General features: G+C 39.4%; 1 protein-coding gene across 3 annotated transcripts; it reads right to left on the minus strand.

Moving 5' to 3' along the window:
* Nucleotides 1-41,827: 41,827 nt before the first annotated feature.
* Nucleotides 41,828-194,945, minus strand: SCAF8 (SR-related CTD associated factor 8). Of its 3 annotated transcripts, none has more exons than XM_085055799.1 (21): nt 194,548-194,945; nt 173,639-173,722; nt 172,009-172,053; nt 168,057-168,218; nt 165,742-165,898; nt 164,440-164,570; nt 161,366-161,542; nt 157,786-157,865; nt 157,256-157,373; nt 154,358-154,489; nt 154,124-154,236; nt 153,439-153,632; nt 151,159-151,259; nt 149,435-149,548; nt 148,637-148,793; nt 147,329-147,459; nt 146,192-146,336; nt 145,602-145,682; nt 144,772-144,993; nt 142,414-144,130; nt 41,828-41,956 (listed from the first exon to the last, which is right to left on the minus strand). In XM_085055799.1, the coding sequence occupies exons 1-20, from the start codon at nt 194,575-194,577 to the stop codon at nt 142,428-142,430; spliced, it is 4,077 nt and encodes a 1,358-aa protein (XP_084911925.1). In that variant the 5' UTR covers nt 194,578-194,945; the 3' UTR covers nt 41,828-41,956; nt 142,414-142,427. The 3 variants fall into 3 exon arrangements, with proteins under 3 accessions (XP_084911925.1, XP_084911924.1, XP_084911923.1); XM_085055798.1 differs by lacking the exon at nt 41,828-41,956 and adding an exon at nt 104,478-105,517; XM_085055797.1 differs by lacking the exon at nt 41,828-41,956 and having other exon boundaries at nt 141,736-144,130.
* Nucleotides 194,946-221,191: the final 26,246 nt, after the last annotated feature.

Consider the following 221,191-nt stretch of genomic DNA (forward strand, 5'->3'; position numbering starts at 1 on the left):
TAATGCAGAATCTGAAAGTATTTCAGAATAAGAAAAACCAAAACAGAAAGTCACCTGATTTATAAGAAATTATCAGCTTGTTTTCTTTTAATGGCAGATTAAAATAGAAATGTTGCAGGGTTTGAGATACAGCAATTGTGCTGGTAGTTTTTTACGTCAGAAAAAGCTCTTTGTGTTAGTGTTTGTTTATTTGAATTGCCCAAGCTATTCCTGTATTTTCTTTCAAACTACTTTTACATCCTCTTTCACCTAATGATTAAAACACTGTCCATTCTAAAAGGCTTACAAAGTTGTTGAAATTGTATATAATGAACTTTCTGAAATTAATGTGCTCATAAGTTTTCCAAAGAATCACTGTGCTTTGTGAATTCTTACAGGGCTACAGAATTACAGGTTTGAAGCTTTAATTAACTTTTAATCTACTTCGGCTTTTAATATGAAAGTAATACAGAATGCTAGAATGTGAACCTGCCCTCCCCTTCCTGCATGGCTCTGTATAGACGGATATGTGAAATTAATGAGGGGGGCAGGTTAGCACAACACTGTAGCTGGATTAAATGTGGAGTTTCTTACTGGAAACAATTTACTGTATTTTTTCGAACTACGCACTTTGGTCACATGCTTCCACAAATCAGAAGCAGATTTCTTATTCCTGCAATCTCAATCACATTCCTATTATAAAAATATACCATAATAATTATACCACGGTATTCTTGGCAAGATACTTTGCATTATACACCACTATATTCAAAGAATGAATAACCAAAACACCACAAGTATGCCTGTATTTAAAAAAAAAAAATAGGACTATTTTGCCTTAAAAATTCAATTTGAAGCCAGAATGCCTCACTCACTCACTAGTCTCTGCAGAGTTCTAGTCTCCTGTACTAGGAACTGTTTGGTAGCTTACACAACGAATTAAAGCCAATTGTTTTTCTCATTAAACATAAGTAGCCTTTATGACCCCAGACACTTCTTTTCACACTGTGAATTATACCTACATTGCAGACAGACTTCTAATTTCACAGTTTAAGCAAGAAAGGGACACTCTCATTTTCTGGTTCCTTCTCTTAAAATAACATTAATTCCAATAGATCTACAGTGCTTCACATCTATATCACATCAGAATTACACGTCCAGTATCTGGGACGTGATTCCTTCTTTTACTCAACCCATCACTCTAGGTTCAAGAAACAAGCAGCTTTATTAAATTAGGCTTTATAGCTTTCAAGTTAGTGCAATATGGAAGGTTGAGTCAAGCCTGAAGATCCTTATCATATTACACCAGTGACGATACAATCTAAATCTCTAGGGACTTATTTTTCTTTGGCAGGAAAAACAAATTTCACCATTTGTAAATGTTATTGAATTTATATACAATGGCTAAAGTGCACATCCATTTAAATAAAAGCCATTAAGCTTGTTTAAAAAAAAAAAAAGAACCCACCAGGAACACCAGCTAACATCTTGGCTTAATGCAGTAGCTGCAGTAGTTAAAGAGTTGATATGTCAAAGGGTCTATTTCCTGCCCTCAGAGGAGAAATTAACTCAGTGATCTGAGAGATCTTCTCCACCTACTCGGGTTGTAAGCACACTGTCAGGTCCTGGTGCAGATTAACACGGCGCTTTCCAGGGGTTTCAAGGCCTGAGGATGGTGCAGATGAAAGGAGCCAAGATACTCCAAAAGCAGGGGAGCCTGGGCTCCATCATCCCTGCCCACCCTGGGCTGTGGAGCAACAACACTTTAGAGACCGAGCTCAAGTCTGCAGGCTTTGCTTAGACTAACTCCTGAAGAGGTTTCTGCCTCAGCCCTCTTCACCTGTGGTAACACCAGGAGGGGAGACTTGGGCTTTCTGGTCAAGCTGGGATTCCCAATTCCCCACCAGGAACATTTGACTTTCTCCTTTCTTGTCTGTTTCAGCAGCAACTAGCCCATGCTATCAAATACAATCATAGTCAGCAGGCAGCTATGGGGATATTCTCTCACATATATCCCCCAAAACTGTGGGTGCCAAAATATTAACTTTGGAGAAGATAGGATAAAGGTTATTTTTGGACTAGGACACTTCACAACACCATGAGCAGACCCAAAGACCCTATCAAAGAAGAGAAGCAAATGGCAGAAAGGAAGAACAATCCAAGACAGGAAAATTAACACATTCTGCCCACAAAGACTCTTTTTGGCATAACACATTCCAAGTCTATCGGAACAACTCTTAACCCATGGCATCAGTGAAAAGCCTCCATCAGCAACTGGCAGAACAGCGTGTTTCAGGCTGAGGGACAGAGGCTGGGGTGGCTGCAAAACTCCCTGCTTGTCACCTATTACACAGCCTGCTCCATGAGCAGGAGGAGGAAACCAGGCCACAATTGGCATGGTCTTTTCTACTTCTCAGTTTGCACATTCATAAATACCTGAGGGTGTCGATTCCAAAGTAAATGCTTTCCTACCTTGAACTGTGGGACTTCCTTGAAGAGGACAGAGGATCTGGGAGTTAGACACCAAAAGTAAACTTGAGACACAGTCCCTTAGAAAATTGAAAGCAGACCTTGATTTTTGCATGCCAAAAGCTCTACAGCAGTAACACAGCTTAAGGCTTCCTTTCCTGTACCCCTGTAGTACCAGCATGTTACTCACACATTAAAAGAACAAAAAGAGCACAGTGAGGATTAGGTTTCGTCACTAAAAAATTTGCTTTGTAGCTTCACAGCTACAGACTGCCCTATTCAGAGTCTGTCCTCCCATGGTACATGGACACCCCTTTCCCACTGTAAGTGATCACATAAAACAAATTCCAGCTCTTGCCTCTAAATTGTAACTTGCTATACATTCTATAACATTATCAAATCATCTACCCCAAAGAGAAAGAAATGCATGATTTCCAGAATGAAGTCACCAGTGTACAAAATTAACTCCATGACCACATCAGCAACAAGCATAAACAAAGTTGCAAACTCTGATTGCATTGCAAAAGCAATTAATCACCACTCTTAAAAAAAAAAAAAAAAAAAAAGGAAACCAAAGCAGGGAAGGCACTTCTCCATTTTTTGGGCATTTGGCATTTTCCTCATTTTAATTTAGTCTGCCATGGAACACAGCATTTTCACAATTTGTGTACAACTATGTATTAAAAATCTACATAGAAAGATCAAAACCTGTGCTGAACCTACCTCTGACAGATGCAGAAGTTTTGGTTTTCCACAGCATCCCAGTTCAGTGGTGGTAGTAGTGTTGACTGAAACTTTTTCCTCTAATACTACACAAACAAAACACCCTTGCTTGGATACACTATTTATTTTAAGTCACTCTAAGTATTACAGAGACTAGACAGAATAATAAAAAATATATAAGAAATATATAAAAAATATTCAATTTACTGTATTGGAAGAGTCACTTTAACGCAACAGAAACCTTAGTACTATTAAACACACTTTCTCAGACTTTGCCTTAAAAAATCCAGCCCTGTCATAGCAGAAATGTAAAATGATCCCAGCAGTGGTTTATTTAGCAACACAGGCAATGGAGTTTGATAGATGACCACCGAGAAGTGTTTTCTGGAAGAAAACCATCCGCCTTGGGTGCAGCCACCGAGGGCAGAGGCAGCACAGGGGCTGCAAGCCCTGGCACCGCAGCAGCTCACTCTGCCCTCCGCTTTCAGAGCCGTCCCAAGTCCTTCCCCACTTTGCCTTCAGTGCTCCAGCTCTGCCGGGCAGCCGGAGAGCACAGACCCGACTGCTGTCGCCCAGCATCTCCCTCCCGGTCCCCAGCCCCGCTTACCTCCCCAGGGCGCTGTCCCAAGAGTGCCACGGAGCAGGGACACGCAGACACAGCCTCTCCCTGCCCGGGGCATGCCAGGAAACTGTGCCTAACACTTCACAGCGCTCCGCCGCTGCGAACTAAAAACAGATCCTGCGCGAGGCTGCGTGTATTTTTGTCTGCAGGCTACACACCCTCCTCCCGTTCAATTTTTTCCATTGGTGGAACAGCATGATGCAGGCTTAGCCAGAGGGTGGTTTTCCACGGGCCAGCCTGCCGCGATGCCGGGCAGCCGCCGGGGAATACACCGTGACTGAGCTCTTGTCTGACCCCACATTCCTGAGCCTCCAGCCTGCTTCCACAGGAAAGCGGCTTGGAAATCTGCTGAATTGCAAGGCGTTTGCCTGCCTGAAGGTAGGTCCGGGGTATCCTCCTCCCCCCCCCCCCCCTTTTTTTTTTTCATCTTTCGTGGGTTTTTTTCTTTGACTTCTTTTTTTTCCCCCCAGGCTTGTTAGGAAGGGAGTAGGTATCCCTAACATCCTTGAGTGAGACACCCTGGCAAAAATGTAATTCCTCAAGCCACAGCAGAAACGTTGTAGTCACAAAAACCCACTCTTAAGAGCATTTCTCAGTTGTGTTTAACAACTCTGCACAACTGCATCACGTATACAACCACAAGCCCTGGTGCTGTCTTCCTTGCTACTTTTGTCACACATTTACGCTTTCCCATTGAGAAAATCTGTTGGTTCTTAATAACTGACCCTAGATAAAATATGTCTCTTTACATGCAAATGGCACCACCAAGTTTCAATATACAGAGCTAGGCTATTAAATCTGTAGTTAGGTGCATGAACAATTGCTTTATTACCAGAAAAGTTCAAAACACTATTGATTGGAGCAGCAGTTGGTGAACAGACTCGGCTAAAAAACAATGCATTTATTCAAATATTCTAATAAAATTGCAGAGTTACATTCAAGTGCCAAGTGTGAAAAAACAGCCAAGTTACACTGCAGATGACGTGTTCATTTGAAAAGAAACACATGAACACTATAATAAAAAGCATAAAGCCCCAAATCAACATATATGCCCACAAAAATGAAATAATGATTTGCACAGTAACAGGGGAATTGCAATGTAAAAGTGGACCCCTGTTTCACTGTGTCCATTCTTCACTCATTACAGAGGAAACTCAAGAACTCAGCAGCTTTGAAGTAATTTGGAACAAAATTCTATTTCATCTCCAATGCCCGGTTATAACTAGCTCATCTCCTGGAAAAAAAAAACAATTTGGATCTCTTCTCAAACTTCACAGGTGAGCAACATTAGCACTGAATACACTCTCCTCATCATGGCAAAGGTCAAATCCTTCTTTGAATTCTACTGACCTCCACTAAGTTTTCTATAAACGAATTTCACAGGCCAGTTTTTTTAAAACCTAGCAGAGCACTACATGACTTATGCCCATACTCCTAGTTCTACAACTGAAAATAGGTCTGGGAGCTTCACATCTGCTTATTCTGGTAACAACGTTTCCCTCTGTGCAAAGCAGACTATTTTCTTCTTCGTGTTCCTGGTACAGCTACATTCTTTTCACTTAGCATTGCTGTGGTCCAATTGTTTCACTAACAGGCCAGATCCAAGTCCTGGGACTAACATAGAAGCAATGACAGCTCACGAGTCAAAATAGCAGGTCTCTTGCAGGAGAAACAGTTGGCTTCTGGCCCTATCCCCTTTCTCACACAGAGTACAGCATTTCCCCCTTGAGTCCATCTCTTAGGTCATTAAATAAACCATGTTCAAATTATTCCTTAAACAAAATTAGTATCCAAGCGGTCAAGAGGCCCTTCATCATCAGCTATTCTGCTGACTTCATCTTTCTTAAAGATGAAGTTAAGAAGGATAAATACTATTCCCAAAGATGTCTCTCCAGCACCCTTTTCAAAAAACAGTGATTCTTCCTTAACTCAATGAAAAATACCTAAACCAACACAACCTAGGACCCAGCTGAATCACATTAATGCCTCACAATCTTTCAGTAACAGGTTATAAGACCATTCCCACTCCACTCCAATTTTCAGAGGGTTACCCCCAAATGTCAACAGGCATTCTTGCTATGAGTGCAAAACACTCAATCCTGTACTTCCTCCTTCTGGAAGTTCACTGCATGTGGTCATTCCAGTTCTAGGGGGTCATTCAGCTATTTACTACAATATTACTAACCTACCTGTGTATTCACTATGCCTTCCACTTTTTATCAGCCAGTTCTATCAGTGCATTCCCTCTCTTTGTGACAAGGCAATCAACATTCATTAAATTTGGTCTTAAGACTCCAGCTCACACCCCCCAAGTTATTTTATTTTCAAATAAGCTTTATTTTCAAAATTTTACCTCTAATATACTTAACTGGTTACTTTTAGCCCATGGTCATTGCATGTTGAAGACATACTTTTCTGACTTGACTTATTTGGTTCAGTCTAGCTTGTGAATTACAACACTCACCTTATTTATTACACCTCCAAAACTGACTGTCCACATCCACCTTGTCCCCCTTTTCTCACCCACTGCCTTGCCATTATCAACTTGGGACAACCTGATAATGAAATATTCTCTGGAGATCAACAAGGAGTATGCAAGCTCTATGGTGAAAACAACAGATTAATCTCTTATAACCATGTGAAGTATTTACGTGCCTCACAATCTTCCACAAATGTATCATCATCACAACGTTGCTGGGAAAGAGAAGGGTGTCATTATCCTTATTTTCTGAAGAGCTGGTAGGTAACACAGGAAATTATGGGGTATTTCAATACAGCAAGAGGAAACTCCATCGCTTGTGTTAATGTATGTCTCGGATAGTTTAATGGCTCTTAACATCTCTGTTTTGCAATAAAAGCAAACTGCAGTTTGTGCAGAAAAGTCCATAATGAAATTAAAAATAAAGTTGTGTGTGTATTAATTTTGAGAATTCATTTCTCTCCATCTATAAAGATGTTTTAAAGCCACTAACTTATTTTTGTAGATTGATAGAAATGAATCCTCAAAATTAAAGACAGATATTTTAACCTACCTTTTATACTACTTGTACACTACTTCAGATTTTACTTCAAAAAGTAAAAATCCCACTGTCACCATAGTTTTGTTTCCTAAGCAATGGAAATCCATGAGGAAAAACATAGGAAATGCTCATATCCCCAGCATTCATGCTGAGACAACAACACACCTCCTTCCCTAAAGTCAGCCTACTTTCAGATACGTATGCCGCCCCTATAAAATACCTTTTCCTAGACACAATCCAGTCTGTTTCTGAAACACCAGTTCTCCACTTTACCTCACGCCATCTCCTGCCTGGCACACTTGACTGATGCAGCTGAGCTGTGTGAAAACCCCTGATCCATAAGGTCCATTGACTAATACTCAACAGATGGGTACTGGATGGGCACATGTGGAAAGATCAGCGTCTTGCTGATCATAGCTTAACCACAGACTGTTACAGTACACAGATGTGTGCAGTCTTCCCATGAAATCCAAAACAGGTTCCCATGCTCTCCGAAACAGAATCTGTGTAGGAATTAAAGAAGTTTGAAGCAGGAAATTTGGGTTCTCAAATCAGAAGCCTCTGACGGAGCTCTCAGAAAAGCTGGGAAGCTATGCTGTACTAAGCGTAACTAATGCTAAAAAATAATTGCATGTTATTGTCAACAAGATAATAACCAGAGATGAGTTTCAAAGCCTTGCTGATCTCATCACTGAAATATCTGAATCATGCAACATCTGCTAAAGAAATATTCTTGTTAAACCGTACTGAAGATCCATTCTTGGTATCTCTGGTCTTGAAGTGGAATCGCACAAGAAACACAGTGTCTCCCATTCAGCCAGCAGTGAAGACAAACCTTACACCCCATGAAATTCTTCCATAAAGACATCAATTCAATGGCTGAGAACTCAACTTTTTGCAAACCAGTGCTCACAAACTCAGCTTCCTGGTCTCATCTCAAAATGTTTATCAGATGCAAAATGACAAAAAATTGTTGAAGCCATTTGTTACTTAATTCTGATTCAGAGGAGTTTGGGAAGAGAGTAAACAGGAGTCTGTGTGTTAGCCCATTCCTGCTCACCAGAAAGCAGGCCATTTCACTTACAGAATGACACCATCAACACAAACCTAACAGCTCTGGCTAGAGGTCAGAATAGATGTTAAGTAACAAAAACATGGTGTACATGAGCACAGTTTTATACCCTTAGTTATCACAGAGACTTACAATGCCCTAAGTGCCTACAACTTTTCCGTCAGTCTCCTGTTCTCTCTGTGAAATGCTGTGATGAAAGAGATCAAAGGGATTCTCCCCATCCCCACCTCCCTGAGGAGTCAGTGTGCCCTTGCCCAGCTTACCAGAGAAGAGGGGCTGCCATACAGAGGCTCTCCACACACACCTTACATCCAAAATAGGGAAAATCCACTGCCATTTATGGGATGCAATAAAACACATTTGATGTTTAAAGCGAGATGAAATTATTCCTTTTTTTTTTTACATTGCATGGTTCTTTAGCACTGCTGCAGACAAGGGCTTACTATTTGTGGCTATGATCTATTTTCAAGTGTTACAGAGAATAGTTGGGGAATCAAAGTGCCTCTAGTTACTGTCCTATTCCTTTCAGTATAATTAAATTAAGAAAGATAAAGCATGATCACATGATGGCAAGGCACATGGCATGAGCATTACAAAAATGGGACGTTAGGAGAGAAAAAAAAAAGATGACCTATGCAGCAAACCTCTTTCCTCAATTTCAACAAAGAAGCATGCTGTATTTGAGAAGCCTGGCCTGCAATGATCCATCAGTAATCCTGCACTAGGACGGTTGGGATAGAGCTAATTTTCTTCATAGTAGCTCCTATGATGCTGTGTTTTGGATTTGTTACCAGAACAGTGGTGACAGCACACCTGCACAACATCAAGGATTTCTCCATTTCTCACTCTGGCTTGCAAGGGAGCAGATTGGGGTGGGCAAGAGGACACAACTGGGACAGGTGATCCCAACAGACCATATAATCCCACACTATATAATGTCATGCTCCACAAGAAAAATGAGGGGTTGTTTTGACAGGGTTCTCATTGCAACATCTGAGAGCAACAAGGCCCTCATGAGGGTTAACCCCCAAGACAGAGGTTGCCCCAAGAAGCAGCTGTAGCCACATGGACAGAGAGGTCTGCCCTGCACAACCTCAAAGGCTCACGCTTTCTAATAGTATTTTTTTCTTTAGAACTAAGAGTAAAAGCTAAATTTTTGAAAAATGAAGTGAGAAATACTGATGAACAAAACCAAGATCAGAACCTGTCCTAAAGAGTACTTGCTGCATCCAGTATTGCTAGAGCAGAACTGATGCATCTTTTTTTGACAAGCACTCTACTTCAGCAGTGCTCTTTTCAATATACAATGAACAGTAACAAATTGGAGTTAACCAAATAATTTTAATTAACTGGGTATTTGTACCTTCCAAGCGAAAATTAAAAGCTCTTTTACTGCAATAGATACATATAAAGAGGTTCTTAATTTAGGACAGTTAATTTGCAGGAACAAAATCTAAAGCTTGGACAAATCTCACAAAAATATGAGCGCAAAGGTTTTTGGAATACTTTATGTTAAAAAATAAGGACTGGAGCCTTCACACATGCCATTAAAAAAACCCTTGTCTATTAAACATGTAAAAATACTTGAAGGTGGAATCATTTGTCACAAGAATATACTAGGAGATCTTACAGTGTAAATATTTATAAAACACACATGTTATTTCACATTGCATTACTACCACTGCTTGTTCCATTAACTAATGCAACAGACCAGTGAATTGCTTGTGCAAAATTGACTATTTGCTATCACCCATTCAAGACAGAAGCACAAACAGTTGCTGAGGAGTAGGAAGTTTTAAGGGAAGTTTTAAGTTTTAAGGTAGTTTTAATTATTTAAACCTATTAAATAATTACTATATCATTTTTCTTCAGAATACTTATCACTGGTTCATCAATTAAGTTAGAAAAATCTGCAGACAAATATATGTTACAAAAGGATAAGTATGGCAAAGTTTTTGAGAAAATTATGTCAAAGCACTCTTTGCTTCAATAGCATGAAGCAAAAGTCATATAAAATAGATCGTTGCATAATGAATTTCAACTAAAGTAGTCCTGAACATGCATATGATTTTATAGGATGTTCCAAGACATGACTGTTTCTCCAAAAGTTTCAGATCCTAGGGTTAGATGAGTATAAAACAAATTCTGCTTAACAGTACCTCTAATCATTCTGTTTGCAAAGAAGCACTTCAAAATGCAAAATAAGAAATTAACACAACAGAAGGAATATTAAAGGAGTCAAATTTGGGGAGGGGAGGCTGTTTGCCTTTTCTTTTTTGAGTCTTGATTGTGGTTTCTCATTATAGCTAGCTGGCAAACGTACTAAAAGTGGTAAATGGCAATATTAGCAGCTTATTACAATATCATTAAATGAACTAAAAGAAATACTGGGGTATAAAAGCTAGATGAAGTCTGGCTAACATGTGTTGCTTACACCCACATGCACTGCCTCAACAGAGCGCTGCACAAATCCTGCAAAGCTATTTGCCTGAAGCAGAGTGAACAATGAGAACAAGTTCAACATCTGCCAGGGTGTCCAACTGCTCACAACCATTTTTCTGGTCAGAGGGGGTATTGTTTAAGTTGACAGGTTCCTAATGGCCTGAATTATTTAGCAATTCTCAAAAGACTCTTTCTACTCATTAGAGAGGAAAATGCAAACCACCCCAGCCAGCGTTCCCTTGCTCCCCAGGAGCCGATCATGCTAATTGAGGAGAACATCACAATGTGTCCCATTTTAATCACACGAGTTAAGCAGGCAAGAGGCTTCTATTATCCCCACCCTACAACGAAAGATGGAGGGTGCCAGCTCCTGCAATAAAATGCACCTCGGTTTATCATCATCTCCATGTTTTTTAAAGACTCCAGTATGAACAAAGAGGACATGTGTTGCTGCTAAGCACTACACCCATCAAACTAAGCAGAGAAGTAAACTAAATTAAAGAGAAAATTGAAACACACAGTTTGGAGCCCGAATGCTAAGTGAGCAACAGTAAGCATCTCAACATATGGGAAGTTAGGGGGAGGCAAAATGGCTGTTTATTGATTTTTTTCTTCTCATCTACCATATGATAGATGACAGGTATAAACAAAATAGAGTAGCAGCCTAGAGGATACAGACAAGAGACGCTCATAGCTAAAGAGCCAGATCTTTCAAACATATGCCCACTTCTAATATACATAGAAATGAAGGGGAACTCTGCTAGTAACAACAGCTTTATCTACGATGGATTATTTCTCAGTCACTAAAGAGCAATCAAACACGCTCTACAGCAGTAATTATCCCACCTAGTCCTAGCCTTTCTTGACATGGGAAAAATGCAAGTCTTATAATCAACAGGACTGTCTTGTTTTCTTCACAGCATTAGGAGACTTCCAAAATTTGGAATCTCTTCAAAACCTAAGATCTGAACAGAGTTCCTTATGTAAACTTTGTAAGGAACGTTAGTACAGTAATTAAGAATGCCTGCAATAGACCTCTCTTACCAAAACACAGACCATGTGTGACAAGAAAGAGATTTACAAATGCATTCAAAAGCTATAAGGGAAGACATGTAAATATTTGGTAGATTACCATATGGAACACAACAACTATAGGGAATTGCCAATTTGATGGAAGGACAAATGGAAGAAGAACACTCCCAAATTAATGTTATTACTTCTGTTCCTAAGCAACCACAATATGAATAAAAAAAACAGCAAAAAATAATTACCTTAACACATAAAATAGGAAATTCCTTTCTTATTCTTTAAAGAGATGCTATGAAGATAAGCCTTTTAATCAACATGATCAAAAAGTAAGCCACCAGTTTACTTACAAAATCTTTATTTTGTCATCTGCATATAAACATTTCCAGAAGCAGAAGATTAAGTCAGCTAAATGGAAAAACATCAAATCTTCTGCCGGCATGACATTGTGATTAAATAACTAAAAGCCCAAAAAAGCAGAAGAGACAACATGATGCTGGCCTATTCAGCCATAAAATTCATTTCCAATAACCACATTTCAGCATGCAGCTTAGATCATACATTGCATTTTCCTATTTGAGAGCGTGCAAGATTGATTGCTACAGGCTCAGTTGTCCCATACACAGGCAAACAACATGTAAGGAATGATTAAATCAGCAAGATTCCCCCACTGAGCCTCCTACACAAGCTTATACTCAGGCAAAGGAGAGGTGGGGTCTCTCCCAAGAAACAAAAGCAGAGGATTATGCGAGAAGCCCAAGACCATCTGCACAAAGTCATGTGGCCGAGGATTTCCTCTTCCCCTTGCTGTGTACTGGGCATCCTTTCCCACTTCCAGTCTGGGCTGCATGGTGGGCAGTAGAGCTGGACTTAATTCCCAGCTCAGGGACAAAAGAGAATCAGGGACCAGGGGTTTCTGAGGCCCTCTTTGCCCATACTTACTGCTTTCCAAGCTAAGCCACTTAGGGATGTAATCCTTAATACGCCAATGTGCAGAAGTTCATAATGTCTGGGTCATTGTAAAATTCTGCATACCCTCGTCCCGTCCCAGCCCAGCCCCTTGTGCATTCCTGAGAGTGGAGTCAGCCAGGCACAGTCACCCTACTTCCACCCATCTCCCATGCACAGAGCAGGGAACCTTTCCGTGCAACCATGCTTGGAAAGACACAAGCCTTTCCCCATGTGTATCCCAGTTTCATGGGAGTTAACAAGCAGAGCATCAGCATCCTGTGTTTTCCATTTTCTCTAATGAATTTAAGTTCCTTTCTTCTTGCCTGAGGTAGAAAGATCAGGGAAGAAAAAAATGTTTTTGACCTCAACAGGATATCTTGTTAGGTTATGGCAGCCTCAAGGACTCCTTCCTGGCATCTGAGAAGGGGGTTACAACTAACATTCCTGTTGTTTCACTTTTTCCATGAGGCCCAGAGGGTAATTCTATAGCATTTTTCCAAATATAATGAAACATTAACTCTAATTGTAGTAAAGGCAACTCACAAAGCAGTGTTTGGATGCTCTTTGACTGCAGTATCCCTGAGCAATGTGCTGCAACAGATCTGTTTTTCCAAAGTGCTCAATACTTTCTTAGCAGCACTCATGTTGTGTGAACAGTCTACTCTGTGGCAGCAATTTCTGGGTCCTGACTGCTCTCTCCCTCCTTATCAAGCTGCCCTTTCAGCTTCCTGAAATACTATTGCTGACATAATGGCATTGCTAAGATAGAGCCCAATCCAAACCAACCACAGATAATAAAAAGACTTCTGTGGGCTTTGGATCAGGGTGAAAGCAGTGAAAGTACCCAAAGGATGAAGTCCCTCCTTTTTGTTTCAGAATGGTCCTTAAAATATCCAAAATTTCAGGTATTTTATTCTTGACTTTATGGCAGACTGGTAAGGTACACTGAGGCAACATATTGAAACATATCCCTTGTCTTAGCTTAAATTCAGATTATTGCATCTTTACTATCTCAAATTTGCAGAAAAATTAAGTAAATAAAAAACCAAAATCAACAAAAGATTACATTAAGCAAACTATTATCTCGCTTAACTGTGCTAAATACAGAAAAAGAATACTCTGTTCATCCAAAACATTCACTACATACTGAGTTTATCAAAGCTGGCATTAGTTTTGCAATACATGGGACAGTCTGCAACCTCTTCTAGCAGGCTGTATTTGTGAAATGCAAGATGACCTTGGGACCATCCCCAGGAAATCCTTAACTCCTCTCTATTCATCAAAAATATCAAGTAGTCATTACCTTCCAGGTCCAATCAAACCTTGTTAAATATCCCTCAGTGATGTATAGAAATTGGTCAAGCTTCCAATGCAAGATTCATGTCTGGACCTAGATTTTGAACAATATTCCAAGATGAGGAATGTCTGGATCTCAGGGTTTTACTTAATTGTGTCTGGAATAAATCAAATTCCCAGTCTAGTTTGCACTTCAGCTCTACATTTCATTTCCAAAATGCTTCCAGCGTAATATTTTAATCTAGTCAAATAGCTATTTTTAGTAAGTAGAGGTAGTAAAAAAGTTTTCAAATATCATGTGTTTGATAAAATAATTTTCTTGAAATGTGAAACTGGGGTAGAGGGGGAAATCCATACCAAAAATCTGCAAAATGTTCTGGCAACTTAGAATTTTTCATTTTTCCACAAGAAACTTCTATGGCTGATAATTATGAACTTGATAAATGAGCACATAGACAGAGAAAAACATGCAGAGCACCTCATTTTCCGTGTGGTGGTCTGTATTTGCAATGTCAAGATAAACTGTCATACCTCGACGTTTCTGACAGCCATCAAGCCCTCTCTAGAGTGGACTCTTTGGTCCACCAACATCAAAGAACTGAGCAAAACTACAACAGTGTGACAACAGCACAGTGCTTTTAAAATATCATGTCAGTCCCAGTTATAAAGTTTGTAGCTGTTAGAGCAAGCAAACACCCCAACTTGAACAAAAGTGAAAACTCAGCAGGGACCCTCACAGAGATTGCAAATATTTTTCAGTTTGTTCCTTGTTACTTTGTCAAGGCACACACAAATAAATGATTTCAACTATGAGCAATCCCATCACTAGGAAATGAGAATAGCCAATTAACGAATGGTCACGCCTCACTGTAAAAAAATGTTTCCTGATTTTCAGAGGGAACCTCCTATGGCTTCAGTTTGTGCCCAATGCCTCTGGTCCTGATGACAGGCACCACTGAAAAGAATCTGACTCCATCTTCTTTGCACCCTCCCCTCAAATATTTCTACATGTTGGTGAGATCCTCCTGAGCCTTCTCTTCTCTAGACTGAACAATCCCAGTTGTCAGCATTTCCTCATCCAAGAGGTGTTTCAGTCTATCATCCCTGTGGCCCTTCATCAGACTCTCCCCACTATCTCCATTTCTCTTTTGTATTGAGGAGCCCAAATGTGGACACAGTATTTCAGATGTGACTTCACCAGAGTTTAGAGACAGAAAAGCAGGAGAACACAGCTGGTCTGATGTTTCGGAGGTTTTTTTGTTGGGGTCTTTTTGGGATTTTTGTGGTTTTTCTTTTGCTACTATTGCTAAGAAAACTCTTACCGCATAAGAGGTGAGGTTCAGAAGTACTTACACAAAAAAGAGAAGGAAGGCAACCAGAAATTCATCTTCACAGAGGCTGAGAAGACCTTAAGCCAAATGCCTATCACCATTTGCCAGCCACAGGCTGATGGGAAAATGGAGATGCCAGCCAAAGCCACAGCAGGAGTCTGACTAGAGCTTTCTGGCCAAGAGCTGAACTGCCAAGCTCCCCACATGGCAAAGCCCCTCTGCCTTGGCATGGAGAGAAGCTCAACATCACTAAAAACCAAAGATAGCAAATGTAGCTGACTGGCTCACCCATTTGGTGCCCTTATTCATGCCTGCTTCCTACAGGTTTCTGTGATGGCCATTAGAGATGGTGAAAGAAACTGGCTGCTTTATTTACGTTCTTTGGCAGTCACAGGCAAAATGTCTTTCTCTCCTTGGGTCTGAAATGCAAGGAATTACAAACAAACAAACACAAATGGATGCATGTGAATCTCCTAAGGACAGAATTACAAATGGAACTTTGTTCCTGTGAAGGAGATCCATCTCCCTTTCAAGTGGTCTCTTGGCAGAAGACTGCCTTATCCTGCAAGCACAGGCTGAACATCAAATTTTACCTATTACAGCACGTAGCACTTTCCCCCTGCTTTGTACCAACATAAACAAATGCACAAGAAGGATTTTGAGAGATATTCTCTGCTTCAATCACTTTTTGTTTAAGAACAGAGTGCGAACAGCAGACCTGGTTATGCCTCTGCCATTCATACTGGCTGAGGAAATAGGAAACAGTTATAATAAAGCTTGTCTCGAGTACAATCGGCAGGGAGAGTAATCTTTCCAAAATAGTGGAAGTTGTTTTAATTAAACACCTGAGTTCAGAGCACTGACTCAGAGGATGGCATTTCTGGCAAGCATACAACATGGACTAAGAAACACGTATTGTGTAGTTACTCTGGGAAACAGAATGTCTTATGACTCCAGAAGCACCATTTACTACCCAGGAAATGCAATTTCCCTGGAGAAAAGCATTGTGTGGCTCTTTGGCTATGCACAGTTTTATATTTAGAACTATCAATTTTTTCTTTCTTTCTGTATTACTGCATTTCTCAAACTACCCCAAGCTTGATGTAGGTACTCTTAGGAAGCCCATAAACAGCAATTTTCCTCCTGTACTTGGCTTGTACTGCCCAGCCATTGTATTGCTTTTTCCTCTCCCCTCCCTGGGGACTAGAAGCACCAGGTTCTTTCACTTTCTCTTATAAAAAAAATCTTGCTCAGTATTGTTTTTTTCTGGTTTATATTGCTGTTTTGTACTCCATGAGGTGACAGATGAAACAGTAACTTTATCCTGCAGGCTCCAGGTCGATAGCAGAACCAGGGGCTAAGACAGAGAAAAGATGAATCCCTTCTCAGAAAAACTAAGTGCAAAACCTTATGAATTCATATCTGGCTGACTCTAAACCATGAAGTCATATGTAAGATTTTTCTTTTAAATGAATATAAGGCTATTCTTTTTTAAAAGAAGGAAACAAACTAACTTTTGTTGTACTTTAAAACAAATTGGCTGGTAACACCTACAAGAACAGCTGCAGGACAGACAAAGAAACCACAACAATGCCAGACTTTCATCCCTGCATCAGGAGTAACTTCAATGAAATCAGTGCAATTATTCTGAAGAAGGAAATGCTGGGCAAAGAAAGGACAATCAAGCTGTTTCACTGAGTTTAATTCACCTATTTCATACAGTTTCATCTGTTTCTCTGCTTTCTCTGTATATTAGGTGAAGACTGAACCTGTGAGCACCCTGGAACACATGGGAACTGAGAAATCTGCATTTCAGGAACACACTGAAGATGTTCATGACTTATGTAAGTCTGTTAGATTATTCACCATCACCACCATTCCCTATTTCCTTCCAAAAAAATTGTCACACCAGATTTTTCTGAAGACAATGAAGGCTATATGAAGTGATGGACTATAAGGTCTCTTTTTTTCTTTGCTAGAGCATTCTATTTTCAAGCTGTCTCTGTGCCTTTAGAAAACACTGTGTAAAGCTGACAAGTGGGAAAACAAAAACAAAACATTTCACTTACAAAGTATTAATCCAGCAGGAACTTCATGAACTGAACAAATTGAAACTGTGGCAACCCCCCACTCATCCCCAAAAAATCCCACAACAAATGACAAATGTATTGAAATTGCCTCATTTTCTCACTAACACTGCCTGAAACCAGATGGAGTTTCCCAAAGACATATGGTCCTACTTACATTAAAGTAAAATTCAGATCTGATCATTTTAATCCCCCATAGCTAATCCTATTTGCCTAACCAAGAGTTAAAATAACTAGCACAGCTCTCCTTCCTCTGCTGGTTCACTGGGAGGCATCTACTCTGCTTTTCCTTGCTTTAAGTACTCAAGATAAGCAGTTCTTAGGGGCCACAAGACATTACCCTACAGATCATGTATCTTAAATATTCCTCCTTCTTCAGCTTTTGGGAGAAAAGTTCTCCATTCACTGTCTCTTCTGATGCAGTCCCTTAAGAGAATGCATCCCTGGGTTTTGGGGTTTGTTTCTTGGTGGGTCTTTTTGTAGCATTTTTGTTTGTTTGTTGTTTTTTGGATTTTTGGAAAAAGCTATATCTGTTTTACTTACAACACCAGCAGACAGAAGAGGCAACCTGCACTGACAGCAACACAGGTCATTAATCAGTCCATAAAATATATAAATTGAATCTCAAAAAAAAAAAAACTTGACACCTAGATTAGGAAGCCATGAAAATGTGAAGTGTAAATGTTCACACAGAAGTGTCAAATTAAGAATTTGGCACAACCACACCTAAAACTGTTGTACAATGAAACCAGTGAATTATTCTGTACCTAAAATTAGGTACAACCATACAAATGCCTAAATAGGAATTATTCCTTATAACATGGCTTACTGATGTGCAAAAAAAGGTAACTATGATGACAGCTTCTCGGTTGAAAAACAAAATTTAGCACAGTAAATAACCATGGAGAACCAACCCAGCTCTAGGAAGACGACTCATACCCAGTAGAAAATGGGTTTAACACACTCACTACTACCATACATAGATTACTCTTAGGATGGTAGCACAAGTCACTCTAAACCCTCCCATAATGAGGAATTCGAATTTCCACAAACGTACAGGATTTGAGCACGGCAAAGCCTGCAGTCAGACACACCAGATGCTGGTCTGTTTTTCTCCTACCCCAAATCAGTTCACATTTAAAACTCTGGTTTACCACCAGGGAGGGAAGTGGGTTGGTTTGTTCTGCCCTCCCTTCCCACTTCCCTCCCAGGCCACACATGAAGGTAACGAGAATGCATAATAAGAATCAGACAAAATGCCATTTACTGCTTCATGTTCGTACAATAGCTGCACGCAGTCAAGGGCCTCTTTGCAGAGGCACAGAACAAGGAGGAAACCCCAAACATCTCTTTTTCCAAGGCTGTTCCTCTCACAGGGGCAGTTATACACAATTCCACTTAACTCTGAGGTATCTTATACCCACCTGAAAAGTACACTAATGTTTATTGTTGTCATGTTTCCAGAACAGAATAAACCAAATTTTGAAAAGAGAAGGGAAGATTGCACACAACCCCCAAGGGCAGGGTACAGTCTCTTTATGTCCATTCATACAGCAAGGGAAGTGATGAATTCGTGGCACTACTACTTGCAAATTAACTTTCTAGATGAAAACAAACATTTTCACATGCATCAAATACAGATGAGACACCACAGCAGCAGAGAAAAGAACATTCAAGGGCTCCATCTTGATACCCTAGGCACCAATTTCACTTACAATGAAGCACGTACACCAGCTTTTACATGACAACGAACCTGCCAAAACTAAGGAAATAAAAATATTGTTGAAAATTGCTGAACATAATTGCCCTCCATCCATGTACAGCTCTTGGAGCAAAGCATTTGAGCTGCAAGGACTGCAAACAGAGACTTTGGCAAAGCCAGCCAGTGGCTGGGCTCTACTTTTCCTGGGAAGACAAGCACATCAAGCCTGAAACATCAAACCAGCAGATGGAGGAGTCTGAAGAAATTCAAGGTCATTGAGGGAAATGCTTTTATCCTGGCCCTGAGATAAATCAAGACAGCACTGTCTCAGTAAAGTGATAGTTGAAAAGTGGACTGAGATGTTAAGGAAAAGCAGAAGATCAATCCTACTGCCTCCTGCTGCTGGATTCCAGCTGCTTGCTGAAGGGAGGACTTTATATATTCACCATGAAGGAACAATTCTTCTTAAAAGAAATCTTAATTCTAAAGGTCACTCTACTTCCTAATGTAAATAACCCAAATAGCAAAGGAGCACCAAAAGGCATGTCAGTGTTTAACAGAGAAAATGTTACTGAGATCAACAGCTGACTTTCATTTAAAAAACCTGGACAGCTTAAGGACTGATAGCTGTTTGTTGGTCTGACCTCTTGGATCCTTGAGTACACTTGATTATGTCCAAAGAAAAGTCTTTTAAGGACACTTGAAAATACAGTGGCACATACTTCATGATGGAAAGTTATTCTTTTGCTCTTCATTCCTCTGACAGACAATCCCAGGAAGCTGCAGCTCTTGAGATCTCTTGATCAGCTTCTCCTGTAATCACAGTCAGGCAGCAAGGTCAAAAAGGAAACTAGCTATAAAACAATTTTTAACCCTACTTATATATATTTGTTTTGTTTTGTTTTGTTTTGTTTTTAAGAGCTACATTATGCAGAAGACTAAAGAAAAAGTTTTTTGCAAAAGGGAAGCATTTATCCACGTCTATGTTCTTACTTTTTCCTTTAATGCTTTCTTCCTTCCAGTGAGCAAGGAGAAGAGGTAAAAAAATAAATAGAAATAAGTGATGTATCGTGATCCCAGACAGCTTCCTGTCCTGGTTTGCATCAACAGTGTCATGAAATGAAGAATGACACAATATGCAATAGCTCCCCCAGCTTTGAAAAACATATGTTAGGGTGGTGCATACACTGCAGAACACTGCAGAACACTGCAGCCAGAGTACACAACTGGAGCACTCAGGTTTCTACATGTGAAAAATACCAGAAAAGCCTTTTAAGCACAAGTTTCACTTTTAACACAGCTTTATCCTACTGAGGTCCTGTACCTTGAACTACTGCTCAACACTTAACTGATGCTTACTCCTTTCAAAAAGCACTTTTCTTTTTTTAATTTTCTTTCACATTCCTGAAGGTTAAATCCCAACTAGACCAAGATTGGCTCGAGATCACTTCCTGCAGAGCCAGGATTTCACTTCCAGCTAAGAATTTTCTTCAGATTAGCCTGGGACAAACTGTGCTCCTACACTTGTGAGATTATTAGGTAACATACAAAAACCTTTCCCTGTGGAGGAGTTCGACTATGCAGGGAGGACAAAACCAGCAAGAAGTCCAAGGGACGGTAGCTAAAGCACATTAACTGCACAAATGAATGACAAGCAGGTTTTTGTCAACTTTGTCTGTAAGGTTCTGGCCTCTCCTGCCTTTTTTTTTCTACCATTAACAAAGATCATGTGGGAAGTCCTTCAACAGAAGAGTGCAGAGACTCTCAGGATGAACTCCTCCCTCTTCTTAATCCTCTCCAGGCAATGTCCCCAGAACTGGGGACCCAAACATGGCAAATATCAATACAAATCAACAAATTTCACTTTTGAAAAACTTCTCATTTTTTAAATTCTTTTTAAATATTCCAACTAACTTGTGCTGCAGCTTCTCATTTTCATCAATAGCAATCTTGACGTATATTTCCCTACTTATGTCTGAGGAGGACTAGGAGACAGCAAAGGTAGTTAGACTATCATTTAACAGCCCTAACCTGCATAATCCCCTATTTTGATATGGGTAAATTTACTTTGCACATTATTTCCTGCATTATGCATCCATTAATTTGCAAACTGGGAAGGAAGCAGGGAGCATGGCAGATAAGGGTGCTCCAGATGATGGTTTTTGCAAGGCTGCAAAAGGATCATGAAACTGAGTGCACGTGCACTGTGTGGGGAGGGGTGACTGAGAGGAGGCGATAGCTGTAAGTCCCTTCCATCCTGCCCAATAAATCTGTGTCTGACACATCCCCACAGGCCTATATATCATTTTCTTTTTCTTTAATTAGGAGACCAGCTGCAACTCCTTGGCCAGAGCCCAGCCAAGCTTCCCATGCTCCTTCTATAAGTTTCTCCAGCAAATAATGCTAAGAAGCAAAGAAACTGAATACAAAATTTAGCATGTGACAAACTCTTCCATGTGTGACCTCTGTACCAGGCAACCTGCAAATCTACATACATCAGACTGACTTTCTGCATAAGGCCATGAGAAGGCAAAAAAAAAAAAAAAAAAAAAAAAGAAAGAAAGATCTGGACAGTCTATGAAATTTTTTTCCCACACAGTCTTTCTCCTTTTCCCATATCTCCACACATTATCTAACATTTCTGCACAGTCTGAATGAACAAGAAGCACAGATTCCATGGTAAGTACGTGCCATGTACAGCAGGGTAGTTCCTTGTTTAATTCTGATGAAGTTGCAGATAGTTAAACATTTACTGGAAGGAAGCATATTGCCCCAGAGAATATTTTTGAGAACTTAATCCCAGAAGCAGGGAGAGGCCAGTGTCACAGCTCACTTCTGTTCAATATATCCAAGATAATGAAATACAGCTTTCCACAATTCTTTCCCTTCCTCTTTCCTCCCAGAGAAAAGTAGCTCTTTCAGAAATTTGCTGGCTATCTTGGGACTTGCCACTGGAAGCAGCAATCGCCTGCAAGAAGTTGAAAATCCAGACCAAATCCAAATGGTGCATGCCAGTCTGGTACCAGTGAGCTGAGGAACAGAGAAGCTTTAACTGCTGTGTCCTGTGTATCTTCCATCCGCTGCTGCTCCTCTTTCTCCCAGAAATAAAATTTTGGAAAATAAATTATCAGGAAACAAACTCATTCTGCAGCAGGCACTATATTTCTCTGCTATATAGGCACCCGAGGTGCAGATCTGATTAAAACCTGCGAGCCCAGGTTACCCTCGAAGCCTGGCACCTTTGAATTTTCTTCTTTCAGAGAAAGGTAAGGAGCAAGGGACTGCTGTCATTGCCTGGAAACCTCCCCAGCCTGGCTGCTGCCACTTCCAGAGCTGCTCTGCTCTGGTGGCATGGAAAGCAAGATGTACCCATCCGAGTCTATCCTCTTTGGAAAGCAACAGTGGGGATGCTCCTAAATCCATTTCAAAGCTTATTTCACAGTAAGTCTGTACAGTTTCCTGGAGAAACTGCCAACTTTATCGTCAGCTTAACTCTGAAAACACCAGACAGTTCTGAAGTAGCTTTTTAGCAGGACAGTGAGCTGGCAGTGCAAACAGGAACAGCTGAAATCATCACTCTCTCCTGCTCTCATCCTGAGTCCCACATCCCATTTCCTCATTCTATCTTCAATCACATCCCCAAGGTGTTCATCAAGGAACAGCACTCAATATTAAACGCAAAGCCTCTTCAAATGTAATCAGATGGATAATAATGGGTGGTATTATAAATTAATCTAGAGAAAGCCATTCAGGAGAACAGTGGAAGAAAAAAATGTCTGCAATAAACAACCTTTGATTCACCTGAACCTTTCAAGACAGTGCTCAGACTGGATGCTAGTTTTTACAGGACACAGTGGGGGAGATCATGCTCTACACTCCTACAGACCAGTTTGATGTTCTGCTGTTACAGTGATAGCCTCAGTAGCCAGAATGAGTTAAAGAAAAAAAAAAATAAAAGAAAGGACTGCTGGGAATGACAAGTCTCTCAAGACGGTAGGGAGTACATTAGGCTGTTACCAAGTGCACTAAAAACCAGTCTGTGCTATGATGCTTTGTTCTCTCCTATAACAAGATAGGGCAGGTCACAGGTTTGCTGCAGACAGAAAATACTGGTAAAGGCTCTTTCTAGGTTTCTTGACAGAAGCTATAACCTCTCCCAGAGCACCCCAGCAGGATGGTGAAACAGTGTGCACCAGGGGTCCATGAGCAAACACACCAGCTCCTGGGCTTTCTTGCAAAGCCTGAATTCATGGCACAGCTCTGGCCCTCCTCAGCTGCACACAGGCAGGGTAGATAACAGGGCAGAACACATTAACAACAGCAGGTCCCTGGGGTGAGATTAGGCTCCAACTATGCCCATGGGGTATCGGTCCCATCCAAAATTGCCCTGAAGTAGTTAGCTGAGGACTTAGATAATCAATTTGGTTTGCTGCTCAGACTGTCCTTTGCTCACAGTTATTCATCACTGCCCTGCTTAATTCACCATAAAGGAATTCCTGAGGAACTGCCCTGCCGTCAGGAAGGCTCTGTTTATTCAAAGGAAAGACCAAAAGTGCCAATAATTGAATGATTTCACTTGGCACCGACTGTTCAATTGAAGCAGATTTCTTTAGCAGAGCAACAGCTTGGGGGGGGGGGGAGAAAGAGCAAAATTAAGAACAAGAATAATGAAGCTTTTTGTTAATTAGCCAGCAGAAAACAGGCTCCAAAGCTACAAAAGACCACATGCAGTAAATACCATGCTTTGCTGTGGACTCTTCGGCATTCCTGCAGAAAATACATGCTGCAGCAAGAAGAACCTCCACGAGGTCAGTACTGCTGGTCCCCTTTGGCTTTACAGTTTGTACCTGGAGAGCTGGGGATGAACAGTGGAGAAACTGGTTCTTGTCCATATCTTTTGATTTAACTTCTGCTATTTCCCCTAATTTTTCACATTTTAATTTGGGGCCCTTCCTGCCACAAAATTTCTGAAGTATATTGGCTGATACTGGAAGAATACAAGTTATTATAAACACAACACATGCATTGACAATCATATTGTCTTTTTAACGTATTGTAACAGTATAATGATATTTCCTTTCCCAGAATTTTCTGTCCCACTGTAAGCTACCACCCTACATTTCAAAAATATCAGCTGCTGTAAGACAAACAAAATGTTGACACTTGCAAATTATATCAGAACTCAATATTTGCAGAGCTGAGGTATAACATGTTAAATTGAGTTCTCATCACTCTATTTGGGTAATTTCTGTTTAACCTTTTTATTCTTTCCTCAGAAATTCAGAAAAGGAGAGTGATGGACCAAACTTGTAGCAGAGCTGCAGAAAGAAAGGTGTACATTTAAAATATTTCAACTCTAACCCAGTGATTACAGTAAAAACCTAGCATTTTATTTCCCAAAATGTAACACAAGACAATATGAAACTGAAACTAAATAAGAGGACATTTGATAGAATGCCAGGGAAAAACTGGAAGCATAGCCCACAAGCTTTGCCACATAATGATCTCTCTCTGATAATATCTTCATCTTCCTTGCAAAGTCACATTAAAACATAGGTTGCATAGATACACAGATACTCCTCTACAACAGACACTTGGCTTTTTTGTATCACTGAGCTTAGCATTTGTCACTAGTCACATCTCTAAAATAGCATCAGTGTAAAAGTACTTTTCAAAAAATCCTTCTACAACATGTTGTTCCTGGCCTGTACCATGTACTTAATGTCAGAGATGCAAAATAATCTTTTCCAAATTATTTGCATGAAAGCTTCACACTCTATCAATTAAAGCAGGAAATGGGATGTTTAAGAAAAAAGCCCACATTCTGATTTTCCATAAAACCTCTGCTGTTAATACACCCAGATTCACTCCATGCTGTGTTTATGATTAGAATCCCTTGCGGAAACATCAGCTGGTTAATAATCATCTACATCTGCCACAATACCCCATTTATGCTTCAGCCTACATCCTTCCATTGTTTTATTAGCTACCTTCGATAAAGGATTGTCAGAATTACTTCCTTTTTGTTTGCAGGAATAATCCGAGGATGAAAGAGGAGAAAATAAAAACATGAAAGGTGACACTGACTTTTAGTACAACTGGGATAGCAAATACAGATTTTTAAAGGTCTCATGCATTGTTCAACCACTGAAGCAGAGTGTTATTAACTAGAATTTACAGCCTAGACCACCCCCTGAGTTTTTAAGTGTCTGACCTGACCAGCCCCAGGTGGTTTGCCCTTTCTCAGGGTTCATCCCAGGAGCGAAGCCCTGAGACCTTGGTGGCAGAGGCCATAGCTGTGTCACCCTGAGACCAAGCAGCACTGCTGGCTGCATCCCCAGTGGCTGGCAAGGACCTGAGGCAGCAGATCTCTGCAGGGCCCTAATCAAACTTCTGTCCTGAGGCTACTTCTTAACAATCTATGGTGACACAGCTACTGAGCCTGCAACAGCGACCAAGACCAGAAACCCCTGCAGATGTTCGCAGGTAAATGCACAGCTTGGTTCGTGACCAGTGTCACAAAACACACTGTTCTGCTGAATTCTTAGGTGGAAAAAAAAAAGCTAGAGCTCTCTGTTTTTTCACAGATTGAAGTAAATTGGTGGGACTAAAATGCAGTCTGTTATTTTGACACGAAAAAGGGGTGAGAAATGGACAACATACATTTTACAGGCAATAGAGACCTAGGATCACATTTATAGCCAGGGCAGTTTCCAAACTGATTTGCCCCACTGAAATTCTTGTTTTGATATTTCAAAAAACACACACTACCAATTTCCTATCAGAGGTAACATGTCCTCACCTGATCACCCTGGGGCATGGGGGCTGCCCTGATGGGCTGAGGAAAGCCCAGAAAGACTGAAGGGGAGCATGAAGGCACAAGGCTAGATGGCCTTCAGCTGAAGACCTGCCACAACCATTGCAAGGACAAAATCCCCTCATAACTACCCTGCAGGGACCCCTGCTCACCACCTTAGGGAGGTGTTGGTTATTGCCCTGCCAATGTCCAGCACAGGGAAGAAGCTGGGGTGTTCTGCTCTAAGGCAGATTGGGCTGACAGGTAATGCTACACACAACAAAATGCTAGAAGAGAACAATTAGTGCTATTGACAGTTAATTAGTAGCAATGATAACAGAGGTAACAATGCCAGAGTTAGATGCTCTCCTTTAAACAGCCAGATTGCAAAGTTAACCAGAGGCAAAACACATTCCCAGCTTCCAGGTGAGAAGCAGAGAAAAACTGTTTTTAAGTACATACAACAGACATTTAAGGGCAATCCACAGTCTTCTGGAAACTTGTTGCTGAAATAACTCAACTGATATGGCTAGCTTTTGATGGTGCCTGCTGCATATTAAGGCATTTGATGCACCCAAAAGCACTAAAAGGAAAGAAAGCAGTAACAATGTGCCAAACATTAATCTGACCCTTCATTTGTGAGCAAGATAAACACTGGCTCCACTCAAACTACTTCATGATTTGTTTTGCCATTGAAAAAGGCAGGCTCTACTTCAGTTAATTTTGCCTGAATGCTTTAATTAATCAAGTCTTACACATAAATGTTTGACTAAGTCAGAAGAAAGCATGACAACAAAACAGCATTGCCTCACCTGCTGCTCCCATGGGACCACACAGCTGTGCTCCTGCTATATGTTCACTTCTGGCATCATCACAAGCTGCACCATTAAGAATAAAACTCTACTTCTTGTTCATCTCTTAATTGTGTGTGCAACAAGGTTCAAGTCCAATTTCCATCAAAACTTAGATGTGTCTAAAACAAAGATGTTTCATGCTGTTCCCCACCCCTCTCCCCTCTGTTCCTCTGCAATCTGAGTAGCCCCACAGCAGGAGGACCATGGTTCCAGTGATCAGGAGCCAATTCGAGGAACAGGCAGCAACCTCCAAACCAAGGATGGTCAGCAGCTGAACATCATGTACAGCCACAGCCACAGCCACTTTTGCACAATACCTGGACCCAAGAGCTAGTTTTTGGAAAGAAAAGCGGAAGCTATTTGTGCAGTGCAGACCTCCCCAGGCTGGGCCGAGAAGCAACACAGCCACAGTAGCAGATATCCAACTCCTGACTGCAGCAAAATGCAAGGGATAAGCCTGTCAGACTGCTCTGAGGCCAGGACTGCTCCTTGTTACCCCTCCAGCACTTCTGCACCATGGTGGTGGCCCAGCAGCCCACCCAGCCTTCTTCCCAAACTGCACAAAAACATCCTGGGAACTGCACTATAAACGAGGCAGTCTGTGAAAAACAAGAGCTGAAGACTCACTACCCCACCAACCAAATACTGTGCCTCTGAGCAATGCAACTACATCATTTAATCCTGCTCTAGGATCTTATAAGGTAAGCAGAAAGACAGACACATCCTGCAACAGTTAAAGCTATCGCCTTGATCAGTATTTCACAGAAGTAAACGATAAAGCCACATCATCTATTCAGATTCATGATGTCCTTGTCAGTTTCCAAACAATTCAGAAGAGACATCCCGTTCCAGCACTCCTGCTGAAATACACAGCCGCAGCAGGCAGCAAAGACTGCCTTGCACACAGACACTTCTGGGCAGGCGAGTGAGAAAACATCACTGTCCTAAACAACCATCTACATGCTGGGATTAGATTAATTTCACTTTAAAGGACTTCGATTATTTCAGAAACCATAATTGCAAAAGTAGAAAACAAAAATGAAACAATAATGATTTGCTCAAAATCCTGCCTATGAGGGAAGCAGCTCCTGCCTTCAAATACCAGATTAAATATCACCGTTTTGCATCTTTGATTATATTAACCTTCTCCAACAGCAAATTGAAAAGAATATTACTTAATCTGTCTGGGAGGGGTTGTTAAGACTGTTTGATTAGCAAGCAAGTCTGACAAGGCCAGCCAGATAGCTGGACAAGACCCTTGTAAATACAGCAGGTAAACCCTTCTCTGTGACAGCATTAGTTCAATAGACATAACATATTCTGAAAATCAAAGATAACTCATAATTCACACCGTGTTTGCATTCATATTGTAATTCATCTTAAATATCTCTAACTACCATTGTTCATGCAGTCTATCAAGAGGCATCTCAGTAGAAGTGTGATTCACAACTTCACAGGAATGCTGGGGGAAGGTTTTTGCTATCACTGTGAATGCTGATAATTGTATTGTTACTGAGAATAACTTGCAGGAAGACAGTGCATAATGAGTTTTCTGCACAGATGAGTTTTCTGCATCTAAGAAAAAAGGGAGAGATTTCCTTTTCTGAGTCCACCACAAATGTATGAATCTTCTGGATCAGTTCTAATCACCAGGTTCTTGACACTATGTGCAGACTTATGCTTGCTGTGAACACATCAACAAGCTGCTGTGATCTATAAAAACAATCCATTAGAAGATGACACCTTGGTAACTTTCAAACTTCTTAAAGAAAAAAAAGAAGTCTCTGTTAACCAAAAGCTTTGATTAAACTCTACTGGTTAAGCCCTATAACAAGTACAAAGTGATAGATCACAAAGCAAAAACATCATAAGGAAATCAAAGCTTTAAAAAACCCCAAACCCACTACATCTTAGCACCATTTCTGTGCTGTCCCTGTGTCAGACAACTGCTTTTCAGCCCTTCACACACCAGAACAATGGCTCCCAAAGTGACGCAAATGGCATTAACCAAGAATTTCAGCAACATTAGTAGTGCAGGGTTTCCCTAAACCACTACGAGCCATAAACAACCATGGAGAAGTCAGCCTGAGATGCCATTGTGACTCCATATGTGCAGCAACTAAATGGTGCCCAAGAGCCAGTATTTGCTCCTACTTGGAAACAGCAGCTCTGCCACACAACCTAAACCTTGTCAAAGCACTGCCTGGACAGCCATTGAGAGGCTCTTCTGCACTGGGCACCTCCAGCAACAGGCAGGGAGAGGATGGGATTCATATTCTCTGACCAGAGATAACTTGGTGAATTAACCAGTACTCCAAGATCCTGCTGCAGTTACTGGAATGACCCAGGCATTTCAGAGACTAATTCATCCCCTCTTAAAGAAGTATCAGAGATATCAGGGTGCTCATATTAGCTGGTCTCTTCCTGCACTTGGAGTGTAAGCATGCCTCCTCTCTTGCTATGAAAATACGAGATACAATCTATTCTACATGGTTGTTGCAGGTTTGCTTCGGTTTGGTTTTCTTTTAATCCAAATAACATACTCATTGGCATTTTCAACTGCTACTTTTTCTGAAAATAAGCCTTTCTTCTTTAGTGACAGGCTGCACATCTTGCAGTAATTGAAAAAAGGACATCACCAGATAAGTGCATCCTGTCTGCCTTGAAATAAGTCTGCTACTTCCTTTTTAAAGAAGATAAGAAACATCGGCATACAGGCATTACTACACAAAAGGTACCTCTCTGTAAGGAAAGGCCTAATTGCAAATTTAAATAATTTCTACACCTTGTGGACATAACCTGGTGTAGCAATTCAGGTAGGTATATTACAACCTGAGCAACGAGGGGGTGCCACAGAGCTGTCCAAATTACACACAAGAGTTGTCTCTCATTGCAAGAGACAAATCTTGCAGTTACCCTTTTCTCACTAAGTAATTAGAAAACATAAACTACACCACATTGATTTTCTTTGCTGTGCTTCCCGTGTTCTTTTTCTAGCTATTCTTTTCCATCACCTCTCCTCTTCCTATCTTCCCTTATTCTCACATCAATATCATAAATTTTATCTGCTAAACAAGTATTCTTCATCCCCATTCTTCCTCCTGCAGACATGTCTCTTCTTCCACACAAAGCTGCTTCCTCCAGTTCCTGCAAGCCACCCCACCCCACTCCCCTGCTCTCTGTTCCTGCTCTGGCTGCAGCCCAATAATGAGTCCCCAAAACCCATCCAGTCATCCGTGTGAGGCAGGTCAGTCAATGCCCCGCTTGGTTCACCTGGAGTAGCTTTCTGCTGCAGGCACAGTTCTGAAGCTGGATGCTCAGGAACACAGCAGTGAGTGGGGTTGGATCAGTCCAAGGGGAGCTGCTGTGTCACACATCACACCTGCCTGGCTCTCCCCACTCCCTTATCTCTCTGCATCACTCGCAAGCTTGTGTGACCTGGCCCTTGGGATATGGGTAACGCTGCCTGCTGCAGCTGCCTGCCACCAATCTCTCCGGCAAGGAGAGCTGAGGATGTCCTGAGTCTGTGCCTGTGAGACAGGCAGATGGCTGCGCTGTCATCCTGCGGGTCTGTGTGGGCTTTCTCCCACTCACATCCTTGGACTTACAAGCTCTTCTGCCTGACTAGCAGAGCATTCTGTTACATTTCTTTATTCCACCTGTGCTGTGGCATCAAAACTAGCTTGGAGCAGTCCTTGAAAAGCTAGGTTTTCTTCCACTGTAACCGTTTATCAAAGGAAATAAAATGCAGCAGTGAATATGAAGTGTTCATTATGGAGGCAGCACTGATGCTCTGAAATCAGACAATAAATCAATATCAGTTTTCCCCTGCAACATAAAGTTATTTGTAGCTAGTTGCCTCCCCTCCTCAGAAAGTCTCCTAGGCTAAATGCACTCGTGACACTCAAGTTGATGTGTGTTTGTCACCCTGAAAAGAGAGAGGACAAGTACAAACATGTGCTCACCACCAGCTGAGAGGAGCAGAGTAACTCTGGAGGTGATGCAAACCATCATGCAACCATGTCATGCAGGAGAACAAAACAAGGTCTGCCTGCCTGGCCCTGCCTGCACCCCTTGCACCAGAGCCTTCCACAACCACTTCAAAGACCTGAACCTGGGAGAATGCCACAGCCAAGTCCTTTTCCAAGGACATTCAGAGTAGCTCATTTAAAAGACAACTCTTCATGTATTTGGGCACCCCACCTTCCAGGGAGGGTTATCTTCCCACCAGCCCAGCCCTTCCAACAGGTGCTCCAGCAGATGCCAGCGCCAGAGCGGCAAACCTGGGAGGGAAGCCCTTTCCTGCAGATGCTCGGATGGCTCCTGGCTGCTATCTGGTGACCCAGGCAGGCCCTGGCACCGGCTGCAGCTCCAACAGGAACCCCACCCGGGACCACTGCTGCTCCCTGACACACCCGATACTGCACAGCCTGTCTCCAGTGCTCCATTATCTTAACCAAAAACGTCTGAATGCACTTTATTGGGAAACTCTACAGCAGCTCAACGTCCAAAAGCCACACTCTCCTTCTCAGAAGTGCAAGGCGGGAGACTTGATTTGTAGAAGTTGGGTACAGAAATGTAAGCCCCATCATCCAACTAAACAGATAATGTATTACAACTTTTTGTAACTACATTCATTTACCATCTTCCTTTCTTTAGCCAGCAGTATATCCACGGTGTATTTACACATTAAGTTGCTTAATTTAGGTGATAAGCTCCTCTGATCATGTGACACATTCTTGATCTTTACCAGAAAAACAACAGCTCCATCCTGCATTTTTCACATTGCTGCAAATTTTTCACATTTGTGAAGGAAAACAAAGGCCACATTTTTCTATTTGGCTGAAAAGCATACCCTACAAATAAGTCACAGAATAAAACATAATGATGAGAGCAGGTATGGGAAAAAAGTAATGAGCGTTGAGAGTGGTTCAGTTTCTTTAAATAAGCAGCAGTTAATTTACATTTCTTTTCCCCATGCAAATCATCACTTTTGTGTTGTTAGTTTTATATCTTTCTTCTAGTGTATTTTTTTAGGTACACATGAGGAAAGCAGGAATGACACTATTAGTAAAAAGATACAGCCACTAAACAGTATGAGTCAGCAATTTTTAAACAAAAATAAAGTAGTCTTTCATTTGTTAAAATGTTCAAATACAATAGTTCTTTCATCAGTATTGTTGGAACTTTTTTACAGAACTACTTTGTTCATTTATTTAAAAAGAATTCCTAGACAATTTGAAGAAAGGAAAAAGGAAGGACAAACCCCTTTGGAAAAAGAGAAAAAAAAAGGAAAGTAGAATATTCTTTCAGTATATAAAGACTTGTATAAAGAGATTTTGGATCAGCTGTTGGGCAGCCCCATCAAAAATACATGAAGAATAAATCAGCTTGATTTTCAGTGAGGAAACTTTTGTATAAATGTCAAGGAAAGCTTTCCAAGTATAAGGACAGCTAAGGCCAAACTACTTTAGGAAGGTTACATATACAGACAAATTAGCAAAAACAGCAACACAGTAGGAAAATGATCTTATTATCCCTTACAATGGTGCTAAAAGCCTCCAGTAACTGACTGTGCCAAAATGAAACAAAAAATGATTGTTGCAAGTGTCAGCAGGTTGGATTAATTTTTACATGAAATAAGCAAAAGCAATATTTTCCATAGAAATAATGCACAGTTTAAAACTAATGGCTTTGAAACTTTTTAATATTACACTTGCTTTAAAATAGCCTTTTCAGATTTAGACTACATTTGGGAAAATTCACAGCATAAATTTTCCATACACTCCTTGCAGAAGTTTTTGGAATGAACATCCACTAGCTGACAGTACAGTTGTGCATTTATATATGATCTGATCTTCATGACAAAGACACTTTTCTTAGGACATTTTGTTACTTCTTGCCAAAATCTAAGCTACCACTTCACAGTGTAACACTCACTCTTTTCTTTCCACAGTCTAGACAGAAGCAGTGACTCTGTAACTAAGGTTTCCAAATCCTTTCAGTTATAAACCCTTGGTATTAAAATTTCACAACATTTCAGCTAATGAAATGGCTCTGACCAGGACTGTTAATAACCCCAACAGTTTGTTGCAGGAGGCAACACTCAGCAATACAATCAGATTGGCATCTCTGTCCCAGGAGGGAAAATCTTCCTCAAAGTTGCCAAGGTCAGGGGGAGAAATTAAAAATTAAAAAAAAAAAAATAGTGGATGAGTGCTGACCCAGATCCCTTTGATGGTGGTAAAATTCCCACAGTGTTCAGTGATGCCAAGACTTTGTCTAGGGAAATTATTACCGTTTTTTGCTATGGTAACTAGTTAAAAAAACCAGGCTGTTTACTGCAGAATGCCACCTGCTACTGCCTGGCAAAGTACATCCAAACAATCACACAGGGCATATTATCACAACAAACGGGAGTTTTCATTTACAAGCCCGGAAGTGCCATGCTGAAGTGGTATTGTTATCCCCAGTCAAAGGCAGGGGGAAAGACAAGGAGAAGAGAGATGGCTGCAAGGACAAGAGAGCTTCTCCAGGCAGAATGAGAGCCAAGGGGTGGATGGGGCTCTGCTCCCCCAAGCACCATTGCTCATTTTCTTCTATACGTTGCATAATTAATTCAGCAGAAAAGGAGTTCATGTAGTCTGTAGAAACACGTGCAGAAAAGCAGAAGCTGGTACCATGTATTGCTCATTTCATCACATTCTGCTTGCAGACTTGGAAGGGGACACACTGGGCCAGGCTCACTTAGGAGAACCAGCTTCCAGAAGTGACCAACAGCAGCAGAAGCAAAACAAGGTTTGGGGGGAATTACAGAAATACAGCAGTCATGAAGCAGTCTAACAAGGACTGAAGACTATTTTTTTAAAACAAAAACATGGGAACTAATGTTGCTTTAGAAAGAAAAAAATTTGGTCACACAGGCTGTATTATTCAGGAAATCAAACTAGATGATCACAGTGATCACTTCTGGCCTGGCAATATATTAATTTTTAAAATATTGTCATTCTCTCTGTTTTTCCCCATGAAGTCCAAGGAACTTAAGAAACCCACCCTTCATCTCCTGAATTTTACTATACATCTTTCTTTCTTGATTCTACAAAAGTCTTGGAAAACAAATATCTTTTCATTTCCAACTTCTGGGAATAATCAAAACTTTGTTCAACACTATGGCTTTTATTCCAATGCACATAAATAGCTTCTTGACTTGCACAAAACCTGAAACCACTTTAATCAATCAGTTATATATAGTCTGGGTAAATACTGAGTCTGAGATACTGGGTAGACAGCCAATCCTGTGCTATTTGCTGATGCTTTGATCTAATTTCACATTATTTTAAGAAGAAATGAAAAATATTCTGGTGAGGACAAAGACAACAGTAAAGAAATTACAGCCTGTAAAAGTTAGAGAATATGTACATTAGCTAAAAATTCAATTTGCTCGAAAAGCATTTCAAAAGAAAAAAATACATATAGAGTTATCACAAAATAAGACACAAATGTCCATAAATTTGTTATTTTGTTACTCCCACAGGAATTCACTCTTGATTTTCCAGAAATCTGCCACTATATAAAGTATATTTAATAGCATTAGTAGACAGCACTACAGTCTCACTGCGTGTGTAACGCACTGCTCCCTTTTCTATGGAAGCATTATGGCACAGGTGATTTATGTCTGTGCAACAGAAAGGGCTATTCTGTAGAAATATCACAGGAAATGACACACAGGAAATAAACCAGCACAGACATCTTACAATCATTTCCTAAGCTCTAGCACAGCAATCTGCTGAGCTCCTGAAACAACCCAGATGCTGCTGACGCAAGGAATGAACGAGCACCAAAAAGGCTTCCCTCTTCCCAGGCTTCTGGGTCCCAAGAGGAGAAGAGGATGAACAAGGCAACAAGGTATGGAATAGTTGGTTATTTGCGACCTGGAAATATGCTTTATTGGGTACTAACTGCTCAGTCCTGTCACAGTTCATCTACAGTGGGTATGGACAGATGGGGGGACCTGCAACGGCTGAGAAAACAAGAAAACTGAAGATTAATACGTGGTGAAGGCTCAAGTAATGGCTGGGGAAAAGAAGGTCATATGGAAGCAAAGTCACAGTGAGCCTCATGCTAAAGCTTCCTCTTCTTCCTCCGTCATGATAGGGGGCATGTAATAAAAACAAAAATAGACTTTTTAGAAGGTCCTGCAGTGATAGGACAAGCAGTAGTAGTTTTAACCCAAAAGGACATCCGAATCAGACTAGATATAAGGAAGAAATTTCCTATGATGAGGGTGGTGAAACACAGGTTTGCCCAGAGAGATGGCAGATGCCCCACCCCTAGCAACATTCAAAGCCAGGCTTGGATGGAGCTCTGAGCAACTTGATCTAGTTGAGGATGCCCCTGCTCATTGCAGGAGGGTGGACTTTTAAGTGTGATCTTTAAAGGCCTCTTTCAACCCAAACATTTCCATCCTTCTGTGATACTATGAACTAACCCTAGCACAATTCACATAACATCCTGTTAGCATGTGTTATTCTGCTAAGGCTGAAAAGCATCTGTTCCCTTCCCACAAGCTCCAACTGTGCCAGGTAACAGATAGAGTAAAAATTCAGTTCCTGTCCTCAACAGCACTTATTAATTCAGGTTACAGCAAGATATCAACAGATGCAAAGAAATAATTGTGTTTCAGTCAGGTTTGCCAATGCGCAACAGAAGACCACATCCTGGAAACCAGATGAACTCAATAACATTTTAACATGAATTTTATTAAGGAATGCTAGGACATACCTCATGAGGGTTTAACTGAATGCACTGTACAGAAAACTGCTTTTCATCCAAGTAAATTTCACCAGTTAAAAATAGCCAGAAAATGAAATATCTCAGCACACTATTTCATTATTCTTCACTATTCTACTATTCCCACCCACCCTTAATGATACAGCCTTTTAATGGAAAATAATATATACAAAAGTTACCTATGCAGATCTCTATACAGTATATTAAAAAACATAGCTGACATTAGTGTCTTAGGCTAAGAATCTATGAGACAACCTTATACTTTTATTCTCTGTGGAAAATAGAGCAAAAGTATTCTATACTAATTTGAATACACAGGGGTCTACACTAGCAGATTACACTGACTTCAAATGTAATTATTTCTTGTAATTCTTTTTCTTATCCACTAGAGGAATTAGCAGGACTGTTTCAAGACTGCAATCAGGAGAACATCCATATCATTCCACAACACTTTTTTTTTGGACAGATGTTTTCCTCAAAAGTTTTCATGTGCAATTTTACTATTAAGTACAGTGAAGCCATATATTGAAATCACTAAAGCATGTCAGCAAAGTAGAAAAAAAATAATACTAGTTTTATGACTGTATAGCTTAAAAGTCAAGAGACGGTTAATTTTTGTCTTAAGTTAAAGTTAGTTTGCCAGTACAAACACCTTTTCCTGTGGACCAAAAAAAAAAAAAATCAGTACAAAATTTGCTGTAATTACATGAAACTTCCAACTGCAAAAATAAATATGATTTTCTTAAGGTAACTGAAGATAAACATCTAATACTTACACTATTACTTACAAATCAAGGAATTGTAAAATACATAGATGCTGTATTAATGCTCAAACTACCTTAAAACACTGTGGATGAAATCTTGGTTCCATTAAAGCTGATGTAAAACTTCCTGCTAACATCAACAGGATTTCATCTATTCTGTTGACTCAGAAAGCAGAAAGGGCTTTGAGATAGAAAACTAAAACAATAAATAAGATTGCTTTAATCACTACTTCTGATGTCTTCAACCATGCAATTTCTGCCCTTCCCCCTGCTATGCCAACAAGCTGAAGGTTCAGTGCTTGGGCAGTTGATTTATTGCTCCCCGTGACAAAGTTTTGGACATTGCCCTTCCCACTGTTTCATGACCAGCAAGAAACAACACAGCAGTTCTTGCACCAGTTGCATTTTAATAGTGCAGGAAAAGATCCACAACATTAAAACCCAGTTTTGCAGTGACTCGGTCAAGAGCGCTGCACTTCCTAAAAACTGGGGTGGGATTGGTGGTTTTTTGGTTGGTTGGTTGTTGGTTTTTTTTAAGGTTTGAGGGAAGTTCCTCAGTGATCAGTGTGCAAGGGATCTTGCAGGAGAGTGGGTGGCACCATTTGGCTACGGTCCCAGGTAAAAGGGTGTTTTGCAGCTATATTGTCACCTCTCCAGATATGCTGCAGAGACTTCAAAGGAAGAGCAATTCTGGAAATCAGTTGGGTCGATAAGTCCAACAGGAGAAATGTACCTGAAGGCCAAATATCTTTCATAAGATTCTGAACTCCAATGACAGACATTATTTACAGACAAATCACCCACTCTGGGCGACCTAAACAGCAATAATATCCATGTATGAAGAGCAGAGCTTTTACAGGAGGCCTCAACACATAAATACCCAATACTTCTGCAGGACTGTAGGAATATCTACCAGATTAACATTGCTACACAGAATTGCACTGAACTCCAGTACTAGTGACTTATTATGCACTACCTTTTTGTTTAAAAAAAAAATCTTTGTTTATGCTTATAAAAACATCAACTTTGCACACCTGTTTCGTTCAATTCCATCAATAATTATTTTTTCAAGGCCAACAACAGGCAGACAGAATAGTAATTAAAATTTCGGTTCACACAAATAAGTGCAACATTTGCACTGTGCTAAGCACCAAGCTTGCTTGCAACAGCAAACACAAAGAAGCAACATTTTGTTAAACGTTATCCTTTAGAGCTATGAAATCCCCTGCAATTTTTTTTTTAATGTTGTCCACAATGCTCTTATAAGACATCAAAGCTGTGCAAAGGCACATAGATGAGAACAAACATCAACTCAGTTTGAAGCGAGGATTCCCAATATCCACTACTCATGATGTTCTTTTCTGAACCTCTGATTTCCAACATCATTTTGCTATCCTATTTAATATTGTCCTATATTACACCGTCAATGATTTTAAAATATGTCATTCTCCAATATGAAAGTATAACACAGTTTTCAAGAGACTACACTATATGTAAATTCAGCTGAGGATTGTAGGGAATATTTGATGCACATAGCTTTTAAGAAAAGAAAGAGACCTCTCTGATATATCAGGATAGAGGACAATACACCAGTAGATCACACTGGAATGGTGGAGCACAAATGAGAGTTCATCCCCAATCAGGGATGTACATCTCTGAGCAGACAAAGAGCAGCAGCTGTCAGAACATCAAGCAAGGTGTCCACAGACTGTTGATGACAGTGCTAACGCTCAGGTGGGAGAACAAGCATCTATCCAGACCAACAGTGACCTCAGTAAAATGCCTCTCAGAGAAATATAAACACAGTACTCCTTCTGCTCCCGTGCTCACACACAGAGCACCACTGTTTCTGCTGAAGGCCTGGCCATACAGACCAGGAAAAACCTGGAGTAATGCTTACTGTGTATCAGTCTGTCAGCTGCACTGCTGACACAAACCTTGCCCCTGCCACCTCACCTTACAGCAGGGCAGGATGGGCTCTCCAGAATGATGGATGAGCTACATCCCTCTGGCTGCAGAGTGAGAGCAGACACATGGATAGTTATCTCAGTGGGGTCACAGGTCAGCACCCTGTGCTCCCCTGGGAAGCCCTGTTCCCCTTCCCGTGGTACCATAGTCTATGGACCACGGTCCCAAAGCTCCACGAGGAAAAGGTGACATTTTGATTCTTTCATCTCAGGACTCTGTCAGCAGTGCCAGTGTACAGAGGTGTCAACTGGATACACACAACAGGGAGAGCTGCCCTGTGGATGGAAGTTAGCATCCTTAAACTTTGTCAGGCAAGCCTAAATTTGTTGTGTCATCTTTAGTAAGGCTGGTGATCCTTGCTGACAGTGTAGATCAGCTGTGCAGGTGCATGTGTCGCCATGGTGGATGAGGTCGTGACAGAGAACACCAAGGAAATGGGGAAAGCAATGTACAACTAGGAAATAAGGGTAGGCAGTAACTATATATAGCCAGCTTTGGAGACAGTAATATTATCTTACCTTGAAGCCTTTAGGGCCTTCTATATTTCTTACGGGATTACACTGCAAAAATGCATACACCAGATTGATTTTCTTAGGAAATTACTGAGTTTAGCTACTGTTGTCTGTCAATAAGAAATTGCTTCCTGGATACAGAGCTTAGTGGCAAGCCACAAGACTTCCAATGTTTTCTTCTGCTTCCTCAGCCTGTTTTGAACATTTCCCCTTGTGTACTACACCTGAACAGGGAGAGGAGCTTGCCCAAACAGCCACAAAGTTTCTTTCTGCAATGTCCTTATTTCATTTTTGTATGAAGGCTGAATGTACACTTTTGGTACCAACATTATGTATTACTTTTGAAAGAGCTTTTTAGATAACTCTATTCCAGAGTTTTCATTAAGATACCGGTCAGCATTCTTCTCACATTTGATTTGCTTCCTGATCATTCCATCAAAACTTGGTGGGATTTTTCCCCTCCTCACTCTACAGACTTGTTTAGCATTTTCTCATGCAATCAACCACATGAACAACACTTTCACTTGCAAAGGATATAAATAACCAGGCCATGCTTTTAATTATGTTAACCTGGGAACAATTTGTTGCAAAAGTCTACAGATGGAGTGCTGCCCCTTTCCAGGCATTCTCGAGGCTGGTAAATCAGTAGAGAGCCTTGCAGGGTATCAATGCCTTCCTAATGAGATTAAGTTTTAAACCAGCACTATCTCCCAAACATACTTTGCTGGAATGCTTCATGAAGTCCAAGCAGTCATTAGCACAAACAGAGCCTGCACAACTCTGCCTGTATGGGTGTCTGATGTAACAAAATTCCACCACAACCTAAATGCAGGAACAATCAAACTTGTTACTGCGATTCATAGGGTAATTTCAGGTTGAAAAGCTGAACAGATGGCATTTGTGAGCTTTATTCAATATCTCAGACTTTTTAATTAGATTCCTGTTCGTGTCAGTCTGCTGGTTTGCAGCAGGAGACCCCAGGTTTCAAAGTAACCTTAGGAATCCCATTGCTCTGTCTGATAGAAACCACTATGCCAGGAAACTGCTGCAGGCACAGCTCCTGCTGCTTCCACCACAGGAACTCATCAGCAGGTAATTAAAAGAACCGAATTAAAGGGATAGTCCAAAAATGCAGCTACGCCTTAGCCAAAATGCAAATTAGAGCTTTAATGCATCACACTGCTTTATAATTTTAGGATGCTCTTGGTATGTTTATCATTAGGAATCTGTATGCCATAATTTTCTCCTCCATGTCTTCACGTGGTTCTCAAATTCACCTTCTGCCCCTGACGAGCTCACCCTAGGTTTTCACTGCTTTTTGGAAACCTGCATGTGGGCACAATGAAACAAAATGAAACAAAACATACTGACTGCTAAAAAGCTAAAGAACTTGCAAGGGAATAAATTGTACATCCCTCCCAAAGTACTGAAATGTGGAAAAATCACCAGCAGACTCCAATGGTTGTGGGACCAAATGCCCCAACAGATAGTAATGTCATTAAATTTTAGAATCAGGTTCAACAATTCCTTTTACCAACACAGATCAAACCAAACCAACAAAAAACACCAAAAAAACCCCACAAGATTGACGCCCAACAGATTGACTAATACAGCAAATTAGGACTTTTATGAGTGCTGCAGTGCATAAAATCTCAGTGACACTTTTAACCTATGGCAATAGAGCATGGCAAAACACACTGGAATAGTAAGTCTAATTGTATCAATCACAATGGCACAGATTTGCAGCTGTCCCTTTATCAAAATCAGTTAGAAGCTGACTATTTTTGAGTTGTTTGTTTGTATTACTTCCTCTTTTTGAGGAGGGAAACTCCAAAATTCAGAAGAACATCTACACTGTTGTAATCATGTTCAGCAGAATACTTACCACACCTCCAAATTGATTTTCATTTTATAATATATCCTGAATGTATAAGCTGGTATTAAAAATAGCCTATTTTAGAGAAGGATGGGCAAAATACTCTGATAGCCAAATAACAGCAAATGCAGAGCCAGTGCATATTTACTTCTGTGGCATCAGTGCCATAAATCCCCTGCATGTGGCAAAAAATCTGAGTTGCTTCAAAATGTAGCAATGCTCCATCATACACTGATTTTAAAAGAGATGAGTGGGTTGCAAAGTAAACTGAATACATACATATATTAATTTTTAAGTCTTTGAATATTATATAATAATCAGCTGTAATAGTCCCCTGCCTGGTATGTGTCATGGGAAAAAACTCTAACTCTGCAACAGATTTCCCTTGTTTATTCAGCATAATTTTGCCCCAAAGTACTTTGTTAGGAAAGAAAAGCAATTCTGTCCCAGCATGGAATGAGACCGAATCCCTCTGAAACTGCATCCCTTGCCAGTGGATGTGATTGCATCAGACAAACTCCTGGGGAATGTGGATGAAGAGGATGTGTTGAAAACTGTCCATAGGCCTAAACTTCCTAAAAGATGGCTTTGTCAGAGTAGTGCAGTGGATTCCTGCTACAAAGTCCAAAGAAGTCTGGATTTTGTGTTAACTAGTAGCATACATGGTGTAGTAGGTAGCGCAGTATTGTCAACAACGTGAAGTTTCTTCTATAATACAAACAAACAATGCTGAAGCAATTAAAATAATGAAAAGTCAAATAAATACTCTCATCACCTGTTTACAAAAAATCATGATGAAGTCTTTTAAAATCTCTAAAACAGCCCCTTTACTTCAGGTGAAGAAACTAAACAGGATGGAGGAAATTTGCCCTATCATAAGCTCAGCTGCATCAGATCTTTGAAAACCCTCAACCAAAGCACCTCATTCTCTCTCTCTCTCTTTCATGTGCCATTCACAACATTTTTAACTACAGCAGACAGACATCTGACGATCTCTGGAATTAAACTGCAACACCATTCTGTCCTTTAGGTGAGACATCAGGAGTAGGGCTCTCTTTGCTGATAATTTTCTGTCTAACTCTGGAACAAGGCACGCTACACCAGAAACTGCTTATCCATTCCCTCTCCTTTGATAAATTTACCACATCATAACACTCTTGCGAGCTAAGCAGAAAAGAGCCTAAACCCCTCCCTTTTCCTACTAAGTATAGAAAACTGCATCTCTGCTATTTACAGATTTGGAGGCTTGTCTGGACTGAAGTTTTGTAAATACAACCTATTTTGAAGTCAGAGGCATGAAGATTTGGATTCATGCCTTGAAAGAAACAGTTCACATAGTTTACATTTCCCTCTGTGCTGATGTTCTCTATTGGTTGATTCTAAAGCCTCAAAAATACTCAGCCAATACGAAACATTAGGACCCAGGGACTAAAAAAAATTTTTAACCTGGTTCTGTCTGGATCTTGGCCTACAATGTTTCATAATGTAATTTACCCACTCAGAAATAAACAAACCAACAAAATAAAAACAAACCTTGCATAATTTATTTGCTCTCTAAATGTCTTCTTTCCCTCTGCATCATGAGTGAAAGCACAGAGAGAGGGTGCGTTGTCCTTGCGGCTTCACAAGCTGAAGAACTTCTTGCTGGAAGTCCCTATTTTTGTAGTGCTGGCAATCTGAAAAACAAAAATTGTTTTGTTAACACTTGTATCCCTAGAAACAGAAAACAGAAATAAGGTTTGTTCTGAACCACTGCCAACTACATCATTAACCTCTCCTATGCACAAGCCAACAGCTCTCATGCAAAAAAACCACCAGCTAGAAACATCTCTACTCAATTCATACCTCGCTTACGCATTCTGCACCATTGGCTCACAGCTAAAAACTTCTTTCTATGTACAAATGGAAACTAGAAACCAGTAAAACAACATATTACAACCCTGTGCTTCAAGAAGAGCTGTTGTTAAGCTGTTCAGGTTTCCACCTAGGAAACACACAACCAGGAAAGGTGGCTTGAAACAGGCTAGCACCATCACGGCTCTTTTCAAGAGTGGCAGCACTAACCACAAATTGTACCTGTGCCACAACAGGATTGCCTGTTTCCACATGTTCATGTTTAAAACTTCTATCAAATCCCAGCCAGGACCTCTGTAAAATATCTGCACATCAGTTACAAAGACCTCCCATGGAAGTTCTCTTGCACCAGCCACTTCTTTTGAGGAGACTCAAAAGATACGGAGCAGTAAGACAGATGCCATCCTCAGTGTATGTGCACTGAACAAGAAGAGTAGCTATCTGAGCTCCCAGAAACTGGCAAGGAGAACTTCATGCTCTACAAAGTCTGTCGTTTTCATTCTGCGAAGTGTCAGACTGTATTATAATATTTTCTCTGATGTTTAAATTGGCACAGCTGATTTTAAACAGCTTCTTCACGGCACACAGCACCTTGTCATAAAAATATCCTGATATCTACAACAGTTAAGCTGACATACAACAGAATTAAAACTAACACAAGAGTTTTATCATATTCCTGCTTCCAAAGGCAGCAGAGTTAGAGCAAAGTCCTAAACTGACTTCACTGAAAACAAAGGCTGTTCCATTAACATAAAATGCAAACAAAATGGCAAATAATACAAGCTGAATAACTTCCATACAAAATGGACAGATTAACAACAGGCCAGCAAAGAAAAAAGCAGTATCAGGCTGCAAGTTACATGCAAGAGGAAATGTGAGTAATAAAATGTAACTAATAAAATGTAACTAATAATTTTTAGTTGTTATACAAAAAAAGCACTTGTTAAGTTCCAAACACAAAATACAGACTTGCTTTGCTGGTGGGGAAAGGTGTGTATCTATCTACCCAGAACATTTAGAGCACAGACCACCAAAGCCCTCCTAATCATGGCTGTAAGAGACACAGAGCCAAGTGCTGCAGGCCAAGGCTGAGTGCCATGATTATGGCATTCAGGTAACACTGCTGTGAGCCATGTGTCACAGATATCATCTTTCCCAAAGTTCATAGCATTGCTACCGTGCCCGACCTTTATTTTTGTCATATGTCCTTTTCCTACACAATGGCACAGCATGGATCCACTCTTCAAACCACAACAGTACTTCCTCCACCATGGGGTGCAGTTCCTGAGCACCAGCAACTTAGACTCCAAAGACTTGAGCAATAGCTTGCTCTCATCTGCAAAATCCCTGAAGTGAAAAGTGCCCTTTTTCTTCCCATGTTCCAGTTCACATTAAAATTTTCCCTTCCAACTGGAAGCACATTTCCAGCTCTTCACAGACATGGCTTCTTTTCTGATGGTTTGATAGACATGGAGTGATACATAATACAGAGCTAAATGCAACACCTGGGTCAGGATATACATGTAATTTCAAAAATGGAGAGTTAAACTCTGCCTTCATGGGCAAACCTGACTCTCCTGGATTTTTGCTGGCCTATAACTACAGGGGAATGCAGCTGGCTGTTGAGTGATATAGCCAGGGTGACCTCACAGTACTCAATCACCACAGATTCGTAAATGTAATGCTAAAACATTTCTATCTGGACAGGAACAGGCAGATACAAGAACAAAACATTTATAGCAGATGGTGTACCACTTTTGATATAAAAGAAACAATTTATGGCAAAGTATTACAAGAGCTCCCTACCAGTCAGGTCTTACTTGGCAACTTATTAAGGATGATGCCCTGCTCTGTTTGAAGAAAACTTCCAGGCCAGGGTAGAGTGCCAAGTTTTTTGAAGTGCTTCCAGCACTCCCAATAAGCTACCTCTTAGGGAGGTCACAGTGCTCCCCTGCAAGCAGTCCATCAAATAGTGAAGGAAGTTTGCCATGGTGAATACAAACTTCCCAGCAGTGCTTTGCCAGATCTGCAATACCCATCTCCCCAGACGTGCACAATCTTGAATAATAAGGTTTAATGTAAGAAAAATCTATAGGGTAGAATATTGCTCCATACATACAGACCTTTACACATTCAAGTATCTTTTTCTAGCAGGTTAGGAGGAACTTGACATCTTATACCAGTGATCTTACAACATTCCTCTCTTTTTTCTTTCCTTAAAACATCTTTAATACCAATAATTCCCATCAAACTTCTACCTAGGGTAAAGCACTTTTGAAGAAAAAAAATCTTTCATGTGTCAAAAAAAAAAAAGATAAACTAGTACTTAAAAGAGAAAGAACTGCTGTACTAAAGTAATAGTCATATAAACCTCACACATCCCAGACTGAGATTTTTGCTTCCTACAAACTAAAGACAAAAATCCCATGCACTAAGCGTGGCATATACAACACCTTAGGCTCTGCCATTTAGTTAAGAACAAACTGGTAGGCATAGCTGTGAATGTCTTAACAGCACAGATTAGGCAGTCTGTGCTATGGTAACAACTTTCGTTTTTCATTCATCTTGTACTCCCTGAATAGGAGGGTACACAAAAATCAACACCAGCTACCAGGCATGGCACTGAAGTCCTTAGAACAAAGCTATCATGGGCCCTTCGAGCTCTACTGTAAACAAAGAGTGAATTACATTACACACAATAGCAACACTTAAGTCACAGATGTAGTTCCTCAATTGTGATCTGGGAAGGGCTGTACAAACTCAGGGCAGGTGCTGTCCACACAAGTAGTGAGCAAACACCAACTGATGTGCATTTTGGGGTTTTTTGCTGGGTTGCCAGACATCACCATTGCAAACTATAGCCCCCAGTTAAAGCCAGTGAACAATGACGAGGTGCTGAGCAATTCAGGAAGACAACTCTACAGACATCTCCATTCCCTTGAGCTGTAGAACACCTGCTGTGTCAAATGGGAGGTATGAGCTGCTACCAAACCTCAACAGGTCTGGCAAGAAGGGAGCAGAGAGGTGACGCTTATTATTCATGTGGTTCCCCAGAGGGTTAGCCACTGGTATCTAAACCAAGTACAGCACAGCACCCTCCTATCAAATGTACTGCAAACAGCTCTTTTATTGACATCCAGACCTTGCTTTCTCAATCACCAGAGAGAGAGATTTTAACTTCATCTGTGACATCTAAGTTCAACCAGGAACCAGTGAACAGCCTGTGGCAGCTCTTGCAGCTTTCTGCAGCAGTCCATCAGTTTGCCACACATGGTTTTCTTGGAGTGCCATCCCTCCCCTTTCTCCCAGGGAAATTTGGGGATAATCTGCAGATCAGATGTAATAGCATGGAAAGCTGCTCCCGCTTAGGGAAAACAAACCCAAAAAATCCCACAACTTTTTCAGCCCCATTGAACAACTGTAATTGCAGCACATGTCATACTGGACACAACAGAGTATATTCACACATTCAGCATATATCAGCTCCTGGGAGCTCAGGCTGCCCAGAGACACACTGAGCTTCAGCTCTGCTCATGGGCAGCAGATCCTCTGCCCTTTGGGAAGGGACCATTGACTGAGCACATCCATCCAGCCTGCCCACAAAGACAGGGCTGTGCCACAGCATGCAGCTCTGCCCCCAAGGCAGAAGCAGTTTGCACAAGGAAAGCTGGACTTCACTTCCCTATGCCTGGTTGCTTGTTTCAGGAAATTTCCCATTCCCAAGCTGCCAGATGCAGAACAGAACCAAGCAGATATGTATGTCTGGGATGATCCAAAGTATTTCTTTCTCCACCTTTCTTGCTGTTTTCAAAACATATTTCTAAAAGCACTTGAGTTTTTGGTTTTTGTTATCGATGATTTACATTTCAGAAGCAACACACAAACAAAAGTTCTGACCTTTTTCCTAATCTTTGACAGATCTTATGAGAAAAAGGAGCAATCTTGTTAACACTCCCTTAATTCAATGATTCTACCTGAAATTAAAGATGATCCTCTAAATCCTCTAACTCTCTACTCAGCAGTTTAATTAAAAAGATGATCATTGATTAATGCACTTGAGTTACCTGAAGAAGGTGCGACTGAACACTGATCACTCAACCCCAGGGAAATGTACATTAATTAGTTCTGCATTAAAATGCTATCCTCTTTATTCAACTTCAAAAGAAGGAGTAAAACCCCACAGCACAACAACAAAACACCAAACTTTCAGTCTTTAACATCTGAGATAATTTTTATTTTACTTTATTCTTTAGGAAGTCTCACATTTTCTTGCCTTGAATTTCATAGTCATCAATTTATATATTTTTAATTATTGTAATTCTACAAAATAAACACACCAAGGCTGGAGGTTCAACATGCATTTGCAAAGCTCTGCCAAAGACCTGGAGTCATGAATTAGTTGGCTTGGGCAAGGAAATAAGAATGACAGTGATACTCAACAGGAATGTGCACAGTATTAAATGCATACCACAACTGAAACCAGGTATACTCCCATCCAGCCAGTGGTTTCAGTGTCCCCACCTAGGAAGACAACCAAAGGGAAAACCTTATTTAAAGGTTTCCTCATTCTTTTTTAAGATCTCATTAAAATTCCTCCAGCCACGTGCTGGCCTATAGCCTGATCACGAGTCTTTTAGCCCTGAAAAGCAGGTAAGCTTTCCTTGACTTTATCTCTGCACAACTCACGCTGACCTTGGTCAGGAAAGGCACATGCTTCACCTGCCCTTAGAGCCACAATTCTGTCTGGGGATGTTCTGAGCAGCCTCAAGGACTGGCTAACTTTCCTTTTTCTGTGAAAATCCCCTCCTGGTCTCCACACATGAATAGAAAGTATTCCCATATCATGACCTTCTCCTTGCCCACTGCCCTGTGACCAGAGTAGACACCATCTCCTTACTACAGGTTGAGTGACAAAAGCCCCAGTGGATTTCAATCAAATAATCCTCCTGCTGCTCTGTCTCCCTTTGTCCAGGAAGGTCTCCTGAAAAGTGGCAGGTAGAGTTGGTGACTCAGCTCTATGTACAGGAGCAGTCTAACCCTTCTCCTGGTCACCAGAAAGTGACATTAGGAAGGCAGACATGGGGCAGACCAGATAACCAGGCTAGGCAGAAAGGGAAGAGCAGAGCTTTCTCTCCCATGTCCTAAATTACATGCTCCATATAATCTCCTGTGCATGCTTCTTCCCTTACTTGGTATTATTTATTCACTTTCAAAGCAGAAGCCACTCAGGATAGGACACAGACCCACAGACACCTGGTACATGGTTAGAAAGGATTTTTCCACCAGCCACTGTCAACTTAATCAATACATGATTCCAGCAAAAGTCAAGCAAGAAGGCTGATGCTGCATTTCAAGATTTACATTTAAAATTCACATTTTTAAGAAAGCTGATGCATGCCATTTTAAGAACATCCGGAAGCAATCCGCTGCAGATCCCTCCCCTTTTCCCATTATCCCTGGTGGTGGAAAGGTTTTTTCTCTAATTCTTTATTTCAAAGTTGTTTCATCATCAACCAGGAAGAAAAGAAAATAAGCCTATGTTATTGCTACACACTAGGAGCAGTAACTAAATCTTACTGAGGCTTCTGAGGGTTTTGCCAACACCCATATATGAGTCCAATGATACAGTTTTGAAAACAGGATGACCAATACGAAAGGGACAGAGAAATATCAGAACTGAGCCTGATCTATGTGAGGTCCATCACAAAACCACAGTTTTCTAGTGCTAAAGGGATTAGAGCTGCAGAGAGCACAAATAATAGAGCATAAAGCCCATCACCAGCTTGGGACTCTTAATTTCAAAACATTTTTGCAGTGAGACAACTTAAGAAAATAAACATTCCGAGCCAGGCAAAGATCAGTCATAAACCTTTTCTGAAAGGGAGATGAACTCTCTTATTGTTATTTAAAGCAACACTATAAATCAGGCCAGATATATATAAAGCAACACTATGGGCTTAAAGAAACAGTGGCATTATTCTGTCAGAGCTCAGGCTGAACACCCCAGGAAAGACACACAGAATGTGGTAGTGTTCACAGCCCAAAAAAAAAAAAAAAAAGCCCCCAAAAACCAACCAACCAACTCAAAATAAAAAAGCCCAAACCCACAAAGAAACAAACAAACAGACACCCTCCCCTCCCACCTCCCACCCCCCCAAAAAAAACACCCTTCAAAAGAACTGAAAACTTCAGACAAAAAATAGCTGGGGATCTCTGTGAAATTCTCCACGGAGCTAAAAGAAAACTGCAAAAAGTTACATATAGAAAGGCAAGCCTCATATTTTCTGTAAAGCTAGCAACAGGTCATTGCTCACATTTGGTGATAGATACCATATTTAACACTTAGATATCTACCATTTACAAATACCATATAGGAAGACATGCTTCAGAAAATACTCTATTATCTTACATTTTCCCAAGTATTTTATTTTCCCTCTTCCAGAACAGCCATCTGGTACAAATTTTTGGACCTTACATCATACACAAGAAAATAGCCTAGTATTTTAATTCTGCATTAAAATCAGAACATTCATAATTGATTAAAAGCAACATAAATGGTGGGAAAAAATAGCTTCAAAGTATTAACCTGAAATATAGACCCAAATTCACTCCCTTTTGTTTAAATGTTTTGAAAAACTTCAGCTCATCAAGACAAACATTTAAGGGGAACACTGGAGTTCCTCCTTCTCACCTCAGTACCCAAACTCCCTGGGTCACCCACCATTAATTCCAGCTGCCAGGCAGACAAACCCATAATTTATCACGCTGATTAACTCTTATCTAAGATTTTGTAACACAGGGTCCTGAACTGCTTAATTTTTTTAGTTCACTCTAACAACCCTTATGTTTTCTTCAAAATAAAGAGGATGAAGTTTACGCAAATGACAACACTTCCACTAACAAAGTTTTAATTAGCAGCATTTCATGTAGGGAGCATGCTTTGAGATGGGCAGTCTCAGTGATAAGGGACAATCTTACAGACTACCCTAATAATCTGAAGAGGCTGAAGACGTTAAACAGTGTATTACAAATACTGCAAGGACATCCATAGCAACACGTGCCTTTGGGTCTGAAATGTATTTGAATGAGTATTTGAAGGGTGGCAAAATATTGTTCTTTATCATGGTTAGCACAACAAATTAGTAGAAAGATTGCAAGAACAATCTAATCATTTATACTCTGCAAACGATTACCTATTTGCTACAATTCTGATTTACTTCTTAGCCTGCTAACTTGGCCAACTCTATAGGCTGGCAAGTGCTTCCCTCTTCCTTTCCACCTTACCTGCGCAAATATAAATTTTCCCTTTCAGAAAAGCCTCTGGTGCCTCTTGGGGATCATGACTGAGAAGGCAAAGATCCAAAGCACTTCTCACTAGGAGGACCATTTTGTGTTTTCTGAGCAAGATGAATATTTTAAAAGGGCTTGAGATAGGGAGAAGCAAGAGTTCTCAATGTCCTAATAAAAGTGAAACAAGAAAATGGGAGGAGGTAACCCAAACCCCATGAAGCCTTTAGACTCCGACTGGAGCAATGCTGGTATATCAGCAGCAACTTCATTCCCACCCTGCAGAATGACTAAGGTCCCATCACCGTCAAGTCATCAATCTGTGTTTTCCTGATTTCTTAAACAGCTTGAAGATATCATGCATTAGATTCTTGGTTTTGTTGGTTTATTGCCACCTTCATAAAATTCCCCAGTAGTATTTTTATGCTTAGCTGTTTTTGAACAAAATAAATAGATAGATATATCCCCGCTATGGAAGTCATGATTCCAACAGTTGCTCCTTTAAAATAACAAAGAATTAACAGTATAATCTTGTAACCTGGAAGTACTAGAGTCTCCTGCAACCTGGGAGAAAAAAAGGTAGAAGACAAAAGCTCTTTTTTGAATCTTGTTCCTAAACTTTGGGTATCACACCTCTGAACCCAGGCACTCCTGAGAGTAGTACAAGGACTAAAGTATAAAGTCTACTCTCAGCTTCATTGGAATCAATTGCATGAATGATGAGTAGTAAAACTGTAGTAATTTTTCAATTACCACCTCAAGTATGCCTTGGCATAAAGATTTACTGGATTTGGAAGACTATTAAACATGCAGATACCTTTTCCTCCAACAAAGCAGAGGCAGCGGGAATCGTGGACCTACCCGGCCGAGTGTTCAGTACCACCCATCATAATCATCACCCCAGGCACAGACACAGGCTGGGGAGGTTGAAACACACTTTAGAAAGTGGGAGTATTCAGCGATTGTATCAGCAAACCTCTAACCTGCTCTTGTGAGCACGTGCAGATAACAATTTTCACCAACTCTAGCAGGTTGGTAGATCTGTATTCATTTCCATCAGGCTGCAAAAAGCACCCTGACTTCCCCCACTACTCCCTGAAGGTATAGCAATGCTTTGAAGGAAAGACTGACTAAATAAAGCTGACAAATCTCTCTAAATTTTTCTGTAATGCATTCTTTTAAAAACAGTTGGAGTTCTTCTGTTGAAAATCTTTCCAAGAGGTTTCTGCCTGAAGCAGAAAAAACACTGGAAATTTTTCGTTGGAATGACTGAAGGCTAGCCAGAACTAAACACAGGAGAAAATATGATGCTAGAATATGGGAGGCATGCTTAAGGGTGCCCCTACTACCTCTATCGACTATATTTTATATTTAATATTGTATAATGCAGTTGGAAATGTAAAGACATTAAAACAGCTTTAAAACCCTAATCACCTGCCCTTTCTGTTGTTGTTCCTTCAGTATTTTAAACAGTGGAAGGCTGGATTACTGCAGTTTTAGCAATATAAAGTATGAAACATCCAGATTCTGTGCTGAAAATCCCTCTCTTGGGATCTGAGGCCGGGAAGGGACCACCTGGTTCAGCCAGTCCTGCTACAAGCAGCCAGGCACTGCAGACATCTGGTCACATAATCCATCAGTCCCCATCATGACTCACAAAACACTTCCTGAGATCTGAATGAAACCTCCAGCCTGCAGAAGGGGACCAAGGCCAGAGACGCGACGCGTACGAGAGAGCAAGAGAGACTGAAGGTCTCACAAAGGTTCCATCACAACGTGAGATTTTCTGTACTAAAAGACACAGCTCTATTGCAAATCTCCATCATCCATGGAGCAAAGACAGACAAAAATTAACCAGCTAACTCCTAAAAAGGAATTTTGAAACAAATTATATGCAACTCATATCATAAATCACAGAGGTCCTTTGGCAATCAACTGCATCCCTCTGAGTTCCTATATCAGTGAACCCTACACCACTCCTGGGTATAATAGTCACATCCAAAAGATGACATTGAGCAAAATCCCACCTGGATATAACCCTCTCCATTATGCACATGGAGAGGCTGGAAGACTAAGCTCCTAATTTAGGCACCTTAGTAGGTTGCTGACCTGAGGTGAAATAAATCTGAGCCAGACAGTATCTCTTCTTTTTGAGCAACAAAAAAAGGAGAAAGAAATAAAGAGGAAGAAATTGTTTTTAGTAATGAAAACGTAGTTTAAGAGGCTGATACCCTATTAAAAACTTAAAGTTATAATGAATTCCAGGATTCATTCAAGTACTACATTCTTAAAAAAACTATAATGAAAGGCTTACATATGAAATTTAGTAGTAATAATTTTGGGGTCAAATCCATAATGATTTGTTTGGCAAAGCTTTCACTGACGACACTTAAATGTGATTTCAATGGCTGTTCTGCCTGAGAAAGGGCTTTGAGATTGGCCCACACTCTGTATATTTAAGTCACCTCAGCCCCAGCATTATACAGCGCCAACCAGACACAAACCCCAGCATTATTTAAACCATTTGCACACCAGAGTCTCCAATTGCAGGGTGCAAAAGCCAGCAGGAAGCATTGATCATTCCTTTAGCAGCAAACAAAAATGTAATCTTTTTTACTTGGCTTTCTCATGATATCATTTACCTTCTATAATAGCAGTTGCTTTTTTTAAAATGTGGATTTGCACAGTATTCAATTTGCCAGTTTCCCCATATAGATGTAAATTTACTGAAATAGCTGTTCACAAAATCCAAAGCCCAAGGGTGGAGTCCTAAAAATAAATATATGTAGTTTAAGTTCTTTTATATACATACATGATAAGAAATCTGGTTCTATTCTGGTGAACCATAAAATGGGAAGAATGGTAAAACCACAAACAGGAAAACAAAAAATAAAAATCTGTATCTTTTGCTCTACCCTCTCAAAATTGCATGGATACTTCAATGCAACCATTTGGCTAAATGTTCCAAATGTAGGTTTTTCAAAGTATTTAGCCATATAAACTACCCTTTTGTTTCTGTTGGCTTCAAATATTACTAGGCTCATGAATTCTTCCTTACGTCTTATTATTCAAAAAAATACAGCCAACACTGTCTTTATGGAGCAAGAAAAACCTGAGTATCATTTTCCAGTTAACTCTTCTGGATCTGAATGAAAGCAAAATCAGCAACAGCAGTTTTAAGCCAGGTTTTCTAACCACCGCACCTAATCACTACCTTTTGAAATATTTTATTTCCCAAGCAGTACCATAGAAAAATCTCTGCAATCACAACACACATTCAAGTCACAACAGTGGCAGCACATGCTAAAAAAACTTATAATAGTTTAGGTACCCAGAAAAACCCAAGAAGCAGCAGTGGGTGAGACTTACTGCCCTACTGAATGCCACAACTCCAGAAATATTTCAAACAGAAAGCAGTTCTTTCATTTGAAGGACTTAGACCAGATATCCCACTTTCCAAGTGCAAGTATTTCGGTGAATGCAACCATCAATGGCACATTATCATAAAAGGAAATTTTATAATTGTCACCTTCTTAATCTTTCAAGTATTCAGTCTTTTGTCAGGCTTTTGCAATCTGGGATATCAGTGACTAAACAAGCAATTTGTCTCCACTTCCATATTTTCCACTTACTCCATCTCACACTCAAATTGCCAGCAGGTCAATGACTTCATAGACAACAGCTGTCAGTCACTATCCTTTCAACAAGTCCATGAAGAGGCTGTTTCAAGCACCAGCCACTCTAACAGGGAAAAAGGAAAACTAGAACTGAGGACTATCTCCTTAAACACCATGTGTACATGATTTGCAGGTCTTTGCCTTCCTTTCCAGGGAACTTCCCTCCTGTTGGGTTCTTCGGAACCGGAGGAGCCAGCCAGGAGGAGCTCCAGATGATTCCAAACAGAAACATATTTTCCCTTGCAGGCATCTAAGTTTCTCCACCCGAGCTGAGGAATGAACTCCACAACACAGCAGTGAAAATGTGCATGCAGCTATATTTCTCCAGAAGTGCTGCCCATCCCAACAATTCCTGGTTAAAAAAAAACAGTATTCAAACAACAAAACCATAAGCTTATGCATTGAATCTTTAGTCAGAGAAACAAGATTTCTTCCAGCTTTAAGGAATGTGACAATAACAGCAAATCTAACCCTGCTTGATAAGTGGCAGGCAGTTCTCCATATAAGGTGAAAAATGTGCTAGTGTAGCTCATGCAACACTGCTAATTCCCTCCCTGTTCTCAATATTTAAGAACATAAATGAACATATAAATCAATTTTGTAAGTAAACCTTTCGCTTACTTGCAGCTATAAACCATCTAGACCCTGCTCAGCACACAAAGAATTTTGAACTTAACTATTTAATTCATTTTAAACACTTGGCATACATATCACAGCAATGCATAAATTAATTAAACGTGAGAGGTCCCACCCAATTCAATTCCTAAATTCTCTTTACACTTTACCATTCCCCAGTCAACCTGTGCCTTAAGCCCCTGACTAATGCTGCTGATGGCAGGACAGGAGAGCAGCCAGGGCAGGGTGAGAAGGGGTTGAGGGCTGGTGAAGCCTGGCAGCCTCACACAGCCACCACTCACTCACACTCCTTCTGCAAGTACCTAGGCTGGTGAGTGGTGGAAGCACCAGGATATTGGCACAGGACTGCTGCTGCTACTGCTAAGGACTTCTATCTCAGCTCTGATTGCCCCATAACCTCCATGCAATAGCAACACAAACATAAGCAGCATGTACCTAGCTGTGCATTACAAGATGATTGCAGGCATCACTCATTAAGAGACTGATGAAAATACTTTCATTGATTTTAATGCAGTCTGCACCAGAGCGTAAGCCCAGAGGAAAGCTACTTTATGTGATCCCTTCCCCTCAAAGCAAGTTAGAACATCTGCAAAAGGTGTATCAGTCCTGGTAGTGAAATTCTCTTGGTTCTGTAGTTAGTCCCACATCCCAGCCCCTCCCTCACCCCCTTCACTGGTTTTTATATATTATTAATTATTTTAATGGTCTGAAAAGCTGCTCAGTGAACCATCTGGATGGGATTTTTGTTTCCTAAGGAATGATGTACCAATGACCAATAGGGCATAAAAGACAGGCGATTCAGAGCAAGTCCCCAGAGATCTTTTGAAAACCATTCAAAATTGATGGAATTATCAGGGGACAGAAAACATCCTAAAATCTTTTTGGCAATAGTGAGAAGGGAAAAAGGGATTAATATAATTATTTTTTAAAAAACCCACAAACCTCCCAAAATTCATTAACTACTCTGGAGAAGTTGTACTCTAGAAGTCAGTGACTTGTATGAGAGGCACAGAGGGGAAGTTTCCACACACACTGCACATATATATCAAATGTGGGCGGGAACAGTGGGAAAACAGCTCACTATTTTCTTGATCTTTAACAAGAAGACATGGGAAAGTTTTATTTGATTATTTTAGCCACAGAACTTCAGAAAAATCAGATGATACCTTCAGTTTGCCAGTCTTCCTAGTTTATCCACTAAGCCATCTTGTAATACACCCAAGGCAAGAAAACATAACGTGATGTGCTGAGAAGGCAACACAGACCAATTAATTGCTACCAAAAATGTAGGCTTCTATTAGTCAGAGATTCTGTTTTATTGACTTTTTTTGCATATCATCTTCCATTGCATTACCATGTAAAGTAGCATAGCCCATGAAATTCTATGAGTCAGCAAATTATGATAATGATATGCATCTGAATTTAGGACTTGAATTACACTGTTTGCTGTGTTCTGTAAGAGAAAAAAAATCAGGAGAATTAACTCTAAACGTTATTTAATTCTTACAGAACAACTCCTTTAAGTATGTTTACAGTCATTCACATCTAAGACTCTCATTTCCTGGAACCTTATCTAATCTAAATTCCATATGGAAGATTTTAGTGGTATATAAAGTTGCATACAAATTAACCACACTCCAATTCATTCAGATAAAATAAAACTGTAAATGTAATAGTGATGAAACTAGAGCTGTCAAATTATATCCAAACTAACAACAAAAAGTTTAATCCTTTTTGTACAAATTTAGTTTTAAAGGACCTATTATAAAGCCTTAATTCAGAGGAAAACTCTGATGTGGCTTAGTACAAACATGCTTCTAGTTGACTTGCTTTTTATTCAGGGAATGCGAAAGGGAATGTCTATTATCCATGTGATAGCAAAGACCTCACATGGCTAAACCACGAACTTGGAGCTTTTCAGGGTTTGGCACTTAAAGCTCCAGAGATTATGGTTGCTGATACAAAACCAGTTCAGAAAGCATGGCAGGAACCAGGATAAGATACAGTAGTGAGAAATTTAGTGTGTCTTTACAGGTATGGCTTCTCCATAAACTTCCCATGAACTTTTGAAGACATCACTTAATCATTTCTATCTTTTCTCTGAAAAACGATGTATTTACAATAAACTTGTGTATATCAATAATACATACAAGAATAAATAAAATATACACTTATCATAAGGTGCCAATAATGAATGGAAAAATTTTAAAGCTATAATGAATAATTATGAATAATACTTTGTACCATAATACTAAGTGCAATATGGCAAACATTGTATTATGGATTCAGTTTCTACAAACAACCTTAACTACAACAATTCTATAAAGAAATTCATGGATGAAAGGAAAAAGCCAACAGCAAAACATAAAAGTTCTCCATGAAAAGATCTTTGTCTGAGGAAGATAACTGCACAAGAACTTCCTATCTCAAGAGGATATAGAGAATACAACTGAACAAAAAGTTAATGTCAAGCTCTTATCCTGAGATCCAAAACCAGTTAACTCCACATAGCTGCCTGAAGTATTTGAAGTATTTACCAAACAAGGTTTATTTGGGAGACTGTCTTCCCTATAACACACAAGTCCCGCTAAAATGCAAAGTACTGCAAGAAATAAAAACAACATCAGAATGTGGGCTAGAGAAAATAAAGAACTGTTCCAAACTGAGGTAAATTTTTATAAAAGAAACAAAATGTTTAAATGGCCTTACTGGTCAAGCACAGCTTAGACACTGGAAAAATCTTTTATTATGATTTTGTGGTGGGGAAAAAGTAGTAGCAAAGGTTAAGTATTTTAAATAAGCTGGACACTTTTTTTATGATTTAGCCCCATATGTTACTCTTCATAGCTGGCAAGCTGGAAGTCTTAATTTTTACACCAGTTTTATGCCAGTAAGGAGGAGCCACTGATTAAGAATCATCTCAATCTGAATTCAGTGAATGGACTATCTTCCCTCCTTTATGTCTGGGATTTAATGTTCATAAGGTGCAAGAGAACAAATGCAATTGACTAAAGGCAAACTTGAAAGCAGCAATAAAACCCACCCTTTTCACCTGTTCTTAGCTCTGAATACACACTGTCATTTACAATACAGGGTTTAGTGAATGATTTATCAGTATTGGCCTTGGGTGACACCTTCTCCTACAGAGATAACTGTGCACATGGACATCTTGCAGGACATGTTCTCTAATAAAAATGTTGGCTCAGAGATTTCACAGTGACAATTCATCACAGATATTTTCACCCTTAGAAATAAACCAACTAAAACTAAACTGTTTTATAGTAACACCCCCTCCATGCATCATTCCGGGAAACATTTCACAATAACAACATTGCTGAGGGCCAAATACTGAAGCCAATCCTGATCCTGCCAGTGAAGAGCTGCCTCCCAGCAATGCATATTCTGATCTCCTGCCTGGCCTAAATTTAAACTCCAGGGACAGGGCTCCCATCCCATCCCTAAAGAAATGTTCTACTACTTATGAGATCCAACTTTATTCAGATTACATTTCCTACTAAGCTTACTACTTTCAATTTTTACCATTCATAATCCCTCATGGTGTGTTAAGTAACAGCCCCTCATGCACAAGAGTTACAGCTTTCAGGGATGATGATTAGCATGTTAGCCTCTCCCCCATGCCCATTAAGCTAAGCTATTCCACCTTCACATCTTACTTTGCTCTGCTTGAACCAGCCTCCAGTATGCAATCATTGTTACTCTCTTACCAACTCTGTCCAAAATAAACACAATGTCCTAAATACCATCAATTTTCAGACTGCTGTGAAGTGCCTGATAGTTTACATACACTATATTCCTTTGCACTGCTGCAATGCCCAGACCTGAAGGCAACATACAGATGTAGCCCTACCACAACTGCAGCACCCAGCATTGTTACACCCTCCCCGATTTCTGTAATTCAGTTTCTGGTGGTCAGTCTATGTTTCCATAAAACACTAGTGTGCCATGCAAGAATATTCCATGCCTCTACACCACTAGTGCCAGACCTCTGCCTGGTCCTATCTCCTTGCTCCAGTTATTCTCAACTTCAGCAGCACGCCTCAAATTCAGCTCCATCTCTTTGACGCTTAGATCATCCTGAAGGATCTGCAGAGCATCTTGAACCTTTTACAAGTATCAATTGTTTTCCTCATACCTCTCCAGAACAATCTTGTGCTACTTTTAAAGAACACATTGGAGACCATCAGGCACATCCCTCTATTGCCAGCAGGGAGGACAACCAGCACTGGGTGCTGGGGTCAGGCACAGAGGCTCTGCTGAAGCGTCATCTGAAATGCTTACTGACACCACAAAAATTAATAAAATCTTTTCCATCCCCAGTGGCAACAGGCAAAATACAAGGCAGCAAAAAGGATCTGTGGCTTTATAATATGCTACTCAAAATATCTGCTGATGGTCATAAGACAGAAAGAATACGCCAAAAATGCTGTATGATGTAGTCAGTTGGCAAATGGGGAAAATCACACACAAAATGAAATGCGTTCAGCACTGTAAAAGCAGGGCTGTGGGAAATTGCTGGTTCTCCATATAAGGATCCAATATTTTTTCAATTTGCCAGCATAGCATAAAGCACATTAAAAAAATCTTAAAATAAAACTCTAAACATTAACCATGAAGAACACTTTTTACAGTATTTCTTAAGAATGTTAATTCTGTACACCCATGAGTCCTGATTGTATAATTTGCAGCCAGTCTAAATGAAAAAATAAGCGTTTTTCAAAATCTCCATATAAAATGTCAACCACCTTTTTAACTGAGAGCTAGAAAAGTGTAATTGAAAATTACTAACCTCAAGCACTCATTAGTGACAAATCCAAACCCCAGCTGAACACAGCCCTAATAGGATTAAAGAGACATTCAGGATGATGTATGTAGACCTGGTATGCAAGAAAAGCTGAAGAAAAATCTAGACCTATCCACAGAGCAAGGATCAGACAAAGCTCTGGGAGCAGAGGTACTTTGGTACCAGACATGCACTCGCACATTTCCTGGTGCCTCCCTCCCTCTATTGTTGGAGCTACAATCTGGTACAGATGCTACCCACAGGCATCCTCAGCACCACAGGAGGTCAGAGCCTGCAGTGTGGAGATATCACTGCTGGGCCCAGAAGCTGCAAAGTCACCCAAGATCCCACGGGATGGAAGCAAGGAATGGCTTGCCATACACCTCATGACAAGGCATTTCCAAGAGCACAGCCATCCTTTGTCTATTTTTAATGGCCCTTTGCCACTTCCCCCAGCTCAAAAAGCTCTTCAACAAGTAGGCAGTTCAGTCCACCACGGCTGCAAAAATTGCATATACAGGTAAGCAGGACTCAGGCTGAATTTCATGGTCTCAAGGTCCTTCTGCGAGCATCAAAATCATTGAGCATGAGATTTCCTATTGATCACATGCCACTGGCTGCACATCTAAGGAGGCTCAGGAGGGTAAATGATTTTTTCCCAAGTCAATTTTAAATTGGCTTCCTAAATTGTCTCCAGATCCTTTCCAGACAGCAGAATGGAAATAATTAGAGGTGGTTGGAAAATGGAATTTTTGTCCTGTGGGGAAAGTCTGATAGTCCTGTACTTATTTTTATGCTAACACAGGCCAAAGTGTAAAAGCCTTAAAATATTTAGTACAGCAAAATACTGTAAGCTATTCTGAAACAGCATCCTGCACACACTATGACTTATTTTGTTGCTAGAAAAGACCCCATTCCTCACATGGACACACCATCAGCCCACATAAATGCCTTAGTTTTTCCCCAAAACTCCTTCTACTCCCCAAGACCACATGGCAGTTACTAGCACTGTTGACACAAGCTCTCCACACACCTCATCCTCCTCTTCTCACTGTATGGGTGAGACAGGAAGACAGCAGGAACTGCCCTTAATCACTTCTCCCTTGCTCATCTTCTGAGAACAAATTTAAATTACATGTTTTTGGAGATTTGGGTGAGGAAGTCGTCCAATTTAAAACAATTCTTTGTGTCAGTCTGCAGTGGTTTATCCTAATTTTTTCTGCTGCTTATTGTGGAGCCAACACTTTCCCACCACCCACATGCAACCTGCAAATAGTCATAGAGCTGGGAGCTGAGACACCATAGGGAAACACACAGAGAAGTGATCTGTCAAACTCATAAACAAAATGTGAACAAGAACAAAAGGGGGATTCACCCTCAACACCTGTTACGAACAGGAATAACACAACTCTTTCCTCCTGCTCCCCACATACAGCACTATGCCTTCTACTGCCTAACCAGAGATACACTGTCAAACCAAGAACCCAAGTAACTAAGTCAAGCAAAACTCTTCCTGCCCCCATGGAGATGGCTGCTTTATGGAAGTCATGCAAGTCATCCAAGTAGAATGCCTCACGGGAAAACCTTCAGTGTCATGACTCTGTTAGGGGTCTTCTCTGCAGCTGTTTAGCTGACAGAGCCATGGAAATCCTGAGTACATGTGAATTCTGCATCATTTAATTCCTGGCTTCAAGTGCCTTTGAGTAGTACTCCTGATGAGGATGACACCTCTGTCCATAACCTGCCCTAAGTTACCATTCTCTCAGTGCAGCTTTCCACTGTACAGATCAGGAGATCTAGGCATCTCTTCCTTTCAGGATCCTCTGGCAACTGTTCCCAGAGGAACCTGCAGCACGCTGTCCAAGCCCAGCTGAAGCAGACAGGGCCTGAATCACAAAATGGCTAGATATGTGCACCAGAAAAACTGCTTATTCCATTGTATCTATCTTTCTCCAAATGCTCTTTCCAAGCCAAACCAAGGTAGCGGGGGAAATAAAGCACTCCTTGGTTACACATGGGGAAGGGAGTGATTGTACCATTTCAAAATTTTGACCTCTGCTAAAGTTCCCACATGGAAATGCTCCTTCCGATAAGCTTTATGTTGAAGGCTGTAGAATCTACAGGTACAGGGCTCCAAAAAGAAGGCTTGATGAAGAAGGTGAAACAGTACAGAAGAGTTTATTTGGTACTTTAGACTTAGCTGGCCACCAGCTCAGGAACTAGCTGGAAAGTGGCCTGGCAGAAAAGGACCTGGGGGTGCTGGTTGACAGCCAGCTGAACATGAGCTAGCTGTGCCCAGGTAGCCAAGAAGGCCAATGGCATCCTGGCTTGGATCAGCAATAGTGTGGCCAGCAGGACCAGGGCAGTGATTGTCCCCTGTACTCAGCAGTGGTGAGGCCACACCTCGAGTCCTGTGTTCAGTTTTCCCATTTCAATAACAACATTGGGGTACTGGATTGTTACCAGAGAATGGCAATGGATGTGGTGAAGGGTCTGGTGCACAAGTCTGATAAGAAGCAGCTGAGGGAGCTGGGATGGTTTAGTCTGGAGAAAAGAGGCCCAAGGGAGACTTTATTGCTCTCTACAACTTCCAGAAAGGAGGCTGTAGCCAGGTGACATTTGGCCTCTTTTCCCAGGGAAAGAGTGACAGGACAAGAGGACATAACCTTAAGTTGCACCAGAAGAGATTTAGGTTGAACATGCCAAATAATTTTTTCACTGAAAGGGAGGTTGAGAATTGGAATGGGCTGCCCAGGCAGGTGGTGGAACCACTGTCTCTAGAGGTGTTCAAGAAATGACTGGACGTGGCACCTAGTGCTATGGTCTTGACGAGGTGATGTTCAGTCAGAGGTTGGACTCGATCTTGGAGGTCTTCCTCAACCTTAATGATTCTGTAATTGCTTCCTCCTCCTTTTAATTTTTCTGCACAGAGGCAAGTTTTGCAAAGTTAAAAAAAAACAAACAAACAAAAAAAAAAAAAAACATTAACAAACTCAAAGGCAGTCAAAGAGAGGCAAGATACCAAATCATGCCAGTTTCCTTTCATCAAAGACACAGATCCACAGGATATATCTATAGGTTATAATGCCAGCAGGTTCAGACTTGTTCTGAACAGACACAAGAAACCCCTGCCCACACTTGGAGATAACCAAAAGTCTTTTGAACACTCAGCATGGCTCTGGGCCAAACTAATAAACTCTGCTGAGCCGCAGGGACATCTCTGTGCCATTACCTCGGGCTCGGCACAGCTGGCAATGCTCACAGTGCTTCATGCTGGTGCAAACCACAGGCAGAGATCACTCCTGGCTGCCTTCACCACAACATGGAGAGGGAAATGCCACCACACTCACAGCTTTGTCTTCAAGCCTTTACTTCAATCTGGGGGCCATTCATAGCCATTATCTGCATTGTCCATCCAACAAAAACATTTTAGGCCAGTTTTTGACTCAAGTGTCAATATTTTGACATGGACATAACGTTTTTCACCTGAAGGTGATAAAAAGTGTTGCAATGAGAGTCCAACTAAACCAATACACTTGGCTTTAGCTTTGAATTACACTGTTTTACAACAGCTTTTTCTATTGAAAACTAGGAATTTACACATTTGCACAAGGCTTCTTAAACAAAACAGCATTTTTTATTCAAGTGTTTCTCTGGAATGCTTCGTCCAGCGTCTGAAGAGCACATCTTAGTGGATTGGGTGGGGGAGCAGAAAAGGGAATGATGAGACCTACACGTGGTTTACAGTGGGTAGAGCTGCCAGGCTTCCATCCAGTTTTAAGATGTACAGCCTTTAAAAGCCCTTATGTCTGGTCTTTGATTCAAAAATGACATCTCTACAGACAGAGAGGTATGGGGCTGTAAAACCAAAGCGTATTTTCTTAACACTGCTCCAGAAATAGCCTCTGCTAAACATGTAACAGATGCATGTTCCTCATTTAAAAAGTGTTGCTATACATTATGTCTTGGCTGTAGACAGATTCTGGCAGAGATTGATACACTGTGGACATATAATTCATGTGTCTAGTATGTGAACTCTGGACCCTGCTTAACCTACTGAGGTCTTGTTGTGGATCTCAGGCCATGGAAATGGGAGCAAAGGGAGAAAGCAGACAGATGTGGAGGACCAGCATGTAACTGAGAAAACAACAAAGCTATTGGACATACATTTCTCAACACCATCCCCAGGCACCTAGCTTTTATTCCCATTTGTATCATGAACTGCAAAAGCAGCACCAATTCCAGCTACCTTTCTTTGAGAGGAAAAAGAAATCATCACTTCATGGTGACCATTTTCTTCCTTGAGTAATCTCTTGCCTTTTGTTGAAATTTAACTTTTGGGTTTTGGAAAGTAAGTCCTAATGATGAATTACAATATATATTTTTGGCTGCTTGGTGCTTAAAACCTGCCCATGCTAATCATAACTTCATAATCCACAGGGAGACCCTTAGTTTTATTCCTTGCCTGGTATTCAGACTTCCATTTAATTACTGGTTACTTAGATTTATAGGCAGATTTGCTAAAAACAGTGACTCTCTGTGTGCAGACAATAACCTTTTGATGGGTATGGTAGTAAAACTGAAATTCCTATGTAAACAGGACCAAATTTTAAAAGTAGCTGGTGTAGCTCTCTAATGAAATTGGCAGCACTGTGTGGGTACTTTGTCTTGGAGAATGCTAAATGGTGCATAGCCAGCATTTGCTCCATAAACTGTCAAACAAGAGAACCGCAACTGTTCGGTGATTTGTTTTTCTAATGTAGTTCTCTACTATGGGAAATGTCTTTTCCATGACCAAATGTAGAAGCTGTCAGGATCCAAAAGAAATAGAGGAGAGAAAGATGATGTCTAGAAGGTATCTCCCAACAGAGAAAAAAGGAGAAGGAAAACATTTCTGAAAGACCCAGTTTTGGTAGCATTATGAAGAAGCAAAACATTTAGGAAATAATTACTTCAAGGATGCTATAATTAATTGCTGGGCATCAATTACGGTACTATAACAACACTCCAATCCTTCTCTCCCTTCATTAGGCAGCACTGATGATAATATTGTTGCATATCTCCACAGGAAGATTAAAAACCAATATATACATCTGCAACTTTCTTCTCAGGGCATTCTACCGCTTTACAAAATGAAACAGACTTCATCACTTTGGAAAGGAAGAAAGCCTGCTTTCCATTACTGAAGAAACAAACATTCTGCAAATAAGTGACACCTGAGCTCTATGCCTCGGCAAATGAAGCAGCACGTGAGCACTGATCCCAACTTTCCTATTTTGTTCTATATTCCTCTCAGCACTTCATTGCTGTTTTAGACTCATGTCAGTACCACAGGCAACAAAAGCAACATCATTTCGCTTACAAAAATAAATGGTAGCTAAACAGGTAAAAATCTTTACTACGGGATGTCCCAAATCAGAATTTTAAAAGCAATCAATATGGACCAACTATTTCAGACAGGTGCTCTGCTGAAGTCTCTCTCCCAATAATGGAAAAAGCAGCACAGCTCTCCTTTTCCTACTTCTGTTTGGACCAGAGGGAAAAAAAAAAGAAAAAAAAAGAAAAAAAAAGACACAGATTTCATCATCTGAATTCAAACCTCCACCAATCTGGTCCTCAGGAAGACGCACAGCATTTAAATATATGCAATAGCTATTAAGGGATTGATTCTGGAGAAGTAATCAGATAGGCAATATTTTTACCAGGGCTTAAGTGTCCACAATGCCCAGTAAAATAATCAAGGCAGCTCTGAGCAGACTGCAAGACTCCTGTGTGTGTGCAGATACTTCCCAGTGGTGCAATTGTAGCTGTTAATCAGGCCTTGCCCATATCTGTTGCACACTTCCAAGTGGCTGATGTAACAGCTGCCCACTGCCCTACAATTCCCCTCCCTGCTGCCAGCCCAGGAATGGTTGTTCATAACAAGAGCAATGGGAGGACAGGACTACTGCAAGGAATTTGAGAACTATCAGCAATAATATGCCAACTACAACAAATCTGCTCGACAAGAAGGGAGTGTCAACACACATCAGTAGCCTACATAGCGACTGTCGAGAATCAAAGCTCACATCATTTTATGTCCCTGAAATGTCAACTCAATTGCAAATTTAAAAACAATAGTTTTATCACTTTGCCAGTCATAAGACAAATCCTAATAATTTTAGTTGTGCTGACCTTGACCAGGCTTGAGACAAGTCACGAATGCAGAGAAAATCAGAAGCCCACGGACTAATTACAAAAAATAAAAATCACAGCCATGATATGACACACTAAAGCCCTGTTCAATTCCTACCACTCATTGCAATGTATACTACCCTTAGGGAATATTTCTAGATTAAGCTGCCTACTAGCAGCATCTTCTTTTATCCAACACCCAGTGCATTACTGGCATTATATAAGCAGATAAACCTTATGGGTGGGAGACTATTGTGAGCATTGTGCAGATATTTCCCTTTACTGTTGTTCACCATTAGATTGTGATACAACTTAAAAAATGTCCCCTAATTTGGAACTACATAGGTCCAATCCACTTAGTTAAGGCAAAGTTTTTTTTACTTTCAGTAACAAAATCAATGCTATCACTAACTAAAAAACACAAAGGGAAGGAGGAAGATTCATAACAAGACTATAAATATGAGGTCACGAAAACAGCAGCGTGAGTAATTTTATTATTTTTTAAAAACCTTTATAATTATTTATAATTGTTTATAATGACTTAGCTTTTCAGGTGCAATGTTTGTGCTTTGTGATAGCAAAAGGGCATTATAGCACTTAGCATCATTTAACATTTTTCCATACAGGAAACATTTTATAGGTACAGTATGCCAAACGGGGACCACAGTTACACAGGTAAATACCTACACCATAATCACTATTTGTCAGTGAAAATGAATCCCCAAAAAAGCAGCCCCATAGCGGTTTCACCATCAGTTTCTGGCTTTAGCCAGTTACTTATCTGAAAACTTGAACATCTTTAAGCAAATATTTTCCCCTGGAGATCTGATAAAGTGGTATACATACAAAGTGTTCCAGTTCAAGTAAAACACTCCTGTTGGTTTGAAACCACAGAGAAAAAAGTAAATTATTTTAACAGCTTCTTTTTTCAAACAAGATGCCTTGCAGTCAGTTGGTAAAGCCTGAAAGTTGATAATTGCTTAACGAGCTTTGTATTTCAAACAAAAGTATCTTAGTGGTTCAGGTTTCTCTTCTTTCTGCTGTCATATATACAATGATCATATAATTATAGACAGTAAACCCTGCCAAATATCTCACACTAAAATGGTGATACAGTTCTTTTAGAAATCCCAAAAAAACCCATGCAGAAATTATTGGTACCTGCCAGGTTTAAGTGTGATCTCTCTGCATCTATGGGCAGATCACATCTATGGACAGTCAAGATTAAATTTATACCATCTGGCCTAAAGAAACACTCTGCAGTGGGAGCGTGGCTACACCAACACCAGTTCCAGATCCTGGACTCAGTCTTTCCACAGCAGGCGACTTTCTTGAACTAAAAAGAGAGGTGAATATCCTATTTTTATAGGGCTGCATTAAATGTTTCCTTCTAAAAGCTATTTTAATAACATTGTGGTGCCTCACAAAGGAAACTAATTCAGCATATGGTTAACACATATAAACACACCTATCTCTGAAGAGATACAGGTTTTTTAAGAGCATTTTCAAGTGACTAATATCATTATAAATCAGCAATTTAAACTTTACAGCACCAATTGAAGATGACATTTTGGCATGTAAGTACACAAACTCTTCACAGTGTCCCTGCAGAAGCCATCTATAACTCAGAAGATGCACAGAGACTTTTGAATGACGGCAATGGAATTTAAATGATTTAATTAGAATAATATGCTCTAGTCCTTGGCCACTCTCTCACTATAAAGTAGGAATTTCCTCTGGGCAGGCACAGCACACAAACCAAGCTGCGACTGCTCTTCCCAGCTCCAAAAAAATGTAGTCCTATTTCCTAGTCCTGTGAGACACCAGAAGGGTCTGCTAACTTCCTTTGTCAGCTTTCCTTTCTTCACTAAGTTTAAATCCATCCTAACCATACAGGAAAAACAGAAGCAGTTGTTACCATGACACAGAGTTTAAAATACTAATAAGAGCTACTGAAAAGCGTGCACATTTGTACTACCTTCTGCTTTACTTTTTGAATCAAAACCAGAAGTTCATTTCTTCAGCCAAGGCAGTTTTTCTTTTTTAATTAGCAGACTTTAAAATCTGAATCACTCTTTTTCTGGGGAAGGCATGAAAGAAAAAGACAAGACAGACTACTACAAACACAAATTTATCTCAAACCCTATACTTTGTAATTATTGGTTTCTCTAAAATTGGATACCAATTTAAAAAAATATTTTTTAATTATAGTAGAAAACTGTTTTTACAACCTTTCCTCTATAGTGCTTAAATATTGAGAGCACCAAAGTTGAATTTAACTTACTACACTCCCAAAAAGCAGTAAGGAACTAAAACCAAGCAGGAAGACCAGTTTTCCTGCTTTTGATTTTTATTAATGATTCAGAGAAAATATTTTTTTTTTACCTATATGAGAAAATTGCTGACTTCAGCGAGTAACAAACTTCCGCAACTGACTTCAGTGGAACCCCAATTAATATCCTCAAAGAGAACATTTGTCTTCTCTTTCCTTACTGGAGATAAGAAGTTCCCTTCTAAATTGCATCCTAGAGACATTTGACTAAAACTATTTTCCTCCAGGCAAAAAGTAAACATCTATAAATATTTTATACTAACACTGCAAAGCAAAAAAACAGACTAAGTACTATTAATGTGCTCTTTTTTTCTTCATCACATTTATAAGAAACAGGCAGTGATGCACGCCACAAGGCTGGGATCTAATCAGACACAGTAAGGCCCTGTCTAGACAGGCAAAAGTTATTACAATCAGTTAGCGTGGTTGAAGAACTCCATTAAGATGCAGGCCAGCAAGAAAGAAACCACATTAGCAAATGACACAGCACAACCAGGCAACAGGGCAGCCAAGGGGCCTCCTGGCACCTTCAGATTTGAGGCTCTCTTCGAGTGATTGGCAAGCTGGCATGTCCCAGCACTGGCTCCTTTGTCAACATGGAGGGGGACAGAATAAGGACACATGAGCAGTGGGTGACTGCATAACCCACAGTGCTCTGCTCCAGCCTCAGCATCGCTCAGGGAAAAGGAGCTCATGAGTGAGCAAAGACGAGCCAGAGTGCTGTTCCATGATGCTGTGCCCAGGCACAGTCTGACCAGCTCCCACAGCAAGGCACCAAGTGCCCACAACAGAAGAGGCAATTTACTCACAAGGTGATCATCTGCTGCGGGTGTTTTTCTCACCCTTCATTCCTTGGAATGATGTCACTGTTGCTTGTGGAGAAACACACTTCCGTGATATTTGGGATATAAGCACACAGATGCTAGGAATGAGAAACACCATACTGAAGAAGAAAGAAAAACCAAACTAAACAAACCAAGAAAGGAATGAAAATTTAAAAATTAAGTGATAAGAATTACATATAAAGCAAAGCAAACTTGCTTCCTTTGCTGTCATCTTCCCCCTTGATCAAAACTTTCAAGGCTTCTCAATAACACCTATTTGCTTTGCAAATAGGGTATCACAGCCTACTTGATTCAATGCCAAATGTGATAAAACAAAAACACACACAACCTATTTATTACTCTTGATTACTCTTTTTCAAATAATTTGGTTTAAAGCAAAGAAAAAATACACAATTCTAAAGAGAGAAAGGAGGCAGTGAGATCACTTAGGAAATTGTTGTGTCAACATCTGTAGACAGTAGGAAAACTTCTAAATTTAGGTACCCTAGCATTTAACATGGTCCAAAAACAAAAAGAAAAGAAAAACTCCAGAAAAGTGCTCATATTTTAATCACTATCAACATTAAACCCTATTTTCAGCTATGCTATCCCAAGCAATGAACTACAAGCTTTGAAACTGCTACTAGAGTCCCCACAAACTATTTGCTGAAGAAGAGCAAGCATATATTTCTGTGGTTGCACGATATGACACATAAACTTTTGGGATGGCAGAGGAAGTTATAAACTATCCACAATCCACCAGGGAAAATATTTCTTCTTTGAATCAAGAACAGGCTTCATAAGAAATTCCTTCACTATTGTATTATATAATCTCATTGGTAGCATTTGTCCAAACTTTTCCAGTGCATTACTTTGTGTCACTTCAATTTACTTTACAGAAAGGGAAAAAATCCCTCAGAGAATTTAAGAGTATACACAGAAACTGTTGAAACTTTCCCCATCCATTATCATTATACTATTATTATCCTTAAATTTTGAGAAGTGATGACTTCACTTTGGCACCATCAGAATCTCATCTTTGGCTCTAAATGGTAAGACAACCCTATTAATTTATAAGGGTGTTCCACAGCAGCATGAAGGATCATTATCCATGGGCCCAGGCACTATAAAACACAAAGTCAGAGTAAAATTGTCCCTGCAAATGTGAGCAGACAGCACATGGAGCTCACCTGTGCAGTCAGTGGGTAGGGCACCCACGTGACCTCTGCAGGCACCTCTGAAGGCAATTCAGTGAGGCCTTCAGCAGTGCTTGATGGTAACATCATTAGCTGAGCACAGGAGAGCTCAAATATGGCTAACAAATGCAGGTTTTGGAAGCACATCTACTATTAAAAACAAAAAAACCCTGTCTTTCAACCAAGTCTCGGTCAGCTCCTTGATGAGCTGCACTGCAACGCAAGAGGAAGAATATCCAAATCCCATAAATCAATACCATCAAGCCCTGGATGCAAACATATCATAGAATCCTAGAATGGTTTGGTTTGGAAGGGACCATAAAGATCATCTACTTCGATCCCATGGCCATGGACAATATGGACTGCCTCTCTTCTGTAGGTAAAAACTGACAACTAATTAACACCTGCACTTTCAGCAATTTATTACTTGCATACAGTAAGAATCATTTCAGTGGGGATCTAATGTGAACCAGTGAGGGATGCCCAGGACTTGAGCACCACATGAATACCTTCTGCCAACTTCTCAATGATCTGCAGTGAGGGGAATGGAAGAAGCAACTGCACCATCAACTCAACATCACCCAAAACTACACTGCTACTCAAAGGGGAGGTCTCACAGCATCCTTCATCTCTGGCCATCAATTGCCACCTCCTGTCTTCAGATGATGCTATTGCAAGTGTTGAAACAGGACAGCAGTCAGCATGCTGATGATTTTTTCCCAATTGCGAGTACTAAATTTCAGCCTGATCAGTGATCTGATCCAACTCAGTCAGCAGAGCCAGGGATGGTGTAACCAGGAACAGAAAGGACAGATTCCCCATCTTCTGCTGCAGCAAAGACTCTGATGTCTTTCACTTGGGCTCAGTATGTAGTTTGCCATCAGCCTCAGGATTGAGAAACACACACATCTTATTTCATCTAGCTGATGAGCACCCATTCCTGTCACAAGCCCATGTGATAATCACTTACTAATACAAGTGTCATGACTGACTGTAAAACATCTGGCTCACCCTGTGCATTAAGTGCTAGACAGACACTGCAGAGAGCAGCAAAATACAGTAAGTGCTTACAAACTCACACTTCTTATAAAACCCTGCATGTTGTGCTGTTCTATCGACAGTGTGTATTGTTGTCCAAAGCTGCAATTATGCAAACACTTGGGCACTTGCTTAATTTTTCTGTTACAAACTACTCCATTACACTTAATGGATTAATTAGCAAAGGCTCATTTATACCCAGAGAGTGAAGGCTCCCAAGGCTACATGCAGAGTCATGGGACAGGCTCCCAGGGGGAGGCAGGGAGGGGGAAAGGCACCTGGGAGCACCTACAGTCACACTGCAGCTCCACAAGCAGTTTCAGCAGCAGTATCAAGTTTTGCCAGCTTAAAAAAGCTGCCCTACCTTCTCCACACCCTCTTTCCTCCTCTCTTACCCCCTAACGAACCAAATCATGGAATTGATCCAGATTAAATTTGCATATGTTTTTTGCTCGGTGCCTAGACCCTGATCACCACAGGGCAGCCTAAGTGTTCATGCTGTTATGAATGGAGGAAAGAGTCAGAGGTAGGCAGACGCTGCCAGGGCAACCCCAGGTTGCACCAGTTTAAACCATCCAAAGCACAATCACAGTTCAAATCTCTAGTTTCAGCCCTGCTACAGTTACCTCACACTGAAATTAGAGCAATAAGGGTGGTCCTTTCCTCCCTCCAACTCCCTTTCCTCTCCCCACAGCATTGGAGCTCAGCATCTCTCCCAGACACTCCTCCGGGAAGGCAAAGCTGCAATGAAATCTTGCAAAAAAAATCTCTGGGCTTAGGTTAGGTTTCTGCTACATTGGCTCCTGGAATTGGCTTTCCACAGGATCGGATGAACTGGCATAAGGGAGAGGGTGCACTGGATCCACAGCAGAGCACCCAGAGCAAGATGTCCATATTTTTCCCAACTACAGAGGGCAAGCCTGGCCAGGACTAACTGCTGCCTCCCACAGGGAACAGCCACAGAAGTAAACCCATTTGCAGGATTGTAAGTCGCATGCCAAAAACACAGAAGCACATTATTGTAAGTTTAGTTAGATAAAGAAAGGTCATACAAAGTACTGGTTTCCTTTCACATTCTTTGCATATACAAAGATCCCAACGGTTCCAGTAGGATTTTCTTGTACAGCCTTACTGAAAGCTGATTAAAGAAAATTACCATTAATCCCACTAGTAACTTAAAACAAAACGTTAAATTAATTTCAGTGGGAGTTCTGGATGTGTACAAAACTCAGCATGATACCCTCAGATTCATACAATGGCTCTCTTGGGAAATGACAAGAACTCTGCACACATATGAAAAGGCGAAATTTCTCCACGTTATTAGAACTCGGTACAAAAATCGCAAAATTATCTACACCAGGCTTAAAACTATTTCCACAAACCCGACCTTTCGAAATTGTCATTGTTCACGCCTCTGTTTCCCTTTTAACCTCTTACTTTGAAAGCTCACCCCCCGCAATCATCTTTAAACCAAGATCGCGCCAGCAAACCTTTTAATTTCGCTAAACCCCTGACGTTTTCTGAAGCTGCCGAGCCCAGCGCTGCCCTGGGGGAGCGAGGTTCCCCTGCGAGCACCCCTGAAGTGCCGGGCAGAGCGCAAGCATGTGGCAGCTGCCGGACTCCCTGCCGGGGCTGCGGAGGAGCCCGGCTGTCCCGTGGCTAGCCGCCGGCGCGGGTATCGCTCCCGGAGCCGCAGCCGCGCAGCCCCAGCTCCGCTCCCGCCGGGAGCCCCAGCGTTGCGCGGGGCGCGGAGCCGAGCGCGGCCGCGGCTCTTTGTTCGGCGGCGCCAGAGGCCGGAGCGGCCGCGCCCCGCGGAGCCGGGCGGGACGTGGCTCAGCGCGGGGGGCCGGCGGGAGCCCGCGGAGCCGGGAGGCGCCCAGACCCAGACCCGCTGCCGCGGCCGCGCAGGGATGCGCAGCGGAGAACAAGGTCTCACCGCAGACAGACGGACACACAGACAGACAGACGGACACGCAGACTGACACGTGGGAACGCCTGCCGGGGGCTGTCAGCCCCCCGCCCACCGCCCCCTTACCTGTCCGCGGGTGCGGAGCAGCCCCGAGGACTTAGTCTCCGCGGCGCGCCCGGCTGCCAGCGGACAACTTTGCGTCCCTACTTCGCTCCTCGCAGCAACAGCGACGCTTTCCCCGCCCGCTCCGTCCGTCCGTCCATCCGCCCGCCCCTCTCTGCCTCGCTCCCTCCCTCCAGCAGGGGCGGGGGCGGCGGTCCGCAGGGTGGCACGACCCGCCCCGCGGCTCCTCCGCGCCGTGCCCGGGCTGTGCCCGCACCGGGGCTACCTGCGAGTCGCGTCCGAGCGGCGAGGCTGCGCTGAGGCACCGCACGGCCAGCGGCGAGGCTGCCGCGCTGGGTGCTGCCCGCCCCGGCGGTGCCCCGGGCAGGGCTGGGCGTGCTCCCCTGCACCCACAGCCAGGGCAAGCGGAGGGTGCGGGATCCAGGCGTTGCCACCCCATCCTCCTCTGTTTGCCCGAGCAAGCCCTCCTGTCTTTTAGTCTTCGTTTATTTACAAACTTACTGCGAGTTACCTAGCCGGTTAGTGCAATAGCAAGAGAAATTAAACCCAGGAGGTACATCACACCTCTTGGGTTTTTCCACACACGAGTATTTAATGGAAGAGAAACCACCTGGGAGAGCTCTTCTAAGAGGGGTTACACAGCAGCAAGAACTTCAAAGGGAGCGGCTCCAGCAGCACAGTTGCAATTCTTGCAGATATTTAGGAAGGCTGGGACAGGCCCCTGTCTCTGCACAGCGGAGGTGTGAGAGCCGAGAGGGACATGCACACTGCCTGCAATTGTCTGCTGTGTTGGATTTTCCTGGTGTGTTTGTTACCACCATTGCACCGTGCAAGCACAGCTCTGATGTGTGTTACATAATTAACTTTGTTATGTTGGTAACCCTGTCATTCTCTCCACGAAGCAGTTGTGAGTATAAGGAGAAAGGCTTGAATTTGGGATAGTCAGTTGTTTCCCTGACAGTTTTTTTGGTTTCTCTCCAAGAAAACTAGATCAAAAAAGTTCTTTGCCATAGAGAGCAGTGTGGTGAATATTGTGGTAGTCCTTTGTTCCTCAGATAGTCTGTGTCACAGCCAGCCCTTAAAGTTTTGTCTCCTCCCCGGCAGGCTACACCCTATCTTCAGAGAGGCCCAGTACATCAGAATAGCAAAACTGGGTGGAAGAGGATCGCTACAGGAGGCTGAACTGAGAAGCAGAGGACATGTGTTCATGGTGGACTCAGCTGTTCAGACAATATGCTATCTTAGAGTTTTCTGCTGGCTTCCTGCCTGCAATATGTTTTCTGTAATATGGTGAGAGATGGAGTCACTGGAATCAAAGTCTGTCAGGACAGAAGAGACTTTTCTGGCCAACAAGTGCTTTCTGTCAGAAAACACAACCTGTCCATCATAGCACACCTAAGCGTGCTGTCAGTGAGGGATACTGACAGCACTCCTGCCCCACAGACTGGCTTAGCCAACTGTGCTTATGACATTTCAATGAAGAAATCTGTCCTGTGACTATGAACTCTTTAAATATGAAACACTAAATAGTTATAAGACTAAAATGGGTGGCAACTCTCACAAGTATGGTTTCTCCTAGTGATCTTGCAGAGAGCATTTAAGCTAGATGTAATGTGTAGAGAACTAGGAATATACCTGGTTGTCATTACTGATGTAAGGAAGCAGAGGAACATTGCAAAACTATAATATTATAAGCATTTTTATTATATTAGGGGAAAAAAGAGGTATCAGGTCAAGTATCAGTCAAAAATCAGGCTCTTTCATTGTCCCTAAGGTGATCACTCAGAAATAAGTATACTTTCCTCACAGGGTGGAAAGAGTCTGCTGAAGGTTGTGCAGGGAGCCATCTGTACCTTGTTCTGCACCAACGTCTCCATGGACAGAGGTCTCTGCTGCATAGTTAGTACATTTACTCTGGGGTTGGGGTGCTTATCCTGTTCCAGATCAGCTTCTCTCCACCTGTTGACAGCTTTTCTTTTTTACACAACTGCAATTAGAATATCACTTTGCCTTCATGCAATACCCCCCAATAAAGGCTCTAGGGACAGACTATCAGCTGGTGACCATGGTGTTGGCTCTATGCACTGAGCAGGAGATGGAGCAGAACAAATCCATGGAGAGCTGTTGGAAATAATCAGTGGCAGTACTGCTAATAGGGCATATGAAAAAGTAATACAAAAAGTCATGTGGAAGCTCTTAAAAAGTAGTTGTTCTTCAACAGCTAGCTCTCAAACTTTCAGGATTGTGCCAGGATTGTGTTCCCAATTTATTTTTCACTGAGGCCTGAGAGCTAACTACTTATTTCTAAAAAGAAATAGAAGCTTGAATGGTCTCACATTCAAATAACTCCTGGAACCAGGAATTAAAAAAATAAACTGAATATCATTAGAAATTCTTATATCTGTGGCATTGGTAGCACTGCAGAAGTGGTGAGGGAGGCATTATTGCCCCTCTCAGCCATACACCTTTGTTTTGCTGTAATGGATTATGTTTATAGTAAATTCATATTAGTGGCAAATCCTGTTTGTAGTGTACTCCAGAGATTAAAATCTTTACTTTTGCAAAGTGCTGAACAAGTTGCCTATCAAAAAAGACACAAGAAAATGTCATACCAGAAACTATCATCTGCTGTCATGAATATTTAAAGCTAGCGTCACTGTCACATGCTGGATACTGTAAATTTACTCTTAAGGCCACCATTAAAATTCTTGAAAACATCACAAAATAATATGTCCCCTGCAGACTTGCATATTACAATGTTTTGTGGTCTCAGGTCCAGCCCTTACCTCATGACTCACTCAAGCAAAACATCTATTGAAGTAAATGGGAATTTGGCAGGAAAAAAAGATGGAGATGGGCCAAAATCAAGACAGGGATGGAAGCACTCTGCTCTTTTAAGGCAGCTGGATTCTTTATGTGAACCCAAGTTTTTCTGTTCAGAGCTTAATTCTCCTGTGAGATTACCGAAGGACTTCCGATGGGCCTTCAGCCGGCGTGTCTACCTCACTAAGCAGGCTTTAGTGAACACCATCTGTGGTTGTTCCTCATGCACACCAGGCTCCCAAGGTACACAATAAAGTGGGTTTTTGTGTAAGAATATTAAGTTTCCCCTTTTGCCCCTGTATTCCTTGGCTTTCCCTCTCAAGGAACTGTTACATTAGAAGTTTCTTCGATCTTAACCACCACTTTTATCCTCCTGCCTTTGGTTTGCTGTGGAGCAGCATGTCTGACTGATTCAGTGCTTGCATGGATTTCCTCTTTGTGGTTGGTGTTCCTGTTTGTCCTCCAAGTGTCTCTCTCTCTGCCTTTTAAGTAGTGAAATCCTCTATCTGTCCCTTCCTGACCTCCCTGTATGTCTGGCTTCTGGGCATCTGCTTTACTTTTGTTCTCTGCTCCCGGCAGCGGTCCGTGTTCCATCCGGCTGCAGCAGCTGGGCATCCCTGGGTCTGCCTCTGCCTCTCACACTCTCTGCTCCTGGGACCCCACATCCCCAGCACAAGCGGTACAGACCCTGGAGCTGCCTCTTCCCTACATTTCAACTCATAAAATCATGGTGTTCTGCCAGTCAGGAGCCTGGGGCCCCTGAAGTGTTTGGGATCCTTCTGTCCTTTCTGCTCTTCTCGTTGGAAGAAGCACACAGACAATTTCTGGATCTGTTATTGGAAAATTAAATATATGATGCACACCTTCAGATGGCAAATGCTCTACATCCTCTGCAAATGCACTTTCTTTCAACATATTTAATGAAACACTGTCTCTAAGAGTGTTTGTAATTAAGACAGAACACATTTTCACTGTGGGTAAATTAGTAAAGGTAAATTAAGGAATATGAAAATGTTTCTCTTCTATTCTCTGCAGGTGCACACAAGCACAACACACAGAAACACACGTAGGGGAAAATGCCTATCTCTGATACATCACCAAAACAGTGTTTTGGCTTCTTTGCCCCCTCTACTGGCTGGCCTCTTTATGTATCTGTATTAACAAACATACTTTAAAAAATTATGTTGAAATTACTGATGATGCTGGCGCCTTAATAAAATTGGCTGCACTAATGAAAGTATTGCAAAGAATAAGTATTCTTACCAATCCTGCAGAATGGTAATTCATAATTATTTCTCCAAGCTAAGAGCTTAGCTGGGACATTTGAGAGAAAAAAAATAGATTGTCCCACTCACCAAATCGCTTCTTTAACTACTAAAAGAGAAGGTATGTATTGTTCAAATAGATGAAGTACAGTTTGATTCAAGATATTGCATGTCAAGAATGAAAGGTATCTTTCTTGAAAAATGTACCTAAATGGAGGTAGCTGTTCTGCAGCTTTATAATTTTAAAAACAGCAGAAAACCTACAAAGAAAATAGAAAGCTGATGGCCTTGAAGAGAAAATGAGCAACCTCCCTAAACCTCTCATTCATGCCCCCTATGTGTGACTTAACATAGACCAGGCCCATGGCCATGGCAATATTTGCAGGGAATATTTTCCACATGACTTGGTACCTGGGATTATATCACTGCAAGACAAAGCTACTCCTTTGCATGGATAATGCAAATTAAAGCAATGATGCTGTGGTCTTTAAAATTACAAATACACGGCCTAATTTCTGCTGAACTTGACTTAAACTCTCTTGCAGTTCCTGCAAGCACAACCCCTCCTCCCTGCACTCACCCTGCAGCACACATGGCTCAGCTCATCACCAGTCTGGTGTTATTTCAGAACCTCTTGCTGTTAATTCATGCAAACAATACAAGAACAAAAATGGGGGGTTTGTGTCCTTTAGCCACTGCACCAGCCAGGGCAGTCAGGGAGTGCACTGCAGGCATGTGTGGAGTCTCTCAGGGAGCCTCCCTGCCCAGCACCTCCAAATCCTTGTGTCCTCCCTGGGGCAGGAGAGGCTTGCCAAGCCTGTCAGGTCCTTCTCTCCTCAAAAACACATTGCCTGCACAGAAAATGCCCTGGCCAAAGTCTTCAACAAACCAGTGCTCCAAGGCCAATCTGGGATGCTAGCATTTCTCTGGCATAAAAAAATCTCCCGTCAGAAGCTCTCGTCTGAAGTCTGTAAAGCCAATGCAGTTATATGCTGAACTGTCATGTTCATCTCAAACCTAAAGAGGAACATCTTTTGAAAAATGACAGTTACGTGACTGCATCCTCTGGTGAAGACTGTTTGCCCTGTTAGGAAATGGCAGCCTCAGGAAAACACAAAGTCATCCCTAATTTCACAGTTTCCAAAGGTTCTGCTTAAAAGCTCCCTGTGTGCAATGCAAAGCTGGGTGCCTCAGCTCATTCAAAATGCTAATTTCACTTCGAGATACCAATTTCACTCTAAGATACTAAAACTTTGAGTTTACACACATTCTCAAAACATTGTTGGGGAGCTGGCTGGTGAGAGTCCATATCAAAGTCTTTCTCAAGCTTTTATCATGTTTGGACATTATCATTTTTCAAGTCAGAAGTGTCAGAACCACCAGGACTGCTGACCCAACCCCTCTCTCCTAACCAGTGGGTGCTGATACCATCACTGTTACAAAAGATACCACGGTCACATCATATCTTATCTTTCAGGGCAGGGTGTTTACAGACTCTTTACTTGCCTTATTGTATTAGCACATGCCAACCTGCAAGACAGCTCCTAAAAGTGACTGTGCTTTCCATCACTTAATTTAGGTGTCAGCACTTGGTTTCTATGCTCATTCTGGTCTTTTCTGCTTCTCCTTCCATTGATTCCTGTTGTTACATTGCCAGTGTATAAATCCAGTTCCCCTGTGAATTTCTTAGCCCTTTATTGCTAGGAAAAAGAAAAGAGTGATCTCTGCTTTCTCCCTTGATACCAGCAGACATGACTGCAAATAGAATGTAAGGGCAGATTTATTGTATCAAAATATGGTATTTTTTAATATATTAACTTTATAAAACAAAAGTGTGTTTAAAGGACCTTCATAAAAGTGCTTTTTTCCTTGCAATTTCAGATCTGTATTTATCTGTAAAGAAAGCATACAAGCAATGTTATCTGACTAGTGTTCTAAATAATTTTCCTTTGAGTCCTCAATACTGCCAAAGCATGTTTAAAATATTATTTTAAAATGCATAATCAATGCTTTCTGGAATCTGTCCTACTTCATATAGACATGGCTTTGTAAACTGACTAGAACAAGGTCTCACTTCTTCATACAATCAACGTTATCTGGCTAATATTTTTGGCATGAACTTTGAGGCACAGTGAAAAAAGTGTAACATTATCACTCATTTCCACAGTTTTCATTCCCTGTTCCTGTCTGTCCCAGCATTCACAGTCAGGCAGCTGTGACTTTGTTTTTACATTAATTCACTGCTGGCTCAAAAAAAAAAGGGTGTGTTCTAATTAGGTTCCAGGTTTTAATAGACCAAAGCAGGTGCCTACGTGTTGTCCTGAACCAAGGTGTCCTCTGCAGTCCAGCCCTAAACTGCCAACACACACAGAGTTTCTTTGAAGGCCTCCTAATCTAAGCAGTAACTGTCTCTGAATCTTATCAGCATGTGAAATGCAAAAAAGTAGGAAAAGCGTTGAACAAACTCTGACCGCTCATATATGCAAAGTAGAAGGCTGTGTGCATCTCAAAAGGTAATGGTTGCTTAGCAAAGTAAAAAAAAAAAACCAACTGACCAACCAAAATACCCTGGCCAGATAGAGACATGGGCTGAGTGATGCAAGACTGCACATATTAGAGGAGTTCTAGATATGCCACGTGTCCTAGCCCAACCTCGTGTACATGACTGAACTTCTTCCTGGAACAGGAAAATGATGCTATCGCTCTTTCCTATGAACTGTAGCATTTGGACTCATAGACCTGCCCAGTGGTGACTTATTTCTTCTGTTTGCCAGCAGTTGCTCCAGAAGAGTGCTTGAGCAGAGAAAAGGGTCAGCATGATGTGCCTGTGTGCAGCCTGGTAACCTTTTACATAATAAGCCTGTGCCACTGAATCCCAGACCGCAAGTTTCTGCAGCAGGCAGATTTTTCACAATTAAATCCTGATGAGGAACAGAGCCTTTAAAGGAGTTGTGCTAGTCTGTGCTGTTGCTTTGCAGACAGCCATGGAGCACAACAATAAGGGTCTAGCTGTGTGTGACCGACAACTCTGACTTTTACTGATTTACACCAGGCAATCCAGAATATAGGCAGAAACCCATTTTCCTGATTCTCCATTTTGGATTCACATTATAGTTGTCATTGTAGTCCTTTTGAGGGCTGGCAAAAGGCAGATTGGCTGGGTTTTTTTGTTTTCCTGCCTTCTTAGGGATTTTTTAGGAGTTTTCATCACCATAAAATCTGAGTACCTATTTCCTTTTCGACTTTCAGAGGAAGAGAGGGACATGTGGCTAATTCTGGTAGGAAGTTTGATGGAGTCCTTGTCAGCACAAGGAATTCCTAGAGGAAGGAGCTGATGGGAGACAAGGACTGACAGTGGGTTCAAAGCAGAGCATTTGGTAGGAAGCTTGGGGCAAGCTGGAAGCCACAGGTAATGCTGTAATTAAAGCACATCCTGAGCAGCAGCGGTGGATCACGCTGAGGACCACAAATGAAGGTCCTGTGAACATGGAAAAGAGGACACTTCATGGCACAGGCCACTTGTATTAGGTTACCTGTGAGCCTTTTTGCTCACTACTCTCTGCATGAAGGGGGCAGTTTTACTTGGAATGACTCACAGCCCACAATTGCCAGCTAATTGCACCTTCAGTGTTGAGGCCAGGAGGAGGAGTTGGTGTGAGAGCAGTCCCCAGGAGTGTAGGAGGGAAGGTGCTGCTAGGTCACCAGACACAGGCCTTTGGTAGGAAACTGCCTTTTATCTTCCCTTCATGTTCACTGAGCTTAATTTACCAAGGTTTTTGTCTCCAATCATTCATTACTTCATTCTTCTGTCAATTAGAAACCTTGAATAACAAGGTCATAGGCATTCATCATCAGTTAGTATTTATTTCTTCTTGACTGTGATGTATTCTAGATTAAATTTCTTTTCTGGTCTTTTACTTCTCACACATTCACAGACAACAAACATATTGCTCCTCAGAGAGAAGAATTTTAAAGAATTTTCTTTGGAAGAAGTGAATTTTTCTCCACTTTCTGGAAAGATCAGCACTGCCAGGAAGGTGCAGCTTGCTCATCTTCCTGATGTGGTAGGAATGAGCACTGCTACTACACCTTCGACATCCCAGCAGAACCACCCTAAGGCTGAGAGAGCTTCCCAGGCTCCTTCGAGGGCTTGCAGTGAGGAGAGAGCTCACTGCTGCTCTGCTCCACCCAGGGCTCAGGGAGCACCAGCACACCTAGAGAAACACTAGATAAGCACAATGTCAGGCCAGAGAGAAGAGTCTGGGCAGTGTGAATGAGAGGAGAACTTGGCCTCTTTTGTGCTCCTTCTTGGGAGCAGGGAGGAAGAATGGACTGTGGTTAAGATAAAGATGAGTAAAAAGTTTTCTGGATTTAGCAAGACTGGATGGTGCTGGTGTTTCTCATGGGCCAGGGCTGATCAGAACACATTCTTTGTCTTTCTCTTAACCACAAGTCAGCTGAGCATGTTAATTTGAGATTGAGGCATTTGAAGTCAGCATTAATTAGAGTACAGCATCATATCCCTTGGACTGCATGGAAGTTGATGTGACAACAGACCTAGTCCTTATCTCTTGGCACTAACCCTCTTTGGTGCTATTTTATTATGGTACACAGTAACAATGAACCCATAGCAACAACAGCATAAAACCCAGAGCTGTTAACCACAAAGCACAACAAGAATAATTTTTCTTTACATTTCTGATTTTTTTTTCAGTCTGGTTGCTAAAGAAACAAGATGTATGTAAACTAATATCCATCTACCCATCCATCAGTTTCTCTCATCATCCCTGCTGCTACTCACAATACCTTTTGACCTTTTTAACCAATTTCAAACAAATGCAGTGAAAGATATTTGAAAACTGGCCACATTTGTTGTAAAGCTCTTAAGGAGATGGAAAAGTGGCCACATTAATGATTCTAGTAATGGAAAGGTAGTCATCACCTTTTTCTTTTGTTTGGTCTGAAGTGATTTAGGAGAAACAGTTGGCCAATTAGCAGTAATGTAGGTGGCTGCCTACACAGCAATTTCTGCATGTCTTCTGAAAAAGCCACAAAACACTGCTTTTTCTCAGTTGCTAGGATAAGTAAAGGTAGAAGGCCTGTGAAGGGGCTGGAGGTAGTAGAGAATTGGCCCAAGAAAGCTGTTAATGGTACAAGGATGTGGAAGTGATGGGGACATAAAATGAGCTGCTCATGCTGGTTTTGGAGGTGGAGTTGAATATAGGAAAATATGATGCAAGCTTGGATGGATGACACCACAGAGACCCAGAAAATAACCCCCTAGAACAGATAATCTCTCTCCTCCACCTGCCTCAGATTCATTCTCTTGTAGAATCCCACAAAAATCCTCCTTACTATGTACTACAGCTTCAGCACAACAACTGGTAGTAACTGCAGTTGTTGAAAAAAAATTCTGTCAAGATTTGACTGCATATTTAATTTTCCATCTTGTATGTGCTTTGGAAGCTCTTGAAAAGCACCATATGTTGGCTGGAGTTCAAAACTCAGGAGCAGTTTAGACCCTTTGGGTTTTTTGCCTTTTTTTCCTCCACTCTCTCAGACTCATGCAGTGAAAATAAACTATCTGTCAAACGAGTATATGCTACTTACTTTGCTATAAAAGTTCTGTTCAGTTCTCAAGATGATTGTTAATAATTACATACACATATAAATATAGAAATATTAATATATGTACATAAATATTAGAGATAGGTTGGGTATTGGTTTGGGTTTTTTTCAAAAGTGCCTCTCCACGTGGCTCTGAATGCTTTCAGGAGGAGGGAACAGGTTTGCACACATTTTCCGTCCATGACTGAGGTTTGGTTTGACAGCAGACAGCTTGAAGCAAAGACTGAAACATCAAGTGTGTCAGCACCAGCCTCCTCAAGGGTACAGTCTCTACACGGAGAACAGCAAAGGCTGATGAGTTTTGTCTGCAGAAAATCCCAGCCACAGCCTCTGAGTATGGAGATAAAACATGAATGGTAGGAGAAGTAGGAAACAAGCACACAACACCCCTACCTATTTCTGGGAACCTTTGCTGCTTCTCACTGGGGGAGGGGACCTTGTGCTATTCGAGGCAGTTTTAAAAACAATAGAGTGTAGAGTGTAATTGTGCCTCCTGTTCTTTCATTTTATAGGTGTGCAAATACCTAGGGGGAACAGTCCCTGGAGATAGACAGCCTTTTATTGTTGCTTTAAGAAAATCTAATGCTTTATGCACAGGACACAAGCAGCCTGAAGCATATTTCATTATCAGCTCCTTTTGCAAACACTGAATAACCAGTTGTCACAACGAGCTACAGGGGGAATACAATCAACCTAAGTCATTGGGATTTTTCCAAGCCTCAAGTAGATGGTGTTGCAAAGTGTTATCTAAACTCCAGACTACCAACAAATAAAGACCTCCAAGATCTGTGTGCAATTTGTGATCACACAGTGCATTTCTGAGAAAGGGTTTCAGCATGCAAGTAACAGAAAAGTCCTTCCCAAATCCTTTACCCCCATAACTGACATTTAAGAATCATGCCAATACATGAGTGGCCAGAGATGTATCAAACTCAGAAATGGTGTGAAGAGAAACTGATATCTATTATTGATCTTGTACAGTTGTAAACAGTTCCTTGCTTTGTCCAAGCAATATACTGTAAAGCCTACCAGATGAATGAAAAAGCCCTGAATTTAATGAAAAACTAATAAAAAAATTATTTTCTTAGATAAGATATTTTTTCTGTTGTTCTGGAATACACGTTATTTCGGTAGCATCATTATTTTTGGTCACTTATTCTTAAACACCATGAGGGTAGAACAATTAAAGAATATTAATCTGTGGATTTCAAATTAATTTCGTTGTGGTGACAGAAAAATGTAGGCCTGTTTTTGTGTGTACCGGACATGTTTCTAATTCTCTCACCATGTAAAACTGCATAAAGTGTCCAAAATCCTTTTACTTTTCATAATTCTGACTTGAGATAGCTTGAAAGGAAGCTCTAAGTCTCCCTTGCCTACAGAAGTTCCCCTGTGCTGACTTGCATTATTGCTGTCCTTCCCTTGGCTCGGAGAATCCTTAATACACACTCTATCTTCAGCACAAGGAAATGCACAAATACCCTTAATGTGAAAGGCCAGAGTGTAAGTGTGTGAAATATGTACACGTGAGCATGCAGCTCTGCCTGCCTTTGCTGAAGGTACTGATTTAATGCACTCTTTATGGTTATTCTGCAATAGCTTAATGGGCAATAAACCAGTCCCACCCGCTAGGAAACCTTCACAATTGTCCTGCTGTCCAATATCCAATGTCTAAAATTAACCAGAAAATAAACAGCATCATGCACAGATAGAGACTCCTTGACTAGCCAACTTCCTCTGCAATCAAAATATTTCCCCAGTTTTATTTCTTTCACTCTGTTCCTTCTTCCTCTTTTGCATGTTTTGTTGTCTCTTCTGAAATGTCACGACAGCAAAGAGCCCACAAAAAATCAATGCCTTCTCTTCAAAAGCTCAGAAAACTTCTCTTGCCAAGATAATTAGTTTGAATTAGATGACTAATCATAGGGCAGGAGCACTGTGAAAGGGCTATATAGAAATACAAGTGTAAGTGAAATGTGACTCACAGTCACACTTGGACTTTTTCTGAACATGTGTCAACACAATGCCCTTTTTATACATTAGTGATGGTGAATTTAGCTGGTCAAGTACAAGAATAATCTAGCCTAAAGCCACATACATGCATCTTGTAAGGTTATACAGCACCATAGTTTGGCTTATTTACCTAATGTCTGCTTCCTTTGCTCTGAGTAGACACCAGGGTTTGCAGAGTACAAGAGTGATGGCCTAAAATCTACAGTGGACCTGAGGACTTGGGCCATGGAAAGCAAAACGGATTCAGGAGTTGTGCTTGTCATGGCACCAGCTCTCTCTGGTTGTATTTATATGGCTAAGTTAAACATCAGCAGGAAGCTCTCCATTGCAGTTGATTGGTGGGACTTGAGCTTGACTTTATCAGGTCACTTGAGTCACGACCAGCACAGTTTTGCCTCCCAAACTATCTCTGGGTACATATAGGATAGGCCAAGTACCAGTCACCACATACAGTTTCAGTCCAGCATCCTGTTTTTGAGAATTTAAGACTAGGGACATGGTTGGTTTCAGTCTAGAGAGTGGTCCAGGGAATTAATTTACTAGTATAGCTGTAGCCCATGCCCTCTGAACCAGTGAGCACACAGTGGATGAAGATTAAAGGGTGGTTGGGCACTGGAACAGGCTCCCCAGGGAAGTGGTCACAGCACCAGCCTGACAGAGTTCAAGGAGCATTTGAACTACGCTCTCAGGATCATGGTGTGACTCATGGGGTGTCCTATGCAGGGCCAGGAGTTGCATTCCATGATCCTTGTGGGTCCCTTCCAATTCAGCTGATTCTGTGATTCTGTGGTGAGATTCATGTTGCTTACCTACCTTATAGTGGATTTGGGAGCATAATCTATTCAAGTGCTTGGAAATTTTCTATCAGGAACCAAATAGCAACTATTTGTCCTCAAATCTATTTCATATGCATGTATTATAGAATATAGTATCTGTTCTGAAGTGAAAGCCTTAAAGGGAGTGACACATGTTGCTGTTTAAGTAAGGTTTCTGTGAATGCTTATTTCCTGATAAAAATACAGCCATTTCCAAGCAGGCATGCTCAGTTACTTGCTTATCTTACATTTGAGTGAGTTCTTTTTTTCTTTTTTTTTTCTACCATGCAAGAACTGTGTGTAACAAAGCCTACAGGTAATTTATGAACTCGAAGGGAAACATACTAAATTACACATAGCAGCAGCCGCCAGCTCCCAGCAAGGCAAAAAGTAGGGTTTTTGGAAGCAGTGAATAGTAACTGAATTCTGCAGAGTGCTGTTATCTAGCGAGATGGGAAGTGGAGAGGAAGGATGTTCTTGGATCACATGTTAGGCTGCACCCAGGAAACTGCAGATAATAGTAGTGCTCCTGATATTTGTAAGGGCTCTGCAGCTCTAAGATAGGGCTAGGACAAAGCAGAGCAAGGGGAAAACTATTGAATGGAGCAATCAGATATTGCAGGGGTGGGTACTAAAGACATTCCCATTAAAAAATGCCAAAAAGCACCCTAGTCTCTTGTCAGCATATTTTTTGTACAGATGAGATCACGGTAGTAATTTATATTTTGTCTTTTCTTAACATGGCAGCAGCCATTCCCCCATTCGGCATGTGTTGCTCAGTTACTCTTGTCAAACTATCAGGGAAGACTTTACAGGTGAGCTGGAGCTCACTGCAGGTGTTGAAAGGCTTAGAGCTCACATACTTTTGTACTCAGAAATAATTCAGTTAAAAGCTGCAGTATGGACACAGATTTTATTCTTGGAGAAAGACAAAGGGAACATACATAATTTGTCTGATTTATCTGGATTAATGAATGGTTTCACTCCCTTCTCTCCTCCCTTCAGTTTGGCTTTACATCCAAACCAGCCTGGATAGGAAGGTAGCTCACTGAAAGATGAGCAAAGAAACTACATAAGCCAGGAGGACGGGAACTGATCTGTCCATTTCCTCCTCCTTCTAGCTCACTGGCTACATGGGGCCAGCCTGGAGAAACTTAAGAAATCAGGACAAACTTAAGAAATCAGGACAAACTCTGGACAAGACATTCCTCATCCTCAATTGCTTTGGGGGACCCTAGTGAAAAAACAACTGGTAGTAGCCTGCAAGAGTCTTTGCTCTTACAAATTACCATGTGGTGTCTGCTTTGCATTCTCATGTGTCCTCTCTCCACCTCACTTTGAGGCAGCTGTTTATTTACAAGGAAGCCACAGAATGGATACTGCAGAAGCAGCTTCTTTCACTTTGTGAAATGCTTTTACCTGACGCTGAGCAGTAAATAGACCCAGAGCTGAGGGGAGACATTGCTCTAAATTGCCATCAGCCCAGGAGTTGTCACCAGCCATGGGAACATGGCCTTGGTTCCCTTTGTAAGCTGTGCCTCTGATAGAAAACTGAGATCCAAACCAGGACCTGCTATAGCACAACTACTGCACAATACCTTGACTACATGTTTCTGTTCCTTGCCCTAGAAATAACCATGCTTCAAAGTGCAGTGTCTGGCTCTACTTTTCATCAGGGCTGTACTCAGGAGCACTGCTATGAATGCAGCAGGGCCTTGGAGCTCTATCCTCCATCCTCTGGAAGATGAAGACCCTGCATCTTCATGCTGTCATGCTGGTTTTAGTCTGGTGGAGCTCATCAGTGCTCAGTAAAATTGCACCAGCGTAAAACTGGCATAATGGTGCAGAGAAGCAGGCCTGCAGGCTGCAATTTGTTCTGACATAATAGAATACAACTATTTGTCTTCTATGTACTCTCAAGTGATAGGGCTGATGAAATGTGTCAGAATAAAGCCCTGGAAAGTGAAGTCCTTTTTCTGTCCATTAATCAGGCACAGAATGGATGGGAAAGCAAAAGGTTCACCAGCCAGGCTACGTGCTGTTCTCCCAATATGCCTGGATTGAGACCTGGGTGTGCCCTCTCCCATGTGACAGGGGAGTTTTGTTTCCTTGTCCATTTATTTCCTGGCATTTCCGTGGATATCCCCAGGGGGGACACCAGTCAATGTCAATGTCAGTCGTGATGCTGCCTTATTGTGCTCTGGAAATACACCCTAGGAGTGGATGGGCAGCGTTCACCCCACATAACAATTGGATAACCTACTTCCATTCCTTACTGACCTACTTATTTGCACACTGGTGACCTAGATATGGTCCTGCTAAGGCTCTGGGTCCTTCCACCATGAATGAGCTGGGATGTTATGTGTATGCACAGTTTGCCAGCGTGAATTTGGTGCTACAGGACTACCCATTAGGAGAGAAAAATCACGTTATGAAGAATAGCAATCAAATGAAGGGAAACATTATCTTTGCCTCTTCTTATGTTTTTAGACAGGGATCATTTGCAGCAAGAGAAAGGACTAGGATGTAAAGAGGAGTGATGGATTAGCAAACAGTAGAGAAGAGTCAATGGAATGTGAGAAAGAGAAATTGTTATGATTCTTCAGTTTAGTAGCTCTTCAGTGATACAATACTTTACCAAGTATTATCATGTTAAGTCTGAAGACCATTTATTGTTCACAACTCAAGTTTTCAACACAAGTAAATTATGAGGAAAAGTCTATATGGTGCAGTTTCACAGCAAATGTACTGCTATCTTAGCCCTGTTATCTATTATCTTAGCCCAGTTATCTATTATCTGAAGCAATTATCTTTCTCTGTTATATACTGAATTGATAAAAAATATGCAATTACTGACATTCCTATTTCTGTGTGGCATGCATCCTTAGGAAGTGGAAATTAATGCCCTTCTGTCAGTCTGGATTATGGGGACAGTTATCAGTTATCTGATTGTTATCAGTTATCTGATTGTTGCTACAGGATATGCAAGAAATTAGACCCGTTCTCAAACACTGGCTTTGCAGTATTTGATGTGAGAATAATGCTCAATTCTGTACTCATTGTATTTATATGAGGAGCAGATCTGCATCAGTGTTCACAGTGTCAGACCTGCATATGCAAACCGGAGTTTCCAAACCTCCAGAAGTCTCATCGCAGGAGTAAAAAATAGAGTTTCTAAGCTTTACACAGACTCATTTGGCACAGTGAGAGAAAAAGATGTCCTCCCTCCCCTTTCTATTTTTCAGGTCTGAGCAGGTTTTGTAGCTCAGGGTATGTAAGAAACTGGTACTGCTAAAGCAACATATCTGGTGACCCTTGTGGCCCAGACAGGTGTATCAGTGACCTCTGGAGAAACCCTTCACACTCTGCTAGCAAGGGGCTGCCTTTGGGTTTGTGGTGAGACAATTTCACTATTCAGCCAGTGGACTTCTCGCTTTGCACTTGCTACATGCAACATTTTTACTGTTCATCTCTCTTGATTCTGGAACACACTTTAAATCCATGTTCTCAGTAACATAATTTAAAACAGGAGCTGGAAGCCAGTAAACATCAAGCTGGCCAGAATGACCTCAGGTCTTTTTGGCATTGTCCGCTCTCATCTATGTCACTGGCGTGATGTTCATACATTGTCCTCTGCCTTGGCTGTTTGCTGAACGGGAGCTCATGAGATCCCCTTGGGTTGGCCACTCTGGGATGCACAAAGTTGTCCGTGATCCTCACTTTTTGGGGTCTTTTGGGGTGCATGTGGAAGAATGCAAAAGGGAACACTGCCTTTTGTGTCCTCATAAGGGCTCTAGAGCCAAATCCAAAGCCAAATCCTATCTCTTTCCCCAAACAGTAACATTTGCTTTTGGCAAAATTCTTCTCAACTGACTTGCTTTTCCTGACAAGTAGAGCTGTATTATTTTGAAGAAATTTTAGAAATGACCAGGTTGTTACAGCTTCTCACCATGCTGCAGCACTGTAACAGTGAATGGGAGAGGAAGAGATTGGTGAGAGGTGTTTGTCTACCTGCTTCCCTATAAACTATCACCCTGAATACACTTTGAAGTACTTTTTTCAATTTTACGCTACTCCACTCTATTTTCTTTATCTATTTGCTATCTACAGTGATCCATTCACAGAATTTGAATGTGTAGTCAGGGGGAAATGAGTTTTTCAAAATCCATTTTTCCAAAGGCACTCGCGTGAGCCTGTAATTTGATGTATGACTTTGTGAAAGCTGTCACAGAGGAATCCCACATGCTCCAGCACTGATGGATCAGCATACTGGCACAATGACACAAATACAGTCTTTCACCATTGGCAGTGCCTTTTGACTCTGCATTTTAAACCTGGACAATTACAAGCTCTGATTTTCCATTAGCCTCTCACATAGCCTCTGCCTGTGCTAGAACAGACTTCGAGGTATGAGTCATACACCAAAAGTCCAAAATTTTGCAAGGCTCATGAAATGCGTAATGGGGTGGCTCTGCATCACACAGTGACACGTGCTAGGATTACATGCAAGGGAAGGACTCCTGTTTCTATATTATTCCATAGTAAGGGCATAGGATTTTCTTAAATATCTTTGCCCTAGAAACAGAGAGCTGTTGTGACAAGTGGTCAGCCTGTGGTGAAAGAGAAGCCCAATGAGGTTTGTTCTGCAAGATGGAAAGTTCATCACTGTGATCTCCTGGATGGACTTTAACTCTGGTCACCATGTGTCACTCTGCTATAGTTACTCAGACTCCTGGTGAGAACTGCAGTTTTATCCTTTGGCAGCAAGCTGACCTTCTTTTTAACGAAGGTAAAGCACAACCCAGAGAAATCCCTCCTGCAAAAGCACTATTGCAGTGACATTCCCTGTGACCTGGCAGGCCACAACACTGCACAGAAGTTAATGTTCATGGAAACAGAAGTCTCCCCTGAGCACCCAGGGTGACTGTCCCATCCAGGAGCAGAACATGCTGTGGCATCATCAGCTCCCGTCCCTGGTACCACTATGTAGCAAGTGGTATATTTTTAAATCAGAAACAGGACCGAGCACTGTCACAGCAGCTGGTTGCACATATCAGACACCAGAGTGCTCTCAGGAAAAAAGAAACCCCTGTTGCCAGTGAGTCTGTAGTCTGATAACCCAAAGTTGCACACAAGGCTTCTCGATATCAAATGCCATTGCAATTTTCCTGCAGCACTGGCACAATAGTAAGAGATTCCCTTCATCTCAGACAGGCTTTGTTACCTCATCGAACCAGACACAAATTCTCTACTCTTTTCCCAACACACACACATCTCCCTCTTTTCTGTCCATTTAGTTCAAAGAGTGAAGCAGGTGGGGACAGTTTAAGCAAAATGAAAACCAACACTCAAGTTGCCAAATAAAACCAGAGCATGGACACATGAATAAATTTGCTTTCCCAAAATATGTTTGCAACAAAATAGACAAGAAACAAGAGAAGGTTGGAACTTTTTACCAGGGGTAACTGTTATTAGAATGGAGTAAGCCTTGCCTGCTGTATTCCAGGGCCTGCATCCAGACCAGCTCCACAGCTGGCTCCTGAAGGAGTAAGCACTTAGGAGCTCCTCAGAAAAACTGCCTGCACTGTTTCTATATCAACACATCTTCCCCTTCAGTTAGATTCAGAAGTTGGACATCACTGTTCCAGAGCCTGACCCCTGAAAAGTCTGCAGCCATTGTCGGTCCTCCCGTGCCTGCTGCAGGAATTGGAGGCATTGCAAGGAATGGCACCAGGCAGCTGCCAGCAAAAGCCAAGGTGGTGTCACAACTCTGCAAGTAGCATAAATTATGGTAAAAATATAACCTATTATGGGGAAACAGAGTAATCCCAAAACGGTGTTTGATATATGCACTGTCTTGAAAGTGAAAAATACTGCAATACACCTGGCATTTGTGACACTGCTGAGCAGCCAATTTGTGGGTGGCATAATTGCAACACGAATGTGCAGATCTGTACAGTTCCTGGCAAAGGAAGGGCAATGTTCCTCTGCTATTCTGTGGAGCAATGATTATAATAGCATGACAAATAAAATATGAAAGGAACAGGTGTTTTGTAATGTTACCAAGGACAGTTTAGTGCTAGGACAGTGCTGTGGGCTGACACAGAGGTCATTTCTCATAGCAGGTGCATTTTCAGAAGAGGATGGACCCTGTTTCCTTAACTACATGCATTTGGCCTTTGTTCTTGTTTAAAGGCAGAAAAATCATATCACCACACTTGGAAGGGATTGTAAAGACCATCTAGTTCCAACCCCCCTGCCATGGGCAGGGAGATATTTCACTAGACCTGATTGCTCAAAGGCTCACCCAAACTGGCCTGAAACACTTCTGGGGAGGGGGAAAAAAGCTTTTAACTGGCTCAAGTGATAGTGGCTGTCAGATCCTCCTACTAAAGGGTTAATGCTGACCATATAAAGGGGTTGTCATTGGCTTCGAACATTTGGACATAGAACTGCAAACTTGACAGAGAGGCCTCATTCCTTTCTTTTGTGTCTAAAGCCTGTGGTGGGATCATTCAAAATGCTTTCTGCTCCTACTGTTCTGGGACAGACATGTTCAAAGTTTCTTTTTCTTCTTGTGTTGTGTCATTTCTCTGTTAGGTGCAGAATTAGGTACTGGAGTCACTGTCTGGCATCATTACTAGAACTGCTTTAAATTCAGCACAGGACTGGGATGACACCATATTTGACCTGAGAGAAACTCAGAAGGTATTTTTGGTTGTCCTGGCTCCTTCAAGCTGTGACAATTCTGCTCAGTACTAAGAGAAGCAGGAAAGCAGGATGAAACAAAGATAATGTTACCTATTTCAACTGAGATAGGCTTGAATCCTGGGGTTAAAATTAATTTTTGTTCCCTTCTATCTACACACCTGATTACAGTGTGGTGCCAATGTCATGTGTGTTCAAATATCATGATACTGCCTGTGCAAAACACAGCCAAAAGCAGAAAAAGAAAGGAGATGGGTCAACAGAATACTCATGAGAGAGCTGAAAAATCCATGTGTGTAAAGTAAATCTTAACTAGTCCTGGAGAAGAGAAGGCTTTGGAGTTAGCTAATTGTGGCCTTCCAGCACCTGAAGGGAGTCTACAAGAAAGGTGGAGAGAGACTATTTACAAAGGCATGTAGTGATGAGACAAGGGGGCATGGCTTCAAACTGAAAAAGAATAGGTTTAGATTGGGTAATAGAAAGAAATTCTTCTCTGTGAGAATGGTGAGGCACTGGAACAGGTTGCCCAGAGAAGCTGTGGATGCCACATCCTTGGAAGTGTTTCAGGTCAGATTGGAAGGGGCTCTGAGCAACCTAACCTAGTGAAAGTTGTCCCTGCTCATGGCAGAGGGTTTGGAACTAGATGCTCTTCAAGAGCACTCCCAACCCAAACCGTTCTATGATTCTATTATAAACACTGATTCAAAGAATGAGAAAATTCAATAGCAATGTGTTTCAGAGTGCTGCCAGTTATAAATGAAACTATTCACAAAGTTTCACTAAGTTTTACATGAGCAAATCTTAGTATGAATTCTCACCATAGAAATCCACAACTAGGGTGAACAGAAATGATTTAATACTCACTTTCATGGCTGTATTCATTAAAAATGCAACTAATTATTTTGTTTGAATTATTATATGCAAACTGTTGGTTAAAGAGAATGACAAATATAAGGATTTTTCTCTAATTTTCTTGCTATTTCAAGCTTGGTTTTTCATTAGAAAATCCCTGGTTAGCTAAAAAGTTTCAAGAAGTTTAGTTCATGAACATCCTTTTCAAATGGAGGGTAGAGCCAATAGCAGAGGGTTTGGGCCCTCTGTCCCACAACACCAACGCTGAATAGCCAGGGGGCACAACTCTTAATAAGAGATGACATGCCTGCAGCATTCCTACAGGTTACTCAGTAACTACCTGTGAATAATGAAGGTATCCAGAGAGAATAAAGGTCACTTTGCAAATGCAATTAACAAAGGGAGGCTGAAATTTCTCATGAACATACTTGGGAGTGACAGCTTGGAGAAGGGAAGCTTGCAGCAAGCAACAAAATTTGTGTTAATTAGATAGTGCGCAGGCTTTGCAAATGAACTGAAATGAAACACAATGAGATGGTTAATGGTAGATGAGTGGGATGTTTAAACAAAGACTTGATGTAGGGGACTTTTGAAGTGCAGTCCTAAAACACACAAAACATTAAGGAATTTTTTTTAGATCTGTACAACAGCAGCTGATTATGTATAGATGAAAGTTAATGAATCAATATGCTTAGAAGTGCCTTCTTTTCTAGATATGGCTCTGTAACTTCCATTAGCATCCACAGACTCTTAAATACACAAACACATTAGTCATGCATCAGATCACACTGTACATTTTGTTAAGTATCCAAAGGCTGAAGTGACTCATACAATCAAAATTTCTTTTCCCATGTGAATCAGATGCAAAAAGAAGGATGGTGTCTTTCGAGTAGTATTTTTACCGCACCTAACTTCTTTAGGACCCTGCCTCCAGAGTAGGCAGGCCAATTACAAAATGGCATTAAAAAGACACATCAAAACATTAGACAGCACTTGTCAGTGAAAGAAATGAAGTCTTTCTCAGCATTGTCCAGCCCACATGTAGGCAATTTTCTCTACTAAAGATGAGTGCCTGATGTTACCAAATGGGGATGGCCTTGTTTTGCAATCACATCACAGAGCACTAATGAAATTATATCAAAGGCTAGAATTATAACTGTCCTCGTTCTTTTGAAAAGAGCCTGCTTTATCCAACATTTTTCCTTCAAAACCTCCCTTTGGTCTCCAGGTTGGGAATGAGTCATGTCACGACTCCAGAGGAATTAAGCAAATCAACGCATTCTATGGTGATTCATTGACAGTGGTTTTGCCATGCTCTGCATCTGCTTTAACTCCAAGCAGCAACAATTGTTGGAGGATTTGTGTTTGGCTTTTGGAATTCCTAATTCTCATTTATTTTTCTTTTTTTTTTTTTTTTAATTTATTGTTTTATTTTATTTTATTTTATCCCCTAAGCTTCTCAATCTGTTGAAAAATTTCCCCATCTGCACACCATGTAAGAGCTGCAGAGTCTGGCAGCCTTCAAGTGTGTCACTGTGTTTTCAAAAAAGGCAGCTCCGTGCATACGTCACATCCTTTGAGGAGTTTTGGTTTTCCTGTGTAAACATGGCCTGCTAATGACGCGTGCAACCCCTTCCTTTTGCTGGAAAGGTGGCTGCAGGCACCTTCTGGCAACACTTAGAGAAAGTTCATGTGGGGCTCGGTAAAGCACAGCCATGCTGGGGCCACCGGATGCAGACCAGCAGAGGGGCTGCAAAAATAGATGTGGGCTGGGTAAAGGAGATCCCTATCCTTACGGTGCTCCTGCATTGGAAGGCTGAGCTCTGGGGATCTCCAGGGGTTTTACCCACATGAAGAGAACTTGCTCTGTGGCTGCACTCAATCTTTCTGGGTCTGGGGGAGACAGCTGATGTATTTTCCCAGCTGAAAATCCATTGAACTTGCCTTCATGCCTATCTGCTTGCAGCCATCTCTCTCCTATGACATGCAACAAAAGCCACAGATCCAGCCTGTCAGGCACAGGGGCTGTGTTTTCACTGATGAAAGAGAAGGCTCTTTACACCAAGCTCAACACACGTGGGTACTGAAACCTATCTTGTCATACAAGAGCCTCGTGAAGCAACCAAAGGGCTCATACTGTGAGTGCTCCTTGGAGCTGACTCACAGACCCACTAATGAGGGCACTGAGAGAAGTTGTTTCTGGAGAGAGAGGAAGGCCAACTTAAATTCAAAATGCTTCAAATGTGGTGATTTGGTATAAAGATGGAGGTGCAGGAGCATGTCAGAAGACGGTACAAAAGGCTGGAAAGAGAAGGAGAAGTGTGTTGAAGAGGGTGCAGAGGAAGGGATACAAGATGGGGACAGGTCTTGGTTTTGCTAAGGCATGAAGGAGAACAGTGCCTTTCTCACTGCTTGGCTTGTCCTTGGCTGCCCAGTGTGGAAAGTGAGAGCTTACAGCAGCTGAGGAACATACTGTGAAGCAGACATATCCACTGATTAAATGGAAGAAAATACAAATTTGTCCAAGAGAATGAGTATTACTACCCTGGCTGCCACACCTGCTCCAACTAGGCATTTCTGCTAGTTTCTGTTTAGCCTAGGCTTAGCTGCTTTGGCTTCAGCAGCTTAATGTTTCTGTGTTTCAGGTTTAATGCCAAAGGTAGAGGTTTTCTGTCTGAAACATCCCATCTGACAGAGGAGGTCTCAGCATTTCCTTCCATTCTGGCTGAATTATAATAGATTTCCTCATCTGCTTTTCTGTGTCTTTTTTATCTCCTGTTACAATCATATTGGATGGTCTGCTATTTCAATCCATCTTTGGATTGAAACTTGCCTGAAAGCAGTTTCTAACCAGTGTGCCAGGGACCTACATTCCTCATCCTCTGCCTGACTGCAGCACTTTCTTTCACTGCTCACATCACAGCTTGCCCAGTTTGAATATTCACATTGAATTCTCCAAGCATGAAGGTCCCTGGACTGTGTGAAGATGAAATGAAGTTTCTCTTTTGGGTAAGTTACTTTTCCCTTTTCCATTGTGAAGAGCTTAGTAACTCCCCTCTCAGCTCTCCACCTCCCACTCTTCACACAGACAGCAATAAAAGTTCTCTCTACAGATCCATAGCCCCTGCTTCAGGAAACATCTTTGCTCATACTCAAATGCCCAATAAATGTTTGTGTGCTCTGCAACAGTTAAATATTGTGGCATCTCAGGGAGCTGATGGTAGATGAAAGATTAGGCTTCACATCCCTTCTCAGTCTTCCTTTACCAGATGCCTGAGTGGTAAAGGTAACTCAGCTCTTTACTGACCATTTCAAGAAACATTTCAGTTTCTTGACATATGGAGACCTGGCCAAAATAGGCTCTTCTGTCAAGCTGCATCCACACAGCATGAGGCTAAGTCAGTTCTGACCATGAAGCTCAAAGACAAGAGAAGCAGTAGCGGGGTGCTCATGCGCAGCCGAGCTTGGGCTAAGCCATCCCACAGGAAAGCACCTTTGTCACTCTGCTCACACCAGGAAGCTCCCAGGTGGGGTTTGTCTGCTAGGGCAGAGACAGAGCTTGAAGCCAGCTAAGTCAGGGCTCCCAGGTATTGCTGTGGAGAGCTGGGGGCTCCTTTACCTGCTTTTTGTCCAGGCTCTGCACTGAGCCATTCCTTCACGGGCTGGTTCAAGCAGCAAGGGCTGTGAACGCCCCAGTGCCCAGCCATAAAAGCTGATCACTTGCTTAGCTGCTAATCGCCAGGCTCTTTGGAGCGAAGGGCCATGAGCGGTGTTTGCTTTTCACCGGGCAGCCTGCGATGGGCTCAGCAGCGCTGGGATCCCGAGGAATGCAGGAAATAATGCAACAAAACTGCTAGTGGTGATGGCAGGAGAATGTGTCACTTCCCGTGGAAGTAATGACAGAATGGGCTGTAAAATATAGAGCCAAATTCAAACCGATATTTTTCTATTTCTTCTTTTTTTTTTCCTCTCCACTTGGCTGCATTGAAAGCTTGTTCAAGTAACAGGGGAAAGGAGTGATGGGATTGGAGCATAAAATCCACCAAACTGCCTCGGAAGCACAAAAGCTGTTGGAAAAACCTCTTTCACCCCTCGTCCCTCGCCTCCCCAGCCTGTATTTTCCCTTTTATTTGAACTCTTCGGAGCAGCTCGGAGCGGCACAGCGCAGGCCCATGACGGAGGCGAGGAACGAGCGGGAACAGCCACAGAACCCCGCCGCTGGCCGAGCGCGCCCTCCCGTGGCGGCCGCGGGAAGAGCAGCGCCTGCCGCCGGGATCGCTCCCGGGAAAGTAAGGGGAAAGCGGACAAATCGGAAGGCGCTTTGATTCCGAAAGGACCGAAAGGGTGAAAACATTTAACAGTGCCAGTGCACGGAGCAAAAAAAAAAAAAAAAAAGGAAAAGAAAACAAAGTGGTAGATTTACATCGCCTAGAAGGAAAATATATTTGGGCAAAAAGACTTTGCTTTGGAGTAAGAGATCTTTTGAGAGGCGTTTTTATTCAAGTCTCCCAATGAATGCAATCAGTTACTCTGTCTTGCCTAAACTTCGACTGAATATATGATTTCATTTAGATACTAATTGGCTCCCTTTAGCTTTATTCAGAGAGCCGGGAATGCGGCCAAAGATCCCTCCCGTCTGGAGTCCACAGTGGCAACAACCCAGCTCCCAGGCTCTGCTTCAGCCTCTTCACTTTTGGCAAATCCATCGGGACACACTGTCTGCTCCCGGCCTGGCAGGGATATCTGCTACCCACCACGGCCCATGGCTCTCAGCGGGAAGGGTAGCAAGAGCTGGAGCTCAGAAGGGAAGGGAATCTCCACCATCCTGCCCCTGACAGCAGTGGACATGAAGTGCCCTAGAAAGACCTTGTGGATACAAAGTGCCAAACGTGGCAGAGAACTGATTTTATACCCACCTAAGTGACAGTCCTCATCCATGAGAACACAGAGCTGCCATTGAAAAGCACACTGTAAGCATGTATGGCACTTAAAAAGATGTTCTGAAATAAATACTAAATGGTTCCTAACAACCAAGACTTTTTAAGAACAAGAATGAAGAGTTAGGCTGACTGAAATATGTGGTAGTAAAGGGAACAGCAAAGAATCTGTACTTTTCATATAGCATAATAATCTGAAAAGCTTAAAACTGAAGTTAAACTTTATTACAAGACCTTTTTCATCTGCATTTGGAAGTTATACAACCCACACTTTCCAGCTGCAGCAGGTCAGTAGCTGTCAGAATGCTTTGCTGTGCTGCTAGAGCTCTGACCTCAGAGGTTCCTCCTTGATTGACCCTGGAACATGGCAGCTGCTTGGCTAGGAATATGCATCAAAAGACCAGAGGTGGCCACATATTCACACTGGCTCTGCTGTGGCCAATTGCCCTGAAAGAACCTGCACAGCTTTTCCACAAAGCAGTGACCAACACTTCCAGGGCCAGCAACACTCATTACAGTTTTAATGAAGCAGAACTGGTCATTGACTTCAACTTCATAGCATTGCCATGACTCAGAGCATGAAGTTTTACCTTTCCTGTGCACAAACAGAGACACAGCAAGGGTGGGAGGAAGAACCTACAGGGCACCAAGCCAGGTAAACATATCATTGACTTTGAAGTTGCCTTTTCAAACTCGAATGGCAGCATTCATCATTGGAAGTGCTACTGCTGCTGAAGAGGCTTCATCTTCCAAATGGCCTCCACGTGTTCCTATTATTTTTCATTGTTCTTGAGTAAAGACCAGGAATCTTAGGGGTAAGAGAGCTTTTTTTTTTTTTTTTCTCAAAGCCTGGTGTGTTCCTGGAACTGCTGGAAACTTATTTAAAGTGACAACTGAATTTTATTTTCATTCTGGGATACAGAAAGATTAGAAATACAATTATTGCAGGAAAATTAATTGTGCTATTCTGTATCTCTGTGTTTGCTTCTTGTGTCTTTTGGGTTCAGTTGTTGATAGCCTTGCACATTTAGAACTAATTGATTCCCATTGACTTAACTAAGGAAAGAACCTGCTATGTGACTGTACACACTCACAGGACATGGATATCTTCATCATCCAGGACACTGTTTTCTCCCTTGAATGTCCATTTCTACACTGGCTCAGAGCAAGTTCATCACAATGAGTTGAGTGTTTCCATATGTGACAAACATCTGTGATTTTCTGCATAGCAGTTTGTGTCTCTGCTGTGCATTGATATATATTTATCATCCTGAACCAAGCCTTTGTCCCACTGCAGTTTGTGCAAGCTTTGCCATGAACTTCAAGAGGCAATTGAACTACAGGAATTTAGTGTGTAATTCTTAGCACAAATATATCCTACAAATCAGTTCAGGCACATACTCTGTACCATTACTGGAAGAGTTAGAGAAGTGATTACACACAAGAAGAGCCCAGGGCCTGGAATGTAATTCATTACAGAACTAATTTGCTATGTACAGGTTCTCCTATTGATTGTCTCTGCTATGGCACATGATGCTTTCCAAGACTGCTTTGATTTATCACCTAATATATGTTGTTTAGTGCTTCTGGAGCTCCTGAATGTATGCCTATGAATAAAGAGGAAAAAAACAATCACCATCTCTCGGCTGGAAATTCTTTAAAACAAACACAGAACACTGACAGGACAGAAAATGGAGCCTCTTCACTGACTGTATTTTATAAACTGTGACATTTGGGAAATCCAGTGTTCTGGCCTGGAGATGGGATGAACTACCCTTAACAGTGAATCACTGCTCTGGTATTCCCTGCAGAAGTTGACTGTAAAACTGCCTGAGAAGTGGAGCTGGAATAGGAGTGAATACCCTTCTCTTTGAACGTTACATTAACAGCTAAGTAAATGTCATGCTTTTCTTATTGTAATAGCACTTGAAATCAGTTACATGAAGTTAAGCTGCATGACTGAGTGAAGAGATGATGACAATTTCAAAGCTATGCTAGTAAGCCTTTCTCTTACTGTGTCACTGTGGTAAACACAGGGAGGCTATGGGAATGCCCATGGAAAAAGAACTGGTTGATGTACACAACAGGCACTTCAAAAAATAACTAAAAAAAACCCAACAACAACAAAAGAGATTCCTTTGAGTGCCTTCCAGATTGAGATGACAATAATTGTTCAAACTCTGCGGGGATGGTTTTACTTACACTAGAGGCGGTTCCTGCTTCCCCTGCTGTGGGAAGGAGTGATTTCAGGAAACAAACATGACAGGTCCCATCTCTGCCAGCTTGTGGCTTGACTTCTCCAGGTCTGCTAGTGCTTCAGTTCTCACCCAAGCTAAAGAAAGCCAAGGCATTTGCATCTCACATCAGCCATGGAGAACAGGCACGATTTTGGGCAGGGCTTTTGACAGAGAAAGTTCAGAACTGCACCTTTAAGTTGCTGAATACACCCACTGCTGGGGGGTGGGAGGGAGTGTGTGACATCAGAGAGTGTCTCCCAGCTGGAAAGCACACAGGTCTCTGCCTCAGCTTACCTGGACTCACTTCTACATGCTGACATCTATTTTACAGCTCTTTTGTTGATGAACAATAAAAACAAAACAAAAATTAACCAAACAGCTGAACCTGGGCCTTGTGAAGGCTTTTGATAAGAAATCCACCTGACAAAATCTGCTATGCAAGGCTGTGGGGAAAGAATTCCTGAAACCATCCAAATCTGTATTGCACAGGACACTTCAGTGTCACAGAAAAAGCAAGACTAACAAATGTATTTTAGAGCACTTCTAGGGTAGGAATATGATCTAGATATCACATATAATTATGGCCATTTTTCAAAACAAAACTTCTTGTACACAAACAAGTAAACACTCCTGGTTTTAGCTAGCTTCCAGAATTTTACTGGAGGAGATAGGTTTCAACATTTTCAAATATCTAGTTGCTTATTTTCCAGTTTGAAATGGATTTAATGGGAAGCTTTGGGCCTAAGTAAGAGTAAGGATTTTTTTTGTTTTTGTTCAGTCTGAACTTACACAGTTGGAATTTTAAAGAAAACGTCATTATTTGTCTAACTTTTACAAGGTACAACTGAAACTGCTATTTTTCTGATACCTGCTGATGTTTAGAAACCTGTGCTGCCAGCTCCCCATGGAGACAGAGCATGAACTCTCTAGTTTGAAGGCAGAGTGAATATTGGTGTAAAATGAGGGTGGCGGCTGTGAAAGGAGTCCGAGATTGGATAACAGAGAGCTCAAGGACATTCTGATCACCAGCTTTGAGGTCCTTCTGATCCTCCACAGTGCACATGTCAGCAACAGTTCCCACATCAAGCACATCCCTTCTGCCTGCATCAGGACATCACCACCCTTTGAGTGGTCACAAAGCTTGACTTAAGTATTCCCACTGATAGTGAATCCACCACACACCTTGGGAATTCATTACAATATTAATTATTGCTTTTAAAATGCAGAAGATTGCCAATACAGACAGCTTCAGCCCAGGTCCCTTTCAGTGCCTGCTATTGCTGTGATGGCTGTGCTGTCTCCAGGGGTAACGATGAGCTAGGAAAAGCTTTCTCTGTCCTGCCAAAGCTCACCTGCCATGAAATGTGCCTTGTGGGGCCATGGGAGGACAGTGCCTTCTGCCTCACAGCAGCTCTGGCAGCAGGTCCCTGCAGGCAGGTCAGGCAGGGCACAGCTCCCACAGCCCTCTGCAGCCACTGCCTCCTGCTACTTCATTCAGGAATATTTCATTGAACTGTTTGACCTGTTTCCCTTTGAGTTGGAAGGTGGCAACTTTTTTCACACTGGTTTTTCTTTTGAATTGATCAAACATTCTTCTTTTTATTTCTAGTGGTAGTAACACAAAGGTAGAAAATATTTTAAAGCTCTGTGCTGGCAATAGGAAGCCTTGGTGAAAAGTGGAACTTCCAGCTCTTACATGGAGTTTAAGAAAACAGTGATAAGATCTGGCCCTTCACTGCGATTCCTGGAGGGCAGTTAAGGTTATCATATAGAGTAATAAAACATAATTGTTTCTTGCAAGATGCAGAGGGGATAAGTATAGAACTCTCAGAGCAGCTGAGGTGAAGTGAAGCTGCTGACAGAGGAGCTCTTTTCGTACAGAAGACAAACACAACAGGGACTGAGAAAAATCATATGATAACGTCTTAAAATGTTGGCTTCCTTACATGATCATTAGTTTTGTTTATTGTTGATTGCAGTGAAGCAACTTCTTGTGAAATATCAGTGAAGTTACTTAGCTCTCTTGTGACTTGGTTTATCTGCTTACACATTAGAATAAATGTTCTGCTGCCTGCAATCTCCTGTGAGACTCCCTTAGTTAATATTTGACAAGATTTTACAGAATCATAGAATGGCCTGCATTGGAAGGGATCTTAAGGATTATCTAGCTCCAATCTCCTGTCATGGGCAGGGACACTTTTCACCAGACCAGGTTGCTCAGACCTCCATCCAACCTGGCCTTGAACTCCTCCGGGGATGGGACATCTACAACCTCTCTGGGAAACCTGTTCCTGTGCCTCACCTGCCTCACAGTAAATAATTTTGTCCTAATATCCAAACTAAACCTACATTTCTAGCTGAAGCTTGCAACAGAGAATTTAAAAAGTAAAATAGATAATTGCTTATGAAATATGGTCATAGTTTCTCAAAAACTCATGCTTTTTTGAGTAATAGCTAACAAATAAATGACCATTTGATAACTACTGGTGGGATTTCCCATGTATGTGTAGGATAAACCAACAGCAACATGTGCACACACACATAGTTCAAACCCAAGGGAATGTAACTGTAAGCAATGCAAAGCAAATTGATGTTTGTAAAAGCCTGTGCTATCACAGCAATACAGACTGGCAGCAGGAACAGAACTGCAGTCACAGGTAAGATCTGGCATGCTCAGCTGCACCAAAGAAATACTCATACTTTGTCATTGAAATCCCAGCTGTGACCTGGAGAGTCAACTGTTTCTTAGATGTCTAGTGCCCAAACAATGCTGGACAAAAGATCTGTCTCTAAACCTACAATTTATTTTAGGTCTGGGCCCTGAACAGATGTTCTTATTCTTGGAATGGATTATTGTCTGCTAAGGAAATTACTCAAGACTATCTTATTTGAATGTGAAGTACGTATTCACACATTACATTCAGCAGTAAAACCAACACTCTTGCCTGCTAAGCTGCACAGTCCACATTTAGTATTTGTTCTAATTGTACAAATGCTGAAGGGCTCCAAGTCATCAAAGTCAGCTAATACTGTTTGTAAAGCCAGCACTGCACCCATTCAGATGTTTAAAGTTTCCAGAAAATAATGACTTTTGAAACTTTCCTTTGAAGCTGACTGAAGAGACGGGTGCACTGCAGGTCTCTCCATATTCATGTCCCTTCACAAAGAAGGGCTTGTCCAGATGCCAAGGGAAAGCATGGAGAGGCACCTCAAAGGGGGATTCATCTAAAGAACAAAAAGCTTCAACCTTTGCCCCTACTGGAGTGCCAAGAGGTTTGCCCGTTTTGTTGTGTTTTGTTTTTTAATCACTCCTTCAACAGATGGACAACAGTCACACATCTCATCAGAAAAGTTCCCCCAACAGGACAGTCAAACTTCAGCAGCTTCTGGTACAGACAAAAAGCCATTTCTCCAAAATAAGGCCCTGCTCTCGGGGCAATTAATTCTTGTCATTCATATTCAAATGGTGCCATGGTCAAGCTCAAGCATGTACAGTTCTGCTGGGTCCAGCTGTCCTCATACTGAGCATAAACCTCATTAATAGCTAAGGGTCTGCAAGCACAGCAGGCTTGTGCTGCCCTGGTACTGTTACAGCCCACAGCTTTCACTTCTGTTTTTCTGAAAAAGTTTTGCTATTCAGAGTAATTTGAATGGCAAGAATGTATTCTCTTTGTGGCATTGTATTTTTCTGGTACATCAAATACTGCCACTTCTCAGGTAGTTTTAAAGATGCCATTAGTATTATTTTCTAAGGATTTAGTTAACTTCCAGTGCTTCATTTTCCTTGTGATGTTACTGAATCATGGAACACCTCTTACCCATAGGGAAGCAGTGTGCTGGAACAGAAAGTTTAGATCATAAAATTAGTTCATTATCAGAGGCACCTGAGGACATGGGTCCTCTATCAGTGTAAGCCAACCTAAAACAAAACTGCTGATAAAAAGTGTTCTTTCCCACCCTCTCCCTGGTGTCAGAGAGGCACATGAGCTAAACTCTTACACAAGGATGTTTTCAGTTAGACCAGAAAGTCTCTTAGATGTGTAGCTCTTTGAGGGAGGTTGTGGGAAAGTGTGAGCAGGGCAGAAGGCGAGCAGGAGCACAGCCTTAGATTAGCTGAAATTGATCAGGGAACTGCATGGGGATGCTGCTGTCTGCCCCTATTTGTGTTCAAATGCACTGGTGTGGATGTTACAGCAGTGAGCACTCTGCTGTCCATATGTGACTATGCCAGATGCAGGATAATAGTGAAGCCCAACAAAAAGGTTTCAAAGGTCAGAGATGTTCTGTTGATATGAATTCAGATGTTTTTTATGAGCTAACCATAGTGGGACAAACCCCTGCTATGGTGCAGCATGGCTAAGATAGCCTTGTCAGGACCACATTCATTTTTGAAATGCAATGTGCAGTTTTTGCTCACACAAACTTAAATGCTACATGAAGAATATTTTTATAGTTTAAAATATTGTCTTTGGAGAAGGAAATAAGAAGGAGGAAGTAAAACGAATCTGACTGGCTTTTGAACTCTGATGTACAGAACAGCTGTGTGTTCAGCACAATAAATCACAGACAGCAAATCAAAGCCAGCTTAGACTGAACTTTTCTGCAGCTTTTTCCTCCAATACCCTTCAGGATTACTAATTAATAGAGACCAGATGCCAAATATTTGAGCATGGCCTTAAATCTGGGATGCAAAGAGCCTGATCTCTTTTTTGTCCTGGGGGTTCATGTGCAAATCAAATTTAAGCATCTTTCTTGACTTGCTAACATTTTGTATCTGCCCTCTAATCTGTTGTAAATAATAATACAAAGAACAAGGTTCTACAATACAAATACCTTCCTCTCTAACATTTTTTGCCAAATCTTCTAACCAGTGATCAGCAAATGAGCAGGACTCCAATTAAAGACTTGCAGATACAACATAAAAATAGAGAAAATGATGAGAAAAAAAATTTTGAATTTAGATCTTTATTATACAGGCCCAAAGCTGTGGTCACCATGCAATTACACTGTAATGGGAATGATTTTGCTGAAAGGATCTCACTAAACAAAGAGACCACAGACTACAGCATTCCAAATAATTGACACTTTAATTTTTGAAAGAGCAAAAATAAATAAAGGAATGGCAAGTATGTCCTTTTCACATATGGTGGGGCATATACATATTCCTTCTTTTCTATAGCTATTCAAGGGACAAAAATAGCAAATACTGCCCAAAAACACAGACCTTTCATGTGATGGCTCAGCTAACTTTTAGCTGTTTCTCTCTCCTTGGATATTAGATCAAACACACATTTAGATAGGTGCATATGCCAAGAAAAGAAATGCAGTGTGGGGGTTTTTGTATTTAATTTCTACTTCCTGCCTTTTCCTTCTCCTTTTAGGACTCTAACAGGAAGTAATTGGAGACATTTAGTCAAATAAAAGCCCTAGAAGTTTTTCCTTCTAGTTTTTAATTACACTCTCATAATTTAAGGATTCATCACAAATTTTAAAAGGCTGAGGTGTCTTAAAAGGAATTCATCATCTCTGGAATACAGATAGCCACAGTGAAGAGCTGCACATAGACTGCACACATAGTGTTATGTAAAAGTGGTTATCTTTAAAAAAACAAAACTTTTTAAAAATCTGTAGATCAAAACAAAGCATGTCTTATTCCCTACAGGATTTTCTTGCAATCTGTTCTTCAATTATTTGCACTAGGAGATACTACAAATTGTATTAGTTACAATATACAGTCCACTGCCATCTTCTGGTCCAGCAGAAGAACCTGTCTCTTCAACGGATGCAAAACTGTTCATCTGAGCAGATCATCCTCAACAGCACAAATATGGTCTAGAAACTCACAGAGTTTATTGTTTTAATTTATAAAATTAAACCTGCCCCAGACAGGTAATACTGGTGTGTAATATTGCCATCCCTGGGTTCTGTCAAAAACGGGGTACTGAGGTGCTCAGAGCCGTCTCAGAGCGCAGCGCTGGGATCCTTCTGGCACTCCAGACCCAAGGTCGATGTGATGGGATGTGATGTGTGCTAGAACATGGGCGCACTTCTCACTTAGCTCTGCAGAGCCCGGGACATGGTAAGCTGCCACAACTTCCTTCATCTTGCCTGTTGACAAAAGGAACAATAACTAGTCATCACTGGTTGCTGGAGTGTAATTCCAATTTTTAAAAAGCCCTATAAATTAGACTTTTTTTTTTAAGCCATGCAATAGCAAATGTTTCATTAAGAAAATATTTGGGATAAATTTTACACTCTCTCTGTTAGCCACATGATGCTTATGAGGAACAAAGGCCTTATACTGTATGGTTCCTGAAACATTATCCAGGATTAAACAAACCATTATTCAAAAAAATAAGTGTCCAGTAGGTTAGTACTTAAAAAAATTCATTAAAATATTATCCCCATGAAAAGTAATTTTGTATAGTAGATTTTCTGGCTTAAAGTGCTGTATTGTCTCTCACACACACTGTACACAAGATAGAGAGTAAACAACCTAGAGGATTAACAAACAATGAGCAAGAATCCAACAGGTTAATATGTGGCTTATATGAGTTTGGTGTAGAACTATAATATATATTGGTCATGTCCATTATGTATTGATAACAACTATAAAACCTTCATAAATGACTCATTGAATCAGTGCTTCACAGAACCAAGGGTCAAAACAGACTTCTACATTATCTATTCTGATTTTCTGCCAATTATTATTTTTCCATATAGTCCTCTGTGAAGTCTAGAGAATACCAAATGTTTAGTATCACAGACTAACATAGGAAAGACCAAGAATAGCCCTCGAAATACATATTTGCTGCAAAATATGTAGAAGGAGAGGCAGAGATGCCTATGGAAGGTGATTCCCCCACTTCCTAGGTAATCTCAAGAGGGTGTCTATCTTTTTCCATGGACTGTTGAGTAGATTAAAGATCAAAATTTGATCTTTAATCAAGATTTATGAGTATGAATGTGCTATATCCTACCACAAGCATCTGACTATGTTCCCATATTTATTTCACAAAGACCATTCACAAAGCCATCAGACCCTAGTAATTTTCAATCAGTATTGACAGGGAAAAAATTACAAGAAGTATAATTGCTTCATTGTAATGTAAATACAAGAGCCATGCAATAAATTTCAGAACCAATGCTAAGTTTTTGGTTACATACCCTGAAATTTTGTGGAGCTATCCAAAATACTTAATGTATAATTATTATTCTTATAATTATCCCATAAATAGAAATCACTAAGGAACAGAGGTAGCAGGTAATTTAGGGAATTTGAGAGACCGCTTTGCCCACCCCTGACCAATACAATACCTGCTGATGTTTGTCTAACCCATTTTTAAATATCTGCAAGTTTGAAGATTCCATTAATTCCCCCTAGACCACCTATTTCAGGGCTCTACTTTTCCCTGATGTTTACATTTTTTTCCTGAGGTTTATACCAAATCATCCTTGTTGAGATCTAACCTATTACTGCTTTCCTCTACCAACAGCACACATGGCAGCTGAATTCCCTACTCTTCACAGTCACCTATTGCTACAAGGTATCTATGATGTCTTCTTTTCCTCCACTTTACACTAAACAACCCTTCAATCTTGCCTTGAAGGCCCATGTATGCTAGATCTTTGAGCCCAGATTGATCTCTTCCTGGATCCTACCTGAACTGCAGTTCCTGCAAGTGTGTCAGGCTCTTCACTGACGCCTTATCAGTGCTGGCTGAGGTGAAATAATTACATTTGATGCTTTGTTCCTCCCCTTTCTAGAGCCTGGCCTTGTTTGGAGTAGCACATCGACAGTGCACCTTCAGCCTGGGACCAGGTCTTTTCTACAGAGCTGCTGCTTGGCCAGTTGTTCCCCATTTGCATTACATGTGCAGCTGACTATGTTGAGCTCTATGCACAGTTCTGCATTTGCTCTAATTTAACTCCTGGAAACCTGAGCGTTTCTAGGCTGCTCCATTACTTTATCTTTACTTTGTCATTTTCCACAGCCTTGCTTCCAACACACTTGTTCTGCTCTATGTATTTAATCAGTGTACATTCTAACTGTTTATGTGAGCTGCCAATGAGGAACAAGGAAAAAAAAGCCACTTGAAGAACTTTACTTAATGGTGTATCATTGAAAACTACTCTTTGTGTATAGTTTCCAAATAATTTATGCATTCATGTAATGATAATTTATTCTAGCCTAGTTTCCCTAGCAAACATAAGAATAATAACAACTGAAATATTGTGCCATACAGTCTTGTTCAAATAAAGCTGCTAATACTAGCAAATATCTTTTAAGAAGAATTGTAGACTTTGAAAATAGAATCATTATGGAGAAAAGATTTCAAGTGATTACACAGTCTTGCTAACAATTGATTTCACATCTATATGACTACTTTTATGAAATATGTGCTTTACTGAAATATTGTTCAACTTAGACTTAATGGAAGTCTTTCACAGCCTTTTAAAATTGAGTTTTGTTCAATGAAATGCTCCACTGAGAAAACAACAAACACATACCACTATAATTTAGAAACAAATCAGTTGCACAACTTCACAAAACTCTAAGCAGCAAAATTACTGTTTACTGTTTATCTTTCATAAGTTCTTGATCAGAAACAGACTGAACAAGACTGCTAAGACAAACAGGACAGGTCATATTGAGCCTTGCAAAGAAAAGATTTACATTAATCTTTATGGAGATACTAGCCAATTCCACACATACAGGAGGCACAGATCACTGCTCTTACCTAATCTGGGTTATTAGCAGACCTTTTCTACTTTTCACTCTATGACATATTTTGTTTGTGGTATTGGTGCTACTCACAAAAACGAAATGACTTGTTTCCCAAGGTGGAAACAGAGTCACCAGTTTCTTCTGGACTGGAAGAATTGGAGGCCTGAAACACAACACAAAGCCCACCTTCAATCAACACAAAATTTGATTTGATATTTAGGGGTATATCCCATCAGATTTCCAGTGAAAGAAAAGTGAGACTGACTTCCTCTGAAAAATATGTGGTGCCAGAGAGACTCCCAACTTTCTCCAGTGGAAAAGAAGGAAATAGGATAAAGGATGGATGAGCCAGCCTGACCCAGGACTGCTCATGAGGTACAGCCTGCTGTCTGACCAAGGCAGAGAAGGACTCCCACAAAAAACCTGCTTGTTACAGGAAGTCAAAAGTCCTCAAGCTGAGACAAAGCAGATGTCTGCCCCTTACTGAGAACAGCTCTAGGGATTTTAAATTATAGAGATTTAAGAGCTTTCATCAACAATTTTAGACATACAGATACCAAAAATACTTTTGTCTTTTTGTCAAAAGGGCTAGGATTTCTGATCTTTTCTGGAGCCAAGATTTTGCTAACAGTTGAAGGGAAAGATAGACAAACTGTTCCATCAGAAACAGGCAAGTCCAGGCAGCCGCTTGCTCCGGACCAGAAGAGCTGATACCTTGTTGACATGTAAAGATGTGCCATGGTGACTCCTGTCTTAAAAGATCTTCATTGCTCTTTTTGCAATTCATGGAAGCAAACCCATGGCAAATGTCAGTATCGAACCAGAATTATGTGCGGCCAGTCAGTGATGGCAGAAGAATTTGTGCCATGCTTGCCTCAGTGCCTAACACAAGTGGCAGGAGCAGCCATGAGAGGTGTGTGGGTGCACAGAGCTCACTCTATGCTACAGAGACAGAACAGTCGACTTTGCAGTGTAAATGTACTGCAAGAGTAAAGTGTGATGAGTCCCATGCCTTTTTTTCAAAAGGAGAAACAGGAGTCTGTATTTAAACAGTGCAACATTAGTGTGTTGGCTGACAGAGGGAAAATATGTAACACTCAGCATAATTAAGACTGCAGTTATCAAATAGAGTTTAATAGAAAGTGCAAATTTCCTCATTTTAGCAAGCAGCATAAAAACTACATAATTTAAGTGACTTTAAATTTAAGTGAAAGTTTATGGGTAGAGAATAGATGACTGATAATGAAATACCTCAATCTGTTTGCTCCTTGAGGTAAATGTCTTAGGCTTTCCACTACAGGAATGCTGATCATTGCAATACTTGAATTAAATTACGAAACCCTTGTCCCTGATGTTAGAGAAACTGCTATCAAGATAATAATAACATTTGGAATATCATTTGACTTTATATATATTGTGGTGTCATATATGAAAAGGCAGTAGGAAATCTGAAAATTATGAGGGTGTTTTCTGTGACTCAGCCAAAGGGGTCTTGGGGGAAAAAAATGTAGTGATTTTCAATATCTTAACTGCTATATTATTTCTGTATACAAAAAGGTTCTTATACTTCATTCTTTAAACAAATTAACAGGTAAAAATTAACCATTGGAATATATCTAAGAATCTTGATATCATAAAGTTATCAGGGATATAAGACTAAAGGGAAGCTACAAGGTGCTAAATTTAAACTGTACTTAATTACAATGGATAATGAAGTCTCTAAACTTTTAGAGAATTTATTTAGAAGTATATTTTAAAATTAACAAGAATCTGCTAATTTAACAATCACATGAAACAGTTTTAAAAATTAGTGTATACTTTAAATACAGGCAGCATATAATTTAAAACAATTGAAAATCATTAGAAAAGAATCCTATGTAATGATTCAAAAATCTGAACAACTTTCAAAGCTTTTCTGCACTGAGCATGGAGGTGTATGTGATATCAGTTAGAAATGAACAGACCAGTGGTACATTGCATTTTGTAGGTAAGACCTGATTAGGGTACCAAGTGATAATCCAGTTGACAGTCCTCCAAAATACAGGCTAGGCTCAAGTAACTTTTCATGGGAGTGGCTGAGTTGTGGGCTGGAGGAAGAATTTCACAGCCTTGAAGCACTTTCCCTGGTGTGTGACTGAAAATGCTTATACTGCACTGCACAAGACAACTGTGTAGCCTGCTCTGACCTTTTACTTTCTTCTTTTCCTTTCAGGTAACCTGTACCTGGTGTTTTTCACTCCATATGTATCTTCTGTCAGCAAGAATTCTGTAATCTGAACTATATCCTTCTTGCAGCTGTGCAAACTTTGGCCAATTCAAAATTGGCTTTATCAATTCAGTGTCATCAGCTCCAGAGAGTTTCGTGAGAGCTCCAGGATGCAATGTTTTTCTGTAAAGCTTCTCCTTCTGAAGAGAGTTGTTCATGTATGAATAGGAGTTTTCATATTTTAGTTCATTTTTCTATGCTCATTGATGCAAAGAAAGGGTGAAAAATGTGATTTTTAGGTGCTGATAGGCTCAGAAGAGTCTGAGAAAAACAGAAGATAAAAGGGATTTCTAGAGCCTTAATTTTAAGATTACACTATTTTAAAGCCAGTCTCATAATCTAGGAAGGCACAATTTTTTAATATTTGCCATTTGCATGACAAGAAACATCCAAATATACTGTCTTCCAGCTTTGCTGGTTGAGGCAGTTATCCTGCTCTGCCTTGCCATGATGGTGAGAAAGATTTAAGTTTGTTTGGGGGTATGTCTACACACTTACGTGACTGAAACTTGACCATGAGCCAGCTCTTGACATACTTGCTAGAACACTTCATCTGCATTCGAGCCAAACAGTGCTCACAGTGCTCATTGGTGTGGCTATGGAATGGCAGACGGTGTGAGCTGGAAACTGCAAACAACACTTCAAGGTGTTAATGAAGAACAGCCTTACTCATTCCTCAGCTGCGGGAACGCTTCTGGTTTGCTTCAAGGCAAAGACACATCCATAAACACAGCAGGAGCAGTTCAAGAGAACCCTTTTGGAATGCGCTGAAGCTGTGAAGCTGTGAGGACAAGCTCGGGGTGGGGTGGTGCTGAGAGCTGGCAGGCATGGCAAGAGCATCGCCACCACAGCCACACATGCCGTGGGAGAGCTGGGAGCCGACAGTGTGACTGCTCCCAGGCTGCATCAGTCCTGCAGGAGAAGCCTTAAAATAACCTGGACCCCTTCAGCCTGCTGGAGCTGGGTCAGCCTGCAGGAGCTGGGTCAGCCTGCAGGTGCCTGTGACTGACTCAGGAAGCTGTTTGCTGCCTGGGGCCCAGAAAATGCAATTTGTCCCAAAGTGCTGTCCCTGGTGTGAGCAGGTGGGAGGAGAGCACTCAGTACCAGCACCTCTCTCACCCAAGAAGTAAGTTGGCTGTTGCTGCCTCCCAGTTGTGGAGCTGGTTCGTTCCTATAACTGGGCACACTGGGACAAAGTAAATAAAAAGTCATTGCACAATCATGGAATATCAGCTGGAATTGGCTAACAAATTGTTTGCCAGCAGGGCATAGCAGCTCCCTGTACTGTCTCAAAGCAGTAGCTCATGGCTGGGCTTCCAGCAGCATGGACAAAGTGTGCTGAAGCTCAAATCAGTACCTCTGCCTTGGTACTGATATGGACTTGAAGCTCTTACACCTCTCTGGGCATTTGTCAGGGCTGTAACACACTGATGGCTTGTGGCAGTCCTGAGACAACTCAAACCCCCAGGATTTTTCTTCTCTCTCACAGCTGAAGTCTCTTCATTTTTTATTGCTGTGTCTCATCTCACTGAATACCTGTGAGCATCTGGTACCTGAGAGCAAACTCTGGAGCATGCAAAACAGTCCATAGCCCTTTAATATGTGGAATAGTAGGGGTACAGAAAGGCTTCAGTATGCAGGCCGCTTCTATTTTTTTTTCATTAATTGCATTAACTGTCCAAGCTCTATCTTATTTTTTCTTCTTCTTTTTTTTTTTTCTTAACATCTTTTTGCTTACTCTTCCAGAAGTTCATTGCTCTTATGACTAGAATATTTTTCCCCTAATTTGAAATGTGGATTTTCACTATCAATTTATAACCCTGAAACCTCAGGGTTACAACTGTGTTTACAATAAGGGTATTTTCTCCTATTTTGGGTGTGCACTACTTGGAGGTAGTTAGAGAGACTGTGTTCACAGTCTCTTTCCCAAGTTCCCTTTTATTAGCATCCGCTTGGCTTTCCTGTTCTTTCCCTAGCTTGCCTCTGAGTATCTTCCACTTCTATTTAAACTTACTGGAACAAGAGTGATGGGATTTTATCCTACAAAGTTCTGTTTAGGAGACTGGCTGTCAGAGTCCCTTAGAAAGGAGTCCTGAAGGGCAAAAGAATCCAGGAAGGCTGGACATTCTTCAAGAAAGAAATCTTAAATGTGCAGGAGAGGCCATCCCCATGTGTCAAAAGATGAGCTAGCAGGAAGGAAGACCGGCTTGGCTGAACAGAGAGGTTTGGGTGGAACTCAGAAGGAAAGGAGAAGTTTATAAGCCTTAGAAGATGGGGAAGAGAACTCAGGAGCACTACAGGAATCTTGTGAGATCATGCAGGGAGAAAATTAGAAAGGCCCAAGCCCAACTAGAGCTTAATCTGGCTACAGCTATAAAAGACAATAAAAAATGCTACTGAAGCAGAAACTCCATCTTTTACTGGATGTGGGGTGAAATATAGCAACAAAGTATGAGGAAAAGGCTGAGGTACTTAATGTCTTCTTTGCCTCAGTCTTTAAGAAAGACCAGTCATTCTTGGGGTACCCAGAATCCTGAGCTACAAGACAAGGATAGGGAGCAGAATGAGGCCTCTGTAATCCAAGGGGAAATTGTTAGTGATCTGCTACATCACTTAGACAGACCCAAGTCTATGGACTGGATGGGATTCATTCAAGGATACTGAAAAAGCTGACAGAGGTGCTCATCAAGCCACTTTCCATCATTTATCACCAGTCCTGGTTAACCAGTGAGGTCCCAGATGGCTGAAATGGGCAAATGTGATGCCCATCTTCAAGATGGGTTGAAAGGAGAATCCAGAGACCTACAGGCTTGTCAGCCTGACCTTTGTCCAGGGCAGATCATGGACCAGGTCATCTTGAGTGCTATCATATGGCATGTACAGGACAACTGGGGGATCAGGCCCAGCCAGTGTGGCTTTGTGAAAGGCAGGTCTTGCTTGACCAATTTGATCTCCTTCCATGGCAAGATGCCCTGTTTAGTGGATGAGGGAAAGTCTGTGCATTTTGTCTAGCTGGACTTCAGAACATCCTGTGACACCATTTCCCACAGCATTCTTCTGGAGAAACTGGCTGCTCCTGGCAAAACAGGAGTTCCTGCACTGTTCACTGAGTTAAAAACTGGCTGGATGGCTGGGCCCAGGGAGTGGTGGTGAACGGTGCTACATCCAGCTGGCTGACAGTCATTAGCAGGGTTCCCTAGGGCTCAGTGTTGGGGCTAGTCCTGTCTAATATCTTTACTGATGGTCTGGATGAGGGGATCAAGTGCATCCTCAGTCACTTTGTAGGTGACACCAGGCTGTAGATTATCACCAGGTTGATCTGCTGGAGAGTAGGAAGGCTCTGCAGAGGGATCTGGACAGGCTAGATTGATGGGCCAAGGCCAGTGGTATGAGGTTCAACAAGACCAAGTGCCAGGTCCTGCCCCTGTGACACAACAACCCCAGGCTGGAAAGAAGAGTGGCTGGAAAGTGGCCCAGGGGAAAAGGACCTGGGAGTGCTGGTCAACAGCAGCTGAACATGAGCCAGCTGTGCCTAGGTAGCCAAGAAGGCCAATGGCATCCTGGCCTGGATCAGCAATAAAGTGGCCAGGACCAGGGCAGTGATTGTGCTCTGTACTCAGCACTGGTGAGGTCTCACCTCAAGTCCTGTGTTCGGTTCTGGCCCCTCACTAAAGAAGGACATTGATGTACTGGAGCATATTCAGAGAAGGGTAACAGAGGTGGTGAAGGGTCTGGTGTACAAGTCCTCTGAGAAGTGGCTGAGGGAGCTGGAGGTGTTTAGCCTGGAGAAAAGGAGGCCCAGGGGAGACCTCATCGCTCTCTACAACTTCTTGAGATTGTAGCCAGGTGGGGTAAGTCTTTGCTCCCAAGTGTAACAAGTGACAGGACAAAAGGAAATGGCCTCAAGTTGTACCAGGGAAGGTTTAGGTTAGATCTTTGGAAAATTTCTTAATGAAAAGGGTTGTAAAGCACTGGAACAGGCTGCCCAGTGAAGTGGTTGAGTCCTCATCCCTGGAGATACTCAAAAGATACATAGAACTGGTCCTTAGGGACATGGTTTAGTGGTGGACTTGAAATTGCTGGGTTAATGGTTGGACTTGATGAACTTAAAGGCCTCTTTCCAACCTAACTGATTCTAAGATTCTGTGATAAAGACACTGATAACTTCACTTTCTCTGCTGGAGTTACCTTGCTTGATATGTCCTAAGACAGCATTTCACCTTTTTTTCTTTTTTTTTTTTTCACACAACTGTATTGCACCAATGGCTCAGAAATATCTCACAACTAATAAACACACTTCTTTTTCTCTCTCTTGTTTTCTCTCCAAAAAGTAATTGCAGAAACTGTGTTTATTTCATTGAATGCCTGACTTCATGTTTGTACTACTAAATTTTATCCTGATCTTGCAGCATCACCTTTGGATGAAAGGCACCCACCCATCTGCAGTTGCCTGCTGGGGTTTTGTCAATCTGCAGAATGAATGTGTTTGCTGTGTCCCCTCTGCTGTCTAGTATTTGTGTCTTCTGCCTGAGCTTAGCCATGCAGTGGAGACCATCAGCCTGCTTCCCACATGCCCTTCACAGGTCTTACAGTGGAAATACTGTTTCCAATTGCTGCAGTGAAGGAATTATGTCCCTGGTGAATTAGAAATGTAGGAATAGCCAGGAAAGATGAACCCTACAACATGGAGCTTCTCCTAAAGATCCTAAAAACTGCTTGAAAATATCAGCCTACATTTAAATGCAATTATTTATATTTAGCTTTAATTAATCACTTACATAATCTTATTTAAGTCCAAGTTATGATCTGTCCTTTCTTGTGGTTTCTCTGTGACTTCAGCTGCTATTGATCAGAAAGTCAGTAATTCCAGTCTAATTCTGTCTTGTTGGCCTTGACACTAAAAATATTTTGGCAACTTAATTAAAATTTATAAATTATGTAAACAGAATACCTCTTACTTCCATACTCTTCCATACTCTCTAAATGTCTCTATATTGATGGTAGATCAGTCCAGCATTAAATAAGCAGAAGATAATCTTCCTGTAGGTCATTTTGTTTCAGATCATTAACTCCATTTTCTAGTCAACTGCCTCTCTGCAAATTCTAAAAACATTGATTCAGTCTACACTGGTGTTACTGCTCATTCATTTGAGTTATTCCAATCAAATGCCACAACATATAAAAAATGCCTCACAGAATCATTATGGGATGACAGAGCTCCAGAGCACTGCCAAGGCTCTTCACCTATTGAAGACTACTTGCTGCTAGGATGCCAGCTACGGTCTTCCAATGACTATTAAATTCATCCTGAGGGGTTAACTGGATGAATTGTTAAACAGATTTTTTTTTTTACATTCCCTCATATTACATTTTAGACATTTCGGCACGCTTAAATCTGTCTCTTATAAAAACAAAAAACAAACCTGTAATGTTCCTCTTAACAAAAAACAATGGAAATAACTGACAATGGAAATGGTTCTGTATAAATAATTATCCCAATTAGCAAGGACGTATTATTTTACCAGCTACTGATCCCATCTTTCTTTCCTGAACTACAGATCTAGACAGTCTTCATACCAAGAAACATCTCCATCACCATTATTTTTCTCCATTAGCTCTGATTGTGATCTGTTTTTAAACACTGGTAGTTGCATTCTCTTGATACCTCTGCTTTTAAAATGAGCATAAGAGGTGGCTTTTAGAAGTGGCGTAAGTCCACCTCTAAAATCTTGTGAAGTTTCAGAGATAACAGGCATTCAGTATTAGGCCCTTCAACATTTTTAGTTTTTTCAAGCGTACTATTGCCAGTAGACACTATTTTTCCCAAGAAACGGGGGAAAATGCAATTTCAGCTGTGAAGGAACAATATTTTTTTTAAAAAAGACAATCACTAGAACTAGAATCAGCTCCTCAGCTTCACCACAGATCACCCAATCTATAGAAAATTATCCATCAGACCCAGTCAGCTGGGGAATGCAGACTTCTCTGAATGCCAAGGATCTCCAGAGAGCAACACAGCCAAATTCATATAATTCCTGTTCATCAAAGGATTTAAACAAGAAATATTCTTGTGAATTACTATATGTAACTACCACCAGCATTTCTGAAGAGATATAACATTACAGAAATCATGAAATACATTAGCAAGTTGTTTGAGACAGAGAAGATAAGAGAAACTTCAGAGGATAGTTGTTTTCTAATCGGATTCAACAGCAAAGAATGTTAAATTTAAAAATAATCGGGAGATCCCTAATGTTGTCTTGAAGAAATATTCTGTTTCTTGTTTTGAACAAAAATTTATCACAAAGGAAAAGTCTTTTAGTGTAAGTGAAGCTTTCAGTAGGCATTGCAATAGAAGGTATTGCAATGCAAGGTTTTTAAGATATACAAAAAAGAACAATCTATTTCAATGCCAAGACAGCATTAAAAAAACCCGTAAGTAAAATACGGTAAGTAACTTAGTATCTGTTAGGTTGGGCTCTTTGCATCTCTGACAGAAAAATCCTGCTATCATTATTTCATAAGTAATTCTGCTATTATAAAATGAACAAGTATACATTTTTTTAATCTAATGGCAGAACATATTTCTTCAGTGATCGAAATACTTGGGAAAACATATATACTGCAGACAACAAATGCATCTGACCAGAAGTAAATATGTACAATAAAATGGAGATAGTTGAGTGAGAAGACTTAATCACTCCATAGAAGAGTTCATTCCCACAGCTACTTTGATTACTGAATTCCTACATATGTTGGTATAAGATTGTTAAAATGCAATATTCACCGAAATGATATACTTATTTCTTGTACAGTTACAGCCTAGAAAAATTGAGTCTGGTGCCTTTAAATACCATTTCTTTGGAGATTCCTAGGAATGTAGAGAGCTTTCCAAATGTAAAGTTTTGTGTGTTTTTTTGCAAGTGCACTGCTGCCAAATATTTTTACCACTAAATAAATGCTATTTCAGCTGCATTTGAGCAGTCATAGTGGTAGCTAATGGCCTATTCAGTTAATCATAGTTATTCACTCCCTGAAAATGCCTCAGAATATAATAAATGTTTTGTTTTCATTGTGCACTCCTAAATTACAGGCATTATATAACACCCATGATATATAACCTATCTGTGTGAATACGAACTGAACCCAAAATCACTCCCCTAAAATATTTCTAGTATTTGGAACCTCCAAAGAAAGAAAAAAATTCTGTTGCTACCCACAGAGCTACTGAAATAGCACTGAAAGCAGGGAAAGAAATGGTTTTAAAGAAAGTTCTGGTTTAACTAAAATGTGGCTACTTGTTGTCCATTTAAAGAGGTTTGAAATAACTATTACTGAGTATTTTTAAATTAAATAAAACAAGAAACATACTCAAATAGCTGAACCCTAGAGATCTTTTCCTAAAGGAAAAAAAGGCTACAGATGCAGGATTTCAATTTGTCCCACAGGAGACAGATCAACCATAAAGTCTTCACCCTGAGACCAATGTTCTCATCTGGTGCTGTATCAATGTAAGATTTATCTTGTTCACCTATGTTTTTACATTTATATAGGTTGTAGAAGTCCCTGACAGTCTTAGCTCTGCTTTGTTCGCTGCTCTGGAGAGATTATATGTATTATGCTGCACATAGACAACCTGTCCCAAGTGTAGTGTGAAATAAATACACATATATATCTATGTGTATATATGACATAACAGCTGGCTCTATCTCATCTCTGTGGTCGCCATCATACTGATGAGGCACAGAATCCCCTGAAGTTTCTTCAGGAAGTATCTTCCACATCTATTTTAAAAAGCTGCAGAATATGTTTTAAAACAATATTCAGCTTCTGAGGTCAGGCTGTGTTTTTCAGCTGCAATTGCTTTGCAGAAAGGATTTGATTAGTAGATCACAAAAATATTCCCCTGGCTACTTCAAGGAATGAAGACAACCTTTGAAATGTCTGCTGTTGGTTCCTGGATGAAAGAACTCCGCCATGGAAGCATACAAAAACCCAAAAGACTTTCAAAATTAGAATATGGACAAAGCTTGGTATTAAACATCTCTTTTACTTCTGGAGAAAATGATACTCAAGTATTTGCTGCAGAAGTAATTTGGCAGGCCACAAGACATGGGAGGGTGTTCTAGTTTTAACTTTAGTTTTGTAGAACTTTTTAGAATTTAGTGATGAAAAGGAAATCAAACCAAAGGGATTATAAAATGAGAGATTTCGTGATTCCTGGGAAGGAAAGAGCAGATCAATGCTAGTGAAGCACAGGGAATGCAGTCACAGCCAGTTCCAGAGACTAATCAAGGACACCCCCAGGCAAAGGCAATCCAGAAGGGGAAAGAGTTCAAAAGAGAGGACTAGTTTACAGAAGGGCAGCACTAAAGCATAGCAGCAAATTAACCCAGTGCAGAGTAAGTGAGCAGTATGCTATACCAGGAGATATTTAATTACCTTAGAGCCCCAAATGAGTAATTTAAGAGGTATCAGTAAGTACATATGCTGGGAGAATTGCAAAGAATTCACCATGCAAACATGCAGGGAAAAGAAAGATAGAGAAATATAAGAAAAATATTGCTAATGTGTTAGAAAAAGAAATGCAGCATCGAACAACCTTGCTAGCTCAAAATAAACTTTGCCTGTGAGAATACTGCCGCCATTGCCTGTAGTTCTACAGAGATCAGTTTAGCACCTGAGCATTGCCTTTGGTGGCTGAAATGTGAGTAACATTGGGTCATCATTCACTGGCATATGACAGGCAGAGAAAAGTCTGACTATATCCTACAACGTAACTTCTGCTTGTTTTTAATCAGACAAAGGTCTTTCCTGAGGTTTCTCAAAACAAGTTAGTTGTAATTCTGATGCCTTGCATATTTGACAATCTCATACTTTGGTGATAAAGGAGATTTGTAACATCTGATATGATATACTAAACTGGGTGAGGTTGCAAGCAGTTTACAAGATTGGATTAGAACTCACCATAAGTGCAGTAATTTGGATATATGTTCTGAAATTAATGCATTAGATCCACAAAGAGAAGGGCAAATTACCATAGAAAGATCTGCAAGAGAGTTATAGTGGTCTATAAGCAAAGCCTAAGTCAGGACACTATCTGCTTGCAGAAGAAGGCAGCCTGATATATAGCCAGAGTAATACTGTAAGCAAATCAAGTAATTTTTCCCCTACCAGCAATGGCAAGGCCCTGACTGCATTACTATGTCCAGCTCTGCTTAGTGGGCTGTTGAAGGAAAGAGACAATTGGAGGCAGTCAAGGTAAAAGCCACAAAAAAATTGATAACAGATGTAGAAGAATGGAAGGTTGAAAGAAATAGCTTGTTTAGTCTAGAAAGAGTGAAGACTAAGGGAAGATATGATAACATGCACAAAATATGAAAAAGTTTGTTATGAGAAGAGGATTATAACTAATTTTTCTCCGTGTTCATCATGCAGAACACAAGATTTAGTATGCAGTGCTGGACAAAAGCTTTCTAACACAAGGCCAGTCAGCCAGCTAGCAGATTATCTACAGGTATTGCATGTAATGCTGCCACCAGAAGCAATGGAAATGGCTGAGACAAACCCATGTGGAGACGAGGAGATGTGTGCTGGATTCTCCCTGAAAGCAGGCGGACAGCCCAGGTGATTCTGTGTGAGATCCTGTCCAGCCTCACTCTCAGCCACAGAAACAAGGCACAGATCAGAGCTTTCCATCAGAGACTGAATACTATGATGCAAACGACTGTTATTTGTCTCAAGATGCTTGCCAGGAAGGAAGGAGCCTGCAGGACAAGGGATGAATCTCTCAAATCCATTTAGCTAGTTAATCCAATTGGCTGGAAGTAGCTGAGAGCACCGACTCAGTCACTGCTGGATGCTCTTCTACTTGTTTAACACGCTCATGCTCAGTCGTACCTTTACTCCACTTTTGCTGTCAATAGCCCTTTCCCATGGTTTACAGGAGTATTATTATAGGAGTGGTTTATCCAGAGTATTTGGGTATACACTGCTGTGGGGCCACTGGAGCAATGAGCTAGTGAATGAGTTAGAATGAGCTGAACAGGCTTTAAAATCAATAGACAGGGCTGAGGCTGCAGTGATGCCTGGCAGGGACCAGGCTGGTCATCAAGGCTGTACCTAGAGAAGGCAAATGGCATGCAGAGGACAAGGGGTGACACACAAAGAGCTTGCATCGTGGAGATTCCCACTGTGGGGGCACAGCTGGCAGCCACCAGTGCCAAATCTCTGCCAGGGAGCACAAGCTGTGCAAGGCCAGTGCCAGCCCTCCCAGCCACAAATGGGACTGCTGTTCCCAGCTGGCTGAGAAAATAGGAGCAGAAGCCACAGTATGACAGCAAGAGGGAAAGACAGGTTTCATTGCAGGAACATCGGGAGTGAGGCCCTCAGGATCTGCTGCCTTTAGAGAAGTCTGAGGAGTAGAGATTAGCGAAAAAGATTGTGAAAGGTCCTGTCCCTCACAGAAGGGCAAGACTGAATGTGCAGACCCTCAGCTGGTTTCACCTGTACACTGGTGGATTCACAACAATTCTCTTACTATTATTAATTTTTTTGCGAAGAAGCATGGAATTTAACTGACATTAAGTAGAATTTTCAAAACCAAAATCCTCTTGTAAACTGGCAAGTGGGGCTCATTGATTCACAGAGGGAGACACTGCATGGCCAGCAGGAGCAGTCTGGGTGTGCTGGGTCTTGCACACTGCTGCCAGGCCCCTCCATGGGTTTTCCCCCATACTACAGTCAAACACCCTGTGCCTGAACACCTGGCAAGGTGCCCGCCTCTACTTGAAGGTGCTCCTTCCAATGGAGCAAATCCTTTTTCCACACTACAGTGTGCACAGAGTGCAGAGCAAAACATTTCTACTTCTCTTAACCCTAAAAAATATTATCTATAAAAACAAACTACTCTCCATCAAAATAATAAAACAGAGAGCAAGGCAAACATAGCCAAAGATCTGTTCTTATGCTTGATCACATGAAAAGACTGGATAATGTACTGTGTATGTTGAAACTTTCTTCTTGCATGACAATGCAGATCTAACTATGGTCCTGGCAAAATCAAAATAATTGATAAATGGGATTAAACAGATCCTGTCAATTACTCAGTTGTTCTTTCTACTTTCCTGTCAAGCCTAATAGCTTTGTGAAAAACTTCCTCAGGTTAGAGTAAACTAAAGGTCATACTTCAACCACTTTTGATGATGATTTGCATTATTTTCCTGGTATGATGTCAAAATTGCTGCATATTACACTAGCTTTTACTTATAAAAGTAGACAACTAATGAGACTGTACAATCTATAGGCATTCAGATTTGAAATTTTTTAATGGTCCCTGCAGGGAAAAAAAGAAATAGTACAATACTGACACAAATGTTTCGAATGCAACATTCTGATTACTCTCTATTTATTTTCCAAGTTAACATATAATTGCCTAATGCCCCATGAAATTCAGTTAAAAATAATTAGCTGTTTTCACCTCTAACTGCTTCAATGTGGGGGAGCACTTGCAATTACAGAAATGACCAAGAACGCAACACTCAAAAGTTATTTCCTCCTTTGATTCCACAGTCACTCCAGAGCCTCTGCAGACCACATTTGCACAGGTAAGGATTACTCATGAAGTAAAATAAATCTGAAGGTGACTTCTCTATCAAATTATGTAACTAAGTGGGATATCATAAATTTCCAGAAAATGCTTGCTTTCCTTCATTTTGTAAGGTTGCCCTACTGGACATCTACTTAAGTCTCTCCGCTGAACACCAGCACCAGCTGAGTGCTATGAATGTTGTAGATATTCTTCTTTCTGCCATACATCATGCTATCTTTAGGTTGCTGCATGTTGAACAATTCTTGCAGACATTTATGGCAGCATAAACACTGAAGAAATGATGCTAACTAGGGACTGAGAATACCAAAAATAATCATGAGCCTCCAAAGACAGAAGAGTTGTCTGTAACTTCCTACTACATAAAAGCATCATTTAACTTTGTCAAACAGTTTTGTTAAAATCCCCCTGAAAGCACACAGGTTGTTAAAGGAAAAGCATCACAAAACTTCCCATTACCAGTAGTAGCAGCAGGGCCCAAATCTGTTCCTAGCACTTCTGTTATGAAACCTAACACACACATGCAAGAATGTTCCTCAGCTAACAGATCACACTCAAAACAAGTAAAGGAAAGAACTGGGTAAAAAAAAGAAAAGCAAATTCTGTCATCATCCCTTTCTCATAAATGGAAAACCAAAATAACCGAGACATAAAGCAATTTGTCCACTATCACACAAAGCCTACAGTCAGTAAGCCACATGAGATCTTAACTTCAGAGCACTCAATCCAACTGCCATTAAACTATAATTAATATAATGGATCATATTCCTATGAATCAGCAACTTATATATAACAGGGTGTCAACACAGATAGAAATTCCCAGTTCCCCTGACTTTTCTGAAACTGTATCATTGATGTGTGTATATGAGAGTTGCAGATTCTCTCCAACAGGTAATAACGTGGGGACACTTCTCATCTGGAACATGAAATGCACAGCATGGAAACGGAAACATGCTATTCAAAATGCTCAGGTGATTAGATACAATAAGAAGGAGCAAAATAAAGTTGCAATGAGAGACCAAAGTTTATGGAAGTTAATATTGTACTTTCCTCTGATCCCCACAAAATAGGCAGAAGGAAGAAGGAATTTACAGACAATCGGCAGGCACAATAATTGTCACCATAAAATTCCATATTTTGTGACTTTATGGGTTTATTTTACAAATATCCTAGCATGAAAGCTCGAAGGATAAAGTAACACATTTTTACAACTGACCATGATTCAAAAAGAATACAGCCTTTTTCAGTATTGTACTTAACTATGCCAAGTTAAAATCTTAGGACACAAAGTTAAGTCCTGGCCTAAGTGCCTTGAGAAATAAGGTGATGGTATGGGCAAGAGCTGGGCAGTTCCAGAAAAAAGGGAAGCTTGAACATAAGAGATGTTACGCTGAGTGGAAAGAGACAGGATAATCTAACATGAAAACTATGGAAGTGCATATTTATAAGCACCCTCAGAATGTTTATTCTGTGTTAACCTAATCCTAGGTAGGTTGATTTCAGCATAATTACCAAGAACCATCAAACATTTTGATTCAAAATATACTTTCCTTTCCAGGTGCAATTCCATCAGGATTTACACCCACCTGCTGGGGAACAGTATTTGTGTCTTTGGGAACTTCTGCTTTTATACAGTGCACTGTGTCACTCTCAGGATGAACAGATGCCTCAAAGAAAGGGAATGATGGACTTGGCTAACCTCTGAGACTAAAATTATTATTTTATTTTTAGTACTGAAGGCCAGATTGACATGTGTTGTAATTGATCACTTTCCATAGTTATACAACTATAAGCTAAAGAGACCAAATAAAGTTGGAAGCATTTGTTTTTTGTGCTGAAAAAACCCCATTTTTTGAGAACAAAGAATAAACTGGCACTTTAATTTCCTGCAAAACAAAATCTACTAGGGTAGAGGAGACCTCTTTTAAGGTGATGACACATCGATTTTTGGATGCAACTATAAGACAGCTTTATTTTGTATAGCAACTTCCACATAAAATATGTTTTTATGTGAACCTTCTTATATTTAAACAGCGCAGTAATTTAATAATACAGTTTCAATGTTCATATAAAATAAAAGCAGGTAAGGAGACAAATTAAAGATGCATAGCTATTTACATCTATATCTTGAGTGTCCAACAGGGACTTAATAGTGCTGTAAATTTAGTCTGTTTAAAAGAAGCAAGCTAAATATCATATGGACTAAAAGCAGTCAGATACCTGGAAGACTGAAATTGAAATGTCAAGGATTTTGGTGACAAGATATTTACTCATATTTGGACTTATGGACATTCATTTGTAGTTACTAAAATATGGTTTAATAATAAGTAAAACATCACTAAAATCTGTCTCAGTTAAAATTTTGCAGCCTGGGAGACATACTTGCTTCTTAAAAACCTAATTAAAAGGCAAAGAAGGTATCAAGTCTCACAGTGCTAATGAAAAATCTACTGTCTGCTTCTATCAAAAATGTGAAGTGCCACTGAAAGCAGATGGGAGGAAGGAGAATTTCCATAAATTATTTGTGAAAGACGTTGCACAGAATATTTCAGAGGATTAAACTCCTTTAGGTGAATTATTGTGAAATTCATGAAAGGCACTTAGCTCCCTCACAGAATTACAGAATTAACTAGGTTGGAAAAGATCTTTAAAGTCGTCAAGTCCAAACTCTGATCTAGCACCTCCTCATCAACTAAACCACGGCACTGAGTGCCATGTCCAGTCTTTTTGTCCAACAAGAGCTTGCTGGTGGAAGGGTAGTTTCTGTGTAACATAGTCCTAACTTTTAATATGGAACTTTGGGAAATCAACCCAGTTTCAAGAAATACCAGGTTTTCAAAAATATTTGAATAACATTTCACATTCTAGGATAGAAAAAAAATGGTTTTGTTTCATTAGAAAAGAACAGAATAATCTCACAAGCTCATCTATCTTGAACCACAATGTCAGGAAATTAAAAAACTAGGAAACAGAAACATGAACTGAACCAAAGGACAAACTAAAGGTGTATTTTAACGTATTAGATGTCAAAACTTGTCACTGCTTTATCAATTGTTACAATCAAGGAAGCAAATGATGAAGTACATGTAAGTGTTGTAACACTATTTCCTGTTTCTCCATTTTTGCCTTATTTGCTCCTTTTCCTTTAGGTACTAATGCAGTGATGCTCCCACATGTGCTTTAAATGTAAGCACATCCAGTTATTCTAATCAGACTAATCATATTTTATGTGCTTTGCTGAATTAGTATCTAGATTTTAAAATTTCATAATAATCATAAAAAGGAGTGGTAAATCAATGAGGGAAGCAATTCAATCCACTTTTTAAAGTATTAATGAGAAATCGAAAGCATTTATTATCGTAACAGTTAAATCACTGCTGAGTGTGTAAATGAGCTTCCTCAAAAGCTGTGAACCTCCTGTGAACCTCCAAAGCTTCACAGAGGTTATCACAGAGTTGGAAAGGACCCACAAGGATCAGTGAGTCCAACTGTTAAGTGAATAGCCTGTACAAGGATCAAATCCATGACGATGTAACTAGCATCATACTTGGACCAACTCTGCTCATCTCAGGGTCTCATCATGTTTCCAACAGATACATTCCAGTGGATTATTTTTATGCTTTCTCCTTTTGGCAGTGTTGCCCTTCGACCTCTTCCAATGTGTTTTGATCCTGAAGACTGTCAAGGATGAAATGAAAGGGTAGAAAAGAAGGTAGGAGAGCTTTAAATTACACAACATATTAAAGTAATGTTTAATTATTGCTTTCAGATGGTCACTACTGAGACATTAGATACACAAAGCAGATGTGCAATCAACAGCTACCAAAGCAGCATCCATCTCATCCACTTACACAGGAGACAAAAGGGAAAAAACATGCTATCTGCTCTGTAACTGTAGCGTAATTTGAACTGCCAGGAACTAGTCACAAGTTTTTTTACATCGACCTGCCCCCTGACAAGGAATGATATAATACTTTTGAATCTATCTTTACTAGAGGAGAATCTAATCAAACCATAAATACTTAATTTTCACTAAATCCTACCATAAGGTTATTTCCCTATCTACCTGTTTACACTTTTTTTATTACTAAAACTAACTTTATGGTCTCTTGAAATGAGTATGGATGGGTACTGACTGTGAGTCAGACGTGACCACTTGGACATGGCTCTCTGGTCAGTTTGAGGGGTGCCTTCCTCACCCTCTCAGAGAGCTGGCTGAGCAGGATGAGCATCTGCTCCTGACACTACAGTTGACAGTTCCATGTGTTTCAGGAAATTACCAACTGCTTCATTTGACATCCAGCGGGAAATTGGGAAATAGGTGAGGTAGACATCTTGCCAGTCCAGGGACAACTTCTATCATAACTCCACAGAGGTCTCTGAATTAATGTAAGCTAGTGTCTCTAGCTGTGTCAGCATTGAGTATTTAAGACATGCTTTAGAATAAGAAATTTTTTTTAGGGATAAAGAACATGCCTGGAGCAACAATGGGGAATCGCAATGCCCTGATAAGCACAAAAACCTGAGTGATGCAAACCGTTTTCTGTGTTGGTTCCTTTCATACTTTAACATGCAAGCACAAATTTTCAGAGTAACAGTGAAAATTAGGAACATTTTATAGAAGACATACACAGCTCCTGCTCTCAAAACCTCATCCTATTTCTAGGCAGTAAAAAGTTTGCCATGTTGGAGGTTGAGAATTGGATATAACAATGAGTAATTTTGTTGACTACTTCCAAATGAAACTAGGATTTCTCCTGGGCCACTCAGATTTTTACAACCATCTTAAAAGAAAGCTAGGAGAGCTATAAAATAAAATGAGAAGCAGCAGTTTTTCCAAGGTTTCCTAAGTTGTCCAAAGAGCTGTTTCTCAATAGGATGAGTCTGAGATTTTGTTTCAAGCAACTCCTTTGGGAGTTAACTTGTCTTGTTACAGGGATGCCCACTTGGGGATGAGCAACAGTAGGATGGGTGGCCCATAGCCTAATGACATGAGCATGTGAAAAAAACTGTTTTCTTGATGTTTGAAGTATCTTTAATAAAGCTGACCTTTGGAAACAGATACTATTCACCCAGCAGTGTATCCTCCCCTGGAAAATCCCAAGAAAAGCTTGTACTTTGCTCTGACAGGAATGAGAGCTTTCTGCACCTGCATTTACTTGGCCAGCAAAGAGGTGGACAGAGGACTTCCTTGTTCTTTCCCACCCCATTGTTACAGCAACTTTCACACAGATTCACAGAATATTCATAGTTGGAAGGGACCCACAAGGATCATCAAGTCCAACTCTTTAAGTAAATGGCCGATAGAGCGACTGAACCCTCAGCCTTGGTGTTACCAGCAGGATGCCCCAACCAACAGCCTTTTTCCAGTACAGTCCATGTACCCAACAAGGGTGACAGCTGCTGAGCAGCCACATCCACAGTATGGGCACATGAAGCACATGGAGCACCTGTGCACCTCTTGGTGCTGTGGTCTGACATGGGGGCCTAGAACCCTAGCAGGAAACCTGTCCAGCATTTACAGTGGCAGCATAAAACATGAAAACTTAAGATTACTTTTAGAAAGACTGTTTAAGTTGAAATTATTTAAATTTTTATTTTCAAGTTGTTTAAACCAGACAAAAGATAGAGTATTATGATAATTTATTTAATCTAGTTTTCCATTGGTAATTTTTGTTTTGTTTTGTTTTGTTTTTTGCCCTGTAGCAAGGTTTATTATTACTAAAATGACCACCTAAATATTCTGATTTGGAATGAAATAGAACCACTATATTTTTTTATGAGAGAATATACTATAATCAATATAAATTTGTTTAGCAATGATCTAGTTTAACACATATTCAGATCTTGATTTCTTATGAAGAGAATTATAGATATTATGTATCTTATTTTCAAAGTGACAATTTTAAATTATCTTCAGTTCTCACCCTTTGAATCTATATGCAGTCATAATTTGCAAACAATATTTGGAGACCTAATTTCCATATGTTTTGTAGTCACTTATACAATGAAGTTTATCTTTTGCTTTACATGTGCAACATGGTTTTCTTTGCTAGAGCCACAAGTATTCCTTCATCTGCCACATGAACAGAGTGGTGGTACAAAAGCCCATCCATCTCCTTACTGCCCTGACTCGGCTGTGCAGAGCAGCCTTTATGCTCCCATGATGAATGTGGCTGCTGTGCTTCTCCACCCAAGCTGTCTTTGAAGCCATCCCTCTTGCCACCTCTCCAGTCATTATGCACCGAACATTCAAATGAAGCTTTTCTTCCATCTCACCAGGAGCTGGATAGCCTGAACTAGAAATCTGGAAGCTGGGAGACTTTTCCTTCCCTCTGCTGTGAGAGGAGGAGTGCAGAAGTAGAGCTCTTTACAGGTGAACAGACCACATGAGATTTACTGACACGCCCTCCATAAGATGGTGGCCAGTTGATAAAGGAGCAGTAGAATCCAAGACAGAAAAGTGACAACATGAGGTTATGAATGACACATGCTACCCTTGGCTCTACACACAGACCTGTCCAGAGGTTTGTGCTGGACCTACTGCGCTACCATGATAAAGGTAATTCAAGCAGCTATCAAATAGTGTAACTCTTATGGGATCAAATTTGGGTATTGCTACATGGAGACCACTCTGTGACCCCTCTTCACACAACTGACTCTAACAAGAGAAAAAGGTCTTATGTAAGTTTCTTTCTTTACTGATATAAATAAAACTGGAAAAAAGCCTCTTTCCTAATGTTTGGGACAAATTAGGATTTCTGTTAACAGATGCAATGAAAAAATCTACTAGCTTGTTTTCTTTTTAAGCAACAGTATAAAAAACAGCTTATTGAATCTGTGTTTGACAAACCTCATGTCCATGTAAAAACTGAAAGAATATTTATACTGTAAAAGCCCCGAAAAGTATAAAACTAGATTCACCTTTACTTCCTTCCTTTAATTCAGAGTAAAGAACATAATAATTTAACCCATACTCTGTACCTGCAGAGAATACTACAATTGCATTGTTCTTGAACAATGAAAATATATTCACTGTAGTATGGGAAGGAAAAAACAGAAATGAAAACTTCAGGGAAGAACCAGGAAGGATCTTAATAAAAAGATGAATAAAAAATTAGTCACTCATGAAGGTTATCCCATGAAAATATCTAGCTTTCTGGGATTGCCTGTCACATTTCAACATTGTAAGGCTTTCTCTTCTAAACTGGCTTCCTCTAAATGCACTGAGTACAAATCAGTGTGAAAAAACTAAAATACAAAATCCAACTAGTGTACAATAGAGGGTGAAAACTGCCCCAGTGAGCATGCACACACTGGAATTGAGTAAAAGCAGTGCACTGAGGCACAAGAGTGAATTATTCTGAGAATGGTATTGAAGATGTGCAGTACCTCACCTGAACAGGGCTTACGGCAGCAGCTCTGGTTTCCATAGAGCTGCACCACAGAGCGCTGGGAGGACACAGCCACGACTATGCATGTCCTGGGCACCCTCTGCTGGTTTCACAGCAGCAAGTCACCAGGCTTGGGAAATAAATTTAATGAAGTACAAGCAAAATCCAGGGAAAAAAAAACATTTTAACTACAAGCAAGAGTAAAAAAAGAGTTTTCAAAATTTATTGCAAAAAATTCTTTCAAAAAATATCTGCAAAACCTTTCAGATTTTAAACTACAAAAAGAAAATTTATTATTGGGTAGTGTCCCTGGCTCAAAGGTTGCAAATTACTGTTGCTGGGCTTCTATAGAGCTTCTTGATAGTTGCTTAAGTCTGCTTGCAGTTTTCAAAAAAACTTTGAAGCATTTGGTTAGATTTCAGTTTTCTGTTCCTTTTCATGAGAACAAGACAAATAGCCTAAACATACAGATTTTAGCAAAGGAACTGGTCACTGATTTTTTTTTTCTTTTAAAAAGTAAGTCAAATATTTTCCTACCACCTACCTCAGCTGTTTCTAGTTATAGTTTCTATCAAATTAAAGATGACACCCTACTCTCATAAACAAAGCATTCAGCATTTCTTGCTTTCAAAATCACTTTTTTCTCCTTTAACATAATTTTCATAAACATCATGGCTAGCAATAAGTTCTCCTTAGTTTACAGGACTCCTCCTAACTGCTGACAGAGTTCCATGTGACTCTTCATGGTCTGCAAAGCTGACATAAACAAAGCTCTTGCATGTCTGAAATTACCAAAAGCAAAATGAAATGGCAAAGTATAACAGTATTAACCCTCATCAGCAGACGGGAAGTAAGGCACCAATTCTACATAATAACCAAGTGAAAACATATATAAATCCCAGTAAATTCACTTAATATCCCTCACAAATCCTTCATTTTCATAGTTCTTCAAAACCACGGTAATCTTCCTTTGGTCACTGCTGACACTTCTAAAAACATTTTTAATCTGTACCATACCACTAAAGAAAGGAATATCAAATCTCAGGCTTGTTGCATCAGCAATACAATCAGCAAGTGCTTAGAAAACTTTTCAGAACATGCAACATTTGCACCTTTGTGAGAGGAGCTGACATACAGTTTCATTTCAATTTTCACAAAAAGATATTCTCTCAAAAGAAAAATCCTACAATACACTTGACAACTTGCTACTTCCTATGGATTTGGTTACAAAAGTGTTCATCATTTTAGAATGCTGAATAAAATATTACATCAATAACCACAGGTAAGGTGGTTGAGCTTCAAAGATCTCTCGTTTTCTTGCCCACAAATCACTCCTCAGTCCTTCTACAACAGATTTCTCAGTTCCTCTGCTGTTGTTTCCCTGCTCATTTTTGCATCCTCCTCTAAGTCCATTAGGTAGAGATACATTCAGATAGAAAAAACTGCAGAAAATATAATTTTTGAGAGAAGTTAATAAAGTACTAATGCATTTTTTCAAGGAGCACACTGTACACAGAATCAATGTACAGGTATACAGGATACAAAGAATAATGATAAAAGGCAAAAGATTAAAAAGAAACTATTTCAAAATTCTTATTCTGCAGTCTATATAGCCAGAAAATACATGCTCATTTCTAGAAATACCATAATCCATGAAATATTTTTTAAGTTTGTTACATTTTTTACCACTAGAAAACAACAAATTTAATGGCACTCTGATGCAGAGTATAGGATCCTCACCATATCCATGAGCAGGAAATATGAACTCCTCCCACCATTTTTGCATTCATCAAGCTCTGTTTTATGCAGGAGAGAATTAAATAGTGGAAAAGCAATAGTATTATTTTCAAAGAAGTGACAGAAAAAGGTGATGTGAAAGGGAGCATTTGCCACACGCCATAGGCAAGACCTAGCAATTCCTGTACTGCACTGGGGCCAGTAGAGTTTAGGGCTTTGCTTGTTTTTTCAAGTGTTCAGAACATGTCACAAGGGGCCACCCTTCACAAAAGGCACAACCAGCTGCTGACCTTGCAATTCATATAAGGTCCCTGAGCACCAGTACAGATGATCGTTAACAAGGGGAGCAACTCATCCAGCTGCTATTCTTCTCTTCCTAAATCCAGAGGCCTGCTGCAAAGAAGGGCTCAAAAAGTGGATAAGGTGTCCTGGAAAGGCAGGCTTATTCTTTTTGCATGCTCCCCTCACTGCACATAACCTGAGAAGCTGCTCTTGGCACAAAGTGTGAGTATGTTTTGGGGAAACAGTGGACTTTCTCTCTTAAGGTGAGAAAGTAGGCTGCAGTGGCTGGCTAGACACCACTGCTCTATGTAGGCAGGAAAAGCATAGAAGAATAGTAAAAGTACACAGAAACTGCTCCTTCAAAACCCCTCAAAACTTCACTTTCAGACTGAAGACACTGGAAACCATAATAATCGGCTTTGAAATGCCCCCTGCAAAGAGCTTTTGCCAAAGAAAAGAAATTAGGGTGAAAATAAAAACTGGGGAAGTGTTTTGTCAGTCCAGTAAAGGGTTTTGTGCCTAAAGAAAACACACTGAATTTCCTACTTCACTGCCTTTAGAAATGGGTAACAATGACATCTGAAGGATTCAAAAGTGCACTGGAGGAGACCCAAGAACATCCCCATTAGGAACAGTGATGACAATGAGATGTAGCACATTTGTGCTGGCTGTTACCTAGCATGGTCAAGACTACATGAGGAATGGGAAAACAAATGCAAATGTATGGTGTATTTGAGGTATCAATCTACTGATAGTATTTTGGAAGGTCAGACCATGTAAAGTTTCAGAATTAACTTCTGGCCTTTTTCCAGCAAGTGAAACCTTGAAGTAGGAACCACCTGCCTATAGTATCTTTAGATACAATTCTGTTTCAGAACAATCCAAACAAGCACCTACAGGGGTTTTATCATCTTTCGTCTTTCTTGCTCGTAACTGGGCTCCCTTCAAGTATAGCACCTGGTTCACAAATCTGATTTGGCAGTAATTATTATTCTGAAAAACATACTAACTTTGAATACTTCTCCTATTTAGAAATATTAACCATGTGGCAAAGCTCAGTATAAAAAGACTATTTTGCTGCCTGCTTTAAGTACTACCACTATTGTGGCTCAGGTAGAAAAGACAATTCTGATCCCTGGATGACCAGGGGCCTCGTGTCTATATGGCTAAATATTATCCTACTCTCAAGGCACCTGCCTGTGCATCTGGCAAGACACAGCAGTTTGCCTGGACATATTTGCACTCCCTGTGCTACCTCACAGCCTGAGATTGTGGTTGACTTTTTTTCCAGCAAGTGTCAGGGTACTTAAGGTTGTGCCTGTCACAGCTCACCAGCACACCATTTCCTACAGTATAAAACTAGACATTGGCTGGCTTGTTTTATAGTATAAAACTGGGAACCTCATATTCTCCCATAACAGAATCAACCACCAAGACTGAACCTTTATTATATATGCAACAATATTTTGATTCACTTAAAAAAAATAGAACAGCAAATAGTGAAAAAAAAAACCAAACTGGTGTAACCAACCAAATGTTTCATAGCAAGCTAAATTTAGAATCCCAACTTAATATTTAGATTTTTAAATATTCAACTGATTTTCAGAGATGATGTGCATTTAAATCTGTATATGAACACCCCTATATCTAACTCTGACTCTTTTGAACCAGCAAAGGTGGAAGACAAGCACGTGTCAGCTGCAGGAACACCTTAAGTGTAACACGTATGAGAAAAGAAAAAGTGAATATTGAAGTCTGTGGTTCCTTTCCTAGCGTAGATTGTAAATTCTCCAGCTAAGCTTTCCATAAGCGTCTGTAAAATGGATATATAAAAACACAGATAATTCCACAATAATAAATTTAAATGTATTGCCTGTCTTTGGTATGTAGCTCAATCATGCTAGATTGTTACTGTAAGACAAGATGTGTAATTTCAAAGCTGCATTCTAAAACGCTTAAAAGGTTCCAGTTTTGGGGGGAATAAAAAAAAGGTGAGACAAAAGAACAAGGATGAAATTTCTCGAGAAGGGCCACTAAGAAAATGTAATTTTGAAATACATTGTTTTTTAAAAAAGCCAATCAGATGGTAAAAGAGTCCATGAGTTTGAACTTCTCCAGTTCTTTAGCAGACTTTTTTTCTAAAATGATAAAAATATTTACAAAATCGCTTTCACATATTTGTTACTTTCGGATTTATGTTCGTTTACTTTAATGTATCAAGATGAGAGACATTTAGAACAAATTAATTCTCCAAGGTGGGAAAAGTGAAATTCTTCACAGTTTTCAGACAATTTGTTGGTTAAATTTCTTCACTCTGAATAAGAAAAATTAGAATATCTGGTGACAAGGTGAGGAAGGGAGAAGGGAAATTCAAGGCTTTGGTATTCACTACTATGTGTAAGTTGCATGGGACAGCTACTGAGGCTGCTCTAGCTTGTGCACAGCTTTTCAAGTTGGATATTGGAGGAAGGTTAATCTGCTGCAACATGTGAAAAATGCCATTTTAGTTACATTCTTGAACATGGTAGAACCAGACTATCATGACAAATATATGTTATTTTCAATAACATTTTTATTTCTCTGGTTTTTTGTTTTTTGGGTTTTTTTACATGTCATTCATTGCTTCTAATCTGGTTTATACAGAAATGTAAGAACTTTACATTGAGAAGGAAATTTACTGAGGAGAGTTAGGCAGCACATTCTAAAATGAAGTAAGAAAACTTTATTAACCTAGAGCATTCATTTTTAAAAAATCCTTTTAAGAAAAAAATGACCTTGAAATAAGACATAAGCTTTCAAGAAAGCAGTATGCAGATGAAAAAAAGAAAGCTAGAGGACATAATGGATTTTCAAGAACAGTGACCACATATTAAAGGGCTGCTCTACATGCTACAGTGAAAAGATCTACTTAGAAAGTACAATTGTTTTGGGAGAGCCAGAATATAAGACCAATGCATTTAAGTAGCTTTAATTTCCTTGCTGTCTTTCACTCTATGAATTTCCTAGCACACAACAAGTCAAGTATAGTACTTTCTGTTTTTTTCAGACATTTCACACAGTCTATTCCATCATACTCTTAGAATTCCAATAAAATCTTTATTAGGGCTGACTGCTCATAAATCCCTGCACAGAGAAGAGAATTTGAAAGGAAGAGAAGTTATCCCCTAGAAGGCTTTGGGCTTAAAAGCAGTAGAAAAATCAAGGAAACTAGAACCATATCTTCTATCACCTGCTCTTCTAAAGGCTGCTGAAGAAGAAACTGAGACACCCAAGACAAAGAGTTTGAAATCCTGGACCTAATGAAACAGTCATGACCCCTGGTAAACGAGTGAGGCTGTATACCACATACAGGTTTAGATTGCAGCAGAATTATTTTAAAGTCTCTAGCAATAACATGAAAGAATGTAATAACCTTAATCAAGAAAATGGTATTTTCTAGAGACAGCAGAAAGCAAGTGATACTGCAGCCAGCACATGTAAAACTGGGATACTACTGTGAAATGTACCCTTTTAGCTACTGAGGTAATTACTGATTACTTTTAAGTGTCTCTGTACTAAGTAGACATTCCTCAATAGTGATGCTTGGGATTGGTGATTCACACAATTTGGTAATCTCCCTTTTTCATTGCTGTGATGTTTGCCCCAAACAGCATCACTCCCAACAGCTCACTAGCTGTCTGTGTCTGTATTACAGTGATGCAATACACAGATGTTTCACTTAATGGACAGGTTACATGGGCATTAATCAGAAGATCCTCTAATCAGCGTTCAGAGCGGAACCCCAAACAAGGGCAGTATTTGGACTGGGAGATAATGCAAACAAGGAATAAAATAATCTTGGATTTTACACCAACACCTGAGTTTAGCACACTCCTTGCAAGTGACATAGTTCTTCACCACACTTTTGGCTGGGTTGCAAAGCATTTACTACTTAAAGATATCCAAATTGGTATTTTAACATCTGTGTCAAGTTGTACTTCCAAGAACCTTGTAAGCTTACAAATATTTAAACCTACCTGAGTTTTGTGGGGTTTTTTTTTTATTGTTTGGACAGGGTGAAGGGGTGTGCATTTTTAATTGAGGTATAAGCAACACTAAAAAAATGCTCAGTACTTAAAATCTTTGGATGCTTGCTTGCTTGTTAATTAGTGAATATTTAATGAGAATGCATGCATTAACTTCCACTGAATCTAAAAAAAAGAATGGTTGATTCATGCTTTCTAACTGCATCTTTTCTCATTTCAAATTAGGCTAACAAGCTATTGCCACTGAAAAAAACCATTATCTATCCAGTGTTTTACATATAGATCCAGCCTGTATAGTATTTCTGGTGTCTACTAGAATATGCTATTTCATGCCACCTTCCTGTTTTCCACAGTGCTTCTGACCATGAAATGAGGATTACGGGAAAAAAGCATGTATGAAGTGCACACACAGAACCTGAAGGCAGTATGCACACAAAACTTAAAAATCACATTCCAATATTTTGTAGAAATAACATTTATCCTAATGACTTCAAAGTTTTACATTCTAACAAAAATAATTGGTGCCTCACTCTTTTTATCAGTTCGCAGAACTTCAGCCCTCCAAATTCATAGTTTTAATACAGTGTTTTTTAATCAACGTGGAATTTGAGAGATGCCATTATTTTGCTTTTAATAAATAGCAAAATTATAAAACAATCAACAAGCATTTCAACTAGCTTTCAGTACTTTAATCACAGCTTTGCCAGTAGCGTTCTCAATAGTGAATTACCTACATTGGTAGTCATACTGTACAAAAAATCCATGAGATTCAAGATAAAGACTTATGGTTGTCCTAGATTTAAACATCTCACTTATGCAACTGAATGACATAATTCAAAGGTATTTCTAACTTGCAGTAAGAGGAATTCTGTGACAGAACTGCCTGACAAAATAACGTAATGCAAGCACGTGAAAAAAAACGAACTAGATAAACTACTACAACCTCCAGTAAACATTTTGAAAGTTGAATGTCCACTTGGTATTTATGTATTTACACTACTGAAATGACAAAGATTTTCTTCCAGAAAATCACTGAAGCCAAAATTACATTTAAAATCATACAGACAAAAATTTATTGATTTTCCCTACATTTTTGTCTGAAGTTCGAAATACATGGTCCTTTTCAGAAGGAAAAACTTAAGGCACACTTAAAACTGCATTGCTCAATGAGATGTGATTACCTCAGAAACAGCATAAATTCACAGTATTTTCTCCCTTGATCAACTGAAGTGGCAGAGACAGGGCTTCCTTTGACTAGATGAAGGTGAATGCATTTTCAGAAAGGGCTCTATACACTGAAATTATTTCTGCTTAAGTCCTGCTGTTATCAAGAAAAAGCTACATTAATTACAATGAGATCTATGTTTAGTGTGGAAGTGACATTCAGATGTAAAGTCCCTGCAACTATGACTTATGTGAATCCTACCAATCTACATCTGAGTTAACAATTCTATGTCCATTTAACACCCTTCACTTATTCACCTAATAAGGATTTCTTGCACTGGTTTCACACAATTATAATGTTCTAGTATATAAATCAATATGGTTGTGACCTTGACACATGCTAATGTGAGCACATATCCATTATGACACAGTTATGCATACAGAAAATTATTCCAGAGAAATTTTGCAGCATTAAAACATTAAATTAGCAAGGAAAAAAATCTTCAACTAGCCTATTTACAAGTTAAAATGCTCTCTGACCAAACTATTTTATTTTTTGCAAAGCACAAAACAGTCCCTTGTCTGAGGGCTTTAAAAGGATTTCATTAGATAAGAAAATTTAAAATTAGTGCTAGTGACTTTAAAAGAAAAACGACAGAGTACAGAATATGATTAGTTAACCAGTGACACAACTAGTATCACTGTTACTATGCAAGTGCTGAAATGTGCATCTTAAACTCTTTGAGAAGGAAAACAAATATTTATCTGCAACTGTACAATATATCTTAACAACCTCTTGATTTTTAAGAGTGCTTAGATCACTAGAACTGCCCCCTCTCTAATCTTTGGTAGCAGAGCATCTCAAAGATACTAAGAGTAGGATATTCAATGAGACAACCCTTTTTCATCAAGTTTGTGCAAGACAGGAATACAAGAATAATGGCAAATACAGTTTTACAGCTTACCAACTTCGACAAAAACCCTATTAACAGACTCTCATCACTGACAAGAATCACTTTTCAGATCCTATATGGAAGTCATTAGTCAGAGATGTCATGAATTTTCTTTTAGTAGCTCTACTTGACTTTTCTTGACTATGAGGTATCATGTACATACATTAATTAAATTATGTTTATTGCGCACCCAAAGAACTTGTACCAAGTAAGTGGAGTGAACATCACTATCAAGGAAACCTTGATATCAAGGACAACCCTTCAATGAAAAACATAAGACAAGTAACAAGGAAAGATGCTTTTGCCATTCCTGTTCAAATAAGCAGCTTCAAATTAAAAAAGAACATCCTGTCTTATGCCTTTAAAAACAATCTCTCATCTTTACCAGTAAATGGCTTCACAGTGCATGCCTAGTTGTGGAAGCTCAATACTTGAAAGGAAAATGTGACTACTGCAAAATTCAAAAGAATCAGCAGCAGATGTCACAACAGAGAAAGAAATATCCTTTAATTACCTGGATCAACAATAACAAAAAAGGGAAAGATTTTTTAATAACATGAATTAATAACAAAAATCTGTCCCAGTTATTCTTCATTACTCCTGATATTCTGAATAGGTTTTAAAATTATAAAGCTGGAGTATGACTTTTTACAAGAGCATGTATCGATAGGACACAGGGCAATGGTTTTAAACTGATAAACAGCAGATTTAGATTAGATATTAGAAAGAAATTCTTTACTCGGAGGGTGCTGAGGCACTGGAACAGGTTGCCGAGAGAAGTTATGGATGCCCCATCCCTGGAAGTGTTCAAGGCCAGGCTGGATGTGGTTTTGAACAGTTTGGTTTGGTGGAAGGTGTCCTTGCCCACGGCATGGGAGGTGGAACTAGATGATCTTTAAGGTCCCTTTCAACCCAAACTACTTAATGATTCTGACTATTCAGCTCCCATTATCAAGCAACAAAAAAGTCACCCTTATTATTATATTATTTTTCAAGACATTACTGAAAACACAGAGAATGAAATTTACAACCCACTTCTACCAGTTTTAAAGCAAATTACCTGATGATGTGAGTTAGATGAAAAAGTCAAGAAAAAGAGTACTTTCAGTTTGACCAGCAGAAAATATCCTTGCACATGTTCAAAACTGTTCAAACTGTATATTCAGAGACCTCTGCAACAATTTGGCTTGGCTTATAAAAGCTTCCTATACATAAGTTTATTTTATAATTTTCAAATGGTGCTTAGGTAACGCCTGTGAATGCCACACTACAGCCTTGATTACAATATTCTCATCTTGACTTAAGTCAGGCTAAAAGTTCCTTAACTTCAAAAAGTCATTTAAATCACCAAAGTGGCTCTAAGTTTGGTATAGAGCTCTACTGAAGCAAAGGAATCTAACAGAATATATTCCCCATAGTCTGTAATAAAAGGAAGTACCACATATAAAAAGAAAGTGTACCAATATTTCATAGAAAAAGGCTTCAGCAAAGAAATCATGTCCTTATAGCAGACAAAGGCTACATTTCATCTTTATGGATGTAGTGTTCTACTCAAATGCACAACAGTGAAAGATCAGAACCACATCCTGTTTAAAAAGGTAAATACATCAAACAACTTACTGATGCATAAAGCTTTCATGTAAATGTGCGTGCCTAAATACACTGTGTTGCCTGCAAAGCTACCTGAAATATTTTTCAATATATCTGTTACTTATGTGAATTGTATATCAGGTTCTTCAGTTGCTAAAACCCAGAACCTTTCATCACTACAGCAAGCTTTAAACAGGCATAAGCCAGAACTGCTGCCCCAATGCCTGGGCCCCATCTTCTTTCTGTCCCATTCTCACTGTCTCCTTTGCATCAGCAAAAATTACAAGTCACTCCAATGAATCACATCAAAGAATTGGTCTGGATGACAGGACAGCTCCTTTCAGTACACACATTGGCTTATGACAGCTTAATCTACAATAAAAAAGGGAAGTCTTCACTCCAGCTCTGAAACATTTAAAACTTCCTACTGGCAAGATACAGAAACCAGACTGTTTTGCTAATATAAAGTCCCTTCAAGTTTCTAAACGTGGCTATTTTTGGTAGTATATGTTTGCATGCTACATTAATTAAATAAGAAATAGAACAGTTCTAGCTGTAAACATGATGCAACTGAAGACTGTACAACAAACTTTTATTCTATAAAAAAGCAGTGTTTAGAAATTGATGGTGTAACACATATGTACAGTAGCCAATTTATTAATGTTTGAAAGATATTAACAAAGATAATAGGTTTATTAAATACATTGTTCTATACCACTACCAACCTAATTGTTTAACAACTTTCACCTGGTAATTTACCTAAATCATACTATGAGCAACTTGGCACACTGCCAGTCCCAGTTTAGAAGAACAACAGATTAACTTCCAGTTCTAAGGAGGTTTTGAACAAAATGTTTAAAAAGTAAAGCTACTGCCAATATGTGTTTGATTTTGAGTATTTATTTCCGTGGTCTATGACTGAAGCCTTTTCAAACTGAATATGTTGAGTGAAATAAAAACCCTTAAGTTCATAAAATATCCTTAGAGCTATTTTGTGCTTTTGGACTTTCACACAACCAAATCTGCCTGACCAGAACACTATGAGTAGGTGGTGCAGCAGCATCAGTCAAATTCTTTGAGCCAGAGACTACCCATGAGGATACATTTACCTTAAACATTGTTCATCTTAATTCCCAAGACACGTTCTGGTAATAAACACATCAGCAAGGTCCATTACAAAGTAGTTATTTAATGCATACCTAATGATTACTAGTTGCACAATAGATAATAATTCATTTAAGTCCACTCTTTCCAAGGGCTACCTTCATTAAGCTGTTTACTATCCAGAATAAAAGTCCCTGTGATTGAAAAACTGAACCATGACATAGCATGAAAAAATACCCCACCTTCCAGAGGAAGAGGACAACACACACATGTAACTTGCTTCTAGGTTCAAAGGCAAGCTAATGCTTTACACTCATGTGATGTTTTCATACTTTCACCCCTTTGAGGGAAGCAGAAGGGGAAATAAAACTTGCATGTTAATGCTTTAAAGTTAAAGATCAAAATTCTAATCTGAGCTAAAAATGGTCCTTTTACCAAAGGGGCATTCATGTAACAGTATCTATCCCTATTATATAATTATGCAAGAGAAAAACCACTTTCTTAAAACTGAGTGAAAGGATGCTTTCAGACACGGAATTTCAACAAAACTTATTTTGAAAGAAGTTGGTGAAATGCACTTGAATGGAACAAATTGAAAATCTGACATCATCCTACAGCTTAATCTTTCACCATCAATTGAAAGGATACACAAGCAGCAAAGTAGGTGAAACAGGAGAGAATAGCACTACTAATTTACCTAAGCTGTCAATTCAAGCCAATTCATCTCAACAATTTAAAAAGAGGTTCAACTTCAGCGTTATTCCATCAAAACACAACCCCCCAACTCTTATTTCTGTTAAAAACATGTAGGGCTTTTAGATCAACAACAGCTTTTTACTTTTCATGCAACATTTCTGAACTTTGAGTCATTAAAATCGATTAACCACAAAGTACTCAAACACTATCTACCCAGAACACCAAATATATTACAAAATAGAAAAATGCAAGTATTTGCTTAAGTTTTGGCTTCATGCATAACTGCATTTTAAAAAGTAAGCTAGAATCCTACTGCATATTCTTACAGTATATATGTTCCATCTTCTAGAGGTAGTAAAAACATTGCAACAATGTGCATGAGAGGATAAATACAAGCTTGACAGTACTGCAGTGAAATAAGTTTTATCTTACTACCTAAAGAAGGTGAAAGGCAAATTTTCACAACCTAGTTTAATTTCAATTTTATTGAATTGCCTACAACATTCTGTGAGTGCTTGCACATACACAGGCACGCACAGAAAATGTGGTATCTACAAACAGTTTATACAGATATTTACATACATGTTATTTACATCAACTAATATGACTGCATGATCTTTTGATGTAAAAACCATATGCTTCTTGCACATATAACTGTTGCATTGGTTTTACAAAAGTAATATAAACCTTTTGCAACAACTAGCTAAGCACATATAATAACTGATTCCAAGTTTTTAGAGCTTGCAGGTTTTTAAAAAAATACAATACCTAGAACACTGTTATCAAACAAATATGCTTTATTGGCATCTAAAAACAAAATGCACCCAACATTAAAATGTACTTTTTACTTTTTTAAACCCACTGCAGTACGAGGAACAAATCACAAACACTTACTTTAGAGAAAACAGAGACTATAGTGTAGATTTTACAAAATCACTTTTAATCTCTGTGTTATGCTCCTTAAGTAACATGGGCCATTTTTTTCTGCCGAATTTTAGGAACATAAAATATCACAGCTTTATCTATACTTTAAAATTCTGCAGCAGCCTAAAAACACGGACAAGATACACCAGCACCTCTTTTCAAGTATAACAATTTCGATAGCCAAACTAAGGGTAGTATCTAAAAATTTCCATTTTCTTCCATAGGAAGTCTTTGTTTGACAAGCTGTTAATTTATCATTGTGAAATTAAAAGCAACTGGGGGCAATTTTATGCTTTACCAAAGAAATAAAATAATATTTAAAAAAAAAACAAACCAAAAGCAAAAAACAATTACCTACCATGTTCAAATTAAAAACAGTGTTCTATACAAGTCAGTTGTACAGTTATTTAAGTGAAAGATGAACATGAACATCAGATTAACTTAATTCTGGCAGACAAAAGTGAACTGCTACGGTCCAGTCAGCCATTTATCTATTACAGAGAGATGACAACTTTACAAAAGGTATCTTTTACCTACTGAGTGATGATTATGTCCCCTCAGTTTCTGTGCTTTCTACCACTGGTTCACTCTCTATATCAGCTTCTGTGTCACTCTTCTCTTTGTTTATCTCAACGGAAGATGTCAGTTTTTCATAAAGTTCTGGATCATCCTGCACCTGTGCAGTTGGTGGCTGACTTTCTGTCTCTGTATTTTCACCATTTACCTGGGGCATATTATCAGCTTTGCGTTGAGAAGTGGCCCCATCAAAATATTCAAAAACGCGTGGATGTGGAGGCGGGATCCAGTTGTTTGACATTCTGTCTCTTCCAAACCTGTTCCCATTAATTTCTCTGCAAAAATTAAAATCTCTGTCATCCCTATCCCTCTGTCTTTCCCAGGGTCTTCTGCGGTCATCAAAATCTCTGTGAGCATCTTGTTCAAATCCTCTATTCCAATTGGGACCACTTCTACCATCAAACCTATAGTTTACATGCCGAAACCTCTCTCTGTCTTCATGGAAGCCTTTAGGGCCACCATAAATAGGGAAGGCATGGTGCTCTCTTTCATCATAATCTCCTCTCTGTCCCCAGTGCTTGTCTGAATTGAAACCAAAATGCTCTCTTCGGCCAAGGTTATCTATACCTGGTCTTCCAAAATTTTCTCTCATGTCTATATGTGGTCTTGCGAAGTGTTCTCTTCCATCTACTGGAGGCCTTCCTATACCTTCTCTTGGATCAACTGGTGGTCGTCCAACAGAATCTCTGACATCCACTGGAGATGGTCTGTTAAGATTCTCTCTGTTTTCCACCGGAGGAAAGCGATAATCTCTGTCTCCCTCCTGTTGAATGTTATCACCTCCAAGCGCTAGTCTTTTCTCTGGATTAGAAATGCTATCGATATTTTGTCTTCCTGGCGTTCCAAAAGGTCTTTCTGGTTGATTAAAAATATCTCCTGGAGGAAAAGGACCTCGAGGTGGTGGTGGGTGAAGAGATGGATCGAGGATTGCGGGAGGAGGAATACTACGCTGTGGGGGCAGTCCTGGCTGCATTAATGGAAACCTTGGTCCAGGTGAATGGGGCATTAGGCCTGGACGGATATCTATAAGAGGCATTCCTGGCATTCTTTGATTACTGATATTTAAATGAGGCATGTTTGGAACTGCAGCTGGATGCTGCATTGCCAGAAGTCCAGAATTACTTGAAATATTTGGTGGTGGCACTCCCATAAGTCCAGAACTAGTTGAAACATTGGGTGGTGGCATTATGAGAAGCCCAGAGTTGCTTGAAACACTCGGTGGCTGTACTCCCGCCAGAACTCCTGAGCTGTTCGAGACACTGGGTGGCTGCATTCCTGCCAGAAGGCCAGGGCTGCTTGAGACACTGGGTGGATGCACTCCTGCTAGAAGCCCCGAGCTACTTGAGACATTTGGTGGTGGCACTCCAGCCATAAGTCCAGAGCTACTTGAGGCATTAGTTGGCTGAATCCCGCCAGCAAGAGAAGGGCTACTGGAGACAGCAGGTAGTTGCACTCCTCCTGCAAGACCAGAATTGCTGGAAACAGTTGGTGGCTGCACTCCCCCTACAAGTCCAGAGCTGCTTGAAACACTGGGTGGCTGTACTCCCCCTGCAAGTCCAGAGCTACTTGAGACAGTGGGTGGTGGCCCTTCTCCAGTAAGCCCAGAATTGCTTGCGACACTGGGTGGCTGCACTCCTCCAACAAGTCCAGAGTTACTCAAGACATCACTTTGCACTAAAATGAAGCAACAAGAACAGTTAACAGAAAATACCAGGGTAACACACAGCAATCAAAACAAAATGTAGCTTAATCCATATTCAGGTAATGCATGCAGTGATGATACTGCTGACAAGGTCTGTCCCAGTTTCTATAATGAATATATATTATTTCCATCGCATTGGTGATATATAAGACATTATGCCACAGAAATTGATGTCTCTACATAGTAAAGACCATACAGCAGCCTAAAAGTGACAAACCCCACAGCCATCACCCAATTTATGCAACGAAACTATTAAAATCTTTGATGAAATTCTATAGATTTTATAGCATCCTATCCTCTCCTGCTCCTTTCTATTGCTACTCATGTAATAAAAAGGCACTTTCAAGAAGTTTTCTAATGTGTTCCCAGACTCAGCTTTACTTCTCAAGACTATGAGAAAAACACATTTGAGCATAAACTGCAAGAAATCAATGATCAGATGAAGACAAAGATGGTTCTCATCACTTCCCCAAATTAAATGCAGACTGATACCCTACCCAGCCCAAAACTTCCTATTCTGTAGTTTAGCGCAATGGACTATGGTTTGCAAAAATCACTCCAGGTGTGATACTTCCCGTATGCGGTCATATCAGACAACGAAGATATTTCTTACCAGATCTATTGTTTTCATTGGAAGAAATCTGAAGGTCTGTAAGATGTGATCCTTTGTCATCTGATTCTGGTTTGTTGATTGGCAGGGGATTAAAAACACTTCCAGCAGATAATGTTGGAGTAGGCAGATTGCTAGTAACTGTGCCAACTGGTAGAACAAGGCTAGTAAAAGGAACATCCTTCATCGTCTCTTGTGCAATTGGTAATGGAGGCTGAACTAAAGCTGTAGAGAAATAATGGAAGTGTATCACAGTAATGTAGCTTCATATACTGAAGCTATCAAATTTAGTTTGGCAGAAGTCAGGCTGATAAATCAAAAGAAATTAAATTAATTACCCTCAGTGGTACATTTTTTGATAACAAGCTTCTTATCCTCAATCAGCAATGTAATATTTAGGGCTTTTTTCTAGAGATCATGAGCTGCAGGCAAACCTAAGCAATCAGTACGCTAACATATCTTTAAATGCTTAATGAATACAGTTAGAATGTTAAATTAAAATAAATAATGATATATTAATCAGTAACTAAGAGGAAATAGCTCCAGTAACAGCTACATGTGTTAGAGAGGTCCCAATACGGAACTATGCATATAAATAATTAACAATTTGCCATAACTTTTCTCAGTAACTCCACGCTAGGTATAATTTTTCAACCTACTTTATAAGCTCTCTAAGTCTTTTTCTCAATGCCTGCTTAAACCAGCTAAACAACCGCTGTGTTTTTATTTTACATCACACAGGATAAACTTGCTTTTGATTAAATAGCAAGGAGTATATAAACCAATTAAACTTTTCATCACACACAAACAATTATTAGAGGAATCAAACTTACGTGTTGGAACAACTGGTGGGACAACAGGTGGTGGGACAACAGGTGGAGGGACAACAGGTGGAACTGGGGGAGGCATATAACCTATATGGAAAAAAATGATGAATAATTACATGAAAAGCAAATAAACTTTTGCAGTAAAAGATTGCCTACATTATTTATCCTGAAAAGCTGCACCACTGAACACTAGCAAACAAAGATTAATGGGAAGAGGCAGCTGTGGTTATTGTTTTCAGAAACAACCCCACCTTCACTACAGATGATCTGCAGGTGCATCTTTAATTGATTTGTGCCAATACCATCCAAAGAAGAAAACTAAGAGTTTCAAACTTTTCAAAAGCAAGGAAATTGATTTTAAGTGTTTTTAAATTTTAGTTTTTAGCAAAGGTAAAAATCTGTGATTTCTTTTCTCAACAGAATACATTGGTAAAAATAATACTAAGTTAGATATAAGTAATTTTAATCTACCATGAAATTTAAGAGTCAAAGGCAAGCTCACTCAGACAGTAAACATAGCTGACAGAAAACTCTGATGTACACAGAGACATATGAACCTCCTATGTTTATTACAGATTTCATTTTTACTGACTTACCTGGAGGTGGCTGTGAAGGGTTGAAACTTGCTCTCAAGAAGGGTGGAGGAGGAATTGGGCTATAACCAGGAGGCGGGACAGACATTGTGACAGGAAATGCAGGTGGAACCAAGCTGACAGCAGGCACAGCTGGAGCTACTGGAATCTTTTTTCAGGGAAAGAAAAACAAGCTGCTTCAATACTTAATGGAATTCAAGAACATTAAAAGGGATGAACTGATCTAACTGCAATTCACATTAAGCACTAAATGTACCAAATGCTTTGTATATATTTCAAACACTGAAGAATTAGATTGCATTTTGAAATGGTACACTACAGGCAAACAAGGATACTGGAAGAATCCTCTATTATCTTTAATTTATTCTCAGATAGCCACGAAATACAGTTTAACACTACATCTATTCAAGAATTAAAATTTACTTAACACAGAGGGGAGAATGCAGAAATGCAGAGAGAGAAAAAGAAGAAAAATGTAGATACTGTAGCAATTTGAGAGCATTTTGAAAACAGCAATTCTAGTCTCATTACAAAAACTTACACATTTTAGAACAGTACTGGAAAATTTAGTTTAGTGTGTGTAATTATAAGGCTAATAATCCCGATGAAATCCTGAAAATTACTTAATATTTCTCAAACTTCTGTTTGAGCTATGCATTGTTACAGTGCACCATATTTACAATGATGTAATTAGAAGCAGTATAAAAGCAAAATATACACGTATATTCAAATATATACTGATCACAGCGTACATTAGGAGACAGCTGAAATAAGAAGACTGAAGACGGTTTTTGTGAAGAGGAAAAAGCTCAAAACCCAATTTGAGCAAAGGCAAATATATTAACATTCATATAATTTTATGTCAGTTCAAGAACTGGAAATGTCTATACACGTTTGGAAAGATAAAACACTAATACAATAAATACAAAAACTTTTGTATTAAGCAACTGCATGAAACGACCAATTATGCTCCACCATGGCAACTGGCTCTATTCTAAAATGTTTCAGATATGAACACTAATGGATGCAGGGCTTAAAAAAATATTTTATCACTTAAACTCAGCATTAAAGTTTATCTACATTGAATAAAAGTCTGCCCATCAGTTCGGTGGGGCTTTTGCAAACTCAGACAATACCAACCTGCAGCATAGTGACTGGTTGTGTGTAAGCTTCTGTCTGCGTTGTAATAACAGTACTCTTATCAACTGTAGCACTCTGTGTCGTTTGCGTATTTTCTTTAGCAGCTTCTGAGCTTCTGGCTGTTTCCCATTCTTTAAAAATGATGTATTTTATTACAAAAAGATAATTAATATGTTATTTTTGTTCAAATATTAAAAAGTCCTCTTCCTTCTTAAACAATACATTTGAATCTAGTATCTACATAGATTAATCACAAAGAGCCCTCAAACTTATTATGAAAAGAACTAAGTGCAATTATTTATTATTACATATTTTAAAGAATATAAAATATCTTTATCTACCTACAATGCTGTTTAATTATGCCTGTATACAAACTGATTTTTCAAAACTTGATAAGTTTTCTCACCAATTATTCTGTTAACAATTTGCAAGATAGAGTGTGCTCCTGTTTTCTATAAACTCCTGTAGCCAATATATCTATGTTATTGCACAGCAATTGTACAATGAGAAAGAATCCTCATGTTAAACAAATCTCACCCCAACCTCCATTTCTTCTATCTGCCATTTCTTCAAGAAGTTTTGCACTTTAAGTGCAACATGGCGATTGTATTTGAGTAATGTTACACATTTTAATTTCTGTCATTTACACTCAATTTTCACTCAGAGCAAGACTGCATTTTGACCTGAAGGATCCCTGTCACTACCATAAAAGTCTTAATTTACTGTTTATTGCAGTATAGTCAAGTTATTTGGTGCTACATCAGTTTCAAGAAGTTACAGTACAAGTAAGTCTTTCACAAACCTAACATACTGTTCAACTGGGTTTCAGAATCAGGTCTAACACTATTTGTTTTCCTATCTCTCTGACTTTATGGAAAACATACCATTAGGTTCTACTAAGATGTGCGTATCTGAACAAGCTCTGATTTCAGCTTAAGTCTTATACCTGAATATAAGATCTCCTTATTCACAAGCAGATAACAATTTCTACACAAATTAATATTTCACATACCAGTGCACAAAAAGTTCATTACCCTTAATATAAGCTAACCTTTATTAACTGGCCTAAACTAATTACTAATTACTCTGTCACCAGTTCCTCAATGTCATGAGAATCAACTAACTATTAATCTAAAAATACAACCTAGATTTCATTAGAACAGTGTCATTTATTTTGTAAACAAAGAGCTCAAAAAATCTATGTAAATGAAAAAAGAGCATGCATTTCCTAAACATTAAGTTTTTTGAGAATTTGCAATTACCAAAATAAACACATTTTCTAACTATCTGAATTGTTAATGTCTGTACCTGTATTTACTGTTTCCTGGTCAATCATGCCACCTTCAGCAAAGCCCTCCAAATCATCTAATTTCACTTTCTCCCATGGAATATAGGAAACTCCCAGATCCACATCCCAGAATTGCTTGTATTCTGTTTTCACACCTTTATTCAAAGCCCAAGCGATCTGAAAATAAAACCCAATTGGACAAATTGGTTAAATCATATAACCTGGGAACAGTATATTTCAGATTTTTTCCTTCAAGTTTCTGTCACTGCACATCACTCCTTAGTGTCTGTTTATTAAAAGCTTTAACAATATTTGGATTTTAAATGAACCTGCAGGAAGTTTCCTTGGCCCCTGCAACAGGTATGTGTAAGACTATTACATCAGAAAGCTTAAATTTGTTCTACATTAATCCTGACATATATGTCTGGGGAAATTAAAAATACAGTATTTCAAGGACTTAACATAAACCATTAAGAAGGTAGAAAAAACCACCAACAATACTTAATAAAATACTTAACTCTAAAAATATTATAAAATCTAGTATTGAGTGACTCACATGGTCAGGTACAGGACTTATGCTGTACGTACATAAACTATTTTCCAAGTATTTCCTAAATATCAAGTCATAATGTCATTTTGCTATCTTTCATATTGACTATTAAAAGCTGCATTTTACACAGAGAAAGCAATTTACACCTTACTGCTTCATTCTTCTCCACATTGCACATTTGAATGAACAGCTGCTAAATGAGAAATCATTATAGTGAAATTGTATTGTATTTGAAACGGACAGCATCCTTAGATTAAAATCACCTTACCTTAATAATTTTGGATCCAATTTTATAAGACCCGGAACTAAGTTTCTGAAGAGCACGATACGCATCTTGTCTATGTACCATACAGACATAAGCACATCCTCTTGGGGGAATCATCTATGGAAAAACAGCAGTGGTTTTAGAAAGTAGGAAAATCAGTACTTCACATTATGTAACTACACTAATTGAATACTAATACTATAGAAGGAAAGGCTTACAGTGTAAACAATTGCTACCTTAATCAGCCATAGTAACAAGTTCAGACATTAAGAAAATTTAAGAGTGTCACTGGCAGGCTACTTCAGTTTTAACACTTTCAAGAAGCAGCAGCAAGCTGAAGAATGGGTGTTAAAAATGACATGAAAGATTTGAACAACACAGAGCAGAAATAACCTGGGAGCTACATTATGACAACTTCAGGAAAACAGAGGTTGATACCTTTTCTTAAGCTCCAAATTCTCTGTGAGCTGAGCAATAACCTTCCACAGAGGAGCAAAGTAGTGATTAAAAGTATATTGCACTTTTGAAGGGTAGAATCCTCACTCCTGAATGTGATTTTTTTCTAATGTTTTATTGTATCTATGTATGGATGGATGGATGTATAGCATGTTTTATGTATTGTATGACATGGCATGCAATCTTTGCAAGCTTACGAATTATGTATGACAATTGCTTATATCAGTTTTAGTTAAAAATCTTGGTGTGCTTTTACACTGTTAAATGCACACAGTAACATAAACATGTAAGCTGACAGATTGTAAACATATTTTAGAAGAACTGCATTAAGATATACATTGTTATCCTAGGTACTTAAGCTTTGTGGAATGTGTAGGACTATCTACAGTATGGTTTGCCTTTAAATTATAACAGGCACTGGAACATTTATGGTTGTTACAATACTTTCCTTTGAACTTTCCCTAATTGATCAGTCCCTGCAAATCAAAATGAGGTTTAAATGCCTGGCTACAGGGTTGGTTTTTTTACTTGTGAAACTTTTTAAAAGGTAACCTAAAGCCATGATAAGTATTCCTTATTAATTACATATTTGAATATATTAACATGACAGGAAAACAGTAAAAATATTATCTGAAATGAATGAATTTGCACAAGATGCATTTTAAGACTGCTGAAACAAGAGGAAAACCCAGACTTCTCTCATGTAGAATTTTACATGCTATTTTAGGAGAAAAATACTTTCTCTTGAAGCTGAATTATAGGCAACGGAGGTACTACTCTAGACACCTAAATCTAAATTACTCTAAACAATAAGAATTGTATCTCCTGATTATAAGCATCCTTTTAACTGTCACATTCTAGAATAAACTTTTGTTTACAATACAATTTCTTTTCTTCTAAATGTTTTATTGAGAAGGATTCTACTTAAGGAATCTGCTGTTTGGAATGTAACCAAGAACAATGTGGATACACATCAGTAGGTGTTCTTAGGCCGCTAAATGAGAACAACTGTAACTTTTTGGTTAAACCTTGGTTTAAAAACTGCATAAATTGCTAGAGCTTAGGAAGAGCCTTTTTACCATGAAGTCTTTAGAGTTTCAAAATAGAATAGATTGAAACCAGGCAGCAAATACTATGGCCACAGCTTTTGAGCTGTGATAGAGAAGTCTCTTCAATACAAGTTTAAGCAGCTATAAGGAATTCAGAGGCATAAGCATGCTTAAGTTTCTAGCCTATAATTCCTGAAAAAGCATAGCAACACACTTACTTACATTAATTGACTCTATTTGTCCAAATTCTTCAAACAAGTTCGTTAAATCTTGTTGAGTAGCCTTCTTGTCTACTTGACCTACCCAAAGAGTAGTACTGCAAACTGTCAAGAGACACATTCACATCAATCAAAATACTAGAACGTTAGCTTTTGAAATACTCTATATATAGCATGAACGTAAAAGGTTTTAAAATAACACATAAATCACTGATAAAGACCCAAGAATAGTAAATCTATTACTTACTATATAGAGATTAAGTATATTAACAAAAATGTTAAAGGGTTAAGCAACACCAAACATATCCAGTACAAGTGTTCATTCTTCTTGCTCCATTTTCTTTTAATCAAAATAGTACTTTAATAGCAATAAAACCATAAAATTCTGTAGATTATCAGCTAAGGTAAACTGAATTATAAATTACTTCCAGAAAAAACCAAAACATTTTTCCTCTACTTTCCATTGAAAAAAACATGCCTTTAGGATTGAAGTCAATTTTAACAAAGTAAAACTAAGTTCTAAGTGGCTAAAAGTGTATTACAGATGGAACTTAACAGTGCAGTGTTATGTACTGCATTTTCACCCAAAAGAAATAGCAACAATACTATTAATTTACCTTGGGGAATAACCCAGAAAGATAAACTTATCTGAGGCCCATCAAGCTGATGATGTCCACGATCTGATTCTTGTCAATTCCACCACAAGCCCAGATCCCTGCAAATGCCTTTCAAATGTCCACCCATCCTCCTCGCCAAACATAAACACTCACTGACGTGAGCTAAGACTTCTTTCTCCCATATGTACATGGTTCCAGTTCCTGTCTCCCAAATACTGCCCCATCTATGTGTGCAACTTGGATTTCTTGGCCTGCCCTCTGCTTAACCATGGAAACATTCTTTCTTCATCACCATCTCAACACATCATATCCCCTTTGTGCACCAATCCTCTTGCACCAAACTGGAAACCAGAGTCATGTATTCCTCTGTCAACTGATATTTTCAATTGACATCAGCACTCTGCAGTGCTGAGAATGACCAGTCGTAAGATTTCTCTTGGACAAAAGCTGCTCCTTACATGCTTATAGATTTCCCTTTTGTATCTCATGGTGTTAAGCTCTGTGAAATAATTCTTCAGATCTCAGCAAGTAACAATAATGGCTGTCACTAAACAAATTTCATGAAGTAGAACACTAGTCAGGTGAATTATTTACTAATTTAATCACCTCACCCCAAAGCTTCCACGCTTCACTTAGCCTCCTTAATATCTCCTTTACACTTCACAGAACCTCAAATGCTGCAGCTGTTCACGAGGTTACTTAACATCTCTGTCTCCCAACTCCCAGCCATTCATATTATAGCTCCTTGCCTTGTGGACTACTGGGACAAATCTACACCCTAAAACTGATTTGTTTCTTTTCATGTGAAAAACCAGAGAAGATGGGAAAAAAAAAAAGCATCTAAACTCCAGTACAGTCCCCAAAGTCACCTTGGAACAACATAAAATATTAATGTGAACAGAATACTCTTCTTTACAAAAATGAGTTGTGAGCTGCTTATCTTGTCAGATAAACAATACAGTTCTAAGAGACAAGATAAATGAAAAACTACATCAGGAACAATTTATAACCTACCTAAACAAAGCTAAATTCTCAAAATACATTCCCTTTGATTTAAGCAACTATGTGGAGGAAGTTATTTTTCTCCTTACTACCACCATTTTTTTTTTAGTATGTAAATGACAGCAGTGCACAGGCTGAAATCCACTTGGTTTTTGAATATTTTATTAAGATGCCACCATTATGGTCTGCCTTACACTAGCAAATTCCACCTGCTTTGGCAGTACATTCCTCTGAAAATCTATTTTAAAAACACCGTAAATGTTTTAAAACATGGGCTTCTAAGATATCCATCAAAGTGTTCAAAGTGTGTACCACACACTTTAACATTTTATCAGTCTAACAATTTTCAGATCAAGTGCTGGACACCTTCAAATGCCCTGTTAAAGACAGCATTAAAGAGAAAGAAGACTGTAACTTAGAGGCAGCCCTTGCTGCTCTCTGTTTAGAAGCAAAATCACTGGTGCAACAGTGTGAGAAAAACATCATGAATAGCATGATACTTGCTCTCGTCTAAGATGACATGATGTACCTTTCTCAGTTGTAAGAAACATCAAAAATTAAACTTATACATAAGTAGTCAAGATAAATCTTGTTCTGTCAATGAAAATGAAGCCTTTTTTGCATTTAATCCTACATTATTAAAACACTAAGCAGGTGCCACTTACCACTTAGTGTTTTTGAGCGTATAGGAGGCAATCCCTTTTTCTGACGTTCTTTTTCCCTTTCCCTAGCCCTTCTCTCACTGGAGTATGACCGGGATGACTTTCTCTTCCTTTCTCTTGATCTTGAGCGTGAACGTTTTCTGTGCTTACGTTTACGAGAACCAGACCGTGATCTAGACCTTCGTTTTCTTGGCGACCTACAAAATACTTACTTTTAGTATACTGAGTTTAAATAAAAAAAATCTGACTTAGTTGTCTTTTAACTACAAACTTTAAGCTCTGCACAGGTATTTCCACTACATTCACTGAAATTGCTTCAGGAAATAAACTTAATCCCATTTGGGTGAGGAATAGAAAGGTACGCTTTTAAAACAAAACACATTCAAAATATTCTATCTCTACAGTACCTAATTCTCTGGCACAGAAAGCCTGTCCAGCTGGCTAGTATTACCTATTTCTGCAACCTGAACCTGAGGTCTTAAAAAATTGCAGTTAAACCAGATATATGGCAAATGAACTGTCATCCCAAAAATCTGTATCTAACACACAAATATTTAATGAACATGTCTTTTCATTGCCAAAAACTGTTTATGACAATTTTGGAAAATACAGAATTGAGACTGACAATCACAGATTGCAACTTTTTTCAGAAAACCTTCATTTACTTAATACAAGGTAATTACAAAACCTTGAACGAGATCTTGAACGAGTTCTTGATCTTGAACGAACAGCTGATTTCTTTTCTTCTTGTTCAAAAGTCTCTTCTTCAGCAACATCCTGACCTTCATCTATGTCCATGTCCTGAGGTCAGACATAAATGATGTTCAGTTACACTTAATAAAAATACAATATATGTGACTTGAAATCATGTTAGTATGTGTTTTCCTTTCCATTTCTGCAATAAAATTTCAAATAGTTTTACCTGTTGTTGAATATCCATTGAATCATCTACATTTGTTTCCACTTCTAAAAACTGCTGTTGACTACTCCCTTGTGATGGTGATGCAGAGTGCTCTGAACCAAAATTTCCTTCTTGATTCTCCTCAGGGCTTGCCTAAATAACAGTTAATAATGTAACATAAAGCCCCTTACAGTTACAAATGCTTACTGTCAAAATGTAATACTATATGAAAAGAGTAATCCCACTTCTCGTTAATATGAAAGCTGAACTGGGTATCACTCCATTCCATTCTTTCTTTTTGGTATCATCCTTAAACACAAAACTTTGAAATAATTAATATTCCTGATTATAAAAGATTAGTGTCTACTTGCTGAATCAAAAACCCACAGTACACACAAAGCACACAATTTACTGCTTAATTTGGCTGCTTCAAAGCCAAAATTCACAGGACAAACATAGCTGTATGTACAGTGACCCTGAAAGATACCCACCTGTTCCCCATGCATTAATGCATGCACATACATTAATAAATGCTATTCTGATACTAACGTAATAAAAATATTTGCAATACCAATTGAACTAGTTAAAGAATTTATACTAGTCTGAACTTTCTGACTGTGCATGATTTCAGACAAGCAATTACTGAAAGATAAGGCAAGAAGTTATGTCATTTATGTCAACATGGCAATTTCAAGAGACCTAACAAAACAAGCAGTTCTGAATAAACATCTAAATTAAAGAATGTGGAATATTAAAGGTGTTATGATTTGCTAGAGAAAAACCATAATGGCCTGTGCATTGCCTGAAACTACAGATTTGGAATAAGTATCTCTAAGACAAGAAAAAAAAATCAAGAACTAGAATAAATGAAATTACAATACTTAGAAATTATATGAGAACATTTTTGAAAAGTAATTTAAAATTTATAATCCATTACTGCAGGTAAACATTTCAGTGATCTCACTGTATTTTAACTTGTAGTTAAACAAATTCTCCACGTTCTATCTGCCCAGAGAATGACAGGAAGTTGACAGATTGACCAGTAGTAACAATGTTATCTTCATATTTTGAAAACATTTTATACTAAGTCTGTAAAAAAAATTCTACTGTAATTCAGTTATTTGCCTTTTGACAGTATGTTTTGTCTCATTTTTCCTATATTTAATTATTCTTCAATAATCTGTTTGCTGATATCAATGTCCACATTTCTTGTTGCTCCTTCTGTTATCTTCTATCCTCTCTTCCCCTCCCTCTGCTCTTCATCAGATGCCTAATAATTTTGTTTTGTGCTTTATCTTTCCTTCTCTTTCCCTTTGATCTTTCTCAATTAAACTTACACATGGATTTAAAGAAAATATTACCCATAATATGTTCATTACAAAGTAGTTCCAGCAGAAGTTTGTATCTTTTAGCTGTTATCAAGGTGAAAATAAAACTTTCTCTCCATAATGACTAGACAATAAGACTGGATCTGAAGGCAAAATCCTTCAGGTCTTGGAAGGGAAAATCAAATAGTAAGGGAAGTCAAGTAAACACTCTACCCATAAATATATTGTAAACTTTGATTTTTCTTATTTTACAATAAGATAGATATCCAATATTTTTATTTTCAAGTTAGACAGTTACTTTTTGATATGACACATCAAAAGCTCAAAAGAGATGTATTCTTCAATGCTTTATTCCAACATTTTTATTGTTCAGACAGAAATGGCTAGGTATCACCAACATCCAAAACTATTTAGTCTATAGCTATGTTGTATATTCTTTTTCATTTACTATGTTTAAATGTGAAATTAAAATAAAACAGTAGAGAAAAAATATCTAGCAAAAATTAAATTAATAAAGTCACAAATTCAAAACTTAAATGGCATTCTTGACTGAAAGCCGAGCCACTGGCTCAGGTAGTGGAATAGATTGCTCAGGGAGGTGGCAGGGTACCCACCCCTGGCAGAGTTTAAGAGGTATCTGGATCTGGGTTGGGTAAAGTCCTTTAATGGTTCAGGGGTTACAGTGACAGTGCTCGTTGACAACTGGACTTGAGGATCTTCATGTTTCTTCCAGCCCTGACTATTCAATGGTTCTATGACTTCACCTTTGCACAGCTTAAACTAAAATCTCCAACAGATGTTTGTTAAGTTCATGATCCCTTGTCTTTTCTTTCAATCTGAGACTCCTATTTTACTGTGAAACCAGATCCAAATACTTCACAGAAAATCCACTTTATATCTGGGCAGAATCAAGATAGAATGCTTTTGTTTGTTTTTTTTTTAATGGGATCAAGAGGGGAAAAGAACAGTTAAGTACTGAGGACTAACCTCAGTAGAAATAAACCAAGTTACTCCAGTGTAGAAAGGACACAATTCAAATAGTTAAGAAGGAACCTTGGCTTGTCTCAAGCACCAGTACTTAATGAATAGTTTCTCAGGAAATATGTGACTATTCTTTAGCTCAGATTTTTCAACAGAATGAGAAAATTATTAGTCAAGACATAAAACCTGGGGAAATCAAAGTTATCCAGTCTCTATTCTGCCCTCCCTTCAGAGACAGGAGCATAATCACTTCAGCACTCACATTATGCTTCCTGCAAGCCGGGGAAAACATTTTTCACCCCATATAAAGAGCTGAACAGCCAAAGCACAGTCATGTCTAACTCTCCTGATGAGTACTCTTTCCTAAGAGAAGCAAAATGTACATCCCACACACATGGTTGTGGATTTTTTTTCTGGTTTAAGCACTTTTTTCCACTTATCCCACTTGTCTGCAAGCTTCTGTTACATGGTCAGGTAGTGACAAAGACTTTAATTATAAGAAAACTATCAGTAACAGGACAATTTTATTTGTCCTGGAATATGGGGTTGTTTTTTTTTTAATCAGTGGAGAACATAAATTACTACAACAGCCACAAGATGGAGTTCTCACCTTTTGAGGCTGCTGCTGTTCCAAAAGCTGCTGTCTGAGATGTTCTAAATTTTGTTGCTGTAGCTGCTCAGCTAGTTGATGAAAAAGTGAGTTGTTCACAGATTCTGGTACTAATGGCCTGAAATGAAATAATTCAAATTAAGAAAAAAAAAAAGGCTACAGTTTTTCTCTTGGTTTAAACAATTAGCAAATAGATCTTCACAACTGGGTTTCAAGTTCAACTAAAATGTAAAATAATGAGGACAATATAGCTAGTTCCACCTTCTAATATCATCACTATCCCATTAACAATATAAATATAATTACAAAAAGTGAAGGACATGCTAATTTTCAGAAAAAGTGAACAAAAATTCTGGCACACAGACTTATAGTAAAATATGTTATGTTTAATGTAGTTAACTGTATTTTCTGTTCCAACTGTTTTAGTGTACTTATGCTCTGAAATAAACATTTTCCTTTCTTAATCCTAATGTTCAACTAGCATCAGGCAAATTTCAGCCTTTTCCCTAAGAAACATAGCTTGGTCTTACAATTGGGAAGAGGGAGTTTCCTTTTTAGGCTCTTCATTTTGTTCAGATTCTTCCCCAAAGTCAAACCTGTCCATCAGCTTCTAGGAGAAAACAAAATAAGGATTACTGAACACTGCTTATATGTCCCTTTATGTATAGTTCCTTTACAAAAGGAAGATGCCCTTATGTCTCAACTTAAGAAAAGAAAAAAAAGTTTGGCAAAAACCTGAATAGAAAATGAAATGTCACACTGCTACTGCTATCAAACTCATGAATGCATCAAATTCTGCCCCAGCTTTCTTGAGCTCTGCTGCTACAAGTACTGTTCCTTCCACAGTAACAAACAGCAACTTTGGAGTAAAGCTTAAATAAAGATTAATCTTATGTAATGGTACCTTTAATTAGAAGAACTTACTACGAAGAGGCCAACTATTCAATCCTTTGGTAACCAGCAAACTGCTCTGCTCATATCAAGAGAAGACCTACAGCTTGAGTACTTCACAAAGAATTATTGTATTTTCACACACATGTGTCATTTAGACAACCTGAATTCCTTCAAATACACTGCTCCTTGAAAACAACTTCTCACATAGTCTGCAAAAAAAAATCAAAGCAAGCAGTTATCATGTAAAAGGAGTAAGCCTTCCAAGAGATAAAAAAAAAGGTATCTGAGAAGGAGAAAAACTTGGATAAACTTTCTGTTTTATCTGTGAAGATGTCTACACTGGAGCTCCGCTTAAGTAAAAGTGTTTGTCTATTAATTTTAAAAAGTCCAGATGTATTTTAGTAGCACTTTACTTTCTTGAAAACTATGGAACAAGCATGAGTAAATACAACAGATGTTATTAATCAGTTAGACTGCCGTTTTTTCCCTAATTATCGATAGAGCTGTGGTATTAAAGCCATGTCCATGCATCTTTACAGACACTGGAAGTTTTCTGAAAAGCATAGCTAATGCTATACTACAAACCACCACAACTTCTCAAACCTTAATCTAAGAAAAAAAAGCAGAGGATGAGGACATAGGGCTGTAATTTTGAAATATTAAGGCAAAAATATCTTCAGCATCCAGCCATGATGATTCAGTAGCCCATTTTCTTTCCCTGGCTGCTCTGTTTACTCTCAATTACTGGAGTACAGCAAGAAGAACAAAGCATAAGCTAACTATAAGACTGATCAATCAAGAATTTTTAGAAACACTTTTCCCAATATAGTATTTATGGAAGCAGGACTGAATATGTCTCTGAGAAAACACAGCAGAAACACAGACCATCAAGCTTACGTGAGATGGTATGTTCAAATCCAGAACAACTTTCACCATATATATCTAATCTATTTAAAGCAAGGTGACTGCCTTGTTGTTTGTATTATTAAAATATTTTCAAGTGAGGCACTTATAAAATGCTTCTGCTCTGAAAAAAATTGCGCATTTTAGAAAAACCTCAAACTCAAATACTATTAATCATCATGTATCTTCCATCATGACAAAGTAGAAAGGAAAATAACAGAGTATGTATTATTTATACATCTAAGGAAAGAAATAAATAGAAAGTAGTCAACAGTTCATGACAAGCAAAACAAGCATTTAGATTAACTGAGGCCAGAGAAAACCAAAGAACTTCCAGCCAAGACAGGTAAATGTGCGGCATGATTTTTGTTTACATTTGTTTTAAGTAACATTGTACATATTGACAGGAAAAATCTGAACTGAAAGATCTTTAGTTTGTAAAAGAATACTCTCGATGATGAAGTAATAGAAATTAAACCGAACTAAATATTAGGATACCAAGTTTAATGTTACACACATACACACAGAAAAAGCACAGAACCTCCCCTTTACACTACATGTTGCTTTAATTACCTAAGAAGAAAATTTGTTCAGAAAAACCAACAGAAAGGAATAAAGACATGAAAAAAGCTTTTTATTTGAAAGGAAACAAAACTTTTCGTAAGAATCAGGGTATTCTCTTTGGAAATTAAAATAAACTGAGTAGGATAAATGCATAGGAAATGTTGATCATATTTTTTTTTTTACCATAACACAAAAATATGGCTCTGTAGCAAGATCAGAAAACATGCACATTTCATGTTGCAAAAATAATTTTTCACTTAATGCATATTAATTTGCACGATTAATTAACACAAGATACTATAGAGATTGAAAACAAAGGATTGGAAGAATTGCCAAATGTGTTAGGAATAGGGTTTTTTTAAAAAAGGTGGATACTTATGCATTCATCAAAAGTATTTTCCTGCACTACTGATACTTATTAACCAATTCACCAACGTTATGTCATGGAATGAAAACTATGCTTCACTGTTGCCTTTGGATCATAATACTAACACATACAATACTAATACAAAACTTTTTTTAAAAGCTGCCCCTTTTTACATCTGTATATAAACATCTCATGTTTATAAATGGAATGTGAATTCCTTCAATTTGCTTCATTTAGGCTGCCCAACATTCAAGACAGCCACACCTACAAGTATACTTATCCATGGAAATGAAGGAATTGAAGTCTGCAGAATAGTGAGTGCCATATTCTAAAATACTTTCTCTATCTAATTATTACAGTAGTCCCTACAAACTGATGCATTTATTCCATGGGATTACACCTTCTTGAGTTGATGGTTACAGCTGTAGTATAGCAGCAGTACAGGCCACTCTTTTCCTGACTTATTTTTACAGTTGCATTACTTTCAATAAAAAGAGATTATCTGAGTTAAGAATAAAAACTGTTTTTTTGCTTCTCCAACATCCTTATTCTTACTATTTATTCACTCCAGAACAATTCCACTGAGATTATATACTCACAAACTGTTTCTTCCACACATAATAGAACAGTGTTTATTTATCTGTTTATTTATGTGTTTATTTATTAATCTTTGAGCTGTATTATACTATGACGGCAATTGCCTGCATGGCTGTTGCTACCTGGCATGCAATAATATTACTTTTCCGTAATTCCTGCATTCTGGTTTTGTTTGGTTTGGGGGTTTTGGGCTCTTTTTTTGGGGTGTTGGGTGGTTTTTTGTTTGGTTAGTTCATTTTTTGGTTTAGGGTTTTTTTGCAACAAAAGTTTATTTACCTACAGGCTTATTTATTCATTTACGTCACTTTGTGGCTAAGATTGAAGTTTTCTTGGCACATACTTTATAATGGTAGAAAATCACAAATCCAACTTTTTTTACTCTTCTGAGAAAACAATGTATATTAATTTCTGCATATTTTCCATTTATTATATTGTAAGAAACAATTCTCACTGCTGTGTTACAAAGGGTGAGTAAAAATATGTAACAATGGCCTAACTTTGCTAAATCAAATCCATTACTATGTTCAATAACCTTTATGCGTCCCTTCCAACTCCAGATATTCTACAATGTGCCATTTAGCCCTAAACTCATATAAAACTAGTATTTTCATTTACACTGCTCTGTCTAGACAGTTTTTTTAATACTTTCACGATGTAGCACTTCGTAGTATATTAATGTATTTTTAAAATGTCCAAAGTCAAACAATAAAATCCAAAAGAATTTTTCACTTGCATATATATTTAATAATAAATACTTCTTCAAATTTCTAGGATTCTACTTCTACCTTATTAAAAGAGACACTCTGTTCCAGTGGATTAAGTGTGTTAGCAGCAGCAGCTGCAGCTGTGAGTTGTGCTGTGAGGGCCTGTAACTGGACGACAAGACCAGCATCCAGGGCTTGAAGTAGCGAAGGCTGAGGTTTCTGCTGCTGTATCTGCAGTGTCTGTATCAACTGCTGAAGCTGAAAGAGAAAAGATAACAAATGCATTGAGCGAGATTTTTTTTTTTTAAGCAGAAAAACAATGTACAAAACAGACTTTTCCCCTTCCACTTAGTAAAAAAACCCTCAAGAATGCAGTATCATCTAACCTGTGGCTATTATTTTGTCTTAATTGTTTTCATTTACAGCAAACTTTTTTCCCACTTACTGGCTAATTTGTTTTCTGGGGCTGATAAGATAGGCAGATGCTTCCTCTTCCTAACTTGCTCTGACAGGTTGCATGATGATGCCAGTCACCACTCAGGATTTCCTGCTTTCTAGGGTTCCCCTCTTCTGTTTCTCCAGTTTGATTCCTTCTGACCTGAAAAAAATCTGTTAGCCTACTCCAGCTTCCTAAGGGCCCACCTATATTAGGAGAATCTGTATCCTGTAACAACATTTGTACAGAGAAAAGAACTGCACTGTGACAAGCTCCACTTTACGCTGATGCAACTTGTTCATAGGGAGAGCTTGCACCAATGTCTCTGTACAAGTCACAAGTGAAATCTCAGTAAAACTAAGGTTTGGCCTGATAGAATGCAATTCCCTTGCTATGTTAATGAAATATAAAAAGTAAATGTACAAATCAATCACCTCGTCTACCTTGATTTCCTTACTTCAAATTCCTATCTTTACATAATCTTCTAGAGAAGCTGTCCTAATGAGAAAATAAAAGGCTTTTTCATCTGCAGATCAATTTATCTGTTGAACAGGGATTCTTCCATAAAATTGTACAGATTTGCCTTAAGAAAAATTATTAACCCTATGGAAAGAAGCTCTCTTAAAATGCTGTGGAATTAAGAGCAAGCAGTCCTTAGACATTCCATGAGAAAAATCGCTGGAGCCTTATCTTTAGATATTTGTGGAAAAAAAGTTGAACAAATGCAGGTAGTTCAAACTATGCTGACATAAGTCCCTGATTACCCTTACATCCATATTCCAACTGTTACAGGTTTCCCCACTGAACTCTTAGAGGGTTCAATGCCTCCCTTTTTACTAGCCTCACTAGAAACTTCATAAACTGATTAGGTTGAACTTCTTTTCCACAATGCATCACAAATAGGCGTCCCTTTTTCGTGATTGTTTCAGAATTACTTTCTTGTAACACGAAATAATTCTCCCTATTCTTTTAAAAACAGTTATACAGATTTCTTATACAGCAGAGCCTCTGAAAAGGCTTCAATTGTTGTTCTACCTCAGCAAGAGCTTTCACTGATTACTGCAACAGGCAAAGCTTAAGAGTTCTCCCCACCCCCACCTGGCTGATCCACAGAAGATGAGCAAATACAGCTGGTCCACCTTGTGCATTGCTCTCAGTAGGAAGGAATCAAACTGAAGAAGCAGAGATGGAGGACCTAGAGTGGAAAAATCCTGGGTGGGCACCATTCTTGATGTTTTCATATTCTTGTTGGTCACATCTTTCTTAGTCTGACCTCTCCTATATCTAGACTCTCAATTTATCTGCATGCATTCTTACCCATAAACCACAACTGCAAGATTAAATCAAGGTCTTTGGAGCTGGGGCACCAGGGAGAGGCTGTGGCAGATGGAGTGATTTGGAGAACATGAAGAAAAGAGATGGACAGGATGGAAGCAAATATCATAGTTCATCTACCAATCCTAAACATCTGTATGTACGTACTTATTGTCTACCCAGTCTTACTTCACACTTCCGCTTAAGATTATTTTGAGCTAAATATCAAAATGTTATTTCTTTTGATCTGCTGTCTCTAAAACCCTAATTTCCTTCTCATCTTAATTTTTTTCTATTGCTTCATCATTTTCTTTTTTTATAGTCTCTAAGCAATAATCTTTAAAATTACCTCACTGACATTCCATGTATTTACCATTCTCATTTCATCTCCTTTCTTAAGAGCTAGTCCACTACTTTTCCTCACTATTTCACAAAGTATCCCACACGCTCATTTTGCTGCACTTTTCAATGATTTAATTTCTTCCATTGTAATCAGATGAAAATATTCCCTCCACTTGACTTATGCCCAATTACAGATGACTCTGGTTAGCTAAGTACTACAAAACATTCTCACTAAGTGAAGTTGTTATTGTCAGCACCAGATATTTCAATGGTCACTGCTTCTTGTTCATATGTGTGGGATTTTTGTTTAGTATGCCAGCAGATAAAACAACCTCAGCCCAAATAAAAATCATAATGCCAAGGTTATGCAGGTGCCATAGCTCTAGTACAGTCTGAAAAATGATGATCTACATTTTTACAGATGGCCAATTGTGTGTGCGCAATTTATGTGACTGCAGGTTAAGAGGACAAGCAGTTCTTGTGATGCTGGACATCAAGACACCTTTTTGGAGTCGAGAATTTAAAAAGTGAGGAAGATAGTAACTTCCAAAATCTTATTTTTGAATGCTGCTAAATAAAACCTATGTTTAGCTGATGAAAAGACGAAAAATGGAACACAGTACACTTCTTGAACAAGTTTGCTCCCCTTCTATTATTCTGTACAATATTTAGTTCTTCTTCAGGCATCCAACCGAGAAATATGCTTTAACTTGCATTCTATTTTATACCTATATCCATGAAATCTTATTGTTGCTTTTCATCTAGTAATCTGCAAGAGATCTATGCTTGTCATCTATATTGACAAGTATGTATTACAGACCATCTTACATGAAGTCACCCTCTGAGACAGTTTTAAGGAACAAGCAGGATTGGTTACAAAAGGTAACAAGGAGCTCTAATTGAACTGGAACTTACTTGTGAACAACCTCATGAGATAGTTAAAATGGATACTGGACATAAAACTAAGAGATACGCATGAAAGCATTCCTTACCTGTAACTTAAAGACACAAAGTATCAGACAGTTTAAAGTATCTACAGTGTAACTGTCTACAAAACAGTTACCTGTTGGCCTTGAGGACTCTGTAAAATCTGCGCAACAGCAGCAAGGGTGTCTGTGTTAGCAATCTGAGATACCCAAGGATCAGGTAAACTCTGTGCCACATTGGCTGGGGTAACTGGAGTCACAGGTGTACCTTAAAAAAGAGAAAAACCATTATGTCCAAATATTTTAACATCGAAACTTAAAAACAGTGTTAGAGAAGAAAAGGACCTGCTGTTATTAAATACTGAGAAAACACATCAATTGAAACTATTTTTCTGTCATACACAGAGAGCACACAGAAATAACACAGACTCACATCAACATTCCTCAAGTAGCAGAATTACTTTGTGTTAATGTAGTTCACAGCTCTTTACACTACTGACCTATTGGGAATACTAAAGAAAACACTGATGAAGGCAAAATAAATAGGTTTCATACAGTGGAAACCACATATACAAAAAGATAATTGTTAGCAACCTATTTGTCTGCTAGTCTGAATCTCACTGAACTCACACTTTACTCACAGGAGGAGTCTTAAGGATTCTACTAAAAATTTCAACCTGCATCAGCTGGATTCCTGAGGATTGTTTTACTGTTTTTTCTCACAATAAACAATGAGACAAAATCAGTGCTCCGATAATTAGTTTCATGCCCTAATCCAGAAGAATCCACCATCCCTGCAAATACTTTTGCATTTATAGCTCAGAAGTAGAGATATACCAGTCAATGCTAAATATGGTAAGATTACTCTTTTAAAAGTCAATTTGTGTCAGAATTTAAGAAAATATTAGAGCTGAATTATAATTTCAACAACTTAATGTAGTCATACTATATAAAAATAAAAAATACTGAGCTAGAAGATACAGAAAAGGGAATCCAAGATCTGAAAATTTCACATATTTGCCTTCCCAATGAAAACTAAGGTGGATTTGTCCATCTCACTGCTTTTCAGCATGGGATCACAGCAGTAGGTGAGTTACAAAAACAGGTGCCAAAAACCATTCCCATCTGGACAATTTCCCATATATCCTGACCTCAAAACAAAAAATTCTGATGAAGTGAAAAACTTAAAAATCCATTTTCCTGCCATCGACCTACATAAGCAAGGCAGATCCTCAGAGCACAAAATGATCAACTCTGCATTTACAAAAATGTTCTCCTGTTTTCCTGATTTTGATGGTGTCTGTAATATACTTCTTTCTAGCATTCATTTGATTTATCTAAAGAAACCAGTGAGATATTTCAGCATGTTAACAGGCAACATACCAAAGCTGACAGAAGTGTTTTCATTCAAAGTATGACTTCCATCTGGTTTTGTTTACCTGGCGTATTGTTGCTCATAGCAGCTGTAGTGCTGGGCAAGACAGGGGTCACAACAGGAGGAGGAATTCCTGCTGCCATATCCAAGAGAGGCTGAATAATTTCACTCTTGAACACATTATTCTTCTGCCATAAATTTAGCACTCTAACAATTTTACTCTAAAATGAAGAAAAGATAACAAAAGACCTGAGTCATGTTTATTTTTCTTGTTACTATTGATCATGGAATTCTTAGCTAGCAACATAAATCTGTGTAGACTGAAGGACTTTTATCAAGTTTGCAAAGGACAGTTATACTGGATCAGACCAAAGATGTCTGGACTGTGAACCTAAGGCTGACCCTAGGCACCAGGGAAGAGCTACTACACACAAGTGACAATGTTCTCTCAGCCAAAAATACTTTACTCTTGGAAGATGACATGGAGGGAAAAATATTTTAATGAGGTATTTTTAAGCATTATTAATAATTAAAATAATGAATTATTAGTTTCCTTATTTTTTGTAGTTAACATATATAAATGCAACTCTGTTCTATGAATCAAAATCATTTATGTGCACTGAAAAATGGGCATATACTAGCAAGACTCCTAAATATTTTTATCAGAAAAAAAAGCAGCTTAATATTCAGCAAGCTCTCTTGATGAAATGAGGAATTTAAAAGTTTAAACTGGAACACAATTACCTGCCTATTGAAAATACATAGTAATATTAAAGCATGGATTATGGGGAAGGAAGAAAAAAAAAAATCAAAATTAAGACTTCATACAATTCCATTAGCTGTAATTCACTGTTCAGCTCACATTTCTATTACATTTTTTATTATTACAACAGAAGCATCTATTACATCATAAACAGATCACCATTTTGATCTGCTTCCAAATGTTATTTTTTTAATAAGCTTTACTTCCACCGTAAGGCAATATTTTGCTTTATTTGGGGGAAAAATGCCAGTTGTATTACAAAGAGCAGGAAATTCTTCATAAGATCTGGTATTTGCTATCACAAAGATAGTTTAATTACTTGAGTTCTATAAAGCAAGAACATAAGAGTATTTTGCCACAGTGTTCAAAACAAAGAAAACAAAGTCCTGAACTTCAAGAGGATACAGAACTTTAATAGAGAGAAGTGCTGAATTTTCACTGCATGGAAGATGTAATTTTGAGTCCTTAAAGAAATCTCTGAAGGCTTCCACTCAGCATGACAGTATGCAAGGTTTTCTTCTTCGAAAATCTGTTTTATAAGCAGTCGTTGACAAGTCCATCAGAGGCTCTAACTTCCCTCATATCTCCAGAACAGGAATATAAAATTGTTTCTGTGCCTCAGTATCTACCTACACCTTGCACTTTTCTCTGGGCCAGGCAAAGGAATCAGTGAGGTGTTTTTCTTGTTACTTTAAATGAAATGTTACTGCATTTCTGCTTGATTTAAAAACAAATTCCACATTTGCTCATATAAGGGTAACTGCTGTGTTTCTCCATTATGCCTTTTAATCAGATGAAACATTAAAATGTTAAAAACCAGGTACATACCTTGGTCTCTGACAGCACAGTTTTTTGCTGGGCACATTTAGAGTAACTACTATCACAGCACAAAGACCTTCCTATAATATTGAATCCATATGCAGCACAGCAGCAAGACTTCAGATTGAAAAATACATTTTACACTGAGGTGAAAAATATCCCAGAAATGAACCTGACAGGACTTTTGTGTACCCTAAGCAGACTGTGCTTTACTATCTCTCTTCACATCAAACACTCTAATGCAATACATTAATTGCCATGCATTGAAATATCACAGGACAAGTCGCGCCATTTCTTACCCTACAATAAATTTGCTATATATTTTTTAAAACCAGACACAAACTGATTACTTGCACCCATCCTTGCTCCAATCTCTCCCTCTTCAAGACATCAGGCTATTTCTGTATTAGTATATTTTCCAAAGTAGCAAGCTAAATGAGTTCACAAAACACACAGCTAAAGGAATACAACTGAATGAATAAAAACATAACATAAAAAATCATGCCTATTTATAAAAAAAACACAGTAAAACACTGTGGAATTGAATCAAACTAGTCAAGTAAATCTGCTGGATGATCACAGAATCAAAGGAAAAATCACCTTTACAAAACTGATTAATCTCATTGGATGTACCTTACCAATCCCTACACTAAGACAAGCAGCATTAAGAAATACACACACAGGGCAAGTTTATAGGTAGATCCCCTCCATCAAGTAGAAAGTGAGATCAGAATCTTTATTCTTTATAATGACATGCTGAAGACTGTTTTAACTAGAAAGATCTGTAAGTGGTTTACCTTGTCATCACCAGGACAACGGTACAAGTTCTGGAAAGTGCTGATGATGTTATTGCTGAATCTTGGCGCAAATACATCCTTTTCTTGTCCAAATTGATGCCGGGACTGTCTCACAATGGAGTCAATGACATACAGACCAGGCACCTTGTACTCTGGTTTGCACTAAAAAGAATAGTAATTTAAAATGAGCATATGTGAAAAATAACCAAAACCATTAACAGCAGAGTAAGTATGAATAATCCTCTCGAATTTTTAAATGGATCCAAGTATTACTGAAATGTTCTGTATTTAATAAATTGTCCTGGAAAATGAAACTTTCTCAAAAACATCTAACCTCTAATGTTTAAATTACCACATCTATATGCATTTTGCAGATATGTAAATGGTGTAAAATCAATCTCTTACTGATAAAAAATTAACTTTTTAATATCTATTACAAAAATTAACATACAAACCACATATTCTTTTAAAATGTACACTCTATTTTAAGAGTACTGCATAAGGCATGACCAAATTCTTAATAGTACATTTGGACTAGCTATAAATGTAATTCAAGATATTTTTGTCCATCTTTATGATCAAAGTAAACATTAAAGTTAAAATTTGTTTACTTTATTTTACATTGTTGTAACTAGGGTGTGGTATATCCTCCCCTGCAGAAGAAAAACATTTATGGGGACATCTGTTTGGTTGAGAATATACCAATGATACTTATTGTAGAACTCGGAAAAACTTGCATAATTTACAAACAGCATGATATCTATAAAGCATGTCTGCTAACTAAAATACTAATTACTTACGTAATTTTACTTTCTTAACAACTAATGCTAAAATTTTTGTCTTTTAATTGCAAAATAATTACACCACATTACTGCGACCAGTTTTAAGACAGAATGAAAAGTGGTCCAAAAATATAATGAACTCACTAATTGAATACATTATGTTATCGATTCGCTTAGTAAATATTGGGTCCATACAGTAATCACACAAGGTACTATGGAAAACATGGCAAAGGACACCCATTTCCTCTCTGGTCCTACAAACATATTATGCAACACACTAAGTTAATATTTTTAATGAAGTACCAAAAAATGCATCAGAATATTAATTTCACTATGCCCTAGATATAAATGTTTCATTGATTTGCTAACACTCACAACCTTGAGAAAGCATTTCTTTAGGTTCTAAACATGGTTCAAGTGTATTTAAGAATGCCATTCTTTATTTTTAAGAATGTGTGCGGCATCCTTTCAGGAATACACATGAATCATTATTGGATATAATACACTGCCTTCAGAAAATCACTTCAATGTATTGTAGCTTCTGAAATTTTATTTAAATTATTAAAAAAGAGTATTCTGCACACAGAACAGACAGGTAAACAACTTTTCATAATATTGTATTAATATAGCTCACAGATACTCAGTAAGAAAACTCAGGAAATACATTAGGTGAAGTATTTTTAAAAATGGCACATAAAGAAAGCAAAATATGATAATTAATGCAATAATATAGACAATATAAAAAAGGCAATAAGATACAAGTAAAAAATGAAAAAAAAATTAAAACTGGGGTAGTGAACCTCCATATCCCTAATCTCAGATGGGACACCTTTTATACACAAATATTTATTTATTTTCTGAGTGAGTAATCAATAATTTGATTACTCAAAGAAATTAAGTCTGGCTCTCCAATGGAATAACCTCACATACATGAAATGTGATCATTTGACCCCTGAAGTCATCTTTTGCCAGAGAATAAAACAGTCAACCAAAATAACAATCAACCAGTGAGTTAAGTGTCACAAAATTAAGAATGTCATGGGCAATTATTTCATCTGAAGTTTCAATAACCTCATGAAATTAAGAAAGACCTGTAAAGGATGAAGACCAAACTAATTGAGATGGCACTGACATCACTCTGGTGAGGTCTACAGCAGATTTTAATAGAAGATTCAGTCATCTTTAACTTGAAGTTACTGCTTTCAGAACAATTATTCTCCAAATATATAATTTAAGTCCTTTAATATCAAATACATTGCTTTCATCTGCTTATCTCTCATTCTACTACAGTGAAAAGTTATTATTTAATGTTATTAATAAGTTGCATGTTTCACTAAATTGTTCATGATATAATTAAAAACCCATCATCAAGACCACCAAAGGGACTCACCTAATCCAGAATGATCATTAAAAAGGTTATCAATATGAACATACATTTGCCTTCTCTAACCAGCAATGAACAGTGCAGAACTTCCTCATCAAGTAGTATTGGACACTGAAGGCAAATGTGTAAAGATAACTCAGTAGTTTTAATAGCTTGTGGAAGGGTCATGAACAACTGTGGCTAGCACAGTTTTTCCCATGGGAAGTTTTCTTGTGTTTTTGTAAATAAAGATAAAGTTTGGATGTTTTGGAACAGTGTCCCAGAACTTGGACAGTGCAGGCCTGGCCAATCAGGCCTGGGGGAAGGCTTCTGACTGACCAATCTGGGTGACTTTTGAGAACTCTATAAATGTGATGAAATCAAAATAATAAAGGTCATTCCTTCTTGCCACCGAGAACCGATGCATTCATTACTCTGCTAGCTGCTCAACAGCGACAAACAACCAGTTCCATTCCTGACAAACTGCCGTTCTTTCATTCAGAGGGTAAAACTTCTCCTGTGCCTATGAATACTGAACTGCCAATCACATCCACTGCAACTAAAAGCAGTGTTTGGAACTCACACAATTCTGAACTAATTTCAGGATGTGAAACTGCAAAGTACTACTTGGCAGAGATGGATAAGATGTATACCTGCTCTCCTACACTTGTGCTCACCTGTAGCATTGAACAGGGATCAGAGGATAGTGATCCCTTTCTCAGAGATGGAAGAAGTCAGAGTCAAGGCCCCAAAAGACAACTACTTGACAAAAAAATTAGTAGTGTTGGTTAAGTATACTACTAGTCTTTACTACCACCTTGAAACATATATATGACACTTTCTCACATAGGACTGAAGTACTAGTACCTAAATAATTCACTCATAAATAGTTCCAAGACAGATAAAAACACCAGGCTGAAGCTGAAACCTGTTTACACTGTCCAGCCACTGACAAAAGGCACTGCAGAGTACACCGGGCACCACGGAAAAAAGTTAATGAGGAAGACAGGTTACTAACACAGAGCAACCTAGACAGTTTTGTAAAAAGGATAACAGACGAAAAATTGCATCCAACATTGCAACATTAACAGCCTAACTTCTCTAGCTTGTTTGTCAAAACTAAAATGCAATTTGATCATAATTTACTGCTATTTACAAAGAGAAGAAATTCAGTACCAAAATGACCAACTGAACAATCAGGTACAAACACAGATAAGCAGGGAAGACTCACAAATTTGAATCCATGCATTTCCAACTGGAAGCAAAATGCACTTTTACCCAAGAATAATTAATTGTTGCAAGAAATGAAAGTGCTATAAATTTCTTTGCTATTCAGCATCTTTAAATTAATACTACCACCTTCCCAAAAAGTAATTGTAGTCGAGCCATATAAATAATTTTTAATTTATTTGCAAGAAACACTGACTGAAACACTACATCTCCTGCTACAAAAAAGATGAGGCTGAAGGTCATCTTTCCTTCAGCTTTAAAATCAATAGAAAACCTGGCATAAAAGCAAAAGCAACTGACACTAGCCAAACAACTGTCAATTGTTTTGCTGTTAGCTGTTCACTGACATTCTTTTACCATTAAATAAATATATACAGAAGTAGTCTTAAAACAGTATCCACAGTGATTCAGATCAAAGAACAAAATGAGAACAAAGTATCTGTCATTCTGCAGCATGGGTTATCATCTGCTGTTGATTACTAGCAGAAACTGAATGTGACTAAAAATGGAAATAAACTAATATGTGCTAAAAATATTAAGTCATATGTGTACCTAGAACCCCACTTGACTGACTTACCTTTTGAATGAATTTCTCAACACTCTGTACAACATGCTTGTAGAACTGAAAAATAAAACAGTATTTCAATAGAGGAGAAAATCTGAAGATGTATACACTTGTTCAAGTATGTTGCTATATTGATAGCAAAACCAGAAGCAGAAACTTTGGATTATTAAACAGCAATCCAATACCTACAGCTGAACATGCAATCTTCCTTAAAACACTTAATAGCATATAAAAGAGCTAATATCAGTGTTTCAAGAACACTGATACTGTGTTCTGAGCACTGAAACCTTTTTCTTGAAGGTTTTGTACACTGGATTTTTTGAATAGCATGCTTATTTAGTGAGAACTAGGAGAATAATATAATTGGTCTACCAAAACATATGGTTATTCCACTGTACACAACTGAAGATGTTCACCTAATGTTACTAAACATGTAACTTCCCCGCATTTCACTGATTTTCCAAATGTTCATTTTAATAAAGTAAAAATAGGAGTACAGGAGGACCTCATAACATCTACCGAATATCTTTTCTTTAAAGTTGGCCTGTCTTTCATGGAGTTGTTTTAAATCTCACATATAATCACAATGGCTCTAAATCATGTCAGTAATTGAGATAACCACTCAACACAATTAAACGTTATTTAAATTATAAGAGTAGAAGCAGGATTTCTAAGTTGAGTACATGATAAAATATTTTTGTATCATTTAATTGCTTAATTATTAGAACCATCTATTATGTTTTACTACTTGTTTAAGTTCAATACAAGTTTTCAGCATTTTCATTATACTGCAACACACAGGCTTTAACTTAGAGACATATCTAAGAAAGCCATTGAATTTCACTCTTCAGTCATCAAATTGCTCTTTCCCAATTACACAAAACATCAACATGGATTTCATTATCTGAAAACATATCTGCATTGTCACCAAAGGAATGTAGATAGGAAGGGCATAAATTTGGTCTGTCCTCTTTTCTACCTTTCCAGCTTTCACTGAGTTTCCATTTGTTTTAATGCTTAACACTAGTGGCATAGTTCTTTCCTTCACCATTTTTCAGTTACTTGCTGCTGCACCATTGTTGTTTGGCAATTAGTTTTACTTTGTGGCAGGAATAATCTTTAATGAGTGCATAAGACTAGAACTAAAAAACAATTTGTATCCAAGCAACAAAAAACAGAAATCTATGAACAATATCCATGAAAAGGTATGCTAGGAATTCAGAAAAAAAATAAGGAGTTGTATTGATCCAAAGGCATGCATAAATTTTGGGGAGGGAGGAAGGGAGAGAGGGGAGAAGGGTGAACTGTAATTTTCTATTCATTCATCTGTTAACAGGCATGTCAGTGTTTCCTATTTAAACTGAGGGAAAAAGCCCTGTCTTTCAGATCTGATATAAGAGTCAAATTGGTATAATTCTTTCTCACATATGACAACTAGCAAATGAAAGTCACACAACAAATTAAGCCTTCTGCTGCATTCCCAAAAATTCCCTCACTATCCCATTTGATATAACTTGGAAATTGTACATGCAACAAGGGAGGTGGAAAGTTCTGACGCAAATTCTTTAAACTATTCCACAAAATTATTTTGACATGTATGAGACATGTAAAAGAGGTCAAAAGATGTTAACTGATTTCTTACCTTTATAGCCTTGATTGCTGCCTTGGTGATCTGTGTCATTTTAGCTTTAGAAATGGGTGGCTTATAATCATTTAGCGAGTACAACTGCCAAAAAAAAGAAAAAAAAAAAAGTCATCAGAAATAAAATGTGCAGCTGTAAGCAGAATATATTATTTTTCCACAAGAAAATACCATTTTTATGTTCACTGGATTTTATGTATTAAGCTAGAAAAGACATTCCCATTTCAGAAAAAAACTAAAAAAGCTCAATAACATATAATGTAAGATAAAAAATGCTTAAAGGAGAGTAGATTTTTCTTTGCAATGGTCCCTATATACACAACTACCTTTACTAGCACTAAATACTGGAGGCACTTCAGGTGAAGTTACAAAATAAAAGAGTTACTATATTTGCATTACAACATGCAAATATAGTAGCTCTTTTTAAGTTTTCCAGGGCAAAGATATTAATATATTTGAATACCTTTATGGAAGCATAACAAAACCTTAACTGAGTATATTCATCATCATATGCCTGATGAATCAAGTCTTTTCATTTTCCATTAAACAAACAAACAACAACAACAAAATCAGTGAGCATGAGCATGCAGCAATTTTGTCACAACAGACTGAAAAAAGTATAGACTTCATTCATTCACTGCATTAACTCAGGAAAGTAGTATGTCAGACGTATTACAAATGCTTAAGCAAAAATCCAGCTGTGTTCTCAATTTCAAACACAGCCTCTTAACTTCACTAATACCTAACCAGCAAAACAATCACAGCACACAGGTAATGAAGTTTTGCAACAATGTTCTCCCTGGATGCAGTATTAACTCTATTCATTTGACTAGCACATACATCTCCCAGTAGAAGCAATCCAGCATGACAGGTATTCATCAGAAATTTGCCACACAGGGAAACTTTACACTAACTACATTCACAGCTATGACTGATGGGTGGTAATTAGAAACACCTCCTTCTAAGGTTATTTACTTGCTGTGAAAATCTCCAATTATCCACAATATATGATTTTGAACAAAATGCTGCTCTTTTCTCCTTCAGCTCTAAGTGTTATAAGAAAAGGGACTTGCTGGTACTTGCTACTTTCAGACATAGAAACACCAGACACAAAAGGCCAATCCAGATTTAAGGACATTCTTGACTTACATTTTATTTTTGTTTACAACACACGTTTAGCAGCATGTTTGTGCAAAAATAGAGTTCTGATAATAGGAATGACCATCCATAAACAAATTTTTATTCCCTTCCTAGAGACAGGAAGAATTGGAGTTCTTCCATAAAACAGTAATTGAAACAGAAACAAAGCCAAAAACCCCTCTCCTCTCCTACACAGCCTGAGAAATGCAATATATTGAACCAGATTAATACCCATACAGACATTTAAATATCTTTAACTTCCTAATATTTGCTCAATTAGTGGCAAACTGCTAGCTCAGAAAACATAGTTCAGAATTGTTTATATTTAATAAAGCAAACTGTAAGAATAAATAGGATCACACAGTGGAAAGAATTAGACAATCTTAAATATAAGTCATACTCTCCAAGGTGCTTATAATAATTTATTACTCTGAAAATAACAAGTAGGTATTCTTTCATCATACTTCAGTTTCCAAGAGACAAGGATTTGCTCTCCATGCAAACATGAGATGCTTTTCTTCTATCCTTTCCTGTCAAAACCAGTTTTACCCAAAACCTCCTATAGCTGTCAAAACACAAAGTGAAAAAAAAATTGGTTTGTCCAAGCAGAAGTGTCTGTCTTCTCAGCTTGAAGGATTTCCATTAAAACTGTGAAATTATAACCAGCTCACAGCTAGACATCCACTTTTAAAACAACTGTTACCACTTCTCACTAATGCTAATGCTAATTGGTGTTGCGAAATATTCTGAATTATTTATGTGCTGCTCATACAACAAAAAAGCAATACATTTCTAAAATGTAGATATATGAATGCTCTTCACCACCACGGGGGAAATGGAGAAAAGAGGCAAAAACCCAAGAGACTCCAATCAGTTTCTTCTCTGTTTTATAGCTCACTGTTCAGCTTCCAGTTACTCACAGGTAATTACAAAATTGTAATCACTCATCCCAGCTACTGTTTGGCTGGGACACGTGCAACTACAGCTAAACTACTTCTAGAAACACTACAGCACCAGAAAATTTTTGCTTACATACTGTTTCTTAGCAGAGTGAGTTTGGGTATTCCTGGTCAGCATTCTTGAGCCTGAAACACTAATTAGTAAAAGCAATTTACAGGTATGTGAGCAAATGCGCAACCAGCCTGGATTCAAGAAGCCAGCTTGCCAATCTAAAAACAGTCCCAGCAGAGATTGTCGCAGGAGCTCCTTTGCCTACAACACACACAGCTGTAAAGAGGCAGAACCACTGACTCACATAGATATTCACAGGGACCTCACCTAACCAGGCCATCAGCTTTGAAATAATCCAGGTCCTAATGGGGCAGTTCAAAGTATCATGAAAGCCACTACACAGTGCTGGGAAACATGCAAGAGTTGCACACAACTGATCTGAGACATTAGCTGTGTGCAGTCAGGTATCTTAGCACCACTTACTAGGAACATGCCAAAAGCCAACAGGATAGCATGGGCTGCTGCTAACATCCCATAACTTTATTCCAGGCAGCAAAGAGGCAAATTTAGCATTAAGCACTGATAATTCAAGGGGGAAGGTGGTGGTGGAAAGAAATCAATAAAAAGAGTAAAACCCAGTACTTTAGAAAGAGGCTTTTTGGACAATAGATACACCTGTTACAGATTTTAACAGCCATTTAAAAAAACCGCACAGATCCAAAATTTAGTACCTGGAAGAAGACAAGAAAAGAAATCACTCTTCTAAATTATTTTTCCTTAATTGTCTCCAAGAAGTTTTTAATTTACTATAAACATTTCATTTTGTAAAGTTTATTCACTAGGAAAAACTGGTGATTGCCCTGACGCTGGAGCAGAAGGATCATGCACTCGGCTTTGTTCAAGATGAAGTCGCTTGGGCTCTTTCCTCAGGCCTGTCAGGCTCCCTCTAGTTGCCTTTCTTTCCCTCAAGTGTATCAACTGCACCTCAATGCTGAGGCTACATTCAATCCCACTGTCTATGTCATCAAAAAAGATATTAAATAGTATTGATCCCAGTGTGGACCCCTGAGGGACATCATATTGGTCTCCATTTGGACACTGTAGCCATTAACTACAACTCTGGATGTTGACATCCAGCCAGCTCCTTATCTATCAAACAGTCCATCCATTAAACTTATTTTCCCTACTGCTAGGCTGCCTAGAGAAGCAAGACTTGGGTGCCTCTCTAATAATGAAAACTTCTGTTTTTCATCCAGCAAAGATTACTTTTTTAAGACACTTGAAATTTGATGAATAAGGAGTTAAAGATACATGTATTATTTTCAAAATTTGTGCCTTTATCCTAGCTCAATTTTTCCTGTATGCCCTTTCATACAGATGTTTAGCTAAACCAGTTTGCTCTCATTACTTCCTGATTTTAGTTTTGTAAGATACTCATGCTTATTTGCAGAAGGTTACTGCTTGCCCTCACATAAAAGAAGTCTTGAAATAAACCAGGAAAAAAAAAAAAGAGCAACATGTCTAAATAGTAACGTCAAGGAAGCTCTCTGAAATAAATTGATGCACTTGAGAAAATCAGTAGTAATATTCAAAAGGGATGGGGAAGAGTGGGAGTGACCATAAACTCTGGCTGGTAATGTACATGCAAAAGATAGTGCAATTAAGTTTGAGAAACAAACAGAAGAAGGCATGAAAATCAGTGCTTTTCAGAAGAGAGAAGGAATAGCAAATCTATTGAAGTGCTTCTCCAGGACAATCAGCACTTAGAGAAGGACTCATAGGAGATAAAGCCCTACAGAAAAATAACCTCTTTTTTTTTTTAGATCTACACACTCAGGAAAAACTGATCCCACACCAGAATCCTCCTGAAGTGTGTTTACAAGAAGGTAAATAGCAAGCTCACAATGTGAAAAATAACGAAGTATTAGAAGAGAACTCAAGAAGGAAAGTCTTGGTAGCTGTGATTCATGAGCTCACATTTAAACAGTCTCAATCTTATAGCTCTGAAAGACAGGAAAAGCAACACAAATTTCTGACAAGGGTTCAAGGGGAGAATTAGGAAACAATGAATCAGTTAGGTACCAGAAAAAAGTCACATAAATTACTCGAAATAAAACTATTAGCAGACACAGATAATTCCATGCAGCTGCTGTAAAGGAAAGCCACATCTCAGCATCTTGTTCTTCTGTGAAAAACTCCACGAGCACAGCAAGGAATCACTGATATAAGACCACCTGGACTACCAAAACACATTTATCAAAGATCTCTCACAAAAGGCTCCGAAGAAATTAAGCTGTCCTAAACAGGCCCTTACATGACAAAGAACCCAAACAATTACTCCTTAAATACAGTCAGCAAACAATTTGAATAAATGATCATTTGGTGCATGGTAAAGGGAAATCCCAATAGAACCTATTCCTCTCTGTGCTGTCACTTATCTTCTGGTTAGGACAAAGTCAGACTGTCAAAAGCTGAAGAGGAATATTGGTGACACTACTTAGTAATAAATAGGCAGACAAATAAAGGACAAGTACACATGAAGTAGTGAACATTGGCTTTTCAGGTGGTTATTGCCATTCAGCAGAGAGATCTGCTGATATACGAGAAACTCATTGAAGACATCAACTCAAGAATAAACCAGAAAAATCTCAGTAATAAATGCAGTAGATGGACATTTAGACCCATATTATTTAGGGGGTGGTACTAACCTCCAGGGCACTCTCAACCTTATAATCTCCAAGACTGGCATGAAACCATCAGGGATAACTAAAACTGTGGAGAAACTTTTAAGTAAAGAACAAAGGTTCTTCAGCCAGAGAACAGGATTACTAAGGGGATGGCATATGTCAGTAAGACCTCAGTAGTGAAGATCAACTGGCAAGGATGATCAACTGCCAAGGAGCACACCACATCAGAAGAGCAGGGAGCGAGCAAGAGTCAGGCTGGTGGATAGGGCTCCAGACTGCCCAGTATGGTTATCCTTAGCTTGGAAGGGCAGCTCCAGCATGCCTCAGAAGGAACTGATCCACTCCTGAACAGTTACCATAAACTTGCTAAGTTTGTGCTTCCACACCATAATGTAACACATCCACTCTTTTAAATAACTGTATAAATTACAGTCAGCTATCTAACATACTACAGTATGTTAGTATAAAATGTAGCTCTCCATTTAAAAGATCTTACTCAAATGAAATTTGAGCTTTGTCATATCAGGCAGCTGCATTTTTTTCACAGTAGAAATACAGTTAATTTCAGAGGTTGAAAGTGAAACACTGTAATCTTCAAGTGCCAAATAAAACCTGAAGTTTCAGAGGTTTTGAAGCAGGCTGGTTCACATTTACAAGCTGGAAGAACAGAGACAGGGAGGAGACAGAAACCCTTACGTAAATTTCAAAAAAACATGCTTTAGAGCTCAGCTACCATATGATCCTGTGCACTATGAAAAAAATCTGACATTTACTAGCCATTTACCTACTTTACTGGATAAACATGAACTCGTATGAAACATTTGCTCAAAAGACAAAAACTGATCAGTACCTTTAAATGTCTGATTACTACTGAAAGATATTTGACCACCGACAAAACATGTTTTTTTCTAGTTATCTTCCTAAGCTCCCTGTTGTAAGGATTTGCAAAGTGAAAGTGCTTGCACCATTTTTTATGTGAAAATCCAGTAAGTAAAGACATTTGCTGTTGAAATCTGAAGCACTGCTGTGGAAAGCACCATAGTCTGGGGAGTCTCTTTTTAAAATGTAGACTAAGAATTTCTCTCCAAACACTGCACATCTATCACCTGTTGATGATGTACACACATAACAATACCTAATTTAAATACCAATACAAATTTACAAGCGAATGGATCAATCTATTTTTCCTATTCATTTAGTAACTGACTTTGCACCAGAAAAAAATAATATGCCAATCTAAATAAAACTAAGATTTATCTCCCATCTATCCTACTATCTAGGGGGAAGAAACGGTCTCCGATATTTGCCTGGAAAAGAGCACTGCTCCAGTGATCTATGTATTCATTCAAGAGTCATTTTGTCATAAAGACTCTACAAAGCAGTCACCACAACACAAAATATCTGGGAGAATGCTGCTTCAGTAAGACTGAGTGACTTGGAATAAACTGAAAGGTTAAACCCTGACTAAAAAAACCCAACAAAACAAACCAACCAACCAAACAAAAAAAAAAAAAACCACCAAAAAAAACACCCCCACACCCTGCAAATAATTAATTAGAATTTTATACAAAACTTTGTTTTGTACTGTCCATTCTTGGACTATGGCACATTACTCAGAAAACTAAAGGTAAGACATTCCCCCTCTAAATGTAGATGGCATTATCACACAAGGATAAGGAAGGAACAAAGACTAAAATTCTACAGGGAGGGGTGGACAATGAGGCAAGAGTTACACAATCAGTGACAAGTCACAAAGAGTCTGAATGTACCGGTAAGGTAAACCATTTTCAAACTGTTAGCTCAGGTTTTGAAAAAGTGTTAAACAATTAAGTTAGTATTAACAGATTATGACCTTTTGGGAATAATTTTATTTTTCTCTGAGAGAAAAAGTATAGTCAAAGTAAAGAGAATACTTTCAAGTTTACTGTAAAAAATGCTAGTTTTTTTCAAGTCAGCACACTCAGCAGTTACACTTGATTTCAACGTCAATGAACATTTAATGATCAGTTTATTCTAGAAAGCTGTGGACAAGACTGCAACTGCCTGCCTCAAGCATTCTAGATGATTGAAGATGCTCAGCTCCAAAAACATTTCCAACAATACAGGAAACAACAAAATACAAATGAACATTAATCTTCTCAACCCATTTATAGCTAAAGAAAAATCAGATAAAATTTACAGTGAATCTGTGTGTGGGGAAGTTTCACTGGTTTCCTGGTATGATTCCATCCAACCATGTTCTACACGCACTGGCATTTTGATAATTAGGTGTGGGTCAATTAATAAACCTTTGATAGAAGCATGCATGTTTAATTAAATGCTGAATATAAATCACAAGAAAGCCTTACAGGGAAGACGTGAATCTGAACGGCATTTCAGGCACAAAATGAGTCCACAAAGGTACACTGACTACAAATCCTAATCTGTCTCAATGAAAGCAATTCCCAAGGTCATGCTCTTGCAAAGTAAGAATCAGATGCCAGCCAAATGTCCATGTAAAGCGCGTAACAGCTTATTACACAGATAGCATTGCAAGTCTTATAAAGATGATCAAAGTAATACTGTTAAGAGTGGATTCCAAGACTATCTCTAAACCTGTTTTGTTAGTCAGAATAGTAAAAATAATGTTGCTGTATGTTTGGACTTAACTCAGCTGTACATAAATGTAGCAGAGAGACGCAGAGGGTCAAACCTGCATCCCATCTCCAGTTCTCTGAGTAATTCCTCCCCATGTCTCTTCAGTAGCTGTATAAGAGCTAATCAGTCCACCCTGAAATCATGCCTCAAAAACTATCTCTAATTCAACTGTACTTCACTCTTCCAGCTCAGCCCTGTGTCACAGAAACAGTCAGTAGCATGATTTATTGTCACTGGAGTAGGAACATATATTGTTAACCAAGTCCACTGCTTAACAGGAATGTAAGCTGGAAAATTCCCAGTGGAGGACCTGAAACACAAAGGCTCAGGTATGCTCATTGATCCTGACTCCTGCCCATTCCCTGGATTGATATCTCACCACAGAGATATCAAATATTCCATGTTCCTTTCCCAGATCCTCCAAAATATCCCGAAATTGCATATACAGTCCCTCTTTTATTTATCCTCCGCATCGAAAGCCTCACCAAGTCTTGCTTTATTCTTGTAAAACTCCACCAGGCAATAGTGAGTCTCTATTTCTTTCTTAATTATTTCCAGGACTCTTAATTGCTATTATGACTATTGCTGATCTTTAAACAGCCATTTCCATTTCAGCTGTAAGATCTTATGAATTGAATTATTTAATTTCAGTGCCCATCACTGTGTACATAAAGCCAGAGTTGCCTTTTTCATACTCCATACCCAACCTACACTACAACATTTAACTTTATGAAACTGCAGGCTGCCATCTACCAGTACAGCAATGTCCTTTTGCAATCCCTTCAGTATCAACATCCTGCATAACTTAATACCATCAACAAACTTTTTGCATCATAAGACTCCATAATGAAAAAAGACAATTTATTTCTATATATGAAAGTTTCACCTGTCACCCCTTTTAGCAGTCACACCTCAGCGTAAGGATGCACTCTCCATAGCAATTCAACTTCCTTTTAAACTTCTGGGAATGGATCTTCTCAATTACTTTTTGGAAACCCAAGCAACACCACCTGATTCTTCCCTACCCACATGCTTTCTAATTTTCTCAAAGAACTCTCACATATACATGACAAATTATTTTCTTACATAAAAGTCGCACCAATTCTTCTTCGTTTTGTCATATTCACCAAAATAATGTTTTAAACAAAATCAAATTCCTCTACTTCCTTCTCATCACTTTCAATCCAGTTATCTTGGGTGTGCTTATATTGGGTAAAAAACTCCAAAAAGCATCAAGACTCAGTATTTAGTATCATACCTGAAAACAAGCACTTTTTCCATACCATGCCCACCATTGCAGCCAATCAATATTATCTGGAAATAGATGGGAAATAGTGCTCACAGGGGTTTTGTATACATTTGTTGGTCAATGGGAAATGTGCATTTTCCTCCTTCACAATTAAGAGGTTTCAAGTGCAACAAGCTACACAGATTTCCTACAGAAATGTACATCTATGTATCAGGACAAGACTAGCCATTAAAGCCAATTATATCCACAATTCTGTATTTTCCTCTAGCTGACAAACCAATATAACGATTTGTAAAAAAGTAATGATGGTGAGAGCTAAGACACTACATATAAGGCAATATTCCAGTGTACATAAAGGTTAACAGCATTGTTAATACTCCCCTAATATAATTTTAAATAAACCAACTCCTATTTCCAAACTTAGAGGAAAAAAATACAGGCTTGCTCGAAGATCAAATGAGCTACATGAATTATATGTTGGGACTGGGAGAAAATGCAAAAGATCAGGTTGATGCTATACATAAAGCAGTGAATTTCTGCTCTGTATTTTTTTTTTTCGTTCTGTTAAGAAAAGTGGTCTTCAAGAGAAGGCTTACCGAAAGTCAGGGAATTTATCAGCATATTTCAGATTTTCATCATTCAGTAATGCAAACAATATTTTTATCATTATTAAAGAAGTACTACCATAATTAAAGAAGTACTTAAAGTGAAATTTACTGTAAATACCTGTAAAAAGCAAAATTATCTATTGCAAATAGCTGTAGTTTACAAGGCAGTACTACATGATGCTAAGCTAGAGCCTAAAGCTTCTGAAGTGAAGACCAGACATGAAGTTACATCCCTGAGGATGGGCAGTGGCTCACAGAGCAAGTTACTACATATATCCATGGAAGGCAATGGCACACTGCACTTCCTACAAAGCCCAGCACTTAATTGTAACATCTTTCAGTGCTCTTATTCAAAAGAGCCAGACAGCTGCTCCTGTACCAAAATTTTGAATAAAAAATAGACAAAAGTACTAATTTTATTAAATTTTAAAAAGATTAATAAATAATTTAGCCTTTTCTTTTCATACTCCTGCCACATCTTACAGAAACAAGAAAAGCAGCAAGGAAATAATTTTTTCTCATAATTTTGCCACTAAAAGGCTTGAAAGGCTGTGAATAACTCCAGTATCATGTGATATAAAGAAACATATTCACACAGACAAATCTCTGTAACACTGATACAGCAGCTAAGGGAACAAACATTTTGATACTGATACTCCAGGATTTAGCCCATTTCTTAAGTATGAGATTATGACCAGTGTGAGGGATATCAGTTACAAATCTCCCTACAGAAATATTTTAAAGGTTTTCTCTGGCTGCTGCCAGGACACAATACTAAAAAGACATCAAAAAATGACATGACACTAACCAGACATCACATATACTGACAAGTATCTGCAATTTCAATGCAAAAAAAACAAAATAAATATTTAGAAGTCAAGCCTAATATATACTATCTTCATAAATTAGGTTAATTTCTTTCATATTTCAATAGCATTAAAAGAAATTAAATCCTATTGTATATACAGAAATAGTCACTGAATTGCTTACCAAATATTAATATCACCACACTGTAAAGAAGAAGAAGAGTATTGTCATTTTTTGCTTTAAAGAAAAGAACACTTATCAAAAAATTTCTACTAGGTTACATTTTACACACTCTCCTGAAATTTAATTTCTTGGAAAAGTTACTCAAATTGCATGCCCTCATCTCTCAGTGAGTAGGATTTTAACTTGATGCCGAGTAGGACATACCCGTGAGAACTGCTATTTAAACCTTGTCAGCACTTTGTTACTCTGTGTTGCACATAAGTGTTAAAATATATACCACAGATGTGCACCCAGGATGACCAGAATGACAGATGCTCCTTTCAGCATAAGGTATTTCAGTTTAGAGGAAAAAAAAAATTCTTTCTTCCACTTATCAACCAAGATGAATTGTCAAAATCCAACATTAAAAAAGTACAGAATGAGAGGGGTGCAACACAACAGAAACTACCTTAATACAACTATTTTCACAAGCAAAGTGAACGACACATGATTTTAACAAATACAAAATAATAGTCAATTTTCTTGATATCTAAGTCCACGTTTCTTAAAGAAAACCTAAAAGCAACCAAGGACACTCACATAAAAAACTCAGTCCCTCCCTACACATAAATTGTACTATACTCCTCTGCTTATGTTTAAACAGGACATTTAAATATTCATGCCAACTACTGTACAAGCAGCTCATGAAGTAAGATGCAAAGGTGATACAGAATTCCCTCCAGCCCATCAGATACCAGCACACGAAGTCAGGTGTTACTACCACTGCATTTGTGCAGTGCTTCTCCTACTTATTTTGTTTTAAGGAAACGTAATTATGACTTTCAAATTTACCGAAACCAAACAATTTGAGATGGAACGACACAGATCCATTTTAGTTTTCACATATTTGAGCCACCAGCCCATTCAAAATTTTCTTTAACGCCTCATCATTACTACTTTCAAAGAGAGACTCTAAGTTCTCCTGGTACAGTCTGCTTTGTACAAGTACGAATATAAAACTGGAATTTAAAGAAACTACCTCCAGTTGTCTGAGCTCCACACAATTGCAAAACAGATGCTTACTTCAGATAGTCTCTAGAACGTAACTTCACTTGCTCATAGCCATAAGTCATAGAATACATTTCCCCTTTTCAGAGTAACTTGGGGTGTTTACTGCATGGGAACAGAAAGCTTAGAATGACCTAAATGGACCAAATGAAATTGGTAGGTAAGAGTGAGCACTTCACCAATGCCTGAATTTCCAGTAACAGAAAGGACAGAATGACCAAAAGATCCAGATAAAGAGTATCACACAAGATAGAAAAAAAGAAAACAAGGAAAAAACACGGAAAATTCATGCAATTTTCTCATATTTTCTGCCATATGGCTTATTTCCATCTTTAACATTTTATCATTATTATATTGCTAATTCTATACCACCAAGAGGAAAATGGATCAGCTTCTGTCACATCAGTCTTCACAGATTTCCACATGTGAGCTTGGGGCTGCCCACACTGGAGAAGCACCCTCTGTCTGCCCTTGTTGCAACGTACTAGTTTGTTAAAGTGTGGCAACACAGAGCCTTAGAGAAGTCTAACTACAATCACACCTTTACAACTCCGAGGTATGAAATAGAGGAACATATCTTAAACATTTTGAAAATCAGACTCATATTTTCTCTGCCAACTGTTTTTAAGGGCTCATGACAAAAACTGTCTTGTGTTGATTTCAAAATATCTCCTTGGATAGTTTAAAACCCTTGCATACATAATGAAACAATGATTTAAAATAAAAATAATATAAAATAATCACAGTTTGTACTGGATTGGATTTCTCCAACCAATATATTTGTCATATAAATGTTCCTTATTTCCTGTTAAGTGCTTAAGTGCTCCACTTCACTCTTGTGAAAATTAAGAAGCAAGTGGTTACAGGTGCATATCTGGTAACCAAGTTATGAAGACCAACATGTTATCTGAAGCTATTCTTTTCATGTGAACCAGCTTTTTCTTTGTTAATATGCACAGGAGATTCAGTATTCTGAAAGACTTTGATGTGATCTGATCAAGTCTTTTCACTGGCTTCCAACAATCTGGTCAATATATTCTAAGATCTTTGGATTTACCCTCTGAAAAAGCCAAAAGCATTTACAAGCATGATTACTTCTCTTTTTACAACTGCAATCATATCAGCAGCAAAATATTAGAATTGCATTTTTATCATACTGATTTCTAAATTATGCACTGAGAGCTCCATAAAGTCCTGCTACAAGGCCAACATTTTTAAACCAACAGTTCTACAGTGAGAGCAATTTACAGTATTTTGCACTTCAGAGAATAAGCAAACTATAGAATAACAGGGGTGGAAAGCAAAGAATACACATAATTAATTCTACTTAAGTTTTTGAAAGTAACTAATACAGAAAACAGAGAACAAAGAAAAATTAAAAGGAAAACCTTACCACTCAACTCTAAACCAATTATTTGGAAACACTGAACCCTAGACTGAGCCACACAAGATGATGGATCTTCTAAATTACCTTTCCCAAAAATGCATGCTATTTTAATAATAAATTCCAATCCAAGTATGTAAGACAGCTATTCACTTCATTGCATTAAGGCAGTGCATCCTGTTTAGCTGTTACAATTTTTTTATAAAGCACTATTTACTTCAGTCTTTCAAAACTAATGTTATTGACACTATCTTACAATAAACAAGCTCAAGGCTACCAAAATGGGTGGTTTCAACCTCTCACGTGCTGTTACTCTGCTGTTTTACTGCTTGGCCACCATACACGCAAACCACCATTCCTTGCTACTACTGCCTCCTGGATCTCAGCTCTGCCACTCCTCTTTGAGGCACACCTTTTGTGCCTTCATTATAAATGGGAACCAGAACACTCTCTGCCAACCCTCAAAACCATCTACAGCAAACACATTAACAAAGGTGCCAAGCCTCACCTTCCACACATGTAGTTTAGTAAATTAAACACTTGCATTGTATTTCTGAATGCCAAAGCATCAGCCACCCACTCATGTAACCAAAGACAGGAGAAAAGGACAACCTCATGCAATCAAAAACTGTACCCAGTAAAGCCAGCTAAGTTATGTAGGCAAACTCTTGCAAAAAGAAGTGGAAAGAAAATGGTGAGTTGTTGTATATCCACAGTAGTCCCTTTTGTACAAATGACAGCTCACTTGCCAAAAGCCTAACAGCAGAAACTGCAGGTTATTACAAGAAATATGCATTTCTGGTAGGGATAAATCACACAGACAGACGGTCACAGTGACAATGCACTCATTTCTTCTTACTTCCTCCAAATGTTAACAATTCATTTAAAATTCTATTTATAAAAATGTCTCCTTTTGATCAGTACATATGGCAAGAACAGGTAAAATGAGTACTAGTACAGCAGTAGCTGGGCATTGTGTTTTTGCCTTGAAGAACATGTAGCCTGAAGTTTAGAAGCAGCTCCTGAATAAGATAAATAAAATTACCTACCTGACTACTGCTGTTGTCAGTGTTCTTGGAGAAATACTGCAGGAAAGTAGCTCCCAAGAAGTAAAGAAATGGAAGAAGAGAAACACACATGAAACTTATGAAAAGTTCCAAAACAGAAACAAGGACTAATGTTGTTTTGAACTTTTTTAGTTGAAAAAAGTGAGCCAAACTCACTGAACTCTGGATGCACATCTGAACAGCCAGTTATGCACCACTGTCCCAGGCCTCACGATGGAGTTACACCAGTGGTTGCTGAGGCCATGAATGTGGGCTCTAGTCAAGGCTGAAGGAGCCACTTGGGATGAATTTTTTGGTGGCTATCCAAAGGTAAAATGATGAACCAGTTTTATAGACAAAAAACCAGAAGATCTTCTCCTAAGTGAAAAAACATCCATATGAGACTAATTTAAGTACCTTAAAGTATTTTAAGACCTGCTTTATCAAAGACTTTTGTTCTGAATGCTTTTTTTCCTGTAAGAAAGCTATCTGCATTACCAGACTCCACTTCTACAATTGCCACAGGAAAACAGACTGTTAGTCATAGAACGGTTTGGTTTGGAAGGGAATTTAGATATCATCTAGTTCCAACCTCCTTGCTTTGGGCAGGGACACCTTCCACTAGACCAGGTTGCTCTAAGTCACATCCACCTTGGCCTGGAACACTTCCAAGGATGGGGCACGATTCAAATAGTGACAAACTCAAATAATACTTGTTAAGATAATTTCAAGTACTCTGTCAAAGATTGTAGCCCCAGGAACAATCTTGGTAAGCAGGTGACAATCAAAGCATCTGAAGTTGTAAGAGTTCACAAGGGCATTTGTTTTAAATGGCAAAATGGCTCACTCCTCTCTAAATGAGTAGCAAGTAGGATTGATACTTGTAACTACCCAGTTTCAACTTCAGAGTGTCTACAGAACCTGGAGATCTGCAACCCCTCCAGGCTCACAAGGATCTAATCTAGACTATAGTTTATGAACAAATTTAAAGTCTAAGTATCTAAGACTGAAAATTAATCAATGTCTGTCATACACTATTTCACTAAGGAAATGAGGTTCTTGAGCAAGATATGCACCAAAATAAAACCAAACCCTAACATTTTGGGCCTTGAACACACACTTGCATGATCATGTCTTTACAAAGCCAGAAGCCAGGATTCTGTGGCTGGTGAAAATCTAAGGTCAGACCAGTCTTAGAAAGTGTGATATCAAAACTTCACATATTTATTCAACACACATGGAGACATTTAGCCAGGTGAACATCAATTTAATATTTACTGTATTTTGAAGAGAACAGGACTTTCTTTCCCTACACTCTTAAAAAAAAAAAAAAAAAAAGTTGAGAGCCAGCAAAGTTCAACTCTTGCTGGGAAACAACTAAGTAAAATACTTATATTTCACTGATACTGCTCCTTAATGTTCCTGACAGCAACAGGAAACTAGCAAATTCTTACATATTTTGTTGCATCTTAAGGGAATTCACATAAATACTCACTGCTTTTCCTCTGAGAAACACTACAGGATTATACAGCAAAATAAAAAGGGAGACATTTTTCGCATCCACCCTAGAGGTTAAGAATGAAAAACAGAACCAACTTTTAGATGTATGAATGTTCATAAGCAGATGCACCTATCAGTGAGTTAACTTTTTCTTCTGGCAAGAGACAAACCAGAAACTTACATCCCAATTTGCTACAATAAAATTTACAAGTATCAGACCATAAATGGGGTATCAGATAAACAAAAAAGAAGAAAGCTTTAAACTTATCACAGCTGCAGAGGCCTTCAAACAGCAGAGGATATGAAAGAAGGTCGTACTCTTTTTTATGGCTAGAAAAACACAATGACAGAGCAGAGAAAATAGATACAGATTTTCTCATTGTCACAACTAGCTAGGAAAAAACTCTGCAGATGTTTCAGGTGCTTCGGCCAACATGAAACATGCAGCAGAATCCAAGAAAAATATCTTGACAAGGAGTAGCTTACATGTCTTTTCACTGTTCCTTAATGTAACTGCTAGTACCTACTTGCACTAATCAAAGCCCTGGCTGCTCATTTTAAAAAACATCCCTTTTCCCCCCACTTTCCCCAGCTATTCAGCATCAATCTCTCTTTAGCATCTTTGAGGCATACCACTTAGCTTTTTTTAGCATCAACTGGCATTCTTTCATGAAAAACCCTCCTCATTGACTTATAATATGCCATTTAAATAAAGTAGTCTAAAATAGAATATTTGGTTTAGCCTTCTGTACTTTTATGCACCCATATTCCAATGCTCAGTACTTGAAATGTGGGTCATTTCCAAGGGTCACATTTCTGAAATTGTAGACCACTGAACTGTTCCCCACTGACCCTTAAAACATACTTTCTAAAGAAACGTCACGATAAAGGTGGCCAGCATAAAAAAAAAGTACAACTGGAGTATAGAGACAATAGCATTACCAGTAAATGATCAGTGTCCCTACCACTAATTCATTTCACCATAACAAGTGACCCCAAAAGTAGCAATGGTCACTTTATGTATCATCTTGACTCCCAAAACCATTATGCACACCAACAGTTCAGTCTACTTTATGATGAACTCGGCAAGGACAACCATTTTCATTGTCCATAAAAGCTGAACACCAACATAGTAATGCTGCAGAAGTTTTAATTACGACTCTCACACCCTAGAAGATATTTAGTTACAAGAGAAAAGGCACAGGAACCCACATCACTCTTTAAACAAACTGTAACCACCACCTTAACCTTTACAGCACTTTATGTACATCCCCATCCTGAAACACTTTAAGACGTAGCATATTCCAAGTCTCCTTAATGACACAGTTTTCTATTCAATTCCCTTGTTTATGAAAGGATCAGCACCCAACTGTACAGACAAGAGGAACTGAGCTTTTCATACAAGACATGCTCAAGTGAACAAGGCATTTCTGAAAGGAATCAGAAGACACATGACTTTCTTGTTCCTGAGTTTCAAGTGACCAGCTTTGCCTTATTCTATTTTACCTCTTTTAAAATAAACTAATATCCTTTTCTCTGTTGCCTCTCCAATATGCTAATATACTGCAGTGCCTGACAAATACAAATACAGCTGAAATTTGTAGTACTGGATGCTAACAACCATTGTGCATGGATTCAACAATGTAAATTCCAAATCTAGATAAGCTATCAAACTGTCCTGAGGAGGTTTTACCATTACTAACGTTCTAAATGGCTGTAAAGCAAAGATGCAAGTACCCGTCTCAGAAAAGCAAAATGAAAACAATATTCAATGATTTGACCAAAGCATGCATAGCTTATGCAGGAGATATTTTTGCTTTGTTTTTAAAGAGAATGCAAAATCAAAAATATCAGTAAACACCATGGACAGCAAGACTTAATGAAACTCCTACATGAACAGATGTGTGCCTTTGAATAAAGACATTGATAAACTTAAAATTATTAGAAATTCTACATTTAATGGAACTAAATCAGTGACTTACTATTGCAGTTTTTAAAGAAATAAACATCTAAGTTGAACTTGCTCTGCCTTTTCAAGATTCCTATTATTCAATTCTTACAGATGCAGTTAATATGGCTAAATGAAGTATAACTTCAAGTATCCAGTTTGTGTTGTACTTAGAAATGAATTTGCAATCTCTGTTTCCCCTAAAATAAATTACAGTCCTATGACTATTTATGTGGCTGTAAAACTATTTACATTTATTCAACATACTAACATAGAAATCAATTTTAAAATTAAATGTGTTTCAGAATTAAAGCATCCATTTTTCCACACTTGTCTGAACACAACCTTTACATTATAAAGTGAAAAATAATTTGGCTTGCCACTGCAAAAAGGACAAGTATTGCAAGAAAGCTCTGTGGAGCACACCACCCAAAACCAACTTCAAGTACAGTACCTGAAAGCAATGTGGCAATGGCCAGCGAGAGTTGATGATGATGGCAGGACTTCAACACTGAGCTGACTATATAACAAATACTGAATTTTAATTATATACATCTGCAATTAAATCTTTGTCATCTGAGCATTGGAACTGTGAGGATACACATGCTTGCCTCTAATCCATTTCAATTACTCTTTAACAAAATACATTTTATAGAACATAGAGAGAATTTGAAACACTTGAGTCATTTTCTTCTGTCAAGGCCTGTTCTTGAATCTGATTTTGTGCTTTTCCAAAAAAACACAGGGCCTGAACTGAGGCCTGGAGGAAAATGACTCTGCAGTGGAAAGCCTTCATGATACCAACTGTAGCAAATGATAAACTCTGAGGTATAAAACATTGTCAATTAGCTCAACACTATACTAAGTCAGTTGCATATTATTCCAATTTTCAGTTGCCAAGCAGTTTTAATCAAACAGGAAAATGTCAACCATTACATGAAAACAATACAGAGCATGTTTTATTTAGGAGCTTGATTATTTCTCAGCTTTAAATTTACCTTTACCAAGACTTGAAATGTTAGGGCTAATTTTATATATACAATTAGGTACAGCATGGACAGCACCATGTATCATCACCAGACATTGAACAGCTTTCTGCAATAGCCATTATTTCCAGTAGTTACTGTTCAAATAAAATTGGAATTCTTCTATCTAATCAAATTAATGACAAGCCTATTTGAAGCACTTCAATCCTGACTACCACACAAAATAGTTACGATACAAGATATTGTTCAGCTCACACACAATTTTGGAGTAAGCTATACTCCCTGGATAGGCAGCTGCCTTTATTTTAGCTTCTCTGCAGAATCCAAATGCAACTCCTTCTTTTAAAAAAAACAATCAAACAAAAAAATCAACCCCAGAAGTACCCAACCTGCAGACTTAAGTGTTTAAATGTATTGGACTGTTCTTTCTAAAGTGCCATCTGGTTTTCACCAGGAAGTTACATAAACTGCTGTAAAATTATTAACCGAATGCAAACTGCATAAGAGAAAGTATGGTAAAAGTTTTTATACTATTTAGTCTGTTGTGTCTGCTGCTAAGTTTAATTTACATCTATTTTAAGCCAAAAAAGTCAAAAACAGAATCCAGACATCAATTCTGGAGGCTTAACATGACCTTAAAATGTAACAAAAAGAAAGAAAAGGATTTTACAAGTGAAGGGCAAATATTTTGTAAATTTATCAAAACCATTTAGGAACAGCAATGTATAAACTCACACACTTTAGCTAATTTACATATTTAGTAATCATTTCACAATTCTAAATTGCAAAATGTGTATAGGTAAGTTCAACCAGGGATAATGACAGAAAGTTAAATTAAAGTCAAGTTCTGCACTGGGTACAGAGGTGTTAGAGTGGCTAGCAATGACACTTGGGATTCCCTAACTGTAGCAAGTCTTGTACCATTTACTTCCAGGATCAGTGGTTTGTTTAGTCACAGTATCTTTAAAACTGTCCTATCATTGTAGCCCAGCATTCAAATACAGACACAGGTTAAGTTATAGATGCTGTCTATTTATACCATAGCAGATAAGCTGGTCAAAATGACACTGTTGGACCTTCTGCATTTTCTTTTCTAAAACAACCTACTGTCTACTGTTTTTCAGGCATTCAGAAAATTTAAAGCATATTCTAAAGCTCTCCTCTTCAGCACAACTGCCACCTCAAGTCTCATACTTATTTTTACAGTACTTATACCCAAGTGCTCAGCAAGTCAGTCAGCTGTTTTTCAACATGACGGGGAAGAGTTCTGATCCTATTGATAGGTACATAGATGGAAAATGTTCTGAACGACTTACATTCTTCTGTTCTTGTGATCAGATTCTTCCTTTCCCCCACACAACAACAGAGCATATATGCCAATCAAATAATAAAAGAGGAATAAAAGTTTATAGTGTTTATTTTTCTTCTAGTGGCCACATTGTGCTTTCTTCTGTTTAAGAATTCAAACTGCATAAAGTGCGACACCTAGAACTGCACACCAGTTAGGGCTGCACAACTGCTCCTGAGTAACTGGAGAGTACCTGCTCAATTTAAAAACCTATCTTACTGCACTTGTAGAAACAACAATATGGTTGCCACACTGTTCCACCCACAGGTCAAAAGAAAGCGTATTACTTAAAACCATTAAAACCGTGCTACATCGCCACTAGGGCTAGCGAGAGGGCAACTCGGGGCTTCAGCATGGGAGTAGGCTGTAGAAGTATACATTGTAACCAGAGCTGATACTTTCGAAGGTCAATATAAGTTAAAACCTACTTTGTAAGACGTGAGACTTCGTAAGAAAAATATTTATATTTGTTTTTCTTGCTCGTACATTAACTTCAAAATATAAACGACACAAACTCTCACAATGAGAGCAACAAAGATGAGCTGCCACAAGAACCATCTTGCAATAAAATAAACTCTCAGCACAAAAGAGAAGCCAGGTGCCGTATGAACACCTCAGCCTCTATGTATGTACGTGCTCTTGGGTGCCGTAGCCCGCTCGCTGCACAGTGCTTCAGTGCAGGATCTGAGCTCTGTGCAGCATCTAGGGAATGTCTGCTTCCATTCTGACCACTGAGAATATAATTACTCTCAAACACTAAGACGAACCTCCAATGCCTTTGTATTCCCTTCCCTAGATTTAAAGCTTAGCTCCGCGAGGTGTTAAAGGGCGCGCTGGCGGGGCTCGGATACACATGTAATCAGCGGGGAGGAAGAGGGTGGCAGAGGAGACGAGGGAAGGCGGGGAAGGGCACAGTCCCTGGAACCCCCCCTGCCGCCCAGCGCAGCCTCCTCGGCCGCTGCGTGAAGTTGGCCGGGCATCACCCGCCCCACGGCAGGCCAGGCGCAGGAAAGAGACCTCTTTCTCCTCCTCTTCCTCGGCGTCCTCCCGCGTCCTCCTCTTCCCCCAGCCCGCCGCCAGATCTATTCTTCCCCTTCAGCCGCCCCCAGCCTCACGGCGGAAGGAGCTGGGGGGGAGGGGGACGTCTCCATTACCCTCTCCACCCTCCCGCTTCCCAGAGACGGCGACAACGGCCCTTTCCCGCCCGACGCGGGGGGGAGCCCCGGCGGGCCTGCGGGAGCGCTCCCGCACCCCTGGGCCCCCCGGAGCTCCTCCGATTCCCGCACCCTGTCCGCTACCAGGAGAGGGCAGGGAAGGCGCCGGGGCCCTGGGGCCCCGCCCGCTCGCCGGCCCCGAGGACGGGAGGCCGCCGGGAGGGGGTTACACACCTCGCTGTTAAAGGCTTTCACAGCCTCCATGTCGCGGCGGAGGCGGGAGCCGGGCGGCTTCTCTCGGCTGATGGCGGCCGGGCCGGGCCGGGCCGGGCCGGGGCAAGTCTCGGTCCGTGCGTGCGTGCGCTCCTCGCTCAGGGGCCGCCCGGCCTCCTCTCCATGGCGGGTGGCGCAGGGGGCGGGCGCGGGGGGACGCGGGCCCCGCTCGTTTCCGTCTCCTCCTCGCCCCGCTTCCCGCCCGACGGCGCCGGCGTTCCCTTCCCTCCCTCCTCCCCTCCCTCCCGCGCTGGGCTCCGGGCGGCCGCGCCGGCAGGAGATGGAGGAACAACGCGCGGCGTCTGCGGCGCGGGCGCCAATATGGCGGACACGCGGGGGCTCCTCGCAGCGCAGCGCCGGGAGCGGCGCAGGCGGCTACAGCGCCGCCTGCCGGGCAGCGCCCGCACCCCGCCCGCCGCACGGGCGCTGCCGGGATGGCGGCGAGACCGCCCCGCTCGCCCTGCTGCTCCTCCTCCTTCCTCCTCCGGGAGCGGGCGGGAAGGAAAGGGTTGCGGGGAGGAAAGGGTTACGGGAACGAGGTGTTAGACGCCGCTGTGTTTCGTCACCGGGGGCAAATCCTGGAGCTCTCGGGACGCCGTTTTCGCCGTTTCCGGATTCCCGAACTGCTCGCCTCCTCCCGCACGGCCCGCTGAGCCTCCAGCGAGGCCCGCCGGAGAAACCGGGAGCGGCATGCAGCCTTGACAAAAAGCAACGGGAAAAAGAGCCAGCGAGACGTAGGAGGACAAAAAAAAACCCCCATAATTAAATAAGCCCACAAGCAATCAGTATTATTTATCAAGAGGAAAGGAGGAAACCCACACAATCGTAATGCAAATCAATCACAAGCCCCAGCGCACTTACTACATGAATATTATAACTCAACAGTTTGACAGCAAAAAGTCTCCAAATCCAGCGCCAGGCATTAAGGCATTTCTGTTTGCCCAGGGTATTCCCAGGTTAAGTTCCAGACAGGGTGCACTTCCCCATGCAGATCGGCGGATCTCCTGCCTCTCCCTGCAGCACTAACCCTTTGCTCGGCTGAGGAATCCCGGCAGGAGCAGCTCTGTCACACAGGAGGACTTGCTTCCAGGTCATAGACTTTTGTTCCCTCAAGCACAAAGCCACCACATGATTCACCTTCTCAGGGAGAGCCTCAAGGATCTCAGAAGCACTGAAGATGAAAACTTAGGTTTATCTTTTGCTTGGTTATGTTCTTTCGACTCTACTGACACGGCAGAGATATGACAGCTCCCATTTGAATTGCATTTCATTATTTTCCAGTCACAGCTCCAGGTCAGGCTCTGTATAGATTGTGCCTTCCTGCTCTCCCAAGTTCCCCTCAGACCAGAGCCACAAAGGCTCTTCAAGGTGAAGAGGCTCTTCAAGTGAAGATCACACTTCAGGCCTGAGTCAGGGACAAACAGGAGTGGGCTTTAGACAGCAAACAAGGTAACATAAATAAAGGTAGGCCCAACATTGGAGGGAGACCTGGAATCCTACGGCTCCATTCTTACAGAAACATGAGAGATTACCAAATCCTTCTACAAAAGGACATTCCTCTTGTCTTATGTCCCAACACCAACAGGCTTATTTAAGCAAAAAGCCCAGCTCTAGCAACCACCGTTGTTGCAGTATCAGGCCACCAAGAAGGTCAGTTAAAGAAGAACAAATGCCCTGTTTTAGGATGAGAGGACTGTGTCTGTTCAGACAAAAAAAAAAAAAAAAAGATGTTTGGGGTTTTTTTGGCAGGGTTTTTGGTTTTTTGGTGGAGTTTTTTTGGATGGTTTTTTTTTGGTGGTTTTTTTTTTTTTTTTGGTTGGTTGTTTTTTCCTGTGGGAATTAAAAATAAATGAAATATGAAGAGACAACTCTGTTCAAATTATCGTGAAGGCTTTACAGGGTACTCATTGTACAATAAGAGTAAGTGCTGAAACTATTTACCTTGTACTCATCTGAAAAGCTTACTGAAGTTCTGCACTAACAATCAGTCCTCCAGGATCTGCTAACTTCCCTTTTAGGTGAAATTGAAGCAAGCCTAGCCTTCTCAAGTAAAATGGATGGAATACCACACTTTGCAGAAACTTTGTAAAAAAAGTTTGAAATTGGCTTCAAAATGATTGCAAACTCCCACTCAGTTGCTTTCCAGGAATGTTTTTTTCCAGAAGCATAAATGTTATTCCAATAAAGGAGAAACCAGAGAAGTAGGAATAAGATTTATACTTAGAGACACATGCACAAAGCCTTGACCTCAAAAGCAGAGTTTGAATTTGAAACTAAGTGGTTCCCCTCCCCCCACATTCAACCTGCTTTCTGTAAGTCTGTAATAAACATTTAAACAAGCATTTTTGCCACTTAAAATGTTGAGATAGCAAAGCCTTTTAACAGCCCAATTTAATTCCAGCAGTAGAAAGGAGAAAAGCAGCCAGTACATCCCTGGTTTCATAAGGAGCCGGCTGTCATCCAAGAATGAGAAATATGCTACAGAAAGAATACTGTAATACATCTCTGATTATATTTAGATGTGCTAATTAAGCAAACATACAAATGAAGTATTTTGGGGCAAGATGGCCTGCCCCACAAGGCACTCTAGCTCAGTGACTTACACTATCACTCCTGACATGCTAAAGCTGGGAGATTTGTCATTGTGCTGCACAGCAGAGTAAGGGGCAGCTTCCTGCACAGCACAGACTTTCTGTGGTTCTAGTGCTGTGCACAACTGAAACTCATACCAGCAACATTAGTTTTGCAGATGATATCCCACTTGCTTGCCAACACATAAATCAATTATATGTGGGATTTTCAGTGACAGGACACACTTCCTGTGTGGATACGAACACCTAGGTTTGCAATTCTCACAGAAAAGCAGGACTGAATATATCTTTAGTCGGCTGTTCATTTTTTTCCTCCATACGAGAAGGTAAAATAGGTATGCTTGCCTTTTTCCTACTTCTGATAAGTCCAAATAGAGACTCAATAGATCAAACAAGTGTCACACTGACAAATGCCCTTAAGAAAGCTGTCATCCAAGTAATCAATTCCCTATTTCCTCTCAGCAGAGGAAACTAAATGCAAGTGTCTGGAGGGAGAGCTGGTGTTCCAGTTGGCAGAGAACAGAATAAAATAGATCCATTATTAGTCACTTGTAGCTTCAGGTAAGAGAACATCACTCAGTTTTCCTCATACCAGCTCCATAATTTTTTGAATGCAAGGTACAAGTCATCCTCCATGCACACTGCCCATCTCTACTTAATTTTTTAGGGCATTTTCAATGAGTTGCTTACATTTTTTACTGAACTTTAACACATTTCTCCTTTTTCTCCATCTTTACTAACCCTACCTCATTTTCCTCTTTCATTTGTATTTTCAGTCCTCTTTTGTAAAAGGTTAAACTGTGACTAAAAGTATGGAAATAAATTTTCTGTTGAACTTTTATTGAGTTTATTACAGACATATGTTCATATAAGGAACTCCGTTTCAAGTTTTAAAAATTTCAGAGGTTGAAAGAGAACTTTTGAATAATTTGTAACCACACATTATTCATGATAGCCTGTTAATTTGGAACTCCAGTTACTTTATTATGCAGTTCCTTCTGGTCAAGCTTGACTGACTTCTGCACTTATCCAAGAAAGATGGTGTAAGACTCTCTCAGCACAACACCACAAAAACCACCTCAAAACAACTTTACTGAAGAAACAATTGGAGCTTTAATTTACAGGCCAGCTACTTCTCTCAGAGGCACACTCTATAAATCTGTGTTGATTTCAAAGCAAACTGCTTTAATCAGGAAAGGAGAAGAAAGTCTTGGAAATTACCTTCAAGTAACATTTCTCAGACTTGCCCATAGGAGGTTTAGATAACCTGATGCAAAAGTGTGCTGGCAGTACAAGTCACACACCAATTGTGGCATGTTCAGTAAGCTTAGCCAGAAAGCCCTTTAATGTTTTCTTATTCTGTGTGGGGTTCTAATCCTGGAGTTTGAACTTTGTTCATCCTGTTTCTGATTGTAGTGTACAATTACCAGGTAGAATAACCATTGTTTCCTACAGCTGCATAGTTACATTTAGTTCTGCTCCTAACGAGGCAATTATTTCAAAATAAAGGTCAGACAATGGTTTTTGAGCAGCAGTTATACCATGCTTGCATCATTTGAATGTAACGTCAGAACCACAAGGATAGAAAATCCATATGATTTCAGTTTGCAAGTACCACAGAAGACATAAGAAATGTTTTATAGTAAGTTCCAACTACAAAAATATCCATTTTTTGTTTAAAGGAAGCTCAAATTAAGAAAAAAATAAGAATATTTTTTCAGTAGATATGTCAATAAAAACATATAGGTGCTGAAAATGCCTTGAAGAATTTAATCCCAGCACTAAAAAACTAAAATGTTTCAAGGAAAATTCAAGAATGATTGATTAATAAATTTCAGGTATTCTAAACAGGGGAAGACTGCTTATTTGGGGTCCTGCTGTTTGCAAAGGAACAAGCACAAACCTAGGGTAGAAAAGCCTGAAGTGAGAACATTAGAGATGATGAACTGAGAGTACTCTTTTACTAAAAAAAAAAAAAAAAAAAAAAAAAAAAAAAAAAAAAAGAAGAAAAAAAGGAAAAAAAAAAAGAAGTGGTTACTAGCCAGTTTTTTACATACAGGCTGACAATAATGAGGGCAGACCCTAACCAGCAATTTGGATCATTCCCTCAAATTATGTTACTTTCTTTCTCCTGCCCATACTTACCAAATTTCCAACTTGCAACAATCAGGCTTCAAAAGCAGAGTTATTGTTCCCATTCTGCTAATTTACAGAGCATAACAAAACTGAGAACAATACACTAAGAGTAATTTCCATTATTTCTCTTTACTGTCTCTAGCAAATGACATACGATAAATAAGTAATTTTGGTTCAAGGATTATTTTATTTGCTTTGAGCCAAAAAATTTAGATTTACACTATCATTTTCATTATCTTAAAAATCTGCATAGACTTGAAATCAAACTTTTAGCCAATGCTTAAGATCACTTTTTCTATCAAAAGTAAGAATGTGCAATGCCACAATAAAGACAATGAAATCAATAGGCAGATCTCCTAAGCACAGGCCTTTGCCACAGGTATATATGGAACTGGACAAATTTTTCTGCAGTGGTTGGTCCAGACTCACTTCACGCACCTTTACTCTGATAGCTACAAAGGTCTCAATCTGCAGAGGACCAGAAATGAAGGAGTAGCCAAAGTTTATTTCATACTGATTAAACCTAACTCTCTTCAATGCTTAACGGAATACTGATAAAAAAAAAATTTGGAGGAAGAAATTCCACAGAGATGAAATATGCCTTACCACATTGACAGTTTTTTAATCACATTCAGCTGCAAAGCCTGACTTTTCCAGTTTCAGAACTTCTGTCAAGTTATGACCTCTTTGCAGTCATATAATTTACACTTTTTTTTTTTTTTTGTCTAAAGAGATGGAATTCTTGTATCATCCATTGCATTTCAATAAAGAGCAATTCCAGTTAGTAAAGTAAATTATTTCCTTACATTTTCTTCTTCTGGTGGATCTTGCTCCTCAGCTCAGCTCATCAGCAATTCACATTGCAATAGGAGAGACACCAGAAGTCCACAGTGGTACAAAATATACAGAAATTGTTTTCTTTCCAAAAACATGCTTGTCATTTAGAAAAGAACAGCTCAGTCACTGAGAGCTTTGCACTGGAAATGTTAAATGGAAACAAGCAGAACAGAGATGATTGCACATGCACACACAAGGTGTGGACCAGCATAAAAGTCCAAGGAATTTTAAATAGCTACCACCTTACCTGGGGTGATAAGGAAAACCCTGTCAGAAAAAAATCATTAGCTACTTACAACTGTTGCAGTAGTAACTTACATAGCTATGCTTTCTGTATTCTTTTGTGTTTGCATTTCAGTATGTTTACTGAAAATAGATACTATAGACAATATTTCAAATTAACACTATTAAGTCTGTTTTGTAATAGTATATGTTTCTGGCATGGCAGTTGTCTTTTTCTATGAACTGATAGATTTCTCTCCAGATTTCCTAGAAAAAATTACTCAATTCAATTAGAGTGTATATGGTTAGCATAAAACAAGTAAAAAAAAAAGTCACCCCTTGAATGTAATGGTCAAATTCTGCAAGAGGAAATATGTCCTTTTTAAATGATATTAGGCAACACTACTGACATGCTTCAAGCAAGGCATGAGCACATGCCCATCAGTTTTAAGTAAGCCATTAGTTAGACCATCTGCAAGACTGATAGACCAGAACTAAATAAAATAGTAATAACAAATCCATTTCTTCCTTCTCCAAGAATAAGATTTACCTGTGCAAGCTCACAAAGACAACACAAACATATAATAAATAAAATTGCACAGAAGATATTAAAAAAAAAAAGTCACAGGGTATGAAGATCAACCGGATATTGTCCTCTTTTGAAAGCATAGGCAAAAGAGAGTAAACTGAATCTGCAGTGTAGTGAGATGATAGTGTGACACACATGGAGTTTGGCATGAAGAAATAGAGACACCCCCTGTGTGGGCAGAATCCTTCATCCACTAAAGTCTAGTGGATAATAATACTTCTTAATCCTTCACCTATCCAAAAGACTCAGGAGTCCACAGACAGATATTGCTTACTCTTTGTTATTTCTTGGCCAATAACTAGCACAAGACAGTAACTAACAAAAATTATTTGTAAATGCCATCCAGGGAGGGAAATGCTTACCATTTGAGTATACTTAATTTTAACACTCTTGAAACTACAGTTTCCCAAAGACTGTGCTTGACCAAACAGAAACTGCACAGAAATCACCCATTCGGTTAACACTGACAACCGCCTGCTTGTGAGCATTAAACCCAAGAATGCATAAAATAATATTTGGAACAGCACACTCATTGCTGGTGCCTGAACTAATGGAATTGCTGGGGTTAGAGAGCAAAATGTTCATTACTGCCTCTGTAGGAACACTGGTATGGACTTCACAATGCAGCCCAAATGCCTCTGTTTGCTTTAGCTTTGCTACAGGACAACTTGTAATCCACCTAGCCTTTTTAAGTAAATACCTTTACTTACAAGGTATGCATTGCCATGCTTGATATCCCTATGTATACTCCACCTTCAACTCTCAGGTTTTTAAAACTTAGACTTCTTAAGGGCATTTATAGCCTAAATGTAAGATATTGAGTGGTATGTGTCCTATATAGCCTTTCAATTCCATATAAAACCATGATACACAGGTGAAAAATTACTGCTAAAAGGGTGGAAACACAAACAACCTTCATATGCACTTATTATAAGACTCTCAGTGTAATAAAATATTAGTGTTTTTGTTTACCAACCAATAAGAAGTAGATCTTATATTGCTCTGAAGTTACAGGACAAGGTATTCAAGAGTCTTTATCAGCTTTTGTAAGACATTGTGGCTGTAGGATCTGGATTGTTGACTCTTAGAGGAAATCGTCTTGTCTGGCAGAAACCGTCTTGTCCAGTCTGATGTGTTTTCCAGTGGTCACTGTTTTAAAGGACAAACCTTAAGAAATTAATACTGCTATAATGTGTCTCAACTGAAAGACTGTTTTGCCTGGGTAATAGTATCACTACAAGAACAAGAACATTTTTTATCGTCATATCTGGTCTTGATGTGAATGCATTAGTGGAAGAATCACTCCCATTAATTCCAAATAATTCAAAATATGCTAAATGAGGCATTCAGAAGCACAGTAGGGCACAGCAGAACAAGCTTTGGATGTACTCATGGAGCCTTCCAGCTTGACAGCAAAGTGATGTTAACAATGGTGCTTTAAAAATGCACCTCCCCAAAATCCTCCTGGAACAAAATGTAAAAAGTAAAGCTTATCTCTCCAGACTAGAGCTCAGCTGGTCTTATGAGCTAGGTGAGTCTTCTCAGTCTTATGCTTACCTTGCAAAATTCACAGAACAAGATTATCATTTAAAACCTCTTACACAACCAGAAACCTGCTATGTGCCCAACTGGCAAGAAAATCTTGACTAAAGTGAGTATGGATCTTCATATGCATCTATTCAGGTATAATTAAATTGACAAGAAACTAACCTGCAATCTGTAATTATATCGATCTCTTGAATGTCCATCTAAAACCACTGTGAGGATGGTACAGAGATAAGCAAACTGCAACAAGCAGACAAACAGCATAAAAAAACTAAAAAAGGGTTAATGTATTAACTTTTCCCCAAGTTAAAAAAAGTTCAAATGCATTCTTGTCTTGGTTTAGCTGTGTTAAAATCCACATGAAAAGGCCTACTAATATTTATTTTTGTGTCCTTCAAATAAGAGATACTGAGGAAGTTGCCTCAACGAAAGGTTTCCCTGAGCCATAGTTTTCCAGGCACGCTGGCATTGTTCACTAAATGCTTTACAACTGCATCCCCAAAGGAAAATTTGCACCAGCAGTTGCCACTTCACAGGTTAAACGTCTGAAACCCCCTGACTGGCTCCTGACTTTTTGGGGACACAGCCTGTAGTCTCTTCTCAACTTTGTGCCATGTTTCTTTTACCATCCAAACATTTGTTCAAAAGCCTCATGAAGGAGAAACAATTCTATGGAGCTTGATAAAAGTGTCATGAGCCATCAGGAACAAATACCTCAACCCGAACTCTAGCCTAGGACATCCAGCCACAGACCGACAGCTGAGTAAGGCTAAGGGCAGCTTTAAAAGGGGAAAAGATGGTGGTGAAAGATATTATTGTGTTTTCACTCTGCACTTACTGTCCTGAAGGTTTTTCCTCCCCTTCCTGCCCCAAAAGCCTATACGCCAGCCCCGGTTCCCCGTGCAGGCAGACCTGCAGCCCCGGCAGCGAGCACGCGTCGGGCCGTCCCATTACTCGTCGCTCAGGCCGGTGCTTCCAGCCGGCTGCCAAAGCCCCGCAGACGCGGCATTTTTCCATATTTTCCTCAAGCAGAGCACATCCCTGTCCGGAGCGCCGGCCGCGCCGCCCTCCTCCCCGCGCCGCCTGCGGCGCAATGGCGCCACCTGGCGGGGCCTGGCGCACCGGCGGAGAGGGAAAGGGCTTTTCCTTTTTTTTCCTTTCTTTTCTTTTTTTGAGAGAAATGCTGTTCCCTTCCCCGCGCTCGGCACTCCTTGTTTCCCTGCTCAGATAACCCCCCTACACGCGTACCACTGAGGGCAGTTTGGCCGCAGTCAGAAGCCAGCATCTCCCCGCGACCCTTGCTCGAAGTAATTTGCAATACAAATCTGGAAGAAGGTGACTTCCACAGGTGCTGACCGTTCTCCACTCCCGACTCCCCCAAAAATCAGTGCGTCCTCTCCAACAACGCAGCTGAAAAGAGGCGGTTGGTTCATTAGCCAACACTTCTATCTCCTGCTACCATTTCCCACTGGTGGAAGTGATTTAAAATAAATTTTAAAATAAATAAATTTAAAAAAAATCATTATTCTACTAACAATCTATATTAATAAAAGATTGCCTTCCCTTGTATGCTGCTATACTAATCATATATGCCACATCAAAACCAAAGCCAGATTATTAGCATATGATTTGCACTTCAGCTAGAGTTTTTGCTGATTTTTGTTCATTTTCTGTACTCACCCCCAGTGTGCTTTGCATACTGAGGACCATAACTTGTGAATTCAGATTTTGCCCATCAATTGCCATGTTCATACAGAGCTCTGCTGAAAAACAGGCAAGTGGTGAAACACTTTTGCTAGACAGAACCTTCATTATCTCCTCCTAGCCATTTATGGAGAAATGATACAAAGTGTAAGTGGATATGAAATGAGAACCTAGCAGTTCATTAGTGCCTTTATAAACTCATTATTTTTCTTAGTTTTAATGCCTCCGTTTCCTCTTCTTTAGTTTTTCTCACATTCTGAGTAAATATGGTTCAGTCACAAGCTATCTAAAGCCTAGGAAAATGACTGCCTCTTACACAACACCCAGAGATGGACTCCAGCCTTAATTCTGGCTTCTCAAAGCTCCTAGTTGTTAGCAGTGGTGAATGTTCAGACTTCTTTATACAGCTCTGAACCCCCTGATTTAGCATCAAGAAGGGCTATATCTGTAATACAATGTAACCAGGCTATAGTAAATAGAGTGCATTATAACCGTAGGCATAAGGTCTGTCAGCCATAGAACCTGTATTTGCTTGAAAGGTCTGACAATCCTGTAATTAAAACACTAATTCTAATAAGGGGAACCCAGGCACTAGTCATTTCTGCCTGGTAGGATCTCCTCAAAGTGAGGCAAATGATGACCTAAGTACAAAAAGAAAGAAAACTCAAGTTCTCTCCATGTTCCATACCCAAAAAGTTGTAGTTGATGCTGGAAAACTGGCAACAATAATTAAAATAAAAGCAGAATCTTTAGTAACAAATGCTATGTCAGGCATCAATAAAAAGGAAAAAAGCCCACACTCCTGTCCAAAAATACTCCCAAAATAGTTGAGTTTAGAGTTACATGTTCATGAATTAGTGAAAATGTAATATATGGCATTTGGATCTTCTAGGCTTGCTGAATACCTGTAAGTGATAATTACTATAAGCCTGATTCCTGAATCCGTAGTGGAATCAACTTTTGAAAAAGAAAAGGAAGTACAATATGTCCCTAATTCAATATACTTGTCTCATACTAGAATGTTCTCTGAAAAAAGAAAAAAAAACCCAAAACCAAACCAAACAAACAAAAAAAATCCCTACATAACAAAAAACAAAAACACCCCAACAAAAACAACAAACCAAACCAAACAAAAAACTCCCAAAAAACCAACCAAACAACCCCCCCAAAAAAAAATCAAAGAAAAAGCATTTAATGGAAATACTTGGTTCTAGTAAATCAGTACAGTAATTCTTCTCAAATCTAACATCAAATTTTCTGCCCAAGTTCATGGATCTGAGCAATTCTCTGAAGTTTTACAGAAAGGAACAAAGTGGCATCCAATTATAGGATCAGACTGCATGACTGTAACTGATGTTGACAATTCTCTGGGATTTCTCTTCAAATCTGTTTGAAAGATTGGCTAGACTTGGAACACAAGGATTCAGTCATGGGCAAAGCTAAATTTCATGCTTCTGTTGCTAGTGAGACTAAAACAAGCAACAACTGTTCCTCTAATAAGGAAGGTACAATAAATGCTATTGTGCACAGTTTCTTTATCACAAGTTAGATGTAGTCCTTAAAATTTTGGTAAGTTGCCAGTATCACCCTTCACACAGAGGTTACCTACCAAGAAATTAGTATTCAGTTTTCATCTGCTGTGACTTATTACATATTGTTCTTTCTTCAATACCTGAACTAGATATGGGCTTTGAGATTTTAGGGAGACCTGGAGAAAAGTGGAAAGAAGAAAATGCTACAGTAGAAAAACAACTTCAGAAAGCAGGTTAACAATAATTAGGCTGTAGTTAAATACAAACAAACCGAACACATTAAAAACCATCGTGATATTTAGATCACTTATTCTGCAAAATTTCTGTCCAGAGACCACTTCTATGTAATTTTCACTGCACCAAGTAAAGGAATAAAAATACTTGCATGCATCTTACAGTTATTATTGACATGGCTGAATTCCATTATCTTGAAAGAATGCTGCGTGGTATTTTTAAGCATCATTACTAGCTATACACTTCCTCCCCAAAAGCACGACTCTCAAAGCCATAATGTAACACCTTACATTTCCAGGCTAGCAAAAGCCCTAACTTCACTTTAAACTATACTGTTAATGCTAGGTTTTGTGGACAAGAGAAATACAACATCAGTTTTTCTTGGAAGCATATAAGATAATTACATGGGGAACAAAAAGAGATGGATTTAATCTGTTCATATTTGAGGAACATGATGAAGAGTTCTTCCTCCTGAGCAAAATGCCTGACAAAATTGAGGGAAACAGTAAGTACTGCTTTAAGAATGAAAGTGTTGTTGCTTTAACAAAAGCTTTAATCAAAAGCTACACCTAAGATGTAAAGAACACACTACAGGATGTAGTTTCACACCTGTGTTTCTGCCAGGTGTCTATCATTTTTCCTATTCGCTTGTTGGGCAGTTCCCTAAAAAGGCTGAGCACTTACTTGAAAAAAGCCTCTCCCAGAATAGGTAAGAAAATTAATGCCTAATACTAGCAGATATAGACCACTGTACAAAGAGTGTGATTTATCCTGTCACACAGCATTTTCCTCTGCTAAAATACAGCAATATTTATCATGAAGTATGGGAAACCAGAGAGGATGCTCTGGTTGATTCAGAACAGAGGAACTGTAGTGCCCTGGTTCTAGAGATGTAGACACCAGAAAAATTGCAACATAGGCACATAATCATAAATACATCTTACACAAAAAAGAAAAATAACATGCAGAAAAGCTTTTCCAGAACTACTTTTGTATTTGAAAGCTTTAATAAAGGCTTTTTTCCCTGCATCTTTTTGAGTACAGCATCAGCTGTATCTTTCTTCGTCCAGTCTATCAGAGTAGTACAAAAGCTTCTTTAGTAGGAGGTAGAATAAGAAAAAGTGAGTCACAGCTTCCCTATGCACAAGAAACAAGAGAGGAACTCATATTCTCCCTGAGTTCCCATGAGAAAAACAATACATTTTTCACTTTACATAATCTATGTGTACAGCAGTGTCTATGGAAGACAAATGTTTGTGTCCTGCTATTTCTCAGAAGAGAACCAAGGAAAAAAATCCACTTCACTCACTACCTTGACACCCAGAGTAGATGCAGCACTTTTCTTGCCTCGGACACATGGATTTCTAATAACATCTCCTTCACTGAAAATATCTGAGGTACTTTAATCACCTCAGTGATGTCAGTTAGACACCTCCTTGACTCATTAGCATGGGCACACTTAACTCAGGAGAAATAGTTCTACCAGCCTTGAATATACTACTGAGCCACAAGTAAGCATCTTTTGGCCTACTAGTTTGTAATTCTGCATATTAAATGCTGCTTGACCTTAGTATGGCAGACCCTAAGCCACAGCTCTTGGAGTCTGGCTTGACACAAAATTCAGCTTTTCCTACAGTGGTGTTGCAATCACTGGAAGAGAGCAAAGAGCAAAATTAAATTTTTTTTCTGTTTCAGTTTCCCATATTTTTTTGAGTCCGTACACTTGTATTGGATGATAAACTAGCAAAGCTAATTACAAATTCTGTAACAGCAGTAGAGCTCATAATAAAACTATCAATGCTTTAAAAGTTGTTTAAAATTGAAACACTTTAAACTATTAGCATTTTTTTGGGGGGAATGTTACAATAATTAAAATAGCAGCTCTTTTTTCATCACAATCAAAATACATACTGAATGTTCTACAGCTTAATTGCATTTATTGTAAAGGGAACAAAACAATCAATTAAGTACATAAACTACCTTGTTTTACTGCTTGGCTTGTCTTCTAAGTGGTAGTGTGAAAAAAACTCCTCCCTTAAATAGCTAATTTAATCTTCTTGATGAGAATAAAATACAGGTGACAGAAACCTACTTAGGGTAGTTTATTGAGAAGAGGTGGTGTACTTATTTCAAAGGATAAGTTATTAGAAAAGTTTTTACTCACCTAAGGAGGTTAGAGTGGCTTCTTTGTTGTAGTGTGGGAGTGGGCTGATTGTTTTGTTTATACCTTTTCTCTTTCACTAAAAATCAAAATCCAGATTCTGAAGTTTTGCAGCTAAGAGTTTTTGATGTGTATGCTCCTCTTAATAAAAGATCTAGCTTGTCTACTTCTACTTGAAAGGTGTAATTAATTCAGGGACAGAGGAAAACATGCTGTGACTGTATTTAGGAATATGTTAATCTGTAAGTATTATACAGAAAGAAAAAATGGTAATGCTTGTAGCTGCTGTGCTATTGGTAGTCTTCCCTGCTGTGCTGCTGTGTAGCCTTTTTGCTTGTTATTGAACAAGATGGGTGCTTTGTCAAAGCCTCACATAAATTAATGAAGTGGCTTATAAAAATTGAGCTATGTTAGAAAAATGAACAAGGAAAGGGAAGTGCTAGGGTTGTCTAGGTAGAAAAAAAAATCACTTATGTTATTTAGTGAGCTATCTCTAGTGTAGTTTAATCAGCCTGTGACCTGTGTAACAAACAAAAAAATTTTATTAGTACTTAGAATGAGTAATTAGAAATTTAGATTTCTATAGGGACTTGATATAGTAGAGGAGGCTTTTATTGTAAGGTTCAGGGTTTTTTACTAGCTTACATTGCTCAAACTGTCTATGTGCTCTGTGTACTTGTCACATCCTATCATCTCTAAAAGCTGAGATGGGACTGTCTGAAGTTGTACGTAATGAAACTTTAAACCCTGAAGTTTATAGCAAGCTATAAGGTAAGATGAGTAAAAATTACCTGGGAAAAACTATTTCTCCCTGGCATAAAATAGAGTATTTCACATGGCATTATTTACTTATCTTCAGAGGTGGCATTGTTTTTAACCTAACTGAATATTGTTGAATTATATTACCTGTGAGATAATACTTTCCGGGAGCCTTGGGGATTTTTTCCTTTTTCTTTGAAATCTCTATGAAAATACTGAAAATGGGATGTAGAAAATAATTAATATTTCTATAGAGATATCTAGTTCATTACAACATAGAAGAAATTTAGAGAAACTAGCTTAATTCAAGCAAAACTTGATATCTCTTTAAATACAGATTTAATTCAGTTATTGGATGTAATCTTAGTAATAAAAAAAGAAGTTATGTAGTCCTTGTTGCAGTTAATCTCCTTTCGGAACACAGTTGCAGCTCTTCTACGAATTACATGGACAAACTCCTTGTAGAGTTTGAGCTTTGTATATGGGCATTTGCCAAATCAGTGTTACTCCCTTCTCACCACAGGTTTTTTTATTCACAAGTTTGTCATCTGGAGAGCTGGTTTCTTTTCCTCATGGACAGTAAGCTGTCACCAAGAACCATTCTAGGAGTAGTAGGAGTGGGACATTTAGTTACAAACCTGCACTTTTTTCTTTGGTGTGTAGTTTTTCTCTTACGGGGATCAGGCTGCTCCCAGGACAGTGTTAGGTGCAACTGTCAGACCTCTGGTGTCATAAAGTTCAGGCTGCCCTGGGGTAGGGAGCAGTGCTCAGGTAAGAGACAGAGGTAGCTGCTTGAGTTAGTTAGCCCTGAATAACTGCATCTTTTTGCCAAAGTCCAGCTGTCAGTGAAAACTCCATGTAATGCCTGCCTGATTTTTTCTATAGCTCTTAAGCCAGAGTACCTCCGCATCTCTTTTTCTGCCTGTGCTTCTGAGGGTGAATTAAGGCAGCTTAAACAGAATGGGTCAGAATGGATTTTCAGTCTTGGATCTGGAGGTCCTCATCCAGTGACCCCAAAGACAGGGTGGCTGTTACACTTGAAAATTCAGTCCATCTTATTCTCAGTAAAACCTGTGTATTCATTCCTTTATAAGCTCTGCATGTTACTTGTGTTCTGTTCCTCTAAAATAAAACCAAGAAAATCCTGCTGAATAATGCTTATTTGATGGAGAAAAAGGAGAGAACAGAACAAATCTCGATCTGCACACTGTAAAAATCTGTTACAGGCCCCAATAGCAGTGCATGGGTGTGCTCCAGTTTGCTTTCCCTCCTCCAGCTCTGGAAGTGGATAACCTTTATTTTGATACAATGTTACTGTGTTAGATGTGAAAGGTCCCTTGACATCACACGGCTAATTGGGGCTCCTCAGTGAATAGGATCTGGCCTTTTAGCTGTGTTCTGAATGCACTATTGACTTGCTGACGGGAAGCCCTGTAGCGATAACAAAGGAAGAAATGATTCAGCAATCACCGGAAAGCCTCCCTTGATTTCACATCTGCTGGTCCATCTATTTCCATGCTGGTGGAGCTGCCTTCACATGACTGCAAAGTCTCTCATTGTTCAGCACTGGTTTCCTCTCTTTTTCTTCTTTCTTTCTTTTTACTTTAAAATGTCACATTTTCCCAAATAAAAACAGCTGCTAGAGTGATGGAGTGTCAAAAAGTATTAAATACTGCTGGCTGCAGCAGAAAATGGATATGTGAAGACAAAGTGCTGCATTATGAATGGCAGAGTGATTTCCAAAATTAACTGAAGAAAGTCCAAGGGATTAGGGCATTGTCTTACTGAACTGTGGCAGGCCATTATGTTTCTAGTGTGACTAGCCTCCAGACCTTTAATAGCAAAATCCTAAATCCTGCTTTTTAAATAAGTGGGTTTTTGTTTGTCACTGTAACAAACAGGCAGCATTCAAAGTTTAAAATGCTTTTGCTTTGTATTACAGAACTCAATGTGCCTAAACAGCTAAGAAAATATTAGGAGATTATTTTACTTTAAAAAGCAAGCAATGAAACTAGTTTTTCTGTTGACTCATGCTGCTTGTGAGGGTATGGTGTATACCAGCACATTTAGCTTGACTAGGTAAATTCTTTCAATGTGTTTGGGCAATGCATACACCAGGACATTTTTAAACTTATTTGGATAAACTTAAAACATCAGTTGTTCTGGTCCAGATATTGCAATACTGTCAAAATTAGTAAGTACATTATAAAGTGCGTAATATAGTGACAGCTGTCTAACCCCAATATGTTTACTTTAAAATGTGTCACACACCATAAGTGTTACATGTCCTTGTTTTAATGATGTACAAACCTTGTTCATGATGTACAAACCTCCAAATTACTACATGATATCAAAGCAGTTGTCCATATACTTTGTCATTTAATCTCCTAATTAAAGCAACAAGTCTGAGGTATCCCTGAAGTTATTCTTTGCCCTAGTTTAATCAGAGAGAAAGTACAATTTGCTTTGCCTGCTCACAGAGAGCACTGTCTTCTTTCTGAAGTGTGGAAAAGCTTATCTTTTCCACACTGTGCCTTGGCTAACTCATTGCACTGCTCCTTCTCTTCCAGCTCTTCTATTTTTTCCAAGTGTCTGTGTTTTCTGTAATGCTATATTACTTCATGATTTCTGAGGGTTTTTTTTCTGTAATTTAGGCCTCTGGATTAGTTTCCTTTCTGTGAGGGGATGTAGGAAAGGTAAGGATTGTTCACTGAGTCATCCTTAAGATCTGGTATGAGATCTTTCTGAAGGCTCAGGAAAATCTTGGCAGACTATGTCCTCTTGCAGAGCTGATGGGGATGCAATTTTGTGTCAGAGGCACTAGAGCCCAGCCAAGGCATGACAAATGTCTGGTTAATCCTGTCTGGGGAGAACATAAAATGACTGTATTCAAAATAATGAAAGTAAGTCCTGACTTTAGGTCATATCTTTGGAAAATTGTTGTACATACTCTCCAATGTAGGATTCTGCACATAGGATGGAGGTGACCTGGGAAAGAAGGCAAAACACTCTTCTCCGGGGGCTGAACAAGATGGTAGTCTCTGTAAATATTGTCAGGGTCAATACAAAATACAGTGTTAAACTGGTGTTAAACAAGTGAAAACATTGCCCATATACTTGCTTCAAGACAGCAGGGTCACATCTAGTTGTGATCATCAATGGGATTTTTCTGGAGACTGCCTATGGACCCAGAAGGCAGGAGGCATTTCCAGTGTGCTTTTGCTGTTCCCAGCAGAAGTCTTACAATTGTTTGTTGGGAAGTGTTATAGGAGCATTTCAAAATTTTACAAGAGTTATATGGAGGAATGTGTGACTCAGGAACACAAACCCCTAGCCGAAGGGAGTGTCAAGTTTTAATTATGGCTTTCTTGCTGTGTATAAAAGGCCAATCTGTATCTTATGGAAAGCTGGGAATAAAAATAATCATAAAATCTTAAGAGAAGAGCAAGAGAGGAGGGAGGGAAGAGGGTGAAATAAGCATTTACAGAACAAGATGTTCCCTGTTGATGTGGAATTCAGCTGTGAAAATGAAATGGGACATAAAGCACCATCTTTATCACGCAGGAACCTTAACTTGTCAGAGAATTGTTTGAATTATCCCTATTTCTTCATCACACCTAACACTACCCTCATGCATTACTTGCTGTATTTTTTGTCTCGTGTGCTGATATCTACAAAGAGAAAGTACAAATGCATTGTGTGTGTGGAAAGGTGCTTTTGTGTGGAACAAGTGTAAATATTTACTTGCATGGGGGAGTGTATACATATATAATAAAAATCTATATTACTGTAGATATATTCATAGAATGCATATAGTTCTGTGATACAGATATAGCTCTATAGACCTATTAATAGAGTAGATCTAGATCTGTGAGCGGATAGGTGTCTTACCCGTAGTTACGATCCCGGGAAGGACATGTAGGAGCTGGGAGTCGCCCCTGGCCGGGGCTGAGCGCAGGCGGGCGCCTGGCGCTGGGGGGCAGCGCTGGCCCGCGGCTGCCCGGCTGGAACCTCCCGCGATGGAAAAACTCGGGAGTTTGGAGTGCTAACTGTGCGCCCAGCGGCTCCCTGTTTCTGAAGGGCAGGCAAACGCAGCCCTGCACAGTTGTACTGCATGCTTCACCTTTTTTTTTTTTTTCTTTTTTTTTTTTTTAATTTTAAATGCATAATCCTGTTTTCTGTGCGCATCGCTCATGCACTCTAACTTGTCAGTGGAGCGTGGGGAGCTTGCAAGCTCTGGACTGGGCTATGAGCAATTGTGAGCCACACTGTCTTCACAGCCCATTTTTGCAGAGTTATGTCTCTGCCAGAAGACGATGGGACCCGTGGAATCACAGCAGTGCTGTCCCACAGGCGCCCTAGAAGGCCTGGAGTGTGTGGATTGCACACACAGAAAAGGAAAAGTCAGGGGAGTCAGTCTAGTTGTCCCAGGCAGTAAAAGCATTGTCTGTGTCCAGTTTTCTGTAGGAAATATGTAAAAATACAGCAATTAGTTTTGTGCTTCTACGTGCTTAATCTTTACATGAGTAGCAGCCCAGTGAATGCTGAAGAGATGCATTACCTTCTGCTGCATTTGGAAAAGCAGTCTATTACTGGAAGTTGCAAATTATGCTTTCTCATGGAAAGATTTTCTCCCCTTGCGCTACTATTTTTTCTATTAATTCAAAGTGAAACTTATAGCTCTTCTTGGACTATGTGAAGTATTAGCCAATGTGACAGAAAATGTATCCCATATAAAGGAAATTCTTGATCACTGAAAGTCCATTCTAAAAAAAGGCTAAGTATTTATTGAATGCTGCTCCTAACATGAACCTTTTAACTGTCCTGGGAAAAGAGGACAGCAAGCAGTAGTATGTGCGTTCTATAAAACCGTATATGGCATCCAGATATTTTTCTGTTACTGGGGAGGCTCACATTCTTCAGGAAGCACAGTAGTTTTTGGGTTTTTTTAATTGCTTGTATCAATAAATGTCTTCATTGATGACTTCAGTTTGTGTCACTGGGAAATAATAATTTTCTCTTAGCTGCTGTTGATGCTTTCTTTCTCTAAAGTGTCCCATGGAAACAGATTCCTTGAGCCTCTATTTGCTAACAAAGCATGGTGATTGCTTATGGACTTCATTTGTCTATTTAAAGATTGCTCACAGTGCTAAGAATGCTGGGATCAAGCCATTTCTATGTGGGTTTCTTACATTGTGATAAATAATGTCTCTCACTCCTCTGAGTTTATAAATGCAGTTCTTATTCCAAAGTGGGAAAATGATGCTGTGAATCAAGTGCCTTTATTTGTTCTGTTTTCTGATGGGAAAGGTATATAGTCCTTGTTTATTTTTCGGGCATTAGAACCACAAAACTAAGTGGTGAGTATTTTCTTTGGTTTAGCAATAATGATAATATCTGGTTCTGATATCATGCTGTTGGATAATATTATTTCCATTTCATATGTGGGGATCTGAGCACAGCAAAGTAAAATGAATTCCTGGAAAACACCCAAGAAGCACATGGCAGAAGCTGGAAAACAATCAAGCATTCTCAGTACTAGTCATCTGCTTTGTGCACAATGGTTCTCCTTCACTAAAACTGGAAGGATTTTCTTGGGAATGCGGAGGTCAAGCACTGTGAGAGTGGCTTTTAAAATCTAATGTAGCTCCAACTAGCTGAAAAAGGTGTTTAAGAATTTGCACTTTTTGAAATGTAATTAGCCTAAACATTTTACTAAAGTGTAATTATATGTAATGGAGGAAAAGAGGGACCAGGAGATGAGGAGGGAAGGGAAGGGAAGGGAAGGGAAGGGAAGGGAAGGGAAGGGAAGGGAAGGGAAGAAATTTCAGTAAAAAAATGTAATTGCTGTTACTCTATTGCTCTGACTAACCTATTCTAAGGGTTTATAGGCTTAACAGAACTAACCTGTCAAGGTTTCCTTGGCCTATTGAAAGAACACAAAGCTCAGGCTAAAACACACTTTATAGGTACCTGCAGTTCCAGATTCTCATTATTCTTTACTTCCATAATAAGCAGGAAGATGGCCTGTCCCATGTCTCCCTGCTGTTGGTGGTCCCTCAGCCACAGTGTATTCTAAAAGGTGAAAGACCCTATTTACAGGACAGGTGCCATAAAGCACATGCTTATCAGCCATGAGTGAATAATGCTTTTGATCCCAGCCAGTCACATTTTTCCTTTGAACCTACAAGCCAGGGAAAGTGCCTTGTGATGTTGAAACTACTTTTTACAAAACATGAAACATCCCACTTTTGGACATCAGAAAACAGACTTGCTCTGTCAGCCTGAAAATAGAAATCTCTCTTCTTCCGTCATCATTCCCTGATCTTGTGCCAGTAGGTCACAGCAAGGGTGGCTGCTATTATGGTGCTGATGCATCCCACTTTTCTTGTCTTCCTCCCCTTGTGACTCAGCATGGTATTCTTCAGAACCACTAGCCTACCTTTTTTGTAGCTCTGCAAGAATTTTTAGGGGTGCCAGTATTCCCTATGACACTTCATACTCATGTTAGCTTGGGCCAGGCTAATCTGCCTTTTTGTTCATCATGAGATACTTGCTCTGAGCATCCAGTAATTCCTATGCTCTTGTGGGAGTAGACAGCCAGCTTTCCTCAAATGGAATTTCTACCTGTCTGTGGGCTGATATTTTTGGTGTCAGCCCCCTGACCAAAACAATAAGAGTCTGCAAAAAGATTCATATTTTGGTTTAGCCCCCTTTTGAGAAAGAAATTAATGCATCTCCAAAGAGGTACCCACTTGAAGGCAACAAACATTCAAGATTGCTCTGGGACTGCTAAAAAATATTAGTATTTCTGTCCCATGACCCTTCAGAAAGTGCAAAAATATGCTAGTCCTGGTGGGGTTTAAAATCAACTGGTTAATAATTAAAACCTTGAAGAACACACAATGCCTATTCGCTGAGAGAGTATGTAAAGGAGAAGCTGCAATTTTATATCCTTCTCATTGCTGTGATTGATGTTGGGGTGTATTGTTTGTTGTATTAGAGGCCTCCATTCCTTTCCTGTAATGGGTCATGTCATAAAGAAGACTTTGGTAAGTGAAAAATCTCCGGTATTCAAGGATATTACAAGATGGTTCCCTAAAGATGTATGAGACACTAAAGTTAAGAGGATGCCATTTCTAAAACTATTTCCTTTTGCATGAGGTCTTATCTGTGCTGTTACGGCCCATGTGCAAAACCAGGAAGACTAAAGACAAATATTTTTCAAATGGTCTCAGGTTGGGCCATAGCTGGATGGCTGTACTCAGGGAACCAGGATGTCTACTGGGTAATACTGGTGTGCCTTCGTGACAGGGAATGGTACAGAAGGGCTCCCCTGGAAATATATAATACACACTGGTAATACACACTGGAAATACATAGTAATGTTACTAATTGGAAAGGTATGTGCTGGTTTTCCAGGCAAATTGAGTTAGAGATCTATGGTAGTTATTTCTGGTGATCACATGAGTTTGCTGGTTTGTTGGCAACATATTATTATTTAAGAATGTAAAAAGATGGCTGTTCTGGTCATTTTAGGAATACTTTTTTCTTTACAACTTCAGTGTTATGTTTCCTATAAGCCTTTATTTTGACTATAAAAATGTAGTTGGAAAATAATGTTAGTCCCTTTGGTTTTCCAATGTTTCAAGCATTCTTCAGCTCTCATAAAATCCTCTAATTTATAAATACCTTTGAACAACCACTGCTGCATAGGAAAAAAAAGCTCATATTCTTAAAGACACATTTAAGGGAGGTGTGTGAAGGTTTGGCAGATGACCTGTCTGATAGCAGCTTGAATGTGAATTTTTGAAAGTATAAACCAGTGCCAACGTAAGCATACTTGGTTTTAGTTAGTCAGTGTACATACAAAATGCTTAAAACTTTAGTCTTAAGTATATAAATCAAAATATTGCAAACAGAGTTTTTAACTTAAGAAGGAAGGTTTTAAATCAGATTTGATGAAGGAAGAGAAACTGAGGGCTAGAGGTGAAAGAAAACACGTCAAAGCAAGGGGTGAGAGCAGGGTGGTGACGGGAGGGAAGTTGTGCCTGGCAGAAGAGAGTAATGAAGACTCTGACATTCCCACTCATAGGGGAAGGGTGTTTAGTGGCTTATTTTGTGTGTAGGTGCACTAACACACTGAGCCTGGGTGGCACAGAAGGGCTGGAGGTTCAAATGCAGACAGCAGGATGTGTATGGACAGATTGTGCAGTGTCATAAGAGTGCTCCAATGCCTCTTTCAAAACAGATTTTTGAGCTGTGCAAGCATGTCCAAAACCTATGGCAGTGTCGAGTTAGTCTGAGAGTGGAGAGGATGCAAACATTGTTTAAAGCCTTTTCTCCCTGTCTCAGCTTCTAGTAGAGCTCTGATTCAGGCCAAAGAATTTATGGGACATCATCCAGATTTCCCTTGTTCTTAGGACTGTATTTATTAGAGTTCAAATAACAATGAAATGTGAACTGATTTTGTCAATCTGGCTTTTCTTTAGGTCTCAGACCTCTTTGTCTGCTTCTATTCCTATAATATGATATTCTACTCCTATCATTTCCAAAAATGATGCAACCACAGGTCTGGCAAGCCAGGATGCTGCTAAAATCAGAGCATGCAGGAATTAGATCTCAGAATGGCAAAACTGCTGGCTTCTGGTCTGTGCTAAAGATCCATCTGTGGAGAGTTTTGGTATTCTTGCATTGATATCAAGATGATTTACATGCTCGGACCTTTGCGCCCAGAATCTTCCCCAGAGCAGCCTTTGCTATTGGTGAGCTAGTAGCAGAGCCTAAATATGTTCTGGCCCCCTGCTCTTGGCTGGCTTGGCCAGAGAGCAACCAGAGCAGTAACTCTGGTCCCAGCTCAAGGAAGGCTCCTTCTAAGCAACACTGAGAAGCATAGCTCATTTGTTGGAGAGCAAAAACAATTTTCTTATTACTCAAGTGCCAGATCTGACCAATCAGTTGAGGAATATTTGGTGGTGCTTCAGCTTCTCCTGTCTACTAATGACCAAGGCCCAGGTCCATTCTGGAGGAACTCAGGAGAAGTGGCACAGAGCTGAGTCTCCTAATGCCCCATGTAGCTGCTGAGATATGTGGGATGTGTACATGTGATGGTGTGTGAGGGCAGTGACCAATTGCCTGGAAGAAGAGGTGAAAAACGTTAATAATACGAACAATGTGGGCTGGGGTGAGAGCTTTCTTCCGAGCACACTGTGAACATCCTGTGAGAGTGTCTGAGCACTTGTAGGGTGTTTACATCCTCTTTCCTCTCCAACCAGCTCGCTAACTTGTTCAGAGCACAGTGATCATGTTAGAAAACTGACTCTTGGGAACATTCAAATTTGTGGAAATATCTTTAAATTCTCCTTCCCAGCCAGAATTTTCCAAACCTAGTATCTGTTCTTTTTCTCCCTAATGTGTTTGGGGATTTTTGGTTGGTTGGTTTTGGGTTTGTTTTGTTCTCGTGGCACTCATATGGTCCGAAGCAATGCAAAGGGAAGTTGCTTATTTGAATACCAAAATTTTAAGAGAGCTCTGATATTCACAGAATTAATTATGATCTTTGGAGGGTCTGAGACATTAGTCAGAAGTCAAGGGGTTGCAGATAATTGGCCTGCTATGGACTGCCAAAAACTTGCTGGTGGGGCTTTTTCCTCAGCAGTGGATACTTTTTAGCATCTATGAAAGTGACTAAATCAGAAGACAAGAGCACAGATTGAAGTGAGGTTTGTTTTGTTGTTGTTGTCGTTTTATTTAACCAACATGAGAAATGGTGCCTTGGTAGAGAAACTGAAGTTTGTAACAATTTCTTTGACAAAGTGCAACATGTTCTTGGTCACCAGTATCATGCTCTTTCTAGTGTAAGAACTCCTGTCCACACATGCTTCTCTACTGAGCAGATTCTGACCAGGCAAATAAATTTCTAAAGTGCATATAATTTGTATAGAACTGGGGAGGCATTTGGAGAGGAACTAGGGATAGAAGAGGGTTTGTCGTGGAAGAGTTTTCTGGAAAACTGGGTTTTCCAGGGTTTTTTGGAAGTTGAGGGTGCCAGAGGAAAGATGACGCAAAACAACATCTCCTTGTTCTGTGGGAGGCTGGCTCTGGTGTCCAGTCATGGGAGCCCTACAGGGGTCTGTGTCTGGGACCTTCTGCTCTAGAGGCTGTGGATACACAGTGCCACCAGGCAGTAACTATTCTAAAGTTAGAGGGACCTGTCTGACCAGTGATGCTTTCCTGCAAGATAAGTCAGCAGTGGATTTGTCTCTTGTCCATTTTCTCTTGATATTTTGTTTGTTCTACTAATTAATGCAATGAAGATTGATATGTTGCTCTATTCTATTAGTCTATTTCTAGCTTTGATGTCATTAAGCCAGTATCATCTGCCAGCTATACAAAAGCAGAGAAGGTAGGAAAACCTCTAATGGAAAAATGGTTTTGAATTGATGGTCAGGAGATTTTCTGAGTTCTAAAAATGTTTTGTTCATGGTCTTGACCAGAGTACTTCAGCATGTGGAAAAAAAGATTTTTTTTTTTGAGTAGCAGCAACAACAGTAATAATCTAGTGTTGCTATCTGGAAGTACCATGTTTAGTGGGAGTCTGGGTGGAAAATCTGCTGTGCAAATGTCTTGCCAAAAAAACCCTTAAGCCCCCAGAAAGACCCTCCCTGCTTTCAGAAATTTCCAGTTCAAATAGCTAAGACAGAAAGGAAAGCAGTCATTGAAGTGTGTTGGAATTGCTGTATGTAGAAGAAAGTTTACTTAAGCTATATAGCAATCTAGCTCTTAAATAGCTAGGAAAAATATAGAACCTTTAAACATGTATAAATCTATCCTTTCCATGTTTATGGGGCCTTTCTATGACCTGAGAATACTTTTCCATCAAAACAGACTGCACCAGGTTGAGCATTCAATTACAACACCTGTGTCCAAAGACCTTGTAAAAGCAACATTTCCTCATTCAGTTTGCATTGGATATGGCTGATGAAAGTGATAAGGAACCTCTATGGCCAAGGAATAGGAATGGCTCTCCTATAGGATCATTTCCTTTATGAGGACGAAATAACAAGTATAAAACAGTTGCTGCAGCAGAAGCACTATTAATTCTCTTGTTTTATGTTGTATTTACCAGGAGTTGTCCAGCATATGAAAGGATGAAATTGTGTGGGCTCTAAAATGATGGCCAAAACTCAAGCAGAAGTCTAAGAATTATTTTGTTCCCTTTTTTTTTTTTTTTGGCAAATATAATGTTGCCTTCCCAGTCATTGTCATATGTTGGTGTGTATTTAACAGTTGTTGTCTACTCTTAAACTGATTTGGAGGTAAGCAATCCAGCATTGTGGAGATGCTGGCTCTGGTATTCATGCATGAACAGAGAACTGTTCAAAATCCTCTTCCCTAGCTCCTTCCTCCTCAGCATGGAGAGAAAGTATTCTAGACAATAGCTTCTGTATTCTGTAAACACACCAAAGGTCATAAAAATATACAGTGCTAACATTAGCTCTGGCTTTTCAGCCTTTGCTACCCTTGTTTGACCCCATATGATTGCGCAAAAAGGTAAATGAATAGCTGTCTTCAGCCTTAGCAGGGAGGAAAAAGTGAGTTTGAGCACTTCTGTAGCGGAAAAAACATTTTCTCAGTTGGTGTTACTGGCTTTGGAGAGTTTTGTTTGCTTGTTTTGTTTCTCTGTCCTGCCAGCACTGAGGACAGCCATAACAGGCTTCTGCCTAGAATTTTACTTCAGTGATCAGAAAAAAAGTCTTCAGTTACCTGTGATTAGATACAGTTGTTTCATCCTTGGTTAAAGTTTGCATACTCTGCTGTCTCGGGTCACTCACTTGACTGAGTAAGTGGCAAACATAGCAAGAATAGAGCATTTAGCAGAGTCTAAACTTTTAATGGCACAGGCTTGCCCTTTCCCACTCTGATACGGTTTTCATTCTGTGGGTTTTAGTCTGTAAAAGCAATGAAAGAAATCTGTGCTCTCTTTAAAATATTTGATGAGCTCTTCCAAGAGAGGCATTAAGTTACATGTCAACAAACTGAAGTCAGGCCTATAAAACTGAGCTGTGTTTTCTTGTAGCGTTTACTGATTTCCAGGCTCTGTGTATGTCTGTCCAGCCTGACAAGGCAGTGAGGACATCTGTTTCTGCAAATGAGCAGAAGGTGTGTTTCATACTATGGTATTGTATTTTTGCTGTAAGTACTTTCAGGGTGTAGCTTCTGTGTGTTTAAGGTTGGTGGCAAACAATGTGAAAAATATGGAAAGTTATTCCTGCTGTTAAGTTACCCCCCTTCC

Source organism: Lichenostomus cassidix, chromosome 3 (assembly GCF_008360975.1).
Source record: "Lichenostomus cassidix isolate B80296 chromosome 3, HeHo_3.0, whole genome shotgun sequence".
NCBI classification, from domain to species: domain Eukaryota; kingdom Metazoa; phylum Chordata; class Aves; order Passeriformes; family Meliphagidae; genus Lichenostomus; species Lichenostomus cassidix.

Bases quoted from the DNA above. Each gene is read 5' to 3' on its own strand.
- SCAF8 (XM_085055799.1), bottom strand. From the start codon at position 194,577: ATGGAGGCTGTGAAAGCCTTTAACAGCGAG. The intron at 165,899-168,056 runs GTAAACCACTTA...TCTTCATTTTAG, and splicing joins GTTGTCCTGGTGATGACAAG to AGTAAAATTGTTAGAGTGCT. The intron at 164,571-165,741 runs GTAAACAAAACC...CTCTTTTTTAAG, and splicing joins TATGAGCAACAATACGCCAG to GTACACCTGTGACTCCAGTT.